The 274838-nt window shown below is 41.4% G+C and overlaps 12 protein-coding genes and 1 long non-coding RNA gene across 62 annotated transcripts in view; 8 read left to right on the top strand and 5 right to left on the bottom strand.

The window, feature by feature from the left end:
- Positions 1–7803, bottom strand: part of clasp2 (cytoplasmic linker associated protein 2) — a 67488-nt gene extending 59685 nt beyond the window's left edge. For 9 of the 31 annotated variants that reach the window (XM_086279893.1, XM_086279894.1, XM_086279876.1 and 6 more), the window contains exon 1: positions 6792–7799. In XM_086279893.1, the coding sequence (XP_086136019.1) occupies positions 6792–6989 (198 nt within the window). In that variant the 5' untranslated portion in view covers positions 6990–7799. Of the gene's footprint in view, positions 1–6791 lie in introns of all 31 variants that reach the window. The other 22 variants (XM_086279877.1, XM_086279880.1, XM_086279889.1 and 19 more) reach the window with 6 other exon arrangements.
- Positions 7804–10175: 2372 nt separating this feature from the next.
- On the bottom strand, positions 10176–23272 carry fbxl2 (F-box and leucine-rich repeat protein 2). Of its 2 annotated transcripts, none has more exons than XM_086279905.1 (14): positions 22711–23272; positions 18890–18951; positions 15346–15400; positions 14657–14731; positions 14096–14190; positions 13530–13694; positions 13298–13424; positions 12050–12124; positions 11783–11913; positions 11437–11497; positions 11297–11341; positions 11003–11059; positions 10673–10885; positions 10176–10350 (listed from the first exon to the last, which is right to left on the bottom strand). In XM_086279905.1, the coding sequence occupies exons 1-14, from the start codon at positions 22738–22740 to the stop codon at positions 10243–10245; spliced, it is 1299 nt and encodes a 432-aa protein (XP_086136031.1). In that variant the 5' UTR covers positions 22741–23272; the 3' UTR covers positions 10176–10242. The 2 variants fall into 2 exon arrangements, with proteins under 2 accessions (XP_086136031.1, XP_086136030.1); XM_086279904.1 differs by lacking the exon at positions 22711–23272 and adding an exon at positions 20020–22689.
- An 8947-nt stretch (positions 23273–32219) lies between these two features.
- Positions 32220–47143, top strand: susd5 (sushi domain containing 5). The gene is made up of 5 exons (XM_086281002.1): positions 32220–32510; positions 34622–34799; positions 39481–39590; positions 41447–41635; positions 42511–47143. Exons 1-5 carry the CDS (start codon positions 32432–32434, stop codon positions 44355–44357), a joined length of 2403 nt encoding a protein of 800 aa, XP_086137128.1. The 5' UTR covers positions 32220–32431; the 3' UTR covers positions 44358–47143.
- Positions 47144–48326: 1183 nt separating this feature from the next.
- Positions 48327–54334, bottom strand: crtap (cartilage associated protein). Its single transcript, XM_086280814.1, has 7 exons — positions 53786–54334; positions 52532–52681; positions 51873–52044; positions 51675–51803; positions 51431–51576; positions 49160–49243; positions 48327–48623 (listed from the first exon to the last, which is right to left on the bottom strand). The coding sequence occupies exons 1-7, from the start codon at positions 54245–54247 to the stop codon at positions 48555–48557; spliced, it is 1212 nt and encodes a 403-aa protein (XP_086136940.1). The 5' UTR covers positions 54248–54334; the 3' UTR covers positions 48327–48554.
- An 868-nt stretch (positions 54335–55202) lies between these two features.
- fkbp9 (FKBP prolyl isomerase 9) lies at positions 55203–70561 on the top strand. The gene is made up of 10 exons (XM_086280802.1): positions 55203–55560; positions 56311–56456; positions 59652–59841; positions 59921–60066; positions 62290–62479; positions 65740–65885; positions 66193–66382; positions 68514–68659; positions 69247–69410; positions 69487–70561. Exons 1-10 carry the CDS (start codon positions 55358–55360, stop codon positions 69664–69666), a joined length of 1701 nt encoding a protein of 566 aa, XP_086136928.1. The 5' UTR covers positions 55203–55357; the 3' UTR covers positions 69667–70561.
- A 6370-nt stretch (positions 70562–76931) lies between these two features.
- LOC147304078 (uncharacterized) lies at positions 76932–135465 on the top strand. 5 transcript variants are annotated; one of them, XM_086279766.1, is made up of 48 exons: positions 76932–77170; positions 97566–97634; positions 98071–98095; positions 98198–98215; positions 98482–98550; positions 99717–99853; positions 99941–100048; positions 105712–105769; positions 105853–105900; positions 106258–106326; positions 106541–106680; positions 110622–110747; positions 110847–110904; positions 111005–111073; positions 111947–112035; positions 112179–112247; positions 112353–112374; positions 112454–112477; positions 112600–112665; positions 112751–112890; positions 113157–113276; positions 114100–114157; positions 118407–118451; positions 118547–118603; positions 119104–119252; positions 122912–123013; positions 123105–123153; positions 123241–123321; positions 123521–124069; positions 125302–125438; positions 125876–125933; positions 126060–126196; positions 126559–127237; positions 127333–127460; positions 127562–127675; positions 127829–127886; positions 128660–128767; positions 128847–128936; positions 129016–129144; positions 129253–129324; positions 129435–129695; positions 129777–129860; positions 129947–130080; positions 130169–130294; positions 130393–130450; positions 130528–130626; positions 130717–130812; positions 132703–135465. In XM_086279766.1, the coding sequence occupies exons 1-48, from the start codon at positions 77147–77149 to the stop codon at positions 134019–134021; spliced, it is 6525 nt and encodes a 2174-aa protein (XP_086135892.1). In that variant the 5' UTR covers positions 76932–77146; the 3' UTR covers positions 134022–135465. The 5 variants fall into 5 exon arrangements, with proteins under 5 accessions (XP_086135892.1, XP_086135891.1, XP_086135893.1 ...); XM_086279765.1 differs by having other exon boundaries at positions 112451–112477; XM_086279767.1 differs by lacking the exon at positions 129253–129324 and having other exon boundaries at positions 112451–112477.
- Positions 135466–141761: 6296 nt separating this feature from the next.
- LOC147304077 (uncharacterized) lies at positions 141762–144853 on the bottom strand. The gene is made up of 3 exons (XR_015126998.1): positions 143827–144853; positions 143401–143463; positions 141762–141784 (listed from the first exon to the last, which is right to left on the bottom strand). It is a non-coding gene; the product is annotated as an uncharacterized LOC147304077 (long non-coding RNA).
- A 593-nt stretch (positions 144854–145446) lies between these two features.
- Positions 145447–152816, top strand: LOC147304076 (uncharacterized). 2 transcript variants are annotated; one of them, XM_086280248.1, is made up of 13 exons: positions 145450–145877; positions 147690–147723; positions 147803–147880; positions 147970–148112; positions 148202–148324; positions 148414–148471; positions 148614–148775; positions 148914–148964; positions 149194–149330; positions 149446–149553; positions 149697–149754; positions 151040–151105; positions 151183–152816. In XM_086280248.1, exons 2-13 carry the CDS (start codon positions 147714–147716, stop codon positions 152130–152132), a joined length of 1944 nt encoding a protein of 647 aa, XP_086136374.1. In that variant the 5' UTR covers positions 145450–145877; positions 147690–147713; the 3' UTR covers positions 152133–152816. The 2 variants fall into 2 exon arrangements, with proteins under 2 accessions (XP_086136372.1, XP_086136374.1); XM_086280246.1 differs by having other exon boundaries at positions 145447–145877; positions 148614–148964.
- Positions 152817–154884: 2068 nt separating this feature from the next.
- Positions 154885–164434, top strand: LOC147304075 (regulation of nuclear pre-mRNA domain-containing protein 1A-like). Of its 2 annotated transcripts, none has more exons than XM_086279293.1 (7): positions 154885–155284; positions 158825–158954; positions 159428–159534; positions 159814–159908; positions 160103–160229; positions 161618–161793; positions 163450–164434. In XM_086279293.1, the coding sequence occupies exons 1-7, from the start codon at positions 155134–155136 to the stop codon at positions 163546–163548; spliced, it is 885 nt and encodes a 294-aa protein (XP_086135419.1). In that variant the 5' UTR covers positions 154885–155133; the 3' UTR covers positions 163549–164434. The 2 variants fall into 2 exon arrangements, with proteins under 2 accessions (XP_086135419.1, XP_086135420.1); XM_086279294.1 differs by lacking the exon at positions 163450–164434 and adding an exon at positions 162273–162376.
- Positions 164435–164554: 120 nt separating this feature from the next.
- LOC147304074 (uncharacterized) lies at positions 164555–176995 on the top strand. 4 transcript variants are annotated; one of them, XM_086279290.1, is made up of 13 exons: positions 164555–164888; positions 166231–166299; positions 168646–168670; positions 173037–173120; positions 173223–173362; positions 173468–173587; positions 173700–173745; positions 173824–174739; positions 174841–174949; positions 175034–175099; positions 175207–175308; positions 175412–175643; positions 176546–176995. In XM_086279290.1, the coding sequence occupies exons 1-13, from the start codon at positions 164829–164831 to the stop codon at positions 176782–176784; spliced, it is 2208 nt and encodes a 735-aa protein (XP_086135416.1). In that variant the 5' UTR covers positions 164555–164828; the 3' UTR covers positions 176785–176995. The 4 variants fall into 4 exon arrangements, with proteins under 4 accessions (XP_086135416.1, XP_086135415.1, XP_086135414.1 ...); XM_086279289.1 differs by having other exon boundaries at positions 173022–173120; positions 175415–175643; XM_086279288.1 differs by having other exon boundaries at positions 173022–173120.
- Positions 176996–177896: 901 nt separating this feature from the next.
- nfyc (nuclear transcription factor Y, gamma) lies at positions 177897–198642 on the top strand. Of its 7 annotated transcripts, none has more exons than XM_086281055.1 (11): positions 177897–178047; positions 188719–188825; positions 188932–189000; positions 190711–190824; positions 192601–192696; positions 193740–193916; positions 195661–195729; positions 196156–196314; positions 196624–196728; positions 196871–196930; positions 197287–198642. In XM_086281055.1, exons 2-11 carry the CDS (start codon positions 188727–188729, stop codon positions 197404–197406), a joined length of 1068 nt encoding a protein of 355 aa, XP_086137181.1. In that variant the 5' UTR covers positions 177897–178047; positions 188719–188726; the 3' UTR covers positions 197407–198642. The 7 variants fall into 7 exon arrangements, with proteins under 7 accessions (XP_086137181.1, XP_086137184.1, XP_086137178.1 ...); XM_086281052.1 differs by having other exon boundaries at positions 177898–178047; positions 188929–189000; XM_086281054.1 differs by lacking the exon at positions 177897–178047 and adding an exon at positions 180997–181113 and having other exon boundaries at positions 188929–189000.
- Positions 198643–213005: 14363 nt separating this feature from the next.
- Positions 213006–265171, top strand: kcnq4 (potassium voltage-gated channel, KQT-like subfamily, member 4). Of its 2 annotated transcripts, XM_086281050.1 has the most exons (15): positions 213006–214111; positions 242587–242677; positions 243907–244033; positions 244343–244518; positions 245570–245695; positions 246363–246473; positions 246571–246666; positions 246780–246868; positions 249303–249428; positions 250387–250443; positions 252263–252492; positions 252572–252668; positions 259696–259827; positions 260720–260858; positions 262125–265171. In XM_086281050.1, the coding sequence occupies exons 1-15, from the start codon at positions 213810–213812 to the stop codon at positions 262326–262328; spliced, it is 2103 nt and encodes a 700-aa protein (XP_086137176.1). In that variant the 5' UTR covers positions 213006–213809; the 3' UTR covers positions 262329–265171. The 2 variants fall into 2 exon arrangements, with proteins under 2 accessions (XP_086137176.1, XP_086137177.1); XM_086281051.1 differs by lacking the exon at positions 250387–250443 and having other exon boundaries at positions 213007–214111.
- A 277-nt stretch (positions 265172–265448) lies between these two features.
- Positions 265449–268427, bottom strand: cfap300 (cilia and flagella associated protein 300). 3 transcript variants are annotated; one of them, XM_086281060.1, is made up of 7 exons: positions 268192–268427; positions 268001–268082; positions 267803–267872; positions 267527–267684; positions 267262–267434; positions 267110–267176; positions 265449–266270 (listed from the first exon to the last, which is right to left on the bottom strand). In XM_086281060.1, exons 1-7 carry the CDS (start codon positions 268299–268301, stop codon positions 266139–266141), a joined length of 792 nt encoding a protein of 263 aa, XP_086137186.1. In that variant the 5' UTR covers positions 268302–268427; the 3' UTR covers positions 265449–266138. The 3 variants fall into 3 exon arrangements, with proteins under 3 accessions (XP_086137186.1, XP_086137188.1, XP_086137187.1); XM_086281062.1 differs by having other exon boundaries at positions 268180–268423; XM_086281061.1 differs by having other exon boundaries at positions 268187–268423.
- Between the last annotated feature and the right edge of the window lie 6411 nt (positions 268428–274838).

The following is a 274838-nucleotide window of genomic DNA, read 5'->3' as shown; positions in this document are numbered from 1 at the left end:
AACCATATGGCATCCTCAATGGGAGAGACAGAGGAGAAGACAGAGTATGAGAGAAGGAAGGGACTTGACATGAGGAAATGCTGGAGAAACAAAAAAGCCCAATTTCTGAGAAGTTTCAAGTCAGGTATGGCCTCAAAATACTTAAAATCCCTATACAATAAACCATGTGCATGTTTTTAGTAGCACTGACACCAACACATTTTCTGTATCTCCAGATTACAGGATTCAAAATGACGGGGGAGCTGAGGTATGTTGGAGAAAAGAAAAAAACAAACTGCAAATATATTTAGTGCCGTATGAATGGCTCTTTGTGAAGCCCCAGCCTGCTTAGCCTGCTGATACGCATACCAGGTACTGGTTTTACTCTGGATTCCAGTAAGGGTTAAAGTGAGTGTTTGATTGAAGAAAAAAAAAAGTGTCCAACGCTCACAGAGAAATAAAGACAGACACTCAAACCATATGATTACAGAACAGACGGTTAATAGAAAACAAACTGCTCACAATTTTTGGTAAATGAATGAATGTTTCAGTTATTTATCAAGCACAGATACTCAAAACTAGCTGGCTCTAGAATCTTCTCACACTGGTCGAGTTACATTTATATTATAACATATTATAACAGTGGTAAGGCAATAGAAAAGACCGCATATGTATCGGGATATCACCAAGCTAATAAGCAACTACAGCTCTACTCCGAACCATTAATCCAGTGATTATAAAGAATAAAGAAAAGGACCAGAAGCAGATTTAGACCATTGTCTGATCCTGCTCCTCATAGCCAAGCTACTGTTATAGACTACAGTTCAACAGTTCCTGCAGCTGCTTCCCACAAAAAAGCGGCGATCAATTCCATTCACTGGACGGTGTTTCCTGTGAAGCACCTGCAGGAAGAAGCCAACACAAAAATAATTTTATTGCACAATAAAGAAAAAAATCTGAATATGGTGACACTGAAATGGACAGCGCCAAGTCGGGATCTGAATCTTAAATCTCCAAATTTATAATTTCCTTTAACCAATACATGCAGCTTTATCTGACATGTGTTGACAGCGATGTCAAACTAAATGCAGCAAAGTGATGTCAGCTAAAAGCATTTTCTATTGATGCTGTGTTCTGGATTAAATATAATATAATACAATGGGTTCAATGAAGCTAAAAACTGGTGTAGGCCCACAGACTGTACATGACAGACGGACACAGCCACAAGAAAAATCACTTGCTTTTTTCTGGACTTATTTCTTAGACGAGTCCACAGTTTCATTTATTAAACCTGGAAAACTGTATGCTAACACAACTGATCACACAGCAAACCACATTAATCGTCAGATAACGCATCTTGAATACACAAACACCACAAACATGCTCTTGAGGTCCACATCAGTAACATGTCTCAGGCCCATAGGTCACTGCTTGTGTAGGTCTGCTCCCTATGACCTATAAGCAGAACTGATAATGACACAGGTATCACTTAAATATTACCAAATACTAGAGGTGGGAATCACCATACATCCCACGATACGATATTATTGCAATTTTTTAAAATATTTTGCGATATTCAGATTCTGTACATAAAGGTAAACTTTAGCAATATTCATTTTATCTAATATCAAAGTCTCGCACTCAGTCTTTCTCTCATTTCAGTCAGTTTTATTGTTGACAAACTGAACGGTTTGTATTACAGTCTAGTCCAACTTAACTGAATGCAACCATCTGGTACAATTATAGCTATTCTGAACTATGCAATATGAAAACTATGCAGCCCCTTCAGCAACTGAAGAATTTGAAAGTAAATTAAAACAAAATATAATTTTACATTAAATAAAAAAGTTTTAAACTTAATTAAAATAAAACATGTCTTAAATTAAAATAAGTAAACCGTCATGTTTATTGCTGCCAAAAAACAGTTAAACACATTTGGACAGTGAAGGAATGTCAGGATTCTTGCTCAGAAAAAGGATCAACATGCTCTGAAGTCAGAGCACAAAAACCTTTTTGTAACAAAATATCAATTTCTGCTGTCCCTGTATCGATACATTATTAGCAAATAAAATATCACGATACTTAGAGCTGGGCGATATGAGATTTTTTCATATCACGATATGTTTTTTTCATTTCAGGCGATAACGATATCTATCACGATATAAGCCAAATAACTATATTTGTAAGATTTAAATGTGCCGTTGCTCACAAGTAAAATGTGAAATAATCAGCAGCTTGTTTTTATTTAAATATTTATTTCCCATAATAAGTTCAACAGGGTAGATGTACTTAAGGAACATGAGACTTTTTCAGATAAATAAAGGCAAATATTGCAAACTACACAAAAGGCAGCCGCTAAAGCGTTTAAGTTTCAAAATAGAACAAACGAAACAGACTAAATTGTCAATTCCACTTAGAAACAAAATATTAATTCTAAAAATAAATCTTAGTTTGTTTTACAGAAGAACAGACAAAACTGACTAACTTTTGTCAATATCAAATAAACTGAGAACTAAAAGGAAATTCTCAATCTCTCCTTGTTGTATAGCTGAGCTTTTCTAACAGTTTTAACAGTTACTTCAGTCTGACAAAAGCCGAATGACGAATTAGCGCTTCCAGTCAGAGACTGAGGCTACGTCCACACGTACACGGGTATTTTTGAAAACGGAGATTTTCCGTTTTCGTTTTAAAAAATAATCCCGTCCACACATTAAGGCAGAAATGAAGGAAAACGCTGCTATGAACATGCCAAAGCAGCAGGTGGCGCTAGATTCCTAACCGTGCAGAAATGTTGGCCAATCAGAAGTCTAGAAGCCTCGGTGGGAAAAAGTAAACAAAGCTGGGGCATAGAAGCAGAACCGAGTCGTATGTGTGGAGGGACAGTAACTGTGTGTATATGTAAGCATTTAAACACTGCAGAGAGTAGAATTAACAGTAACAGTATTGTAGAAATTCATTTCACCGAAACAATAACGTGGCGCACAGTGTGACGCATGCACCAGTTTATTGTATTTCCAGTAGGGCTGCTCAATTAATCAAATTTTAATCACGATTACGATCTGGGCTTTCAACGATCATTAAAAATGACTGAGCCGATTATTAGCCCCTCCCTCTTTTATCCGCGACACCTTAAAGGCCGGTCCGTGAAAATATTGTCGGGCATAAACCGGTCCGTGGCGCAAAAAAGGTTGGAGACCGCTGATTAAGAGGACCCGAGGGAAGCTCGGAAAGCTAAGCAGAAGTTATTTGGAGAGTGACTGCCGTTGGTTGAAAAGAGAGTTTAAAAAAAAAAAAAAACTTCAGTGGTGTTGCACACTATTTTATATTATTTTTTTTAAAGTCATTGTTAACCCTTTAAAGCCGGTCAGAGCTGCATGCTCCATTTTGCATAACTATTGTTAAATCCCTGTAGAACCTGAACCATGTAAGCTAGCGCAATAATTTGTTTTGCATATGAAACCGGAGGAGTTGTACTTACATCTTATGCCATCAGCTTGTCCTCGGTCACGGTTTCGTTCCACATATAGCTTTGCAAAAATTGCATAAAAAGCGCTTGCAGGAACAAAAACATAATATTCCAGAAACACGCTTTGCCGTTCCTATCAGCTGTTCGTAACCCTTCCCACAGTGAAATGATGCACATGCTGTTTTCTTTGCAAATTTGCATCATAGGATTGTTTTTTGTTTTTCCTCTCCAAAATAAAACTATGAAGACACTCAAAATAAATTTCCTGTTGTTGTAAACTATTTTTTACAACTTTATTGTATTTAAAGTTTTGAGGGATAAACCTCTTAAATTTCTCCAAGTAGAAATATATGTAAACAAAACAAAAGCGATTTTCAATTTTTTTTGTAGTTTATTGCACTTTTTTGCAATTTATGTAATTACTATGGACTTAATGCATACATATTATTAAAATATGGGCTATAACAGTTGTATTGATGTATAGCAACTTGAAATGCTCCCACAAATGGCACTACAGCATGTAAAAAAATAATATAAGCTCTGGTGGACTTGGTTCTATAGTAGGTCTTAAAGGGTTAAATAAATATCGTCAAATAATCGTGATCTCAATTTCAGTGAAAATAATCGTGATTATCATTTTTGCCATAATCGAGCAGCCCTAATTTCCAGACTTGCTTTCGGCACAATTTGTAAATTGTGCCGAATTGTGCACGCTACTCTGTTTTTTGTCAGACTTGAAATAGCCGAAATACCTTCACACTACGGAACTTCTATGGCTCTTCCGTTCGACAATCTCTCCGGCATTGGAACCATCATCTGTTTTGTCTTCGGTCACGCTCGGTTGATTTTTCTAGTCGGCACACTCATTTCCTCCATGCGCTGGCTCCATTACCCGCTGGCTGCTTCCCAAACAAACACACGTGCGGCTTGGCACTTGTGCTGTACGTAACAAGTCACGCGACGTGACGCTGCGGCTGTGATTGGTTCGGCTCTGCGCTACTTAATTTGGATTGGCTGACTTTTTTTTATTTATTTTTATTAAGAGGACAAGAGCGGCGAGGTCTATCGCGATAGCTTAATTTCTCTATCGAGTAAAAGTTATATCGCGATACATATCGTTATCGTTCTATCGCCCAGCTCTAACGATACTACACAGTATCAATTTTTTCCCCCACCCCTACCAAATACCATTCCTTATTCTAACTGTAGACTGTGGTTATGTTTCTATAGGCATCTATCCTAAAGCATAGACTGTAAATCATAAGTAGATATAATAATATTATTATTATTATTATTATTATTATATTTAAATGTATACTTATTTTACTGTATCTGTTTATCTTATCGAGATGTTTGTTTACCATATAGTATTTTAATTTTAGCTACATGCTATTCCACCTATTTAACATATTTGCCTGTTGCTCTTAACTTTATTTTCACAAAGTTGGGATAAATTAAGCTTTTCTTATCTTATCAACGCAAGCTTTAGTGTGTGGCATCTCTTACACTCCATTAGACACAATTCAAAGTGTTTGGACAGAGGAGTGTGGATCAGTTTGAGCAGTGATGGGTCATATGGACCTGCTCTCCATAAAGGCAGCATGCAATATTAATATTCTCTCTTCTATAGGCTCTCTAGCTTCTGTACTCTTCTGTAAGCAAATTTGATTTCCTATTCCGTCTACACAAACACACACACACAGAAAAGAAGCAGATGAGGCAGGGAGGCGAGGATACATTATTGAACTGATCAATAAGAAAAGGAAACAGTGAAGGGCACACAAACGCAGCCAAGAAACAGAATATTTTTTCCATTACTAAGAGGCACTTGATTGTGACACTCTTTGTGCCTGAAAGATCTCTGAAATGTATTTGTAGGTCTTGAGTTGTGTTTTCCACTCACGCTTAGCCTGTGTCTGACTCTAGTTCTTGTTTCCTTAAATGCCTCCTGTATTCATCTCCTCTCTTCAACTCTTTATCACCCCCCCCTCCCCCCACCCGCAACTGCTGACTCAGCATGTTGCTTACAGCTTAAGGCCTTCTACCCAACAGAGATCATGAGCATTGCTAAAAGCCTGCTGTATGAAGGCCTCTGGGGCTCCCAACTCACTTGCACATCAGTGCAAAGTGACTGATCTGAGCTCGAGTTACTGGCTGTGTCATCTACATAAAAGAACAAACCTAAACAAAGAAAGATGTTAGCTTATCACAGCCACAGGAGATTTAAAAAAAAGGCTATAGCACCATACAAAACCATTCACTGAGCATTTCTCTTCACTATTTTTAACAATAGCAAAAAATTCAGCTTATAAAAAGCTTTCTTCTTGAACATCTAACAGGGATACTAAGCGGACAATTGGTGAAGACTCCACAGCTGTTTTTGTACAGTGCTTCTCACAATACCGATTTCACTATTCCTAAAGTTTCCATGGTACTAAATGGAAATGAATATTAAAAGTTTTATTTAAAAGATCACAAGACCAAAATGACAATAAAGTCCAGAACACTTTCTTTCTCTAGCTGGGTGTCGTCAAATTAAAAATCTCTTCCAGAGGCTCAGATGCTTCCTTATGCTGAGCACACAATTTCCACACTCATACAGACTTTCTGAGTCCTGCATATCAGTGCAGATGAAACTAATCAGTCCAAAAAGCGACTCGAGAGTAATACTGCAGCATGGCTTTAAAAGGGATTTCCAGCTGTTATGACTTGCTGTCTGGACTGGTGTGATGTGCTGGCAGAAATGGCACATTCCTAACTCTGTCTGCAAACCAGCACATTACACACAAAATCCAGGACTTAAATAAGGAGAATACTGAGAAAATCTTGAAGAGAGAGGAGATCAAAGGAGAGAGAGAGAGAAAATAAAACATGGATCATAACAATGAATCTCCCAACCCCTCCCCCATCCCATCCAATGCTCCAGCAGTCTACAGTCCTAACAATGGGTCTCCTTAACACAGACACACACACAACCAAAACAGCAGCACAAACCCAACAAACCACAGGAATGCCCCTCAAAAGCACTCCTCAATGCTTGGGTTGCATTTAAAGATGTCTGCCTCTTGTGCTCCAGGATTAGGATGTCATAAAGAATCACAGAGCCTTCTGCTTCTTGCCAGCGCTTTTGTTGGAATTTTCCAGTGCACACATTAATCTCAAAACATTAGACTTGGGTCTTCTTCATATCGTTAACAGGTCTTTAAAATGTTTTACATCATCTTTTGAAAAATATCTCAGTAAATGTCAGTGCTGTCTCTTCCCAGGTACCAGGCAAACCAGTGGAAAACAATTCACGAACAGGCCGAAGGAATGGCTCATACGATGACAGCTCAAGCTCTCTCACCTTGAAATTGCTGGAGTTCACCCATCCCGTTAACTCGTCTATAGTCTTGTCCAGCCGGGGTTTGTCCTGCTCTACGTCCGGGGAGCGATGCGGATCGTTCAGATAGTCAATAAGGTCCTGTCCGACCTGCAACCTGCGGGTAACATCTTTCTGCAGTACCTGCTGGTAAAAATACTCCATGTTGTCATGTTCCTCCATTGGGCACTCAGTGCCGTGCGGCCAGCCGCTGAAGCCGGCCGGAGACAGGAGACAGTGGTCGGTGGGACGGGGTGCAAAGAACTCGAGCTGCGAAGTGTAAACCCTTCAAGGGACAGAGACACCGTGCAGTCTGGACTGCCTCTAACTGATGTTTAGTCATCAACGTACAATCCCTTGCAATATATATATATATATGTGTATAGATCAATGTAGCATAGAAATCATCCCTCCACTTTATACGTTACGACAAAGACGAAGCTGGCTGGTTTCCTTATTAGATACCGTTAACTCAGAGGGAACTTAAACTTGGCGAAACTTCGGGAAACGAATAACCGCAGTGGCCCTCAGCCGGTTCCTTTAATATAACCTCATCAGAAAAAAATAGCAAATATGCTTGGCTGTTATGCTAACAAAAATAGCACATAGAAAGCTAGCACGGCCACCCAAACAAATATGGACAGCTTCACAAAAGCTAGCTCAGCTAGCTACCGTCAGTTATCCGCAGGCCTCAGTCCGCTGCTCTATTCCATGACCGCAGGCTTTAAAGGCGTTCAACGGTCAACTCCGTCCGGGGCAAAGTTGCACCAAACTTCCACAAAAATAGTTCAGCTCCAGTCCGGGGGTCTCTGATTTCTCTTTAACCCAGGAATAATCGCTGCTGCCGTTAAAGCCGTTATTAGGCGCTGAAAGCTGCGCGTTGCCGGGGACTGCAGTTCACCAGGAGGCGCAACCGATCAACGATCAGGCCGATGGGTCTTCGGGCACTGCACAGCCAGCCTGCATAATGCCTGATGTAAAATGTAAAATAAACAAGTGCACTGTGAACCACATCCGTACTAAAATAGGGAAATATATACGCTTATTAACTTAAGATATATTTTTATTGATTGTGGCTGGTTAATTTCTATTCTCTGTTCTAGAAACGATAAACAAAATTACTGTTTACGTGTGGGCGTGTCCGCTGTCTACACGGCCCTCTGCTGACATCTAGCGGCGTCACGGCTGCACAGTCTCTATTCAAATTGCTGCAGTTTACTATGAAGTAGGTCTTTCAGATAAAAAACAAAATCTCACACTGCAGAGACAAAGCACAGTTACTATTAGTCACCTTTATTTATTTATTTTTTTAATTTATTTCTTTTTCTTAAACATAAAACTGTTAAAACGGCTGTCAAACAGGGCATTAGTATCACAGCCAGTCGAGTCAGCTATGTATCTCAAATCCATCCAAGTCTTCCTTGACCTTTCCATCTGGTCTCTCTTGTTTCAGTCCTATCCATTGTCCTGCCAGTCTCCCCAGTCTTTGAGCACTTGGCACTACACGATACTTATCAGTCTCTTGTTTAACACGATATTAAAAGCTGCTTTTGTTTTGTTGCATTTTCAGTGCGTGAAATGATGGTGTTCATGCCCCGTACGTGTGTAATCAGGCATGACGAGACATCATGTTGAAATCCTGTTGATCTAAAGAGGTGCGTGTATACAGTAAAATTAGCTGTTGGTTTGTGGGGTGTGACGGGATTTCCAATCTCTGCTTTTCAAATTACCCCATCACATATGTTTTGTAGGATTAGATGAACCAGAATTTGTCAGGGATCAATTACATACATTGACTGGCAAGTTCCACCAGACCTGTATAACAAACTAATTGCAAATTACTACTCGCATGATTCTTTAAGTCTTGATGACAGCCAATTCATTTATGTTTCTACATCATCTGTAAATTAACATTTACACAAAGCTAGACTAAATGAACCTCCAAGTACATAAATTCATGTGATTGTCAATAAAGTTGAGGTGCCTTTGTTCACAGTCTCATACTTATCTCTAAACAAATTTCCTTTTTGCTTTTGAAGCAAAGTTGCACCAGCGTCAGCCCTGATCCAGACACACACAGCATAAATCTGAATAGTGGGTGTCACAGTCCAGTTTAAAAACAGTTGTATCAGTGTTACTAACCTATTCAGATTCAGTTTAGTAGCTGTCTGAATAACAGTGGGACTGGAAACCTACTCATGTAAACAAGTTAGTCTGTGGCCGCTAACCTAATTGAGGTTGTAAACAAATGCTTAAGTAGTAGAGTAGAAGCTAGACCACAAGGGCTACTGACAGGAGGATTGGATAAGGGCCTGCGAGCTAACGTATCCGTGCAGTTCACGGGAGAGGCCACTCATCCCAGCAGCATACAGTGTCAATATAATGCTTTTAGACACCAAGGGTCTGAATCATAGGTCCTTTTTTTGTAACACAGCAACAGTTTTTCCTTTTACATCTCAAAAAGAAACACAAGCGTATCCTCCTCTCTGAATAGACAGGCATGGACAATTACAATAAGCACTGAAAAAGAAACCAAACAAAAAAAAATATTGGCTTTCCCCAATTTTTGAGTGAGTTGCCATAAATCTTTTTTCCCCCTCTCCATTGCAAAACATTCTCTGTACAAACAGAATTAAAATGTCAACATAGGTTTCCCAGATGCACAAATATGTCACATGTTCCACTTTGTACTTCCTGTTTTGTTTTGTTGTTTTTTTTTTCTCCAGCACTGCAAAACTGAGCCAGCTGTGCCAGAGCTTCACTGTTCGTATCCAGAAGAATCTGTGGCTTTTACCCACAGTGCAGCGCTCCACTTCCTCCGTGCTGTGCGTCTATTGGTCGAAGCAGAATGAATCACAGGATGGTCGTGTAGAGGTGTCATGTGATCAGCTGAGATGATACCTCTCCACAGAGAGTGTCCAACATGAAAATATCTTTCTTTTCTTTTTTTTTTTAAAGTTTGAACATGAAGCACTGTAGTTTCACCGTTTCACCCTCCCACCCCACCTGCAGCTGTCCAGATGCAGTCCTTTACCCCCGCAGGTGGGGAGTCAGAGATGTGAGGGAGAGCAGAGTGGAATGGAGAACCTGTTCTGGTCTTCACGATGAGAAAGAGAGCACGAGACAGAGAGAGAAAAAGAGAAAAACTCCGTCCATCCGTGTTCTTTCCTCCACCCTGCCACACCGTCACACGGATGGCTGCTGCACTGCTGATCGGTGAGCAAGAGGAGAGAGAAGGGGCGGGTTCAACTGATCAGGGATCAGCGGCAATCAGTCAGTGTTTTGATCAGTGATCAGGAGCAGTGAGTGGGTCCAGCCCCCTCTCTCCCCTATGCCTACCCCAGTTCCCCCACCCCACACCCCCCACCCGACATCAGCCCCCTTCTCATAGCAGCAGGACCTGTAGACAGAGGTGGCCCCCCCTGGCCCTCCACTGTCAGAGGATGATGCAGCAGCGGCACAGACGCTGGCCACCTCCATGTACAGAGGGAGGGGGTGTCACGGGGGCAAAGTAGGCATGGACTTTGATCTCTGGAAGGTGGGCCTGTATGCGGGAGAGATGTGTTAATACAAAAGACCAAAAATGTACAAACCCCTCCCGAATAAAACAAAAAAAAAATCCCAAAACAAAACAAAAAGACAAGGAAAAAGCACATGCTCAGGACTGCCTTCTGTAAAATATTTTTAGAAATGCAGCCCGCTTGTGTACATCATGAGTGAGAGTAGTATTGATTTTTTCATCTAACTCTCAGCGAGAATGCTAACAAGCACATTTTTCAAAATGTCGAGCGATTCTTTTAAAGCTCCGCTCCAATCCCCAACAAGAGCTGAAAAGCAGCATGTATTTTCCCTTCATGCCCACTGACCCTGATGCGTTTGATGCCCGCCCGAGTGACTTGCTGACAATCGTAGAGCTCGATGCGCTCCAGACGGTGGCAGGTCTTCAGGTGCTCGAGGGTCACGTCAGTTATCAGGGGGCAGTTGTCCAGCTCTACCACGGTGAGGCGCTCTTGGCCGCAGGTACTGCTGCTCAGAGCTCTGATGCCATCGTCTGTGATAAGCTCGCAATGTGACAGGGACTGCCCAAGGTGCAGGAAATTGGGTTAAAGATGCGCAAATAGAAAGATTAAACCACACACAGCAACGAAGACGGGCTGAGAAAAAAGCTGATACAGTATCAGACATTGTTTGCTTACCAGTGCTTGAAGCCGAGGGCAGTGGATTGACAGCTGAACCAGGGTGTTATCTGTCACCTGAGGACAGGCCAAGCTTGATTAATGTACTGTTCTCACATGTCTGGGGACAGCTGAGAGGATCAGTTCAAGCATTAGCAAACATGTGATATCATGATCATATCTCGTTCTCAGTCCCAGAACTCTGTCACGTCTTCTATGTCACAACTTCTACTTTTTGCCAAACGTCATTTGACAAAAATCATGTATGATGAAGTATGATCTTGGGAGTAGATGAGGGAACTAAAATGTTCTTACCAAAATACATTCTTCTAAGTCCATTTTTTCAAGCTCATGACAGTTCTGTGAAGACAAACAAAAGGTTTTGAACCTGAACTGAACTCAGAACACGGCTGGCATAACTAAAGGAGATAAGAAAACATAAACAAAACACTTACTCTGGCCAGGACAGTAAACCCAGCGTCCGTAAAATGGGAGCATCGTGCAGCTTCAAGGATCCTTAGACAGACAGACACAAAGTTTGGGAAGAGTTTTTTTAAACAGCTAGTGTGAGGAAGGAATACTGAAGATCACTGGAGAACACACTGGGTTGGTCAACAGGTGCAAAATATAAGACTTCTTGTGCACAAAACGTCTAATATTTTGCATGATTTGTTTTTTTAATAGCTGAATTTAGTTGAGAGCCTCAAATAGATATGATTGTACACTATTTTTGGAAGCAACAGCAGTCATATTTCTTGGATGTATGAGAAATGTTGTGAGACGGGTGTGTGAGCTTCTTACTTAAGTCGGGGGCAGTTGAGACCCAGTGCAGTGAGAGAGGCATCAGTGATGTTACTGCAGCCAGAAACACAGAGGTTCTGCAGCTTGTGGCATCCTCGGCCCAGACTGACCAAACCTTCATCCGTTACTTGCTGGAGGCAACAGACATTTAAAAAACAAAACAAAAAAAAAACTGATTACAAAAACGCAAAAGGCATGCAGAGCCTTAGTCATGCATTATTATCAGTTGCTCCCGCTCCGCTTCCAACAACCAAATGTTTGTCTTACTGTGCAAGACTGCATATTTATGGTGGTGAGTTCTGGGCAGTGTTTCTGAAGGTGTTTCAATGCTCCGTCGTCCAGCTGGGTTAAAAAAAAAAAATTAATCAAGCATCAAGTATTTTGACTCTGTAGACAACTGCAAAGTATTTAAAGTGAAACAATCAAGATGTGACTGAAGTTCAGACTTTCAGCTTTAATTTAAGGGGTTTAAAACAAGTATTTATTAAGTGTTGGAAATTAAAGAGGTTTGTATACAGCCGCACCCATTTTCAGAGGCTCGGAAGTTATTGGACAGTTAACTGACAAAGATTTTCGTGGACAGGTGAGGCCTGTTCACTCATTATTCCATGACAAAATAAACACATAAGAGCTGAATCTAAGTGTTGAAGTTGCATTTTGCAGCTTTATACTGGAATTCTCAATACAAGGTCCAAAAAGATTTATTTAAAGTTTAAAGTTTATTTATTTTCAAGGAGAATTTCATGAGGCTGAAAATCAAAATAAACCTATAAGAGACAGCAAAAACTTCAGGAGAGGCCAAATCAACAATCAAAATCGGATATTCTTCAGTAGCCATGTCAGTCACCTGATCTCCACCCAGCAGAGCAGCTTTTCAGTTATTAAATGCAAAACCGAAGGCAGAGAGCATCTAGTGCAGGCAGCCATTCACATACAAGTATTAAAAAACAATCCTAATATTTAGAAATATAATAGTTCATTCAGTTACTTTTGAAAATGAGTGACTGGGTGTGAAACATAAGTAATTCCTAAACTATTAATACTATTAATGTTTTTCATTAAAGAATTAAAGCTGAAAGTCTGCACTTCAATCACATCTTGACTGTTTGACTTAAAATCCACTGTGATGATGTACAGAGTATTTGGATAATGACAGAAAAAAAATGGTGTCATTGTCCAAATACTCCTAGACCTAACCATACGGGTGAACGACTCATTTAAAATAAAATAAACCCCAATTTCACTTTCTAGACTAGATTCAGTTCATGTGGAAAAAAAACAATAGCTGATCACATTTTAGTTCTACACGGGCATCAGGAAAAGAATATACCAAGAAACAAGCAAATTTTCATCCCATTAGGTCTTTTTAAAAGGCTTTATTTTAACACTGTATAATGACTAGGTGGGCTTTTTTGTAATAATATGATAATTGATTATAAAAAGGTGTAGAACTACTTTTAAAAGGGCCAAAGAAGGCATAAAATAACCTGAAATAAAGAAAATAAATGTGCGTACCTGTGTGCAGCCTCTGAGGAACAGTGCTCGTAAACCAGCGCAACCTCTAGCGAGGGCCTCGATGCCATCGCGTGTGATCTGGTCACACCACGACAAGTTCAACGTCTCCAACATTCTGCAGCCATCACTGAGCATGCGCACACATTGCACAATAAAAGAGAAATATCAAGTTAAAGACATGTAAGCCCTTGTGATTTAAATACCGCAGCGAAAACAAGTGTGCTGGTGCTACCTGAGGGCCTTGAGGGAGTGGTTGCTGACGGACACGCAGGAAGTGAGATCTAAGTGTTTGAGTTTGGAGCAAAACTTGCTGAGGCTGAGGCAGGTGCTGTCTGTGATCTTAGTGCAGCCGTTAAGGTTCAACACTTCGATGTTTCTGCAGTTCTGAGCAAAAGTCCTGGGAAACAGGTGAAGCATGGAAGAAGTGAGGTGAAGGGACTTCTTTCTGACGTTTTCACAAGTTTCTATTACAAAGAAAAAAAGCCTTGCTTTGCAAAGAAGAGAAAGTATCGGTTAAATCTGCTGCTTACAGAGATGATAGAAATACATTATGAGATCCAACAGTCTCAGAAGAATATAAAAATTAAACACCCGTGGGGTTTTCTTTTGTTTTGTTAGTTTTTTGTATGTTTGCAGTGAGCAAAGAAAAAATTAAAGGGTCCCTTGGGAATGAAGACGCACACACTCGGCTAAAACTTTAAATATAATCAAACCAACAAAAGGATGTTTGTTGCTAAAAATCAAAGCAGAAGCACGTTTATTATAACGGTGCATGTCAGAGGGTCAATGTATTCTCACTTCATTGAGGCGTCTCCAACGCTCAGGCAGCCCCTCAGGCTGAGCTGCCTCAGGAAGCCTCCACAGCGCTTTGAAATGTTCTCCACCACCCGGCCCTGAGGGATACACGGACGGACGGACAGACAGAGAGAGTAATATGACTTGGGCTACAGGACAGGGAATCAGCTGTGACGTCACAGTCGGCACCAAAGCCTACTGACCCAGCACTAAGCCTTGGACTAGATCAGGGGTGCCCAATCCCGGTCCTCGAGAGCTACTATCCTGCAGCTTTTAGATGCATCCCTACTCCAACACAGCTGAATCAAATGGTTTGATCTCTTCAGCATGCCATCATGTTTGGCAAAGGCCTGATAACAAGCCATTCATTTGATTCAGGTGTGTGGGAACAAGGATGCATCTAAAAGCTGCAGGACGGTAGCTCTCGAGGACCGGGATTGGGCACCCCTGGACTAGATAATGCTACTCAACAAGCTCTCACGTCCACACACACACACACACGCAGGAAATGCTCAAAACCCGAACCCTTCGCTCCTTTTTTTCTCTCATGAACACGACCCTCACCTCTATATCCGTCTGGAAGTTGAACAAGTCGATCTTCTGCCAGTTGCTGCCATCTAGGGCCAGGACGTTCCACGCCTGAGAGGGTGACAGACAGGTTGTGCAAAGAGACAGAAAAATGGGTCAGACAGAGGTGGAAGAAGGTGAACTGTGACTTTTTTAATCATCATGCAGCTACGGGTTTGTGTACACATCAACAGTCTCCACTGTCAGTCCTTGTCCTATCTAATGTGAGGGTTTCCTGCTCCTCTCTCTTTGGCGTCTTTGTAAACTGAAGAAGTTACATAATTAAAGATAGTCCGATGTAAAAAAAAAAAAAAAAAATACATGAAATTCAACAGGAAAGAGATAAACTGCCTTTATAATAACATTTGTTTTGTTTACATGTTACATAGCAAAAGAAAACCTTCCTTGGGCCTTGTCACAGGTAATAAAAGTTTAATTTGAAGCTGTGGTATGAGAGGCTGCCCCAAAAGCTCTGCATTCAGTCAGTGGCTTGTAACAATAATTCACACAGATCATTTTATAAATCACTTTAAGCTGCAGTTCACTGTGGTTCCCTTTACACAGAGCCAGCAGAGGGCACCATATTATACACTTGCCCAGAGAATTCAGTAAGTACAAACCAGATTTACCTCCTTTTTAATAGTAAGGTCTTAATTAGGATGTGGCGTTGAAAGGGAGGCGCTTACCTTGGACACCTGGGCACACCGGCACAGTGTCACCACATCTAAATAGGAGAATATTCTAGAAAGAGAGACAAAGAGGAGGATGAGGTTTTCTCATATTAGTGATCATATGATCATACTCAGATAAGGAGCTCTGCTCAAGCACATGCTGGAACACCTTATTCTTTCTTTGATGCTAGTGAAAGTATGTTTTTTTTCTTATGTCTGTAGGGAACAGAACAATCTGTGGTGTTTGGCTGGTAGGCCCATAGACAGGCAGTGTTTGAGCTATGGGCTGGTCAGCCACAAAGGGCCACATGCAGCAGGCTACTGGGTCAGCTCAATCCATTAATCTGCCAATGAGTAATCTCTGGCACTCAGACAAGCAAGGCCACCAAAAGGCCGGTACAGACAGAGATACAGTATGAGCATGTATAGAAGGGCACACATACACATACACACACACACATGCGTGCACACACACACACACACAACAAAGCCAAATACCTCCTGTCAGTTCTTGTGATAAAACGGTCTGTTAAATCTCACAGAAGTGACTTAAACGGAAAATCTTTAGAAAATCTGAGGTGTTAAGAGAGCTGTTAGTGCCAAAGTTTTGAGTGCAGCTGGGGTCTGATTGCCCTTTTAACCCTAGGAAACAGGAGCTGGCCATTGTTTCCTTCAAATAGACACGGACAAAGGCTGTGTGTTTTGATGTGTGTTAGGCCAGGGCATGTCAGGACGAGTCTGTATAATCTATACAAGAGTCTGGTGTCACAGAGTACAGACATCATACAATTGACAAAGCAATGCATATGCAACTTCCATGCACTCTCACGCAGGGTACACAGATCCTGGAGAGGTTGCTGGCACCCAAGGGGCCGACCAATCAAGTTGATCGTACACATTGATCTCCTTCCTAATAACTGGTTAATGGCCGCGATGCTGACCAATGATTGATTGCCCGTTTTAATCAACTACAATCTGACTTTCCACTATGTGTGCGAGAAAGGCCTCTTAGTAACCACAGAAGAACTCTGTTACTCACACTCACAGCGAAGGAATCAGTCAATCTGATTTGGTGAGTCCTGTTAACCTATCTGAAATCTGTAATTGCTACCAGCTGAGAGAGACTGCTGAACACAGATAGATCATATTACCGGCAGGGTAGGACTGACATGGACTTTTTCTCATAAGACACACAAAAGAAAGTGAAGGACGTGACATAATACAGACAAATTCAGAGCAACAACACCATGAGCATGGTATCTTTTTCCACTTTACTACACACAGGAAAGCAATAAGGGCACCTTTGAATGCAGAGCACGAAATAAGAGAAAAGCCTTGGATCACTTTATCAGATCCAGCCTGGGTGTCCCTATTTTTCGGACAAGGCACATAACAGGATTTTCATGAAGCACACTCCCATTTGTTGTCACCCGGCCCTTCAAGCATGGCTAGAAAAGGGAGAGTCGAGCCTTCGCCATAAAGTCTGGGCCTGGTTGTCATGGCAACAACTCAGACATGAATTTAGTGGTAGTGGAGAGGGTGCTGAGTCAGTGCTTCTGGGTAAGAGGACCGTGAACCACCCCGAACGCTCCCTCTCCGGGGCTTGTCTGTCAGACAGGGTTCTTGGATGTCACACAGTTTTCACAGTTTATATCTGCGCTGTGCTGGCCTACATAACGGTTGTTTACAAGTGCACCCACTAAGACGCAGACTGCTGCACAAGCAATTCAGGCTTGCTCGCTAGTGATGCTCTGTACATAAACAGCAACGCTAATATGAACACAAATTAACAAAATAAATAGCCACTACTCCTCGAGCTGCATATTTTCCAACGTGTAACACATGGTGGCATACTGCAGTCGTTATAAAATATGCATCTTGGGTTAATCTGTAATTAGAAATTAACCACAGGCGTGAATGTGAGCACATTTGGCTCTCTGCCCATGGTGTACCCTGCCTGTCACTCCATGACAGCTGGGAGAGGTTCCAGCAACCACTGCGACCTAATTTGGATAATTTTTTAAGAAAATGTATGGACGACCAACCATAAACCAGAAAGGCTAAAAAATGTAGCCCTTAACATCAGCTTATTCAGATCACTAACCCTGCAAACATGCTGGTGCAAGCCCAAGCTGTGTAATTGTGGATGAGCTGTGGGGCAATTGGGTGTGCCCATACAGGTCTGGCAGGTGTTTTGTTCTTTGGGGCCCCTATTAAGGGTTTTCTATTGGGATACTGACTATGGGGTTGCCCACAGAAAACCCATGTAGGCTCTATGTAGGTTAGCCTGTGTGGTCCATTGCAGTTTTGCCCCTCTGGGCCCTATAATGGTATTCTGTGGGCCTTTGGGTTTTCTATAGCTTGCCCAATGAAAACTTATATAAGGACCCCAAAGGGCAAAATTGCGTTTGGCCCTGTGCGGGTACACTCAGTTGGGCTTCGTATGGGATAAGTGTGGATTTGCCCTCCCCGACACAGCCCCATAGTTTGCCCACATATATCCACTGTGGGCCCGCATTGTTCATTATCAATAATGCGCCAAACAACATACAGGCAGATATGACTATTGTGGAGAACATGACCCACAGAACATTTTTTATTACACTGTCTGAAATATGTGGCTGTTAGAAAGCAACTGATTCAAAACCTCAGTAAAATGGAAGTGAAACTACACATTTTGACTAACTAACAAAAGATCGCTGGTTCAAGCTTGGGAAGTGACATAAATCATTTGGGGTTTGGATCAGGAAGAGTATCTCTACCAAATTAACTATGTGGTTACCCCTTGTGAGTAAAGCAGTGGCTAAAAGTCATGTTTTTTCTCAGAGCAACATTCTGGTCCACACTCAGTACCAATTGGTGGCGTATTATGGGCAGCCAACAATGAGCCTCGGTAGTGGCATGAAATGTGGGGCCCTCTCTTCCAATCTTTTACTGCAGCACACTGGGGCACATCTGGCCCCCATAGTGCAGGACTAATACATGTTTTTCTGACCACCAGTGGAAATGCACTGGTCATAATGGGCATGCTGGGAGAGCGTATGGACCAGCAGAAGAGCAGAGCACTGCGGAATTCCCCACTAGCTATGACAAAACTATTTATAGCTCACTTACAGAGACATACAGTTTGCATAGGCCCAGGAGTGTTTCACACATGCGTGCACACACGCATGCACACAAAAAATGCAGCTTTCACAGAGTGCACAGCGTGTCATGTGTCAGCAGAGATATATGCAAGTGCAACCCTTTCCATTCCACATAAACGAGCGTGAAGGATGAACATGGGTGACTGCGCGAGTGATGTCAGATTAATGGGTCATGTGCAGCTGCTGTGGGACAAAATATTGGTCTGTAGGTCACACACAGCTAAAAGAACCTTATTTCAGGCTGGTGGCTGACAAACATCATACTAAACACACAAATGCACCTACACCACCAACAGAGGCAGAGCAAACACACACCGTTTCAGGCTGCTTGAGCTAATGAGTAACCCTGACCTAAGCCCTCGTCCCTGGGTGTGTTGTGTTTTATGTTGTGTGTCTGGTATAATTATTCTTACCTAAGAAGAAGCTCTTTGGGGAGCTTCTTATTAATGGGGGCTTCATCGCTGTTTGAGAACACCTGTCAAGAGATAAGACAAACAGTAACAATGAGTGAGTGTCTTTGTGTGTGTGTGTGTGTGTTGATGTGCAGTGATATGAAAACATTATCATCCTCACAAGATTGCTACACTAAACAGAGCTAAACTAAGCCCAGGAATCACATAATTTTATTTCACCAGCTTGTTATACTTAAGAAAAGAAATAGACCCCTGCACAGTTTACAGCTGCTGCTTCCGTAAGCTATGCTAATAAACATGCCAGAGCTGCATTTGGATTTCCATGTCGCCTCCTCACAAGCTTATAATTCTGTTAGCCTGGTCAGCTTGTTGGCATGCTTATCTCAATTAGTCTACTCGCTGGATGTCTGGCCATCTGCTGAGTGGGACACACACACACACACACACACACACACACACACACACACACACACACACACACACACACTCGCAGGTGATTCCAGTCAAACCTCTCTGTGTGAAGAACAGAGGCAGAACATTCGAGATCAGGTGGGCTGCATTCAGCCATGAATTTAAATTACGGCAAACACCCACATCCACTGTGCCTCTGCAGACACGCATCCTGCCAGTGATACACTTGTATCCTCAAAGGCTCAGAAGCTGTAGCTAATGAGGGGGGACTCCCTGCTGTTGAACACGCAAACACAAACACCGAAATCTGAGAACACAAAGGGGATAGGAGGGGAGGCACGAGATGAGCAAAGGTTGATTCTGAAAATGTCTCAGCTGTAGTCTAGCCCCCTGACGACAGACGCAACCTCCTCGAAAGAGAAAGCAGCAAAGCGAGAGGGAAGAGGTGAGGAAGACGATACTGAGTGACAAAGGCAAGCCAAAGGAACCGTGCTCCAGTCAAGAAGTACTGGAAAAACACGTCTGAAAGTCATCAGAGTGGAAGAAGACGAGGGAGGAGGAGGAGGGAGGAAATGCAGGCCATTTCAGAAGGAAGTGGGGTCAAAAAAGAAAAGGAGAGGGAGTTGGTCCAGTCAAGGTCCGGCAAACGATTAACTAAGCTGGTTTGAACTTTAACATCGCTAAGGGAACAACACAAGAGTGTTGTTGAACACACTTACCAGAAAAAACTCTGCCATCACTGAGGCCCACATGCCCTCGTACTGAATAATGCATCATTACACACTCATCTGAGGCTGTTGAGTAAAGCATGCTGTCATTAACTGTAACATTAAACTAACAGCAAACTTAAAACATGCGTATATCTATTGGTGAATTTAATAGCATTAGAAGGAATGCAGTGAAGGAGACCTGTGGATGGGTATTTGCTGTGGAAGGCTGCTACTTTGACCAGGCCTCTGCTGGGCTTCCTGATTAAATCAAGGTAATAAACATCAGCATGTACTGACTGACAGGCAGGCAATTTGACCTTTCAAGAAACAGCATGTTGACTCAGTGTCTCTGTAAAGCTGTTGGGGGAGGGGGGGGAGGGGGAGGGATAGTTTAGGACTAAACTTAGACTTAAATCCGAACCACATCTGTAACACATCACTCACCTTTGACCTCTCTTCCATCACTCTGAGGAACACAGGGAGGCCATGATGGAACGCACTGGGCTCCACACAGCATTACGCTAACATGGAGCATTCACAGAACAATAATATCATTCTGTGGTACAAACATGGTTTACTGTGTAATGAGATCAGGGTTGAAAAATGTTCAGAAATTCAAATTCATCCTTTTACATTACAGTCAAAACAAGCAAAATGACTTCGAAAACAACCTGATACTCCAATAATCATCCTTATCAGAGTTACCGCCTCAGCATTCTGGTGCCCTTGCTCCCCATGCAGGAAGAGCACCATTCCCAAACAGGAAACTCCTCTCTGAAGTCATACTCACTATTCCTAGAGAGGGTGCAACAAGCCTAACATGCAAATCTGGTTTAAAACGCCTGTGGCACGTCAAACAAAGACACCCATGAAGAAATTAAGACTTGGGTCGAGTGTTGCGTTCAATTTTAGGCCTGCAACACAACAACAACAAAAACCATAAAAAGGACTCGATCACCAACTCGTCTGTCAGTTGACCCCCTTCCCCTTTCTTCTCAATTGGACACACCAGCCTGCTTCCCCACCGTACACTGGTTCATGCTAAGAAGCTTAGAAGTCTGCTGAGAAATCCACTGATATGGCAACAGACACACGGGCGCTACTAACGCCGTCTGTTCTGATTCACTCGCACATCAGCACACATGTTCCTACTACTGACAAACATGTGAACACCTGACTGAGGGCGTCAAGTAGCATCAAGTCAACCCCGAAGGCATCTCAGCAATGTGTGAATAATAACTCCTGATAAACATCTCGCATCTATGAGCAGCCATAATCAGTCAGATGGGATGATTATGGTTTGTACATAAGTGTTAAATCAGCAGTACATGGTGATTATTGCACCACAGGTATGCAAAGGTTTATGAACAAAGTAATGTACAAATACTTGGAGATGCTTTGGTTTTGTTTACTTAGTAACATAATGTTTTACACTACACATGATGTACTTTTTTTTTTTAACTCCACAACTTTCAGATCAAAGTTCCATCCATCCATCCATCCATCTTCATCCGCTTTATCCGGGGCCGGGTCGCGGGGGCAGCAGCCTAAGCAGAGAAGCCCAGACCTCCCTCTCCCCAGCCACCTCCTCCAGCTTATCCGGGGGAACACCAAGGCGTTCCCAGGCCAGCCGAGAGATATAATCTCTCCAGCGTGTCCTGGGTCTGCCCCGGGGTCTCCTCCTGGTGGGACATGCCCGGAACACCAACCCCAGGAGGCGCCCAGGAGGCATCCTTGTCAGATACCCGAACCACCTCAGCTGGCTCCTTTCGATGTGGAGGAGCACCGGCTCTACTCTGAGCCCCTCCCGGATGACCGAACCTCTCACCCTATCTCTAAGGGAGAGGCCAGCCACCCTTCGGAGGAAGCTCATTTCCGCCGCAAAGTTTTTGTTCTAATAAAAGACGATTATCACGGCTCATATTTTCAGTAATATCTGAAGTAATGCAAATGTGTTGCTTTACTCAAACTGCTACAGCACAAAAATGCTGCACAGGCGTGGGTAATAACACCCAGTAGTGCCACACATACTGTCTGCAGTATGACTTTTTTTTTTTATATCTTGCTCATGAATCCAACTAAAAAAATTTTAAAAACCCAACAACTTCAAATGACCCTGAAAGCTCTGGTGCTTTTACTTTTTATTGGCATGTAAATATGGATAAAGTGATCTGGAGACGTACAGCATTCATCCTATGTGCAGTATTATTACTTCTTGAACACAAAGGCCACCTGTAGTGGCACCTGCCCATCACAGGTATTTTAAGGAGGCTTTAGATGTTTTCATTGCGTGTATTTAACAACAATCCATCCTCTCCATCTGCAGCCCCCCCTCTCTGAAAGCCTGTAACCTCAGGCGCCAGTGGCAACCAGCCTCGGCCCTGATATATTGACTATCCTCAGCCACAGCCCTCCTCCTCCTGTCCCGCAGTCCTGAGCTCCATGTTGTCGCTGTCTAGTGGTGCGGCAGGACAACAACAGGATTTCGGATTACCCTTGACCAACAAAACGCCTCAGCTCCTGACTGCGTGTAAAATTAGGAGCAGAGCACGGTCGACCACACACGCGCGCACGCAAACACACACGAACAGACACACAGAGATATACACACACACAGACTTTGCTTATACAAGCCCACGACTCCCACGTCTGCTAGAAACAAACACTTTAACCGTTGGTGGTCCACTCCCTCTGTCATACCTCGAACCGGCCCTTGGTGATACCGTTCATGTCTGCGGCGGCACGTCCCAGCTACACGCCGCGCAGAAACCACTCGAGTCGTTTGACGGTTATTGTTTTTGTCGCCGTTTTATTTTTGGTCGGTCGGAGTGTAGGAGCCGAGCTGAAGCTGGGTCTTCACACCCTCCTCCTCCTCCGCCTCCACCTCCCCCCCTGAGCCGCCAGCGAGGCTCCCGTACTCCGGGTCAGTGGGGTGACGGTGAGGGTGGTGGTGGTCCGGGGCGGCCTGGGGCAGCGTTGACACTCGACGTCTCGAAGACCAACGGCTCCCCAGCAGCCCGTCTCATCACAGGGCTACCAAAATAACAATAATAACATGGACGGTCTGTCAAGTGACTTCACTTCCGCCTCTCCCTTCATCGCTTCATCGGCGGTCAGCTGGCCGCGGATCGCCCAACTTTGCTGAAAACACACGGGAATCGTTAGGCCGATGTCCGCCTTTACTCGTTGCACCGCACGGTTCCCGCAGCGGACGCGCGTGTGGCGGCTGACACGAGCGCTTTCCTCAATGTTTTCTGTTTACTTGCGGGGAAGGGGGAGGGGCGACGTGACGTCATTGCTGCGGGAAAACCACGCGTGGTCGATTTGTTTTGATTGTGGGCTTGTTGCAGGAATTTTAGGAAGGGAGGAAGAAACCAAATCATAACTAATTGGGGCTCATTTACCAGAACAGGCAGAATTTTAATAAAATTGATTTTAAAAAACCCCCAAAAGGGATGGAGGGGGTGCCCTGACACGAACGCGTGGGTTTGCTTAGAGGGAACGTTTGAGCTCCACGAGCTTTTCTGCTGTAACACAGCCTGTTTCAGGCACGCCTGAAAGACACACTCAAAGCAGTCTGGGCTGAGTCCTTTGTCAAACATCAGTGCCAATAAAGTTTCTAGATTCAAATACAAGTACAGAAATTAAGTAACTAAAGGAATCGTCATGTTATTATAAAATGATTACTACGTGGCCAGCATGTGTTGGTCAGTTTAATCTGAAACCGAAAAAAAACGATCTCCACAGTAGTTCTGTCTAAGTCATAAGAATCCTATCCTACATTAAAATTCACGCCCCTATACATTCAAATGACCCACTAAATGCAACCCTCAACAAAATAGTATATAACTCAATAAAACATAACAAAACAAATATCTTTGTAAGGTAAAATTGCATTAAAACAGTTTGATTAAATTAAGTAGAAAGTTAAATTTAATTAGTATTAAAAAAGTAACGTAGAATAAAAATAATCATCATTATTTTTAATTAAATTGGCCTGCCTTTTTTTTTTCAACATTATGTTTATTAAAGTTTTACATATATACATATATAAAGTACATACACAAACAAATTTACACAATAAACGAAACACAAGGTACATTCAATGAAAGCACTTGAGTCCATGAGACCTCTGACAGATTTTAAAGAATAATTTTCACATTGCAGCATATGGTTGTGGTCCTGTACCGGGAATAGCTAGGCTGTCCCTGTCTCACACAGTAAACCAGATAGATCTTTATTCCCAATATACTGGATGTAGCGCCCCCAAATTTTCTGGAAAATTTCTTGTTTATCTTTTACAATACCTTGTGTTGGGGGGGGGGGGGAGTGTTGTGTGTGTGTGTGTTTTTTTGTCTTGTTTTTATGGACATGAAGTCTGCCAATAAAGATTGAATTGAATTGAATTGAATTGAATTTTAGAGTATATGTAATTTTCTCTAATGGTAAACATAAAGACAATTCTTTGAACCAATGTGAAATACTTGGTTTGCCAAGACTCCTCCACGTTAGAGCTATCACTCTCTTTGCTTGTAGTATTCCCATGTTTATGAAGATTTTTTCAAAATGATCTATGTTACACTCTACAGGATATAATCCTAGTAGGAAAAGTTTGGGATCCATCACAAGTTTAATTGACAAAATCTCCTTTATCATTGCTCTAACCTCTTCCCAAAACTCCTTTATTTTTGGACATGACCATAAACAGTGGAGCAATGTGCCCTTATCTTCTTCACATCTATTACAGATATCAGGAATCTGCATATTACATTTGTTAAGTTTTTCTGGTGTTATGTACACTCTCATCAATCAATTAAATTGTAGCAATTTTAGACGTGTGTTCCCTGTCTGTGTTTGGGCTAGCTTACATGCTCTACTCCATTGTTCCACTGTCAATTCCTCCTGTAAGTCATACCTCCAAGCTTCAAGCTTAGCAGCAGATGAATCAGGAGAGGATGTCATCATCAAGTTATATAATTCAGATATCATCCCTCTACCACTGGGGTTTTTGGTTAGGATTTTCTCTAATGTGGACAGCGGGGGAATATGTGTAAAATCATTATGATAAGACCTGATAAAACTCCTAAACTGTAGGTATTTGAAAAAGTGCTTTCGGGGAATATTAAATTTAGAGATTAGTTGTTCAAAACTTAAAAGTCTTCCATCACCCCCGAAAGCATCCTTCACCAGTCCCAGCCCCGAGTCTGCCCACATTTTAAAACCACCGTCCGCCCTACCCGGGGCAAAATAATTGGGACGCTTGTTATTCCATAAAAACTGATTAAACAGTTTTCTTATTTTAAGGAAAAAGTCTGAGGGGGGTGGCAAGGGGATATTCTGAAACAGATACAGAAGCTTAGGGAGCACGTTCATCTTTAGTATATTTATTCTACCAATCAGTGAAATTTGGAGACTCGACCATCTCTCCACTGATTTGGATATGTCAGTCATAATTGGACTATAATTATGGTTCACCACCTCTTCCAATTTCGGGACAATCTGAATACCTAGATAAGTAAACTGATTCACATTTCTAAAATGGAAGGTGTATTTAGGTGGATTCATCCTTTCTTCTGAGTTCAAAAGCATTATAGAAGATTTTGATTTATTGATTAAATTGGCCTGCCTTTTAATTAAAAAGAACTCAGTTATTTGATGTAAAGTATAAAAAGATCATGATAAGCATTCAAATGTTACTTTCACCTCTTAATTGAAACCGGTCATTTGTTTTTATTTACAATTTGAATGTATGACTGTTACAAATATCAAAGCTTTTCCATTTTTTCATTGGTCCAGGTATAAAAACCTCTTTGCAGGTGTTCCCCACCTCCACGGCTAGAGGGCGCTCTGATGCAGCTGGCCTAACCTCTGTTATCCTAAAAGCAAAACATGGACAGCGTCAGCATGTTCACTCCACTAATACAGTACAGCTTCGTGGAAATTCGACTGCGCATGCACAAGGATTTCCGATTTATCTTACTCTATACGGATTCAGTTTAAATGTAACGCTTATATTCAAGATTTAATAAAGTTACATGAAATATTTAAACTCAACTGTTAACGTTTACATTCAGATGTAAAAATTGATGTTTAACATATAATTGATGTAAATGTTTGTAAATGTAGGTGTAAATAGGGTAACAATGTTTGTATATAATGTTTTGAGCGTAATATGTTAGGTAGAGTTTTATTTTGTGTGACAGCCCCAGGATTGGCCCTATCTCCTCCTTCCCTGGTTGAATGTTTGTTCCAGGAAGTCAGAAGGTGGTGCTGACACCTCATCATTGATGCAGTAAGTCAGGCTCATGAGCTGATAAGCCTCACTCTTGTTTTCTTGGACTCTGCTTCATACACTCGCGCACTACATTGCACCTCTGAACTTGATCAAAGGTAAAATTTATTTTAAATTTCAAAAAATGTCATTGTTGTGTTTAGTGTGACACAAAACACTAAAACATATTATATACTATATTACAAAACAAGCTCAGGTAGACAAAGCTTTCATAAAGTTTGACCAAATATGTAGTTTTTCATCTTCGCGCCACCCCATACCAACACATTGCTCAGTAATGAGCAATCTCTCATCGACAGTGAATTTAATTAACTCCCTTCCTTGAAAAATCCCACGCCCTTCTCCTCCTGACTCGGCTGTGGCTGGCAGCTCAGTGTTGAATGTGTCCTGCTGGTCGCAGTGACTGCATTGATGTCAAGCAGCACGGAGCCCATCACACACACAGTCTTTCAAATGGAAAATGGACCTCAGCTGTTGATGCAGTTCTTTTAATTTTATTTACGTACATCATATTCACAAGTTTTGTTTTCTTAACCATTTTCATTGGCTTTGAGAGTATTTTACCTTCTTTATTTTGTCTTCTTCTTACTCTTCACGAACCTCTCTTTTTTTAAAGGTATTAAAAAACATATTAATGCTTATAGCACTGTAGCTTGTATGCTAATTTTATGGTAGTTTTACTTTAATGGAGAAAAACAGAATATCAACCAAAAAATTTTAAAAATCCAGAAAAATTTCATTACATAAAAGTTAAAAATTGAACTGCTTGTCAGTGAGTGAAATAAGTATTTGACCCCCTACAAACCCACCAGAATTGGGCTCCCTCAGATTATAACCAAACAATCAATCAATTTGGGATATAGTCCTAATGTGCACAAAGCACACCTGTCCACAGAGTAAAATTTGGCCATTCTAACCTCTCCACCTCCATGGGTGAGACCAAAGAGCTGTCGAGGACGTCAGGCACAAGATTGTAGACCTGAACAAGGCTGGAATGAGCTACAGGACCACCAGGTCTTGGTGTGATTATGTAAAAATGGAAAAAAATATCAAATGACCATAAATCACCCTCAGTCTGGAGCTCCATGCACCATCCTTAAAGTCGAGCATGGAGGTGGAAACTTCATGTTTTTGGATGGTTTTCTGCTAAAAGTATAGGACGACTTCACTGCATTGAGGGACCAGTTGATTGTAAAATCCATGTATTGTAAAATCTTGGACAAGAACCTTTGTCCTGAGGATGAGTGGGTGGGTCTTCCAGACATGGCAATGACCTAAAACACAAAACCAACGAGTGGCTAAAGAAGAAGCATGCGAGGGTCATGGAGTGGCCTAACCAGTCTCCAGACCCCAGTCCTGTAGAGAATCTGTGGCAGTAGCTGAAGCTTCAAGTTGCCAAGGGGTATGACGTCAGCACGAGGGGATATCGCTAATATAGTTATCTCTGGCACTCAGCTCTGGCTGTGAGCACAGAAAGCACAGCTACCTGCTGTTCAAACCTGCTGTTTGCATTAGACAGCCAATAAGAAACAGGAGGAGTTAAGACAGATTGTTTCAGACAGAGGATGAACTTGAAGGCTACACTTAAACTGTGAATCATGCAAAGCCACTCTGACAGACTCCAAGACTCCTGATTTACAAGAAAAATTAAAGACTGTCAGGAATGTTTTCATTAGCTCTGCAGGAAGACGCATGTTTGAAACATGCGTCTTACAGGATGGTGGCACACACACACACACACACACACACACACACACACACACACACACACACACACACAAACACACACACACACACACACACACACAGAATCAATCATTTCTCTTGAAATAACATTTTCTTTGAATGCAGATTCAGTTCTGGCCTTTCAAAGCTGTCCCTGTTTGTCTGCTTCCCACCCCTCAATGGGGTTTTAGGAGACTGTTGCCATGGAGACAGAGCCATACCTCCATCTGTCCCCGGCTTCCACTGGTATGACCAGAGATTTCCTCCGAGTCAATCACACACCTCCGTCTGGCAGGACATGTCTCACATGGGAAGTCAGCGGTCTCGCACATACTCAGAGGAATTGTGGTTGAGTATTTGTGTGTGTGTGTGTGTGTGTGTGTTTACCTCTACAGCACAGACTACTTAATAGGTGTGTCCTGGAAGTCCTGTGGGATTACACACCTGTGTAATGTCCGGACGAGTGTCTGTCAGAGTGGCCCCAGGACACCTGCAGCAAACATAATTTTCACCCGCCTCTCTGAGATGGTGCAGGTGTGAATCACCATCTCTCTCCCCTCCCCCCGGTCATCCAGAAATAGCCCCTGTACATGAGTCAGGATCCCAGCCCACCTGATCTCTGCGTCCAACCCTCTGTAGATGACATCCGTGACAGCATGAGAGGTGCATGAGTGCTGGCTGAAAGAATGTGACAGGAAATGTAGAGAAGAGGGACTGACATGGAAAAACGTTAGAGAGGGGATTCAAAGCCAGCAGGCAGTAATGGGGGACTCCAGAGGGATACAGGAAACACGGAAAACTACGAAAATGGAAAACATGGGATGTGAAAGAAAGATGTGAAAGAGATGACTAAGTGTGAATCTTCAATAAAGATGGCACCACTCCTTAAGGAATTTAAAAATCAAGTTTTTGTTGTTGGGATTGCTTTACTTGGAGAAAGAGTTCTGTATTTGAGGGTTTACACATCGCTCCCACAGTGCTTCTTAAATTGTTTTCCTCTTTCTGTTCCCTTTTTATTTCTCTAGTTTAGACAGAAACACAGTGAAATGGAAACAGTCCTCTGTAGAGTGGTGCAGCTGTTCACATTCACTCAGTTGAGAGCTGCAAGTTTGTGGGGGTTTTTTTATTTTTATTTTTTTATTTATTTTTCACATTTTGTTTAAAATTCAGTTGAGTTTCAGTTAATTTCCAGAGTAGATTTGCTCATTTTGGTAAGTTTCTATTAATGTCAGCGTTAGTTTACTCTTTTGTTGAATGGAGGAGATATGTCAGAGGCAGGATTTAGGAAAACCAGCAGAGGTATTACAGTAAAACACACAAAACCTTTTAAAAGCAGTTGTTTAGATGGCAAAAGTCTCAATAAACACGTCCACCAACGCTTCATCAGCTAAGTTTTGATAACCAATTTTACAAGGTCAACAAGTACTAAAACTAAAGATATTTTTACAAATCTTTTTTATATTACTTGTTAATTGAAAAAATAATTTCATTTAGTTAACTTTCCTTAACAGTCTATTTATTTTTACTTTAATTAACTAAAATGTTTTCTTCACATATATTTTTAGTTTTTAGTTTAGTTTTAGTTAACTATAATAACCTCTGAAAACATTGTCAGCTACAGGTACTTCACAGACAGACAGTCACGGGCTTATAAATTTCCCCCCTAATTAATTGACATGCTGTTTAGAGAAAACAAGCAGCTCCACTCTTTGATATTTTTCACTGTCCTCTTAGACTAATAAATGAGTGAACTCTGTGAGGTCTAAATTTGCATCAGTAATGACCCCGATCCTAACCTAACTCTGTGCAATCAAATTAAATAACTTTTGCTCTTCAAAAAGGTTCTCACAATGACTTATTAAACAAAAAAATCCCTTTAACTGGCATGCAGGTACTTATTTAGTTTTCCCCTCAAATTGAATTTCTGAATTCCACAATTTATGAGAGTAGTGTTAGTGCTGGAGTTACAGGCTTAAATGAAAAACGGTCATTAAAATAAAGCTGGCATGTCTTTGATCAATTATTTCGTGGTTGTAACAATGGTTCTTGCTAATAAATGGGATCCCTTTGGAAAGTCTTTTTATTCCCCCTTAAATAAAAACAACACTGTAAAAATAATGCCTTTATGCAGCCTTTCTATGAATAAAGGCACTGATATTTATGGGTTTGTTTGCCATTTTTCTGGAGAATGCATTTGTGGGTTGAGCAGCAGAGTTGAGTGTGTGGGTTGCACCCATGAAAAACTTGCCAAATCTTTCCTGCCAGTGCCAAACACCTTATTCTGTGACTGTCATGGTCCCCGTGCCTGCTCGGCTGGCCCTGTGTGGCTACATGTTATGTTTTGTCTTTTCTCTCTCCTCTCTCTCTGCTTGCTGCCTGGGCGGAGCTCATTGTGAGCTCCCGGCCTCCACCACCTGTAGGCAATCACCTGTGGCTCCTCACCTTGTTTGCTCCCGCTACTTAAGGCAGTGACTGAGAGCACCTCGCCGCTGGACTATTGAGTAACGCTCGTCAGTGCTACTTTAGCCTCAGCCAGTTTTTGAGCTCTGTCCGTGAAAGTTCCGTGCTAACTCTTGTTCTCTGTATGCAGATTTCTCGTGCTTGGTTTGGAGACTCTGGACGCTTTTCCCGACCCCTCTCTGCACCCCTGGGAACCCTGGCCCCCTTCTCCTTCACCTGTATATAGTGCACCTGGAGTGTGTAAATAAACCTGTTTTTCTGAGATTTCAGTCTGCGCCGAGTCCTCCCTGCTCCTCCGTGACAGTGACCAACACAACCACCATAGGTGACTTGCGATAAATGCTGCATTGAAGAATGGGATACCATCCCACAGCAGTGTGTGTGACCAAGCTGGTGGCCAGCATGAGGGGGAGGTGCCAACCTGTTGTGGCTGTGCATAGTTTTTCCACATGGTACTAAGGTCCCTGTTTGTTAAATGAATAAACTGTTAAATCACCAATGTGTCCTATTTCTTCAGACTTCAGACTCTTCATCCAACCCAACAAATGACACCAATCAAGAGTCAATAGCAGAACAAGCTGCTCAACCCACTAATGCCTGTTTCTTACAAATGTCCCAACATTTGAAGGGGAAATAAACGGCTTTCCAAAGGTGTCAGATTTATTGCCAAGAAGCATTGTTACAACACAGGAATAATCAACCAGACACAAAATTCCTTACTTTTTGTGCTAAGTTTAAAATAAAAAACAAATGTCTTTGCATGCATTTAGCTCCACGTCAATTGCAAACATTGTTACTTACACCTCACTTCATCAGTAATAACAGCACATCCATTTTTCAATGCAATCTTACTTTTGAACTTTATTTAAAAAATAAAGCAGTCTTTATAATTTTTCTAATATCGCCTGAGAAAACATCCATAACTCTTAGATAAACGACATCCACTGTCAAAACTGTGTGAGATTGACCATTAGTTACCAATTTACAAACTCCAGACTGAATTTTCAACTTCCAGATATTTAAGCCGTCACTTGTAGATGAGCTTTAAAAGCTGACTCACAGGAGAGCAACCGCTATGCTGCAAATAACACCATCCTCACGGATGTGATTAGATGAAAATGGATATCTCCTGTGTTTCTGTTTACAAACGCATGTGCACGCGGTGATAGCTTTTATTTTTCTAGACAGTAACGTGTGTGTGTGTGTGTGTGTGTGTGTGTGTGTGTGTGTGTGTGTGTGTGTGTGTGTGTGTGTGTGTGTGTGTGTGTGTGTGTGTGTGTGTTATCTTCACCTGCAGATTCACTGAGACAATGCCTGGATGTTTTTTATGCGCTCGTGTGGGCCATTTGTATTTATCTCCCTCACCAAATGGGACGCGCACATCCACACTCGCACGAGTGCAGCTCCAGTACACCTTAATCAAGATTATTATGGTCTGGGATGTGTTTAGTTTGGGTGTACAGGTCCTCTATTTGTTAGAGAGTGTTTAATATCATCGTAAATGTACATTCACTCCTAGTTTACAGGCTTTTATTTACTCCAGCTCATAAACACTGAGCAGGCTGGATCCCTTTTAATCTGCAGCCAAAGTTTTTCTCTTTCTCTCTCTTTCTTCTTTGCCCACCTTCAAGACACTGTGGCGTGACGTCGCCTGTTTTCTAGCGGGTGCACGCGAGTTTTCACACAGGTGCTCCATCTGCTTGCCAGTGCGACTATTTGGGGCGATAACCGCCTCGCTCCTGAGCAGCTCTGTTAACATCCTCACTTGTTAACAAGCCCCTTACCTTCCCAGAGCCAACCTCTGCCACCCGCAGGGAAATAGCAGGAGTTTGCTTAACCCTGTAAGCCTGTAAATACAAATTTTTGAAGTTTTTGAAAACTTTTTCTTTTCTCTTAAAAATAAGAGTTGACAGTTAGTGTACAGCTGTGGACGGAAGAAAAAAGATGCTGGATCGCTGTTATCACAAACTGCTGCTGTTTGGATGCCTGGTTTGTCTTCTGGTGACTGTTGTAACTGCAGACGGTAAGTAAACATTTGAAATCATTGAAATAACCCGTACACCTCGTTGTAAAATTATTTTCTGATCTAATTTTGTCCGTTTGCTAAAGCTGTGGTGGTGATGTGCGCCAATTACGCGTAGCGCGCCAGCAATTGGCACCAAGCCTGTTAGAGTCAAAAGGTGTTCTAAAATAAATGTTTAATGGCAAAAGAGACAATTACACCACACTATTTCTCCCGTTAAACCCGCACTTTGTTCTTTGTTCTAAGCTGTGTGCGTGGTCTGCTTTGTCCAGCAGTCATTCTCAAACCTTTAGAGTGCACGAGAGAAGATTATTTTTTACTGCTTTGTTGCTAAAAAGTTTTCTCTTATATTATTTTCAGTGGCTGATTAGCAGGGCTGTCTCTAGCCCTTTTTATGCTCTAGGCAACTTTAGATTTTGGTGCCCCCTCGTGGATCGATAGCTATATAGGTTTTTGAGAAATTTCATTTAGTGCAGGCGAGCCCTCCAAACAGCTTTAAAAAGATGCTTCTCTTCCATGTAGCTTAAGGTTACTCGACACACTGTCATAATATCTGAGATATTTATTAAAAATGAATAATAAGCAGTCCAAATTGCATTCTTCTTTTATTTGTGACTTTGGGATCTAAAGATTCAGTGAATGCACAGAGAATAATTTATTTAGAGGAACCTAAATGTAAATGTGCTTTCATTGTTACAGTTGTTACAGTTTCTGTCTTATATAGTTATAGGAAACATCCTTGATGACACTCCTGCATATATGGACCAAATTGAGGAATGAAGATAGAAACTTAAGATTGACAAGAAAGAATATTGTGAACTTAATTAAATGGGTCAAACTTTTATTGACAATAAAACAAAAGTGATCTTGCAGCTGGTGGCAGTCATTGACTGTGACTGCTCACCTGTCTGAAACGTAAAAAACTGATAAGAAAAAATTGTTAACATCATCAAAAATTATTAATAGCTATAAATAATTACAGAACTGCTGCTGTGTCATCTGCTGCAGCTTTTGCCACAAGGTGCGGCAAAAGGACACAAATGCAGGGCTCATAAACAGATGTGTCAAAAATAAAAACCAAGTCCAATGAGGCAAACACACCAATAAATCCAAAATAGAAGCAAAACACACTCAAGAGCAGGTGAAACAGATGCAGATGGGGGAAAATGAAACCGTAAATACTCAGAGACACAGTGAGGACTAATCAGGGGGAGTGGAGAAAAAAAGAACTGAAAATAATTAGGGACAACAAGACAAGGGAAGTAAAAGCAAATACAAAACGATATGACTGTCAAAATAAAACAGGAAGTGATAAATCAGGGATAGAAATTTAAGCATGATGCACAGAGACACCAGGGACACTAAACGAATATCGAACCATGAACTTAAAACAGAATAATCGCTGTAACAGAATCATACAAACAAATGACAATATGTCTCCGTCTACAACAGTCATCAAAACTGAGGCTTTAAAATGATAATGAAAAGAAAGCTAAAAGTTCTTAATAAACAACCACAAAACTCAAAATAACCTAAAACCCACAGATGAAAGACAGCTGTCTTTGATCACGCCTCTGCAGATAACTCTCTGAAGTTGCAGGTATTCAGTAAACTCAGAAGAACGACTATAAGCAGCAACTTCAGCTCCCGTGCACAGCTTGTCTCACCAGTGCCCTCCTACAGCCTTTCAGCAACACATTTTTAGAGAGCTTGTCTGGCAGAAAGCCTCGAAGGAAGACTTCTCCTCTGTGCCAGATACAGCTTATTTTGGTTTATCTCAGAGTCGTGTAAATATTTCAAAAACGTGACTCCTGCGATTATGAACCTGGAGCACATTTCTGTCCTGTGTTACTGGACAGCCGTGATGTGAGAACGGGGTGGTAATGACAGGACCGGTATGCTGATGCGATCGCTCCTGCAGTCAATTAATGATCACAGGGGGGTGAGCAAAGCAGATCCTTGCACATCCACGACTGTGACCTGAGATTTCACACTCACGAGTGAGGCTTTAAGAAGTCCTTAAAAATATTTACTTCCTACACATTCTGCTATTATCCTGAATTTGTTTGTATAAGATGTTATTTAATGTTAATCTCCTTGCATTTCCTCAGGTCGAGTGTTTGTGCTGGACCTGAGGAACTCCTCTGACCTGCAGGGCTTCAGAGATGCTGAGCAAGCTTGTGCCTCGCACCGCGGCCGCCTGGCATCAGTAGAGGAGCTTCGTCACGCTGTGGTGGAGTGCTACTTCTCCCCGTGCACCCGCGGGTGGCTCTACGGGGGCTCAGTAGGGTAAGAATAGCAGCTGTCTTCAGAGGAGATGTCAGAGGTCATTATGGTGTGTGTGTGCGAGACGGAGGTTTCGGGAATGGATGAAAGAGAGAGGAAGTAAAGAAAGCGAGCGGGGAGATAGAAGAGTGACACATTTCAGGGGGGAAAGAGAAAAAGCAGAGAGAGGAAGCAGAGAGGGAGAAAGACTCCTCTGTTTCTTCCTGGAGGAGGAGGGAATTCTGAGATGGGGTGTCATGTCGACAACTGCCTCCATTTACACCTCTCATCTCCACGGCAACGACACTCACAGCTTTCAGAACAGAGCAGATTTGGGCCTGGAGGAAGAGGGGTACCCGGTTTGCTTAAACGGAGATGAAGCTGACAAGTGGTGATTATAGGGATAAAACCTCATGAACACTGTTACTGCTACTATAGTATCCTACACTGCAGCTCCTAATAGAAAAATGTATGAAGAGTATGAAACATGTTCCTTTTAAATGGACGCAGACACCTGGTGAACACATGCCTGCTTTTAATGAATAATAGTTGAGATGCTTTTTTGGGTCCATTCACAGCAAAGCGTGCTCTTTGTTTGACCAATAAATGGTTAAGTTGTTCTAAATGACACGACTACGAGTTCATTCAAAACTTTTACGTAAAAATCCCCCTTTTCTCTCAGTGTAAAGACGTTTAACTGCACATTTTATCTCAGTACGAGAAAAAGAAGTTCAGTGTCAATGCCCTCGATCACATTTTCAAAAAACATCCAGTGCGGCCCGGGTTGGCGTCTCTGCCAGGCCAATTCTGACCCCCGGGCCTTATATTTGACACCCCTGCTCTACAGTATATTAGAGACTATAAAATACAATTAGTCTGTGAGTGCTGGGGTTCTTTCACAGATTTCTTGAACCTTGTTTTTCATCAAGGTTGAAGGGCATTTAGCATATCCTGCTGTAGTGACCCTTTGTGAATAAGGGAGCGGCCGACTATTCCACCTACAGGGCTGGTCAACCACAACGAAACTCCCAAACTGGAAACTTCGTTATAAAAATGAACGGAGACTTCAATGAAACAATTGAGAAATAAAGCCTTTCAGGGGTTAACCTGGTTCAAAGTGCCCACCGAGTTTCTAACATACAATAATATGCTTGTAACATATCTGGTTAGGGACGTATCATCTTTTCCTTTTATACACCGCTGGCTCTGTACATGTTGATCAGCGGACATCAGCTTTCACACTCCCTTACTGCGTTTCACACTATATCACCCTGCTACCACAGCTCCGTCTGCTGAAGTCAGGAGCTACACACCTCCTTTTTGGACGGCTTATTCGAGCAGTGACAATGACAGACGTGGAATCTGACGTATATTCAGATACAGTGAACTTTTCCTGTAACTTTTTCAGGAAACACAGACAACCTTGGTCTGTGTTGGAGGCAGTTTTGCAGAAAAGCACCAGAATGTTCTTCTAATATATCAGGAAACACAGAGTAAGAAAAGCAGTCCAACAGCTGAAGGTGCTGCAGTCATTCGGACATTATGCGCTGATTATTTATGGGCTGTGAATTTGCAGAGTGTGTGAGGGAAATACGATTCACAGCCGATTCATCCTCCTCTCCTGCGTGGTCTTCATCATAAATAAATCATCACTCTGAAGCGCAGCATGGTGGTTCCTAATATATATCTAGCTCATCAATCAATGTTAGTTAAAGGTAAAAATACATTGATTGCAGGTATTTTATTAATGTTTTTGTCTGTTTTTCTTGTCCCTCCATCCTTTTCTCTGTTTTTTTTTTTTCCTGTTTTGTTGCCCACCTTACCACACACACTCCCACTGGTTGTGTAAAGGCCACCCTCACCCACTCCCTCACTCACATGTTGGTTGCTTAGATGAATAATTGTGTCGTTGGTGTGTGAGCTGTGATGCTTCCAGACTGGCGTCAGTGCCAGTTAACCACCTCAGATGTGTATGACATAAGTCTGTAGGTCTATTAGGAGCTTTAACAAGTGCCTCCTACGCTGACTCTTCCACCTTAACATCTTCTTCTGACCTGTCAGTCATTTTGTACCTCTGTACACCATTATACAAGAAAAATGAATTAAGGCCGTTTCAGATGAATGCGTGCATACTTCTGGGTGTTCCCTGTAGCAGTCACGCACTGTCAGGTGATGGATTCTTCTCGGGCACAGATACCTGCAGGGATGAAAGTTAAATTTTTAAACAGTCGTCAGTGTTTTTTGCCTCTCTGAGTGCTTTCTCTGTGATTTCTTCTTTTCTCCTTCAGACTCTCTCCCCCATAAAGCAAAGCTAACATGGCACACGCATGCAGTCTGACCTGCTCCACTCTCTCAATGCACTGCTAGTTAAGCCTTTATCAGGACAGTACGGTTGAAAGATGAGGGGAAACCTGGGAGAGAGAGCAGGAGGAACACATGCAGCAAATACCTTAGGCTAGATTCAGACACGGGCCTCTGCAATAGTCTTACAGTTTATGGGTCGCCTGTTAGTTACATTATTTCCAATTAGTGATGCTTTGTTTAGATCAAATGCACACCCAGTGTCTATTCTATAGAATGATTCTTAGTAACTAATATCACCAATCAAACTTGCTGTTAAAGCTCATATTTCTGAATTTTCCCACAGGACTGATTGCTACTGCCAGCCTCTGTGGGAACATAATCTGATTGGCCTTGTCTTATCTGGTGTTTTTGAATGATAAACGGGTTAATAATGTGATTATGCTGCAACATAAATGGAGTATTCACTCAGCTTTAGTAGCTTCTGCAGCTTGTAGGAGCTGTGCTCATTCAGTCCCAGTGGAATATGCGCTGCTTTATGTCCACAATGTTATGACTTCTCTATTTGAAGTTGGCTGTAACCTAAGGCTTGTTCTCTGGGAACATCTATCCATAATGTATCAGCGTGGGATAACACTGTGCCAAAGGCTACAGCCGCTGATACTGCAACATATCTGAGTCATGATGTGTGTTCCTGGACCCTGATGTCATACTGCAATAATATTTAAATGGGCAACAAATCAAGTGGTGGTGAATAAACTGTGTGCGTAGTCAACTTTTCCCACTTAATCAGAGGTACAGCTTTAGATATCAGGGGTGGAGGGAATATGTAGAGGAATGTTTCAGTGTTAATTACAAGTTAATGACCTGCATTCATAATCTCCCAGAAAAAAATACAAAAATAAAGCCAAAAAATATATAATACTCAAAACATTTCCAATGCATTGTATTCAGAATTGTACTTTGGAGCTAGCTCTTTTTTACATATTGTTTTAGTCCACTGGTTCCCAGCATGCTGGTCAGGCCTGTAAATAAATGATGGCAGACTGGTAGACTGTAAATAATTGATGGATATTATTCATTGGTTTGCAATCCACTGCTTTGAGGCATTGTGGACAGTCTTATCTTGGCTTTTTTAAAGTGAGGTGAAGGTCTGACTAAAGAACCAAGAGCAGCTACACAGCCTCACTGTGAAATACAGCCAGACATTTGACCGCTTCGCCTTGGGCATTTTTAATCTGTAGCTCTGCTCTAAAAGAACGTACGTACCTGGGCCTGCCTACTATCCTTGAAAACGTAAAATGATTGGCTAGAAGCACCGAAATGTGCGCTGGTTACTACCGTTTATGTCAGAACCGGTGCCCTTCCCTAGTCACAAAGATGCTATAATAAACTTTTCATATCTACTCAGCAAACATTTCAACGCTGAATGACTGTAGCGATAGTTCTTGTTCACGGCTGAAAACTAGTTCAAAACTAAAAAGCAAACTCGATGTTGGAGACACGACCTCGACACTAATTCGAGGTACTTGTTGAATGTTGCCTGGATGTTTAAAAAAGATAAAACTTGTGTTCTACAATCTTGTTATCACTTAGATGAAACAATTAAAAAAAGAATCTGATAGAAAGAATGAGAAGAGAAATAGCAGCTCTGTGGTCATTTTGACAGCAAATTTTGATTCAGTTTTATTAGTAGTTTTTAGATTAAAACATTAATTAGTTTCAGTTGACTAAATACCATAAGATTATCCTAGATTAAATCTAAAGTTGATTCAGTTGACTAAAATGTAATGCGTAAAATTCTGTCATGTTTTTACTGGTGAGAATTGCTCCACATTGTTTACAAAGCATCTCATTTGCAATGCACCAATCTAATCTATATTTATCCCTCACTAAGAGATGTTCAAGTCAGACCATCTATTTGGGAGTGCAAACAACAACATCTTGTCCAGGTCCTGCTCAGTTTTTGGAACTGAACTGCAACCAGGTTTGACCTGGGAGATGATTTCAGGGTTTAAGCCATGTTTGCTGAATTACTCTACTGAAGTGAACATAAGTGTTCTGATAATGCTAGCAAGCTTTGTTAGCAAACTGTGCAGGTACATCACACACGGACAGAAGAGCTCAAAAATACTAAAATTATAGTAGCTAAAATTAAAGCGCAAACCTCTTTGGAGGTAATTAAATAGAATTAAATAGACGATGACTAAATTAAGAATGCTCAAAATGTGCACAAAATATAGCACAGCTGTTACAAAGAGAAAGAATAGCAACAGAGACCAACAGACGCAATTGTGAAATGCTCCTCTATAGTCAAGTCAGTGTTATGTCACGTTAATTAATGAGAGTGTGAACATGTGACTTGATTTTATGCAGTATGGATATCATGTCTGTTTATTTCCAGGACCACAGTGTGTAATGTTGTGGGCGGTGTGCTGAAAGCTGTAGAAGTGAGGACAGAAAATGGCACAGAGGACGCAACGCACCTGGACGCCTTCTGCATCAAAGACAAAGGTCAGTAAACCCACACGAAAACATACACAGTACGTAAGGATCGTAGAAGAGGAATGGTAGTAGCGATCAGGACATGAATGACTCAGGTTTGTGTGTGTGTGTAAATGTAAATGTGATGTGAAACAACTGGATCCATGAATGTGTGTTAGTTCTGATGCAGCTGAAACTAAAAGACACACATCACATCTGGCACATCATTGCCAGGTTTTGGATCAAAACTTGGAAGATTTCTCTTGTCCATGTGCCACACACCCTGAGGTTGGCAGACACTCTCTGCTGTGGGAGCACATGTGAACACTTCACATCCATTTGATACAGGCAAACCAACTACACAGCTTATTGTCTAGTTATGGTTGGGTATATTAAATACAGGATCCCTGGAGGCACCATTGTCAGGGAAACCCACTCACACCGTTACACTGAACTAATTAAAGATTCCACATTTAATCTGAAACACGTAAAAAGAAGTTGCACTACAGTCTATAGTCAAAATGTCTTTTTGAATAACCATTTGGGGGATTTTTAAACTTTATTTTACATTTTAAATCATATTTTAGTTCATAATAAACAATAAAACACTTGTTATTAGAATTTAACAATATATTATGGATATAATGCAAAACAAACTGTATTGATCTTTAATTATCTTAATTATCTAAAGTCAAGTTGGCAGCAGGGTATCCCAGATATCTTTCTCCCCAGCCACACTTTCCAGTTGCTCCTGGGGGATACAGAGACCTTCCCAGCACAGAATAGATACATAATGTCTTTAGCAGATTCTGAGTCCACCCTGGGATCTCCTCCCAACTGGTGCCCCTGAAAAACCTCCAAAGGGAGGCACTCAGGAGGCATCCTAACCAGAAGCTCGAACAACCTCAACTATCTCCTTTCAAAATGCAAGCGCAGTGGCTCTACTCTGTGATGCCCACAGATGTCTGACCTCCACACCCTCTCTCTAAGGTTAGCCAACCACCCTGTGGAGGAAACACATTTTGGCCGCTTGTTTTTGTGACCTCATTCTTTCGGCCATTACCTGGATTTCATGACCGTAGGTGAAGGTTGGGACGTAGACACAGAGATTCTGCTTCAACAGTCCGGTAAAATGTCTTCATTACTGCTGATGCTGCATCAATGCGCCAATCCATCTCGTGCTCCACCTTCCCATCACTTGTGAATGACATCCCAGGATGACTGGATTCTCTTGCTTGAGGCAGCCTTCCTCCCCATCGTTCCACTGTACTCTGGCAGAGAACCGTTGCCTTGGATTTGGAGGCGCTGATTCTCATCCCACCTGCTTCTCACTCGGCTGCAAACCGCTCCAGTGCATGCTGAAAGTCACGCTCTGATTAAACCAACAGAATCACATCATCCACAAAAGCTGAGGTTCCCAAAGCAAATACCCTGCTCACCTCAGCTATACCTCGAGATCCTGTACATGAAAATAAAAGTAGGTTCAGAGACAAAGCATAGCCTGAACATGCAAAGATGCAGACACAGAATTCCTGGCATTCCTTCGCCTGAATCCAAAGTTCGACAAGGTTCGAACCTGCTTTCCATCACCCTTGATGAAAACTTTAATATGCATAGTTATCCACAACATTATCCATGAAGATTGGACCAGATTCTGTTTAATATTCATGCTTTATCCTCATGTTCTTAAAATTCACATAATTCTTTTACATAAAAGCTTTTGCTTCATGTCCAGAATTCATTCGTTCATTCTTATTACACATGATATACTGATATTATAAAGCTGATAAGCATTGGTTGACATTTACAGAGAACACTGTTTCCTATGGAATAAGTATAACAGCTCTATTACTAAATACGTGCATCTATATGCTTGTTGCTGATAGATGAGCCATGTGGAGACCCCCCATCTTTTCCTAATGCACGCCTGCAGAGTCACTCTGGGTCCGAGATGGGAGATGAGCTTCTGTACACATGTGTCCCAGGTTACGTGATGCCCGGTGGACACACAGCCTTTAGCCTGCTGTGTGACAGCTGTGGGGAGTGGTATGGACTGGTGCAGATTTGTGTTAAAGGTAAGAGGCTGTTGTGGTCAGAGTTTGATTCTTTGTGTTTGAACAGACTCTCAGTTGTTAGCTGGGATGGAAATGGTGTTACTGGTGCTTTAGCTTGTGTCGCTAATCCTTTATAAAGGCAAAATGCATGGCCTGTGTGGATTATTAGCTAACAGTTAATCATGCTTTTAATCTAAAGCAGTCGTTCATAAACTTTCCAGGGAAAACTACTCTAGATTTTAATTTTCTTACAATATTGGCAGCTATGTTTAGTTAATGGAGCCTCTAAAAGGTCACAAATATCTGTTTTCTACCCAGACATTTTGAGGTCCAGCTTTGATCATAATCTCAAACCATTTTTCTTTTGTGTTTCTGATTTAAAGAACTGGCTGTGTACCAGGGGAACTGGTTCAAGAGTGACACTGACATTTTGCTGGTTTGGAAACAAGAATCAGTGACGTCAGGGTCTGCCAACCCAGCAGCCAGATTATGTTAGCTCAGTATGATCAGTGGAAACAGATGGCAATAGTTGGCTCCAGCTAAAGGTCTCAAAATCTATCCAGCAGTGCCACTAAATGTCATTGAAAATACACAAAACAAAACAAAAAACAAACATTTTTCTTAGGTTTTGTGTAGGTTTTATTTTCTATTTCTTGGTAGGACCGTGACTTTTCAGAGCCTTGGCATCATTATGAAGCTACCAAAGAGCGGAGCAGAGAATTTGCAATGCCTATCTACTGGAGACTGCCTTTGGCATCATATTTAATTAAAAGAGGTGGCATTGAATATCTTGGGAACTTTTGCTAACTTTCTTTGAGTCATAAAATAATAAATAATAAATGTAGATACTTGATCTGACTTGAAAGTTTACACATTTCTATTTTGTCTTTCTGCAGATGAGGTGAGTCACACAGACTACGAGGACAAGTTCACAGATTCCTACATAGAGGCAGAGCGCCAACCTGAGACACCATTAGAGGCTCATGGCGATGTACACGAGGAAGTGTATGGAGCTGCGTACCCACATGGAGAGATGAGCGTGGAGCAGCAAGAGACGAGTTTTAGAGCCAAAGCTGAGGAGGACCATCGAGACCTGAGCAGAAAGCTTAAAGTGGGAGGAGAAGTGGCTGAAGATAGTGAAATATTTGAAGGAGCTTTAGTTAAACGAGAAAAAAATGAGGAACGGGCTGGTGAGGACTTGGTAGGTCCTCGGACGAGGCAGCAGGAGAGAACTGAGGTGGCCAAGATTGATACAGTGGAAGCCACAGAAGCACCCGTCTCTCTTCTCTCCCAGAAACACATGTTCTGGTTCCCCTCTGAGACCTTCCAGGAGGAAGAACCTCAGGTCTTCATCAATCCAGCCACGCAGACAACACAGAGAACCTCTGTTGACCGATCTGAGGAGAGCATTGAGCACACGAGTCAAGAAAGGCCCTATCGTCAACATCCCGTTGATGCTGATGATCCTGATCATGAAGGAGATGATTTTGATGATCCTGACACCAGCCGCCATGATGACCAGGACGACATCCTTGAAGATGACCACCATGACGATCAAGACGGCAGCCACCAAGAGGAAGACCACGATGAGCACAAGAGGCAACCAGGTCAAGATGAAGATTTGGACAAAAGGGAAAGCCATGAAAGCTATGACGATCATGAGGAGCATTATGACATGGGCGAACATGAGGAGGACCGTGATCGCAAGGAGTACGACGATCCAGATGATACTTACGACGGACACAAAAGCCAGGAGGATCATGATGATCATAATGGAGAACATCATGAGGTCTCTGAGGAACATCTGGACCAGGATGACCATGATGACCATGATGACCACGATGACCACGATGACCACGATGACCGTGCCATACATTATGACGACACCCATTATGCTGACCTTGATGATCACGATGATTTTGGACACAAAGACGCTGAGAGCTATGACGATCACGATAGCCATGAAGATGATAGTCGTCGGCATGTTGTTTTTTCTGTGGTAGCCGATAAGCATCAGAACGTCACTCAGAGGGGAGCAGACGGAAAGTCAGCCACAGATGACACGTGGCTGGACGGTTACCCTGTTGTTTTCGAAAACGGTGACTCCGTAACAGAGAGGGTGAAACCAGAGGATAAAGACAGAAGGAGATTTGTCAAGACGACGCCCAGACCCACTGAGGTGGAAATTCCTAGACCTTACACCAGCTCGCCCAAGGAGCAAGAGTCTCTCACCACGGTGCGTGAATTCGAACTAGGGGTTTTAGAGGAGGTGTGGCCTGACTCCATCGGGACCCCTGCCCCTGACCTTCTGGAGCCTTCAGACTCTCCTTCATACTCTGAGACCGGAGACTACAGCACACAACAAGCAGTTCCCACCGACTCTTGGATGGCTGACATTACCGATCATCCCTTCCTTGATCATGGCCCAAGCCCTCCAGTGCACAAGGACGGCTTAGTGCTCAGCCTGCCTGGTGAGACTGGGGAGAGGGGAGAGCAGGAAGGGGAGATGGGAGAGACGATCTGTGTGGATGACGCCTGCCCTCCCCTCCCTCCGAGCTCTTCCGGTCGAGGCCCCACTGTGGCGGCCATTGTTGTGGCGATTTGTGTCATCGCAACTGCAGTCATTGTCGCGGTGTGGTGTTACCGACGACAGCAGCAGAAGAGTTCGGCGTATGAGATGAATGGGAAGGGCCAAAGTCAGGCCAGACAGGGCCAACAGATAGAGATGCAGCAAAAGGTGTAGGGGAGAGAGGTTGGCACAGACACTCTTCCTTTGGGAAGGATGGGAAGATTCAGTTGAAAACTGTTGATCTTAGGTATAAACTTTAAAAAAGCTAGCACAAAATATTGTAATGATGCTTAACATAGTGAAACTTGAATGAAACAAGATGGCAATAGTCCTGTCACTTAGTAGTTCTGAGGAAATCCACCAGTCCTTGTATGTTATCCATGATTTTTAAAGCTCTGGCATCTACCTGGACATAAACCAGGCTGGATTCAACTCCAGAAGCTGAGAAGCGAGACTTTAAAGATATTAACATGTAGGAAAACCACAACATGAGGCACAGCACTGCCTGAATATAGGAACTGAAACTTCATTCTCCAAAGCTCTTGGACATTTTGATGAAGATTTCTTGCTGTTGTTTTTGTTGAGTGCTTGTATTATTGCTGATGTGCATTGTTTGATATTCTGTGTATTGTGTTTATGGAAAAAAAAAAGGTCTAGTTCACCACAGGAGGTTCGCGGGAGGACATGAAGAGTACTGAGAGGGGTGAGATGAAAGAAAAGAGGCTGGTGAAAGGTGTAAATAAGAGGTGGAGTCTGATGGGAGAAATATTTCTTGTCTGTGTTGGTTTTGACATTCAGCTGATGAGACATAAAGAGGCATCCAGATTGCAGACTCAGCCACATGTATGCGTGTGTGTGATAGTGTGCGTGTATGTGTCGCAGGTCTGTGCAATCCGCCAGCCAGCAGTAAATTATGTTTGAAGGTACCGACCGAGGAAGCAGAGTAGATCCTGACATCAGTCCAACTAACCACAGATTAAACACTGTGGTGAAAAAGAACCACAGCCTCAAATAAATACAGTTTAAATAGAGTTTCAATGCAGCCAAAAGTTTAATAAAAAGTGCATTTAGATTTTCAAATGATCAAAAATAGGACTCCACTGCCCTAAAACAGAGAGATTGATATACACTCAAATACCACTTTACATCCCTTTTATTCTAAAAGGGACTGTCTTAATTCTTCATGGCATAGATTCAACAAGGTGCTGGAAACGTTGCTCTGAGATTTTGGTCCATATTGACATGACATCATAACACAGGTACTGCAGATTTATCGGCTGTAAGTCCATGATGTGAATTTCTTGTTCCACCACATCCCAAAGATTGCCTGTTTGATTGAGATCTGGTGATTGTGGAGCCAATTTGAGAACAGCTGACTCATTGTCACGTTCAAGAAAGCGGTTTGAGATGATCCGAGCTTCGCGACGTGGTGTGTCATCCTGCTGGAAGAGGCGTGCACGGGGACGAACATGGTCGGCAACAATACTCATGTAGGGTGTGGTGGTGAAACGGTGCTCATTTAGCACTAAAAGGGTACAAAGTGTGCCAAGACAATGTCCTCTACACCATTACACCAGCAGCAGCCTGAACCATTAACGCATGGCAGCATGTATCCATGAATTTTTATTTACACCAAATTCTGATCCTACCATCCTAATGTGAAAACAAAAACTGAGACTCAACAGACCAGACAACAATTTTACAGTCTTCTCTTGTCCAGTTTTGGTGAATTTTGGCCTCAATTTCATGATCTTACCTGATGAGAGTGGTACCCAGTGTGGTCTTCCTCTGCTGAAGGTCATCTGCTTCGAGGTTTGACGCCCTGTGCAAAACTTGGTTGTAACGAGTAGTTATTTGAGTTACTATTGCCTCGCTATCAGCTGTCACGTTCTTAAATCACCTCTTTTCTCCATTGTGATGCTCAGTCTTAACTTCAGCGCGTCATGTTCGCATGCCTAAATGCCTCGAGCTGCTGCTGTGATTGGCTGATTGGATAGTTCCTTTAATGAGGAGTTGAACAGGTGACCGGTGAGTGTACACACACATATAATGGCGAATGTGTCATAAGTCATTACACTATGAGCAGTTACAGAGGACTGGACTCTGGGAATATTTGCTCATGTCTGAGTAGATATCAGTGTTGTGACAATTTCTGCCAAACAGAGATGAATGCATTCAGGATTTTTAAAAATACTCTATCATTCTTTGTTATCGATGTGCCATCTTTCCATATGTGCCAAATATTTAGAAAATGTAAAAGAGCAGATGTAAATGGATACAAATAGTCATGTTTGTGGTCAAATTTCAGTGTTTTACAGTAGGAATGTAAATAAAACAGTATATAAGGGTAAGAGCATGGGAAGTGATTATAATTATTGTCAACAGGGACCGCTGATTAATAAAAAAGAAACTTAATGGTAAAGAATTTTCTTGCATAATTTCAAAATCAATAACGAACTGATTTACAGGAAATATCTTAATCTGTTTCCTTCATGGTGTCTGAAAATGAACTGACGTTAATGTGGCGAGGCCACGGGGAATTATTAAGTACCTGACGTCTGTGTGTTTCTGTGCATATGATCTGTGACTGTATTGACTCGCTGTACATACGACAGCATTACCAGTATGTGGAAATACCTTGTTTCTTGTTTCACAGGTGGCATTACAAACCACCCCTCATATCTTACACAGGGTACGCTCATCTCCGCGACGTCTGCTCGACTACCTTTTACTTCAGCTGTGATTACCGCGACTGTACTCGCCCACGCCGTAGGTTATCAAGCAACGAACTCTGTGGCAAAACAACAGGTTTGCCACATGAAGGATGCCTGAAGAAGGGTCATAAAAATAGACGTTGTTAAATTAAAAGCGTGACTAGTTATTTGCAGCATCGTCCTCTCAGCCTTATGTGACTTATGACAAGATGAAATGTGTACTGTATGTGTCTTCACAAATAAATATGTGGTATAACTCTGGCTTCTAGTTTACTTTTGCTCTGGGTCAACTAGATGCACTAACTTATAGGAATCTTCAGTTGTTATCTTTCTTTAGTATTCACAGCGGACACGGCAAAAGATGTTACTCTGTCTTTTCGTCAGGACATTTTTAATGCTTCTGCTTCTCCAAGCAAAAAGAAGCAGAAGAGAGAAATTGGTGGGATGAACTACAGCTGAGGAAGAGGTAATAAAAGAAACAGGACAGAAGGAGAAGGCGAAGAGTTGGAGAGACACAGTAATACAGAGGGAATGTTCCCCTGTGGGTTTTTAACATCACCATGTGACAAACTGCACAGAGACTCAATGTTCAAACATTATTAAACACCACAGTGTTTTCTCTGGTGGGCTCGCTGCTCAGCTCTCCTGTCTTCTACCTCTGGGTTTCTTTATATTGGGGCTCCAGTTAAAGACCAGTGAACTGGAAACGAAGAATAGCCGAGTAATTAACATTTAAGTCAGTTTTAAAACAGATATTAAAATTTTGTTTTTCCAGCTTCGATACTGGGATGATTTACTGTTTGTCTCATGTGGTGAAAGAGAATCAGAATGGTTGGTAGGTTTACATCACTGTCTTCACAGTTTTGCAGAATTTCTGAGGGTCTTTAAAAACTTCTCTATTGACATTTGGACACTCCAGTCCTTGTACCTGACCTTTATCTGGAGAATGTCTGTTGTTTGTTAAGTGGCTTAACACAGACCCGTGAACCATTTAAGCACAAAGAGCTACCTAACTCAAGGGATGAACTTAGCAAAGAGCCAGTTTTAAATTGTGTCTTAAGGCACTTTTTTCATTTGCAGCCTGTCGCTAAAGCACATCATTTGTTCCCATTTCTTTAGCTGAAAAATACCAAAGACAACACAGCTTGACAGACATAAAGTAGTATTTTTTGACCAGCAGGGCTATTCCCAAAGAGCTATCATATCTCAGCGTGGTTTGCAGTGTCTCCTTGCAACTTTGAAGAACAAGTGGAGGACAAAATTAGAAGTTGCAGGACTAAAACTCTATCTACAGCGAGGGAACAAATCCAGCAAAGACCTGACACAGGATCTGAGAGATGCATCTGTGCCTTCAGTTGATCCAGCTGTTGTTCAGAAATCCTCTCAGTGGAAGTGGCTGTTGTTTTACAACATCACTGAAAAGCCGTGATTATTGGAAAGTTATTTTATTGTAAAAAAAAAAAAAAAAGTCATACTCGTGTGATTCACAAAAGACGAGACAAAATATTTCAGTTTTCTTTAAATTATTAAGCCACTATGCTGTATGTCCACTGAACAGAATATTAATGGGCACGCAGTAGGAAAGTAAAACAAACTCGATCAACCACAGACTGTAAACCCGATAAATATAAAAATTGGGAGTGTTTTGTGTTGTTTTTCAGTGTTTCGGCAGAATCTTCTCCTCATCCTCATCCAGGAACTCATCTATAAACTCGACCACCTCCCCCTGCAGACACAAACACGAAAAAACAATGACACAGAGACAACTCAGGAGGGGCTGTTTTGTTTCAAAGCGAGGTTTTTTCCACTAAGTGGATTACCATTAATCCTCACACTCGCAGTTTTATCTGTGATTTCTCATATTCTGCATTACTGAAGAGATTACAGTCAGTAACTGAATAGTATTTACCACGTACAGCATGTAATCCTGGCTTATGGGTTGGCCTGATGGCCACACTTCTTGTGCTTGCAGTAAAATAACTTAAAGAAAAATGATGCAACACTGCCACCTCACGGCTGTCTGTGATATTGCAGTCTAATAAACACTGGACACATTGTACTGAAGGTCATCATGTGACCAGCCTGAGGAATCCAGGGTTTTCCCAGTTACACAAGCTCACAGATGCAAACAGTGCAGTCCAAACTGTGATTTAATGGGAATTATGTATTTCTATTTTTATGCATAGACTGCATCTTATGTTCACTTCACTTGACCTAAGATAACCTCCCGCCTGGAAAGATCCTTTGATACAAACCACGCACCTCATCGTCGCTGGCCAGACGCTGTTTGGAGAACTCCAACATCTGAAGCTGCATGGTGGTCTGATTGTAGTACCGGACTGCCTCCTGCAGGACAACAGTCAAAGAAATGATGAGTGTCAGAGAGACCCAAAGACTCAAAAGCGGGGAAGAAACCAATAAGTCCTCTTTAGGATGTGTGTGTTTCTGTGACAAAGCAATAAACATTTTATAGGAACAGTTATACTTTTTTTAAAAATTACTGGTATATCAAAAATACATTCAGCTGGCCGCCTGCCCTCAGCTTAGATCTGTCAGAGGGTTCTTCCTGTTAAAAGATTGTTTTTCTTTCCTACTGTTGCCAAGCGCTTATTCAAAAGGGTTCGTTTAATTGTTGGGGTTTCTTTGTATTATTGTAGGGTCTTTATCTTACAATCTAAATCACATTTAGGGGACAGTTGTTGTGATTTGGTGCTATATAAATTCAGTTGAATTAAGTTAAACTTTGTTCAATAAAATTTTACTTATAAAACCTTCTGCTTTCTTGGATGGGCTGTTAGAGAAATTACCTGCACAAAAGGTAAATGCTACAAAATACACCAACACCACAATCATGACTGAGAGGTCAGCTGTGGTGAAGCCCAGCAGACAGCTGCTAACTACAGCCACCTCTGTTGGCCACAACCGTAATAATGCAGAAGCATTTTATTTCCCAGGCTGTAAACATGCTTTTTAACAAGGTAGTCCATGGCGCTGATCTCACTTTTAGAGCCAACCTCAAGTGGCTGCTGGAGGAACTGCAGTTTTTGGCACTGATGCATTTTTATATCTGTTTTTAACAATAAACCTGCATATGGCAAATGGCTTACTATATGAACTTAATTAACATTAAACGCTTGAAACAGTGATTTTCAAGCAACAATGATGAGACAAACTATAGGACAGAGGTGCAACAACTAGAGTCATGGTGCCACGACAATAACTTGGTCTTAAACACCAAAAAGACCAAGGAGATCATTGTAGATTTCCGGAAGAGGGGCCATAACAACCATCTGCCTCTCTTCATTGGCAGTGAGGCGGTGGAGAGGGTGAGCAGTTTTAAATTCTTGGGGGTAACTGTGACCGAGGACCTGTCCTGGGGCAACCATATCACCTCAGTTGCACGGAAGGCCCAACAGCGCCTCTACTACCTGAGGAGACTGCGGAGCGCACACATTCCCAGATCTCTGATGTTGAACTTCTACAACTGTGCCATCAGCAGCGTTCTGACGTATGGATTTCTAGTGTGGTTCCCCAGCTGCACCAAGGCCGATCAGCAAGCACTCCAGCGGGTGGTGAAAGAAGCTGGCAGAATTATTGGAACAAGTCTGCCAGAGATCAGTAATATCTTCCCCACTCGCTGTCTGAGGAGGGTGCACAGTATCCTGCGGGACCAACATCACCCTGCGCGCCACCTTTTCCATCTGCTGCCCTCAGGGAGAAGGTACAGGTCTATACAGGCCAGAACATCCAGACTGGCCAACAGCCTGTATCCACAGGCTGTGAGGCTCCTGAACTCTCTGCCCCCCTCTCACGGACAATAACCATATCCAACTTCTTAATAGCAATGAACTGGTCTGCATTGGTGCATCATATCTTTATTCTCTTCCCCCTCCTGCCCCCCCCCCCCCCCCCTCTTTCTTAAATAGATAACTATCATATCTGATATCATATCTCACAGTACAATAATATTGAATGGGTTGCATTGTTGTATTTTGTCATGTTTCTCAGGTCTTTGTCTGAATTTCTACGAACATTATTGCTAAGGATTGTCTTATTGCATTGGAGTCACACTGGGTTAAATATGTACACTTGGGTTTTAAGGGGTATTTATTATTTTCTTCTTTTTTTTGGGTTGTATGGAAGCCCCAAACGCAATTTCATTGTTCTTGACAATGACAATAAATAAATAAATACTAAATACTAAATACTAAACAGGGTGGAAACTTCCAGGATTCACTCATGGGCACCTGTGAAAATCAATAAGAACACAGATACCCTGCAGTGCACAGACTTGTGCCCTGCTAGGCTTCATATTTGCGAACAGATCTTTTCAACAACTTTTAGGTAAAAAGGCTAATAAACATGCGTCCAAAAATGTGAAATAAGTCCTTCAGGGACTTGTCATCATCATCATAACAAAAACATAAATAAATAAAACAAGCTTTTTAAATAAATCCACAATATGCTTTCCCAGGCTGAGATGCATCAATCAGGTGTGTGCATATTCTGTGAACATATCTGAACATCACTCACTGATCTGGGGAGGAAATCCTCATCTATCAGCCCCCACTTGCTTTTGTGGAACTTGTAATACTCCACGTTGTTCTTCATGACTTCATCATTGGGGTCAAACAGCAAGTAGCTGGTTGCACACGGCACTGCGTTCTTCAAGTCATTCACTGAAAGCAAAGTCACAGTCAAACGCCAGCAAACGAACCTCAGAAATTCGAAAGTGAAATCCTTCTCTGCTCAAAGCTGCCAGCTGAGTACTACTCACGCTTGTAGTAGGCGAACTGCAAGTAGTGGTACATGGTGGCCACAAACTTCTCAACAACATAACCGCCGACAACAGGTGTCAGGTCGCTCTCACACCCGGCCTTCCTCTCCAGCACTTCCATGTAGTGGTCTAAACAGAAAATAAGTTTAGGCCTTCAATAAACAGTCATGACTGCACATGAGATGGACATGAGCTGACCAGCTATCGAGGGGTAGAAGTCTTTAAAATCTCTGATGTCCCTCGGTCCCTCAGACGCAGCCAGACACTCGTCGTAGACCTTGAAGAAGTCCCTCAGTGCCAGCTCCATGTCTGACACAGAGGTACGGAAGTTTTCGCCATTGTACGCCCTCACGGCACGTATAAATAAGGTCTGGGATACCACAAGAAAAAAGGATTTGAAAACACAATCCAGAGTGTTAATGCAAACTTTGATGAAGGACTCAGTATTAATCATTTTCAACACTATGATTATCTTCTGTCTGAAATCTTTGACAAGTAATGGTTGCAGACTCTCTTTTTCCACCTTCCCACGCTTGTATTTTACATAACAACGCTAATAAATATCAAGACATATGAAATTTTGTAGCGTAAAGTAAAGTGGATGTAGCCACTGAGGCCGTGCCAAGGATGCCTTAAAGTCCTCAGACCAAAACTGGCAAGTTCATATTCCCAGATTTGCCCGTTTGATCTGCACGACCACAGGCTGCTTCCACGTCAGGGCACCCACAGAGCCAATAACAGAGTGGGCTGCATGCCACATGGGAGTGACACCTCTTGTGGATAAAAGCCTCGAGAAATCAGAAAGGATCAAAATGAAAGCGTGCCTCACTGTGTTTAAAGCATGTATCTGTGCCTACCTCGTAGGATTTGGTCTCCAGGTCTTTCAGGTGCTCCTCGGCTCCAGGCAGACTCTTGTAGTAGGCCATGTTTCTCTGCATCATCTCATCATCCGGGTGTTTCAGGAGGAAGGTGTGGGCAGCAGACACCGCCTTGGCCAGGTTGTCAGACTAGAACACAAAAACACACATTAAAATGATTTGTTTTTGTGCTGGTCAGTAAAGAAACCACACAAAGCCTATGGTACTAACCTGAAATGAAATGAGTGTCACATGCAGCAGTAGATTTACTTGTAAGAGTGATGTCATTTATCAGTTATCAGCTGATGTTTGTCTTCACTTATTAATCTGTTTAAATCACCAAAACTGACCACAACTTATATTGTTGGCAGTGTGTTGACCCCTGTTGTTTCCTCATCACTGACATCTGCTTCAACTTCAACTGTATATAAAGCACTATAATTATAATTATAAATATAACTGCATACAATAAAGTTGAATTGAATTGATATATAGTAACTATATATTTATTACATTGATTCCAACATCTTTGATATAAAGATGATGTGCTATTAATGTCTGTGTCACGGTGTAGTCCTGTAACTTGTATATGTAAACATACCTCGTCAGTAAAGCTGATTCTGATTCCTCACACACATCTCCACTCTCATGCACATCTTACTTCACGCTCCGTTACTGCTGCATATTTTTAATTATTTTAGATTAATAGATTACTTTGCGAAACTGATGCAAAACAGTGTGTCTTCCCCCTTTTTTGGCATTGCCCTATGAGCTTAGTTGTGGCAACTGGGAGTTCAATATGATGTGATTACATTAGTTTCTATTAAAATGAAACTTTTCGGTGACCCCTTGGGACATGTGGAGGAAATCACCAGCATGGAAATGTTAAAAATACAATAACTATATTGACTAACACTTCCACATGGGATCATCTGCGTTTGTCATGTTTCTCAGCTTCCTGAACTATTCATAAATTTGCTTTAACAGTCGACTTTCTGTGACCATGCTGTGCGTGTAAAATTGACGATTCTAAGATGTCCTTTCCTTAAAAATGGACCATAAACCACAAGAGTTTAGTTCTTACAGCAGACCCCCAATTGTGCATCCGTGGCACGTAGATGACGTCAAAACGCACGTCGGGGAAAAATCACGACCATAGTTAAATAAACCATTATCACTGGGTAAAGAAAGTTTGAGACTCCAATCTCATTTAGGGGACCCCTTCGAGGCCCCCTCCTTATTAGTTCTGCTTACTTTGAAGTAGGCATATTGAAGGTATTTGTACGGCTCCCTCCTCTCAAATTCATCTATAGTGTCCCGGCTGGGCATGGTCTGCCTGAAAGCGGGTAAGCCCTGTTTGCAGCGCTTCAGACACTGCGCTCTTTTCATAACGTTTCCAAACGCCTGCAGCTCTGGAAACTCCGCAAACCTCTGCTCGTCCTCCAGCCTCACGGAGCTGCAGTTAAGGTTGCAGAAGGCCTCGCTGTCCCGCAGCAGCCGGTAGAGTCGCAGAGACACCTCCATGTACTCCACCGTCTCCTTCCACTTCTCCCCGGTGTACTGATCCAGTGCATATTTGTAAGCGGACTCCAGAGGCATGAGCTCATGCCTGGGGAAACTCCTGAAGCTGTATTTCTCATACTGGGAGTTCACCACGGAGACGAAAAATGCGACTAATAAGGCAGAAAAAAGCTGGGAAGCAGTGGAGGTAGCCATTTTTGAGGCTGGAAAGAGCTGGAAGGGTAGGCTGTTGAGCGTGGGTCTATAGGCCCGCCTCAAGTTCCACCACGTATCCAGACAAAACCTCCCCTCCCACGGGCACGGGGCTGGCAAGATCGCTCCGTCCTGTGGGAGCTACTGGAGCTCCTCCCATTAAATTACAAAAGTAAAACTTTACAGTTGTTCGGATTTTCACATTACAACTGAAAAACCGGGCTGAAAATCTACATTTCATAACTTTTATTAGGGAAAGCATGAATTCAAAAAGAGTGTATTTTACCCGAAGGATTTGAGTATTTACCGTCTGCTTTACTTTTTTACAATATTTTTTTCACATTTAAAGCTTGAACCTCTTTCTTGCCTAATTGAACCCCCGGTGAGATTGTCCCCCCTCCACCTCTTCTCCTCCCACTGCCACGTAGAAACATTCCTGCTCTGTCTGCCTCCCCTCCAAAAACCTGAACACCACCAACATAACTCTATCTGTGCGTAAAGTCAGCAGCAATCGTTATGCGTGCTGCTTATTCTTACGCTTTGACTATAAATCAGAGGCGTAGCCAGATATGCAGATATTGTTTTTTTTTTTTTTTATGGATCCAGGTGGATGTGTCCGCATCTGTTTGGAGACCCCAATGTTTCCACGTTGACACATAACTCGGGCAGCACTGCGCAAGAGCAAAGCGCGGTGCCCCAACTATCCCATTCAATTGCAAAGGGCGTTAAGTCAGCTGGAGCGAAACACGGAAGTAATACGTCACTGTGTCAAAATAAGAGTCAAATTTTCTAATCTAATATTGTGTGTTTTTTGCTTGTGTGGCACAGAGATATTGGACCACACGTTTCAACCTCTTGTATTTGGGTTTTATTAACAATGCGTCACATTTAGACGAATAGTCAAAGTTTTACTTGTAATATTCAAACCGGATGTAGTGCGGCTTTTTCTCTGGCTTGACACGTGATCAGTCCTATGCTGGAACCAGAAGCAGGACTTGTGTCCAAATCGGAGTAGAGGAAATCAAAGCACCGGGGGACAGGGAGTCAGCGGGCACACAGGCAGGCCGTACCCACAGTTACCTCCATCGTCTCAAATCGTTCTCCTCGGTCACAATGATCAAGTGCGCGCAAGGGGTGTTGTATCTCTCGGTTCTGGTGACGTTCGCCGCCTGCAACGCTCCTCCGGTACCGTTAGACGACATCCTCATTGAGAAAACCTCCGTGCCAGAGCAGTGTGTGCGCGCGGTCAAAGTGGGAGATTTTGTCAGGTATCACTACATCGGCACGTTTCCAGACGGCAACAAGTTCGACTCCAGGTGAGTGTCTCACATCTGCATTATTTCCCTCTCACTTTAGCACCTTTGCGTTTAGAAGACCGGCTGCACGGTCCGAGCAGCGTGCGCGATGCGTAAAAGTGCGCGTTTAGTGGTTCGCCCCTGTGAGCCACGCAGGCAACCAGACAGCCTGAGCTCTGGTGCTTAATCTCAGGGTCCAAAACTGTTTTTGTGTCGTCTGGAAAACAGACGGTAACAGGGATTACACAGGACCCCGATCTGAGAGATAATTTAGTTTCAGTTTTCAGTTTTATTTGTCATATGCAAGTTAGCACAGGGTCAGTTAAACTAGTTTTTGTTTTATGCAGATGCTTCTTCCACGACCTTTAAAGTCCCCCGAACTCCACTTTGCAAACCACTGACAGTGAAAATGTCTTGCACAGTGGTCAGCTGGGCAGACACCCAAAGCCCCACATACACTGTCACATTTGATTTACTGCACAATTGATTACAGCATAAACTATGATGCACTCTGCAGATTAAGATAACACCGTGGCCCAGTTTTAGTGAGAAATAGACTTACATTTTTGCACAAGAGTCTTTATGTTAAATCTTTAGAAATAAAAGGCTGTTAAGATGTTGAAATATGAAAAAGAAAGGCAGTCACTTTAAAAACCTGAAGTCATTGCCTCAAAGGAAATGTGATTAAAGCCAGGGAATAAAACGATTCATGTTACACAGCAACATCCTCATAGATAATTCCCTGACAGTCTGTTTTTGTGCATGTTTTAGTTATGACCGTGGCAGCACGTACAATGTCTTTGTTGGCAAGAAGCAGTTGATTGAAGGGATGGACAAAGCTCTCGTGGGAATGTGTGTCAACGAGAGAAGACTGGTGAAGATCCCACCTCAACTCGCCTACGGAAAACAAGGCTACGGTGCGTATGTCTGAATGTGTGCCAAACTCATATCAGCACATTGCTGTCCTATATGACTGATTTTTTGGAATGAGAACAAAACTTCTGTGCCAAACTCTGGGACGTTAGGGCACAGACTGGTGTTTATCCCTCTGTAGTTACTATAAATATATCTCTGGCAAAGCTAATCATAACAAAGAGAGATCTTGGTGGGATATTTGCAGGAGCACAAGGCAGAGAAGTTACAGTCTTTGATGAATGCTCTGACTTTTGTTCTGTTGAAGTCAGTGGAAGCAAAGAGGAAGTGGGCTGCCCCTAAGCATCCATGTTGAATGATGTCAGAGGGGCATCACAGACCAGGAAGCAGACCAGAGGAAGCCGCTGTGGATTTTCAGCTGTGAATGTTTCTGCATCAGCTGCAAGCAGATACACTGTCACGTCATTAGTGTGTGTGTGTGGAAATGAAAAAAACCTGGGCCGTTGTTCAGAAATCAGTGTGTTTGTGTGAGAAAATGCATATATTGTGGGAGTCACAGGATGTGAAGCTATGTTTACAAGAAGAGAGAGGTGTGTATATTTGAGAAAGAGCATGAAATATTTCTATCCCATTATCTAATGGGAAAGAGAGAGAAAGAGCGGGCATGTGTAGACAGGTAAAGGCTGAGGCTGTGTCCTCTACCGCTGCCTGTTTTAGAGGGATCAAACAAGGAAAAAGAAAACAGAGCGCTGAGATAGACGGAGCACTCTGAAGTGGTAGAGGGAAAATTTTGCCAGAAGAGACTGCCAACTCATCAGTAGTAAAATCACAATGGCTACCACACACTCAGGCCCTCCATCTCCTCCTCCCGTCCCCTTACCTTCGCTTTCTTCACTTTACATCCATATCTTCTGTCTGCTCACAAAGCTTCTGTGAAACAGTAGAAGAATATTTGAAGAAACCTATTTCTGCTACTGAAAAACAAAACAAAACACATTTTTGCCATTCATATCTCAAAATCTCAACTTACTAACTCAAACTCATGAAAAAATGACTTGAAATATTGAGCTATTACGTCAAAACTTTTAGATAATAACACGAAATTTTGAGTTATGGGTGACAAAAACTAGATTTTTGTTTCCGGCTTCCACAGAGAAGTGAAGCAGAGACTCCAGAGAAACAGTTTATACCTGCAGTTTATAACGTGCAGAGAACAATCACATTTACACACATACAGTGGGGCAAAAAAGTATTTAGTCAGCCACCGATTGTGCAAGTTCCCCCACCTAAAATGATGACAGAGGTCAGTAATTTGCACCAGAGGTACACTTCAACTGTGAGAGACAGAATGTGAAAAAAAAAAATCCATGAATCCACATGGTAGGATTTGTAAAGAATTTATTCGTAAATCAGGGTGGAAAATAAGTATTTGGTCAATAACAAAATACAACTCAATACTTTGTAACATAACCTTTGTTGGCAATAACAGAGGTCAAACGTTTACTATAGGTCTTTACCAGGTTTGCACACACAGTAGCTGGTATTTTGGCCCATTCCTCCATGCAGATCTTCTCGAGAGCAGTGATGTTTTGGGGCTGTCGCCGAGCAACACGGACTTTCAACTCCCGCCACAGATTTTCTATGGGGTTGAGGTCTGGAGACTGGCTAGGCCACTCCAGGACTTTCAAATGCTTCTTACGGAGCCACTCCTTTGTTGCCCGGGCGGTGTGTTTTGGATCGTTGTCATGTTGGAAGACCCAGCCTCGTTTCATCTTCAAAGTTCTCACTGATGGAAGGAGGTTTTGGCTCAAAATCTCACGATACATGGCCCCATTCATTCTGTCCTTAACACGGATCAGTCATCCTGTCCCCTTGGCAGAAAAACAGCCCCATAGCATGATGTTTCCACCCCCATGCTTCACAGTAGGTATGGTGTTCTTGGGATGCAACTCAGTATTCTTCTTCCTCCAAACACGACGAGTTGAGTTTATACCAAAAAGTTCTACTTTGGTTTCATCTGACCACATGACATTCTCCCAATCCTCTGCTGTATCATCCATGTGCTCTCTGGCAAACTTCAGACGGGCCTGGACATGCACTGGCTTCAGCAGCGGAACACGTCTGGCACTGCGGGATTTGATTCCCTGCCGTTGTAGTGTGTTACTGATGGTGACCTTTGTTACTTTGGTCCCAGCTCTCTGCAGGTCATTCACCAGGTCCCCCCGTGTGGTTCTGGGATCTTTGCTCACCGTTCTCATGATCATTTTGACCCCACGGGATGAGATCTTGCGTGGAGCCCCAGATCGAGGGAGATTATCAGTGGTCTTGTATGTCTTCCATTTCCTGATGATTGCTCCCACAGTTGATTTTTTTCACACCAAGCTGCTTGCCTATTGTAGATTCACTCTTCCCAGTCTGGTGCAGGTCTACAATACTTTTCCTGGTGTCCTTCGAAAGCTCTTTGGTCTTGGCCATGGCGGAGTTTGGAGTCTGACTGTTTGAGGCTGTGGACAGGTGTCTTTTATACAGATGATGAGTTCAAACAGGTGCCATTCATACAGGTAACGAGTGGGGGACAGAAAAGCTTCTTACAGAAGACGTTACAGGTCTGTGAGAGCCAGAGATTTTCCTTGTTTGAGGTGACCAAATACTTATTTTCCACCCTAATTTACGAATAAATTCTTTACAAATCCTACCATGTGAATTCATGGATTTTTTTTTCACATTCTGTCTCTCACAGTTGAAGTGTACCTCTGGTGCAAATTACTGACCTCTGTCATCATTTTAAGTGGGGGAACTTGCACAATCGGTGGCTGACTAAATACTTTTTTGCCCCACTGTATTATATACACTCACCAGTCAATTTATTAGGTACACCTTGCTAGTACTAGGTTGGACCATCTTGTGGCGCCAGAGCTGCCTAAATGTTTTGAGGCATAAATTCAACCATGTGCTGGAAACATTTCCGAGAGACTTTGGTCCATATTGACATGATAACGTCACAAAGCTGCTGCAGATTTGTTGGTCACGCATCCACGATGTGAATGTCCAGTTTAACTTAACTAAAAATTTCAGCTACAGGAAAGAAATCAAATCAAAAGGAAGGTTAAAACACTTAAAACTGAACAATATCAGGATTTCCTGTAAAAGCTCATCAGAAAAACCAGAATCGATTGTTTATTTAATCCAGATATCCCACTGCAGAGTTTAAGAATCACCTGCCGTCCTCTCCTCCACAGGTGACATCATCCCTCCTGACTCCATCCTCCACTTTGACGTCCTGCTCCTCGATGTGTGGAACCCCGAGGATGGCGTCCAGACAAACACTTACCACACGCCCTCCGTCTGCTCCAGAAAGGTGGAAGTGTCTGACTACATCCGCTACCACTATAACGGCACGCTGCTGGACGGGACCCTCTTTGATTCCAGGTTTGTCTCGTACAAGCTGTCATTCATGCATCAATCCACCTGCACACTTACAGCCTGTTTTCGCCACTCTCTGCTGCAGTCACACCCGCATGAGGACCTATGACACTTACGTCGGGATCGGCTGGCTGATCGCCGGTATGGATCAGGGTCTTCTGGGAATGTGTGTTGGAGAGAGGCGCATCATCACTATGCCCCCATCACTTGGATATGGAGAGAATGGAGATGGTGAGTTTTGATGTGATTAGTTCCTTAAAGTCTTCTGTCAGACTGACGACCTGTCTATGGCGTACCCCGTCTCCTGCTCTACGACAGCTGGGATAAGCAGTCAAGAAAATAGACGGATGGATTTCCAGTTTCTTCAAGTTTTACTACAAACACTAGAATTTAGGTGAAAAGAAGCAGCTGCACTAATACCATCCAATATGTATCCTGTTAATCACACTAGGCTGAGTTTAGATAGATCTACAATAAACAAGACACTTTAGTAAACGTGCCACACAATGACCTTATAGTATGAGAGAGTGCAGAGGCGGCAAAAGTACAGATATTAGGTACTTAAGTAGAAGTACTAGGGTTTAGAAGTACTCTGATCAAAGTTAAAGTACTGATTTAACTTCTTTACTCAAGTAAAAGTAAAAAAGTACAGGCTCAGAAATGTACTCAAAGTAATTATGTAAAAAGTTATTTTTTTAGAGGACTTTTCTGCACCTTGTGGAACCTTGTGGTATATTAATATAATAAAATATTAATTTAACAAAATGACATTATAAAATGGGAATAGAAATTGTATATGTTTAGTTAGTCTGACAAATTTTGTGGATATAAATGTTAGATGTGAAAAGAGCTGACCTTTAAAAAAACATTACTCCCTTTGTCCTCCCTCCTCTTCTGTAGGGCTAGCTAGATGCTGAAGTACCACGAAAAACTTACCACAAAACTTGTGAACAGTCACACTTGTTCAAAACAAACAAACAAAAACAAACAAAAAACCAACTTTAACCCACTGGTGGTATATATTATGCATAAACGATATCGTTTTGCCTCTTTCATCCATTTATGTGCAATAACCCCGGTGACTGATACACCATTAGGATTAGTTTTCGTGTATTACTGTTTAGGCTCATATCGAATTAACGCTTTGAAGGCCCACTGTGATATAAAATAACAATAACTCCCCTCAAATGTCTTTAACTAAAGGTAATGAGCCTGTTTTGAAAATCTAAGTATACACAAATATATTTGTGTGAAAACGTATGGAGTAAAAGTACAAAGCAGCCAGAAAAATAACTTCGTAACTAAAGTACAGATAGCTGAAAAATTCAACTTAAGTACAGTAACTGAGCATTTGTATTTATACTTTCTACCGCTTTACAAGAGTGATAAAAAGAAAGAAAAGTAGACAGTAAAAGTAAGACTGACACTGTTTAAAAGTAGTGGAAATTGCATTAATAAAAAAAACACTATAAACTGAAGAAAAACAGCTGCATGTGTCATGGCTACTGAACGGACCCACGCGCAGACAGTTCTTTCAAGGAAACAAAAAGGGGATTTATTTACAATAGGGATCACCTTAGTGCAAAATATATGTACAGTGAGTTGGGAGGGGGTCCAGGGCTCCAGGGAGAGAAGGGGGGGGGGGGGGGGGATCCACACACACGCTTCCTCTTCCACTCAGTCACCGCCACCGCTCCTCCGCACACACGCACTCCTCTTCAGCCGCACTCGCTCCAACACTCCACACACTGCCCCACTTGGACAGGTCCGGTGATTCGGTCCAGAATCTACAGACAGAAGGTCAAGGTTAGTTCCACAACATAAAACACGTGTAAGCGATTCTTCTTTGAATATGCCGCGAGCACGAACTCAGGTGGTTCGACGTTCCAGCGGTGAGCTGCTCTGTGCCACTGCCTTAAATAGCAGCTGGGGAAATCAGCCAGATCAGCCGCAGGTGGACACCATCCACAGGGGTGCGTGGGCCAAGAGTGAGAGCCCGTAATGAGCTCCACCCAGGCAGAGAGGAGGAGGAGAGACAAAAAACTAAAACGAACAACAACAAAACCTGTAGCCAGCGTGGGCCAACCAGAGAGACACGGGGACCGTGACAGCATGCAGGTAAAATAAGTTAAGTAATAGGAAGTTTATCCTTCATCCATTGCGCAGCACGGTTATGTGACTACCTGCTGGAGGAAATTAAGATGGAATGATTCACAACACCTTTGTGTATGTGAGTTATTAACAAGTTCAACTGAAACTGGTTGTGTTTAAGGGTAAGAAAACCCGCTTACTCACACTCTATCATTAACAAGCACAAACATTATTACTAAGGCTCCCGTGCTCTCATCTTCACATCACATTATCGTGATCTGATTTGCTGAAAGTTTGGGAATAGCAACCTGAGCCCAGAAAAATAAAGAGTTTAGCTTCTTCGTCATCTTCTTCTCTCCTCAGGCAGTGACATCCCAGGACAGGCTTCCCTGGTGTTTGATGTTGTCCTCTTGGACCTCCACAATCCCAGAGACGGGATCACAGTGACTAACCAAGTGGCGCCCGAGTCCTGCACGAGGAAGAGTGTTTCTGGAGACTTTGTGCGTTACCACTACAACGGCAGCCTTCTGGATGGGACATTTTTCGATTCTAGGTATGTATTCATCATAGAGGGAAACTTGTTCTCGTGGTTCCTAAATAAAAACCGTTTATTGCCCGCTGTTTCTCAAGTAGCCTCACGGTGGCAGCATTTCTCTGGAGACACAAAGAGGAATCGAAACTTAAACTTCAAGTAGAAACTTCCTGCACATCTGTGTCACATAATAGTGTAACTGTTTTAAGTTTAAAATCTCTCTTCTTGTGGTATTTCTTGTGGATTTGAAAAAGCCTGATTTAGAGCGGCATTGCTTGTATGCTAAATTTAGAACCACAAAGGACACAAATAAGAGATACAGTCAGAAACTAATTTGATTTGAAAAATCAAAACAAAACGCAAGAAAGGTGTGGTTTAGTTTTCTGAAGAAAGATGTCATATGTAATAAGATAAGATTTCATCATTTATCATCATCATTTCATCTATCAGGTCAAGTACATGCGCCCAACAACTTGTTGAATCTGTGCCACAAAGAAATAACACGAAATGTACCACGAAATATTGCCAGTGAATGCAAGAAAAAAGGAAAAAAGAAACACATTTGCACTCATAGCTGATTTGCACTGTGTGCATTTCTTTGGTATCTGCGTCATATGACGCAGAGTTATTCAAGGTAAACAAACAAATGTACAAACAAATGCACGCTGTTGGTTGCAGCTTACGCCCAGTGGTTTTGAGGGTAAGATCGTTTCCTGCTGTTGAATGCATCATCACCAAATGAGCTGACGTTGGATTTTAACGTCTGGGTAGTCTCACAGCTAAGTGTCTTTATCCTTATTCCACACAGCTAGCAGCTAGCACACTGTGTCCATCACAATAAAGCCAGTAAATCTGGTATTGTTCATTTAACCTCAGTCTAAGGTAATGCACATAAACATTCAGCATCTTCAGAGAGAGGCTCTGCGGTTCTTGGAGGTTTTGCAGATGTTGAATGAGAACATTCCCTTTAGGAGCTTCTTTCAAAACAAGGGAGAGTTGATTTTAGATGCAGCAGCATTTTTTTTTAGCTTGTTTAGTATTTATTTGTGTGTAGGAATTACATTTACACCCTAAATGCAGGAAACCAATAAGCGGGTAATGAGTCACTCCTGAATTCAGTCATCCAAATCGTGAGTTAATAAGGACTAACATCTGCCTCTATTAGACTGTTTATTTTCAGCATAACCATATTTGCATATACAGTGTGCTGAAATATTGTCTCCCCCTTAGGTCTACGTGAATCAAAAATATATTTTAAAAAATTAAAATCTGCAAAACTCAAAAACTACGAGTTTTAATTAAATCAAATCACATTTATTTCTTTAGCACATTTAAAAGACCAGTGTACATCATAGAGCTTCACAATAGTACTGCAATGTGGGGAGAAACAAGGGACAAATTGAACAATTACAATAAGATGGTATGGAGTGCAAGCCGGAAGAAAGTCAAACTAATTTGCTTCAAAGGCTAAATTACACAGGTAAGTTTTTAGGCACGATTTAAACAATTGAATAGATTCAGATGTACGGACATCAACTGGGAGATTATTCCAGAGTCTAGGAGCGGCAACAGCAAAGGCACGGTCACCTCTGGCTTTTCAACGAGACCTTGGTTGCACTAAGAGCAGTTGGCTAGAAGATCTTAGTGCTCTCTTGGGGTTATACAGGTCAAGGAGATCAGTTAAATAACTAGGTGCTGTTAAATACCCCAATTCTTTGATCTTTGGGCTGAAGGAAGAACAACACTGAGTGTTTAATGCTCAATCAACAATCTCTTTATTCCATACAACACTTTCCACAGGAGGGTGTCTTGAAGTGTGTGACAGTTACACATAGCTTCTTCCCCTCCCCCCTCCAGGGTCATGAAGCCTAAACCCTCACATTCTTTCTATCTTACGGCGCCTAAGTGATGGCCTTGGCTTCCTGTTTTATCTCTTCCTGATGAGATGGGGCAGAAAACCTCTACCCAGTATGCTGTGTTCTCTTTGTAATCTGAAAAAGGAAGGTCATGATTCTACACAAACAGCATTTCTTATAACTCAGCAGTGTAATGCATCATAAAACAGTCTAATAAATCTAATGTTTTCTCACCTTCTTGTAGATCTGGAGTGTAATGCAACCTAAAACAATATGATGATTTCACAATCTTTAATCAAAGGCATAATGTGGCCTATATAGCGGTATAATGAGCTGCTTTTATGCACTTTCTGGTTCAGTTTTGAAGACATCACCGTATTCAAAACACATCAATCATGATTCCTCCTCAATGGCTAATCGTAAACATAAAACAAAAATAATCTTTCCAAAACAACCTCCTATGTCTGCTGCAAATGTCAAGGCGACCCGATAACCACAATAATAGAGTATAAAAAACTATTTATACACAGAATTTAACACTGTAACCTGACGTGTGTAGATTCGTAGTCATCCCGGTCATGGTAGTCTCAGGAGCTTAGGGCACCCGACTGTCTGCCACCTACAATGCTGGTGCCTCAATCTCCACTCACATCTTGCATCTCAATGAGTCACAGGATGGTGCAAGGCCTCACAATGGTTTCACACAAAACCTCTCCTGTTATTGACCCATGCCGTTTTCACACCTTGACTCATGATTAATGGGTCAACAACTCCTTTAAGGGACAACCCCCGCTAGGGTTTAAATACCTGGGACTCTCTACCGGTTTGTTTTGCAAATGAAGAAGTTTCTCAGATGAGAGGTGAAACTTCTTCAAGAAACTTAAAGAAGTCCAGTGGCTTTCTTTCCAAGCTTCTTAGACTATAACCAGTACAAAATGTAAACATGGATAGCAGGGATTAAAGAGGAACTGTGATAATAACGCGTCATATTTCTAAAGACAATCACAAAACATGTCAGATCAAGTGTTATCTGTTATCTGTCTTATCCATTAGAGAGAGAAGTGTGCATTGTTGCCCGTGTGTGTACAAGTCTGAACTAAGAGAGCAAAACTTACAAAATTTGGGTGACACTGGTGTGATCCGACAGCAGACTGGGTAGAGGGCATATCACAAAGGAGGAAATTAAGTCCCTGGTTTGATTATCTGCTAGATAGATGTTTTTTGTGTGTGTTTATCTCTTTGTTCATTACCCTGTGTCTATAAAGGAAAACTGACTTTTGCAATGTGTTGCGGTGTTTTTACCTCCTCCATATCGGCGTGCATCTGAAACTCAAGCTTAAGCTATGACTAACTTTATTATATGAGGGTAAAAAACAAACTGTTTTTACCTTCAAAATTATTTTCCTAATATTTTCTTTTCCTCAGCTACTCTCGTAATCGTACCTACGACACATACGTGGGTCGAGGCTACGTGATCGCCGGCATGGATGAGGGCCTGATCGGAGTCTGCATTGGGGAGAGACGCACCATCACCATCCCCCCGCATCTCGGTTACGGAGAGGAGGGCACAGGTGCGTATGTGTAATGCTCAGATTCATTGGCTCAGTGAGAGAAAGATCATAAGAGTCATGAGCCATGAGATCAGAAGTGCTTGTTGTGCCATTTATCATGCGTTCTTCTTGTGGTAGAGAAAACAGAAGGTCTGCTGTAGCGACGAGACATAAACGTTCGTTTTTCAGAACGTCTTTGTACAAATGTGCACGCTTTCCACTCAAGATTCAATAAATTAAAAAGAAATTCTGGATTCTTGTTTTGACTGAAATCACAGGTAGATTCAACTCATTTTTTCCCCTTTCCACATCTCTCTCTCTCTCTCAGGCACAAAGATCCCAGGCTCAGCAGTGCTGGTGTTCGACGTCCACATCATCGACTTCCACAACCCCTCGGATAACACTGAGATCACCGCCACTTTCAAGCCAGAAGAGTGTGACAAGCAAACTAAGAAGGGAGACTTTGTTAAATACCACTACAATGCCTCTCTGATGGACGGCACATCCATCGACTCCACGTAAGTAAAGCTCTGTTGGACTCTTCTGGGAGAGCAAAAAAAAAAAAAGGTAACAGAGAAACTGAGACTTATTAGTGCAGAGTTGGGATTGACCTAAATGGAGGCGTCAGCGTAAAGGTGGGAGTTAAAATTTAATAGCAAGGCCACCTTCTTCCAGACCACCTGCAGGAGCGAAAGAATGGGGGGTTGAGAGCTTAGTGGGGGGAGGGACGACACACAGTGAACCATGTCTGAGGCCAGCTGAAATCCCCGGCTGGAACAAGGTTTTGGGGCAGAGGGAGTGCTTCGGATTTTGGCCAATTTACTCTACATCCTGATATATTAGAGAACCGGTTAATAATTCTTAAGAGATCAGGTAAAGCGTGTTATAGCTGTGAAATCAGGACCAGAGCATCATCAACATTCAGATAATTTTAAAAATTTGATTTAAAAACTTTAAGCAGTGATCACAGAGTCTCTCAAGTTTTACTTGCAGCAAGAAGTCAGAGGGTACAGATTAAGACTAAAACTTACAGCTCACGGATGCCATTATAGCTGGAGTCACATCCTAAGTTACACAATTAGCCTTTCAAAATTGTGGAATTTTCCATACATGTGCCATCATGCCGAGGCATACAATCTTATCTTTATTAGCTCCGACTCAGCCCCGTTTCAGGGTCAGTTTTCTTTTCAACAGCAGTCTTCTTGCAAGTACATCATAATCAACTGATCTCATACAGACGTAAGTCGAGCAACAGTTTAACATAATTAAAATTTTTCCTGTAATTAAGAGGGCAGCAATAGATGGCATGATAGGAACTATGACAGAGGTCACATGTAGTGGGTTGATAGCAGGTTAGTAAAGCTGTTGCTAGGTTAAAAATTGGAGGTGAGATTCAAGTCATTTTTAAGCAACTGTCGATTCAGTTTTTAAAATTCTGTTTAAAAGTAAAACATAAAAAGGGCCATTAGAGGAGAGCAGAACTCACTGAAAACAATTTATTGAAATTCTACAAAAGTGCAGAATCAGTGAATAAAAAGCGGAGGCATCCACCAGATGTCAACCAATAAGCACGTAGATCCACCACAACAGAACCAAGCTTCCCTGAGTCCTCACTTAAACACAGAGACGAGTCATTCTCTGATTTTTTCGTCACCATCCTGACCAAAAACATGTGTTATATGCACAAAAGCTTCATAATGTAGCTATAATATGTAGCCTACAAGATTATTCATGGTAAACATGACTCTGTAACAGTTTCCCCAATGTCCAGCTTGCTGGTCTGGAGCAAAGCCACAAAGCCACAGCAAGATCAGACCATGTAAAGCTCAAGAGCTACATCTCAGACTCAGTTAGCATGGTAAATAAGAGTACAGTTAGCTGTCAGGAGAAAGCCTCTTCTTTCTAAAGAGGTTCGCAAAGTTGCATCAGAGCAAACGACAAGACTTCAGGAGAAGATTTTGTTTGGACAGATGAGACCAAAGCAGAGATGTGTGATGATTTGTGCTTTTTTGCATAGAAACAGCTTCAGGCAGACTGAAGAGGGGGTGTGTCGGATTTCAGCCTTCAAACAGACCTTTTAGCAAGTTTCCTCTTACAGATGTGCATTCAAGTGCGCATAGGTGGTGGTGAAAGCGCCACTTTGTTCACGTTATGCATTTGAAAAAGAAAACTGTCGCTCTACATGTGAATTTCCTTTTTTCCCCCTTTTTATTCCTCACAGCCACTTTAAACTCCTGGTTTAGTGTCCAGCTATCACAAAGATAACATAAGTAGGATCTCTTGAATGGTGAGCTCTTTGTCTGAGCTGTGAGCTCTTTATATAGTAACGATCCCCAGCAATGAGGTCTGCAGGGTCATGTCTCCTCACTGTTTAATGGTTGTTTGAATCCACAATTGTGAGTCATCCTAGCAGCAGGTTATAATTTGCAAAAGTCTTCTTAATGCTGTGGATTCAAACCCACACCGTGATCCTCTGGCCTGCTGAAATTAAGGAAATACACATTATGTTTACAAGTTGAAACTTTTACTTATTCTTAAACAAGAATAAATAAGAAAAACAGATCTCATGTGTGTAGACAGAAATGATGGACATGCTTCCTTTAGCACGGCGACTAATATGCAGCTGTTTTATATGTTTATCTGTTTCAGGTATAATTATGGGAAGACATACAACATAGTCCTGGGAGCAAACCAGGTGGTCCCGGGGATGGAGGATGGACTCATGGACATGTGTGTGGGAGAGAGAAGACACCTTGTTATTCCTCCTCATCTGGGCTATGGGGAGAGGGGAGTCAGTGAGTCACGCACACACGCCCGCACACTCACACTCAGAATGTGTGTGTTTCATTTTAAACTAAATGTGTGTTTCATTTCATTTAAAATGAAACACACATTTTTACTGCGTGCACCTTTCTAGTGGTGCAACACATGAAAGGTTTCTTTCAGTTTCCAGTCATAAAATAAAATTATTGTAAGTATTTACTTAGTTTTGCTGTCTAGCCTGGTCAGGGATGAAAATCCACTTATCAGCAGATTTGGGAAATGCACTGAACCCCTATAGCTCCTCCTGTGGGTGGTGGGCGACACACGAGGGTCTTTCTGGTACTGCCGGGCCTGCCCAGATAAGCAGGAGGAGAGTAGGAGAGAGGATGGATGGATTTAACATGAGAGTAGCATCAGTTCTCCTCATTTAACTAAAAGGATAACCATATTTCCACATTTGTCAAATAGTTCATTGAGCACACAATGACTGTAAACTCCATTTTATAATTTTATAACTTGAGGTTAAAGCACCCAGTGAGCAGTAGAGATAGTTCTCTCTTTTCAGCGGATGTCTGGAACGAGTCACAGTGATTTATTGAGCTTTTATTTGTGCGTCCAGCTGGTGAGGTTCCAGGCAGTGCCGTGCTGGTGTTTGACATCGAGCTGGTTGACATGGAGGAAGGACTTCCCGAAGGCTACATGTTCATCTGGAACGACGAGGTGTCTCCAGACCTCTTCTCTGAGATGGACAAAAACACCGACAAAGAGGTGGAGCCCTCTGAGGTATGTCAAGTTGCTCTTATCAAGATTTTCTCTTAACCATCACCATTAATTTACCATCCCCTTTTTGTTTGCACAGTTCACTGACTACATCATGCAGCAGGTGACTGAGGGTAAAGGTCGCCTGGCTCCTGGCTTTGATCCTTACCGCATCATTGACAACATGTTCTCCAACCAGGACCGCAACGGTGACGGAAAGATCACAGAGGCAGAGTTCAAACTTAAAGCCGATGAGGCTGCTGCCCACGACGAGCTATGACGTGCTTTATAGCACGAGGGTATAAGGCAAAGGGTCAGATAGTTGGGGAAATGGGGACTGATAGTAAATTTGTGGGTGGTAGAGTAGCTGCAGATGGGTTTGTATGTTTAAAGTGTGGAGGGGGAAATGGGCTGACAGAGATTTTGTGGACTTAGATGATAGAGTTAAAGGATGTCTCGTCCATGAAGTGCCAATTGAGTCTGAGAAGAAATAACGAGTATGTAGGATTTAGAAAAAAATCATGTAATTTGAGGACTACGATGGAAATGAATGAATTTTTTAACCTCCTTTCTCATCAAAGGGTATAAAAGCACTCCTGTGTGAGAGAACAAACAAGTGCCTAGTTCCACTTCATCTAGATTAAAAACTCTTTTGACTTTACAGACTTTTATTTTCTTATTTTCTACTCAGTTTGTCCAAACTGTCTTGACAGGAGCACCGAGTTATTCATAATTAACTGTGATACACTGTGATGGAAGAAAGGTTCTTACTCAGAGCTGCCGCTGTTTTTAAAAGTGAAAAATAATAGGGTTTTATTTCCTTTATTTACATTCAACACCTCCCACTGTTTCACTTTTAAATGTCAGCCCACCTTCTGTGTTTTCAGCCGTTAAAATCATTCAGTCACCCTCCAGCTGTCAGGTCTGAAACCTCCATTCCTTCACTCGTTTTTGGTCTACTGTTTGTTCCTTTGCTTGTTTCGGTCTTCTCTGGATGTCTGGCGCGGTTTAGGAATTCGTGTGCAAGTGTGTGCGTGTGTGTGCAAGAGTGAGACAGAGCTATGCAAATAGAGGTTTTTTTTCTATTACTTTTACATTCAGGAGAACACTAAGGCTTGATGTCGCCTGTATCAGCTGAAGATTTCATTCAATTAAATGACCTGGCCTAAATATAATGCTCGCATTGTGTCTTCATTATCAGGTTGATGCCTACATGAGTGTGAGAACTGAGCTCCCTACAGCTTTAACAAATATAAACAAATATCTTTATTTACCCATGCACATGGGGAGTTGTGCACAGTGCAAAGCATCCTGCAGATCTGAGGGGTGCTCCTTCAACCTGTTACATTTTTACTCTAAGTCACACAATGCATTTAGGACACCTTTGACCTAACCCTGATCATTGAATGCATACACACTATCCCATTGCCATTGATATATGCAGTTGTCTTGTCTCCTATATCTTGCCTCCACATTCCTCCTGCTATTCTCAGAAATGAAAAATGTGTTTGCCCCTTTTCTTTCCTCCTCCTTGTTTCTTAAGGTCAGGGCAGAGAGCAGTCACCCTGTAGTGGACTCATACCTGGTGTCTCCTTTCACTACTTTATCTACCCCCACAGTTTCACATGATGCATAGTTTCACATGAATTTCCCCCTGCTCTTTTTCTGCTGCATTTCTGCAAACAGAGGCCTCTTTTTTTTTGATCCTGCAAGCCCTATTTGTTATCCACAAGCCCTTGGCAAATCTCAGAAAATTCTTTTTCCACAACATCACCTTTTGGCTGGATCTGTCAGGACATGCACTGCTCTAAATGTACCTTTTACCCAGTATATGTGAAGGGAAAGCTTTTTATTATAGTCAGAAGAAGATTAGGTGGTCTAATGCCATACTCATCATTAAACATGATTATAGAGGAAAGGTTGATTAGCACTTGTTGTCAGGGGTTTGCAGAGATTAAGTGTTAGGACAATTCTCTTACCAAGTGAGAGGACACCGCAAGAGTGAGATTAAAGATCTATACGGCAAACATAGTCCAAACAGACTTGAGATATCTTAGTCACAGTGGAAAAACAAATATCACCCCCATAGGTGAAAAAACCCTGAACCATTTAAACTGCTGTGAGCAGCCTGAGTAGCACTTTCATTTCCTCTGCAGATGCAGGAGAAATGCATCTAGGCTGATTTAAGAAATCACTGCACCATTCAACCCTGTCAGCTTTTTTTCTTTTTAAGAAGTTAACTTTACTGCCATTGAAATAAAGGTTGTTCAGACTGTAATCAGGACAGGCAGCCTACTTTATGTTATGGGAAATTAGGAAAACACACAACCTTCTAGTCGATAAACTCTGTGAAAATCTTCGGTATTACACAACGATATGCCGGATAACTGCTTAGTGCTCTGTGCATCCGCTCCTGAAAGTGAGAGAGTCTAGGTCTTGGCCAGGACTGCAAGGTTAGATACATTTGCATGTTTAAAACTCTGAAATGCAGGTGCAAGTATCTCGTTACAATACACAAAATCTGTTTGTCTGCAAACTCATCCTACATGATCTGGAACTTAGCAACCAAATGTGGTGCACAGGTACATCTTAGGCCCTTGAAGAGTCTTATCATCACATTGCCAAGTAATCAACTACCAAATGAACTAAAATGACCCATTTTTAGCAATTATGCACTTGTGCAATCTTATACAAGCATCAAATTTTAATTTTGGGACATTAACATTTAATTTATATTCACAAAGTATCCATATATAATGATACATATACATTATGGCCTAACAACCCACTAAGATGACCTTTATATGGGGTTATTAAAGTAGGACATTGGCATGGGCGTACACTTGTGCGGTATAAATCAAGAGACCTAACAGGTAGGTTTTAGACATAACTCGTCATTAAAAGCTTTTCCTGTGACGCTAGTGTTTCTAAGACACTGATTATTGTCACACATCATATTTTACCAATTTTTGTGATTTTTCCCCCCCACATAGTACAAAAACCATTAAGGGCTGTTTAGCAGTGGAGTCTGACCCAGCTACACTTGGAGAGGTAGGGCAGAGCGATTCAGGCACCTGTTGTATAACAACCTGATAAATTGCTTCCAGTTCTCGCCCAAGGGAAACATTTAAACTTGACATTAAACATTAAGATAAAAGCATAAGTAAGAAACATAAAGCAATCATTTGAGAACATCTGTAAAACTGTGACACTGGTTCACCTTAAAGCCCTTTTTAACTCCTAGATTCAAACCAAGGCGTGCCTTCAGAGTGTTTTGCGTCACCAAAACTAGCACTTGTGCAGGTCCTGGAACTAACAGGTGAGACGAAAGAGCGTTCAGTTTAACTGAACTTGAAATAAATGCAGAATGAAAGGTGCTGCAAAAAACATAATAAGAGCAACTGAGCCATGCTCCCTGACCCAAGAGTTTGATACAGAAACAGCATTTCAGAGGAAAACAAATCCGTTCAGGCCATCATATGTTATTCTGTCCTTAGACACCGAGTAATGCACCAACAGCCTGCTGTTTGCAGAGCGTTGAACTGTAGGATTTCTGCATATTTTCTGCTTGGACACTTTGACATGTGTTGCTTATATAGCTGAACATATATCAACCTCAATGCATCACCTTAATAGCATAAAGTTATCAAAACAGGGCCCTGTTTCAGGAAGCCGGTTTAGTGGAAAAACTGAGTAAGTATACCCTGAGTTAACGAAAACTCTGGGTTTTCGGTTTCACAAAGCGAGTTCAGATGGAGCCTCAGTGAGTCACTATGACGACACACTCCGTGAAGCTAACCTGCCCCCTAGCAGGTTACGCAAAACTGTAAGCTGTCGTCTGTGAGGCGTGAGCAGTGTTTGTTTGTAACATAGTTCATGATGGAGAAGAAATGCTCATATATGTGGATCCGAAGATCGACGGAATTAGGCATGCTGGTAGGCCGCTCTCGTCAGAAGTAAATCTGCCTAGGCATCATTAAATGTTGTACTGTCTTCAGTGTCATGACTGTGTGCAGGCAGGCAGGGAAATGGACCCAAAATGCAGGACCCACGGAGGCGAGGGTGAACTCAAAATAAACAGCTTTATTGACAGTTTTTTGTCAGATTGTACAGGACACTAACTAAACTGGGAAAAACATAAACTAACGGACAGGCAAACAGGTTAACGGAACACACAGCAAAGTTCGATGGTACGACGCGACAACAAGCAGGGGAAGACGCTCACACTAAATACAAGAGGTGAACAGGACTAAGAGGAAACAGCTGGGAGACAGGCTGGTGCTGATTACACTGACGAGACAGGGAGAGCACAAACGCAACACACTGACAAAAGACACAGATCAAAATAAAACAGTAAATGCACAGACTGGACTCACATGGGCAGACACAAAACAGAGGGAGTGCAACACCAAACCTCTAAGAACAAAAAGGTGTAAACCCCAAGCACACAATCAGCATAAACAACAACAAAGGATCATAATGACAATAACAGAATAATAATAATAAAAATAAACACAAAACGCTGGGTAAATAAATGCACGATGTTTTGGCGGATATACCAGCTTCCACGAGTGTGACTGTTATTTTGAGCGATGAAAAATAATAAAATATAACTTTATTTTTATATTTCAAGATCACAATCTTCTAATCTTCTTTGGGTCTTTGGGTCACAAACTAGAAAAAGTTGCATTTCCTGTGAAAATGCAGTGTGAATTCCTTGTAGTGGAAGTAAAACTATGTGCTGAAAGGAGGTGAAGAAAGTAAAAATTCTGTCAAAAACAGGTGAAGAAGCAGAAATTTTTGCTGTCAACAAGTGAAAAACTGACAATTCTGCTGAAAGGGGGTAAAGAAGCTGAAATTTGTACTGAAGAGAGGTGAAAAAGTTTAACCTTCTGCTGAAAAAAGCTGAAGTAGAACTTTCTGCTGAAAAGAGGTGAAGAAGCTGAATGTACAAACTGCTCCACTGTTAAAACCTAAAAATCCTTGTGTAACAGCTGCCCTGTTTGAGGTGTTAAAATCTCCCAATTCTTTTAATCTTTGGGCTGAAGGAAGGACAATACTCGGTGTGTAAATGCTCAATCACCAATCATTTATTTCCATACAATTCAACACTTATGAGCACAAGCCATCATGATGGGGAGACATGCATGAAGAGGGTCACAGCAAGTCTCAAAATGGTGACGGGTTACTCAGCTTCTTATAACCTCTAGTGGCCCCCACCTAGTCGTAAAAGCCTAAACATTCACATTCTTTCTCTGTTACGGCGCCTAAGTTATGACCTCGGCTCCCTGTCTTTCTGCTTAGCAGTCTGAAATGTCAAGAAACAGTGTAACACATTCACAGCAGATCAAGGGTACAGGGTAATGCACGCCTGTCTAACAAATCCAAAAATGGTCACATTCTTTTAACCCAAAAATATAATGGAAACTAAGCTACATACACAGCACACAATCTAGACTAAAGGATATTATATGACCTACAGCAGTTATGGGCGATCGTGGCTCAAGAGTTGGGAGTTCGCCTTGTAATCGGAAGGTTGCCGGTTCGAGCCCCGGCTTGGACAGTCTCGGTCATTGTGTCCTTGGGCAAGACACTTCACCCGTTGCCTACTGATGGTGGTCAGAGGGCCTGGTGGCGCCAGTGTCCGGCAGCCTCGCCTCTGGGCAGTGCGCTGTGCACAGGGTGGCTGTGGCTACAATGTAGCTTGCCATCACCAGTGTGTGAATGGGTGGATGACTGGATATGTAAAGCGCTTTGGGGTCCTTAGGGACTAGTAAAGCGCTATATAACTACAGGCCATTTACCATTTAACATAATTTAACTACAGATATAAGATAACATATGATAACAGAATAATCTCACAGAGGTGATGAACCGTAGAAGAACACCAAAGCAAACATTAAAAGCCACCAGATCCCGAGCCGTCCATGTTTGCACCCCTCTGCCACATGCTTAATATGAGCTTGTGTGTGTTTTTTCTTTTTTCCAGCACACTGCACCATTCAGACATTGATCTAACATGCTGACATAAACTGATAAATAGACAGACATTTTAATTTGGGTCGCTACACGTTCCATACAGAGAAGTCTCTCGCTGTGTGCGCACTGCTGAGAAAAAGAAAGCTCAGTCCAGTTCATTTCTTCTCTGTTCCATGAATGTGTCACTATTATTGAGGAGCAAAAATAAGTGGGGCTTGACATCCATCCACTGTGCCAATTACACACTGGTTCTGATAACATCTCATCTCATCTGATCTCCCTCCCTCATCACAAACAAATAAATAAACAATCCTTGAAGCAACGATCCCAAGCACAACAGGAATAAAACTTGCTTTTTTGTTAGTTAGATTTAAGTATGTTAGTCCAGTTTAGTTATTCTTTTCATGAAAGGGAAAGTTCCACAAATACACATGCCATAAAAAATAGCTGCTGTGGGAGATGTCAAAGGTCACTATAGCGTGGGATAGATGACAACTTACTCTTCATTTAGTTTATGTGGAGATTCACACACACAGATAAACAAGAAAGCTAGGCCTTCACTATGGTGGAAGGTAGAAATTATATGATACAAATTGATAAGCACGCATGTAGGAGTTAGATAAAGTATTACATCCAGCACCGTACTGTACTCTCATGTAGAGTAGAATAATAGGCACATAAGGATGCGTGCTTAAGAGTAGACATGTGACAGGATGCGAGTTTGTCTGTGAGGTTAGAAGGAGGGGGTACATCGCAGTTTCTGCATAACAACAAAGATAGGGAGCATGTGGTTTCAGATCAGCGTGTTATGACATTTGCAGCAGGCATAGGAGGTTGTTTTTGTAAGATTGTTATTGTTTTATGTTTATGCCAAAAAGTTGATTCTGTTCTGTTGTAGCATTTTCATTGGGAGAAACATTTCGTCACTCATCCAAATGACTTCTTCAGTAGCAGTTGACTGCAGGTTTCCCCAATCTTATAAACAGTACATTTGCATTATTACTGAAACTAGCACCACTGAGTGAACAAAGGGCCATTCCGGCATTCAGGAGGAAACGTGATTGACGTGTTTTGGGAAGAGTGAGGTCTTTAAGACTCAGCCAGAAAGTATATAAAGTAGTAGCTGAGGAACGAATCCTCAGATCTGCACAAGTCTCTGTACTGTGTTTGATCTCCCAATGCGCATTGGTAATAAAGGGATTTTGTATTGCAGTAAGGTGTGCCAGAATTAAAAGGATCGGGAGCAATCGAGAGAGGATCGCGACACTGCAAAAATACCTCCACAGCTTTCCAACCTTTTCATGTTCTACCTTTTTTTTTTAATGAACGGATATTTTCCTCGTTTATGTCACCTGCATAAAACAACACTGTGTTGCGTTTCACAGTACGTCGCCTTCTTCGTTTCATTACAGGAGAGACACATTATTTGAAATTCTTTATTTTCTTTGAGTACTAATAAATTCTCCGACAAAAAGCGGTAGAACGACAACAACACTCTCTCTCCATGCCCGCGTTTCACACACAACTTCCTGCCGGTACGAACTGAGCGTCAGAGGAGGGAGGAGTCAGACCGCTGCTGCTTTAAAAAGCAATCTCCCGCCAGCTAAGCCCAGGTTAGAGCGAAACAATTCGCTCCGTGTGCTGGTGTTTGGACTGGAGCTGCATGCCGATGCCTTAGAAGACGACTTTTTTCCCCCTGTTTGTGTGGGGGTTTTTTTTTTAAACATTTCCTGTCTGGAGAGAAGAGTTTTTAGTTGGTTTACAGCACCAGTAAACTGAACATGGAGTGCAGCTTTAAATGCCAGGTGGGTGCATTGATTGTTGTATCAATATCAGGGTATCGCGGCGATAACGGGCGTCGTGACCAGGCTTCTCTCGTGGCTGTCCTAACGTTTCTGGTAGTGATGAGGGAATTCCGGCTCTTTTTTGAGAACCGGCTTAATTGGCTCGATTCACTAAAAAGAGCCAGCTCTTTCGGCTCCGGAGCGGCTCTTCAGGTTGTTTTGTTGCTTTAATTAATTTATTATCAACAACAATATAAAATTATGCACAAATGAATTCGTAATGTAAAAAGATGTTGTTGTTTTTTTAAAAATGGTTTATTATATAAAATATTTTTATTATGTAAATAAAAATAAATGAACACCCAGATCTTTTAATTTAGGTAAAGTTTGGCATTTAGAAATACCAAGTGCCTCAGCTTTGAGGAGCTGATCCGGTTTCTTCTATCAGGAAGAAACCAGATCAGATTCTCTCAAAGGGGACTGATGTTGCCACAATGTAAGACCTGGATAAATGGAAGCCTTGTTCTCCTACCACAGGGGTGGGCAATTCCAGGCCCCGAGGGCCGGTGTCCTGCAGGTTTTAGATCTCACCTTGGGTCAACACACCTGAATCACATGATTAGTTCGTTACCAGGCCTCTGGAGAACTTCAGGACATTTGAGGAGCTAATTTAGCCATTTAAATCAGCTGTGTTGGTTCAAGGACGCATCTAAAACCTGCAGGGACACCGGCCCTCGAGATCTGGAGTTGCCCACCCCTGTCCTACCATCTCAGTGGGTCTGCACTTCTCTGGCAAAGGGGCTCATCAGTGTAGTATCTCACTTCCAGTACTACATCTGGTGAGGGATTCCTTCTGGTAGTGTCTATACTTGCAGAGAGAGAGATGACTGTGTTGATTTTGTCTCTTGGTGTCTCCTGCTCACGTTCTCTCTCACCTCCCTGCTCTGTTCCTGTGGTACTGCTGCTGCAAGTGTAACTACTGCCCCTCCTCCTCTACTCAGCCCCTTCCCCCTCTACTCAGCACAAACACAAGGCTTTTTGCACCCTTCCCCCTTCTGCTCAGCGTAAACACAAGGCTGGCTCACATGCGGCGAGAGAGAACACCTTCCCCCACTACTTCCAATAAGGAGCCGGCTCCCGTCGTTCACTTCAAAGATCCGTCCCTAAGAGCCGCTTCGTTCACGACGACCCATCTCTAGTTCATGGTACAGATGTGTCTCTACCACGTGTTGCTTTTTTGTAGCAACAGCTGTGAAGGTATAAATAATCCACTTGAATACAAATACTACTTGAACTACAAATGAGTAGCTGATGCAGCTCTGGACACTTGGAGGCTAGATTAAGGCCATGTCCACACTAACACGTTTTTGTTTGAAAACACATCTTTTTCTCTCAGTTTTGGCCTTCCGTCCACACTGAGATGGTGCTTTTGCAACTTTGTAGTCTTGTGTTACTCGCAGCAACAACTCCACCTTCTCATTTAAAAAAAAAACAAAAAAAACTGTGCTTTTCCTCGACATTATGCTGCAAAGTTTCAAAGCACTGGAAAGTAAATAAACAGCAGACGGAAATGACGCAGAATCATCTTGCATTTCACGCATGCGCAGTGCAGGAACATAATGGTTTTCAGTTGTTTCAGTGTGGATGAACAACTCTTCGAAACGTTGGAAAATGATAATGTGGACGTGGAGGGTTTTTTTTTTTTTTTTTTAAAAATTATAAAATGGTGTGAAGTCATTGTCTGTCTTTGATGGCCACCAACAGCAAATATAGATTCAAGGGTACTTTTTTTTTTTTTTAATTTTCTTACATATTTCTATACTTGTGCCCCTTGTAACAGTTTTCCATGTACCTTTGAATTAAATGTTTATATTAACTCTTTAGGCAACTCTCAAACACTAGGGGTGCTGCAGCTGCTAGAATAAAAAAATCGAAGTCTCCGAGGACCACTTTGAACCATTTACACACAGGTCATACAAGTGCATCTAAAAATACTACATAATGCTTTTCATGTTCCAGACAGTCATGTTCAGTTTTAGTTTTTTTTTTTTTTAATTTATTTTTATCTGTCATACTTGGCACAGGGTCAACATTGCAATGAAATGTGTTTGACGAGCAGAAGAAAAGTCAATCAGCAAATAGTAAAAAGTGTCAGGAGTGAGCAGCAGTACAAGATTTCAGAGTGTCAGTTAGTACAGTATTGGACAGAGTAAGGGTTTTTATTTTGGCAGAACAGCTTCCATACCAAACTGTAATGTTGTTAGTGCAACTATCTTATTTAACCAATCTCATGGACACAACTCAGTGCTGTGCGGCATGCAGGCATGGTCAAGATGACTTGCTGAAGTTCACACCGAGCATTACAATGGGAGGCTGAAGGAGACTGTCCAGAATGTTACATTGGCCCAAATAGCCAGCTGTTACAACCCAGGTTTTCAGAAGAGCATCTCTGAATATACAAGATGTTGAACCTTGAAGCAGATGGGTAGCAGAAGCAGAAGACCACATCAGGTGCCACTCCTCTCAGTTCACCAAAATTGGACAACAGAAGGTTGTGAACTCATTGCCTAGTCTAATGACTCTTGACTATGCTGCAACAGCTCAGCCTGCTGCTGGTGATTTAATGGGGTGGGGACATTTTCTTGGCATACTTCGGACTTATTAGTACCAACTCAGCATGATTTAACCACCACAGCCTACCTGAGTATTGCTGCTGTCCATGCAGGATAACACGCCATGTCACGAAGCTGAAATCATCTCAAGCTGATTTCTTGAACATGACAATGAGTTCCCTGTACTCAAATTGGCTCCACAGAGACTGGACCTGAATCAAACAGAGCTTATTTTCGATGTAGCAGGATTGGAGATTCCCATCCTCGATGTGCAGCCGATAAATCTGCAGTACCTGTGTGACGCTATCATGTAAATGTGGACCAAAATCTCTTAGGAATTTTTCCAGTACGTTATTGAATATATGGCATGACAATTTAAGGAAGCTCTGACAATTTCAGGAAGCTCTGTAAGCAAAAGGGCGTCCAGCCTAATACTAGAATGGTCTGGTTCAAAAAGTGACCAGTGAGTGAAAGTGGCTTAATGTCCTCTCCCCCGACCTCCCTCTTCACCACGACGGACCGGTGCAACCCATCTGTCGATTTCCGGCTCCCTTCTCTCATCACTCGCGAACAAGACCCCGAGATACTTGAACTCCTCCACTTGGGGCAGGAACTCATCCCCGACCCAGAGTGGGTACTCCACCGTTTTCCGGCTGAGAACCATGGCCTCAGATTTGGACGTGCTGATCCTCATTCCTGCTGCTTCACACTCTGCTGCGAACCATTCCAGTGCGAGCTGGAGGCCATCACCCGATGAAGCCAACAGAACCACATCATCCGCGAAAAGCAGAGACGAGATTCTGGGGCCACCGAAGTGAAAGCCCTCCGCCACTTGGCTGTGCCTAGAAAATTATGAACAGAATCGGTGACAAAGGGCAGCCCTGGCCGACCCCATCACCCACTGGGAACGAGTCCAACTTATTGACGGCAATGCGAACCAAACTCTTGCAACGGTTGTATAGGGATCGAATGGCCCGTTGCAATGGGCAAGACACACCTGTAGTTAGAACACACCCTCCGGTCCCCCTTCTTAAAGATGGAGACCACCACCCCGGTCTGCCAGTCCTGGGGTACTGCCCCTGATCTCCATGCAACATTGTGGAGGCGTGTCAACCAGGACAGCCCTACAACGTCCAGAGCCTTCATGAACTCGGGGCGGACCTCATCCACACCAGGGGCTCTGCCACGAAGGAGTTGTTTAACTGCCTCAGTGCCCTCGCCCCCGGAAATTGGCGAGTCATCCCCAGACTCTGCTTCCTCCTCGGAAGACGTAGCAGTGGGATTAAGGAGGTCCTCGAAGTATTGCACTGCTAGCATGATGGACAAGTTTTTGATGGGGCTCTTACACAAATGCAAAACAGAAGATGAAGCATCGCCAAATATGCTTCCAAACAACTTCCTTCCGTTCCAAAGACTAGAAAATATGATTAAGCATATCTTGCCTTTGGCTTCACCTGCACAACAGCGGTGCCATGGTAGGTTTCACCGACAGAATTAGTTTCCCCTGCATCGGGATCATGTGCTGGGTAAAAAAAACAAAAAACAACTACATGTGAAATAATTAATTTTGTGTGTGTGTGTGTGTGTGTGTGTGTGTGTGTGTGTGTGTGTGTGTGTGTGTGTGTGTGTGTGTGTGTGTGTGTTTGTTTTTTTTTGCTACTTGTAATTTATTGCAGTTTACTTTTAATTGTTTACAAAAGGTTTGAGGTGCACTGCAATGGAATCTGAGTTTGTGTGTGGCTGGAGGATGTGTTTGTGTTGGGGGGGGGGAGAGAAGATTTTATTGTAAACACAAAGGAGGGCAAAAGAAGTTTGGGAACAGCTGCCTTAGATGGGCAGCTCTAGGTTAAGGAATAGGAAATTGTCAGCTGGGAGCTCTAGGGCAGATCAGACAGACTCAGCAACTGACGATTGCCCCGAAGAAAGGCCAAAGGTGGAAACCTTTCAAGGGCCCTTCAGGAAGCATGTTACCCATCATGTGGTTGAGAAGGTGGCAAGGTGCAGCAGTGGAACAGAGGTTCCTTAGGGAAAAACTGTCTGGCAGTAGAGCTGTCGGATCACTAAGTAGATGGGATTCTAATTTAGGAAAAAAAACATTTCTGAAAGAACAGGTAAGATAAAAGTCATCTCTGAAGGAGCTGGAGATAACTGCAGGAACAGCCTTGAGAACAGGGGAATATCTGCTCACGGATGTGCATCTGTACAGTTGATCTCTATATATGTGACCTTCCCCAAGGGATACTTCAGCTAATCAGAGATGGATATTTGCATCCTCCGTCTGTCTCCTTTGAGTGAAGCATTATGGCGGTAATGCTATGTTTAAATATTGATTGAAAAAGAAGGGAGACCATAGAAGAGTTTACCATAAAGACAAATAAGTGAAAACCCAACAGTGATCAAAGAAATGTACAAGAAGAAAAGGCTGTATTTGGATTTTTTTTTTTTTTTTTTTTTTTTTTTTTTTTCCCTTACCTTGCGGTTTTAACCCAATACAAGGTTCTTTATTTTTCCCCCTGCTGAAGAGAAGACCTACATCATAAAGTACCAAAGACGGGAGCATGTCGACGCAAGTCTGCATAGCACCTTCAGACTACCATGTCCATCAAATTCAGGAGCAGAAAGACCTCAGCTACCACAGAACCAATGTCAGGAACGTGAACCGGCAGACACTTCGGCTGGCACAGGAAGACCATTTTTCTCTTGTTGACTTTATAGTATTTTTTTCACCCAGAATAGGCACAAGAGCCAGAAAGAAACTGCCAACTTTGGTACAGAAGACATAGCAATTGACCTGGATGATGGTCGATTTAAAAGACACATGGTAACTTAACTTGGTAGATTGAATCAGGAACAGATTGGAGAGAGGGGCCACCAGGCTGAGGTTAGGTGTCCCGATTCTTTGATGTTGGGCTGAGAACAACAGCGCTGCCCCCCCCCCCCCAAAAAAAAGCGTCAGACAGCGCTGTAAACAACGGTAGACTGGTGGGTAATAAGCAAGCAAATATTACAGAAAACAGATTTTTCATGGCGAATTTTTCTTGACGTACACTGAGAGAGAGCTGTGCATGAAGTGTGATTTATTGTTGTTATTATTGTTATTATATTTTTTTTATCGTGGTGGAGGCAAAACTGCAAAAGTAAGGGGGAATTCATGACAATGTTTATGTGAAGCATAGTTTGGATCTTCTCTTGCGGCTGGTTCAGTCAATTTTGGTTGGAGAATGATGAGCTCGCGGCCCATGTTGCGGCCCGCATAATGACGTGAAATATTTTTTAAAATTACTATTTAAAAAAAAAAAAAAAATTAAATAGTATGAAGGCAATAGGCAGAGTGTTACAGGCATGGCCCTAAAGAATGTAGCCTCATGGGCAGTGTAGTCCATGCTGCAGGGACAATGGACTGCCATACCCGTTATGTGTCTGTGAGCGCGAGGAAGGGAGAAAAAGGAGAGTCAAAAAGTACAAGTTGTCATCAAGAAAAAGCAGGAGATGGAAGCATGTAAATCTAATAATAACCACTGCAGCCAAAAAGAGTGCCTGACGAGCCCAGCTTTAAGTAAGCTATGACCCAGACAACAAAGTAAAGCTAGTTTTCGGCTACGAGCCCGACACAGACTCCGATGTATTAGCCAGAGGTCCCTTTACTACAGTTCGGAGCCACGGACCTGTTTTATATACGCGCGGAATAGTTTCCTATACGAGATCGCTGCAAAAAGTGCAGCCTTACCTAATGTCCACCCTACTGTTACCAATTTTATATTAAGATTTAAAAATCTAGTTGGTTTTGGTATGGCGAGTAACATTCAGTTATAGTAATGAATCAAACAGCAATAACGCATTCATGTAGTTGTGAAAAGTATGATAATATATTAAATAATCCAAAGTTCAGAATACGTTACTCTCATTGAGTAACGTAACTGAATACGTTACGAAATACATTTTGGGGCATGTATTCTGCAATCTGTATTGGAATACATTTAAAAGTAACCTTCCCAACACTGTTCAGGAGAATACTGTGGCAGCCTCATGTGCCTTATCAGTGGGTATAAATGAAATTGTCTTTGACAAGGTTACAGTCTGCAAGCAGTTAGCTGTAGCCATTTTCCTGAAAAAGAATTACCCTAATTTGGTGTTACACAAGATAATATATTCTAATATAAGCAATTGTGCTTCTAATTGGTCAAAACGGGGGAGAGGCTATGGTTTGGACTTGACTCACAGGCTCCCCCCCCCCCCCCTTTTTTTTTTTTTTTTTTTTTTGGGCAAAGTCATAAATTGCAAAACCTTCAGAGAGGTGCAACTGTCACGGGGATATGCATACCCACTCTGGGCTTCATCACTGCTTACCATGTTGCAGGCAAAATCACAACAAAACAGATGAAGTAAGATTTATAGTAATGCTCGACCTCAAACACAAATGCCACAACAAATGAGGACATCGAGGCAATGGTATAGCAGGTGTTTGGTTTATGGCTTTTTCTCAGACTTGGGGACCACGGTGTTCTATTTTGTGTAGCCATTTCCGTTGTTGCTGCATTTCAAAAATGGTGTTTTGATTTTCGTAACTCATCATGCGATTGCCACTGACAAGCCAATTGGTGACATGCAGTCTGACATTATTTTTGGATTGCTTGGAGCCCCAACTAAGTGGGAAAACAAAGTTCCTGGTACTAGGGCTGGGCCATATTATAGTGTTCACGGGAATACCGGTATAATGTTAGGCAATGATTTAAAAAAAAAAGAAAAAAGAAATTGCGATAGAATATGGGTAAAACACGCATGCGCAGTGCCTTGGTTTTAGTATGCATATGGCGGAAAAAGTATAGCGGCGACAGAGAATGAGAAGGGCGGAAGCGGATCGTTGAATGAAACGGATGAACCAGAATTGTTTTTTAAAAACATGCAACTTCAGTGATGTGGAACTGGTTTGGTTTTTGTCTGTCAGATAGCCACAAAAGCACTTTATGTGGTGCACGGCACTCTGTCAAGATTTGTCAAAAAATGTTTTAGTACGACTTTGGTAAGCTACGAAGCCGCACCGCTTAATAGACTGTCAGAGCATTACGGCTCCCGTAGTCAGGAGCCTTGCGGAGTACTGTACTTCAACATAATATTACCGTATTGTAGAGATGGCACAATACCACTTTTATGTCCGATACAATATCATAAATTTGGATATCGGCTGATACCGATATGAATCCGATATAGTGTGGTTTTTTTTTTTTTTTTTTTTTTTTTTTTTTTTTAAATATCTTGCTGCATTTTGTATAAGTTCATACTCAAGTTTTAAAAAAACAAACAAACACTAAAGCTATTCTGTTATACCTGTATGCAAAAAAAAAAATACACTGCACCCAAAATATTTCATAGTTCAGCAATACTGATCAATCTAATAAACTTAAACCTACTCCATCCTCCCTATTCTGGTATTTTAAAGAGTAAGCAACCTAACTAATAGGGTTGCAAACGCCCAGCTAAAAATAAAAATAGGGAACCACCCCACCTCATGATGCTTAATCGATGTAATCAACTTTAATTTGATGCAGTGTGGGGGGGAAAAAACAACTATTTTTCAAGAATAATTAAATAGATTTAACATCTTTCTTCAACAGAATTGCAGACTGCACAGATGGTACCTTCCCAAAGGAAAAAGTACTATAGCTTACTAGGGTATATTAGACTTAATAGCTACTATATACAGTAATGGACTTCTATACATTTTACATCAGATTAAAACTTTGGGTGTAAGATTCAGATAATTATTTATTAAAAGCTAGACATTTTTAAATGAGAATAAGAAAGAAAAGTATGTCTTTGTGCCCCCTTTTCTCCCGTTCATGCCCTATCGGCCCCCAGGCTAAACTTTGCTAGATCCGCCCCTGCACAGTTACCAGCTGTCAGCTACGTAGAAAAAGATCCTGGTGTAGAAAGTAATATTAAATAAATTCTAACAACAGCTTATCAAGCTTAAACGTGCTGCTGTTGTTCAGCCGCTGATTTCCTCTTTCTGGCGCGAAGTGGGCGATAAACAAACAAGAGAGACGGACTCGCGACAGAAAAGCCGATCAGCTGATCATTAATCAGTTTCAAGTTTGAAGTAGCAGCAGGAGAGGGAGGGGGAGAGAGGCAGTCACTCCATATATCGGTTGTTAAGCTTAGCGCTGGAGTGCTTTACAAACATTCAGAGATGAACTTACACACTTGCTTTACTTCTCTCTGGGATAACTTTCTCGGAGATGAAATGCCGGTTTGGTAGCGAGGCTACAAATACTCAACCAGACGCCAACAGATCTCGCACGCCACAGCTGCTCTATCACGTGATGCATACTGCTCCGACGTGTTACGGTTATGAGCTGAGTTATGACATGTCCAAGTTTTGTGAGGTGCTTTTTTTTTTTTTTTGATATTTATTGGATCGTATTACATTTTTTTTTTTTTTTTTTATTTCTCTCCGATATCTGATCCAGTAATTTAGGTCAGTGTCAGATCGGTCCATCTACCGTGTTGTACGTTTATAAGGACCCTAAAATGGCACCTGCTAAGAGACATATGAAGTGGATTTCAAACTCTATCAGTCACACAGTAGAACATGGGAATAGAGCAGCTGCGAGAGAATTCAGCATTAATGAGTCAATGGTACAGAAGTGGAGGAAGCAAGAAGAATGAGTTGAGTAAAGTTCGCCTTATCTAACTGTTTGGTTTCGCCTTATAATCCGGTGCACATTATGGCCCAATAAATATGGTAACTTATCTTTCTTGTAGAAATGTGCTCCAAATAAAAAAAAAACAAACCTTTGTGTTGACATTTTGTCTCGCATCAGTTATATCGTTATCGCAAATTTTCTAATATATATCGTGACAAATATTTTTGGCCATATTGTCCTGCCCTACCTGGTACCAGGTACTACCACCTGGTGGAGAACACTAAAAACTTACTCGAGCCATGCTGAGCTAGTGGAAAAGGGCTATATGTACAGATATTCAGTGATACTTTTAGCATCCCCATGGGACTTGTTGCCACTGGCTCCAGCACCTTTTGGTGCTAGGCTCAGTTGTCTGCTCAACCTCCTGCTGATATCTAACTTATCACCATCTTGGATAAGTTCAGGGATTGTTGGGTCATTGGGAGTTTAATGGCTGGGTTCTTGGAGGTGTAGAGGGCAAATCTTTGACGAGGACCTGTCTAAACTTAAGAAACAACGTTTTCCGTCTTCACTTGCTGTTTGCTGTTTGTCAGAAAGCTGGTGATCAAGTGACAGATGGCAGTAGAAAATGTCCCGAATTCTTTGATGTTGGGCTGAGAACAAACAACCACTACTCAGAGCAGGTCCAGTTAACCAACAATTATTTATTAGCATACATGTATGGGAGATTTACACAATGGCACCTTCCGTGTTGATCTCAAAGAAAAGCACTTCAACCTATTGTTTTATATGTCAGCGTTTACCCTCTTCATGCGTAAGCAGATAACATAACATGAGTCAGTTACAGTTAGATACAGTTCCTTTTTTGGTAATTTTCTATAACAAGCTATCAACTGCCTTTCATACCAGGTTTTTCCTGTTGTTCTCACTACGAGGCCCAGGATCATATGGCGGCACACATCCTGAGTACATCCTGTTCTGACTGTGCAGGCACGTAGCCAGTTACAAGAAAAATACTTCTTCTAAGGCCCTATGCTTTGCACATTCATTAGCTTCTAGATTAATATGTCACAAATTAAAAGCCCTGCCACATAATAATATATTTTCCACAAAAACTTCAGTTAGGAGAGTTCGGTGGAGAGAATTCAAAGGATGATGGATATGTTTAGAGCTGTTTGATATAACGATATATATCGGATGATGTAGAGCTGGGCGATAGAACGATAACGATATGTATTGCGATATAACGTTTTCTCGATAGAAAAATTAAACTATTGCGATAGACCTCGCCGCTCTTGTCGTCTACAAAAAAAAAAAAAAACAACTAAAAAAAAAAACAGCCAATCCAAATTAAGTAGCGCAGAGCCGAACCAATCACAGCCGCAGCGTCACGTCACGTGACTTGTTACGTACAGCACAAGTGCCAAGCCGCACATGTGTATTTGTTTGGGAAGCAGCCAGCCACCGTGCCGCCCGGGTAATGGAGGAAATGAGTGTGCCGACTAGAAAAATCAACCGAGCGTGACCGAAAGTTACCGAAGAGAAAACAGATGATGGTTCCAATGCCGGAGAGACTGTCGAACGGAAGAGCCATAGAAGTTCCGTAGTGTGAAGGTATTTCAGCTATTTCAAGTCTGACAAAAAACAGAGTAGCGTTCACTGTAAATTGTGCCGAAAGCAAGTCTGGAAATACAATAAACTGGTGCATGCTCAGGCTATGTCCACACGTACCCGGGTATTTTTGAAAACGCAGATTTTTCTATGCGTTTGCACCTTTCGTCCACACGTAAACGGCATTTTTGGTCACTGAAAACGAAGATTTTTAAAAACTCCGGCCAGGGTGGATATTTTTGAAAACTCAGTTTTTGCATTTACGTGTGGACTAGAAAAACGGAGAAAACGCAGCGTCAAAGGTGTGCGCATTGTTTGACGTCACACTGTGCGCCACGTTATTATGTTCTTCAATGTGAATCTTATTTATTTCAACTTTGTTTTATTAATTTCAACAATGACATACAAAGTTAGCAACAGCTAAGTCCATCTTGATTTCAGAACAGTGGTATGTCCATTATACCCTCCAACCCCCCAACCCAAATTCTCCCCCTACCAGGTCTACAATAGACAAAACACTGCAGAAAACCAGTTTCTGCCCACACACACACACACACACACACACACACACACACACACACAAAAACCCAAAAAATAAATTTAGAAAAAAAAAAACCCCCCCCCAAAAAAAACCCAACACCTCAGGACCCATACACATAACAAGCATAACCCCCAAAAAACAACAACAACCACAACTCCCCCGCCCCGTAACCAAACAGACAAACAAAAACAAACAAAACAAAAACAGAGAAAACAAATAACAGAGAAAGGACCAAGCAAAACAAAAGGAAAAACAAATAGATAAGGTATAAATAAGATTTAAAAAAAAAAAACAAAAAAACATTATAATGTAGCTTCGCTCAGTTCACTGCAGACTCAGGAAGTAAAGTAATAGTGTCGACCAGCAAGAGAAATGATTTCCAGATTTTATTAAATTCCCTAATAGAACCTTTTAGAGAGAATCTAAGTTTTTCCAGCTTTAAGTTAAAGAGTACATCTCTCACCCAATGGTCATGAGTTGGGGGGTGGGGAAGCTTCCACTTCAACAGAATAAGCCTCCGGGCCAGTAAAGTGGTAAAGGCTAGGGCCTGTTTGAGGGGACCAGATAAGTTCAAGTCAGGAGGAATGCCAAAAATTGCAGAGAGTGGGTTAGGAAGGACAGTCTGGCCATATGCTTGGCTAAGTGTGTCGAATATATTCCTCCAAAATGCACTCAGTTTCGAACATGACCAAAACATGTGGACATGGTTGGCAGGCGATAGTCCACATCTGCTACAGGCATCACTGATGGTTGGATAGATTTTAGATAATTTTGCGTTTGTATAGTGTACTTTATAGACCACCTTACACTGAATCAAAGCATGACGAGCACAAATTGAAGACGAGTGAATCAATTTCAAAGCACGATCCCACTGCTGTTCTGGCAGGGTTGTCTGAAGCTCTTCCTCCCATCTCAGCTTAATATGAGAAATGGATTTGGGGACCAAAGCATCTAGTATTTTATACAAGGCTGATATCAGTCTGTTTTGATGAGGGTTCGTCTGCAGGATGATATCCAGATTTGTTTCTGGAGGCCGATTGGGAAAGTGAGGGAACTGCGTTTTTACAAAATTTCTAGCCTGAAGATAGCGAAAAAAGTTGGAGTTAGGCAGGTCGTATTTGGACGATAGGTCAGCAAAAGATAGAAAGGTGTCCTGACTATACAAGTCCTTAACAGTCCTAAGTCCGTTATCTTTCCAACTACTAAAGGCCGCATCAGTGTTTGAAGGTGCAAAATTAAAATTTTTTGATAAAGGTGTTAGCAAAGACGGTCCAAGTAGCCCGAAGTATTTTCTGAACTGTCGCCAAATAGTTACTGTTTCCTTAGCTATTAGATTATCCCCAACAAGGGTTGGAGAAAAAGGGAGTGGTGAGCTGAGTATTGATGATAATGAGTAACAGCTAGATGCAGTTTCCATTTGTACCCAGGCTGTTACAGGGGGGTCGTTATGAACCCATTGTAAAAGTTTTTGTATGTTAGCTGCCCAATAGTAGTGTCTAAAATTGGGCAAACCAAGACCACCATCACTTTTAGAGGACTGAAGAATAGACTTGCAAATTCTAGCTTGTTTCCCTCCCCATATGAAATGTAACAGAATCTTTTCTAACTTGTCAAAAAATGCCTTGGTAAGAAAAATCAGGACATGTTGAAAAAGATACAAGAATTTTGGGAGGACACTCATCTTTATCAGGTTAACTCTCCCTGCCACTGACAATGGTAGAGAAGTCCAACGGTCACAATCTTTCCCAACATTTTCTAGTAGGGATAGAAAATTCTCCCTCATCATTTTATGTATAGAAGAGGAAATAAAAACCCCCAAATATCTAAATCCGGTTTCTGTCCACTTAAAAGGCACTATTGAGTGGGGAAGAGCTCTGGCCAGGGAATTAAGGGGTTGCAACTCACTTTTTTGATAATTGACCTTATATCCTGACAGTGTACCATATTGGTCCAGTATGTCAAAAAGCACCGGGAATGAGTTTAGAGGGTCAGAAATGTACAGGAGCAAGTCATCTGCATAAAGGGAGAGTTTGTGAGTCACACCGAACCTTGTAATGCCTTTAAATCTATCCTCTGAACGCAGCCATATTGCAAGAGGCTCGATAGCAATGGCGAATAGGAGGGGTGAGAGAGGGCACCCTTGCCTAGTGCCCCTCTCAAGTGGAAAAGGCAAAGACAAGTTGTTGTTAGTACGAATACAGGTGGATGGCGAGGAATATAGTAGCTTAACCCAGAGAATAAAGTCAGCCCCCAAGCCAAACCTATCCATCACCTCATAGAGGAAGCTCCACTCGACGCGGTCGAAAGCTTTCTCCGCGTCAAGAGATACCACAACCTCTGGAATTGAGTTGCACGATGTATGGATAATATTCAAGAGGCGTCTTGAATTGTCATATGAGTGCCTGCCGGCCATAAACCCCGTCTGGTCAAAGGCGATAATTTGTGACAGAACACGTTGTAGCCTAAGTGCGAGGATTTTAGATAGTATTTTAAAATCAATATTTAAAAGAGAAATTGGTCTGTAACTACTGCACAACAAAGGATCCTTATCCTTTTTCAAGATTAAACAAATAGTAGCTTCGGACAAAGTCTTGGGTAATTGACATTTTGAAAAGGCTTCATTATACATATCTTTCAACAACGGTGCCATAAGATCAGAATTGACTTTATAGTATTCTGCAGAGTAACCGTCAGGGCCCGGCGATTTACCTGTGTTTAAGGACTTAATGGCTTCTTGTACCTCTACTACAGTGATAGGTCCCCCTAATCCTTTCGTCAGATCTCTATCTATTCTTGGAAAATGTATATTTTGGAGAGTTTCTTCTGATAGAGGGGGAGAACTTGAAGTGTACAGATTGGAATAGAAACTTACAAATACTTCATTAATTCCCTCTGGGTCCGATATTATGTCACCAGCAGCAGACTTGACCTTTGGGATTAGCTTAGAGGTTGCTTCGGCACGGGCTTGATAAGCCAGAAGTTTCCCTGCCTTGTCGCCAGATTCAAAAAAGCGTTGCTTAGTCTTAATTAATTGAACCATAGCTGTTGCGGTGGTGGTTAAATTGAGACTGGCTTGAACTTTCACACGTTCTGTATAGAGGTTAGGATCTGGGTTTGATGCATATCTGCCATCTAGATCTTTGATCTTATTCAATAAACTGGACGTGTAAGTTAACTCTTTCTTCTTTAAATTTGACACAAATCCTATAAGCTGACCTCTCATGTAGGCTTTCGACGTTTCCCATAATACACCTCTTGACACTTCAGTAGAATCGTTCAACTCAAGGAAAAGTGAGAACTGTGATCTCAAAAAATGTGTGTAGTCATCCCTTATCAACAGGCTAGAATTAAATCTCCAATGTTTAATGGGTCGAGACGGGGTCGCTAATACCACATCAAAAGAAACTGGTGAATGATCTGAAATGGCGATAGCATGATACTGACAATGGCTAATTTTACAGAGAAACCTAATATCAACAAGAAAAAAGTCTATACGTGTATATGTACGGTGGGGATGAGAGAAAAAGGAAAATGCCTTAGTAGTGGGATTCGCATGTCGCCATGGATCCACAATCCCCAGCTGAGTTTTGAAAAATTCTAGGGTTTTAGCAGATTTATTCAGGGAACAGGCCTTAGTTGACGATCTATCCAGCAGAGTGTCCTGAACCAAGTTAAAATCACCTCCAATAATAAGATGATAGTTTTCCAGATTTGGAAGTGAAGAGAAAAGTTTAGCTATAAAAGAGTCGTCATCCCAGTTCGGCCCGTACACGCTAGCCAGTATCACAAGTGAGCCCTGCAAGTTTCCTGACACAAATGTGAAACGGCCATCTGGATCAGCAATAACTTTATGTTGCTCAAACAGAATATTATTACGAATAAGTATGGCTGTCCCTCTGGCCTTGGCGTTAAATTTGGAATGATATATATTGCCGATCCAGTTTCTCTTGAGTCGCCTCACTTCTCTGTTGCAGAGATGTGTCTCTTGAAGAAAAAACACATCTCCTTTAAGCTGCTGTAAATGCGCCATAACTTTGTTAACTTTGGTTGCATTCCCCACCCCTCTCACATTCCAGGAGACAATTCTAAGACCATTGATTGTGCTCGACATACCTTACTATATTCAGACAGGTCTTTGGTTTGACAAGTTGACCGTGGCCAGGGGAAAGCTGGTGTCTGTATTTGAGGTAGTAGACTGTGAACAGAACAGGGGAAAAAAAAAAAAAAACAGAAAGAAAAATAAGTAAATAAAATAAAATAAAATAAAATAAATAAGAAACAACAACAACAACAACAACAACAACAACAACAACAGAAACAACAACAGAAAAAACAACAACAACAACAGAAAAAACATAAAACAAGGCAATACATACATGCAGATCGAACAACATAAATTGGACCTGGATACCCCCGAAAACAAAACTTGCAAGTGTCCATTGCACAGCAGGGTGTAAACATTCCCATGTGAAGACTTCGCCATCACAACTCTTATCAAATGGCTTGCTTCCCTGTGGCGGCAAGGTCTCACTATGAAAATATGCCTTGTCAATATTCTGCTAGAAAAAATTGAGGAACTAGGATGTATCTTACTATACAAAAACGGACAGAAGAAAAGCACAAAAAAGGCAGGCTGGGGTATTGTTGTCCCCCATTTGTACATGGCAGGAATCAAACTGTAGGAGAGGCAATAATAATGAAAAAATGTGTGTTTATATAAAGTAAAACAGTATATACATATATGTATACGTAGCAGACTAGCGTGCCAACAGTGATATTAGAACAAAATATAAACAGGGGTATTATAAAGGAAAATGAGAGAAAAACAGAAAAAACAATGAGGTTAGAATTACTCAAACCATGCTGTCCTCTAGGTACCAAACATCAAACTAAAATGTCATGAGCCCTTCTATGGAAGTGGCAGGATCCAACCATGACCCTCAGATCAGGTTTCCAGAATGTTAGAACTCAGGGGACGGTGTAAGGCGATATAGCTCCGAGCGTCGCCTGGTGACGCCAGTCGCTTCCGGTTCCCTTCGTCAGTCATAACGAACAGTTTGGCCGGGTAGCGAAGCTGAGGCTTGAGTCCAAGATCGTACAACTCCTTCATAACTCCGCGGTAAGCGGACCGTTGTTCCAGCACCTCAGGGCAATAGTCCTCGACAATATGGATGGGGGTGTCCTTATATTTCAGTTTACCCCGCATTTCCCGAGCTTTGCGCACAACGAGCTCACGGGTCTGGTAGCTATGGAAACAGACAACAACCGCTCGGGGTTTCGCGTTGGGGCCTGGTCTTGCCACCAGTGCCCGGTGGGCTCGATCCAACTCCGGGGCCGTTTTCAAAACGTCCACTCCAAATATGTCCACAAGCACCTGAGAAAAGAACACAGTCGGCCTGGGCCATTCAATATTTTCAGGGACCCCCAAGAGGCGAATATTGTTGCGGCGGCTCCTGCTTTCAACGTCGATTAGCCTAGCTCTCAGCTTCTCGTTATCCTCCGCCACCACCGCTAACTTAGCCACCACGTTCTGGAGCTCCGCGCTCGTAGTTGTGGCCATAGTTTCCAAGGCTGTAATCCGTTGGTCATGGTTGTTGAGAGTCGTTTGGATGCTGTCCAGCTTGTTTTCAAGTCGCTGAACGGATGTCTTGAATTCTGCCGAAAGCGAGGCTTTGTGCTCGTCCAGCGTGGTCTTTAGCATAGCCATGATGGCTTCATTAGCCGCACCGAGCTCATCTCTTTTTTGCTCCTGGTTCCTGGTGTTTCTACTGGTCATCTTGGCAGATTATGACACCAGACACACAATACCACCAATACAACTCCACACTTTGTTGCGGGTAGTGAGAAATTATCAAGTAGTTGTGATAAAAGTAGAAGCCCTGCGAAGAGCGACTATTTCGACATGCCGTCTACCGGAAGTCCTCGCGTCTTCAATGTGAATCTTAAACAAATGTATAGGACTGGGTTGTTGTATTTATTATCGGGCTGGTCTAAAACAGCCCCTTTGTTAAGATTGAATTAGGTGATTGTTGTCAGGATAAGGAATGTTATTTTACTGTCACTGTGTTATCATTCACGTGTACTGTCATTATTTCATCATTACTTCATTAGTCTGCATCACTTATCATCAGTTTATCATCAATATTATCATGTATCATTTATCATTTAGTAAATCTGCTAACGGTGTGGTTACTGAATACTCTTGTATTAACACGCAGAATAAAACACATTCTAGAAAGCACCAGCATGGCTGTAGGTCCAGGCAGTCCGCAGTCGGATAAGGACACCGAACTTTCGTTGGCCTGGACCTACAATCTCACAAAACTGCACACTCGTCTACACAATTGGTTATGTTCCCAGATACCGATGATGGAAAACATCTGGTTTCAAGCCTGGGAAAGGGTTGTTGTTCTGAGAAGAGTTCCAGGAATTGTCCTGACGTCATAATGGCTATAAAGCTTTCTGTAACGGGCAGAGAGACGAAGACTGGCTTCCCACACTGTACAGAGTGTGTGTGTTTAATAAATCACTTTTTTGACACCTCCTAGGACTCTGTCTGCGCTTATTTTTCCTTCCAAATGAAAAGAACCTTACATTGTGGAACTGTAGATGGTATCATATTGCTAGCATGCCCTGTGTTAGTACAGCAGAAAATGGTTATAGAATAGAAGCAGCATCACAGGAAAGTGTGCAGAAAGGCAGCATTAACTGCCGTCTGACACATCTTGATAAGTATAGGCAAAAGCAGAACTACGTAAGGAGCTTGACACGCTTAAAGACCCCACATATAACCACCCACGCTCATAGAGAATGAGGATGTGCGCAAAGAAAGGGAGACAGAGATGATGGGCAGAACCATAAAAGGAGAGGTGAATCGATGTGTAAGACTGTAAAAGGAAAAGATAAGAATGTTAAATGAGGAACGAGATGTTTTGATCGAAACCGTCCTGAATAACAGGAAAAGTAGGCGCTGAATGAGAAACCAAAAAAAAGTATAAATGTAACAGACTGAGGAAGTGCCTTTCAGATCTGCTGGAGACTTGTGGAAAAATGACAGTGCGCCTTATGGTTCTGGTCATGCTTAGTGACCTCAAACCGATTTTATGTGGTACACAGCGCTCAAAAATCTGTCAGATATTTTAGTACGGCTTTGGTAAGCTACGAAGCCGCACTGCTTGATGGATTGTCAAAGCATTACAGCTTCCGTAGTCAGGAGCCGCGAAGTAATCGGGGTCCAAACTCGGCTTCAGGTCCTAAAGTCAAACGAACACTGTGGCATCGCTGAGCGTTAAAAAATGTCTAAATGCCTTCGTCTTTAATAAAATGATCAGTGTTGCTGCTTTACCAGGTGTAACAATTAAGTTTAACATCCAGGCATCCATGAAAACAGAATTTATTAATTTTTACGGAGTTAGAAGTTAGCAGGAAGTTAGCTCGCTAGTTTCTACTAAATATGACATACCATGTTCTGAGTGAGGGATTTCAGAATAAATTAAAACGTACAGCTCTGCTGTCTCTCCCAACATAAATGAAGACGGGAAACAAACAGCAGTGACGTTTGTGGGGTTACTGAAGTTGGGATAACTAGTATATAATGATGTGCTATGTTATCGCTAGCGACACAGCTATGTTAGCATAACATAAACGCAGTGAAGCTGGAGGATGAATGCTAACTTTTTTTCCACACGATAAATGTTTATGTGAGGGTTCCTATCTATCGTCGATCATTTTTACAAGGGCGATTTATTTATTCTTTTTATATTTGCCCATGAGTAAGTTTGCTAATAATGTTGTTTGAAGCTAACCGAAGCAACCATCACAAATTAATAATAGCACTGTTTTAACGGCACCCTCCTTCAGCTGTGAGCAAACGCACCCTCCTCAGAGGGCGCACAAATGCAGCAGCGATTCATTTACTCAAACTCATAACAGAAAGAAAGGCAGGAGCCTATGGCCACAAAAAAACAAAAACATTTTATTTTAATAAAAAACCACAATGGTGGTGAGGGAAACAAAGAGAAACTGGCTTCTTTTTCTACTATAACCGTGTTTACAGACCATTCCAGTGTTTCCGTCTTACAAACTTGACCAAACAACAAATACAAAATTAAACAAAAAGTAACTTCAAAATCAAATCTCTCTTCCAGCGAAAATAAAATAAAGTCTCCAATGTAAAGTTATGTTTGGTTTCTGTAATCTGCCTAACATAGCAGCAAGTGTTATAAATGTTCATGAGTGTAAACAATAAAAGCAGCCTACAGAGGGAAGGAACTTTAAGTGGGTTGGAGGCAACTACTTCCCTCTCACGAGTGGAAAGTTGAGCTCTGTGTGATCTCGTTCCTGATTGGATTTCTGTTTATCCAGCAGTATCAGAGGTGAAACTCTGACACTGGTGTCACCTCGACACTACCTCTGTAAAAAGTGAAAAACCTGTTGATCTAGAATGTATCATGGCATTTAAATACACATCTAAATGGATGTTGTTTAGGGAGTCTACATAGCAGTTTCCATGGATCCTTTTTTCATTTTACATTGCCTGCATGGTTCAGGCTATAAGGGTAGCACACATTGCTCCACAGTGGCATGGCTACAATTTTAAGTGGCAATATTGTTTTAAATCATTATACCGAACCTAGATTGCACATTGGGGGGAAAAGAGAGAACTTTGAATGTGTGCTGATATGGCTTTGGTCATGGGCCTTATGTTTGTTAAATCCTAAATAACCTGTGTAGAAGATAATTTTGTTATATACTAAGATGCAGCTTTCTTTGTCCCGTACCTGTGTTAATCCCTCGACCCCTACATGTAGAGGAAGTTCTGGCTTGCAGGATCTTCACAATTAAGGCAGTATCTTGCTTTATGTCTCTGGAGAAGAGAATACTTGTTTAAAATGACTGGATTTCTGCCTGGCAACAGTGTAAAGCACTAAATTTCCATAACATCTGCCAAACTCTCAGCTGTGTAGCAAAAACCTTTGACTAATGCACCTTTTGTCTTTTTTCCACAGCTCTGCCTCTACAAATTTAGAAGGCTGTTTGATTACAAGAAGCACATATTTTCAGGTGTACATCACCAGGTGGGCATTAGACTTAATATACATTTGGTTTTTTTAAATCTATTTATTTTTTTGGGCATGACATTCTTTCTTCAGTAATGAACATAAAAACAGCTTTATCTATAACTTAACCTTGCATTGGTTATTGTGTCGGTGTGTTTTTTTTGTTTTGTTTTGTTTGTTTTTTGTTTTGTTTTTTGGGAGGGGGGGGGGGTGTTTTGTTTTTTTGTTTTTACCCAAAGTTGCATGTAAACACACCAAACCAGTATAGAAAGGTGCTAACCAGCCAAAGGCTAAATGCACCTGTTATTTTATCTCTGTAATGTGGTAGGAGGAGAAGGAGAATTAATTTGAGTGAGAAGATTAGTTAACTGTGGTACAGTGTAATAAGACAGTCCCCACATTTACCTAAGTAATAATAAACCATCTCTGCATGTTTCCTGTTCTTTACCCACAGAAACTGAAAGACCTTTTCCCAAATGGTAATGCTCAGTTTTTACTTGACATTAGTGTTCATGTGAACTCTGATCTATTATACATTTTCATCTTTTCTGTTTTTCATTTTAATGTTTACCTCTTTTCAGATACGTTTCAGAATGTTGGTAAGTTTGTTTGTTTTTTTCTTCCTTCTTGGTGTTAAGTGTTTTTATTTTGTATTTATTGCTGTGCAATGTGTAGAGTTTTTGCACTGGAACTAGCAACTAAAGGCTTACGATGGTCCTGAGGAGGTGGTTGTCTGAAGTTTGTCTTTTTTTTTTTTCTTTCTTTAAATAAGGTCTAAAAAGCAGGGTGTAGAAGGCTCCCCTATTTATTGGAAGCTTAAGGTAGTCCGTTCTTTCACTTTGACATGTGTTTTTGCTTTTTAAAGCCAAAGGTGTACCTCATATCATTTTTGCGGATCCAGAAAAAAAGAATTGCCTCAAACATCCCATTGTGGGTGAGTACATTTTCTCAAAGTGCACCTTGTTAGATTTGTATTGTTGATTGTCATTTATGCTTAGAAATATCTACTCATATATGCTTAGAGTTGTATAATCAATGTCATGTTGGTAGAGGTTTGATCCTTAATAGTCTGCAAAGACTTTGTGTGCATTCCAGAGTGCTCTGGGATTCACACCCACATCCTGGGAGCATGGGAGAGGTCGTACCTTCTCTTATTATTTTATGGCAGGATAAACGTATCTATGTCTGTTTTAGTCTAAGTGCCTTTTGTTTAGATGAACTGCTGGACTTCCAGACCAGCAGGTTTAGGGAAGTCATTTATGGGGACACACACACACACTTACACAACGCACAGGCAAGGTACTCTTTGTTTGTATGTAGACGTCATATGTAGACGTCATATTGTATGTTAATGAACCTATGTATATTCATGTAACCTCAATAAAAGAGCAGTGGGTGCGGACGAGAGCGACTGAGGTTAAGCGAAGGAACAGCGCTTGTCGTGGTTCTCTCCCTCATATATGAGTAACACAAAGAACTTTGCCTACTTGGTGTTCAATGCTTTTGCTGTGTAGTTGAATTGTCTTGAACGTTCCAGCGAATAGGTTTGTAGCTTAAACCTATCACACCTACCCTGCTCTACAGGTTTGGTTTTGTGGGTGTTGGGTTTTGTTCGCCATTTTAGAGAGATTTTTGTATGAAAGTTCATGCAAATATGTGTGAGTGTTGAGTTTTCATAAGAACTGGAGGAACCTTTTATTAATGTATTTTAATTCATGCGAGAGATATAGTAGTGTTCTCTGGGAAGGATTTTAGTTGGGATAACATCTTGGCAGAATCAGCTGATGACCAAGACACACTTGAGTGTTTATATGTGCAGCACAATATAGATTAATGTAATCTGTTACTGTCTTTTTAGCCCCTATATGGGTATTAAAAGTAAATCGTCATTGATTTTTACACTTGTTTGCCTTTCGCATTACTGTAGCAGCATTTAAGCGAGTTCAGGAACCTAAATCTTAAGTTTGCTACTGGACAAACATAGGATTTATCACCTAGATGTAGATGAATGTGAAATTGTATTACATCAGCCTGTTTAAAACAAAAGAGCTTGTTTGATGTTTGAAGTAATCGTCCTGTTTCAAATTGACTTTCTTTCAGGCTTGTCTGCGCTGAGTCTGTGTTTCAGTCCAGAGTCACGGACCTCTTTTTACTTGTGTCACATCTGTGGTGAGAAGAGTTTACCTAGTAATGTTTTAAGGCACTTCTTTTCTATGGACCATTACAGCAACTACATTGTGAGTACTGAACAACATAAAATATAAAGCAGGAATATTTAGTGTTTAATTTGTAAGATTAATTCTAACTTTTTGCTTTTTGATAAGAATTGCATGGATCCCAATGCAATGAGTTTCTCCTGGATCCCCAGCAAGAAAATGAAAGAGACTGAACTCAAAAACAGAGTAAAAGAAGAAGCGTCTATGGACTTGCAGGTGTGTGTGTGTGTGTGCGTGCGTGTGGAAGTAATGTAAGGCAAGGCAAGGCAAGTTTATTTGTATAGCACAATTCAACAACAAGGTGATTCAAAGTGCTTTACAGAGACATTAGAAACAAGAACAAATAAAAAGCATGATTTAAAATTGAATAAAACAAGCAAATAAACTAACTAACTAATTAACAAACAAACAAACAACAGTATATAAAATCAAAACAGATAAAATCAGAACAGTAGATAAAATCAGTAGTTAAATGTAAGTTTTGAAATTTAAGCTTAAAGTGTGGATTTGGTGCTTTATTCAAATGCAGCTGAGAACAGGTGAGTCTTCAACCTGGATTTAAATAAACTGAGTGTTTCAGCTGATCTGAGGCTTTCTGGGAGTTTGTTCCAGATATAAGGAGCATAAAAGCTGAATGCAGCTTCTCCGTGTCTGGTTCTGACTCTGGGAACTGATAAAAGACCGGATCCAGATGACCTGAGGGATCTGGATGGTTCATACTGGGTCAGGAGGTCATTGATGTATTTTGGTCCTAAACCATTCAGAGCTTTATAGGCCAGCATCAGAACTTTAAAGTCTATCCTCTGACGGACAGGCAGCCAGTGTAAGGACCTCAGAGCTGGACTGATGTGGTCCACTTTTTTGGTCTTAGTGAGGACTCGAGCAGCAGAGTTCTGAATGAGCTGTAGTTGTCTGACTGATTTCTTTTAGGTAGACCTGTAAAGATGCTGTTACAGTAATCAAGCCTACTAAAGATGAATGCATGGACTAGTTTTTCCAGGTCCTGTTGAGACATCAGATCTTTTATCCTTGATATATTCTTGAGGTGATAGTAAGCTGACTTTGTTATTGTCTTAATGTGTTTTTCTAAGTTTAGGTCCGCATCCATCACTACACCCAAATTTCTCGCCTGGTTTGTGGTTTTTAGATGTATAGATTGAAGTTCTCTGGTGACCTGTAATCGTTTTTCTTTGGCGCCAAAGACTATTACCTCAGTTTTGTTTTTGTTTAGCTGGAGAAAATTGTGGCACAACCAGTCATTGATTTCCTCAATGCATTTACCAAGAGCCTGTACAGGGCCTCGGTCTCCTGGTGACATTGTGATATATATTTGTGTGTCATCTGCATAGCTGTGATAGTTTATTTTGTTGTTGTTTATAATCTGTGCCAGTGGGAGCATGTAGATGTTAAACAGAAGGGGTCCCAAGATGGAACCTTGGGGAACTCCACATGTGATACTTGTCTGCTCAGATGTGAAGTTACCTATTGATACAAAGTATTTCCTGTTTTCTACGTATGTTTTGAACCAGTTTAGTACAGTTCCTGAAAGACCTGTCCAGTTCTCCAGTCGTTTGAGTAATATGTTGTGGTCAACTGTATCAAATGCTGCACTGAGATCCAGTAAAACTAGGACTGACATTTTTCCACTGTCTGTATTCAGACATATGTCATTAAACACTTTGGTCAGAGCGGTTTCAGTGCTGTGGTTCTGTCTAAAACCTGACTGGAAGGCATCGTAGCAATTATTCTGTTTTAAGAAGTAACTGAGCTGTTGGGAAACTGCTTTTTCAATGATCTTACTTAAAAACGGGAGATTTGAGATCGGCCTGTAGTTGTTCATTTGTGTCTTGTCAAGATTGTCCTTTTTCAGTATAGGTTTGATTACAGCAGTTTTTAGTGATTCTGGAAACACACCTGATAATAAAGAAAAGTTGACGATCTGTAACAGGTCTGACTCTAAAGTCTTTGAGACCTTTTTGAAAAAACTTGTTGGCAGGACATCTAAACAGCAGGAGGAGGAGTTCAGTTGACCTAAGATGTCCTCCAGGTCTTTGCTGTTAATAGGTTGAAACTGTTTCATGGTGTTTAAACAGTTTTTTGGTGGACACAGTACATATCCTGGATCTGCTGTTGATGTACCAATTGCTTGTCTAATTTTTTGGATTTTTTCAGTGAAGAATTTGGCAAAGTCATTGCAGGCCATGGTCGAATGAAGTTCAGCTGCCACTGACACAGGGGGGTTTGTTAGCCTGTCAACTGTAGAAAATAAGACCCGAGCATTATGGCTGTTTTTAGTGATGATGTCAGAGAAGTAGGATCTTCTTGCATTCCTCAGTTGTAAATTATAATTGTGAAGTTTCTCTTTATAAATGTCATAATGAACCTGGAGGTTTGTTTTTCTCCATCTGCGCTCAGCTTTCCTACACTCTCTTTTTTCATTTTTCACCAGTGTGGAGTTTCTCCATGGAGACTTTTTCCTTCCAGAGATAACCTTCACCTTAATGGGAGCAATAGTGTCCATTACATTTAACATGTTAGCATTGAAGCTATTGACGAGCTCATTGACTGACCCTCTGGGCAGGTCAGGTGTTAATGGGAAGACCTGGTTAAAAATTGCACTACTGTGTTCAGTTATACACCGTTTTGTGATCACTGTTGTTGATATATTTGTGTGGGCTGAGATTTTACTTTCAAAGAAAACACAGTAATGATCAGACAGGCCCACATCAGACACAGTAACCTTTGAAATGCTCAGGCCTTTGGAGATCAGTAGGTCAAGAGTGTGTCCTCTATTATGTGTGGCCTCTGTTACATGCTGAGTCAGCCCAAAGTTGCCCAGAGTGTTACTCAGGTCTTTAGTCCCTTTGTCCTGAGGGTTGTCCACATGAATGTTAAAATCCCCAGCAATAATTACACAGTCAAAATCAACACAGATCACAGACAGCAGTTCACTGAGGTCATTAAAAAAGTCTGTGCAGTATTTGGGAGGCCTGTAAACATTAAGAAACACAACTTTGGATGGGGCCTTCAGCTGTAAAGCCACATATTCAAAAGACTGAAAACTTCCAGGAGATAGCTGCCTACATTGAAATGATTCATTAAATAAGACAGCAACCCCTCCTCCTCTCCTGCTCGCCCTGACCTCACTGATAAAACTGTAGTTAGGAGGGGTCGTCTCGATGAGAACAGCTCCACTGTTACTTTGGTCCAACCAAGTTTCAGTTAAAAACATAAAATCAAGGCTGTGCTCAGTGATTAAATCATTAATTAAAAATGTTTTCCCAGCTAGAGATCTAATGTTTAATAAAGCCAACTTAAGTGTTTTAGAGGTATTACTTGTCCCCTCGTGTTTGGGAGCAGTCTGTGGCACACAAGGTATGTTTACTATGTTTAAAGATCTTTTAGAGTGCAGCTCTCTGTGTTTTGACCAGGCCACATGTCTCCTGTCACCTAAAAGTACAGAAATTTTAAAACCTTCTAGTAAACAGGGTCCCAGCTTCTCCTGGGAAAAGTCATCACTGCCATAATCCTCACAGCCCGGACCCTTCACATATCACATATCAGACTGCGGAGACAGGGCATGAAGAGGAACTAAGGGGGGCGAGGCTGGGCAATGTGACTTCGATTGCTCTGTTGAGGGTGGGGCTCGATGGCGAACCTTTGGCCGCTCTGGTGGGGGGTTTATGGGGGACAAAAAGGGATTGGGACGGGGAGTAGATCTGAGCCCAGCATTGACCCGCTCCATCATCTCCTCAGTGAATTTCAGGTGTGGGGAGGAGGGAGAAAGGGAGGGGGAGGAGGGTGATGGCCTGTCAGGGGTTTGGGGGACTGGGGAAGGTCGTGGTCCCTTGTCCTGGTCGTTGGTGTTGTTGAGAGAGTTGGAGGCAAATAGGGACCCCTCTTCTTGCCTTAGATGTCTCTCCTTTCTGAGGCTCTTCCCGGGTGGGGGCAAATGGAGCTCCTCCTCAAGGTTTCTGCTGGGCTTTGTCTGTTCTTGGAGTACTGTTTGTTCCTCTTTATGAGATAACTCCTCGTTTATCTCAGCCTTGGCACCAAGCACAGATGGATGACGTATGGAATAAAACAAGTTGGAGGTGAACAGTTTCACCCCTGACTTGTTAAAATTAAATCCATTTGCTTTGAACAGATGCCTGCGTTCCCAAAAAATATTAAAGTTGTCGATAAAATGCACTGAGTGGTCAGCACATGCTGATATAAGCCATTTATTCAGTGTAAACAACCTGCTGAATCTCTCGTCTCCTCCTCTGACCGGCGGTACAGGTCCACTGATGAATACAGCTGCATTCAGAGAGTTTACAGTATTTAATAATCCAGTAAAGTCCCGTTTCAGAACCTCCGACTGTTGTTTGGACACATCGTTTGACCCTGTATGCAGAACAATGTTTGTCACAGTTGGATATTCATCTGCAATTTGAAGAATTTTCTCCTTCAGGTTGTTGACCATATCGTTAGGAAAGCAGAGGACTTTAGTGTTCTTACCGCACATCCTTTGTACATCCTTTACAGCAGAGTCACCCACAATCAGAGTTTCAGGCCTAGCCTTTAGCTTTCCCTGTGGCCTTTCACTTTTCAACAGATTTTCAGACCTTATTTCGCTGCTTTTAGATGGATGGTTGTCCGATATAGATCCAGGGTCCTTTGATAGTGGAGCAAATCTGTTCTGCAGTTTCACATTCAGTTGTTTTGGAGGTTTGTTGTTAACCTTCCTATTCACGGTTGTCCAGTCCTGTTTCCTCCTGTATACAGGGGTAGAAGAGCTTCTCTGACTCGTAGGAAGTGAAGGCCAGTCGGTTTCAGAGATTTCAGCTCGCTGTGCCCTGCCTGTGATACGTCCTCCCCCTTCCAGGAGACATGATTTATGTCTTGGTTTTGCACCAAGACAGTCTAAGGGGGGATTATCACTTGAGGATTTATAATAATGCACAGAGTCTACTTTCTTGGTCATGTTATCTGTGCTCCTTAGCTGTGTACTAGCTTGCTCATCGCCATTGTTTTGAATCAAAGGCAAGGTTGTTTCATTTCCACACAGTCCATTTACCTCCACGTTTACTTCTAAGCGATGAATTTTTGTCTCCAGTACTGCAATCTTCTGCAGGAGGCTGTGGTAGTCATCTGTGGAGAGGGAAGGCATCTTGTTGCTAGTTAGCCTAGCGGTTAGCACCTTTCCAGGCTATTGAGGCTGCTCGGTGCCCAGACGCTGTAATCAGGCTTCAGCTGTGTCTAGGCCACAGACACACGGAGCGCTGAGGATAAGGTAACCATAAAATGTTGCTGTTTCTGTTAAGAACACTCTAGTCCTAATGATCTACAAGTGTCCAGAAGTTATCGCAGGTAAGCTCACACGGAAAAAAGGGAAAAAATCAGCATAAAAATCAATATAAGAAGCAAAGCATTCAAGAGCAAAGAGATGAAGGAGTATTTCTTCAGCCAATCACATGGCAGTAACTCGGTTCATTTATGCATGTAGACAGAACATATGGTGTGGTTGCTGGTGCCAGACTGGCTAGTTCAGGTGTTTTAAAGCTGCTGATCTGCTGGGATTTTCCCACATGACTGCCTCTAGGGTTTATACAGACTTGTCCAAGAGATTTGCAGTGGCAGGGGGCAAGTTGATACTAACAAGATATGCCTAATAAAGTGTCAGTTGCTGTATATCCAGCACATAACCCTTTTGATTTCTAGTAAAAAAAAAAAAAAAAAATTAGGGAAATTGGTTTGTTTGTCTATCAGGTGGATCACTCTGTTTTTATCTGGTATACGAAAATATCTTAAGAAATGCAGGCTGATCACAAAAGTGTTTTTATTTTTTATAGCTACTGTTCAGTTCTACAGTTATATTCTGCATTTTCTCTCTGCAGATGCTGCATTTACCTGATCGTCTTATGGAAAAGCTTAAAAGCAGCACCTACTCAGAAGGTATAAGATCGATCCATGTAGTGTTTGTGTGACAGTTTTATTTAGTTTTGCACTGCTGAAAATGATCTGAATCTTCTTTGCAGTGATGCTCACTCTAGGTGAAAATGAGAAGCTTCTCAAGCTGATTCAAGGTTTGTGCACTTTTTTTTTTCTCACTGATCAATCAAGTTGTGAATTCAGTGTTTTAACATCTGATTAATTAGAATCACAACTGCTGCCATCTGCTGTTTTCAGAGGTGGTTTTTCTCAATAGAAATCATCTTCACCACAAAGTCTGTTTTGTGGCTAGTCTGACACTCTTCATGGTATCGCACATATCATGTTTAAGCCACATTACGTGGTTTGTTTTCATATTATGACTCAAAGCTTTGTCATTTATCTTGTTGTGGCACCTTTATTTACCAAATATATATCTGTTCACATTTACTCTTTATTACTGTCTTTCAGTCAGTGTTTAATCACTTGAATCTAATCATTTTCCCTCTTAGCTTTCAAGCCAGGGAAGATGACGATCCTGGCTTACCAGAAAGACAGCAACAGGAAACATCCGCTTCTTGGTCAGTAACAACCACCAAAATAACAAAGCCATATTTGTTTTCAAATAAACTCATTCATTCATTTGCTCAAGTAAAAGAATGCTCTTTTTTTTTTTGGAGCACTTCAACAGCATGATTAACAATCTCTTTTTTCGTCCTTGACATACCAGCGAGGCAGAGTTTGACAAACTGGTTCCCTCTCCTCTAAACTATCTGTGTCATCGTGATCTTACAGGCATGCAGCACCTCGTCGAGTGCGTTTGTGTCGGAGCAGATGAGAAGAAGCATTACCTCTGCACGCTCTGCGGCCTAACAGTCGGCGCCCACGTGATCATCAAACACGTCCTGAGCTTTGACCACATCTTTTGGTATTTTGTAAGTAGCAGTGGCATCAAAGACCATATTAATTAAGTTAATTGCTTGAGATGAGTTGTAACTTAGAGGATTTCAAATTGTACAGTTTGAGAGTTCAGCTGAGTTGTTTAGAAGGCAATCAGATGATTTGAAGTAGTCGGGCTGATGTAATGGGAAGTTAAGATTTGAGATATGAGTGGATGCGTCATCATGCAGACTTTCAAACTCTTCATCTTCAAATTAAACTACAAGACTAACTCACACTGAGCTCACACTCCTCACCTATCTCTAGCCCAAATCCTTCAAAGAGCAGCTGTCCTCGTCGCCTTTTTATTGACAACTGTTACAATACACATCACAGCAAAAGCACCCCCCCCTTGGTTACAAAGACAAGGTACTGTGTGTGTGCGTGTGTCTCTGTGTGCGTGACTTCCTGCTCACCAAAAGGATCATAAAAGCAGGAATTAACATCAAACAGAATCTTCACAAGGGATGTGCTTGTGATAAAGCCTCCCCCAGCATGGAGTGGCTGGAGAGGTGGTCAGAGACAAAGGAATGTCTTGATCCTATAGATTGAACTATAACTTTACAAATTTAAGAAACACAATGACACATTCAACAATTAGACTTAACATAAGGGATCACTACAGGTTTTCGCTTTGGCAGCGGTTGTCCTTCTCTCATGGATTGGCTGGAGCTTTCTTTTGGCGCCTTCCCAGCTTTGACAAAAGTCCAGCTGGGATAACCACATTTACTCAGGGCCTTCTTGGTGTGAGGTTCCTCTTCTTCCCTGGCCACTGTGTCTGTGGGGATGGTGTTCGCTCTATGTTGTAACATCCTAATGACACCCAGTTTATGTTCCAGTGGATGATGAGTGTCAAACCTTAAATGCTGATCTGTATGTGTAGGTTTACGGTACACATCAGCTTTTAGAGGTCCCCCATTACTGATGGAAATCTCACAGCCTAAGAAGGCTAACCTGCCACTTTTCATATCCTCCCTGGTGAATTTGATGTGTCGATCCACCGAGTTAATGTGATCCGTGAAATGTGGTATGTCCTGAGATTTGATTTTCACCCAGGTGTCATCCACATACCTGTTTCTGCCTGTAGAACTGACACTTGTATGTGAAGTAGGTGGAATTAAGACCGTTCTAAAAGGAAACACACTTGGTTTGTGAATGGTACTCATGGCCATTGATCAGTGGGCTTTGATCAGTGGTTGTTGATCAATGGTTGTGAGAATTTGCATAATTATTGATGAAAAAACTGACCTCCCAGCCCATTGTTCCTTCAGTGGGCTGGCTTCAGTCATTGTGCAAATGTACTGTTTATAAGATTGGGGAAACCTGCAGTCAGCTGAGACTGAAGAAGTCACTTGGATAAGTGACGAAACGTTTCTTCCTCTGAAAACGCTACGTCCAGATGAACAGAATCAACCTTTGGTGATTTACTTACCTGGATGATTGAGCATGCATCAAGAAACTGAATTTGTGATACCACTGGAAAAACAAAGACCCATCTGTGGGGTGGGTGATGACAGTATTTATTTATTTATTTACAATTTTACGTCAAGCAAATACGATTCTTTGATTCAGCTCCTGGACCTAATTGTGGTACGCTTGAACATCACTGCTAGACTCTTTCAGTCAGTCAGCAAAATGATCAATAGATATAAATTTATTAATAAAAGAAATTAAGCACACTTTTTCCACCTCAGAAGTCAATAATACCCTTTTCATCAGAAAGATCTTCTTGCGACTGCTTCGCGGTAGTGTCAACCACTTTGGCACCAGTTTGCTTGAGATTGAAATCTAGGCTTTGATTTCAGATTTGATTTATGTTTGGTTCACTCCCTCCACCCACCAAAGTCACTCTGTGTCCCTCTGTGACATCACTTCAAACGACTTCCTGTTTTATTTTGTAAATTCCTTACCCTTTGTGTCTACATATGGTTACTCCTGCTTTTGTATCTTTCACACATGTGGTTGATTATCCAATCAGCCCCCCCTGTGTATAAGTTTCTTGATTTGCCCATCTCATTTGCTAGATTGTTTGTGTATGATTCAGTACTCAAACTTTCCAGCCATTCCTGGTTCAGATTTTTTTCCTTGTGTGTTCCTGTTTGGTGTTGGTTTTCTTTGGGGATTACTTGTTTTCACCTGTTGTGTTTTGTTTTCCCTTTTGGCTCTCTTGCTATGTTTTACTTGACCAAGTGGTTTTTGTATCAGCTTTCTGAAAGAGAAGCTCGCTTTTTGTTAAGTTCCTTTTGGAATTGCATGTGGATCGTCTGTTTGAACTGAGCTGGTCACAGAACAATTTGGCAAACAATGGATACAGCGGACCGTGGATTGCTCCTGCAGAGAGCCGAGAAGGTGCTGTCTTCAAGGAGAAGTCTCTTCTCCAGCATTAACATCCCTGAAGAGATTCAACGCAAACTGAAGCCCACTGTATTGGTAATTTTTTCTAAGCTCAGGTTTTTAGAATACCCGCATGTGACAGATGGGTGCCTTTTGTGCTCGTTTTGGAATATTCCAGTGACTTTTGAAGCCAACGATGGTCTCCTTTCCAGTCAAGCCCCGAGCCTCCAGTTTGTTGGTTCCAGCCTGCTAGCTTCCTTTTTATCAGCTTGCAAAGAATCTTTCAGCTTCCCTTCATAATTCCCAGGAATCCCCTATATGGGGAATGCTTCCACTACTATTTGCATCAAACCTTCCAAAAAGATTCTGTCCCTTTGGATCTCAACTCTCTCTCTTCCTAAATCCTCCCTTCCTTTGTGTCCCTTCCAACTTTCACCTGTCCTCAGCATCATTGGAGCAAAACTGATGGCAGGTGTCGTCTCACATGGCCAGCCGCCTTCTGGCTCCAGAGGGTGATATGGTCCGTGACCTCCGTTTAGAGGAGCATCTTCAGGCAGATTTCAAGCATTTGCCTGTCCTGTGTCCAGAGGATTCGTCTTTGCCTTCCAGCTCTGCCTCTCAGCCCAGCTGCACTCGACTCACCAGACCGTTCCACAACAGTCTCTTATCTTTGAGACACTTCTTAGAGCGTTTACATCTGCCACATGCCCAGCCCTGAGGCAGAGGCAGTCCATTGTATTTTTACCACGTTTTCAGTTTTATAGTTCACGAGGTTCCTCTGCTTTAAACGACTTACTGTTACTATGATGGGTAACCAACTCTGTCTTTGATTTGTCTGTTTGCCTGCGTTCACTGGTAAACTATAGTTTATACTTAAAGTGTACTTGCTTTTTAAAACGAAGGCTTTTCCCAGCATACTTCCTTTACAAATCAAATGTGCAGTCGTCTCTTTCTGATGTAGATACAAGGACTGTGAGTTGCTTTTAGCAATGAAATTTGGAGGTTTTGTATCGGTTGATCTGCTCTTGTGGCAGCCAGTTGATGAAAAGTGGGTTAAAAGCCTCAGGCCAATCTGAATGACTTCACTGTCAGTAGAAAGATTTACAAGACAGAGTGGTGGGGAACTGAGTGCTGCGTAACAAAGTTCATTGGTTTGAATCTCTGGTTGGCTGGGTGGTAGGGAGTTTCCTTTTTTCTGTGCCTGCGTGCACTGTCCAAGGACATGCCGGTTTGGTTATTTATTGTTTGACAGTTTGAGTATATCAGCTCTGTGCTGGGCTCATGCTCATGACCTGTGTGTGTGTGTGTGTGTGTGTGTGGTCATTTTAATATCTATCGCGCTAACTTGCTTGAATTACTGCATCTAGCTTAATGTGATTTTCACAGAACAGCCATTATTTTCTTGTGCAGATAAAATGGGAAAGTTATTTCCATTTTGATTGAGTGTACTTTTTTTTTTTTTTTTTTTCTTCCCCCATATGAATGTACCTGTGGTGCTCTGTCATTCCTGCGACTCTGTAACGATATGTAAGAACAGCCATGTTTGGCCTTCATTGTAGAAAGGTGGGGAGTAATATGTAAATTACTTTGAATGTCTTTGCAGAAAGTGTGGCATCCCTCTACATTGTTGTCAAAAGAGTGCTACTCGCTGTACAATCCCTCCTTTGAATCCATGATGCTTGACTTGGCAAAGCAGGCGGAGAAGATTCATGGAAAAAATGATTTGAAAGTATGTATATGTGAGGTTTCTATGCAGGCTTTTAAGATGATTGGAGGCGTTAATTTTTCTTAATGTGAAAATACAATTTTATTTATTTTGTTGCTGTAGCAAGTGAGCCTGGAGCCCGCTGAATTCAAGTCCGTAAACTTTAAAAGCTACACAGAAGGTGGGTGTCTAATTTTAAACCTTGGTTTAGGGTTTATTCATCTGCACAAACTGGCTTTTTAGTGCAGTGTAGAGTAATGTTGTGCCAATTGATCTTGTAGCTTTGACGACCCTGGAATATATCAAGAAGTGCAGCTTGAAACCAGCCATCAAACCAGGGGAGAAGCTGGGTAATGTATCAGGGAGTCTTATGCTATCAGACTTGAGTAACTGCTGTGTTCAGCACAGCTATGTCAAACTTGGAGATGTTCAAATTGAAGTAAAAGTATATTTTGTTACTGTACATGTGTAGAGTTTTCAGCTACCTGTAGCCAATATGACTATTTGTAATTTTACTCTATATATTCTATCTGAATGCTGTATACTCTGTATCAGTAGGAAAATGAGAGCAAATCTGTGACAGAAAAGCATTTTTTACCAATAATGCTGAATGCTGTCACTTTGCAACAACACAATTTACAGCTGAATATCTAGCAGGGAAGACTTTTCCCAAGCATACCAGCTGTAACAAGTTCCTCTTATTCCAGTACCACGTTCAAATCCAGTGAGCTCCAGAAAGCGCCCTGTTCGTTCACAAGTGTTCATATGTTTGATTGCATGGCTAATCAGTTGATCTGATACAGCTGTGGCAATGCAACTGAAAACACCTGAATTTGATGACAGGTCTGTCCCAATACTCTGGTCTATGCAGTGCATCTGTACTTCTAATTAAGTGAAAACTGGTTATAGTTAAGAACATAAACCACACAGTTGGCTCACCGAGACTATATCGGCACCAATCGAGCTGCCACACCGCTTCACCTAAATGTGGGCCACAGACACACACTAAGGTGGACACGTGTGTAAAATGGCAGCATAATAAGTTAGTATAATAAACTGACACACTGTCTAAAGAAGACAAAATTTAGGACCTGCCAAAAATTCACCAAAACAAAATAAGTTCATTAAAGAAATCAGTTGACAGAAAATCCATGTTTTTATGTCCTTTAAAAAAAAAACTGTTTTGAAGGTTTTAATGTCATTACAATACTTTCTCTTTTCAGAGTATCATGCTGTCAAAAATGAGTCGGCCCCTGCAAGCGAACCTTCAGAGCTGCGCGCATACTACCCAAGATGTAAACTGCTGTGTCAGGTGATAATTTGTCCTTAATAGCCTTTATGTTGCTGCTGTACCGCTGGCTGCTTTTTTTTTTTTTTTTTTTTATAAAAAAAATTAAATTTCCAATGCACCGACTGTCTGGACAGTCTTGTTTCACATCTGTCTCTTTGCAACAGGACTGCGGTCTGATGTTGAAAAACATATCTCAATATCTCAATCATCTGTCAAATCCAAGACACAGGGAGGTACAGTGACTGTTTTGATTTTCTTAGTGTTTTTTTTTTTTTTTTTTTTTTTTTGAGATTTGCTAATTAAACGTGTAGTAAAAACTCTGTTTTGATCTTCTCCAGATGTTGTGGAAACTCTTTGAAGGTACTTTTCTTTTTCATGTTTTGTGTAATAAGAGTTCAAATTAGATCTTAACTTTTTTCTTTTCTTCTTACAACAGAAGGAATTGAAGGCTATGAGAAAAAAGGTACACATACGTATTTGATTTGCTATCACGGAACTCATTATTTTCACATATTTGTATAGTTGTATTTTAGAAAAGTCACAGATGGCCTTCTGCTGTTGCTCAATTCATTCTCTTTATCACAGCTCACTTTTTCCTTCACTTACACTTGTATGTCATGGAGTGCTTCAAGAAAAAACAGCCAGCCATTGGTAAGTTTGCTCGCTGTGTTTTCATACGGTAGATTTGAAAAATGTTTGATATAATTTTGTGTTTTGGTTTCTGTTTTTCTTTTAGGTACAACCTTGATTGTGTCCTGCATTACCACAGAAGTTGATGCAGAGCCTTTTTACATATGCTTTGCTTGTCAGGAGTGTGTCTGTCAGTCCTTGATTGAGCCACACTTAAACTCCCGAAAACATGTTGTGCACACACTGGTGAGGTTTTAAGTTATTATTTACTGCATTGATTAGTATAAGCGACAGTGATGTAGCTGAAATTATATTTTTATTTGGGCTGTTGCTCCAGTGTACTGATATCACAAGTATCACATTAATTCCTACATTTAGTTCATAGCTTTCCTTACAAAATCAAGAAATTAGGGGCAGCTCACGCCCCTGATCGCACAGTACTCTATATTACATAGACGGGCTGTGATGAAACATACAGTTTGTAATGAGCGACTCTTGTCTTCTACTCTTAGCTGTTTGAGAATCCCTGGCGGCTGCCTTTCGGCTGGGAGAATCTGCAGGATGATCAAACACTAAAGGCAAAGGCGTGGGAGGAAGAGATTGAGGCAAGACCAAAGGAGGTGGTTCTGAAGGTAAAATGCAAATTAATGAACCAAGGGGGCTCAGCTCTTTTTATAAATCCAGAAATTAAAACTGAACTAACATTCACTTTATGTGAATGAAGATGATAGGTTTGTAGCTTGAACCTATTCGTTGGAACGTTGAAGACAATATAATTACACAGCAAAGCAAGACACGACGTAGGCAAAGTTCTTCATGTTTCTCGTGCACGGGAGAGAACCAGACAAACGCCGTTCCTTTGCTTGACCCCAGTTGCTCTCGTCCGCTCCCCCGTAACACTGCTCTTTTATTGAGGTTACATGAATATGCATAGGTTCATTAACATACGACGTGTACACACGCACAAAGAGTACCTTGCCTGTGTGTGTTGGGGGGGGGGGTCAGAGTGTGTCCCCATAAATGACTTCCCAAAACCTGCTGGTCTGGAAGTCCAGCAGTTCATCTAAACAAAAGGCACTTAGCCTAAAACAGATATAGCCACGTTTATTCTACCATAAAACAATAAGAGAAGGTACGACCTCTCCCATGCTCCCAGAGTGCTCTCTAATGCACACAAAGTCTTTGCAGACTATCAAGGATCAAACCTCTACCAATCTACAACTAATTATAAAACTCTAAGCATATATAAGTAGATATTTCTAAGCATAAATGACAATCAACAATACAAAACCTAACAGAAGATATGTTTCAAAATTAAAGCAGGAAAATCCCAAATTTTTAAAAACACCCGTTAATGTAAGGGGAATCATTTCCTGCTGACTCTATCATTAAATTTTTCTGTTTTTTGTTTGTTTTTAAAATATATTATATTACAATGTAATCTTTGTTTCCCAGGTTCTTGATATGCCATGGTCAGTATTTTACAGGCTCAGCCCTCCTACTTTTGGAAAAGGTAAGAACTATAACTATATATTTTTTTTATATATATACAGACAGCTTTAGTTTAATGCAAGGCATTGTAATAAAGTAGAAAGGTTCTATTCACACAAACAATACTGAACCTCAGAGCAACACTATGACCATTGTGCAGTTTTGTGTTCTGTTGATTATTTAAACCAGGTTGGGTTTTTTTTTTTTTTTTTTTTTTTTTTTCCCAGGTTCTTTGATTAAAACAAAGAAAAATGATCTGTTCAGGAATGAGCATGTTAACAGAACTATATTAAATGACCTTTTTTGGGGGGAGGAGGGAGTGCAGAATTATTAGGCAAGTTGTATTTTTGAGGAATAATTTTATTATTGAACAACAACCATGTTCTCAATGAACCCAAAAAACTCATTAATATCAAAGCTGAATGTTTCTGGAAGTAGTTTGTAGTTTGTTTTTAGTTTTAGCTATTTTAGGGGGATATCTGTGTGTGCAGGTGACTATTACTGTGCATAATTATTAGGCAACTTAACAAAAAACAAATATATACCCATTTCAATGATTTATTTTTACCAGTGAAACCAATATAACATCTCCACATTCACAAATATACATTTCTGACATTCAAAAACAAAACCAAAACAAATCAGCGACCAATATAGCCACCTTTCTTTGCAAGGACACTCAAAAGCCTGCCATCCATGGATTCTGTCAGTGTTTTGATCTGTTCACCATCAACATTGCGTGCAGCAGCAACCACAGCCTCCCAGACACTGTTCAGAGAGGTGTACTGTTTTCCCTCCTTGTAAATCTCACATTTGATGATGGACCACAGGTTCTCAATGGGGTTCAGATCAGGTGAACAAGGTGGCCATGTCATTAGTTTTTCTTCTTTTATACCCTTTCTTGCCAGCCACGCTGTGGAGTACTTGGACGCGTGTGATGGAGCATTGTCCTGCATGAAAATCATGTTTTTCTTGAAGGATGCAGACTTCTTCCTGTACCACTGCTTGAAGAAGGTGTCTTCCAGAAACTGGCAGTAGGACTGGGAGTTGAGCTTGACTCCATCCTCAACCCGAAAAGGCCCCACAAGCTCATCTTTGATGATACCAGCCCAAACCAGTACTCCACCTTGCTGGCGTCTGAGTCGGACTGGAGCTCTCTGCCCTTTACCAATCCAGCCACGGGCCCATCCATCTGGCCCATCAAGACTCACTCTCATTTCATCAGTCCATAAAACCTTAGAAAAACCAGTCTTGAGATATTTCTTGGCCCAGTCTTGACGTTTCAGCTTGTGTGTCTTGTTCAGTGGTGGTCGTCTTTCAGCCTTTCTTACCTTGGCCATGTCTCTGAGTATTGCACACCTTGTGCTTTTGGGCACTCCAGTGATGTTGCAGCTCTGAAATATGGCCAAACTGGTGGCAAGTGGCATCTTGGCAGCTGCACGCTTGACTTTTCTCAGTTCATGGGCAGTTATTTTGCGCCTTGGTTTTTCCACACGCCTCTTGCGACCCTGTTGACTATTTTGAATGAAACGCTTGATTGTTCGATGATCACGCTTCAGAAGCTTTGCAATTTTGAGACTGCTGCATCCCTCTGCAAGATATCTCACTATTTTTGACTTTTCTGAGCCTGTCAAGTCCTTCTTTTGACCCATTTTGCCAAAGGAAAGGACGTTGCCTAATAATTATGCACACCTGATATAGGGTGTTGATGTCATTAGACCACACCCCTTCTCATTACAGAGATGCACATCACCTAATATGCTTAATTGGTAGTAGGCTTTCGAGCCTATACAGCTTGGAGTAAGACAGCATGCATGAAGAGGATGATGTGGACAAAATACTCATTTGCCTAATAATTCTGCACTCCCTGTAGTGTAGTGGTTAACACATAAGATCCTTGGTTTGTCCATCCCAGTCAGGAAGACCATCTAGTGTGCAAAATCAAAATTTGCAGATCCATCTCCAGACAATGAAAAAGACTTCAATTTTTTTTTTAATTATTTATTCACAGATGGGTCTGAACCAGAACCATATATTGAGCATGCAAACGTGCCCAAAGCTGGAAGTTCTTTATATGGCCGTCAGTATGTGTGTTCAGGGCTGTGCCTATGCTGTGTGTCTGTGTGCTCATGTCTGTATGAAGTTGTATGTGTACATAGGGATGTGTTTAGCTAGTGTAGTAGGTGAAAGGAAAAATCATCAAGAAAATGGTGTGGGAATTAAATTAGGAAAGGCACAAAAGTATTCATGTGAGGTCTCAGTTATGTCGAAGTAAAAACCAAACTTCCAAAACATTTGTTCTCAGACTTGAAAAATGAGACGGCGTCGTTGTCGAGATCCAAGTTAGAGATAAAAGACTAAAGTAACGTTTATATGGTTTGAAGGTGCCGAAGAATGCAGTAGTACCAATGAAAAGGGTTTGGAACCACCAGCAGTCTTTTAAGACATGGCTGTCCAGCCAAACTGACTGCCTGCTGCACATTCTTTCAGTTATTCATTACTTATTCTGATGTTGTGTGATCCATGTGTTAAGAAGAACTTTGTTAGCTAAATGATTTGAGCAAGACCATATCTGTCAAACTGGGGGGGAAAAAATGATTTGGGCTTGACCAAAAATAAGTACTCTGCTCTGAAAAACAACTCCTTATACGGAGATTACAAAACTTGTGTTTTAACCTAAGACTCAAGAAGGAGATTTTATGACTGAAAACATGATGAAAACTGTGCCAAATAAGACCTGAATATAATGGGGGCGACAAAGCAGGAGTGTTTATTTGTACACTGGGGTGGGCATGGAAGAGTTCATTTCTGTAAGAGACTTTTTTTTTTTTTTTTTTTTTTTTTTTTTTTTGGTAAAAGACCACTTTTGCCAAAGCGCCCACTCAAAGTTTGCCACAAACTACCTGAATATTTCACAGAGCATGAGAAGCAAAAAAAAAAAAAACAGTATTTGGCCAAAGTGGGAAACGTGCATCAAGGATTGCTACAGATGTGCATAGCTTTGGCAGTTCTTAATGAAAACCTTTTCTGCTCAGGATCTCGGCCTGAGCAGTTAAATGCTTCAGCAAAAAAAACTTGCCATAGAGAATCAGGCAAACCGAACAAAGGTGTGCCACATTTGGTAGATCGATGCTGCCAGATAAATTTTACTCAAGTATAAAGTGAATAAGTACTGAATAAATATGTAAATTTCACATTGGGTTTAAAATTTTGTAAATCATGCAAAATACACCAAACAGTTGTGGAGTATGAGTGTCCTTCCTACATAAGTATGCAATTCAATGCTTATAGAAAGAGGTGCTTTTAGCTCCTCCCTGGGAGTGGGGTGGATCCATATTTGATTTGGTATGCTGGGTACCCATCCTGACACAACCCTCCCATTTATCTGAGCTTGGCGCTCATGGCCCACACAGGCTGGGTTTGTTTGTATCTCTGCTCAGTCTCACCCTGGGGTGACCTTTCGTGCATAAGGCGACTGTGCTAACCACTACATGCTCACATTGCACTGTTGCTAGTGATTCATGGTTAACATCCTGTTTTTGGTCTGTGGTAACTTTGAGCAATACCCTTTTTTTTTTTTTTTTTTTTTTGCTAAGCTGTACTTGGCTATAGTGATTGAATAACAGGAAGAGACCAGAGATGCTGAGCAGTCCGTTCTAAAATCAAAAATAGTGCACATGGTGTGTCTATTACAGCGGTCCCCAACCCCCGGGCCGGTCCGTGAGTCATTTGGGACCGGGCCGCGAGAGTTGAGACTGGGGTGTGAAATGTATGGTTTTCAGGGTTTTTATCGTTTTTTTGTTTGTTTTCTTAGCGTTATTTCATTAACTCTGTTTTCCTGGGTCTTTTCACGTGTGTTATGAATAAGTCTTCTTTTTTCGGTACCGGTACTAGTTTTATTTTGTTGTATTTATCCACGACTCCTTAAAGGACGGTCCGTCAGGCACAAACCGGTCCGTGGCGCAAAAGGTTGGGGACCGCTGGTCTATTAGAAGCAAACAAGTGGGGGCTTTTGTGTACCCTGCTGCTGTGCCTGCACACTTTTATTTTTGTTTTATATTTGCCAGACATTCTGTGCTTGTTGATGAGGGAAATGTTAATACATTTTTTTTAAATTTTTTTTTTTTTAAAGATGAATCTGAAACTTGAACATGTAGAAATGTTTACGTGTTTGATAAAATTCTGTATGCACCCTGTAGTGAACATTGCTATTAGGGGGGGGGGGATTAAAACAAAAAAACAAGATTTAAAAAATTTTGTTTTGACTGCAGTACTGGAGGGACTTGAACAACAGCACAAGGTCTTGAAGAATGAAGGTTAGTGATAAGTTGGTTTTGATTTTTGTTTTTTAAATTGAAACTTTTTTTCTTTAAATAATGATTTTTGGTTGTTTTTGTTTATGCCTCTGCAGTTCCACCTTGTCAAACATATAGCAAACTCCAAGGAAATGAATCATTTCCTCTACTTGGTAAGTACTACTAGAATAAGACTGTCAAGGTCTCTATTAAAATATTCTTATTATGACTCAGAAGAGAGTGAATATCACCAATTCTGTATCCCACTGTAATGATGCTGGTTGAGTTGAGGAAGGAGATGATAAAGAGAGTAATTCCAAGAAAGTCTGAGATATTTATTTCACACACAGGCTGACATCTCCCATTCTACAGTGCAACAAAAGATTTCCTCGCTCCCATCCATACTTATATTCATAGTGATCCGCACACGTGTTTGCCCTAAAGAGGGGATCTGATGGCGTCTGTCTCCCCCAAACATGCTGGCACTATAACAGAAACGGCTAAAAAAATAAAATAATTTGAGACTTGGGTTTGGTTAATGTTTTGTTTTTGTGCTTGGCTATTTTGTTCTGAAGCCCTTTGGGATGTTTATCTCTAAAGGTGCTATAGAAATAAATTTTTACTCAGATTGTAACTGCTGTTTTCATTCTTCCTTTTAATCTCTTCATTGCAGGCATCGAGTTCATCGTGATGTATGATTTATATGTCAAAGAACCCAATTCCCCAGAAGCACATTTTCTGTGTTTGCTCTGTGAGAGGAGGCTGTCAGAGCACGAATGCTACGACCATGCATTCAGCCGTGAACATGTGGCAAAATTCCTGGTGAATATCTTCTTTTTATTTTGAATATCCAAGTTCTCTTTTTTTGCAAAAATCCCAAGTAGATCAGCAGTTTCTGAAATACTCAGAACAGCCCATCTGGCAGTGGCACCAGTAACCAACTTTAATCACTTTCCTTCTCCATTCACATGCTCTGAACTTCAGCAGGCCCACTTACCCATGTCTGCATGCATCGATGCATGATACTGATTTGGATATTGGATACAAAGGAGTAAAGTGTGTACCGTGGAAGAGTGACTTGTATATTTTTGGTAAACTCTAAATTTAGACTGGAGGAACTTAGGACTCTGGGGGAAAGTATTGACTCCATGTCAACTTAATTTAATCACTTTAGGTTTTATTTCTATTTAATTTCTATTTAACACTTAAACAACTGCCAAAAAGACACCACTAACAGATAATTTATTTAAATAAGTGCAAGCAGCAGCAGGTTTTTTTTTTTTTTTTGTTTTTTTTTCCAGGTGAGTGTACAATAATCTTTAGTTTAATTTGTTAGCTACCAGGCATATTAGCCACAGTAACATTATCCTGTTAAGCTAGTCAGTAGTTATTAATTCAACAGATGGAAAGAACGTGATTATGTAATTATGGGACAGCTCTGTATTGAGTTACTGGTTTCAGTAAATTCAATAAAATTAGGGTAAAAGTAATTTTAATATTTTCTAAAAAAAATTAATTCTGCATTACATTTATTTTTTAACTTGTAAACATTGTTTCCGCTGATAAAATGTCATTACTAAGTCAATCTTCAGAACAGGTGGTGGTCGCCACCCGCCCCACTTTTTTTGGGCTTTTGTTTTAAATGGCTTTAAAATGTGGACTATTTTAAAGTCATCCCAAAAATGTTTTGATGGTCAATCTCAGCAGAGTTTGAGATTTGGAAACCCCAAACTTTGAGGTAGAGAACTGATAATTTGTTTAAACTACACTTGTCAAAATTATCCCTAATTTATTTTAAAGGGTGCAAAAAATCCCACAGGATGGCAAAGGGGATTTTTCTTTTTTCAATACAAGTTCACTAAACTGAAAAGGCTAGACAAAAAGCACCTCCAAATTATTGAAGCTCTACCAAGGTCGCTGAATCAGTGACTCCCTAATGCTGGGCAGACACTGTGCGATTTTTGGCCCATTTTGAGCCGATTTTTCAGTTGTGCGACCGTTTTGGTGATCGGCCCGATTTTGGCCTTCATCGTGCATCCTGTAGTATACGTGGGGTAACGAGAAGCGATTAACACCTCACGACCAGCTCCCGTTCATCAACCGTCGTGAGCTCCTGCTCAAACTGTACGATTGACTCGCAGGGGTTAGAAGTTCATAGGTCACGTAGTGAGGGTGTCACTGCAGCTTCTCACACTGCTCACGCGCAAACATATAAAAGTCGGTGAAAAAGACGGAGTAGCACGGCAGTGCAGCGTGTGATCTGGACACAACCGATGGAGGCACTTTTAGAACTTTGGAAAGCTCATCCGAGCCCTTTCGATGTGGCCTCAAAAAATTATCACGGCCACAACAACCGTGAAAATAGTTGGATTTACAATGCTGCTCAATCACAGCTGCCTGATCAATGTTTTAAATTAGCAATTTAGCAAAGTTGATGGTGGTGGTGTGTGAGTGAAAGACAGAGGGAGAGCAAGCGACAGAATTTCTGTTATAACCTTCAGTTTATGGATGCACAGTTTGAGCACTCAGGTCGCATCAGAGCATCGGGCCGTATAGTGTGAGACCCTGCATCGTGACCTACGAACTTCTAACCCCTGCGAGTCAATCGTACAGTTTGAGCAGGAGCTGAATCGCACGACTGAAAAAAATCGCACAGTGTCTGCCCTGCATTACCCTGCCAGGAATTCAGAAATTCTAGTACTTTCCAGCTCTCCCTATATGGTTCCAGCTCTATCTCCTACGAGGCCCCTTGGCACTGTGTATCCCAAGCCAATTATCCCATCTGCCTGCTATCAGAGAAACTTGAGGGTGCATGTGGTCTCAATCTCTCACTTCAGTTAGAGCTGTATGTGGAGAACTCTTGGTACGATATTGGTACATACACTTACACACTATTCGTCTTACACCTATGTGTTGTGAGATAAATACATTTTTTATAGTGCACTCTCACTTTTCCAGTATGAATTATTTTTACTTTCATGATTTGCAGTAAATTAGAAGAAAATGATGACAGGAGGTACCAGAAGCAGTGTATTCTTCCTCCTGCATTTCTGTTCTCAAATCAAATCTGAGACTATTTCAAAATGTTTAAATAAAATGGTTTATAATGGGCTTTTTTTTTTTCTTCCTCCTTCTGTAACTGTTTAGTAAAACTAAAAAGGACTAATGCTGAGTCTTTCACTTAAAGAATCAGTCTTTGTAACAAAGTTTAGAAACTTTTATTAGCAAATGTTAGCTGAAGACTATGTAAAAGCTTGCAGCTTGGAGTCATGAGCAACTGCAGGAAAAAGGAAGCTTGAGTGATGAAAGTTGGAAATGTTGTATCAGGTTTAATTCCTACTGTCTGAAGTGTCCAGTAAATGCAAATAATGTAGAGAAATGAATCTGTTAAGGTTCAAAATTGAGGAGGGAGAGTACAAACCACCCTTGGTCCAGAAGGTCTTGGTCAAACAATGATTTTTAATGAATACACACATGTGGGAAGACAACTCTGTACACAGACAGCAAGTAGTCTTCGACTTCCTCAAAGCATACACAGATTTTTTTTATAGCATCAGGGTTTGATTTACTGACGCCCCTTCATGCGTCACAGATACATTTTATACATAGATCAGATCAACACCACAATGACTTTTAACCCAGAAGATCATCTTCTATTTTCATGGCTGGTACTTTCCGTTCTTGTCTTAAAGTGAATTGTTCCTCTTTCTTACCGAGACATGACTAATCTCTCCTCTAAATAAATCTAACTCGTGTGTGTGTGTGTGTGTTGACCTCACATGCTCTTTGTGTCACCTCTTCACCTACTAACTGTCTGTGTCTCGTCCTCAAATGCTCTTTCTCAATTCACCTGTTGCACTTCTGACCTTTCACCAGACCAGAGGCTCACTGAGACTATATGTATGTCTTCTACTAAATAAATGTTTTAACCAAGAACTTCTACTTAAAACCTTAATATGAAATGACCTGATATATAAGTGTTTTGTAAGCATGTATTGCAATTCCTTCTATGTTCTAGTTTTCCCTCAGCATGTATCACCTGAACAGTCACGTCAGTGAAGCTTAAGACCTTTAAAGAACCTGAACATCAACTCAAATAAGCACAGATATGCATTGTGTACACAATAGTTATAACTGCATCTGAAATGCAAAATTAACATCATCATAAACATCTTAAGGCCATCTTAAAGCTATCTGTTACATTGTTAAAGCCTCGTCTTAGCCTGCTGCTCAAAATAACTTCCTGCTTCTGCAAACTCTCTGCAAGCCTGTTTCCTGTCAGCCTGTGACTTTTAGCCTTTCTGAAAGACACACACTGTTCAACCCCTGAATGCAATATAAACTCCAGATTATATTATTAATGCAATGGTAATAATGATGATTATTTAACAATAGCAGTAAAATAATTTCCCTGCTCCACAAATCCCAGAGAACTGAACTGAAGACATGTCAATAAAGCTTGTGTTCATCTCTGTGCGTAGGACCGTTTCCACCCAGGCTCACTGGATTCCAGCGCTGATGCAGAGACATTACTGGACTTGGCAAAACAGGCAGCAACAATTCACAATAAATCTCACATACAGGTATTCTCTACTAGGTTGATAAAGATGGTTGATTTAATTTAAACTTTTGCTCTTTCCACACTTATGCTTTTGAATCGGTCTTCTCTCGAAGGTAATATATTTGCAGCGTCCCATTACGGAGCCATACTCCTACGTTATAGGTGAGTATTTATGTTGCAGTTAATGTTTTTTTTCAGTGGCATCTGCAGATACATTGGGTTGGACACTTTTCATGTGTTCTTTTCCAGCAACAAAAATCTTGGAACGTGTAAAGTGGAAAACTGAGAACAAAAAGCTTAAACCCCAAATAAAACTTCATAGAAAACTGGGTAAGTACACTAAAATGTTTTAAGAATCATATAGATGTTCAGTATTGTCCAAGCAGAAAATGTGCATGCGTGGCTCCCAGGGTGGCATTGCATTGTCTTTATTTGGAAAGCTGACTTGCTGTTTTTTGTTTACAGAATGGATGCCTAATATGACAACTGTACTCAGACTGACTTGTATATCCTTTTTTTTTTGTCTCAGTTCCGAGGATAACTGTAAAAGACGAGCAACGCGTGAGAGGTGTCTGTCAGAAAAATGGCAGCACCAACACAGTCGGTGTAGAAGAAATCAAAAAAGAGCGTGACACACCGACACAAAGTGAAAATGACTCGGGGTTGAAAAGTGAAGCGGCTTCAGAAGTGATGAACAGTCCAGGTGAGGTGTGTCGGGCGATAAAGCAGGAGCCAGAAGAGGCTAAAATAAAAGGATCAGCTGGGGCGAAGCAAAGCTGCCACAATGCCAACAAAGATAATGGTGCAGACTCTGGGATAGAAGATGGCAGAAGTAGCAAAGATGTCCCAGCACAGCTGAAGAATTACAAAGAAATGGAAAGAAAGAGACAGCACAGTGTGTCTGAAACATCGCAAGAGGACTCGTGTCCTACTGAGTGTGTGGGGAGAGAAATGGGCCCTAAAAGACAGCGTCGGACCTCCAGAGAAGACTCGTGTGACAAAGCCCCAAAAATGTCTGATATTAGCATAAAGAAGGAGAACAATGAAGATGAAGCCTGCAAAGCGGCAATTGACAAAGGTTTGGAAGGTTTTACTGACCATCTTACTGTTTTTGTTTTGATATGTCGAGAGTTGGTTTTCTCCTCTGTCAGGGGTAGACATTTGTTCAAACACAAGTAAGAGAAATAAGACACTGCAGACCGACTCAGAGAGTATTAGAAACGTGCGCACGGGTGAATGCCTCTGAGAAGACACACACACCGAGTGCAGGCTCGGTTGCTTTATTTATAGTGAAAGTAAGTTACATAGTACTTCCTCTTTTAACAGAAAGGGGAGAGGTCAGGCATTATCTCAGCTTATCTGACCTTGCACACATACACTGAAAATAACAATGCAGAAGTATATCATGCTTATCTGACATCACACACTGAAGTAAGGAATGCATTATGTTCTCTTTAACAATAAGCTTGGTTATGTGAAAATATATGAACACACAAAATATAAGGCACACTTGATTATATTGTATTATAGAGATTTGGCTATATTGTATAATGTAGAAAATCTCTTGACATCCTCTTAGCTCTCAATAATGTGTAATAGATTTTTATTTATTTTAATAATTATGCCTTGTTTTTTGATTATAAGGAGAGCTAAGTATTTTTATCTAAAAATATTCTAAGAAGGGGAAAACATGGATGGTACTGTCCCGATTCTTTGATATTGGGAATAAGAACAAACCAACACTGGCTCCGATGAGTTCAATCAAACGATGATTTTATTAAGCACACGTGTGGGAAGATGTATACTGTAACATCAGCATAGATCTTTGCTAAAAAGCACACTTCTTCAAAATGGTTTTAATATGTCAGGGTTCGGCCCCTTCTTGCGTCAACAAAGAATATAACATGCTGTTTGTTTCAAAAGTCTCCCCCTCCAGATGGTTCCTGTTGACTTGTTCATTTCATGCTTATTTTAACACCTCTTGCATCAACTGTTGCTATGCAGTTACAAGCAAAGTGTATCTCTCACCTCTGACCTAGAACTTCATCTACAGTTAGTTGTGTCTGTAAGCTTGCTTGCCTTGGCCTTTTTGTGCTCTGATCACCTTACACAATAGATCACCTGGACATTCACGCCAGACAAAGCTTATGACCTTCAAAAGGACTGAGCGCATTTGCAAAGTGTATAAAATAACTACAACTACGCACTTGATAAAAATTTTAATAAGGTGGCACTAATGCAAGCCAAGTTAGCAATGAGATATTTTCTTTTAATTCCACAGTGTTAGTGGTAAACAAATGTGTCCCACAGGTTTTATCGCTCTGCTTAAATGCTGCTGTCCTCAGCATGAGCCGGTCTACCTCTGCGAGTCCTGCTCTTTGAAGGTCTCAGAGAAGGACATCGTCAGCCATCTGACTGGATTTGACCATCACAAGGTGCCACTGGTGGTGAGTACATGTTCAGTTTTAAGTTGGGCTTCTTTTTTTATCTCAGTGCAATGCTCATATGTTATATTTGAGCATTGCACTCGGTGTCATATTTGACATCGAAGTTTCTAAGACTCTATTTAACAGAAGGATCTAAGAAGCTGATATGCTGCCTAATTTCTGAGATCATATGGTTGGGAGCAATAATTGAAGTTTCTCTAACTTTAATTGTGGCTTAGCTCTTCAAGAGGAAGGAAGAATATGTTTGACAGGCTAAAAATATTGTGTTCACTTGAACTGGAGAAAGGGGAACCAAAATAAAAGCTACTTGCGATTAGCATAAAAAAATATACAAGCTCAAGTTTGGTCTGAACCTTAAATATATTATATTTTCACACTAATATCCAAAATTAAAATCTTCATTTGGGGTACTAATTTTATTTCTGTTTTGACTGCAGGATGTTAATGTAAATGAAGAAGTTTACAGTAAGGTCTCAAAACAAAGCTTTCAGTCGGGTAAGGATGCACCTTGCTTTCTGTGTTTGGGTTGTTTTGTTGTTACTTCACCTTAGTGAAGCTAATTTGGAGAGACAGAACTACCAAAGTGCAGAATTTCCTCATTTTATCCCACTGTCATTACAGCCATAGAGACAGTCAAGGCATTTCAAACTCAGCAGGACATTGGGTCTACATTCCCTTCATCCTCAGCTCCTACCTGCGTAAAACCTGTGGACACTTCAGTCGACCAACATGATGACAATACAAAGGGCAGCGTGAAGGTAAGTGAAGTGTATTATGAATAGAGTTTATGCGTGATATTCATGTGAGATTTGCAATAATGGAAAATTCTGAAGTAAAGGCACAAACTAAAGAGATGAAGGAAAATGTATTCATGTTAGAGCTGACCGAGCTCTCCTTCCCGGCTCCATCCAAACCCTGTTTGCCTGCTAGCTGGTACACATAGGATCAGAGACTGACTTTTTAAACAGAGATACTTGCACAGATTCAAACAGATAACATTGGTACCAAACCTTACTGCATTGATGTGCGTGGTCGAAATCCACAACCTGAACACTGCATGCTTGTGTCTGCTTAAAAAAACTTAACTACTGCTACTAAATGCCATTGTTTCATTGTGAAGGTGGTGAACATGGTGACTGATGCCGACCAAGAGGAGTCTGTGTTATTTAAAGGCACTGGAATAACTCAAGTCCTCCCTCAATCAACTGAAGAGGGCACAAAGAGTAACAAAGCCCCCAAGCCAGCTAACAAATCTGTCACTTGTTCAGTTACTCCCAGAAGTGGAGAAAACGTAAGTCTGTGTGTGTCAAATGCAAGTGGCACAAAAACCGCCTCCAAAGCCAGTATTACTCCAAACACAAAGTCAACTGCAGAATCTGCAGCAGTGTGCAGAACCGGAGCTCCATCGAGAGTGACGGCTACTTCTTCAAACAGAATACCTCCTCAGACTGAATCCACAGTGGTGCGAGAGGCTACTTGCAAAACTGCACCTTCCTCCAGAAGTGAAAAGTTTCCATCTCATCAGTTAAAAACAAAAGCCACCCCTCAAATGGCACCTGTGGCTAAAAAGCCCAGAACCTCAGTTAGACCTGAGAGTGTGGAGACTTCTGCAAAGACCGTACATGTGAAGAATTCAGTGGGGCCAAATGCATCACATTGTCATAAAAGTAACAAACCTGGCGCTCCTCATCAGGCCACGGGCACGTCTGTCAGGCCTGAACACAAGAAGCCACCCACAGAGCCACCCCAAACCTCCATGAGTAATAAGACAAAGCCAAGTGAAGGCCTTCCTAAAGTAGGCAAGTATTAAAGTTATTATTTCTGTTTGTAAAAAGTGAATTTCTTTCCACTATTTCATTTTTAACCAGAAGCCTGTGTTTTTGTTACTTTTTAGGCTTAAATGAGCTGATTGTGGTATCGTGTGAGGAGAAGCAGCAAGTCTACTGTAAGCTGTGTTCAGTGAAGCTAACCAGTTCCAGTGACTATCACCTGATCAGCTTAGACCACTGGAAAAAATATGTGGTGCGTGCTTTTAAGCGTCTATGCAGTGTAGCTTGTGAAGCAGTTCAGTAATATAGATGTTAATTGGATCTTGTTTGTTTTCTTTTTTTTTCCCTGATTAGAAAACGAAGTATCCTGATTGGACCGCAAAGCCATCAGAGATGGAGAGAAAACTGAATGAGATAGCGATCCCCTTGACCGAGGCTGAGAGGAGTCTCGGACCTCGCAAACCACAGGTCTACCAACAGACAATTTAAATCACAATTAACAGATTTTTTGCATTTTTAACATTATGTGTGGCAAAACGAATACACATGAGAGTACAACATTAAAGTGACAGCTCATAAGGTAAAGCTTTCAATTACAGTTGTTTATATTTATCCTGCTAGATTCTGAAAGTGAAGAAGGACGTGTATGAAAAGCTGGCTCATCTTCCAGAAGATGAAGGTAAAGAAAGATTGATTCATTTTTTCCTAAAATGGAGAACCCAGTCTCTTAATGCTTGAGACTGTAAACGTGGCACACAGCCCAGACCTTGTCTGGGGGGGAGGGGGAGACTTTACTGCTTGGTCAGAATGACTAAGCAAACATTCAGAGAATCTGAATTGAGTTGAGTTTGTGCCATGAAGAATTCACAGTTGGCAATCAGAATCAAACTACTTTATTAATCCCTGGGGAAACTGTGTCCAGTTGCTTCAACACAATAACAATGGTAAATGATACATTATATTACAAAGTTACTAAATAGATATTGTAGTGTGTACTTTCACTTTACATGGAGTTGTACAGAGAGATGGCCACAGGCAGGAGTAACTTGCTGTGTCATGCAGTGGTGCAGTTGGGTAATCAGTCTCTCACCAGATGTGTTCTTGTGACTGGCCAGCATGTTATAGAGTGAGTGGAAGGTGGTGTCAAGCATTGTCCTTATCTTGGACAACAACCGGTCCCCGACATCACCTCGAGTCCAGCTCACTCCCCAAAACGTTACTGCCTTTGCTGATCAGTTTATTGAATCTGTCGGCATCTGCAACTGTCAACCTGCTGTCCTAGCATGTAAACGCATAGAGGATGGCCACAAAAGACACATTGTACAACAGCCGCCTCAGAAAGATGTACAGTAACTAATTAGCCATGTATCTGATGAGTGTACTGTATGTGTAGTTTATAGACAAAGAAGTCACAGATTTGAACTCTTTTCCTGTCCATCTTTTGATTCTCAGCTGTCAAATATGTGAAGTCAATGAATCAGAGAAGCTTGCGGCTCTCATCAACCTCCCCAGCTGATTCTGCCTCTGCCAGTCCATGCGACGTTTCAAGCTCAGATGATGGTAAATAAGACAGCTCCAAACAGGTCCTAGTTTATGGATACCAGCAGCTGATTTCAAAAATGCATTTATTGTCTCTTAGGGATAAATAAAATGTCAGAACTTTCTACTTACGAATGTCCAGCGGTGGAGAACAAAAACCAGCACCAGGCACTGTTGATCCAGAAAGAAGGTGAGACCCCAAATGCAAATGAATATATCTTTAAGAAAGGTTTTGAATATGATTTTTCTATTTGTTTCTGTTAACTCAGAAATGAGCTCGAACTCAAAAGTGGAGGCAGACCTGGCTGCATCGAAGCCAATCGGACACAGCTCGGAAGGTGAAGACATACAATCTGATGACATGATTCTGGACGAGCTTGAAGACGAGGAAACTGCAGGTAATGCATCCATGCTTGTCACTGGCTTTTTTAAAAAACTTTTATATAGAATCACACATAAAATAAATGTTTAAAGTTGAAGTAATAGATCTCTTCTACATAATTTAGAAATTGAGGATTTAGAGGAAGATGTAGAGATTCAGACTTGCACTGAAGTCATGTCTGAAATGCAGTGTCCTGGTAAATATAGAGCATTTTTACATATTCTGCTTCTGTAACATTTTATAGGTTCTCTTCTTGCTTTAACTCATTTTAGCATTAGTCATAATGTAGAAACTTTGTTTTGGCAGAGCTTCGTGGCGGCGCTAGAGACGACAGACCAAAGCAGCCGAAGAGTGAAGAATTTCAGGACAACTGGACATTGCCAGCATGCGCACAAAAACCTTTGACTGTCAAATTCAGCTGCTCAGAGCCACTCCCTGTAGCTGCTTCAGCTCATCCAGAAGGGCAGAACCAGCTGAGACCAAGGCAGAAGATGGACCACGTGTCTAGAGGCAATCCAGTATCAGAAGAGCACAGTGCATCACAGGCATTCTTAAGAACTCCAACAGGTTGGTGACGGTGGTGTTGATGGTGTTGTTTCATTTTATGATTGAAAGTAAAAACTCTGTATTGTGTCTGTGCTACCACAGAGGGAAGAAATCAGCGCTCTACTTCTGACAGCAATTTGTCCATCTTCTTGAATACAAAGGGACTGGATGCTGAACCAATTGTTGGTAGGTGTCTCCATCCTACACTGAAACTCCTTTCCACTCTCATTACTTTATCTCACTCTTTGTGCCCCCTGGTGTTTCTCCATCAGGTAAGGGTTATGTGTGGGAGTGCCGCGGGATTGCTTTGGAAACCCTTTTCTTATGCACGTGCTGCGAGAAGGCGCTCTCTCACCGCGACATCTGTCAGCACATGGTCAGCTCTGAGCACCAGCTCGAATACATGGTGTGTATTGTCCTAATAATGGTTTTTCAAATGTTTGAATAATAAGTGATCAGTATATGTTCCTACAATTTTAAAATATGTCTTTCAGCGGAAAGTATACCCTCAGTTTCTCCACAAGTTCTGGGATGAAGACCTGCCTTTAGACAAGAAACTGGAACTCTTAAAGAAAGTTTCCTGGAAGCTCTCAGAGCGGGAGCAAGATGAAAGTCCAAAGGTAGACTGTTAAGACCATATACTATAAAGATTGGCTCGATTCATCTGCTTTGACATCAGTGACAATAGTAATAATATTTTCCCCCTTTTTGTACACAGGTTACTACGCTGAGAAAGGAGTTGCATGAACGTGTTCAGACGGCTCCATTCAGTGAAGGTAACAATAAGATCAAGTTATAACTGTCCACACAGTTTAGGTGAAGTGAATACACAGTAACTGTGTTTGTTCTTCAGCTATAAAAATTTTGCAAAATATGCATACGGACAAATCAAGTAAACTGGGCCTGGCGCAGGACAACGATGAACGCAGGGTCTTGGTACCACAGCACAACAGTGAGTCCAAACGGCTAAATCGATGTTTCATCTTCTTTATGTTAACTGGAGGAGGAGTATGAAGTGTGACCTCTGCTTTCTGTTGCACAGGTCAGCGGTCTGATGAGCGGCCAGTTCCAAATGAGTCTCTTTCCACAGAAATGCAATCAGCTCATAGAGCTGAGCGATACCAGAGAAGTGACAATGGTGAGAGGGGTCGCTTTTCCAAAACTGAACTTCTTCCATAGGCTCAGGGGGAATTAATTATTTGATGCCCAGCTGAGTTTTTTACTTCTCTAATTTTTATGTAAGTTTTTTATTGATGGTGAGAGACTGAATGTCAACCAAACTTTCCAAAAAATTATATGACATAAAAGTTGCAGTTGATTTGCACGTCATTGAGTGAAATAAGTATTTGAAGAAATATAAAATGACCTTCAGTCACCCTCAGTCTGGAGCTCCATTCAAGATCTTGCCTTGTGGGGTGAGGATGATCATGAGAGAGGTGGTGGATCGGCCCAAAAGTAAACACTAGGAGGTTGTTGCCAAGAACATCACAGTGTAGCACGCTATTCTGTGATAGACTGACAAAGATCTCCTTGCTCAGGAAGATGCATGTGCAGGCCCATCTTAAGTTTGGCAGTGAACATCAGAGAAGACTTGGAAGAAAGTGCTGTGGACAGATGGAAATCAAAATTGCACTCTTTGGTAACTCGACCTGCTGTGTTTGGAGGAAGAGAAATATATGAACACCATCCTCATTGTCAAACTGGAGGTAGAAAAGATTGTTTTGGGCCAGTTCCTGGGTACAGGATGACCTCACTGCGTTGAGGGGCCAATAGTCAGGCCTGTGTACTGCCTAGACCTCAGATCTCAATCCTATTTTATAAAAAATAAAAAATAAAAAATACTAATAATAAAATAAAAGGGAGGTGAAGTGAAGTTTTGTTTCTTGGCTCCTGCTTGGCAACTCAAAAGCTTTATTTCAACTTTATTGTTTTAGTTTCTGTAAAGAGTGGTGGTCCAAACTCACTCTGGAGATTTCTGACCTGGGGGCCAACTACAAGAAACGTCTTACCACTGTTATTCAACAAGGGTTTCTACTACTAAGTCATTTGTTTGTGTGGTGATCAAATGCCTGTTTCACTCAATAGCACACACATCAATATGTAACTTTTATTTAAGGTGTTTTTATTGTTTTTTTTGGTTGATATGCTGTCTCTCCATAAAATGAAACTGCCCTCAATATTAGCTAATATTTACTGGTATTTCTCTGTATGTGAACAAGCTTACAAATTCAATGGTAGTTGTAAATAATAATATTGTTCCCAACTACATAAAATTTGACTTGAGCTCAACGCAGAACCATGTATGAATTTCTTGTATATTTCTGTTCTGAGTTTTAAATTTGAACGTGCCAATATAAATTAGATTTTTGTGCTATTTAAAGTGATTGATGGGACAACAACTTATCCTCTATTGAGTAACTAGTTTTAATTTGAGTTAGAGCAATACAAGCAACTATTGACAACAAAGCCTGCAATGTTGTTTTTGTGCTTCACCTATTGCAGTAATTTGAAGTGTAATGGTTTGAGTCAGGTGAGCTAACTCTGCATTTGGCTTTCTCTTGCATTAAGCTTCACACTGTTAGATTGCTTTGGACAGGAGGGGAGAGGAGGCTCAAAATAAAAGTGAGGTGAAGCTTGCTAACCTGGCTCTGCATGTTTCCATTTTGCGTTCTACGCCACTGGCAGACATACCGTATATGTATATATTTAGTATTAGTATATTAGTGCTGTAATCTGATTGGTTTACCAACCTCACCTGTGCTGTGAACTGCATGAACAGTGACAGTTTAACCGTGTGTTTGCGAGTGTATGATGAAATCAGCCAAATTCAGCGTGGCATCTACATTATACTAATGTGTAATATACGTTTTTGAAATTAAGAAACTTCTCCATGGGTTTGGAGATGGAGACTATTCAAAGAGTGTGGAAAGAAATTTTTTTTATTTTTTTTTTTATTTCTGCAGGCTCTAATTGTGTTGTGCTATTCTGTCCTTTTTTTTTTTTTTTTTTTTTTTTTCCTTTTTTTCAGCTCAACTCACACAGGAGCCTCAGTTAGAGGCAACTCAAACGGTTGGTGACTTGGATGGGTTCAAAGAAAGAGGACTCCAGAGTCCTCTCAATGTGAGCGGCTCCAGCTCGAAGGATGATCCTGTTGCCTCACTGTTGCCCCATCCTGGCTCATGTCTCAGCCCTGAAGAGACCTGCTATAAGCCTCCTGTGCAACCAAAGCTCACGCCACCAGTCTCTGACTATCAGCAGCCTGCCCTCTGCTTGCATGTGAAACAGGAAGAGGCGCACTCAGAACCAGCATGCTCTTCGGCTGCTAATCCTACTATCAGCCAAACGCTGTCAGTGCCTCCCAGAGATCAGTGTCTCCCATCCAGGGAAAGGCCAGCTGATACTTTGCCATGCATAAATGATGTAGACTGGAGATTGGTTAGACACCTGATTGCTGTGGTGAGAGAATGTAGAATGAAAGCTCCTGTTACTGTTGATACTTTGGACTCCTGTGCTGCCGGTTCATCTGAAAGTGTGGAAAATAGGTTGAATTTGCATACAGTGACAAAAACTCCAACTTCCTCTGGCTCATTTAAAAGCATGCCTCTGACAGGAAACCCTGCTAATGCAGGCAGTGAGAACCAACGCTTCAGTCTGAGTGGAAGCTCAGAAGACACTTCATCTTCCCTGGACCATTTGATGACTGGAAATCCTTTTAAGGTTGAAGCTGCATCTGGTGCAAGGGCTACTACCGCCACTGTTGAGCCCAAAGACCCACAGCATCCACCAACTATTGCTGATCAAAGAGTCTTTGAACATTTCAGCCCTGTTTGCTATACAGACACCAGCCATAACCCAGGACAGATCCCACAGCCACATGCTGACTCAGAGGCTGACAGCTCTGGAGTTGACCAGTTGCCCATCAGTACCATTGTAACCGAGAGGCTGACGCAAAGGTTTATGGGACATTATACAGAACAGCCCCACACCGAGGTGAACAGCAGCCATCAGGGCAGTTTCCCTACAATTTCTGGAGACAACCCCACTGACTTTTTGGTGCCTTCAACCGGATACGAGTCACACAGCCAAATGCCTTATGTCGCAAGTTCACATCCAGGGTACGCACCACCTCAGGCCGTATTAGGTTACACAACAGGAGAAAACCCTCAAGTTTATACTGGAGCTTTAAACCCAAGTGAAGGATACTCTGCAGCGGCAATCTACCCGGGAAATTTTTATCCACAGCTCGCCATCAGCCATTCAAGTTTGCAGTTATTTGGGCAATCTGCGGTGACTCCAGGATGGGTGAGCTTGGATATGTTGCACTACTACCCATCAGTGAGGAGATAAGTGACTGGTTTTTGGTTTTTCTACAAAAAAACATTTGCTGTTGTGCGTTTTGGCATTTGATTTTTCTCAAACTGTTTTTTGGGAGGGGGGGGGAATTAAAAAAAAAAACAAAAAAAAAAAAAAATGCCATATTTAGTGAGTTTTATTCTTTCAAAGTAATGTTTAAATGGATAGTTTAACATGCATGTTTATTCCTTTCTTTTTTCCCCCTTTAAAAAAAAAGAAAAAAAAGAAAAGAATTCATTATCTTATGGTTGGGCACTAGCTATCGTTAGCATTTGGAAAGCCTGAGGTGCAAATTGACACATTCACTGCCTTTTTCTCAGTATTTCTGTGTTTTCACTTGCCCTCCTGTACAGCATATGTTCTGATCACATTTAAGAAGCTAGATTTAGCCTGTTAAAACTCTTTGTTTTGTGTGTTGTTTTTTTGCCCTGTGGTTCATTTTGAGTAAAGCGCACAGATTTTCTGTGCAAGTAGCAAAAAGTTATGTTTAAAACTGTTTATATTCAGTATGAAGAGTGTGACGAAATCTCATTTATTTGTAGCTTGTTTTTAATCTGATAATAGCAGTTTTATATATATTTGTGGGTTTTTGTTTTGTTGGCTGATTTTTGATTTAAAAAAAACAAAAAGAAACTTGATGTTTGATTTTTGACCAGTTAATAATAGATTTTGTTTGTCTGATGAATAAAAGGGAGGTAAACTTCCTCTTAAACAAAAGTATTTTTATGGGGTCTGAGATGAAGTGTTTTGCTGTGTGCTTGCCTTTACACTAAAGGGAGATCTGTGTATGATTGGGCACAAACTTTAAGGGGAAGAGAGAGAGACAATTCTCTATTTTAATATTAAGCTTGAAACTTTTTTTTTTATTTTTTTTTTTATGGAGTTTATAGTGAGTCCTGGATCAGATGACTGTGAATCCTCCCAGTCATGCTGCACTAGGTCTAGCCTGCTTATCTGCATGTCTCCCAGATTGCAAGGTTTCTTCTTCACTCACTTTTTAAAAACACTGCATTTACTCATTAGTTGTTATTAACCTATCTTCTCCACGGTGTGTCTTTGTCCAGTCTCCCTTCCTGAACCTGGGTCTGCCAAAGGTTTCCTCCTGTTGAGAGGGAGGTTGTCCTTCCTGCTTTTGCCATAGCAATTGCTCATAGGGGGCCATTTGAGATATTTTCCCAGTGTTATTGTAGGGTCTTTACAATATAAGCCTTGAGGTAACTCTTGTGATTTGGTGGATATAAATAAAATTGAACAGAACTTATGAATGGTTACAACTGCAGGCATAAAAAATATATCTATATATTAATCTCATATAGAAGAGCAACATTTTATTTACACTGAAATAATGAATTAACAAGTTGCCAGGTAACAGATGAGGACCCAGATTAATGGAAGGACACAACTATTGTTGGTTTCTTCACAGCCATCTATAGGTCAAGGGTCCAAAAATAGGGGGGGGGGGGGGGGGGGAAAGGTGGCAGATCTCTGGGAGAAAACTCCTTGTTGGGACATAAAGGTCAGAAGTGGATGCAAACAGTAACTTGCATAAGGTATGCAGAAGAGCATCTCTGAAGGCACACTGAAGATTTGAAACCGATGCGCTGCAGAAGCTCTCACTGGATGTATGCCTGTCGCCTCAGAACAGGAAACTGATGCCATTGTAACCACAGTGTACCGATCTTGTAACAAAGCTGTTGCTCCCTTTGCTCTATTGCCCTGCTGATTATGAAAGAACACCGCAGTGTTATTTTGTTCTGTCTCTATATTAACAGCGTTTGCGCCTAATGAGTATGTCAGGAAGTACGCATTCTGTATCTGAGGTAGAGCAGGCAGGTTTTTGACTGGTGATGTTATGTGTACCCACAGACGTTGACATAGATCGTTTAAACTGTGTAGGGACTTGTGAAAAGACGCCGTGTTTTCCTGGAAAATGTGCAAACGCCAGATATTAAAACTTTACACCAAATGACAGGTTGGAAACGTTAGGGGAACATACACTGTTTAAAAAAAAAATATTTAAAAAACTTCATATGGGTTATGATTTTGGTTCTGATGTGCAATGTAAATGTTCCCTTTATATTTATATTTAAATTTTTTAGCAGCATCGTTGGAGGGCAGAAAAGCATAAATGTGTTTAGCTGTGTCTGCAGAGTAGAGCGCATCAAAGCACTTTGAGACCATTCTGAAACAGCATTTTCTCTCTGCTACAGTAACAGTAAAGCTAACGCTGTAGATGATGACCCAGAATGTGGAATTAACCTGAAGGTTGAATTTCTTTCTTGTGCAATCTTTAAGAAGATGAACATGACCTTGACAACTGTGCTTAATACATTCAGGTTTATCCACTTGTCCCCCTGTGCTTTTGTTTATATTGAAAATGAGATATTTCTCAGTGTGGTAGGAATATAAGCGTGGGAAAGAGGAAAGGAGAGCATGTCTGAGGCAAATTGGGAGGGTTTTCATCAGCTTGTGACCGGCCTCCCACACATGTGAGGTATTTGTTGGAACTTTCAGGCCAAGCAAGGCCAGACCTTGGAGAACTTCACAGCAACTACTTCCTCATAAATCATGCACAGTTGTAGCAACTTGACAAAAAAACCCTGCTACCTGTCTGTTATGATATCAAAGCTGATTTTTCCCCTTATGTCTCACTGTGCATGATGCTGTGTGTTGCATAAATATAACCTCTGTGACCTTTGGACTTCAGTTTAAAACATTATGTGTCAAAACCATAATCATTATTCATTCAGGAATCATCAGTTAATCCATGTGTTTCAAGGAGCTTTATTGTCCTTCGCATCACATGTTAACATGAGGTGGAATGAAATTATGTACACATGGTCCCAGAGTGAAAAGAAACAAAATAATGAAGAAACAGAATTTATTTATTTATTTTTTTTAAGTAATAAATGAATAGTTGGGGTTTTTAATTTTATTTTTGTTTTGTTTTTTTGTTTTTGCTTTTTAACAAACAGGAATGACAAGTCATAAAACAATACAAGAAATAATACTATAAGTAGAGTGCAGCAACCTGAGTACCAGTATGGAGTATGGGTATCGAGTGTAGGTATAAATATACAGGGAGTGCAGAATTATTAGGCAAATGAGTATTTTGTCCACATCATCCTCTTCATGCATGTTGTCTTACTCCAAGCTGTATAGGCTCGAAAGCCTACTACCAATTAAGCATATTAGGTGATGTGCATCTCTGTAATGAGAAGGGGTGTGGTCTACTGACATCAACACCCTATATCAGGTGTGCATAATTATTAGGCAACGTCCTTTCCTTTGGCAAAATGGGTAAAAAAAAAAAGGACTTGACAGGCTCAGAAAAGTCAAAAATAGTGAGATATCTTGCAGAGGGATGCAGCAGTCTCAAAATTGCAAAGCTTCTGAAGCGTGATCATCAAACAATCAAGCGTTTCATTCAAAATAGTCAACAGGGTCGCAAGAAGCGCGTGGAAAAACCAAGGCGCAAAATAACTGCCCATGAACTGAGAAAAGTCAAGCGTGCAGCTGCCAAGATGCCACTTGCCACCAGTTTGGCCATATTTCAGAGCTGCAACATCACTGGAGTGCCCAAAAGCACAAGGTGTGCAATACTCAGAGACATGGCCAAGGTAAGAAAGGCTAAAAGACGACCACCACTGAACAAGACACACAAGCTGAAACGTCAAGACTGGGCCAAGAAATATCTCACGACTGATTTTTCTAAGGTTTTATGGACTGATGAAATGAGAGTGAGTCTTGATGGGCCAGATGGATGGGCCTGTGGCTGGATTGGTAAAGGGCAGAGAGCTCCAGTCCGACTCAGACGCCAGCAAGGTGGAGGTGGAGTACTGGTTTGGGCTGGTATCATCAAAGATGAGCTTGTGGGGCCTTTTCGGGTTGAGGATGGAGTCAAGCTCAACTCCCAGTCCTACTGCCAGTTTCTGGAAGACACCTTCTTCAAGCAGTGGTACAGGAAGAAGTCTGCATCCTTCAAGAAAAACATGATTTTCATGCAGGACAATGCTCCATCACACGCGTCCAAGTACTCCACAGCGTGGCTGGCAAGAAAGGGTATAAAAGAAGAAAAACTAATGACATGGCCACCTTGTTCACCTGATCTGAACCCCATTGAGAACCTGTGGTCCATCATCAAATGTGAGATTTACAAGGAGGGAAAACAGTACACCTCTCTGAACAGTGTCTGGGAGGCTGTGGTTGCTGCTGCACGCAATGTTGATGGTGAACAGATCAAAACACTGACAGAATCCATGGATGGCAGGCTTTTGAGTGTCCTTGCAAAGAAAGGTGGCTATATTGGTCGCTGATTTGTTTTTGTTTTGTTTTTGAATGTCAGAAATGTATATTTGTGAATGTGGAGATGTTATATTGGTTTCACTGGTAAAAATAAATAATTGAAATGGGTATATATTTGTTTTTTGTTAAGTTGCCTAATAATTATGCACAGTAATAGTCACCTGCACACACAGATATCCCCCTAAAATAGCTAAAACTAAAAACAAACTAAAAACTACTTCCAAAAACATTCAGCTTTGATATTAATGAGTTTTTTGGGTTCATTGAGAACATGGTTGTTGTTCAATAATAAAATTATTCCTCAAAAATATAACTTGCCTAATAATTCTGCACTCCCTGTAGGTCTAAATAAATACTTTAGCAGCAAAGGGCATGGTGACCAGCACTGATAAAATGACAGTGTCAGTAGTGATTAAGGTGCTACAATAGCAGTTCTTGTCCATTTATGTATTGAGAAAGTCTCACAGCTTCTGGAATGAAGCTGTTTCTCAGTCTGGTGGTTTTGCACTTGATGCTCCTCAGCCTCCTGCCAGAGTGGAGCGGACAAAGAGTGTGTGTGCTGGGTGAGTGGGGTCCTCATGATACAGGTGGCCATCTTCCTGCCTCTGGAGGTGTATATGTCTGTGACGGTTGGGAGGCTGCCTCCGACAACTCTCTGTGCAGCCTTCATCACCCTCTGTAGAGCTTTCCTCTCTGCCACAGTGCCGTTTCCGTGCCACATATTGATGCCAGAGCACAGAACACTCTCCACCGCACATCTGTGAAATGAGATGAGGACTGAGCTCTCCATTCCCACACGCTTCCACTTCCTCAGGAAGTAGAGCCTCTGGTGAGACTTCCTTATCAGGCTGGAAGTGTTGTTTTTCCTGCACCAATCCTTTAAGTGTTCCACCTACTTCCTGTAGCCAGTCTCATCATTGTCTGCAAACTTTACAATATGACAGCCTGGGTGGTTGGGTGAGCAGTCATATGTAAGCAGCGTGAACAGGAGGGGGCTTGGCACACAGCCCTGAGGCTAGCCAGTGTTGAGGACTATGGAAGATGAGGAGACGTTGTGGATCCTCACAGACTGCGGTCTGTTGGTCAGGAAGTCCAGAACCCAGTTACAAAGAGAGGAGCTCAGTCCCAGGGTCAGCCATTTATGTTTTTGATTTTACATCATTTACACTAAAAATAAATAAATTCTGGAGTCTTTAAAATGATATATACAAAACACAGACTGATATGTTTTTTACCACCTTTATACTCCATTTGAGAACTCAAATCACTCCCTACTGTAAGTCTTATTCAACGCGGACACCCATCGGAGCGACTTAGTATCTCAATATATTAATAGGTACGACTCATCAATATAGTAAACGTGAGTATCTGCCAGAGAAATATTCTCGGTGTGCTGTGTTTTAATCAACAGAGTTTTCATGGCCACATTTTGAATTCAGTGGAAGGTGGACGGTGCCTGTGCTCCTCTGATGGACGATGCTTTGACTCGGGAGTGAGATAGTGGAGTCTTACAGGTCACCTTTTTACCACTGATAGTGGTAAAAAGGTGCCTGGAAAGCAGTTTTTTTTCATAGCTGAACTCCAACAAGGGACGAGATCAGGATTTTCATTTTATAGAAATTAGGCTGAGTAGTTCACTCGCCATAAAAACGAGAGCAAAACTGTATGTGTGTGCTGTTGGGGAAATGAACAGTTTTCCACAGGCAAGGTTAGAAATGCAGTTCTTTAGTTACATAGTATCATAGTACATATAGAGTCATAGTATCTTTATTGTTTACAAGCATGGACAGAAACTTGTACAGTATCCCTTATATCACAAATCAGAATAGGATTACATTTGTATCGCATTTCTTACCATTCCTCAGGCTGTCCTTAGACTGGTACCAGCTGGCCTAAACAGCCTCCCTCATGTTTGTTGAAACCTTTTTGCTTTGTCTCCGCAGCATTTGTGGAAGACACAAGGTCATTCTTCTCATGAGATAACACTAAAGTCTGTGCAAGGCCCCTTCTGGCTTTGTTTTCAAAGAAATGTTAGCACAGAGGCGATTCTAGGATCAGAGCTTTGAGGGTGCTGAGAACCCAGAGAGCTGCCCAGCCATGCAAGATCATCTTTACTCATCACGATGAGACTTCTTCCCTGTCAGTCCCTGCATCCTTAAATGTCTCCAGTCGTCCCGAGTTCTCTCTGACTGTCTCCTAGGTGCATTTAAACCCCTCCTACTCAATGTCCTCGTCGTCTGTTGTCTTTGTGTCTGTTATCAGTCATCATAATTTTTTTTTAAATTAAATCATAAGATTCTTAAATTCATCAAGTCTCTCTGTGCCTGGGTCCTCGTCACAAAACATCACATCGCTGTTTTGTGCATTTTAACACAATTTCAATCAATCAAAGCTTTATTCGTCACATGCAGGTTGCCCTGCAGTGAAATGGGACCCCCCCCCCCCCCCGACCTTACACATATAGCACAAACATTACATGGGGATACAGGTCAGAGATTGGTAGAATCAGAGAAAAAAAAACATTGAAATGTACACTACAATGGGGAAAGTACAAGAGGAAAAAAAGAGACCCCTACTCATGCTATGCTTCCATGGTAGGACAGCATGAGAACAGGAAACAAAAATACTCCTCTGCACAAAAAAGCACATAAATGTCCACAGCACAACATTGTGAAGACATGACAAGCCACAGGGGTGGGTGGGGGGTGAGGAGTAATCCGAAGCGAACACAGCAGCCGCCCTGCACAGCGCTACCATTCCAGCGCGGCACACAGACCCGCCGTGTTCCCTCGCAGGAAACGAGCATCAAAGGCGTTGGAAAGGGAGGGGGGATGAGTGAGTGCCTATCAGTGTAAGTGTATGTGTGTGCGTGTCCATAGTTCAGCTGAGACAGTGTCCTTCGCCCTATCAGGCTAAGTAAACAGTCCTCCAGCCAATCCAGGTGTCCTTGCATGGGATGGGAAGAATAGCCGTAACACAGTTGTTATCAGGGAGTGATTGTTTGGCTCCAGCCTTGGGCCTGCAGCTGGCGCCGTGATGGGGATCCGCAATGTTCATGTTGATTTTGTTGCGAGCAGCCCAGGAGAATTTTCAGGCTGCCCTAACACCGACACTGGTCTCTCGATCTCCCGTTGGAGAGTCGCGAGCCTCCCCATGATGGTATCAAACTTCTGTTCCATGGTGTTATCATTCTTTTGATTCTGAGACCTCACAACTGCAGTGATCCGTTCCGCGATGTCTTCCAACTGTCGCTCAAGGGTCTCATTTTGAGCAGGCCTCTCTCTGATGTATCCCCCCATACGCTCAATGGTGTTGTTTTGAGCCTTCACAGCAGCTGCAAGCGTCTCCAAGGTGTTGACCATATTAGGTTCGTTGTGAGAGGTTGCGCCTCGTTCCATTGCTTCGATTCCAGCGGGCAGCCTTGGGGGGGTTTGAACAGCCGGTTCCGCTCTCTTCCCCAAATCCCCACATTTGTGAAAGAAAAGCAAAACACTTTTTTGAAAAGTCTGTAACAAAACCATCAAATCTGATAAAGGTTATTTAAATAATCTTAAAAGACTACTATTGCAAAAGAAGAATGGATTGGAATAAAAAAATACATATCCTAATCTTAATTACTGGGGGAGAATAATGAATGATGCTCATAGTGAGTAAGAAGTAAAGTGAGTGCATTTTTTTGGACAGAGATTCACTTTTAATGTGTATGTATAATATAATACAGATACATAAAAAATACACTCCAAAAATAGAAGTGTTATGTATGTGTGTGTGTGTCAAAAGGTGACCCTGCGAAGGCTCCCCAGACCTGCTGGCACTAGGGAGTCCAGCAGTTCACCTAAACAAAAGGCTCTTATACTCAAACAGATATAGATGTGTTTACCATACCACATATCAGAAAGAGAAGGTGCGACCTCTCTCATGACCTTAGAATATGTGTGGTATGCCAGGACACTCTGTGTACCATAAAAGAGGAGTACGTTCACTCTTTTCCAGAGTGTCCTGGCATACCACACATAGTCTTTGCAGACTACTAAGGGTCAGACATTCTATCTGTGAGAGTTGATATTTTTTATATTGTCATTTATGCTTAGATATATATAATCATTTGTATGCTGATAAAAATCATTTTCATTATTAAGTCTGATCAGGTCTGCACTTGTGTACCATGAGATGAGAGGAAGCGGCCTCGACATTATAATTTCCGTTATAGCTTTAGAAACCAGACTGTTCTGTTCTATAAAAGTGTGAGACTTCACACCTTTAAATGTTCATTTGAGACATGAACTATTGCAAGCTCCTGTTTTTATCGTTTAGCAAGATGCTTACTTCTGCTTTTCTGCATACCTTTTCTCCATACCTCATACACACACATTAAGTTCATTGAAAGGTTGTATGTCTATGTATGGTATGGCTGAAAACACACACATCCCCACACACAGAATACAGATACATTGATGCAGATATGCCTGCTTGAGAATGTCACGTGTATTTGCAATCGCATATTCATGTATGTGACAATAAAAAGGGCTGTAGCGAAGGAGTCAGTCGAAGTTGGCCGAGTTCAGGTGAAGGGATCTTTTAGATTTTTTCTTTTCTTTTAACCTATTTTCTGTTTCACTTTAGTAACAGGTTGGAATTTTGTGTTGTAAGATTTATGAGTTTCATGCTTTCATAGTGGTACTTGGGAGAGCTTGACATTTTCTCACTGTTTGGCACTTTCTGATGCGCAAATGTGGTGCATGTACTACAGCAGTCATAAAGACAACTAGATGGTCCAAAAGTTGGCCTACCTATTATTGGCTGCGGTTTTAGTAGAGTTTTGGCTGAACCACATTAAAATATATCAATAATTTTAATCTCCCCAATCAATTATAATGTTATGTTGGAATGTTGTTAAAGAGGGTAAAAAAAAATGTATCAACCCGGTTTGTTTTTCAGATTCCTTATAGCAGCTTTAATATATGGAGAACACAACTTCCTGATTGTATGAGTAAAATTCAGTCTTTTTTTCTTTGTCAGTTTAACAGTTTCTGTTGTGCCTGTCACTGTTCCCTGTCTGTTTTCTTACCTGGTTCTTCCTGACCTTGCCCTTTCTCCTCACGTTCCCCTCTTTCGTCTCTCCCTCTTTGGACTGACAATCATACACAAATAGATTGGATTCAATTAGATGAAAAATTACATTAATATGAAAACAATACTATTAAGATCACTAATAAAAAAGTCATCTCTCGGTGTACTTTCAACCAAAAGGCAAATAACCAAACCACATGTACACCTAATAAAAGCAATAAATATTGAAACACTGATCCAACATTATTCTTGACTGACGGATCATTTGATCTTACACTTTTACCTGGATGTGGCTCCTTTTTTTTTTTTTTTTTTGAAAAAACTCCCTTATATCCATTATGAACCTGGCTGTCTCTGTACACAAACACACACACAACAGGAGTTATAAGGCTAATGGGCATCCAGTCAGTTAGCTAGTTAGTACCTTGGGTTTAATATCGTCACATGACAAAATAACCAACGGACTGTAGGGTAGCAAACATCGTCGTAAAAGTCGAAGGAGCTTGGAAAGAAAAGCATCTGGACTTCTTTAAGTTGCTTGAAGACGTTTCACCTCTCATCGGAGAAGCTTCTTCAGTTCTAAGGTCAAATGGTGGAGAGTCCCAGATTTAAACCCTGTGGGAGTAGTCCCTCAAGAGGGACAAAATGGACCCCCTAATGATCCTCTACCTAATCACATGAGCCAAGGTGTGAAAACGGGAGTGGGTCACAATCAGCCAGGGTTTCGGGTGAGCTCATTGTGAAACCTGGCCCCACCCTATCATGTGATTTCTTGATGTCAGATGGCCCAGGGTGTGAGTGGGCATTAAGGCGTCTGGGAAGGGATCTCAAAACTGGATTATAGATGGCAGACAGTTGGTGTCGTAAACCACCGCCTCTGTTCAAAGATGGTCGCTCACAATGGACATAAATGGCATCTTTTACTCCTCTTTCAAACCATCTGTCTTCTCTGTCCAAAATGTGAACATTGGCATCCTCGAAAGAGTGACCTTTGCCCTTTAGATGCAGATAGACTGCTGAGTCTTGTCCCGTGGAGGTGGCTCTTCTATGTTGTGCCATGCGCTTGTGAAGTGGCTGTTAGGTCTCTCCAATGTAGAGGTCTGGGCATTCCTCACTACAAACTAAACTCAGGAGAGTTTTCTCCAAGCACGACATCCCAGTGTATTACAGACCCAGCAACACACTCAGACAAAAACCAGTTCATCCGAATGACAAAACTCCTGAACACAAACTTAACAATTAGTGTATGCTGTACAGGATGACTGAGAATCTTCACAGACATATCGTCGAAAAAAACGTTTTCAACACTGCAGGTTACCTGGGTGTAATGTTTTTCAGCTAAAAAGAAACATGGTCTGACTTCTACCTATATAAAGAGTAACTGAAGGTTAAATGCAGCTAACATGTCCTGTTTTAAGCTACGCACTCACACATCCACTCTGCTGCTTCTCGGCCACCATCGCTCTGGCAGAAAGGGCGCTAGAGTCAGTTAGGGGAGAGGTGGGCTGGACCAAACCATTTCTTTTGGGGGGGGGGGGGGGGGGGGATAGCTATACTTTTGTTGTTGAACTATTACGTCTCAACCAAGCACTGTATGGTTTTTATAATTTTAGTAGTGTGTCACACAAATAGCAAACATTCAAACAGTCAAAAAAAAGTAAAAAAAGTTTCAGGCCGATGAAATAATAGAAAGCATAGAAATAAAACAATAGCCAACTGAAAATTGGGTATTAATGTATGTAGGCTCAAAGGGGGGAAAAAAACAAGAAAGCTAATATAAGTTACAAATAAAGATTTCTCAAAGACTCATATTGAACAAATTGTACATTAATCTTCAGTTTGGGATAATAAAGTCGTTTATTTCCTCAAGCAGCTTGCAAAATATCTCATCCTTTCACTGCTGTTTCTGTCTGTGTGCTGGGAACAGACAGTACAAACAGGACATGTCGGCCTTGTGATAAAAGATTATGACTGGAAGATGAGTTGAATTCAGTCTGAAGGGGTGTGCAGTTATAAGAAAATTCGTTACAAACTGCTGATGCACATAGGTGGATCGACAATAATGACATGAGGAGAGTTGTGGCACAACTGGTCTTCCACAGCCCTTGAAGCACAGCTACTCCCTCTCTTGGCCAGCTCTCTGAAGACAAGGGTTTTTGAAACAATGCTGTGAAGTCACAAACTTCAAGATACTTCAACGAGGAAACAAGCAGAAGAGCCCTAATTTTCTGACATCAACAGCCTGCAGCAGGATCAGCGTGTCTTTCACTTTTTACCTTTAAAGAATGAACAGATTAGACAAAGCATGGGGGTGAAGCAGGTTAGATGCGATTGCTTGGCGTTCATTATAAAGGTGGGTGTGGCATAGACCACCAGCGGACGGAACATGTGACGCTACGCTGTCTTACTACTACCAGCGTCGTTTGAATCCACGGTTAAAGCTCACTGCAGCTGCGAGACCCTCCAGCTCCACAGGTAAGCACCCAACCTAACTGCTTCAGCATACTGCGGTATTAGACACCACGGAGAAACTTTGTTATCCAGAAAGTAGCGGCTCCGCGTTTGTTTAATGTTCCTGCTCACGTTCCTCCTAAAGTTTAATTAGTTCATTAGTTAAAACGGACTTTTTTTTTTAGTCAACTCTGAGACAAGTCACAGCAACAAATCCTCTGATATTTTGTGCAATATGTGGACCTTTGTTTTGCGTCGTGTCCAGGACGGCAGGAAGCTGCTTTAACAGACTGACATGCAGCGCCACCCGATGGTGACAGTGTAATTGCAGCTGCATTTCCTCCCATCTTTCTTTCAGCTTTATTTCAAGGAGTTTTACAAAACTTCTGAATTTAGAATAATTTCGAGTTTTATACACAGTCACCCTCTCAATTTTTAGAGGCTCAAAAGTAACCGTACTAACTCAAATAAGGATTGTTTTTAATACTTGGATGAAACTCTTGTGTTTGATGTTTTTAACCCATGGGCATCATCAGGTGCTTTACTGCAGCCACCTTCAGTTACTTGGTTGAGATCAGTTGACTTGTGTGGAGTTATGTTATATTATATGTGATAGTATTAGCTTGCTGGGTTATATAGAGTAATAATATTATCTAGCTGCATTGTAGTATGTATTATCTTAGGGTCAGGCCTTTGTGCAAAGACAGCCTTCTGTGTGAAGCTGTAGGAGAAAAATAGTCAGAGAGAGAAAACAGCATTTACAGGAAATGGTGCAGAAAAAGCATCACTAACAGCTGTCTAACACATCTGGATAAGTATAGAGTGGAAAGCAGAACTAGGTAGCGAAGCTTAAGGTGCCTAAAGAGTTCATTTAAAAGCCACCTGCATAGGTAAGAAATGAGGGCACGTGCAGGGAAGCAGAAGTTGGGGAGGATAACCACGCAAGGAGGTGTTTTTATTGAAACTGCGCATGAATAATTTGGACAACAACACAGAGTACTAAGCATACAGGAAAAGCAGGTGTGAAAGGAGGAAATCTGGTAAGAAATACTATATCTGTAACAGACTGAGGGCGCACCCATCGGCTCTGCAGGAGGTTTCGCGCTGTGCGCATCTCCCAGGTACATGGTGAATAAAGAATTGTTGGATTGAAGCGTTCTGTCTCGAGTTGTTTCTTTTACCAGGTCAGAATCCAAAAATCAGGGAGGGACAATCGGTCCGACACTTGCCTTAGCTGTGTTAGCTGTTTCTTTGTTTTGAAAAGCTCAGGTTGCTTTTGCAGCGTGCTTGGGGTCATTATTTATTAGGACTGTGAAGCGTGGTCCACATTTAGCAGCATCTGAGCAGAAAGTGTAGCCCGTGAGCTGTTTCTCCTGTGAGCATCTGAAAAGTGTGGACTAGAGTTTGGCTACCGTCAAACTGAAAACGAGCTGAATTTCTTTTCAGTGAAAGAGTCAAAACTTGTTTAAACTTTCATGCTTTAATTTCAGTTGTGAATAACATGTAGGTTTATAACATTGCATTTTTATTTATATTTTACTAATAAAAAAACTCGTTTATTTACAGCATCCAGAGTTTGTTTTTTTTAATTGGGTTTGTAATTTGTTCCCATTCCCTTAGTTGAATCTATAAAAATGCCAACGATAACACACTGCGATTGACAAAAATTGTATTTTTGTACCAACAAGGAGATTCCCAAAGAGCGATTAGCCAACACACACAGTATGAGAATCCCCCTCCCTACCAGGAGACATCTCCCGTGTCTCTACCATAACTCTGCATGAGGTGAACAAACCAGCATTGCTTTGAAACTTAAGCTCCATCTTGGGTTTTCAGGTGGTGTTTTTCTACAGTTGCAGCATGCAGCCAGGTAAGTCATGCCTTCTACTAACTGTATGTAAGCTTGCTGCATATAGCCCATTCTCTTTCTGTAATTCCTCCATTTGTAGGTGTTTTAAGAAGAAGCCAGCTGCTGGATTCTCTGAAGGCGTACCTGAGCAACAAGGAGAGACTACAACCCATAATAGGTGTGCCGCAGCAAATCCCACTTTTAGTGTGTAAACGGTTCTTTATTCAGTGTGTGCTGAAGTAATATGTGTTTTTAATGTGCACTTAGGCTTGGGCTGCATTACAGAATGTGTGAAGGCTGGTGCGTCGAGCACAGAAGCGCTGTACGTGTGTGGGGCGTGCGTGTGTCGCCTCAGTAAGGCTGACATGCGTAACCACATACTGGGAAGTCTCCACAGATTCAACTACATTGTAAGTAGTACTGGAGAAGGATTGGTGACAGCAGATCATGTGCTGCGTTGGATTTTACTAACAGATTATGGTTTGTTTGTTTTTAAAAGAAAACCTGGCACCCTCACTTGGTATCAAAATGGCAGGAGAGCTCCGACCTGTCCAAGCTGGCGTGGCCGCTGATGGAGATGGCCAAGAAGCTTGAGGAAAAAGAGGGACCGGGAGACATCCAGGTCTGTTGCTTTTATTGTGCGTGCTTTCTTGTAGTCATAAACTGCAAATTATTGTGGATGCTCATATGTTTTTGCACCTTCATACGAAGTTGTTAGAGGTTGAAGATGGTGTATACCAGAGGATGGAAACATCCAGTGAAAATGACGGTCAGTGAATGTTTGACTGTTCTTTCCCCATCTCACTGTCTTCTATTGATTACTCTCACTTTTTATGTTTTTGGCGATTTTTCTGCATGCACGTGATTATTTTTCCCTTCATAAGTATCTTTTCATCTCTCTGATACTGCAGCAGTAACTCTCATAGGTTCCTTAAGAGATGCACAGGGTGAAACTGAGAGTTATCCAGAGACTACAGCTTTGCACTATCCCACTGAATCCCAGAGGACTGTAGTGTTTGCACAGAACCAGCCCACACTGTCCAAGAAATCCTTCAAGGCTGACACAAACTCAGGCAAGATCTCAGCGCACACTAACAAGCCAGCACCGCAGCTGATGCATGCAAACTTTGATCCTTCTGTTAAGTCAGAGGTCTACTTAGTCAACCCGTTCACATCCCAGTTGGATTCTCCCGAACCCTTTGTGTTTTCAGAGCACACCAGCAGCTTTCCTGATGACTACACTGGAACCAAGACTCTCATAGGTGAGAACACACAAAGAATGGCACCAAAAGAGTTAAAAAAAACAAAAAATAATAATAAAAAAAGGCCTTGAAGTTGCACGGTTGTGGCGGACTGCAAACTCTTTCATGTGCCTCTCCAGTAAAGTTTCTCATCTCACAGTCCAACTCCAGTCTCGAACCACAGCTGGTGATCGTAATTCCCATGAAATGGAAATGTTCTTTATTTTTTTGTTTCTCATGTTTTCAACAGGTCTCGACTGTGTGGTCGAGTATAGAAGTGAAGATGGCTGCTCTTACTGTTTCTTATGCCACTGCTGCCGCATCAAATCCAACAAGAAGGACATCACTGAACACCTGACCAGCCCCTCACACCTCATCAACTACTTGGTCTGTTTGTTCTGGATCAGTTACCAGAATAGATTATAGCAAAGGTTCTTTAGTATTATGCATGCAAAAAGCGAGGTAAGTATAGTTTAAAGTTAGTGAATATAATCTTTTATAGATGGAAACTCATCCTGAGGAGGTGACTGCGGAGCTTAAAGACAAACCTCACCTTCTTCAGTCTTTGGCAAAGAAAGTGGAGCGAGAAACGGGGCGAGGAGAGTTGAAGGTATCCCTTTTTCTTTGCAGCACAGAATTTCCTGCTGGGATTCTGCCACATGTGACGTGACTCTCAGTGTCTTTTCCCCCAAACAGTCTTGGTTTCACCTGTACTCGTCTGTCCTTTAGTTTATAAACCTCTCATGTTCTCAGGTAGTGCATGTTCCAGAAAACCTTTGTGCGCTACTCACTGGCAAAAGTTACCACTGGTGTAAGTATGGGTTATTTTTCTTTTGCTTGGCCATAAACCATTCACTTCATTTTCTACATCTCTGCTCTTGTAAGTATAACATTTACCTGCCTCCTTTTTTTTTTTTTTTTTGACAGCAGGTCTGTGATAGATCAAACCACTGCAAAAAACAGGCTTTTTTTTTCCTGACGTGTCATTATTGAAACATTCAGTTAAAAAGCAGGACAAAATAGACCTATCGTAGAGTTGTTCTACAGGCACAGACACAGGTACCCACTCAGTGATTTGTTGAAAGTGTTATACTCTAAATACAGTTGTGGTCAGAAATCTTTTTTAAGGAGAAAAAAAAAAAAAGAGAGAAGAAGGTTACATCCAGTCATCCTGGGCATGAATATCATGGCATTTCTGGGCTTTTAATGATTTCTTTGAACTGTTCTTTTTCCAGGGTGAAGTGATTGATTCTTTGAGTTCATTTAAATCTGTTTGTTTCCTGGCACAGAACCAGCTTTAAGTGTAGTCCACAAATTTACAAATTAGTTGAGGTCGGGACTTCGGGAAGGCCATTCCAGCAGCTTAATATTAGCCTGCTTTATCCATCCCCAAAACCAATTTTTATTAACTTTTTGAACCATTATATTATTGGCACATCTGTGTTCAATTTGAACCATCTAGCTGTTAATTTGAGGTGAAGTTGAAATATGTGCTACCACCACAATACTTGAAAGTTGGTGCCATGCTCTCAGGTTTGAAAACCTCACCTTCATAGCTGCAAACAGCTCGATCTTTCTGACCATAAAACGCTTTGGTTTTATGTTCAGCTTGACGGTGTCAATTTTTGGAGCACAGGTTTCTTTCTTGCAGTATAAACCTGTGGACCGTGAATGTGTTCCTGGGTCATTCCTGAACATCCCAACCAATTTAAAAATGTCAAAAGACATTGTGGAACCTTTACCACCACTTATTTAAAAATGTAAGCGAGTGTATGTATATTTATACAACTGTATACTTATGTGTACAGTTATGCTATAACTGGATTTTTACAGAGAAGTGTAACTTTTATGCCGTCTGAATTTTGCCTGGATCACGTTTTGTCAGTGCATCTTTGGCACTCACCATGCAGAGTGTGTCCTTTGTTCAGTGCAGTTTCCCACTTGTCAGGGATGTCGGCTCTCTAGATTTTCTTGTATTCATTAATGCCCACTTGAATTTTTTTTTTTTTTTTTTTTCCCCCCCACCCAGTGTTCCTTGCATTTCTTTATTTTATTTTATTTTTGTATGCCACTGTATTGTTTTGGATATTTTCCAGGCATAAAGATGCTGCAATCTGGATGGAAAGGTGCTGACATTAAACAAAAGGAAATAGATGCCAAAGGTTTGTATCTTTGCAAGCTAGAGTTCACACTTTCTCAGCAAACTGCTTTTAACTTATTCCTTTTCTTTATGTCTAAGGGCTGAGCATGAACCAGACATCCGCTGAAGGCATGTCAGAGAAATGCACTTTAATGAAGTCAAAGAGGAAGAAAAGAGTAAAAGCAAAGAGAGAGACTGTTTTTAATGTCAGCCTGCCTATTACCAAAGGTTTATTACTGATGAAGAGGATGTCTTTCAGCAGCAAAAGCCTCCCTCCATCAGCTACATCCCCTCCCTTTAATTTAGATCTCACGTCCTCTCCGGGGTCAGAGATTGTGGAGTTAGACTGTGATGGTTTGTCATCTGAACTAAACCATGCAGAAACCTCTCCACTACAGCACAGCCCCTGTGATGGAGGTCCAGAGACTGGTGGGTACACGCCAGAAGGAAACTTTACAATATTAGCTGTGCCATCTTCCTCTAACTCTTCCTACGGACATAGGGAGTGTTGGACCGAGGAGGGGTATAAGCCAGCTGCAGAGGATAAGAATGGAACAAGAGAGCAGGGTTTGAGAGAAGAGGCACGCATAGACGCTGGTCCACATTATTACCAACAACACTTTCAGAATCTGCACATGCCGTGCGATAATGCAAGTCTTCAGACGGGCAGTGTAAGTGGGTATTACGATGTATGGGGTCATCTGGGTCCTTATATAAATAGTGCTGGTGTGAACATGCTAACTCAATCAGTAGATCCCTGTGTGTACAGCGGCAGCATTGCACACTACACAGCGCTCACCAATGACTGTGCCCAGGCAGCTCCACACAATTATGGGATACCGACTACATCTTATGAAGCCAGTCAAGGACCGCGTGGGTGGATGTCTTACCCCAGCTACAACACTGGCTCTCTGGCAAACCCTGGCCAGCACTTTCTCCCTCCGGTCTGCAGTAGTGTTACGGACTGGAGTCTAACACACTCTTATGCCTTCAGCCAACCTTCTAAACCTCAGTGTGCTGTGTCCCAAACTGATCTGTATTTCAGCTGAATCAAATCACATTTGGATGGTCCAGCGGGGGATTTACTTGCAATGTGACCTTTTTTTTAAATTTTTTTTTTTATTATAGTTCTGCTGATTTCTGTAATGAATGTGAGCCTGCTGATGGAGGTGCAGTAATATAAGCAGTGTCGGGGTTTTTTTTTTTTTTTTTTTTTTGTTTTTTTTTTTTTTTTTTTTTTTGTCTGCTGGGACTTTTAGGTTTAAACTTTGTGGAGACTGAAAGTCAAAGAGCACCAATGAGGTGAAACAGCACTCCTTATCCACTAATCCAGTCGTTATAAGAGAAGTAGAAGAATTGAAGATACTGAGCATTTAAATAGAACTCACTCGTGTATTTCCAAGTTCACATTCAGTGACGGCTGAGAAACGTGCCCATAAACACTAAACAGCTGCCTGTGTGTATATTTTTATTCTTTTATTGTGTTTGTTATGAAGTTGTTCAAACTGGCTATTTGTTTTCTGTTTTTGACCGTTACAGCAGTGTTTGTTTGTTTGTTTGTTTTTTTTGTTTTTTTTTTTAAATCTACATTTATGCCTTTTTAACTCCAGAAAACAAGACAAATGTGTGAAACATCACATTAGGTTTAAGTGGATTCACTGTATTTTTTTAGGAGAAATATTGAGATATGTTTGACTGCTTTTATGAAATTAAAAAACAGTTTTTTAAAACAGTTCTGACCCGTGTGGCTGAATTTTTATTTTATTTTTTTTTGCACCAGTAGAGTTTGAACTTTAACCAATTATGTGACCAAATATCGTTTTCCTTGCAGGTTCAAACAAAAGAGTTTGTTATTTTTCCTTTCAAGCAGTCACGGTAGGTTATGTAATGTCCTGTGGCGTAATACTCACAAGCTTGCTCAAATTCAGCGAGGAAACACAAACTTTGTCCACTCAGCGATTAATGCAGATCACTGTAAAAAGCCAGTCTTACTGTAAATATTAAAACACGTTAATGGTTCTGTGTTTGCTTTGGAGTAAGTTTGACTCTGTAGTACGCCCATTATTCAATACCTTGCAGAACCATGTTTACCAGCAATAACGTAGTGGCTTTCTGTGCAAGCTCATCTTTTCAGTTCTGAGGTCTTGTGGTGCAACTTTGCAAACCTAAGCTGTGCTGCCGTGTTCTTTTCTCCTGGCGACCATTTCAAACAAGCCACATTTGTTCAGTCTTTTTGAAATTGTATCTTTTCTTTGCAGCAACACTGGACACAGAAAAGATACAATTTGGGGCTCTTTACTGCTGGATTGATTGTGGCATTGTGTTAACACAGATCAGTTGCCTACCAGTAAATTGCCAAAACCTCTGCTTATATAGAGGTGCTCACACTTGCTGATGATCAGTTAATCAAGTGCATTTGATTAGCAGCACCTGGCTCCTATGGAAACAGCATGTACTAAATTTGTGAGCTATCTATGAATGTGAATCACACTTCCAGTAAATCCAGGTAGTGCTAGATAGTAACTGAAGGAAACGGTTTCCAAGGCCTAATCCGTGGATCGACTTCCTTCGAGGCGTGGACGTCTATCAGCAGAGAATGTACCTTCACCTATCAGCAGAGAATGTCCCTTAGTCTGTAACACAGTCAAATATATTCTCAAGCAATATTCAAGCATGCCATTCAGCGTGTTAGTACGAGCTCGGGAGCAGCTTGGGAGAACAAGAAAACAGAGACTGCTTCAGGTTGTCTTCCCAAATTGACTCAACTTTATTCACAAGTACAACAGTTTATATAGAGGGTAAAATTCATGAGACAGCAGATTTATCAGTTTAAACCAGTACAGACCAAGATAAGGGAGCGTCTTCCTGCCCTTGGGTGAAGAAGCATCCTTTGTGTAGTTTATTAGTTCAGCTACAATTGTGATTATCTCAGCGACATATTTTCAAGGCACAAAATAAAGAGTTCTTTCATTAGTGAAATCTGAAACAAACCATCTGGCCTTCAACAGGCGTCTAAAAGATTAAGAAACTAATGTAGCTGAGGGAGTGATCTCTGTGGTATTTCAACCTTGTACCAGCCTGTGATTCTCACACATCAATTCTTGGGTCAAAGAGAAAAATAACTAAAACAAAGGGGCCTTATTGAATGACAGAGTTTTCCTGTATAATGTCACTATAAAACAATATCCAGTAAATGCTCCCATGGTACTAAAATACCTAACAGTAACTAATTTCTATATGCACAGAATATTTATTATGAACAGTGAATACATCAAAAAATACATTATATTAATGTTTATGCAGATGCATGTAAACTTTGGGCAATAGATTGGAACAGGAACAACACAATATCATGTACTCAACTTTAAAATATCTGCATATGATTGATTGTACAACAGAGGTGGTCACGAAGAAAATAAACACAGGTTGATATCACTGCAGTGGCCTCCTAAGAAATGTAGGAGGAATAAGAGGCAGAAGTAAAAGTTGAGAGGAGGAGGACATCATGAATCTTAGACTGTATAAATATATGCAATACTCGTCAGTCTGGATAGTAAAGAAATTTGTGGAATTACATGTTTCTGATGTCCAATATATTAACAATAGAGATTGATATTTAAATTAGCATTTCAGAAAAATGAATTACTATCTAATGGTAGATGAATATTGCAGATTTTTTGTATTTAACTTCAGATTTTAAGCATATTAACGTTGGTTAGCGTAATAACCAATGCGACCCGCACTCCAGTCCGGAAGGTGGCGCTAAGGTAACCAAAAGTTTTATCCCCAGCTGCCATTAAGATAAGGAGGAAGAAGCAGTCCCAAGCACAGGCAACCGAGCAGTCACAGAGAGGACGGAGATAGCTAGTCAGTATTACCAGCCATCCTTTTGTGTAGCAGAGTCAGGTTGCGACATTTAGTTTGGATGGCTGAAACTCCTGCAAAGACCCTGTGACCGGCTAGCGTGCTGTAGTCCACACATTTGGGAGAAACCTTACAGCAGCCTCTCCCAGCGTCTAGCCTCGCACTCCCTCCCCTAATCTCGCCGAGATGTCAGCTTTCTCCGAGGCGGCTTTAGAGAAGAAACTGTCCGAGCTTAGCAACTCTCAGCAAAGTGTACAGACACTGTCGCTGTGGCTCATCCACCACAGAAAACACTCGAAGACCATTGTCAACGTTTGGTTCAACGAACTGAAAAAAGGTAAGGCTGGTGAGAGCCGAGGAGTTCCTCCAAACAAACACAGCGAGCATGCTTCAGAGAGTGAGTAACATGTAGCTGCAGGCTAGCTCTGGCTAAAACTGCCAGACCAAACTGCTGTTAAAGTTAAAACACAGAGTCCCTGTTAGCACGGTGGCTGCTAAAGGCTGGCAACTTTCGGTCACTAGCCAAAGGTTTTCACTGCTTTGTCTAAGTAGCATTGTCGAAAAGTGACGACAACGTGTGTTCCCTTAAATGTGTTTGTGTTAGAAAATCTCCATAATCTCCCATCTTTGCTTATAGTAAGTCTCGATCAGTTAAAGCTGCACTAAATTAAACTTTATAACACCTGAGGGAATAGCTTTAAATTAAACCCACATCAACAGTTACAATGAGCTTTACTATAAAGCATAAAGGAAGCCACTTATGCTCATTTCTTTTCTCTGCTACAGTAGCTTTGCGTGATTAACTCATCAAAATAATCCTATACGAACCCTTGATAAATCACCGCAATTCATACACAGTATAGCTTTGCTTTAAGCCAGCTTTCTTCTGATAGGCTACTCCGCACAAACAAAAGGTTTGACTAGCACGTGGGTGGAGATTGTGCTCACAGCCAGAGCCGTTTGCTTGAGATGACCACATACAAGATGCACTCACTCTCCTCTAATCATCAATGCACCACCTAATAAAAGTGAAATGCCCTAAATAATAATATTTTTAAAAAATGCATAGTTGCAATTAGAGCTGGGCGATATGAGATTTTTTCATATCACGATATGTTTTTTTCATTTCAGGCGATAACGATATCTATCACGATATAAGCCAAATAACTATATTTGTAAGATTTAAATGTGCCGTTGCTCACAAGTAAAATGTGAAATAATCAGCAGCTTGTTTTTAAATATTTATTTCCCATAATAAGTTCAACAGGGTAGATGTACTTAAGGAACATGAGACTTTTTCAGATAAATAAAGGCAAATATTGCAAACTACACAAAAGACAGCCGCTAAAGCGTTTAAGTTTCAAAATAGAACAAATGAAACAGACTAAATTGTCAATTCCACTTAGAAACAAAATATTAATTCTAAAAATAAATCTTAGTTTGTTTTACAGAAGAACAGACAAAACTGACTAACTTTTGTCAGTATCAAATAAACTGAGAACTAAAAGAAAATTCTCAATCTCTCCTTGTTGTATAGCTTAGCTTTTCAAACAGTTTTAACAGTTACTTTAGTCTGACAAAAGCCGAATGACGAATTAGCGCTTCCAGTCAGAGACTGAGGCTACGTCCACACGTACACGGGTATTTTTGAAAACTGAGATTTTCCGTTTTCGTTTTAAAAAATAATCCCGTCCACACATAAAGGCAGAAATGAAGGAAAACGCTGCTATGAACATGCCAAAGCAGCAGGTGGCGCTAGATTCCTAACCGTGCAGAAATGTTGGCCAATCAGAAGTCTAGAAGCCTCGGTGGGAAAAAGTAAACAAAGCTGGGGCATAGAAGCAGAACCGAGTCGTATGTGTGGAGGGACAGTAACTGTGTGTATATGTAAGCATTTAAACACTGCAGAGAGTAGAATTAACAGTAACAGTATTGTAGAAATTCATTTCACCGAAACAATAACGTGGCGCACAGTGTGACGCATGCACCAGTTTATTGTATTTCCAGACTTGCTTTCGGCACAATTTACAGTGCACGCTACTCTATTTTTTGTCAGACTTGAAATAGCCGAAATACCTTCAAACTACGGAACTTCTATGGCTCTTCCGTTCGACAATCTCTCCGGCATTGGAACCATCATCTGTTTTCTCTTCGGTCACGCTCGGTTGATTTTTCTAGTCGGCACACTCATTTCCTCCATTACGCGCTGGCTCCATTACCCGCTGGCTGCTTCCCAAACAAACACACGTGCGGCTTGGCACTTGTGCTGTACGTAACAAGTCACGCGACGTGACGCTGCGGCTGTGATTGGTTCGGCTCTGCGCTACTGAATTTGGATCGGCTGACCTTTTTTTTTTTTTTTTTTTTTTTTTTTTTTTTTTTTTTAAGAGAACAAGAGCGGCGAGGTCTATCGCGATAGCTTAATTTCTCTATCGAGTAAAAGTTATATCGCGATACATATCGTTATCGTTCTATCGCCCAGCTCTAGTTGCAATGGTGCATATATTATATAAGGAGAAGCATAAGTAAATGTGTCGATGTTAAACGAACCACATGACATTGTTTTAATTAAACATATGTAACAGTTTTAAGAGTAAGTGCATATTTATTCTTTAATTGCATTGCTTTTTTGGGCTCATTTAGCTGTGTCAATCATTTCACTGGAGAAAGACTATTGAACATTGTTGTGTGATAAAATATAAGCAATGACTGGTGGATCTAACTTTTTTCTGATTTTCATAGTATCTGATGACTGTCAATGATTTTTTTTTTTTTTTTATAAGAAAATGTTCACAAAGTTTATTAAGTAGACGGTACATAATGGAGTTGTTGAATTTATTCAGTGAGTTGGGTTGTAGGGACATCAGGCATTACTGTAATTGTAGCTAATAATGGTGCATTTTTCCTCGGGGTGCTAGTCAACAACCTAATGATACCTCTTGTGGGTGAGGTATTTTGGGTGGTGACTGAGACCAGTGTTAATGGCAAGTGGGGATAGAAATGGCTCTCCACGGAGCTTTACACTCACCTCAGTGTCTACTGTGTCTCGTCCAACAACAACAAAGGCTTGTGCATCAGTTAGTTTATCATAAAAACAACAAACCAAGAAGGGGTGTAAGTATCCTTCACTGGAACTCAATCGGGCACTCGGCTTCTCCAGAACAAAGTCAGGCAAGAGCCAGTGCTCTATTGTTAAAAATAGTAAGAAGAATCAGCTTTTGTTTTTGATCTCTTTGATGCCTTCAAAATCCTGGGGCATACAAATCTGAACATGCATTTTTGTCAGATTGCTTCTTCATATCGTGCACTAAACTTGTGAAATAATATCCACAGATTAAATCTTTTTTTTTTTTTTTAATTATTCTTTCTGCAGGGCCACCTTGTTCTGCATCATGCAGCTGATGTGACTGCACAGTTCGCCTGTGCATCTGGTGCATTGCTCATATTAAATTAGCAAAGGTCATAGCCCTGCTTATAGTGAAGCATAACGAGTATCTTGAATTTTTTAAACGTGGCTTTGCATATTAAAGATAAGATGACCTTTATTAGTCCCACATGTGGGAAATTTGTTTTGTTACAGCAGAAAGTGGACAGTGCAAAGTTATATAGCAAAAATTAGAGAACACTGGAATAGAATAAGAATAAGATGCTGTACACAACTGTATAGAATAAAATACTATATACAATAATAAAAAACTGTTGAAGATTTAAATCGGCTCTATTTCATTTTTTGTATGTCATGACTTTTGTTTTTTGTTTTTAGTTCTTTAGTGGTTAAAATGCGCTTGCCCATTAATAGGCATTGTTGTGTTGTACCTTTTTGTAAATCATAATCAGATAGTATGTGTGTTTCTTTGTTTTTTTCAAACATGTGCAGCTCAGGTATCGCGCAAGCTGACCTTCCTGTATTTGGCCAATGACGTCATCCAAAACAGCAAGAGGAAAGGACCAGAGTTCACCCAGGACTTTGCTCCAGTCATCGTTGATGCATTCAAACATGTGTACAGGTCAGTTTTTATTGGACAAAGGCATGGATGGTTGTCCTGATGTCAACTTTCTCATTTTGTCATCATTTTGGATTTTAAATGTATGAAATTTAAGTAACATTTTAGAACTGGTTGAGGGTGGCAGCCATAAGTAGACTTGATGAGAAGACGTGTATAAACACACACATACTGTATGTTCTAGGGATGCACACACTGATGTATTATGAGCTGATTACAATGTTTAAAATGACATTTTGGCCATCAGCTGTCCATCTTTGAACTTATTTCCATTAAAGAAAATGTGACAGAAGTGGCCAGTTGGCCTGTGGCGGTAAATGAGGTGCATCCCTAATATTTTCCCATTTAAAGAATTTCTATCCAAGAACTGATTTTTTTTAATTCAATTTTGTCCAGTCCTGACTTCAGGTTTGCAAAGCTGTTTAAAGCGTGTGTTCTTTCTTTCTTTCTTTTCTTTCCTGTGTGTTCCCGTGCAGAGATGGTGAGGAGGGCTGTAAGAAACAGCTGGGTCGGGTTTTATCCATCTGGCAGGAGAGAGCCGTGTATGAGAATAACCTGCTCGATCAGCTCTCGCAAGTCCTGTGTAAGTTCAACGAGCCAAAACCTGTACCAGCTTGTCAGTAGTGCTTACCATTCAATTATAGCAAGTGTGCTGTGTGCCTAGAGGTTTAAACTTGATAAGCATAGTTATATTATTTACTTGCACTATTTTGCAAATGTTTGCTTTATTTCTAAACATGCAGCTAATCAGGCTTGTGGCTTTAAAGTGGCTAAAGATGTAGTATAATACATAAAACGCACACCTTCAAACTGGACTTTTGACTTGTTATGTTTTGCTTTTCTTGCTTTTTATAAATCTTAGATGGAGAAAAGAAGACAAAGAAGAGGTCATATGAGGAGATCCAGCCAGATGATGAAGGCTTTGCCTCCCAGAGCTCTCCAACCGAGCCCCCACAGGTGCTGTCCTTGTTATACAGAGCAGTTATAAATACAGAGTGCTAATCATATAACACTTTAATCCACACACATGCTAGTTAATGATTTACAGCTGTCTGTGTTTTCATGTTTGCCTTTGTGTCTCCTCCTGAGTGTAAATACCTTCTTCTGCTCCCCCCTCACCTCTTGCCTTTATCATGCTCGCTATACCTCAGACGGCAGAGTTAATCCGAGCTCTGCAGGAGCTGGAGAACGCTGCTTCTGGCGACTCAGTGCTGCGTCAGCGCATCTCCTCCCTTCCTGCTGAGGTGCAGGACACGTCACTGCTTCACAGGATCACAGGTAAGGAAGCTCTGCGCACTTTATACCAAACTTTAGACAGAACATGTGTTGTTTAGACTGAGAAAATGTTGTTGAACCACTCTGATATACTGCACATTACAGAAAACACTTAACATCTAGATTCCTGTGAAAAATTAAGTATACTCTTAGTGCTTCCACAGGAATTAACTGATCATTAGCAAGCGTGAGGACCTCTATAAAAGGAAAGGAGGAAAAACATCAACAATGATCTTAGAACAGTTGTTCTAAGCAAATGTTCCTGGCCAGCAATCTGGGAATTAAGGCCATTTCCTGTTTGAAGTTGTCATGCCCTTTTTCTGCTGGGAGACAATCTAGCAGTTCTCACTATTTTATTATCAGGCAGTTAAAGATTTGGCTTGCTTAGTTAGCTGTGCACTCTAACTGTCCACCAACTAAAGCCTGTCTAAAATCGGATCATGCAAGAGGATGATGATTTCAAACACTGCAGCAAATTTTAAAACGGAGAGGCTGAATAAGATTCAAGGTGTTGCAGTCCAGTCCAGACATGAACCTGACTGAACTGCTGCGGTGGGACCCTCAGAGAGCTGTGTATAAACAATTGCCTCAAGTCTTAATGAACTAAAACAACAACGTAAAGACGATTGGGCCAATATACCTCCAGACAAAATGAGAGACTGATAAAGTCTTAAAAGAAATGATTACTTTACTCTTTTCCCATTGAAAGCCTCTTAGGAGTAAGCTTTGAGGCTCTTTTCTGAACTGAGTGGTTTGGTTTCTTTCATACTTCAGACCAACTTGCACAACAAAATGACCGGGTGTGCATCAGAAGTAGTGATTGTGGACTCTGTCCGTTGGAATAACCTGAAAACTATTCTAATGTTAATCAAAACCGCATCTTTGTTGATATAAACTTTTGAATCATGGGGTGTATTTAGTTTTGTCACGACTGTATTTCAGAGGAAATAAGGTGTGCACAAACAAGGGAGAGTCGAGACAAAAACATGGGATATGCAGTCGCCTGGACGTCCTTGTTGGGCCAAACAAACACTCACTTCTGCAGCTGACGTTCTTTCGCTCTGAAGGATACCTGCAGGCTTATTTATGGGAGAGAGGGGATGGCTCTGAAAGATATTGACCTTATGACAAAGAGAGATCATTTACATGAATGTGTAGCACACAGCACTCACTACAGATTTGATTACATGACACATGATTGTTTGTGTGTTTGAGTCTCCCTCGTATCTGTCTGACAATGCCCTTGCCTTTACCTCAGCAGAAAGAAATTGAAGGTTTGATTTGGCACTGATTATACAGATGCTGTTTACATTGTTCCAGGATTGATGCATAACTGAGTGACGTGCATTTAGGCTTTGTTCTCTGCTCTCTCTGTGCTTTCTGTGCTTTAGATAAAGAATCAGGAGAGCGACTTTCCCGGCTGGTGGAGGAGGCCTGCATGCTGCTAGCAGACTACAGCGGCCGCTTGGCGGCAGAGATTGACGACAGGAGGCAGCTCACGCGTACACTAACTGTCTTCCTGCAGAGCCAGAAGGACGGCCTGGCCCAGAATGAGCAGAAACTTGAAGTGCGTGAATAAGTTTTTCTCTGTTATATGTCTGTGTGCGTCCTGTCTGCCTCACCTCTCCTTGGTGTTCATCTTTTTGTGCTGTGTGGACAAATTACGTTTGAGCACAAATTTCTATAAGTATTTTTACAAGTTTCTCAGCATGCTGCACGCTTTCTGTCATGCTTTTTTTTTTTTATTTTTTTTTTTTTATAAAGCTACCCTGCATGTTTTTAGTGTTAGCCCTGCTGATGTGCAAACTGAGGGGAAGCCTCTCGATTAGATACAGACTTAATGTCTAAGTTATCTTTTCCCTCGTCACTGGCTTTCTCTTTGAGCCTTTTTCTTTCTGCTCACTTCACTCAGTGTGTCCTGCCTATGAGGTAAGTAGTAATCAAAATGAACCCGTTAGAGCTTTAAAAATGTAACCATTGAGTTTTCTTGTTTGCTCAAAGCTGTGCTTTTCACGTTGACGGTAATTGTTCAGATCTTATCTACAGGGCACCACAAGGATCCCACGTCTCATCTTTGTATCGTCACTCAGTCAATACCTTTTGTTTTAAAAAAAGAAAAGAAAAAGTCTGAAAATAAAAAGTGAAAATGATTTTGTGAGTCCTTTTTTTGTGCTCGAACACCTACAGTTTACCCTCTTATTCAGGTTTGAAGGTGGTTTATGAAACGTACTTTTGGTTGTGGAGTTGACAGTAAATGGCAGTTATACACTTTAGGATTTTCTGATTAGTGGGAGATGTAGATCAGATATTTATCATAATCATTGTCATGATTAATAAACATAAATTAATGAGATTCAAATTTGATTAAAATCTTGTTCATTTATCTTTCTTGGTACTTTTGCTTTATGCTTTCTGAAGAGATTTATGTCATTTGCAACACGATGGGACACAAAGAGAACATAGTTTGTTTTTTTTCTTTTCCTCTCCCCTTCCCTCATTTGGACATTTCTGTTATCTATGCTGGAAAAGTACTGATGACCTACACACACTGCATGCATTGGCTGGCAGATATAGTCACTGAACACATTTGAGAAACATGGCACAGAAAGTAAAATGTGACAAGATTAAGGTGGGAAAAAACATCAAATACATGGATCAGGTGAAATCATTTTGTCCACATGCAGTCCTGTTTTCAGTACCTTACACTGTACTTTGCATGCAGTTTGTGTGGCCAGTCTTTTATTAGGGGAAAAAAAAAGCTGTTGCAAAGGTAAATGTTTTTTGGTGCCCTTTAGTGTGGCTCATTACAGTGGAGGTTGATCTAAGTCGAGCAAAGTCATTCATAAACATGGAGAGAAAGAGCGTGGCATTTTTGCTGAATGATTTGGGTGTTTGGATAAAACTAAAACACCCTGACACACTGTTTAGTGGTGGCCACTAATTAAAATACATGAAACATGTTTATTGGAAATCCTTGAATTTAAATCTGAACTTTAACTGGAGCTTTAAGCTGCTCTTGGTCTGTAATCCATGAAGCGCACATTCAACACTTCAGTTTCTTATATTACATTATAATTTAAAATTACAATATGTGTGTGTATTTATCTCATGTAATACTGCTACTGAGACTAGGGGGAAAAAAACCCAACACCATAAATCGGTGTGATTCAGACTGCAGGATCTTTGGCGTCTGATGGCTGTCTGTCATTGTGGACTTTTTCAGGAATACAAACGCAAACTGGCGAGGGTCACCCAGGTTCGAAAGGAGCTGCGATCACGTCTGAACAATCTCCCAGAAGGACACTACAACTCTTCGAACTGACTTCACCTCCCGTGCTACTGACGCATCTGATCAGACGCCTGTTTAATATTTGATCTGTGACCTTGCCATAGTCCTCTGTTCCTGACTTTGGGGTGTATCTTTGTCTCTGTGCAGTAATCTGTGGTTCTCATTCTGTCTACAGCCAATTATTTATCCACGTGGGTTTATGAACATAAACATCTTATTATCATTTAGAAGATTTAAAATCATCCCGACACAGGCCTGTTGTGCTTTGGCCCCAGCTGCCTAACTTTCCAGCTTTCCAGTTGTATGGATGAATCTGGTGTGATATTTTTTTATTTATACTGATTAAGATAATGCATCAGAGTACATTGCTCTAGTGTGATCATTCATTTTAATTTGCTGTATTCTGCTGGCATTACGTTCCCTTTAACTGTCTTAAGTTAAGGGTTATAGATCCTTGTTTGTAATAATAGCCTCAAATGTCTGAAACTGAGTAGGAAGCCATGTTCCTTAAAGCAAACCCAAGTGTGTATTTATGATTTACTGTTTGTGAAAGGGGAATGTAAATCATTGGTCAGTGTACATATTGTAGTTTGCATGTAAATATGGAGTTGTGCCTGCTCCTTGTCATAAGTGCTTTTGGTTTGTAATTGTGTCAACCATGGTGAAGAAAATGTTGCTCATTCAAATTAATGAGCTATGTCAGATATCCACAGTACGGAAAGGGTGAGATAATGGGTTTTGTTGTCTTGTTTACTGTATCGCTCCATAGTTTTATCTTGGAAGTCTCCTGAATGCTGTGCAGATGCCTCACACAGCTTGAGAAGTGCCCCGGTTTCCAAAGTCAGACTTAAAAGGAAAAGGAAAAAAACAAGCTGTTTTTGTAAATATGAAGCAAATGCTTAGAACCAAATAAACAAAGTGCACAAATGTTTTATCGTCTTATCTGCAGTATGTGCTATTGAGTGCAATTAAATATGTGAACACCAGGGGGAGTTCCTTTTTTACGCCTCTGTGGCGACAGCCTCGGTCACGTGGGTTTCTTAGAGCGAGCGTCCGCCCATCAACCAGGAAGACGAAGCTATTTTTCCCCTGGTTTCTTAATAATACAATAGCTGTGTAAACATTTGTTGGATATGATACAAAGTATTTAATATAGAAAACAAAAGAAACAAAACACGCCAATTCGCTAGTGTTACAACAATAACGCTTGCTGATCACAACAGTTAACTAGCTTGGTTCAGGCGATTTAGCTAGTAAACAGTCGCTAAGCAGGTAGCTTTACCTCTAGAGGGTACGGCCACTGATTAAAGTTCATGATGGATAACTTCGAAACGCCATATGAGGAGGAGGATATCGCGTTTATTGAATGCGAGGTAAGCATGCTAACGTTAGCTGAGAGACGTAATAATTTGGCGAAAGCGAGGTTCCCGGAAAAAAGGAAGCGTGCCGCGAGCAAAGCTAACGTTTTTAGCTAGCCTCTGGAGGTATATGACATCGGACGTGAATTAGTCCTGCTCTTTTTGACCTGTTCGGGTCAAATTCCATCAATTTTTACGTTTGACTGCAGTGATTCAGCATGTGATTCTTTTAGCTTGAAAATGTCATGACTTTTCATGAAGTGAGGCAAAAATAAAATTAAAATTTGAATGGATCTGGGTCGCGTATTTACTCAGAAGGATTCTGGATCCATCACTGTGGGGAAAATCAAAGAAACGTTGATTTTAGGCAACCCTGAAACTAAAACTGTACATACCAAGTTGTGCGTATTTTTTACGGGACAAAGGTGGCAGAGGAACCTTCGTTAAGTCACGAAAATTGCCTTTGTTGTAGAGGTGGGCGAATCGATCCAAATATCTGTAGTATCGATAACAACGCTGGTATTGATATACCAGATACTAGTGCGCTATTTGTTTCTCTTCTAAGTTCAGTAAGTAGCCAAATGAATCTTGTAAAATCATGAACACATGCACTATGAAAAATGTCTGAACCTTTTTGTGTTAACCATCAAATCTGTTTTATTTATAGCCAATAGCACATTTAAACAGAAGTTAACTCAAAGTGCTTTTAAGACAGACACATTTACATTGCAGGTCTCCAAAAATCCCAGTTGTACACGAAAAGCTAAAATGTGTCCCACACATGCTAAGTACCTGCTCTAAGTATTTAATAAATTTGTTTTGATATATGGTAGTCATAAGGATTTTTATATGATCCAGAATGAAGAGTTGAGTGTTTTAATGGTTGTAACATTCTTTCCATCTCATTATAATATCTTTTAAACATTACAGGTGCTACATTTTCACCTTAAGTAAAATAGGTCATCATATTTTGTGATATCTCATGTTTTTCTCCAAATATAAGTGTTGTAAAATCTAAAAAACACTCACCCTGTTCTCTGAGACATCAATTAAGGACTATTCATCATTTTATTAATGTCAGATAGACTATTTATACTTTATAAAGATATATGTATATTAGAATTTGTTTTATACACTTGATGTGAAGGAATTCTTGGCCCAGTTCAATTTTGACACAGACTATAGTATGAAAGCATATAAAATGAACAGTATTCAAGGGTTAAAAGTGGTCATATAGTTTAGAGTTAAGTTACCTTTTGTAACTAAAATACAGAATAAGGCTTAATTTAGTGTGTCTATTTGTGTCTGTCAGCTTATTGTTATTAATTCATCTGTTTTTTGCTCTTTCTCAATCAAGATCTGTGAAAAATCCTTAAGGGGTGATACCCTGTACAAGATACACCTGACCACCCCAGGACATATAAAGGTACTCAAGAAATCTACTTGTGTAGAAAGCTAAACATTAATAGTAATGCAGTCATTTAAAATGTATTCAAAAGTGATGTCATCATCGTTTTTGCATTATTCCATGTACTTTCTCTTTAGTCTCAGATTTCCACAGGTACCAGACGTCTGTGAGAAACAAGTTTTCCAAGCTGCTCACATCTTTTAATTTTTTGTTTTTGTTTGAAGCCCACCTACAGTTTTCCCCTCCTGGTTTAATTCCTGGTTTTGCATCTGACAGCTCTTCTTATTTCAGTCTTGACAGTCGAACACATTGTTTCTTCTGAAGATTTAAAAAAAAAAATCATGTTACAGTAAGTACAAGAGTAGTGACAACAAAAGTTGACATGGGTTGCCTCTCTTCAGCCGTTGCCGTCAAGGGTTCAGTGAGTTTTGAGCTACAGAATCAACCAGGAAAGCTGGATGCTTTCCACCTTTGTGTTTGACTGCTATGAAGAAGCTGGATTGGCCATTTCAGAAGAGTACTGTGTCTCTCGCCATTGCAGTAAGTTTGTGCAAGGATGACAGGGTAATATTTAGTTCGATGATGTATAACAGAGTGTGAAAGCCTGCCTGGCTGTGTATTTCACACAGCATTCTTCTTCTCCTTCAGTCTGGGAAACAACTACAATTACTCTTGGAGCGAGCAACTGACAACCTGAAAATGGCAAGTTCTGAAGGAGTCTTGAAAAAGGCAGGCTTGGTTGGTTCTTTGGGTGAAGGGGTTTAAGGATTTCTGCAAAGAAAAGCCAGACATTTCTTCTCAACACTTTGCTCACCTCCCCAGATGCAGATGTTCTACTAAAACCAGGCCCCTACCACCATCTGCCTTTTTTAGTGGCCCCTTCACATCAATGCATCCTGAACTTTGCGCCAATAATGGACAGTTGTGTTTGTTTTAAAGGAGGAAAACAAACTTGTTTTTCTTTTTAATAGTGGCCACAGACTATGCTGACACAGTGGAGTTTCACAAAGGAAATGGTCTTGAACCATGTCATGTATGATGTGTCAGCTTCATAAGTCTTTGAACGTCTTCCTGTTAATGCCCAAGAAAATTTCAGGAACTTGTCTGCTGTGCCTTTGAGCCAGGTTCGGGTCTGTTCCACTAGGTAAAGTCATGTGAGCTTTCTTGGTTGTTCTTGTTCATTATGTTGGGAAGTGTGCCTTCCAAGACACACGTGCTGATTTAACAAGTGACTTGTTGTACAGTCAAGCCTGGAAGACAAACTGAATTAAAAAATACAAAACAAAAACAGTGCACTGTGGAGCCATGGCAACATTTCTTCAGCTTCTTACTTTCTCTTCTTTTGTTGATAGTGACAGTGTCGAGAGACAGGAAAGCGGGGAGAGAGCGAGATAGGGGAAGACATGCAGCAAAGGGCCGCGGGTGGGACTCAAACCCGGGCCTACTGCTCTCTGGCCATATGGCATATGGTCACCTGCTCATCTCGCTGAACTAAACTGGTGCCCTTCTCTTCCTGTCTTTACACTAGAGGAAGTCAGCCACTGTTTGGTTATTTGGGTAGCTATGTTTTGGCAGACCTTATTGCCAAGTGCAGAATCTGTGTAGCACATAAGCAGAAGTTGCTTGAACTGAGTTCCTGTCTTTTGGCTGTCTTCTAACCACTATGGCAAATCAGCTGCTAATTCTTGGATGGTGCTGGTTTGGCGTTCCGCTGAGGCGCAGACCTACTTAAAACTGGTTTTATTTTCTATGAGCCAGAAAAATGTATACGTAGGTATACATTTATACTTTCCTAGCAGCGCTGCCACCACCAACAACGACGACGACAACAAGTGCAAGGAGGCTACTCTGCAGACCTCTACAGCTTCAGTTTGACATCCGTACTGAAGCTTTTTGTAATGGTAAAGTTTTATTTGGACCTTGGTTTAGCCCCAGCAGTGTGCTGGCGCATTTCATTCCTATAAACAGTTCCTAGAAGGATCCCTCCAGATGTTTCAATAGAACTTTTGGTCATCCTGAAGAAAGCTACATCCTGCTTCTTTGCATTAATATATTCACATGCAGATATAACTCCCACCTCCCGCGGTGGGGGTTTAATTTATACAGTTGTGTGAAAAGTGACTGGAGTACAAACTCTTTAGTCCTTAACTGCTTTATCTCTTTATGATCTAACGCACACTAAGAAGACAGGTGTGGACAGGCACCTTTACTGCACCTCATTTGAGCTGTGGTTTTGGTTTTAATATGCGTTTGATTCCATAAAATAACTCCTTTTCTGTTTGTAGCAGAGGTGAACTACATCCAGTGTTGTTTATCCAGCACTGATTGACTTTATTTTTATTGTTCTCCTTTCGTTCCTGGCAGAAAGAGAGTGGCTTAGTAACTTCTGGTAAGTAGAATTCATCTTCCCTCTTTTATTATTTTTTTATTTTTTCATTCCTTCCCTGGCCATGTGTCTGTTCTGATGGGTAATTCAATGTACATGTGAATAGTGCCCATTCCGGTTTGAATGGGCAGCAGTTTTGTTTAGAAGTAAATGTATAAAGATACCCAGAAGTCAACGTGTAAGGACAAATAGTTTGTCCAGATTTTGTTTTTTCTTTGGTGGTTTGGCTTAGGCTCCTTAGATGCATCTCAGGTTATATCTGGACCACTGACACAAAGCCCCAAACTTAACATCAGTGATCAAATCGGTTAACATCGGCTGCAAGTCAGGACTTGTTTTTGAACATCAGTGTGTGTTCTCACTGATGATGTTGTGGCTTTTTTGTCTGCCAGTGTGTGTTCAGCCATTTTGTTTTCTTAATTTGGGTATGGAGAGTTAGAAATTTGAAGTTTATTTAAGAGATTTATACTTTTCATTTAGCACAGTGCAGTGATTTCATGTTTATTTTTGAAAATGAAATGGAAGTCTGTATGAGGAACTGGATTCACATCGACTCAGCTTTCTGCTCCAACAAATGTGGACTTTAAAATGGTCACATGGCTTCGATGTTTCCAAGTTGATATTCAGATAAGTTTTTCATTATGGCGTTGGGCCAGACCATCTTCAGAGCACCTTGATATTTGGTCCTATAGGACTGCAAGAACGTTTTCTTAGGTTTGCTGACTGTTGGACGTAGTACCCCCATTTTTCTGCATCCACACTCCTGGAACTCTGAATCATCACAGTTCTTCACAGGGTTTTTAGGGTAGGTACTTTCCCAGCAGGGAAAGAGAAACTTTGAGTGATGAAGGTGTACACATATGCTCCAGATATAAGTGTGCACTGGTCAAACAAAGGAATGCAGCACCAGAAGAGTGAACATTGTATTGAAACGAATCCTCTCATGGCATCTGTCACGCAATGAAGAAATGCAAACAGAAAGTGAAGAACATGAAACACAATTATAGGAAAACGTAAGATGTCAACAGGGGTGACGTGTCAGGAAAGCTACTACATGACTTCAGAGTTCCTATTAATGATGTGAGTGCAAATGGGAAACAAGGCTCAGAAGGTATGTAATCACCTCAGTGGGTAAACACAGTCTCCAAGAAGTGAAGTGGATATTAATTCAACAAGTGTCTGGATTTCAACTGGGGGATTTAATACATTTCTTCCAAAAGATACTCCATCTTTTGGTTTTGGTGGTGGTGAAAAGTGCAGTCTGATGTGGGAATTACAGTACTATGTTTGTGTAGGTATTTGCCCACGCAGAGGCAGCCTATGCAAATGCGCTTGTGTGCGGTTCTCCAAAGCCCCAACAGCACATAGCCCAATGTGGACGATGCAAGTCCAGTGCTGACTGGTTGAAAAGTTGCCTGGAATAGGAAAGGGACCGACAGCAGAAGTCTAACATGAACGGGAGAAAAAAAAGCCTCTCCGCGGGTGCCTGAAGGACCAACCAACAGCAGCCCAAGCAAGCCTGGGCACTGGTTGTTACTGTCAGCCCCCTGCTGACAGTAAACAGCTACACCATGTAACAATGGTCTGCAGAGCTGGTGGTAAACTCTGCAAACTACCAACTTGAAAGCCGTAAGTAGAAGATTACACTCGGACAGCTGAAGACGCTACGGAGAAGAAGTCTTGGCATACTTTTTCCACTTCTACCTGGTGGACTCATCTCTGTAGATGGGTCCACAGGGTCACAGAAAACTTGCAGCGATGTGGATGTATGTCAGAGCATCGCTCTAACCATCTAATGATCAAATTTCCATCACGTGGACCCAGTTTGAAACCTTCCATAGTTGGAATGGTGAAAATGATTACACCTGTGTAAAAAGCTACTTTCCGCTGCTCTTTTATTCACCAGGAGTCGCCACAGTGGGTAGATGATTTGGCAGGTTTTTTTTAAACTCTGGATATCCTTCCCGAGGCAAGCCAAACGGGATGTTTGTCCCCTTCTTGAGTTTAAACTGGATATTTCGCTGTTAGAACCACTGCAATATGGAGCTATTGTTACACCTATGTAACAATTTTCCCCAAACTCTTCCATAGGTGAACCCATAAAACTCCTTTAATGACCCAAAAGGATTTGAATTGACTGATTGGTTGGCTGATTAAAATCAGCAGATATGGGCCTTTCACAGATACATAATACACATATCATTTGAATCTAGTGTTTGACCCAGGGCCTTTCTCTGTGGAGGTCACATGTTCTCCCTGTGTCTGCGGGAGTTCTCTCCGGGTACTCAAGCGTCCTCCCACAGTCCAAAGACATCCAGTTATTGGGGTTAAAGTAATTGGTGATTCTAAATTGCCCATAGGTGTGAATGGTTGTCTGTCTGCCCATGTTAACCCTGTTGCGGATTGATGACCTGTCCAGGGTTTACCTTGCCTCGCACTCACACCAAGCCACCTGGGATAGACTCCAGATCCCCCACCACCTTGAATTGGATAAGTGGAAAATTATTTGTTTTTTTTTAAATGAATGGAAGGATGGAAAATAAGTATCAGCATCTGCCCCCAAAATCCCATATTCGGGGAGCTGGGTATGGATGGCAGTGGTGCCATCTTTGATTGTGGCTCCAAAGCCGTGATCCAACATCTTACAGCGAGAGAGGATCAAAGCTGGCTGTTCTAACAGCTTTTCTACCAAAACAGAGGCTGGGGAAATTTTCTGACAGGGTCAGAAGTTTAGGACAGCTCACAGTGAAACGTCAGCCATGACCTGTGTCTACTACCCAGCCAATGGGAATGCAAGAGAGACATCAGCATATGTGGGGGAAAAACTGAATACATGTAAGTGTTACATTCCCTACCACCTGTTTCCAACACAGAGGAAAATGTGTCTTAGCTGTGGCAGCTGCAGTGTGTCTACATCAGTTTACAGGACCCGTGACAAGGTGGACATAGCAAGGAAACAAACAATGAAGATTTTGCAGCGGTACGTTGTTGCCCTTGAGTCAGTAGGTATTATCGTACAGCCTTCATGCATCAAACTTGATGTCCTACCCATGCTTATTAGATCACTGCCGCAGAGCGTGTTGGTGCCTCAAGCGATTAAAGCTCCTGCCACTCGTGCCCCAAGAATGAACCCTGTTTCAAAGCCACTTTGATGTTTTGCACTTGCCATCGTGATTCAAAAACAGAACCAACTGGGCCTGCGTTTGTATACGTGCCGCTGAGCGTGACTGGATGCTATTTACCATGAAGTGCACTTGTAGAAGCATCTGCATTTGTTGGGTTTCTCCGCTCATTTAGTTTTTCTTTTCCTTTCTGGATCTTTGCACTTTTTGCCAAATTTGGTTGCATTAACAGCCTTTTTGTGATTTAATTATGGTGTTACATGATAAGTTGCTGAAATAAATGTGTAGCATTGTCGTATCAAGATCAGAAAAAATACTGTACTGCTCTTAAACCACACATGGCTACTAAAATGCAGCTTTTCCAGTGTTGCTCTTCAAGCAACAGCTGCAGCTTGTTGGAAATCTTCACAACTTCTAAAAATGTCAGTCAAACAAGCTGTTTGCACAAAATTAGATGGCACTGGCCAGCCTGTGTCTGTATGACTCCCTCAAAATCCACTCTGACTAAATTTAGCAACTATACATATGTATTCAGTTATTCTAGTGGCAGGACATCTGTGGGTGCACTAATACTCCACACTCAGATGACGAAAGGATAAGTAAACATCTGTCCAGAGTTTGGTGTAATGTCTTTTATAAAGGAACATGTTGTACAAGTATGCACTTCAATAACTTTGTTTTATTTATGCCTTTTGCACAAGTAAATTAAACATTTACACCATTATTGGGATATTTTTAATACAATAATATTGGGATATTGTAAAAAAACAAAAAAAAAACAACATTTCTTAGTTGGTAATATAGGTACCATTAGAGTTCAGATGTTTTTTGCCATTAAATCCATTATGCCACACAAGGTACATGTTTCAGAAAATCATGGAAACATTTTTTTTCCTTGTCTGATGACATTCAAAAAGCAACATGAAATAAATAAACTGTCTGGACTAGAAGTTCTACTGGGGCTCATACATTAGATGATAGTTTATCAGAAATCTAAGATAGTTAAGATCTAAGCTGAAGATTTTATACCATTCAGCTGCAGCTACAATACACCAGGCCTTGTCTTATATTGACTTATAATCTTCCCCTACCCCTGTTAACCCTTAATAAAGACTCATCCTCTAATAAGGAGTTTAAATTGAAGCAGTTAGTATTGCTCTTGTCTTATTGTTATACTGTGATGATGACTTTTAAAAACACTGTGTAGTTTTTGTCTTTTTGCTAACTATTAGCATGTGGCTTCCCAGGACGGTCTGTCAGAAGACACGTACCGGAGTTTAAGGATATTATAGAGTACCTGGATTACCTGAATCTGGATGAGCCTATCATTGGTGAATAACTTTGCAGAAAGTTTTAAGCAGATGTTTTTTGTTTCTTTTAAAATACCAGATTATTTGATTGTTTTTAACTTTTTGCTTGTTCTTAATTTCCAGGTTTGAACTTTTTGGAAGAGGGGCCTCCTAGTGACCGACAAATAGGCCCCAAATACTTATGTAAGCTCTGTAATCAGTCAGCCGTCCTTGCAGAAATGGTCTGTCATGTGATTGGACGCAAACACAGGCAGAAATATGTGGTAAAGCATTCAGAGCATTACTTAAATACTTCTTTGTTATTCTGTTTTTCTTTATAATAAGATGTTAAAGCAAAGAGAGATCACATTCCCTTTCTGTCTATGTAGGAATTGAAGCGGCCTGACTTGGTGACCTGGGATAGACCCTCTGTACAAACCCTCGGGGGGAAGATTATGCGCGCCAAAGCAGAAATAATAGAGAGACAGGATGGGAGAGGGACTCCAAAGGTATGCCAGATGAATTACCCAGATTACACACCATATTTTTTGTGCTTCTAAAATTCTATACATTTTGTTACATACAGTAAATGTTTATTATTCATGGTTTTTTTTCCCCCAGTCATTGTTCAAAAAGGGGAACGAGAGTAGATCAAACAGCTCAAGAGGTACCTTGATTGATAGTAAACATGGTTAAAAAGTAAACGTTTGGTTGTATTTTTCTCTAATTATGACTTTATTATTAGCTTCCCAAAGGCCGAGGCAAAACAGGGAGCAGACGAACCCACAAGATTTGCCACCACTCCTACCCGAACTCAAGGACTATCACCGAAGGAAGCATGCCTCAAGTTACCCAAACGCATCTGCATTTCCTCCGAATGACCCTAACATGAACGTAGACAGGCGCAGCCAGCGGGAGAACAGGCTTAGCAATGAGCGCACCAGAGATGAACCGCGAAGGTCGGATTTTAGGGAAGGCCATGCGTACAGAGAAGGCTACATGGACTCTGATTATCGTCATCAGTATGAAGAGGGATATGGTGGCGATTCACAAAGATGTTTGGCACTTGAGCAAGGTGATGCTCCCAAGTATGATTTTAGGGAGGAGCTGCCTGGTGGCCTCGGTCAGTCTGACTATTACCCTGAGGGGGCGCCTCCTTATAGAAGAGCCTATCCAGAAAGAGAGTCTGTTCAGGATTTCCACTCTGAGGATGTCAGGGGTGGGAACGGTCGTTCTGAGTATTCACCCTCCCAGGCCATGTACCCTGAAGTTGATAAACTGCGGTGGTCCCTGGAGAGGGAAGCTGACAGGCACGACGGTATGAACAAAGCAGGTAGACAGGGATCAAGTGAACCAGAAGCCAGGAGGAGGAACTTCTCTGCATCTATGGAGGGGGACCGATCACGTGACAATTTGTTCAATATAATTCAAGATTATCGTCATGAGATGAGAGAGGTACATCAGGATGAGGGAGTTGATAGGAGAGCAGGAGGCCCAGCCTCACAGAGACACATGGATGTTGGCAGAGCCATTTCTAACATCCCAGAGCCATTCAGGCGGTTCCTGAAAGGAGGCGCCGAAGATGATGTTCACGGTAAAAGGAAAAGAAAGAGCCGCTTCTCTGATGCTACTCCAGAGGAAGTGGAAGGGACAAGGGAGATGTAAGTGTAAAAATTGTAGTTGTTTTTTTGTAAGTGTTGTGGGCTTTTTTTTTTTTTTTTTTTTTAAAACCCAAAAAAACATGTTTGATTGCTGCTTTAAGGTATGGGGATAATTATGGATCTCCAATTCCAAAGTTTGGAGGTGACCCAAGGCCAGGTAGTGCACCAATGAGTGGAGGACAATTTTCAGACATCTACAGAGAACCACAGGTACCGTAGTTTATTTTCACATCACAGTAGAGTAATATCCAGTAAAACAAATCTTTATTTGAGCAAGACCTTTTGCTTTTTTAGGGTCCACATCATCCTGAAATGAACCAAAGAGGAGGCTCTGAGTCGGAGGGCGTCTTTGATATGCTGGTAAGATGATTAATCCTTATTGGCGACTTGCACATGTTTTTGTTATGCAACTATTCACTCAAAGAGTTCTCAGTGTGTTGTTTTTTTTCCCTTTCACATTTTCTTAGAGCAACATTGAAATTGAGAATGCTGAAGAGGCTGACTTCTTGAAAAGTAAACTTTGCAACCTGCTTAAAGAATTCAAAACAAAAAAGATGGAGAAAGCTGTGGTATGTGTCATTCTGCACACCGCCTGTCTTTTTAATATAATATTAGTAGAAGAACACAAAGACTTTGCTTATATTAACAAAACGTATGGTTTTGTCATGGTAGCAGAACAGCCACGGTCGAGAAGGGATCCCCAGAAACTACAGCAACATGGAGCTGGACCCTCGACAGCCGCCGTTCGAAAGGACCATGAGAGATGATTCGCACCACAGACAGCCAGAAGACCTCGACTTCAGAGACTGGAGGCAGCGTGAGCATCTTCCAGAGGAGCGGCACAATGTTTATCCCCCCCCTGCACACGAAGATTCCAGATACTCAAAAAGAGGCCGCTTTGAAGGTATGTGCACAGTGCAGTTTATTTAAGCCCATTAGGGTTCAATAGTCTTTTATAAAAGTTAGACATCAATAAAAATAACACGAGCATAATTTTCTTGAAAGATTTTAGGCAAAAATAAGTACAGCTCAAAATAAAGGCAGACAGTAGATGGCCACTCAATAGTTGCTTCTTTAAAGACTCTTTCATCCATTAGTAGAGCTGCTTATACCAGAAAGGTAGGGCAGATCAGTTTCTATAATACCTGCAAAGTTTTCCCTAATGTTCCAGTCAGCAAGGCTTTCAGTTCATCCACACCAGAGCTTCGACCAGCTAACGTAATTTTCTCCATGGTATCCCTCAGGTGATGTGTGGGATTTGGGTCAGGGCTCTGGGAGGGCCCCTCTATTAGAATATATTCTTCAAGTCAGTTCCACATGAACAGGTGTCTGTAGCAGAATAACCACAGGTATAGTTCATCACATTAACAACAGGCATGGTTCAGGTGTGATAAACAGGAGAGGGAGGGGTATAATCATGCCTTTTGTCTGGAATTGTGCTGTATGTGTTGTTGTATGGGTCGAATGCCAATTTATTGACGTATTAATAAAATAAACTTATGAACTTTGAGGTTTTGATGAAATTTGATGGGATTTTCTTCTTTGAATGTATTTTGAGTTTTGTTGTGGTATCCTTTTAGGATAGTTTAGTTGAATTTATGTATAATGAGGCATAGTTTGCAAAGGTGTCCAAGTTGAGCTTTTGATTTTATGTACTGAATGAATTTGATTGCATCGTTAAATAAGATAATAAACAATAAGTTGTATATTCAGCTTCCCTGTGTCAGAGGAAGTGTGGCTGATTCCACTTTCTTTCATGTAATTCAATTTCATTCCTCTTTTTTTTTTTTTTTTTTTTTTTGTCAGAGGAATCTGGAACTCCTCATACAAACCGCTTAGATGAGCCGCCCTTTTATCCTGAAAGGTTTCCAGAATCCCTGCCCTCTCGTGACTACCAGGCTCCTGTTGGAGAGTTTTTCGACTCTCACTCTTCTGCACCTCCCCTCCACATGGATCAAGAATCCAGGATGCCCAGAGGACCCCGGTACTCTAACAACCTGGACAAAATCACCTCCGCCCTCCTGGAACTTGTGGCAAGGAAATAAATGTCATCACTGCAATCTCCTTAATAATCATTTATTGTAATGCAGTGTTTTAAGGTAAAGTTCAGATTTTAAAATGTGATTTGGGTTTAAATTTCTTTCCCTTCATTTTTCTTTCTATTTTTTTGTTGTTGTTTGTGTTGGATATTTGCAAAGACCTTGGTTGATCAAATGTTGACATCTGGTGTAAGAATTAAAACATTTGTCTACTGCAGTTGTAATCATTTCATTTTTTCAAATTTCTTACTGACCAACAACCAGAGAAGTAATACTGTTATTGCCATCGTTGTATTTCATATTTTCAGTGAATTTATTTTGAATTAACTGAATTAATTTGCGATCATTTGAGCTTTGTGGTGCTTTATCATGCTGGCTGCAGCCATTAGAAGATGGGAACACTGGTTATAAAGGGAAGGGCTTTCATATTTATGCCAAATTCTGAACCTACCATCTGAATGTTGCAGCAGAAAGTGAGACTCTGAGGAAAACACTGACTGCTCTACAATCTTCTATTGCCCAATTTTGCTTAGCCTGGGCAAATTGTAGCCTCAGTTTCCTGTTCTTAGCTGACACAAGTGGCACCCAATGTGATCTTCTGCAGCTAAAGCTCATCTACTTCAAGGTTGGACTTATTGTGCATTAAGAAATACGCTGCTGCATAAATTGTGTTTAATGAGTGGTTATTTGAGTGACTGATGCCTTCCTCTAAGCTTGAAACAGTCTGTTCTCTGACCACTGACATCAACAAGGCATTTTCTCTCAGAGAACTCACTGGATATATGGATGAAGCTTGCACACAAGAATTTCACTCACATGTTCTGTACCAGTGTACCTGCACATGTGATGTGACAATAAAAGTGATTTGATTTGATATATTTATTTTTTTGGTTGACTGTGAAGATCTCAGTTGATCAGCAGTTTCTGAAATACTCAGACCAGCAGCCATGCCTCATTCAAAGTCAATGAAATCACCTTTTCCCCCATTCCGATGCTCATTTTGTGTATCTGTGTATATATAAAATGCATTTGTTGTTTTTTCCAAGTCACTTTGCTAATTTTACTATAAATGAGGACTACCTGAGCAATTAACTGTTTAGTGAATCAAATAATTAAAAAAAACTGACGCTGTTTCTCAGGGAACGTAACCTCTACGTCATCGCGTTGGACTCTTTCCGGTTCGAATAGCAGCCATCTTGTTTCCCCTTGCAGGCTAAATAAAATAAATAATACGCTGAGCTGGACTTCACTTCGAACCCGTTAAAGAAAGTGAGTAAGAAATTAAAATTCATTTATATGTGGAGTGTTTACATGAAAGTTGTCCGTGTTGGCTGGAGGTAGCGGTAATTACTTCGCTTCTTTTCATTTGCTGTTCTTGACCAATAGACGATTGTTTTGGAAGATGAACATAGGCGCCATTTCCCTCCCCGCTCTCTGAGGCGCTTATTGGTGGCCCGCTGAAAGGATCACGGACGCTCAGGAAACTGATGTTTTGTGTCCACCATTTTGGCTCATATCCGAGCGATTGTCAGACACACTGGCTATTTGCTCCTGACCCCGAATGGCGCCAGTTGCAGAACGAACTTAGCCCTAAAAACCTTGATTGGTGGAATCTAGTCCGAGGTTTGATTGGTCTGAAGGACAGATCCAAACGTTGTCTTTATTGGTTAGACTGTTTCTTCCTAGCATTGCAAACCTTTGCAAACTTTCATATGTTGGAAGACTCGCTGTCAGCTGGTAATTAAAATTACACACGCTGAGCTGTACAGCGCTCATCAGTCTGTATCCCCAGCAAGCTAACATTAACTCCACTAACGTTAGCATAAAGTCACCGTCGGCAGTGACCATCCTATTAGCTAGTATGCTGCATGTGTCTCCCTACGCCTACTCCGTTAAGCATTTCACAGTGGATACACAGCACTACAGTGCATCTCAGTATTTTGTAGTTTATTTAGCATCCTTTGTGTGACGAATATATACCGGCTTCCGTATGCTAGCGTTGAATATAGCATTGAATTCAGTGGCTCCTGTTAGCCTCTGTGTTAAACCCAAACACCTTATAATGTAGCGACTTTTTGAAGTCAAACTCCGTGCTAAATGCTGGGGTGTTAAACAGCAAAGCTGCTCTAGTCTTCGTGTGAATTCCCTGTGATGACTATATCATGCCTTTGTTTCCACTATTTAGTACTTTGGGGAAAAAATCTTCACACAGTGTTCAATTAATGAATACAAATGTATTTTCAACCATACTAACCAAACAAAGTCACACAACATGAAGCTTCACCAAGTTAATATTTAGTTTAGTTATGCTTTAAACCTAACAGACATTCACCCCATTCTCATTACGACCTGTGTGCAAAAAACAATAGTCTCTTTGTGTTCCCACGAAAATAAGAACTTAATAAAGAATATGAGAGTTTAATCAGCTCTTATCAGCGGGGCAAAAACGGTGTGCAGCTTAGTAAACTTTATCTCTCTAGAGAAGGTATGCATTACGTCATCATTTGTGTGTAGGTTTAATTGAGCAGTTGAGATCATATTTAAAAAGCCTGGGATATTAGAACACCTTAGACAGCATAAGTAAGCTGTGTGCAAGTCACCCAGCTTACCATGTCGTTTTGCAGGTGCTCATGTGTTTTTTCCATGTTTGCAGGTGAATGCTTGGCCTGGCTACCCTCAGGGTAGCTGCTGTGTTTATGAAACCCAACGTCTACTTGGTGCATGTTTATCTCTAAACAGCGTCAGAGAAAGCAAACATGTTCCTGCTATGGGCAGTACAGGTCATGGGAAGGTCTCATTTCTGCGGTGACCTTGCCAGGTGTCATTACTGAGGCATTTTGGGTAGGCTGAATGCAGCTACAGAGAGCTGTTCGAGCATGGCAGCAGCAGTGGAGAGATTAGTCTTTGTGCAGCTCTGCTCTAATCATTAACTGGATGTCTGTAGTACCTGCTCTAGTCCCCATGCTCCTCACAAAAATAGTAAAGGGAACATTTAGCTTTGTTTCTCTTGAGTCTATCTTGTGCTCTCGCCCTCCCTCCACTTGTTCTACCCCTCCCATCCTGTAGCAACTCTCCTCTCTGTCCTTCTCCATCCTTCCGGTCCCCACTCCACCCCCACCACGGTTTTTCATTGATAGGGCAGTTTATTATCTCTCCAGACTTTTGTAGCTGGATGTGTTCCTCTCTACAGTCTGTATGTTTTTTTGTTTTTTTTTTTAAATTAAAGCTTAACCTTTGGGCTGCACCGCCACTTGGTCGCATCTCAGCAGTTTACTTTAAGCTTTTAACAGGTTTGCCCATTAGAAGTAGAAGCATTCACATCGTAGGTGGTGCATTAAACATCATGAGTTGTGCACATGAGTACTAAAATCACTCTCTTGAGTTGCAAACTAAAGGTTTTTGTGTCGAAAGTATGCACATTTAAGCAATGGAGACTTAACAAGAAGGACATTGTGTGACATTGCTGACATGGTTTTTTTGATGACGTTACCATTGTGGAAGTTGCTGTGAGCACAGTTTTTGGGGTCAAGACAACATTGTCTTTGTTTATGGGTTTTCACCCATATCTCTTAATTCTTGTTTATCCACAAATAGGATGAGAGTCAAATGAACTCTTTCTCTTTTTTTTTTCTTTTTTTTTCTCTCTGCCTTCTTCCACAACTGCTATCTAGTCAGCTGATTGTTCCATTTTGTACAAAGGCTCTCCATTGATTTGTTTTGCACAGAATAGTTTATTGTGTGTATTTCATTGACACTGTGTAAGATGTCATGGGATTTATAGTGGTTGCATTAAGTTGCCTCAAAAAATGAGTTGAATGGAGTTCATGTAGCTAATTCATATTCTGAATAAATAATGCATGACCATGCATGTAGACATATTTGTTCCTCTGTTAGAATAATATTAAGAGTGACGTGATCTCATTGTTAGAGGTAGGCTGGCTGGAGGTTAGATGTTTTCATTGTGTACCTGTGACTGTGAGCAAGGATAACTGAGAATGCAAGGACAAAATGTGCATGTGTGTGGGTGTGCATGTAAGACCGTGCACAGGTATGAGACAGGGAGTCTGCTTAGTATGCTTTTGTACTTTAAATCATGTGGATGCAACATGCGGCATCAATTCTGGCACTTGGTTCAGCCAATAAGGGACCCGCCTAGCTGTCTGCATCACATTGCCATCAGCCTGTACAAGCAGAGCGCAGGCGGGGCTTAGGGAGACATTTAGTTTGACATTGTAAATAAGCAGAGAGCAGTTGTCAGAGAGCAGCCCGTGGAAGCTTTTTCATCCGTCCAGCAGCAGGAGAAGTAGAGACCGCTTGAGGACAGACAATGGCAAGGCAAGCCACAACCAGCACACCCTCACTCACTCCCTGCAGAGCTTTCCACAACTTTATCTGCTCTTTTCCATCTATACTCATGTCTACTCTCTCTTCCTCTTTTCTTTTCCCTGACCCCTATCCTGCAGCTCAAGGTAACTTAGAGCAGGAAGTTGGCTGTCGGTAAAAGGGGGTTGGGCAGAGGAAAGAGGAGGAGCAGGGGATTTGTCAGAGCTGATTGGTGTGTGTGGCTACCAATAGTGTGTGAGGACACAGTCGTCTCATTGGTTTCGAGTATCGGAGTGAGGTGGGAGCTGGCTGTGAGGCGGGGTTTGAGTATCATGTAGCATGCTAGATTGATTACTCTTGAATGTTAAAGGGGAAGGAGGCTAGAGATTTTTGTCTGTGAGTCGGGAGTGCCGCTGTACTGTTTGCCTGCTGTTGCTCTGTTGCCTGCCGCTGTGCTGGTCCTTCTATTCCTTCTCACCTTCTTCTCTGCACCAGGCCAGGGGTCACCTCAAAGACAAACACATGGGAGAGGAGGAGGAGGGTTAGGGAGCAGAAAAGGAGGAGAAAGAGAGAGAAGGTCAGCGAGTTGAGGGGAATTGGGCTGAAGAGAAACAGCAGAGACGGGGTTGTATGTCTAGGTTGGAAGAGGACATTGGGAGGCTGTTGAAGGAGACGGGGCAATGTGTAAAGGCAGAGTGGGAGAGAGAGAGAAAAGAGGGAGGGGTGGAAGAAGGGGGGGCTCGCTCTTCGCTCTGTGTCCGGGCTTAAAGCCTTTTTAAAGCCAGCCAGAGTGCCTTTTGTCTGTTGATACGATCAGGGGGACTGAAGGAAGTGAAGGAGCACGAGAGTTTTTCTGTCAACCTCTGTGCTGCCTCTGCTGCTGCTTTCAAGGAGACTTGGACAGGGCTATCTGTTTCTCTCTACTCTGCTGTGCTCCAGGTCGTTCACCATGAAGGGCACAGGGGTAAGTCTGACAGCTGAACACATACACAGCGAGAAGACCTTAAGTTGTCTTTGGTTTTTGGTTTTTTTTCAAAAAAAAAAAAGTCCACTTTTTGATGTTTCTCCATCACTCTGCAACGATGAGATGTCTGTCCTTTACAGCCATCCTCACCCCTCCCCCCCCATTTCCTCCCCCTCCCCTCACCTGTCCTGTAGTTCTCACCTTGGGAGATTGGTGTTGTGCAATTTGTGTATTTACGTGCATGGCTGTCATCTACGTCCTTCATTTGTCATTTCAGTGCTATATGGTTTTACAGAACGGTGTTCATAAAATAATATAGCTGTTTAGCATTATGTTTTCATCGTCGAATTTCACTTTGCATTATTGCTCTGTCTTTGGATGTCACTTGTTTTGACTTTGGACCAGTGTGCACACAAACACGCTTCACGTACTCAGTGCCCCGTTATCGACTGCATAGAAGTGCACGGCAGCCAGATACTGACTTTGTGCTTAGATGCACTCTGCTGTTTCGGTGGTGTCCTTGGGCCCTGTGGCCACAGAGTCTTGGGGTCGCTGGCCAAGACCCCACTTTTTCTCCTAATGTCCCAATTAACATTTTCATGGCAGATGGTGGCGCAGAGTTCAGCAGCAAAGAAGACATCCATGTTAAAAGAAGATTTGCTGTATATGTGGAGAGGATATCTCTGAGAGTTGTTGTCACTGTTGGCGTCAGTAGTCCCCAGGGGTGGAGGTGCAGCTGGTTGCAGTGACCTCAGGACCCCCCAGGCCCCTCACCATGACAGTGCCAGACACCCAGATGGGACAGCCTGTCAGCTTGTCAGCTTCAGGGGCAGAGGAGGCTAATAGTTTGATCTGATCTCTTCTGATGGAATCTGTGTAGGGTGCCTCTTCTCTCACTTTGCCTCTGACTCCGTGCCTCTCTCCTCCTTTTCTCCCTAATTGAAAGTTTCCATTGGTGCCTTTGACAAAGCAAAGTCCCGTTGGGGAAAGAGCGAGCAAGCGAGGGAGATTGAGAGAGGGAGACTAAAAATAACTCTTAAGTTGAAGCCCTCGCTGCCAAATCCCAGGGTTGGCTGCGGTCTGCATGAGATTTGAATATCATTTGTACCCTACGCCAAACCATAGGCACACCAGGGGAGGAAAAAGTAAACAAAACACGCAAACCTCTTGCACATAGCTAGGCCTTTCCGCTCATCACTAAGGTGACCACAGCAACTGTAGGTTTACTCTTTTGTTCCCGCCCCCACTGTGCTCTTACATGTGTACACTTTCACTAAAGACAGTGTGTGTCGGCACCCAGGGGGAGTCGGCCGTATCCCAGCTTGTAATATGCAGGTGCCTTTAGCCCTGCCTACTTTGACGCCAGAGACTGGGCCTAGCATTGGATGAAGGTCATAGGAATGTGAGATTGACTCCTGCAGTCTCTCCAACCGCACCGAGAGGGAAACATGCAGAGGGAAGGAGAGGCCCAAGAAGAAGTGAAATTAAAAGCGGGATGCAGAGCACAGCTAGTATGTACATTATGTGGTGTTTTCATTAGGCTTCTTAGAAAGTACACCGCCTGAACCGCTAGGGTCACTTAAGTGCTGCAGTGAAAGTTGGAAAACCTGCTCTTTTCTATCCTCCCCCTCTCCCTCCCCTTCTCTCTTTCATCTCTCTCTCTCTCTCTCCCTCCCCCCTCTCTGGTTTCTCTCCTCTGTTGAATGACCTTGGGAGATCAGTGACTAGCACTTCCTGGAGTTGGCTTGAAGCAGAACCAAGGGCAAAGTTTACAGGGCCGTTGGGTCGGCTAGATCGGTCCGGCCATGCCAAAAGGATGTTACGCTGTAGGTCAAAGTGAGCATGTGTGTCATTAAAATCCTGTCTGTTCATATTTAATTGTACCACCATCTGTGAAACCACTGCGTGCATTTGAGTAATTAATCTGTAATTCCTGGCTGCAAACTTCTTGTTTTTTGTTTTTTCCTGAGTAGATCATTTACCCTGTATGCTGTATCCTTGCCAGTTTATTTCTGACTGGTATTTGTGATCGGGTTCAGCACGGTTAGTGCTTTAATATTTGAGAATCTGTGGATACGCTCATTGGATTTATGACCACGATTTAACATCAGTGTTTGTTAGTGTGACGTTTGTTACTTAGGCTGTATTTGTTCCAACAGACTGAGTGCACTAAATCAGGATAAAGCTGTCTTATTAAACAGTCATCATTAAACATTGGTTAGGTTCTCAAATGTCCAAATGACATAGCTTGGTTTATGTGAGCACTATACTGAGTTTTCTGCTTAGTGATCTAGTTGAAATCTAGCAGATTTCAACCTTAGGTGACCTTCCTCCAGAAATGCCCACTCTGCATCACTGACAGTTTTGTGACAAAGCAGCATGTGGAAATTTAACTTCTTGCCTAAGACCTCTCAGTGGACCAGTGACTATCCAATAGCTGGTATTATATCTTAGGAAAAAAAATCTCACCTTTCTTCTTGGTGGTAACTAGTCTATGTGGGTATGTATTTACTCTTTGTCCAGGCTGACATGTGAAAGTGTGAAGGGTACAATGCAGAAGGTTACTCTGAGGTTATAATACGCACAGAAACTGAAAGTAATCTATTTCTTCTGTCAACTCAGTTGTCTTTATATGTGCAAAGATATGATAACCTTGGGAATTGAAAGGAGAGTTGTAAAGCAAGAAGTCACTCTTTAAAACTACAACTGCTGTAGTAGCTGTCATGCAGTTGTACACTAATCTGAAAAAATGGTGAGGCAGCGATAACTCTTTATATTCATATTTAATATTATTTTAAAAATGGTCAACCGGCTTTGAAGATTCAGTATAAATATATAAAGGTTCAGTATATGATTCACTTTATCTTAGCTTTACATTTGCTTACACGTGACGTGACAGAGAGATCTGAGATGAGCTGCCTGCTTCTTCATCATCCATGGCGGTGATAGCGATACTGAAACACCTCAGTGAAAAGTTCACTCGGTAGCCTCGAGTGGGGCTTCAGGTCCTCCCACACTGCCTCGACTTGTTCACTTTCAAATATGCTCCTCAGAATTGGGCTCAGTTTACACAGATTGTCAGGTCATTAAGAGGGCAATTAAAAGCAGAACATTTCACTTTAACTAGAAGCCAGTTAATTAATTCCAACTCTGTTATCTCGCACATTGTCACTGTGCAGAAAGAAGCATGTTACTTCTTCTTTTCTCGTTCACTTATCTTTAAAAAAAGAAAAAAACAAAAACGGATCAGCCAAGCGATACGATCTCCTTGTTTCCAGTTTGCTGCATTTCTGCCTGCCATCAAGCCGGTGTCCTATCGGGTTTATTTGGACAGGAATTGAAAGCTCATGTAAAGCGGTGTGATGTCAGAGTTCGAGCGAGACGCCAGTGCTGCTGTGAATGGCCACTTAATGTGACGTGCCAGAAAGAGTGGGGAGGGAGGTGAGGATGAGATAGAGATGCAGGGCCCGGCTGGCAGAACAGCATTAGCGCTGATTCAGCTGCTGGAAGCCGAGCAGTGTTGACTTTCTCAAAGAGATCAGGTGAAAGTAAGACAAGACAGAAAATGCAAGAAAAGCATACTCGTGAGTGATAAAGGGAGAAGGGAAGCGCTAGGAGAAGAGACTGTAGAGCTGCTGAAGGAGGAAGAGCAAGTTGCTGTGTTGGAACGAAGTCGACGAGGTCGAGACGTTTGTCCTCAAAGATGCACACATAGAAAAGAGCTGAAGGAAACCCAACACCAGCGATTCTGTCTCGATGACCTGATGAAGGACAACAGAGCTGCAGGGAAGAGGAGAAGAGAGAAGCACAGCAGAGAACAACACCATGTACCCTAATATAGCAACAGCAGCAGATTAGAACAACACAGCAGGAATGAGCTTGTCAATTTCATTGCGTGATTCAACAGAATAATTTGGAATTTTTAGCAATAGCGAGTCTGCTTCAAAGCAAACACAAGCACAACATTTACAGAGACTTTATCTTGAGTGACTGATAACGCTCCCCATAAGTAGTAAGAAGTGAACTGGACTAGCAAGAAAATTCCATTTAAGTAGCGCTTTAAAGCTTGCTGAACTGAAATATGGAGGTAAATGGTGCTTATCCCTTCAGATAAAATAAGCCATCTTGACTTTGCATCAATCTCCAGACCTTTTTCGTGTCTTACAGTGTTGACATTTATTAGCTTTTGAGGAGATTCAACATTTTTTTTTTCGTGCAGAGGATAGCCCCATTCACTGTGTTTATTTGACAAGGGTAGGCCCAGACCATAGAAGGTGTTGCACAAAGTCAGCGGAATCGGCTCCCACGCAAACTTTCCGTTGATGCAAAGCATTGGGCAATTTGGTTATGCAGTTATATACTCGGTAGAATATGCTACCAAGCTGGAGGAGCAATGCTCAAGGGCATGTTGACACTTAGCCTTCTCTTCTCTCTCGCTTATATTGTTCTGTTGCTTCTTTCCTCTCTCACGCTTTAGCATGCCTCTCCTCACATATGCTTTCTCATTTCTTCTCACATAGCGACTTCCCCTGCACCTCCCCTCCCTCTTTTTGCCGCTGTGGTTAATGTAGTTGCGTATATTTACATTGAAGGTCACAGGGTCAGAAAGAGGTAGTTGGGGGTTTGTGTGTGGTTTGATATTAGCACACTCCTCTAACAGCTTTAGTTTATGAGAAGTGAGGTGTATAAGGGCGCAGGAGGAGGAACTTGGGAGGTTTATGTGTTTTATAGTTGCCGTTTTATAACTGATAGGGCTTCTGTAATCCTAAGCCTAATTATTTGTTTCTCATCGTCTTATTTTGCCCCAGTTTGAACCACATAGTCTCACATATAATGCACATTCATTGATACCAAATTGTTTTGTTTACAAGATGATGTGTTATGTGGATGATGCTTATTTTGTTCATCCCGTCTTTGGGTTCATTTTGTTGCAAGGTACTTGGAGGCAGCAAAAGAACTGGCAGAGGTCAGTCCACCTGTCTTATGTGGGAAGAATGGAGGAATAAAAAAAACTACAATTCCCATCAGTCATTCCTGCCCTGTGGGATGCTGGGATTGTTCTGGAGACTGCAGGTTTTCAATCAACCTTGAAATGCAACTGGACACTGGAGCGTCAGACAGGGAAGGAGAGACACTGTCAAGGTCAATCACTAGCCTGGCATGCCATAGCTACAAGCGGCCTGATTGATTTATATAAAGCCCCCTCTCCCCCCTCTCTCACCCGGCATTCTGTCTTATTGATTTAGGCTACTGTCTGTCGAAAACTGAACAACAGAACAGGATGCAGCAGTGCTTCTTCTATATTATTCTACTGATGCAACTTGCAGGAGAGTCAATCTTTCCTGTCAAAAATCAATCAGGTAACGAGCCTGCATGCAGAATCAGTCGTTCATTGGTTTAAAATATTTATAACTGCACTTAAGCGCTGCAGTTAAAAGAGCTGATGTGGCCCCAAAGTCAAACAGTCCCTTACAACAAAGCTGTGACTGAACCTAGAGGGAGAGACACTGGATGGCGTGTTTGAAAGGCTGTTTCTTGTAATGTATTGGTCTGTCAGCTGAACCAGACATGGAACTATTCATGCTTGTTGGCCCAGGGTGAGAAAAGAAAAAGAAGCGCCCCCCCCCCCCCCCCCCCCCCTTCATTCTTCTAACATTTTCTTTATAGTGACATATCTCCTTTTCTACCACTCTGTGTCTCCCTTTTTCTGTCTTGTTTGACCCACATTGCTGGTTTGCATAGCAGTGTCGCTGTGGCCCTGTCTGTCTCTTACTTCCCCCAAAGTATCTGTCTAAAGCCTTTGGCACTTTGTCTTAGCGCTGGATTAATGCTGAACTGGACAAGGCACTAGCCCTCCCACAGCAACACACACAAACACATCCGGTCTCTCTTGAGTAGCTTTACACACTCATCTCTTGTTCTGTACCTTCACGTTTCTCCGTCTTCTCCCTCCTGCTCAATCTTTTCATCGAGGTACGGAGAAAAGGGGGAGAGTGAGGTGGAACAATCAGGGCACTTGAAGCTCTACATGCTCAGACAGGCCGGCTAATATTCCTCCAGCAGATTCCTGGCATGCCATAGTAACCTGCTGGATCCTCTTTCAACCGTTGGATCCTCTGTAGGAGCTCTGGCTGTGTTAGCAGTAATTTATTTCAGTTTATTTGGATGGTTTGTATCTCTGCGTGTCTTCACAATTTGTCAGTTTGCAATTAGGTTGTTTCTTTATGGCACACTCTTGCATCTGTTGCTTCAACACTGTTCACTTGCGGGCTCACCAAAAGCAGTTGACTTGCACATGATGTGCTTGTTTGTAGAGGAGCTGCAGCTATGTGCCAAAGGTGAGGGACCCATTCATAATCGTGGAGTGCGCAGCCAGTCTATTGGTGGGTTCTTAGGCTTGTCAACATCCCACAGGGACAATAATAGAAGCCTGCCGGGGTTCTATTTTCAATTTCACTGTATTATAATTACAGACTTTGATAGGATATGTGGTTCTGACACACAGGAAGAGCTCTGTGCAGTAAGGCCTTGTTTTGCAATGGTATTACATTCTTGATCTGTCTCCGAATCTCCATATCGCTTGTTTTTTGCTTTGAAATGATCGATCATTTTCTTGTATCCATCATCTTCTTTCTCTTCTTCTCTTTGAGCAGATTAGAAGATGTCTGGAGATGGTTTTGGAGCCACGGGCAGCGATGCCCAGCAAACACTGCAGTCCTTCTGGCCTCGTGTCATGGAGGAGATCAGGAACTTGACTGTGGTACGTAACACTCATGCAAACAGACAAATAATGCAGAAAAAAAGGAAAAAGTTGCAGTTTCAGCTTTATTCTGTACTTAACTGTATCAATCTGTTGTCCTCAGAAGGATTTCCGTGTGCAGGAGTTGCCTTTAGCCCGAATCAAGAAAATCATGAAGTTGGATGAGGATGTGAAGGTAAGAGGAGAACCTGAATAATGAAACTGAGAGAGAGGGTGTGTATTAAAAAGAACTAGATATCTTTATTACTATGCCTTTCACGAAGGGTGTGCCATACTTGTTTTAAAGAACATGCTATCAAAAGTGGGAAACATGTAGCTTAATCCTAGGCCCCCCAAAAAAAAAAAAAAAAAAAAAAGTATCTTGTGAGGTGATACTCCACTTCCCTGCAGATATATTTTCTCGTGGTGTTTTTTGACAGACGTGCAATAAAGAGCTCTGTCCAGCGCGTTGGGTCAAAACGTTCCATAGCTGGTGATTTGGGTTGTGTCTGGTAACTGTGAAGTTACATAATATATAATTCACATACCAGACCACACGGTGACCTGTCATGATCCATCTATATGGAAGAAACTACTCCAGTCCCCTGGGACAGGACAAATTATGGCAAAATGTAGTTCTGTTGTTTTCGTTTAATTGGTTGCCCCTTTGATATTTCTAGTTTAACTTTATTTTCTGACAAAAACGTATTGCTGTGTTGGAAATTGTTGATTCAGTTGAAGCTTGGTTCTTATCAAGTTGTTGGTCTGTGGCTTTTTGTGCTCAGACCACTCAATAAATGGACTCAAAGATGCAATTATTATTTCATAATTAAAGATAATTTTTCAATTAAAAAGTTGTATCAACTCTTTGCATTCAGCAGCCACTGGTGATAGTAGCTCTTTTTTTTTTTTTTTTTTTTTTTTTTTTAATCAAATGGGTTTACGTTAAAACATTATCGATGCGTGAAGGAATAATTGGGCATCATTTTGTGACATTGCAAGACCTGCAGTGTAGCAAGTAGCTAATTAATGTGATTTTATGTAGAAAGCTGCTAATGCAGACATTTGTAGCAGTGAACTGCTTTTTGGTTTTAAGATTTCTCTTTTTCCACTTGTGGAATTTTTAAAATATAACCCACTTTGCTGGGAATTGCACTTCATGTTAATGGCTAAAATGAACCAGAAGAATATCACAAGTTATTACAGATAAAAGCATTGATTTGGGCCATATTGTAATACCACTGCTACATTTGAAGATCTGCTCAGGTTAATGTGGCTTTTTTTCTTTTTTTTTGATGTGACAGAAGGAACCACTCCACCAGGCAGTTACGAGTCATGGAGGAGTGGTTCCCCCCCCCATTACACCTGATTGTCAGTCAGAATTGTTCATAGCCTCTAAAAAGAAAGCCTCTGCTCTGTGTTTGTGTGTGGCTTGAGTATGTCGTGTCAAGAATGCTATCCCCTTAGTTAAGCAGCAGCTTACAGCGGTAAAGAGATCAGGAGATCACTAACATATCCGAAGGAAAGACTCTTCTGTCAGTCCTGACACAGCACCTTGCACAGATGCAGTGCAAGCATGTGTGAGTGTTATAGCGTCAGTACAACTGTTCATTTAAGCATTGCTTTTATGAACATATAAGAAATACATTTTTATGGGAATTGATTTTAGAGTTCAGTGCTTATGAGCAGAAAGAAATAGATTAAAAGTACCCACTCAACTCTGCGTAAGCATCTATGCTAGTAACTACGCAGTCTTTATTTAACAAGTGAATGTATGTTGGTTATTTTTGCAGCAGCTGTGACTTTGATATGGCCGGCTGTGACTGAGGTCCTGAGCGATTGCTGATGTTTGATTGATGGACTGTGGGTGTGTTTAACCAGGTGTAACACTATCTCTACTGTACAGATGATCAGTGCAGAAGCTCCGGTCCTGTTTGCCAAAGCAGCTCAGATCTTCATCACAGAGCTCACCCTCAGGGCGTGGATCCACACCGAGGACAACAAGCGACGCACACTACAGGTTATAGACATTTCTTTTTCTTTATATTTAAACTCCTCCATATGACATGCTTTTTTGTAATCCTTAGCAAATCCTACTTTAAGTGGATTGGACCTCCCGATACACACACAGCCCCAGTTGTAATACCCACACTCTGACATCAATTGGCTATCTTTTTGGTTTCGTGCTTCTTATTCACTAAGTGCCAGTGTCAGTGTGCATGTACAAGCAGAGACCCCATACCAGCATCCCCTTGAGGACGGTCTCTCTGTTAAGTTCCTTCTCCCTCCATTCACTTTAAAAGCAAATCCAGGCGGGTGCCGGTGACCCACTTTTCCCCTGGTGCCTTTTAGCATCCTCTGCTGTACCAGAGCTGAATAAAGGTGAGGCCTGGAAAGATACGGATGAAAAAGGAATCGGAGAACATGAAAGCACTGACGGAAGCGGTTGAGAAGAATCAGTCTGGAATATGTCTCACCTGCATGTCAAGTAGAGAAAAACTGTGGAGCAGAACATGAAAGCCCTTAAGTCCACTTTATCCATTCACATACCTCTGAGAGATTAGCAGTCCATGGATATGTTTGTGTATGCCAACGCAGGTAGAAAGAGGAGAAAATCTATCTTATCACAGTTTGTCTTGTGCTGAAGGCCTGCTTTGGAAGTACACTTGTTTTGCTGTTAATATAGCTCTGTCCCAAATGGTAGTTCTATGTTTTTTATTGGTCAAGAAACAGTTTTTTAGAGCTCTGCAGTGCACACTTTAAAATAGAAACTTCATCTACTGTGACTGTGCACACGTTAATTGCCTTGTACACTACAGATGACGCATTAGTTGCATGTGATGCTTCACTTCATGAATACAGGATTTTTTTTTTTCATTTCCCTAAGTGAGGGAAAGTGGTGCCCTCCATTTCCACACGCATACACATGTAGAGCCTGATCCTTTTGTGAAGAGGGCACGCCAATTGGGGTCACCATAGCAACGCTCATCAATAGAACAAGTGTGGATGTGACCTGATGTTACCAGATATTAATCAAGGTACTAAATATAGCCTCTAGTGAAGGGGAGGGTCACAATGGAGGGGGGTGGGGGGTCCTGACAGCCAATATCCTGTGGAAAATTCCACAGACACAGCACACTGGTGTGGATATAGGAAGGGGTATAGAAGCAGAGAATGTGCTCATGAGGGCAGGAAAATGTCATTCGTCCTCATTTACACTTATCTCACACACAGATGTGCGTTTCTCACTGTGGTCCTCTGGTGGTGGGTTTATTATTCCGTTTGCCTTTAGTAATGTTTTGTTTGGAGACAGTGTTATTTGAATCGCACAATAAATTATCAATCTGATCTGCTAGAAGTCAAAACTTGTGTAGAACAAAGACGTTTATGGGTAGATCAGCATGTTTTGGCTTGGGTGCCCTAGAGGTCGATTTGCATGTGGATAAATGTGTTACGGTGTTTTTGGTTCCCTGCTTAATACCTTTTTATATGATAACACTCATGAAGATGTGTTGGTCTAGAAACACAGTCCTTTTGTATACTGCATGTGTTGCTAGAGTTTTGAGCTGACTAACTGATTAAGCTCTAAACGTATCCTTTAAATTCAAATATTAAAGCAAACACCCATCTAAGTACTACTAGGAACTGTATACAAATCTCCCTTGTCTGGTTGTTTTGGGAGTGATGACCTCAGACCTAGAGGCATGTTTATAAATAGGTGGCTGCGCATATAGAATTGGCATACTAAAGCGCTGACCTCTTTGCTTGACTTTCTCTTTATATTTTATATTCACAGAGGAATGACATTGCCATGGCAATAACAAAGTTCGACCAGTTTGACTTCCTGATTGACATCGTGCCCCGGGACGACCTGAAGCCCCCCAAACGACAGGTAGGAAAGCGGCCTCATTATAGTATTTATTACCTACACTGTGACAGGGAAACAGCTGGTATCTCATTAAAGTTACCACAGGATAAAGAGCTGATGATTTGGGTATTCATCTCAGGTACTTTCCATTGTTGGCAACCTGGAGGTGCTGTAAACATCCTTGACTGGAAGCTGAGGTTTTGACAGCGAGGGCTTTCAGTCGGATGTTTGCAGCGTCTTATTGCCTCAGACCGCCAACAGTAACCTCAGTGATTAAACTAGTTTGTGGAAGCTGGTACCATACAGTGTCTGCTATAACAAAGTGTTAAAACCATGGCTCCGGTCAGGACATGACTCAATGAAGATGCTGAAAGAAAACTGCTTAAAATGTTATGGCAGGCGATTAATGGCCAATATCAGTTACATTAAATTGATGTATAAGGAACTTTCAAAGGTGGAAGAGTGAGATATTTAAATTTGCTGTCACGTAGACTGTCTCCAGACATGTAAACATCCTACACTCTCAGCTGTGTTGTCATGGAGCTGGGAGAGGGGTGTTTACGCTTCTGGTGATGGAGAAACCTCATCCAGACGAAGCCTGCTCATTAGTGAATTACAAAACAAAATGATATGGGTCGGTGTTTATGGACAGTTTATTGGGTTTTAAGTTTAACACCTGTATACCAGCTCAGCATTTAAGGTGCTGAACTGCCCTGATTTATCTGACAACCCTGATGTTACATTTCTGTTGCTGGACCAGGGAAAGCATGCCAGCGGTTATCACATTATTAAGTTTCATTCGATTTGTAAGTTACCCCTTTAGCATTACAGGTTGTAATACTGAAATTTTAAGGCTGATTAGCACCAACACATCACCTCAGCATGCCTCCGGACTTGCATTGCATGTTATCAACCAGTATGGATGGATCTTGTACCCAGATTACGTTACTCTTCCCCAGTCACATCCCATCAGTTATTTATCAGACTCGGTCTACCGTTACACCGGTAAAAATAATTCATGGAGATGCAACGGACTGATAGGCGTCCAATGTGTGTATATTTCTCAGGAGGAGATGCGTCAGTCTGTTGCTCCAGCAGAGCCAGTGCAGTACTACTTCACCTTGGCCCAGCAGCCCGGAGCCGTGCAGGTGCAGGGCGCACAGCAGGGCCAGCAACCTGCTGCGCAGACAGCGGCGACCATCCAGCCCGGACAGATCATCATCGCACAGCCGCAACAGGGACAGGTACGGTTAGCAATGTGCTTTGTAGTGCACGTCGCAAGGAAACACTCAAAGTGAAACCACCTGCAAAAACTAATTCTGCAAAATCCCCGTTAGACTCATGTATGGTACTTTAGAGGGGGAAAAAAATTGGTTTCATTGTGTGCTGGAGTAACACCTGAAAGATGACCTCTTTCTAGAAGTCCTCTTCCTAGAAGTCCTAGGAGTCTCATATTTCTTGGATTGACTCACTGGATTTATTGATATTATTCGTAGCTAACATGTAGGAGCTGACCACTCTCCTGCCAGCAGGATTAATACGGCATCGAAACACACCCAGCAAATCCAGCTTTACACATACATGGACACCTTGCACACAGGGAACAGAACGTTCCCTGATCTCTTATTTACTCAACTTTAAATACGTCTTATTAAGTAATTTACACAGTTACTGTAATATTGAGTCCAAAATAGAGGCGTTGTATAGCAGCATATCATATTAGTGAGAGAGGGGTATATTCTGCCCTAGAAACTTGTCCTCAACTTCATAAATACTTCCTGTTTGAGCTAAAAGACAGGAGAAACTGTGAATCAATAACCTCTTAATGGAACAACATCCCCATTTATATACAAACAAATACACACTCAGAGTCCTAGGATGAGGTTTTTCTCCTGAGGGTTCTGCATTTTCACCACCCATCGAGATAACAAGCACACATATGTAGGGGCACCATTCAGTTCATCTCTCTAATTATTTCATTCCTGCTACTTTTTCTGCTGAGCACTCCTCCTCTCCGGTTTGCACTCTGCATGTCATGTAGCCTTGCTGCTGGGCTGGTGTGATGCTTCATGCTGCTTCAGCACACTGCCTGTAGCTGAGCTGTCATACTTGTTTAGACCTGGTGTGATTCACACTCCTGCTCCTGCTGCAGTCCCAAGCCACACTTTGACATTAACCTTATGTAAACGCAATCTTTGACTGTTTACAAGGTGGCACTTCAAAAAGGTGAGATTTTAACTCAGTTTTAAATTAAAATCTGTGAAATTTTGAAGCTTTGCAACATTTCTCTGATTGTTTTTATCCACTTAGTAATGTCAGGACTAAAGGTTACGTAGTTGTCTATTCAAATGACATAATTCCCATGTGAAAGACGGAGCTGATTGGATTACTTCTAACTCATCAGACAGATGTCATGTTTGGTACAACAGATTTGGAGTGCGCATTAAGGTGTTAGCAGTAGTCCTGCAGGATGAAGAAGTATAAGTCAGTGCAGAGATTAAAATGAGGCGAGTTCCCATTTCACATCCTTTATTTGTGCGTCTGTGTGTGGCGCTTTCAGCGTCACTGTCAGTGCTGTACCGATTCTGTCACTTTTCTCTCAGGCCAACAACCCTCAACAACTTAAAATCTGCAGTTGGCCTTTGTTGAGCTTCTGTAAATGCAACTGTGATGTATTTTATACATTTTTAACTACCTGTTCAGTTACCACCATGTTTTCTTTTTGTGTTTTTTTTTTTAACAATTTAATTTTTATCATTTCACATCATCCTTTTTATCAACCTCCTCCCGTTTTACTTGCATATTTCATAAACATGCTCGTAAATGTCATCAACTGCCTATATGCCACTGTTTGCTGCTCCTACATTTCAATCTTTCTCTGCATACGTGCCAGTTCCGCTTACGTTTTTGTGTTGAGTTTGTGCACTCGCTGCTTTCTCACTATGTGTCTTTCTCTCATTTTCCCATTTCTTTTCTGTCGGCCATCAGATGTTGCAAGGTGCCACCATGCAGCAGTTACAGCAGGTGCAGGTGCAATCACAGGGCACGCCCATCACGGTAAACACACATGCTTTCATATGTTTGCTAACCACACACAGAGAAAGAGGCCACTGCTTTGTGCCACAGCCTCTTAGGTGATGGCCGCCTACAAACTCTGTCCTGCTCAGGTGACTGAGGTCTTTAGGGGTGATTGTCACATGATCCTAACAAACATCACCTGCAGACAAAACAGAGAGAGAGGACGAACCTGCGTTTTCACGTTATGTCCCTGAATCTTATTGTGCCTGCTTAATAAGCTACTCGCAGACTTAAAATTTAAGGATACCTAGGCTTCCAACTCTTGGTTTAAGATTTATTGTACTCCAGAAAAGATAATGATTTACTGCTTCCTTGCTTAACTACATGCTTCTGCTACGTAAACAACCGGTGTCGTCTGTTTGTTTATCTGTGTTTTCTTCTCTTTTCTGCTCTTGTCTGCTTTAGAGTGCGCCTGTCACCATGCAGGTGGGTGAAGGCCAGCAGGTGCAGATTGTCCAGGCTGCCACAGCCCAGGGTCAGGCTCAGACAGCTCAAGCCCAAGGCCAGACCATGCAGGTCATGCAGCAGATCATCACCAACACTGGAGAGATCCAGCAAATCCCAGTAAGAAATGACAGGATGGAAAAGGAAATTATCAGTTTTGTTTTTTTTTTTAAAGAGAGATGATGGACAGTGTAATGTGTTTGCTGCATGATGTTGTTTGATATTGTGGTGCAAGACAAACATGTGAATTTAACATCCATCAGTATTTGATGTGAGCTGTTAAGTTCGAAAAGGTTAAAAATTCACTAGAGGAACGTTAAGGTTTCTCATTCCTGTAGTCCAGAGCAGGAAAATGGCTGTGACCTCTCTGCTCAAATGACCTTTTCTCTAAACCAAACTTTGTCTCCCCCTTGTGTCGGTTGGCTGTAGGTACAACTAAATACGGGACAGCTGCAATACATCCGCCTAGCCCAGCCCGTCTCTGGAGCACAAGTGGTCCAGGGGCAGATTCAGACTCTTGCAAACACCCAGCAGGTAACCCTACAACAGCAAGAAATCCAGCTGATGTCCAAGCACTTAGCTGTAATAAACTATGACTGGATGTGTTTACACTTGTCAGTTATGGTATGAAGCTGCTTGTGAATCCCAGTGAGTGAATAACTTGCTCTCTCTTTAGATCACACAGACAGAAGTACAACAAGGACAGCAGCAATTCAGCCAGTTTACTGATGGCCAGGTAACACGTGCAACAAATAAATACAATTTTGAAATTTTAGTGTTTTATTTGTTTTCAGGTGACAAATGGCACATTGTTCTTATTTACGCTTTTCTATCTTTCTTGGATTGTCTCATTTTAACTACTTAAACAACTGGCTGATAACCAGTGGACATTTGCACTTCTAAATCCTGTTAATTCAAACAGTAGAGGGAATTGTTATCAGAAGATCATAAATTAAATGTCTTATTGAGCATTTTTAATGTCATCTTGTAACAATGAAAGGTGTGTAATCCACTAAGATCTAATAAAAAAAGCTCACAGAAAACTGAACACACGCAACCTTAAACCTCGCCATCTTTCCTCCTTTTTCTCAGCAATTGTATCAGATACAGCAGGTGACAATGCCAGCAGGACAGGAGCTGACCCAGCCAATGTTCATCCAGTCTACCAACCAGACAACTGACACACAGGTCACGCAGGTCAGCACTGAATGAGCCCTGCCAGGAGACTTTCTCCTCTCACACATACAGCACGCACACCAGCCCACGCGATGCAGACGGATGCCATCAACTTTGACAAAAAGGACTCTCAATAATTCATTTTAAGCACGGCTCATTGCAACGAGGGACCTGAAATCTTGTAACACTCATGTTTTGTAATAAATTTACTACACTGGATCAAAAACCAAAGGGACGCTGATTGACTCTTTCACAATCATACGTTATGATCATCCAATCTTGTGCTTGTGTCACCCTTATTGAATGGATGACTTTACGTTGTGCAGCCACTTCCACAGTCCCTGACAACAGTCTTTGCACAGACTAAATTTATTTTTCTTCCCGTCATTTCCAACCTTTTACAGATTTTTAGACTATAAAGTGTTGATTCACACCTTGCTCTTCATTTGGAAATGAATTTGGAAAATGTCCGTCTTTGTCTACAGAAGCTGCTCTAGGTTTAGGGTAGCCATGGGAAGTTTTTATTTTTATTTTTATTTTTTATTATTATTATTATTATTTTTTATTATCATTATTAAAAAAAACCCACCTTACTCATTGTTTGTCATGTAGTTGGATAAAACTAAACCATATACCTCAGATATCACTTTATACACCAAGTCAATCTAAGGGATAGTGAAGAGGTTGAGGTTTAAGGATATTTTCATGTAGTTTGTTGTGTTTTCCATAATGATGATGACGCATGACTTTACGTTGTAAGGGCTTCAAACTGTACAGGCTATTTGTGAATGTGATGTTTGCGATGGAAGCACACGCACATTCATCCTTACTCTTCTGATTATTTCCCCCCCCATCCCTTTGTCCTTAGAGTGGGGAAACTTTTTTCTGCCTCTATGCAGTTTCACACAGCCCTCTCGGCTTGGGTGGTTTTCGAGTCTCGAGTCTTGTGCCCCGGTTTGAGTCTCATGTACAAACACATGACTCCGTCTGGAGGGGGAAAAGCACCCTTTTTATAGAACTCTCCTTGTTTTCAATGAGTGTTTTTCTTTTGGCTTAAAATGATGTTTGGCCCGATATATTGCCCATTATTTTTTTATTTTTTTTGTACAGTAATGAGTATTATCAATGTTATTATTATTGTTGTTTTTGCATGTAGTTCAAACTGCCAGCATGACATGCAATAGATAGGTACAATTTTATTTTTGATGTTCCTGTTTTTTTTGTAAACAAACTTTGTGACGACAAAAAAAATTAAAAGCCATACCTTCTCAACTTGGTCTGTTTGGTTATCTTTGAGTTTGTGTTATTAAGAGCTAATCTACGTCTCCATTGTTTATTGTTTTCGGGCAGTTAAGCACCTTGCTAGTATACAGGGAGACAGGAGAGAAAGTCACCAGGACCACGAGATAGGACTGAACCAACCTAGGCATCACCATATGCTATATTTACAGGTAGACGCGTCCCACCACAACAGGTCTTTGCCATATACAGGGAGTGCAGAATTATTAGGCAAGTTGTATTTTTGAGGAATAATTTTATTATTGAACAACAACCATGTTCTCAATGAACCCAAAAAACTCATTAATATCAAAGCTGAATGTTTTTGGAAGTAGTTTTTAGTTTGTTTTTAGTTTTAGCTATTTTAGGGGGATATCTGTGTGTGCAGGTGACTATTACTGTGCATAATTATTAGGCAACTTAACAAAAAACAAATATATACCCATTTCAATTATTTATTTTTACCAGTGAAACCAATATAACATCTCCACATTCACAAATATACATTTCTGACATTCAAAAACAAAACAAAAACAAATCAGCGACCAATATAGCCACCTTTCTTTGCAAGGACACTCAAAAGCCTGCCATTCATGGATTCTGTCAGTGTTTTGATCTGTTCACCATCAACATTGCGTGCAGCAGCAACCACAGCCTCCCAGACACTGTTCAGAGAGGTGTACTGTTTTCCCTCCTTGTAAATCTCACATTTGATGATGGACCACAGGTTCTCAATGGGGTTCAGATCAGGTGAACAAGGAGGCCATGTCATTAGTTTTTCTTCTTTTATACCCTTTCTTGCCAGCCACGCTGTGGAGTACTTGGACGCGTGTGATGGAGCATTGTCCTGCATGAAAATCATGTTTTTCTTGAAGGATGCAGACTTCTTCTGTACCACTGCTTGAAGAAGGTGTCTTCCAGAAACTGGCAGTAGGACTGGGAGTTGAGCTTGACTCCATCCTCAACCCGAAAAGGCCCCACAAGCTCATCTTTGATGATACCAGCCCAAACCAGTACTCCACCTCCACCTTGCTGGCGTCTGAGTCGGACTGGAGCTCTCTGCCCTTTACCAATCCAGCCACGGGCCCATCCATCTGGCCCACCAAGACTCACTCTCATTTCATCAGTCCATAAAACCTTAGAAAAATCAGTCTTGAGATATTTCTTGGCCCAGTCTTGACGTTTCAGCTTGTGTGTCTTGTTCAGTGGTGGTCGTCTTTCAGCCTTTCTTACCTTGGCCATGTCTCTGAGTATTGCACACCTTGTGCTTTTGGGCACTCCAGTGATGTTGCAGCTCTGAAATATGGCCAAACTGGTGGCAAGTGGCATCTTGGCAGCTGCACGCTTGACTTTTCTCAGTTCATGGGCAGTTATTTTGCGCCTTGGTTTTTCCACACGCCTCTTGCGACCCTGTTGACTATTTTGAATGAAACGCTTGATTGTTCGATGATCACGCTTCAGAAGCTTTGCAATTTTGAGACTGCTGCATCCCTCTGCAAGATATCTCACTATTTTTGACTTTTCTGAGCCTGTCAAGTCCTTCTTTTGACCCATTTTGCCAAAGGAAAGGACGTTGCCTAATAATTATGCACACCTGATCTAGGGTGTTGATGTCATTTGACCACACCCCTTCTCATTACAGAGATGCACATCACCTAATATGCTTAATTGGTAGTAGGCTTTCTAGCCTATACAGCTTGGAGTAAGACAACATGCATGAAGAGGATGATGTGGACAAAATACTCATTTGCCTAATAATTCTGCACTCCCTGTAGTGCTGTTTGGCAGGAAAATGGGTCCAGTGATTTACAAAATACAATACACCATATTATATGATTGGAAATACAGTATATAAGACAAAAACAATTTGTACAATTCTAATGAGCTTCAATGGCAATATCTCTTTCTTGTCTTTAGTTTAAGTCGTTATCAGGAATAGTTCTCCAGCACATTCAAAGCTCGGATGTTGGCTGCCTTTTATTCTGCTTTCTGTCAAGATTTTTCTGCACTGCTTTAGTACTTTTGAGCTCGGGCTCTGAGGAGGCCAATCCATGACTGTTGGTATTCCGGTGTTTGTGTTTCTATCCCAGTGTGCTTTTATTAAATTTCTTGTTGGTATTACGTGGTGGATCAAAATCCTTTTCTGTGTCTGTAATTTCATCAATTTTGACAAGATCCCCAATACCTTTAGCTGATATGCAACCCCAAACCACGACAGAGTCTCAATCATGTTTTACAGATGGCTGTAGACGCTCACCACTGACCTCCTCTGTACACATTGATAACGATTTGAACCAAAAATGTCAAATTTGGATTCTTCACTCCTTTAGACCTGTTGCCACTGATTTTTATTTCAGTTCTTGTGTAATTTGGCACACCTCAGTCTTTTCTGCCTGTTTCCCTACTTTAAGAATGGCTTCTTGGCAGCCACCCTTCCAGAGACCATTTCTGAAGATGCTTCAGTGAACAGTAGATGGATGACTTTCAGATTCTGCTCACCTGCTGTCGATAGTTTTTAATGCCTGATCCTTGTTCTTTTTCGCTCCACTTGTTTCATCTGTTTTATTTTTAAGGAAACACTTCATACTACACCGAGATATCTCACATTTTCAGCTAATATCTCTGGTAGTCACCTTGTTTGTGCGACAATATTATATTATAGGTCAAATTGGGTCATTTGTGTCTCTTTTCATAAGTTCAGCTTAAGAAATTGGAATAAATTATGTGCCTTTTGTGACAGCCTGCTGGTAACAAAGTGACTAAAGATACAATTTTAACTTTTTATTTTATATACTTAATCATTCATGGTCAGCAGTAGGTCGTTTAAGAAACAAAAAGGCATTCTTCTGAAAATGAGTGATGAAGGCAGGCTTCAGGTAGCCTGACGAGCTGGGGTGGCTGTAACTCAGGAGGACGAGCAGGTCATCTACTAATTGGAAGGTTGGTGGTATGAGTCCTGGGCTGCTCCACTCTATGTGCCAAATATCTTTTGGCAACATAGTAACCCAAAATTGCTCTCCAATGCATTCATCAGGGTATGAATGTGTGAATGTTAGATAGTAAGCAATTATGCATAGAAAAAAAGTGCTTGTATGAATGGGTGAATAAGGCAAGTTGTATATAGCGCTTTGAGTGCTCAGGTAGACAGAATAGAAAAGAACAATCCAATTAACATTTACAAGTTTAAAAAGACAAAAACTCATTTCAAACAATCATGTGCTTATTACTATGTCAGATTGGAACCTGTTGTTGTTTTCCCAAATGGCCATAGGAGGGCAGCACTGATCTAACACATTTTAAACACTACTGATATACTGTAATTGGGCACCCGATTTATGTCCAAACAGAGGTTCATTATTTTTCAGTAAGGGTAATGTCACTAAAAGTAACATTTAGCAACAAATCTATCTTTAACGTGCTCTCATGACCGCACCATCAGTATCTATCCACGCTGCACCCAAACAAGACTATGTGAGCAGTGCTGCTGTCCTGGAAAAGCTTTGTGTGCCACAAAGGGTCAGCGGTTAACAATAGAGTCACGAGTTATTTGGCTAGAGGCCGCTCAGCTCCTGCGAGATCAGACTGCATTCCTTCTCCAACCTAAGTACTTGGTCATATGGGGTCACTTGGGGGTCATTTGATTATTTGGGTTTCCTCCTGTATGCTGTAGGTCTTTACCTTTTTGTATAAAACATCTTGAGGTGACTGTTGTTGTGATTTGGCACTATATAAATAAACCTGAATTGAATTAAATTTTAAAAGGGAAGGAGAAATAATTGCGGTGGAAGAGAAAATACTAATAAAATGTCATATTTAACTGAAAGTCAAAGTTCAAAAGTGGAAGTACTTTGAAATGCTGGTCAATCAAATTGTGTTTTTAAAAAATTGCACTTATGTATATCACTCACTCTGCAATTCCCTGCTTGACCCATGGTAGTTGGAGGCACAAGTAAACATTACTCTGACCGGGGGGTCCTTTCTTAATCGACTTAATCAGTGAACAATAACTGCATTAATGAATGCAGACTCATGCTCGGCTCTTTCTAATGAGAGGAACGAGGATTGTGAGAATGTTTGAGCTTAAGTTGAGCGTGAAAAGGATTGTCTGGTGGTATTTTTCTTGGCTGCCTCGTCTGGTCAGATCAAAGATCAGCTTTGGGCGTATGAACTCGAGCTCACTGCTCTGGCTGTGGTCTAGACCTTGTGATTTGGCCACAGCACCAAATGCCCTCACCAACTTTGTGACAAACCCACGTTAAGAGTTCGGCTGGAGGCTAAGCATCATCTTTCACTCGGCTTTCGTGTTTGATCTTCTTTTCTCTCCTTCTTAGGTGTCAGGATGTTTTCCTTTAACCCTTGTATGGTGTTCGGGTCTGTGAGACCCGTTTTCAGTTTTTCTCAAAAGAAAAATTAAACAATTAATTATTTTTTCAACCTGAAATTCATTGGCTTTGGCTTATTTTCTGTGAAGAACATGAATCCGAACTAATTTTCAATGACCTCATACTGTACCTCCCCCCACGCATTTACATTACATACAAGGTGTTCGGGTCCACTGGACCCAGGTCTAATAAAAGTGTTGAAAGTGCAGGTCCTGTGTTCCCACACTCTGTCTTCCTCCTTTCTGGTGCTGCTGATGGTGTTTTCTTCCCCTCCTGCTCCGCACAAAGTTGCAACATTGTTGAAAATTCAACTATCAACACCGTCTGCTCTTACATTCCCACACATTTTACCCTCTTTCTTGAGGGATCCAAATTTTCTCATCCCCTGTCCCACCTGCAAATTAGGGGCATAATACTATAAATAAGACTTGTGGTTCTTTATCACAACTGATCAAGATGGCAAAAGATTATCTGCTGCGAGGGCCATCCAATTGATTTTGGAAGAGAGAGTGGCTTCGGATGATGATGTTGACAAAGAGGTTTCAGAATATTTCACATTTCTGAAAATTTAGAGTCTGACAGTGACTTTGAAGAAGAGGATGAGGTTGAGCACCATTTAGTAACAAAACGAAGACGAGCACCCCATCTGCAGCCAGCTCCAGGACCAGAACAAGCCCACCAGACAGCAAGTGAAGAAATATGGATGTCAATAACTGGTGAAATTGAATGGTCTTCTTGCCCAAGAAATGAGCCACCCTGCAGAGCTGTTACTGTGATAAGCCAGGGCCAACACGGCTGACAGTTACTCATGTGCAGGACATCAAGTCTTCATTTGAGCTTTTCATCCCAGATTACATCCAGAAAATTATTCTGGATTGCAGTAATCTAGAAGGAAGGTGTGTTTTTGGAGAGAGGTGGAAGGAGATGGACCAAATTGATCTGCAGGCCTACTTTGGGGTTCTTATCCTTGCAGGAGTTTTCAGGTCCAAAGGGGAATCCACAGAATCCTGTGGGATGCAGAAACCGGCAAGAACCTTTCCGTGCATCAATGTCTCTGGAAAACTTCCACAAAATTTCCAGGATTATCCGTTTTGATAGCCGAGACGACAGACCAGCTCGACGGCAGAGAGACAAGCTAGCTGCCATCAGGACAGTGTGGGATAAGTGTGTGCACCACCTACCCCTGTTTTACAACCCTGGGCCTAATGTCACCATTGATGAGCAGCTGATCCCATTTAGTTGTGAAACATATTGCTTCACGTGTAAATGTGTTGTCTTTCCACTCACTCCACTTGATTATAACTGATTTATGTTTTTATAACATTTTATAAAAAACAAAAAACAAAAAAAAAACGAGAAGCACATTAATTCATAAATGTGATCTAACAAAGGTAAAGGGAAAAAATTAACCATGTTTACTGTTCATATGGCTTGTAATTGGGATGAAGTAAACATCTGTTGAGTAATTTAACATAAAATTGTTTGATAGTGTTAATTTGGAAAGCCAAAACTCTAGCGGGTCCACCAGACCCATGAACACTGGCTGAGTAACAAAAATATGAACACCACACAAGGGTTAATCATTGTCAGGCTTCAGTGTGAGCTCTTCCCAGGTCTTGGCGTGTCAGCGTTGTATAAGAATAATGTGACAGTTCAATGATCCATGTAGAGTAATTTTCGTATTGCTTATGTCTGTTCATAATAAGCTTATACTGTAGGGTTAAGCAGCTGAGCTATTCTGCGCATTAAAGTTGCATCAAAGAGCCTGAACGTTGTGAGCACTGAGGCAGAGATACATGATCAGTTTGTTTGAATGCAACATGGTGCAAAAGCTGCCATCAGGGGCAAAGAAAGGATCCGTTTAATTCTGGTGCTAACCCACGTCACTTCTGAAAATTTGAGGCAGTAAATCTCGACAAAGGCTTCGTGCTTGCAGAAGATCTTCTAAGTTATGAAGGTATAAAATAATTCCCATCTCAACTAAGAAATTTATTTCATTCCAACTATGTACGTGGGATTTAATGTATTCTCTTCTATCAGTTAATATTTATTCAGCAAAAAAACCCCAACTTTAATCTGTAGTTTCCTGAATGAAGATGGTTACAGGGTACAACTGTTCCCGATTCACTTCTGGTTGAATCAGGAATGCTGCAGGAATGTTCATGAGCCTCTCTTCACATGAGACTCCCTGGATCTTTTAATTGGAGCCTATTATGTCCTTTTTCAGCTCCACATTTTTTATTTTTTTTTAACTCTACAACAGTAGATTAGTATGATTCACAGTTTTAAAAAGTCCCTATTGGCACATGCAAAATCAGAAGCTTAAAAAAAGCTCATACTCTATGGATTTTTATTAAAAATACAAAAAAAGTAAAACAAAATGTTAAAATAATAATTAAAATATGATTAAAGGTGAAAGACTGTAAGTCTTGTTTATCTTTTAAAGAAAAATATTATTCCAACTTCTCACTATGACCCACAGCTGGAGAAACAGTTTTCTCTCTTTCTTTTGATTGGCTGCCCCTCATACACAGGTTTGAGCAGCAGGTGGGCGGGGCTGCTGACAGTCAGGCTGAGATGACTATATTTATTCTGTAGCGTCCAGTCTATCATATTTGAGTTTTTGAGTCCTCTACGTCACCATTGTGATTTCCCCCCCCGATAAACGTGATCCATACGATCTGACAGTTGCACTGCTACTCTGACTGAAACTACACAAATATGTCAAATGTAGCAAAAATTATACAATTTCAAACTCACATTGGCGTTTATAATAAAGGACCGATCTCTCCTTTAAGCCCTTAACCGTTTGTTAAATAAAACGAGGCAGTATGTGTTCTGATTATTTTTAGAAATCAGACACAGTGTTAACATTTCTGTTACTTTGTGTGTGTGTGTAGTCGTTTTTTTTTAGCTCGGGATTTATGGTTCAGGATTGTTTTTGACTGATGGAAGTGAGGTAGTGTCTACTGTGTGCCCCCCTCTACCCCCTGTGAGTGTTAGTAAAATGCTGCAGGGTCCTTTTAGGGGCCTGCTCACTCACCTCTATAGTGGCACTAAAAGTTGCAGTAAGTTACAAAGGAGCTTTTGACTGGTTATGAATGGACCACTGAGTGACGTCTCTACCCACCACGCTGTCATTTCCTGACTTAGTCACGAAGTGTTGTGGTTGACACTTTGGCATATTCTTACAGTTGAATGGCGAACTGTTACATTGATTGGAACGGGGAAATCCGCTTGCTGGTCTTTTTTCAGTGTCTACGTGATGGTTGGACTGTGCACTCACTGGGGGTTCTTGCTTCAAGCACAGCGCTGTTTGACAATGTCATTTCAACTCTCCAAAGACTATAACCAGACTTATCACAACAACATTAACCCAGCACAACAGACGCTATATCAACAATTCGACTGCCCTGTACATATTCCTCCTCTTTCCCTTGTCCTCTGAGGTCTTCCCTTTAAGAAGGGATCTGTTTTAAAGAGGAGACGATACATGAAAAGCAGCACAGAAACGAGATTAAATAAAGACAAACAAGCGTGCTGTCTGGGAAAGCCATTAAGTGGTGTAAGTAAACGTCGGCAGTGGAAATAAAAGGTTGATGGGGTCGAGCGGAGCAAGTTTGCGCTGTACTATGTGTGCCGCGCATTTGCTGATGTGAGTATTTTTACGTTCCCATAGATTCCCTGAGTGACTGTCGGCTCCTGGAGCTCAGTGGGCTCTGTGGAGCGTGAGTGTATGCTTGGAGGGGTGGAAGTGTGGTGGAAAAACAGCATAAAGGGCAGAAGCCTCCTAACACTGAGGCCCCTGTAGTCCACTCTGGGTCATCTCCAAGGGTAATTCCAGCTTCACACCAGAGTTGTTTATGAGTGCCACCAAATCTGTGTATATGAGTGCGAGAGCTGCACTCTAAAAGATCTTTAAACATAGTAAACATACCTTGTGTGCCACAGACTGCTCCCAAACACGAGGGGACAAGTAATACCTCTAAAACACTTAAGTTGGCTTTATTAAACATTAGATCTCTAGCTGGGAAAACATTTTTAATTAATGATTTAATCACTGAGCACAGCCTTGATTTTATGTTTTTAACTGAAACTTGGTTGGACCAAAGTAACAGTGGAGCTGTTCTCATCGAGACGACCCCTCCTAACTACAGTTTTATCAGTGAGGTCAGGGCGAGCAGGAGAGGAGGAGGGGTTGCTGTCTTATTTAATGAATCATTTCAATGTAAGCAGCTATCTCCTGGAAGTTTTCAGTCTTTTGAATATGTGGCTTTACAGCTGAAGGCCCCATCCAAAGTTGTGTTTCTTAATGTTTACAGGCCTCCCAAATACTGCACAGACTTTTTTAATGACCTCAGTGAACTGCTGTCTGTGATCTGTGTTGATTTTGACTGTGTAATTATTGCTGGGGATTTTAACATTCATGTGGACAACCCTCAGGACAAAGGGACTAAAGACCTGAGTAACACTCTGGGCAACTTTGGGCTGACTCAGCATGTAACAGAGGCCACACATAATAGAGGACACACTCTTGACCTACTGATCTCCAAAGGCCTGAGCATTTCAAAGGTTACTGTGTCTGATGTGGGCCTGTCTGATCATTACTGTGTTTTCTTTGAAAGTAAAATCTCAGCCCACACAAATATATCAACAACAGTGATCACAAAACGGTGTATAACTGAACACAGTAGTGCAATTTTTAACCAGGTCTTCCCATTAACACCTGACCTGTCCAGAGGGTCAGTCAATGAGCTCGTCAATAGCTTCAATGCTAACATGTTAAATGTAATGGACACTATTGCTCCCATTAAGGTGAAGGTTATCTCTGGAAGGAAAAAGTCTCCATGGAGAAACTCCACACTGGTGAAAAAAGAAAAAAGAGAGTGTAGGAAAGCTGAGCGCAGATGGAGAAAAACAAACCTCCAGGTTCATTATGACATTTATAAAGAGAAACTTCACAATTATAATTTACAACTGAGGAATGCAAGGAGGTCCTACTTCTCTGACATCATCACTAAAAACAGCCATAATGCTCGGGTCTTATTTTCTACAGTTGACAGGCTAACAAACCCCCCTGTGTCAGTGGCAGCTGAACTTCATTCGACCATGGCCTGCAATGACTTTGCCAAATTCTTCACTGAAAAAATCCAAAAAATTAGACAAGCAATTGGTACATCAACAGCAGATCCAGGATATGTACTGTGTCCACCGAAAAACTGTTTAAACACCATGAAACAGTTTCAACCTATTAACAGCAAAGACCTGGAGGACATCTTAGGTCAACTGAACTCCTCCTCCTGCTGTTTAGATGTCCTGCCAACAAGTTTTTTCAAAAAGGTCTCAAAGACTTTAGAGTCAGACCTGTTACAGATCGTCAACTTTTCTTTATTATCAGGTGTGTTTCCAGAATCACTAAAAACTGCTGTAATCAAACCTATACTGAAAAAGGACAATCTTGACAAGACACAAATGAACAACTACAGGCCGATCTCAAATGTCCCGTTTTTAAGTAAGATCATTGAAAAAGCAGTTTCTCAACAGCTCAGTTACTTCTTAAAACAGAATAATTGCTACGATGCCTTCCAGTCAGGTTTTAGACAGAACCACAGCACTGAAACCGCTCTGACCAAAGTGTTTAATGACATATGTCTGAATACAGACAGTGGAAAAATGTCAGTCTTAGTTTTACTGGATCTCAGTGCAGCATTTGATACAGTTGACCACAACATATTACTCAAACGACTGGAGAACTGGACAGGTCTTTCAGGAACTGTACTAAACTGGTTCAAAACATACTTAGAAAACAGGAAATACTTTGTATCAATAGGTAACTTCACATCTGAGCAGACAAGTATCACATGTGGAGTTCCCCAAGGTTCCATCTTGGGACCCCTTCTGTTTAACATCTACATGCTCCCACTGGCACAGATTATAAACAACAACAAAATAAACTATCACAGCTATGCAGATGACACACAAATATATATCACAATGTCACCAGGAGACCGAGGCCCTGTACAGGCTCTTGGTAAATGCATTGAGGAAATCAATGACTGGTTGTGCCACAATTTTCTCCAGCTAAACAAAAACAAAACTGAGGTAATAGTCTTTGGCGCCAAAGAAAAACGATTACAGGTCACCAGAGAACTTCAATCTATACATCTAAAAACCACAAACCAGGCGAGAAATTTGGGTGTAGTGATGGATGCAGACTTAAACTTAGAAAAACACATTAAGACAATAACAAAGTCAGCTTACTATCACCTCAAGAATATATCAAGGATAAAAGATCTGATGTCTCAACAGGACCTGGAAAAACTAGTCCATGCATTCATCTTTAGTAGGCTTGATTACTGTAACAGCATCTTTACAGGTCTACCTAAAAAATCAGTCAGACAACTACAGCTCATTCAGAACTCTGCTGCTCGAGTCCTCACTAAGACCAAAAAAGTGGACCACATCAGTCCAGCTCTGAGGTCTTTACACTGGCTGCCTGTCCGTCAGAGGATAGACTTTAAAGTTCTGATGCTGGCCTATAAAGCTCTGAATGGTTTAGGACCAAAATACATCAATGACCTCCTGACCCAGTATGAACCATCCAGATCCCTCAGGTCATCTGGATCCGGTCTTTTATCAGTTCCCAGAGTCAGAACCAGACACGGAGAAGCTGCATTCAGCTTTTATGCTCCTTATATCTGGAACAAACTCCCAGAAAGCCTCAGATCAGCTGAAACACTCAGTTTATTTAAATCCAGGTTGAAGACTCACCTGTTCTCAGCTGCATTTGAATAAAGCACCAAATCCACACTTTAAGCTTAAATTTCAAAACTTACATTTAACTACTGATTTTATCTACTGTTCTGATTTTATCTGTTTTGATTTTATATACTGTTGTTTGTTTGTTTGTTTGTTTGTTTGTTTGTTAATTAGTTAGTTAGTTTATTTGCTTGTTTTAATCAATTTTAAATCATGCTTTTTATTTGTTCTTGTTTCTAATGTCTCTGTAAAGCACTTTGAATCACCTTGTTGTTGAATTGTGCTATACAAATAAACTTGCCTTGCCTTGCCTTGCCTACCCGCTGTCCTCGCTCAGCTGTTGTTTGTTGTCACGGGGCCGCCTTCAGCTCAGAGGCCACTGCCCGGCTCTTAGTGTTGATCACTAGATGAAAGCAACGTTGAAGAAGGGTACTGTAATAGAAAGAGACGAGGGTGGGTGTAGCTTTGCCACAGCGAAACTTTGATTTTTAATCCCTGAGGGTACAAGTAAAGCTGACATGTCTGTCAACAGCTTTTTCTTAGGTTGCTGCCGGTCCTCATTAGGACTGCTGAGGGGAGGAGAGGAGACCGGACTAAAAGAGAGAGGGTTGTAGTGTAGGGGGGATTCCTCCTACAGGATGTCATTGTGGGGTGGGAGTGTTAGGATCCACAATACCCTACTGTTATGTAACCATCTTCCCCCACTGATTGTCCTTTATCTTTCTGTCAGTCTCACCTTCCAAGTCAGAAATAGATATCGTACATTTGCCTGTTTTTAAAAGCCCTGGGCTGTAACTTTGCACCCTAAATGTTATCCCTAAATTAACTTGCATAGTTTTGACTAGTTTGCATGCCTCTCCGATGATTGTAATTCAAAATAAAACCCGGCCATATCCTGTCTCATAAACACTGTGATTTCTAACAATCAGTATGTCTTTAAATCAGATATTTGTAAAACTTCCACTCAGAACTTTGTCAAACTTCGTTTTAGTAAGCCAAAAGGATTCATTCTAATTGTTGCTGCAGTTATAAAAGCACTGCAATCTTCAATTGGTTCTAGCAATCAGCTTTTCTATGTGGAAATGCTGACCGCCATGTTAATTTTCCACTCTTTTATGTCACCTTGACTTGTGACATTCCACTTCCCCTGCAGGTATCAATAAAGTTTATCAATTAATAACCAGATTAAATATTGCAGCCCAAAGGTTTGTTTAAATGCCAACACTAAAGCAAACAAACAAACAATACTTAATAATTGATTGAACCTTAAAAGCAGAACATCCATTGGGAAGAGTTCACCAGTCATCGCTGTAAAGATCAGCTGTCAGCTGGTGTCTATATGAGATGCTAGTAAAGAGTTAAGGATTATGTGATATTATGTTATGTAATGGGAGCGAGCCCAGGGAATAATGTTGAGATTTGTGACTTGTGAAAGACTGCAGCTGCATTCCCACGTTTCATGCCACCGACCTGCATGTTCCATAAACTGCTGCACGACAATTGACAGGAATGCACATAGTTAGCATGAGTAACCTGCCTCTGCTATTGTTGTAGGACAACGTAAAACTTACACCATGCTGAATGTATGTTTAGGGCAGGCTGTCAGTTTCTGTTGTTGAGAGTGCGGTTTGCTTTTATTCAAGATGAATGATTATATACTTCACTCGCATTCAACAGCAGAGGACAGAAGTAGATGTCAGAGGTGGAAGTGATGAGGTAGTGAAGGGAAGAAACAAAAAGCAGGTTTGTTGTTCTTCTTTTTCTCCTTGTGAACATTTGACCCGGTGCTTGTTTAGGTTTAAAGAAAAAACACATCAGTGTGAATTATATCATTATTCCCTGATGTCATTTTTTTTGGCCGCCAGATGATACAGTCAGGCCAGCAGGAGTTTGGGGACTACCTCACATTGCATTCCTCAGTTCCTCCGACAGGTGATGTCTCTATAGGGCTCAGTCTCCATAACCCTATATTTGTGTCATAACCACAAGCCCCTCTGTGTGTCACAGTCATAGATTTAGAAAGCTGTGTCCATGGAGGGGTAGCGGTCTGTGGTGATCAGTGTTGCTGTGTCGCAGAGCACCTGTCTCTGCTGTCCAAAACTCCTGTAGCCATGGATTCAAACCTCCTCCCACAATAAACACAAGTGGCATTTTCACTTCAAGGAAAGTCAAATTAAACTTTTGTTGTTTGAACACTTTATCATTGGAAAGCAACAACGTAAAATGTGTGCAGGAGGGGAGATTAGTTTTTGCTGAGAGTGTAATGCTTGATCAAAGTTTTGGTAATCGTCAGGGGTGGAAGCAAATATTTTTTTGGGTGAAAAGGTCAAATTTACATGAACATGGATGTAAAAAATGCACACTCGGGTCTAAAAACCAACTAATTCTGGGTGAAATTTTGAGTAAACAAGTTCCAAAAGAAGAAAAAAGTAGAAATATAATACTTTGAAAAATGATATGGAATTGTGAATTGCACTGATCATATAGTTTACCGTATATACATGCATTAAATATAGGTATATTTAATGAGAAAAAAGAAAAAATGAAGTTGAGAGCTGTGAGAAAACGAGGAAACAGATGATTACACACTGGTTAAAATACTGACAGGATGACCATAGACACTGAAGTCGGAAAAAATTAGTCATGCTGTTACCAAAACGACCTCTTTACTGATAATAATTACTGATAATATCATATCGTGATCATTGTGATGACTTCAGAGTGTAGAGAGGTAGAGCGCGCAATGATGATGACAGGGAAGAATTATAAATACATATATATAGGAGGCATAGAGGTGAGTGGGAGATGGAGCTAAAAGTGATGTGTGAATTAGAATAAAACAAATAATAATAAAACACACTGCTGGACATTTTTGTAAAACAAACAACAAACATTTGAAAAATCATTTGAATACATTTTAAATATATTAGAACGTACACAAAAAGACCCTTCTTACACTTCATCCCCAGATTGACTGATCACCCCCACCCTAGACTCCATGCATATTTTTTGGAAGCCTCACAGATGGTGTCCGGTTCACTACTTGCAAACTGTTAGCAGCATGTATATTCACCAGCTAACTTTGCTGCTCTGTCAGAGATCGCTCACGGTTCCCGGAAAGCGTCATTAAAAAACAAAACAGAAAAAGTGCGCCTCTAGTCGCTGAGAGCATCCCACGCTCGTACCCATCCCGTGCGCAGAGTCCTGCCCGCTAGCGTTTCTGTTTGTGCACGTCAACTCAGCGGAGAGCGGGCTTCTCACCTTTGTGCGCGTTTCCAAATCAACTGCAGATATTTGGTCTTTTTTTCTTCTTAATTTTATTATTATAATTTTTTGGAAGGGTTCCTCGTCTGCAGTTCTTGACATCACGCTGATGTTCTTTACTTCTGAGCTCTCCACCCAGTCAGCAGGGGAGCGCTGGACCAGAGAGACGCACAAGCAGGGGAGAGCAGGCTGATGTTAGCGGCTGTGGTGAGGCTCTGTCTGCCAGTTTAAAACTAAAGAAACAGCTAAGACTCGTTTAATGAACAACTGTGGCTGCTGGGCTCGGTTTAGAGACCATGGATCCGCTGCACGGCCTCTGTCCTGGCGGGTTACTTTTGTGAAGTGTGCGGAATAGATGCTTCACTTGATTGAGCCCAGATGATTTTTTTTTTTTTTGCAAAGTGATGGCAGGTCGTTAGCAGCTTGCTTTCAGTTTTCTCGGAGTTGGTGTGTGCGCGTGTGTGTGTGATTACTTCTCTGCACCCCTCTGATTACTTCTTACACCTGACTGTTAACAATGATCGCCGGAGGTCCCGTTTCAGCGCGACTCGCTTACACAACATCTACTGTGCATGTGCATCTCGTCTTTTGCGGCCGCGACTTTATTTGCAGATAACTTTTAAATCTGAACTCAAACTCAGGCTGTGGACTAGTTTCAGTCGGACTATGACTTGGTCCAAACTTTGCTCTGCGCTCCTGCGGATGATCCAGTGAAACGTGTCAAGTTGTCTGTAGTTTAATCGCGACAGCCTTGAGATGTTAGGAAGTCCATCAAACAACGGCGGCATCAGGATGCTGGCGCCTCCGGCTCCGAACGACGAGAGGCGCGTAGAGTTTGTGGCTCTCACCGCCGTCCAGACGGAGAGAAGTGAGCCGTCCACTCCGGAGCGCGGACACCCGTCTCACCGCACGGGTCTGCTGGGCACCCCGCTGCCTGGACCGCCCGGACCTCGGGCCAACATGTCCGCTTCAAGCAAGCGCTACAGAAAGTTGCAAAACTGCCTGTACAACGTGCTAGAAAGACCAAGAGGATGGGCATTCATCTACCATGCATTCATGTAAGTGTGTCATGGCTTTAATTTTGTGTGAGTGTGAACATCCCTAACACATTAAACAATAACTTTATAAAAGTATCAAAAAGTTTGGAAAATAAAGAAAATGTTGGACTTCCCAATCCAGCTGTTTGATCTCTGCATGCCAGCAGTTATTAGATAAATTTCCCAATTAGCCAACAGAGTTGCTTATGCCGCAATTAGCCTGGTCATATGCCATACATCATCTCAACATGGGGTCTGCTGTTCAATTTCCCCTTGTCTCTGTCTCATTAAATCATCAGGGGGACTTATGATGTTAAATTTAATTTGCTCTAATCCACATGGGGGAATTTTTATTTTATTTTTTAAATCATAGTCATTTTGTAAACACTTTGATGTCTGTCTGAAGTTTGTGTTTTGTAGGTTTACATGCTTCACTCAAGGCGCTGAAAAGTAAAAGTGTGGATTATGATGATAATGATTAATAAATTTTAAAGAAGCTCTATTAAGAAATAGAAACTCTCCTCACCGGTGAAGTAAGAACTCATTCTGAACCCTAACACCGGAAGCCTAAAGATGAGTACTACAATTAAAAGCGTGTATTAAACATAGATGTGAAACTAAAGCAACTCTCCTGCTGCAGAAAGTATTAAGTCGGGGCTTTTAAAGGAGCCTGTATGGCCTTAATGTTCAAGAATGTATATACAACATGTAAACACAGGGAGAGTATGAGCTCACTGCTGGTGGTGCCGGTCCCCTCTGACACACCAGCAACTTAAGAGTAGTATGTGAGACATAAGTCATTCATTATATCAAGACATAAAACCCAACTGAGTCTGGTTTTTACCCTCTTCACTTCTCTTCAATTTGAATTCAAAGCTGCATATATGTGTTAGCCTAAATGTCTCACTATATTTGAGCGTCTTTTTAAGTCAAGCATAGGGCAGCTGTGCACCGGCACCTGTCTCCCAGCTGTGTCTGCGGCTGGCATGTAGTGGACAGAGCTTCATGTATGGGAGCTCCTCGGACCGGGTCGTGCTTTCTGCGTCGTTGTTTAGAAGAGTGCAGCTGTCTGCCTGCCGGTGCCATCATGTGTTTATAACAGAGGGAAATCCCACTTCAGGGCAGTGATTCTCACATGTCCACATCCTATACTGTCTGTATATTAACAAGAGCACGTCAGTAAATGCTACAGCAACACTTTAACCCACTTCACTTTTCTCCATTTGTTTCTTCTTATGCCATTGCTACAGGACTGTGAGCATGCATTTCCAGCACACACGGGACTATGTGTCATGCACCTCTTCCACCTGATGTGTTACTCATTAAGAGCGATGGCCTTTACAGGGTGGCAGCCTGTGACATTCTCCTTGACATTACTGGGGTGTTGGAGCGAATCGTGGCTCTGCCATTGTTGTTATTTCTCTGTTAGAGAGGCAAAGCAGGCACTCGGAGGTGCCCAGATCGAGTTTCAGATGTCACGGCCTCAAAGCTGATTTTGGAAGCGAGTTGCTCCTGTGGCGGCCTATTTTACGTTGACTGCAGAATGTACCTGAGAATAAAATGTGCAAAGCTTTTCAAGAAGCCTTGCACTAAGACGTGAAATATATTTGCTGCACATATGTCTACCTGAGCGCATCATTCCCACGGTACTTCATCCTTCTCAGCTGGGCATTTATTTTGATTAATTACATGTGTCTTGCTCTCCAAGAGGATAACTGTGTGAAGAAAACTCTTTGTACGACGAAGCTCAATTAAGGCTGTGTTGATCTGTTGTAATTAAATTGAGCTATACACTGCTGTGTAGGGTGCTGTGCTAACTTTCCCTTGATCCTTTAATTAATCCTGTGTTGTAACAGGGGACCCTGGAACAGATGTGTTGCTTAGAGGGCCTCTCTTTGCAGCTGTTGGAGTGTGCATGGAAAAGCATTGAAGCAGGTCTCCACTGTAATGACTCCTCACATGAAGTCCCACAAGTTCCTCACCTCTGCTTGTCAAACCTGCGAACACACACAGAGAGAGATTTTGCTCTTTAAATCTTGCCTTTTAAAGGTTTTGGTTACAGTGTTGTAAATGTCTGGATCTTGAGTGTGTGGGATGGAGAAAACATTTCTTACACATTCTCTCCTGCAGGTGTAACAGCTGCTGATTCAGAGCTGACAAAAAGTTCTCTTCTACTCTCCATCCTTTGCTCTCCTCTTCTATCATCTCATCAAATCTCTTTTTTTTTGTGCTTACTAATAAAATAAAAAAAAGGGCGTTAAGGCAGGAATTTGTTAAAAGGGATTATAGCGTTCATGGAAAGTTCTGTAATAAACACAGAGAGAGTTCCTTTGCTCGTAAATTTGGTCGGTTGTGTAGACGGCAGACAGGTTCTTGCAGAGGCTCTGGTTCAAATGGTGAGTGGAGCCTTTGAACCGTGTTAAGTTTGGCGTGCCCTTTGATAGCCTTTCCCTTACTCACTGTCAAAGCTCAAGACCTCTTTGACACCTTTGAGTCCCACAGCTTTATTTCAGCTGCAATGTGTTTAACTCTGTTAAAGACCAGCTGCCTGACAAGAAGCCTTTTCGTTAATACTGTCACTAATGATTGCTTTTGTAATTATTTAGCCTGTAAGATTTTCAAAAAAATTGCTTATTTTGCTAAAATTGTGTAAATGTCCCATCACAGTTTCCCAGAAAACAGGGAGATATTTTAGCCAGCGCCAACACATGAGGTCTGTTAGTGCTGTGGAAACCCAGTATTACACACATATATATATATGTGATTTTCTTCTTGGGGATTAAGGCACTTATCGCTGACATATGACTCATTAGGGCAAAATGACTTTCATTTGAATTGTACAAACTCTCTTTTTGCCTTACGTAATATGTAAGCATGCCATACAAGGCCCGTTTGCATGTTTTCACATCTGCACGTTTTTTTTTTCTAGCAAAATATACATAAATGGAAGGTGGCTCAAGACTTTTGCACAGTTCTGTGCTCGATCTTAAGTCTCTGGTTTGGTGCAGAATTCGGACTTCATTCTTAATATACAGAAAGAGTGTGTGAGGATGGACTGAGCATTGGCCAGCCAGAGTGATTGATTGGCTCGAAGGAGGGCAAAAATATACCGGTCATGTATTATTGATGTCCTATAGTGAAGGAGCAGAAATGTGCAGGAAAAATATCACATGGAGGTTTTGGTTTGAGCAAGTAGTTGCTTCAATGAGACCTCTTTGCAAACGCTCTGTGTAGGACTATTAGCAGGTTAAAAGACACTTTCTCCTCTCTTTTCTGGCTTTGCTCAAGTGCACTCTGTGAAAACAGTAATACAATACCTTTTGTTGCTCTGCAGATGCTTTGTCAAGTCCTAGAAACAAAACAAACCCTGATGAAGTCAAAGGGGAATCACCAGGCTTATTTTAGCAGTCATTTGCAGGATAAAAATGACCTCTAAATATGTAACTCATATTTAAGTCCACCTGCCTTTCTTCTTTGCTCCCAACCTAATTACAATAACTGCTTGAAAGACTTTTTTTATTTGTAAAGATGAAAAGATGTCAAATTTCCACACTAGCTTTCAAAATATCCAGTCAAGCACACAAAGTGAAAGTGTGGACTTTACTAACAAGGAAAGACAGGTGAAAGAAATTATGGAGAAGTACTCGTAGGCCTTTCAAAGGCTCTCTTTCAAAAGCCTCTCCTGCTTTACCGTTCCTTTTTAAAAAAAATTGAATCCTTTTAAGATGACTTTCTTCTAACCCACATTAAATTACATCTGAAAGGAGCTCACTTTACTCTTGCAAATGTTAATGTTTCTAAAGAAATGATCGTTAATCTATCAGATCTGTAAACAATCATTTCCAAAGCAAGCTTAATCTTTGTCAGATGAACCACCGAGACTCCACGCCATGTATGAATATCTTTACTGCAACCTTTTATGGCACAAGCATCAGTGATGGTGTGTGTTTATGAAAGCTTGAGCCTAAAGCCACATTATTTATAGATGTTAAGGGAGATACGGCCTAATGCTCTCCATAACCTCTCCACCGATGTTTACCCAGAGCGCCTGTGTGGCTATAGTTAATTTTTCACACATCTTTTCAGTAAACAGAGCAGCTCCACACCGAATGGATCTCGCAAGCTTTTTCAACTAAAGGTGAATTGCCTTTGTGACATTATTAAACTCATTTAGCTCAGACAGCTTGTTGATTGAATGTGCTCCCTCTATCCGTCGACTCTTGCAGTTTTGCCTCCTTCTGAAGCCACTTTGAGCCAGCTAATCTACTTTCTCACCTGGCTCAGGGAAACCGTGTGGTCTTTTTCCCCCCCCAGGTTTTCAACCACGCGACACAAAATCCGCTAAAATCGGCGCCCTCTGCCGTCCTCCAAAGAGCCACCGACGCGTTTGATGCTGGACCTTTTTTTATTATTAATAGTTTGAGTAATGCTGGAAGTTTGCTTTTTGTAGGTTGTTTGCATTTTTAGCTTGCACACAAAAGTGTTTTTTATTGATGACTAAGGAAGAGAGAAAGAAAGGTGAGAGGGAAGTCTCACCAGAGCGAAGTGCCATTGTGAAATGGTGTGGGGAGAGAGCTACACTGCACTTTTAACCTGCTCGGGGCTGCAGATTAGATGCTTGGTGTTCATTTAGTGCTGCTTTTGTTTTAATGTGTTCACCTCAGCAAGTTGTGCAAATTCTGCTCCATTAGGAATATCTGTATAAGGATCTAATATAAGAATTTCTCCTCCTTCACTCTGTCTGTGTCTCCTTTCATGCTTCCCTTTATTCCTGTGCCAGCAACATCTTATTTGCAGCACTGGCCGACTTCCCCTCCCTCACGTCTTCATCATCTCCTTTCCTCCTTTCTGTGTATGCTTAAATGGGAAGGATACATATGTAAATACATAAATTTGAGTCAATAATTCAAGACATTTGTCAATTAATTAATCAAACTTCTCGTGTTTATAACTGGCTTCCTGTCTCGTGTGACAGCTTAATGTTTTTCTTTAACACGATAAACTAAAAGTGATTATCTTTTGGATTTTGGCCAGACTGGAAATGATGATTTTCTCTATTTTCTGACATTTTACAAGAAGAATCATAATCTGATTGCCACTCGAATCATTCGATGAACGGCGAAATTTGTCACCTTTTAGCAAAACATGGAAGATTTTGAAACCTGCATCGATGATGTATGAAGGGGAAGCTTTCTTCTTGTATTGTTTTCTGTCTCGTGTTTAGACTCTGGCCCCCCTAAAACACGGCTTCTGCTGTGCTTCTCTGAAAGAGCATCTTTTGCATTTCCTCTGATTTGATTGAAGGAGGAACCAAAAGCCATCTGAGCTGCTAATCAGATTAAGCCCAGAGTAACTTCATTGGACAGGAACTCGGAGAAAATGATTTTGTCTGCTTTGTGTTCTTGATATTTTTAAGGCTGTTTTGGGGAAATGCAAGTGGTCATTTCAACTGGAGATCAGTGTGATCTGGGGTGGCCTGGCTTCCTGTAAGAACAACTGTTTGTCATCTGGACTGTTTAAAGAAGATATTGTGCCTTATACATGAGAAGCTGTAATCAAAACATCAGTCCCGCATTTGCAAAGTTGTCGTTTCTGCAGGCCTCCAAATCTCCATCAAAATATTTTAGTGAATTCAAGCTTCCTGTTTTTTTTGTCCATAGCTACAGAATAACATAGCACCAGATATTTACCATAGAAAAAATTAAAGGCCTTAGCTCAAGCAGTTTTCTGGATAATGGATTTTTAAATTGGCCCCTCAAAAATGATGATAGAAAAACATCTAAAAACAGCCCTTCATTCTCCCCTTGAAATACATAGAAAGCTAACAGACAGACTCAAATTGTCAAGGCTTCCTCTCAGATCTGAATTCCTGTTAAGGAATAATGCATATTTTCATTTTGTTCAGGCGAATCCTCGATGGCCATATTTAAAATTTTTATTTTGATGTATTGAGATGTAAAAATCCACGTGACACTCAAAGAACGTGCTGCCGTGTTACTCGATGTTGACCTTTCATGCTTTAAAGGTTACGAGGTCTTCCCCAGCCCTTTTACACCTAGCCCACGTGGACCTCGGCTTCTCTGAAGTTCTCCCGTCATGTGTCCTGACGTCTCTTTCAAAGGCCTGTCACATTCTGGAGCAACTGCTTTAACATCCTTGGGTTTATTTTTCCACCGAGCGGCTGGGTACCCACTGACAGCAGCAGCGTGCGACAGAGGGCAAGAAGGAGGAAGAAGCAGGAGAGAGATTCATTCTGGTTGCTAAGAATGAATGCTAATAGTGATAATGTGATACTATATTGATCCCTGTAGGAAAATTCTGTTTCCCCTTGTCCCCTACTTCAACAGCTACGGCTGGCTGAGGTATAAAATGTTGCTCAAGGACAATGCCAGTTTGGCAGATGCTTGCTGTTGGTGACTGATATGCTAAAGGTTGGCTTGAAAAATATGAGAGGACACACAGTGCATACCCCCAAAACAGCTGAAATGAATAAAAATAAAACACCCGTGCTTTGGAGAGTCAGAGAAAGACGTTGGTGTTCATAGCCTGATCGTCCTTCAGAGGAAGAAAGAGCTTGTATCAGGACATGTGATTAGTGTCTGTGTGGAGGTAGAAACAGGAAAAGTGGAAGGCAGTGAGCTGGAGAGAGAGGAAAGTGGAGGTTAGTTGCTGTATTAATTTCTCCTTTCGGGGCAAAATGTGTCTCCCCTGGGGAGGGGACTGTCTGTCCTGGGATGGCCGATCAGGAGTCAGATTACCCTCCAATAACCAGCCCTGCTCCCTGTGCTCACTTCCACCAAGGAGCAGGACAAGTGCAAATACACACACACACACACACGCACGCACACACACACACACACACACACACACACACACACACACACACACACACACACACACATACCATTATGGTCAGTGCGAAAACAAACTACTGCTGCTTATTTACTCAGCAGTGCAAAACATGTCAAAATACTGAAGGTGAAATCCAACACACACACACACACACACACACACACACACACACACACACACACACACACACACACACACACACACACACAGCAGAGACCTTGAGCCACCGACACTGATTTTGTTTTATTCTCTTGGAGATAACTGACTAATAGGGGTGTTGACACCATCTAATCTGCTGTAATCTGTGTTTATGTAATGTTATTGCCGCGGAAGCGTGCCAGGAATACTGTAGCATTTAGACAGGAGGATTCTGAGGGGAATGCCAAGAGTTTATTTTGATTACTCAAGACCCTCTAAACACTCCAGTTCTGCTTTGACAGCCAGGAAAATCCAAAGACGGCCTCCTAGCTCCAGTTTGCTGTATGTCTCAGTACACAATGAAATTACTGTTACTGTATAGTAACAGTAATTTCTGCAGAGGTGGTGAATCTGCTCAAGTAGACATATTACCAGAGCTGCAAATACTGACAAATTGAGATGTCATTTTACTGTAGCTGTTATTCAAACCAAAATGCAGTAGGTGGCGGGGGCGGGCGGGGGGGGGGGGGGGGGGGGGGTTGAGCAGTTGTCTGGGATTGTTGTTACCCCTGTAGTCACTGAATTCAGAACACACCACTCCTACTTCTTAGGATGATCGTCAGTGTAAATGTAACTATTTTAATTGAAACATGAATATTAGATTACCGCTAAGAGCAAGTCTTCTTTTAAAATTAATGTTGGTGCCTAATAAATAACAGTGTTCCTCTTTCTTTATGTGCAGATACATTTCTATGCACACATTGAAGTTAAGTGGGCTAGCTTCAGTTGGATTTCCACATTCCATCACATGTATGATGAGTTAATTATTAGATGTCAGATTACTCACTTGAAGGGCGTATGTGGAAAAAGCTGAAGCCACACTTAAACATGTCAACAGACAAGTGACAAAGTTGTTACGAGACTTCAATAATTTAATTCTGATTTGCATTAGATTTAAACATAGTTTTTTCTCTTTCACCCAACACCTCCTTGTTCTCTGAGCCTCATTCGCATTTTGCCCTGATTTTAATTAAAGCTGCACGCCACCGGTTTCTAATTCAACCAGCCATGTGAAAGCTGCTCTCTAAAATCACCTGCCGTTATCCACTGAATATACTTACTTTAAATATGATTGTGCACAAAAGCACCGTGCACCTTCTGCGCAGCGACAGTCCCAGCTTGCTCAGTGTGTGAACGCGGACCCAAGTTCGGGGTGATTTTCTCCTGCGATTGCAAGTCCTGGCGATTTCAGTGAATGCAGTGAGCAGGTTGAATGTGTCCATAAAGGTATTCGGTGCGAGTGTTTAGAGTGCTTAGGAAGCAGGGTCTGTGTGTCGCCAGCAGCTGCGAAGACCATAAAGCAAGTCAAAAATAAATCAATAGCTTTAGCCATTATCTCTCGGCAGCACACTTAAAGCCTCAGCCTAATGGGTGGCTGTACCAGCGCACCACAGATGATCAGCAGATGGTGAATAATGTGGAAACTAACTGTAGCTAACCGCTGATAAGAGATTAACATGTTAATTTATATAAAATGTGGAATTGCCCGTGTCTCCTTATTTACTGAATTAATTTCAGCAGCACTGAGACATTCATGGATAAGTGAAGGCAGATAGGGGTGAGGACTTTAACTGCTGGCGAGGGAGCAACCCAGCCTCATAGAGGTTTTTGAAATAGACTTTAAATCTGTTGTTTCATATTTCTGGACGTGAACTTCCCAGCTTTTTTTATTTTGCTGGGCACAAATTTCCCCTCCTTATTTCTGTGGCCCATAACATATATTTATATCTGACCGGTCTCCTGGTTTGTGTCCATACACACAAAATGAATATTTCCATTTTTGAAGGATGAATGAGTCTGCATTTAGAGGCTCATTGCATTTGTGGGTGGCGTGAAAGCTTTCACTGTTCACACTGGAGACTGTTGTGTGAGTCCTACAGAGGACAGAGTTTTACATTTGCATCCTTTTATTTTGAAAATATTGTTCACTCAAAAAGCGCCAGGCGCTTTGTTAGGGCCAGGCATCAAAATGATGTGATTAAACTTGCTTTAGGTTCAGATACAACGGCCAGTTGAGGAAACTGTACACATCAAATATACGTCCTGTTAAATTCATTTGTCAATTTGCCATGAGACTGGACCAAAGGAAGTGAAATGAAAATGTACAGCAAAAGCTTCTTGTTATACAACTCCAATTACATACATTACCTGTGGCCAACTTAGTGATCAATTAAACCAGCATGCGTGTGTTTGCACTGTGAGGACCCACGCAGGCACAGGGAAAACATGGAAACTCCCCACAGAAAGGCCAGCCGGCCGCTTCAAAGCAGGAACCGTCTTCTTGCGAGCCAGCAGTGCTCTCTTCACTGTGCTTCACAAATTTAATATGTTTTATTTCATATTTAAAGTCAGAATTTTCTGATTCTGTAGTCCTTATCATCAGAATACTGAATAAAGCTCTCACACGTTCTCGTTCATGATGTGCATCCCTGCACAGAAGAGATGGATGGATGTCTCATGGATGCAATTCGGTCACAAGCATCTTCGGGATATCACGCCATGTCTCTCTGGCTGCTGGTGTTAGATTTTAGCCTCTCTCCACGTGTTTGTAACTTGAACCAATCAGGCATAACCTGTAGTTTTCAGGACGCGGAGGCAGTGTAACTGTGCAGGCATGCCTGATTTGTATGTATGATTATAAAGGTGCTGTTGCTGTTTGGGATGAACCTTGGCCTTTCTTTTTCTCTCCCCTCTCTTCTCATTCTGCTCTGTCTCTTGTAAGGGCTGGGATAGCCCGTGTCTCTCTCTCTATTTCTTTCTCCTGTTGACCCTGCCTGGCTGCACCCGCATGCACAGCCCAGCTTAAGAGTTGTTAAGATCATCTTAATTTATAATGGCAGTCACTATAAACATGTGAGGAAGCAGCACCATGGAGATGGAGCTCAAACAAAATCACAATGTAAGACAGTATTTATAAGGCCTGCCTTGTGTGCAAAAAGCCGGGTACAGCTGTGTGTGTGTGTCATTGCTCATGTGGTTGAAAGCGCGTGCTGTCAGAAGAAGTCTTGATTGGCACTTTTGCAAGACGTGTGCATTCATGCAAGTGTGTGTTTATGGAGAGCGTGTGTGTGGGTTTGCCTGCACGTGTGTGTGTGTGAAGGCCTGGTTAGCGGTGCTGTGGGCACACCATAAACAATAATCAAATGTTAACGAGGAAGCCATAATTACGCCATGCTGGCTGTCAGTCTGGTGAGATTGTTTTCTTTACCTCCATTACACCCTGCCACTGCTCTCAAATATCTTATTTGCAACTGCTTCCTTCGATCACAGCACCATTTTCTTTGTTTCCTGTTCAACGGTTACTTTTTCAGTTCCTGTTGTGATATATTTGCTTCTCTTATCTTCGTCTCTTCATCAGCAAGTTTTGCTTCCGTTTTGGGCCTCTTCTCAGTTCCATATTATCTGTTTTTTTAACCTCTTTCTGCTCGTTACGCGCTACGTGAAGTGATTCTGTGTCAACGAGTCCCACTGTAAGCTGAGGAGGAGGGGAGAATTTTCAGATTGCCCCTGTTTTCAAGCTCTTCGCCCCCTCTCCACGACCCCACAAGCTATAGATGCTCTTCTGCATCTACAGCTGCTTTCATGGCTTCTATCACCCCCTGATTCACTCCCCCTTCTTTTCAGCAGTTGAAGGTAATGAATGATTATTGATGACGCAAGATGTCAAAACATGTTTTCTCGCAAAAGGTTAAAAGCAAACATGAACATAAAGCTGCCAAATCAAACTGTCCTCATTTTTGCATGTTTTGATGTCATGCAGGACTGACTGACTTGAAGTTTTTTTTCACACTTCCTTTGCAAAAACAGCTTTCAGAACTACTGCTGTACACACACACACACACACACACACACACACACACACACACACACACACACACACACACACACACACACACACACACACACACACACACACACACACACACACACACACAGGGAAACAGTAAATCTGTCTCTACATGCATGCATGCGTGTGTGCGAGTGTGTGCGGACTCTCTGGTCTTGTCTTGGCCCCGAGATTAAAGCAATGTCAGCAAGTGTGTGATGAGACCTCACAGACGATGGCTAGTTCTTTTCCATTCTGGATCTCCTTGTCTCGCTGTCTCTCGTCTGTCCAATCCATTATTCAGCCACCACTTTCTGTCTCTTGTCTACTATTTTTTTCTCATTATCTTTCTTGCTGTCTGACTGATACTAACTCCTTGTGGTCAGCGCAGTTCCTCCTATCTTAATATATATTACTGTACTATATCTATTCTCCCTCTCCCATCCTCCGTCTCTTCTTAGCGTTCTCGCTGTCTCTTGCACACTCAATCATTTTGCCCTCCGACTGCCAGACCTTGTGGTTTCCTGTGATGTGCAAGCAGTGCGCCAGAGTTAACATTACTGAGGGGAGCAGGAAGAATACGACACGAAGCTGTGCGATCAGAAATCCACACTAAGCTGTCAAATCTGTAAATGAATGTATGTAAAGATTTTCCATTTTTGCTCTATAATCACCTTTATAATTCTTATGTTACAAGATTTTTTAAATGACTCGTTTACAGGACCAGCAAAAGCACGATTTCACTGAAAGTGTTATGTTCTGATAAAATAAAATTGTAAAGAAAGAAAGAAACGTTAAAACTGCTGATGCGTGACGTCAGTAACAGTAATAGGTTTGCTACACTGTAGCGTTCTGCTGGGAAGCTTTGGGTCCTGGCATCTATCTGGATGTTGCTTTGACATCTGCCACCCATCACTGTTGGAGACCGAGCACACCTTCTTATTGTAAGGACAACCGCTTCCCCTGCAGGACAGTGTGCCCTGTCACACTACAAAAAACAGTGCCAGCCAAGCTCGAGAAACACAACAAAGAGTCAGAGGAGCCACAGGGGCTGCCGTACACCACAGGACTCCCCCAGAAATCCACTTTCCAGTTTGGTTTAAGTGGTTCAAAGTTGTGTTTGGTAGCACTAGAGAACTGTAAATATTAAGCAGCTGGTTTTCTGCCTTATTGGTGTGCGAATATTCAACTGGGATAGCCCCTCAAGTCAGATTTCCAACTTAGTAGTTGGTAGTTGGAGTAGGAGAAGAAACACCAGACCCATCTTCACAATCCAAGATGGCAGCAGTGCATGTAAACAGTAGTAAAACTGTAAAACTTTGTGCTGCCCGTGTGCAGAATTTGTGGCTCGCTCAATGATCCACACGTGGAACAATGACCAGGCTCTAGCCGTGAACATGCTACAGCGGCGTGGTCATTCCCAGTTCCAGCATCTGACTTCCAAGTTAAATGGAACGCAGTGCTAAAGACAACATAAGTTAAGTGGCATCAGGCTGAGAACACTTGACCATCTCAGACTAAAGTATAGAGCTTTACATTGATGTGTTGGAGAATCAAGTTATTCGAGCGCCCATAAATAATATGCACTTATAGTTATATGCACACCCTACAGTGCCAGTATGTGTTCCCAGAAGCTGCAGAGGTTAAGTCGTTAAGCTCAGGGCAATTTTCATAACCTGAAATTATTTTTAAACATTAATGTAATGAATCCTGTTCTAATTTCATTCAAATTTGATTCAGCACAAATTAAGCGCTACAATGTAACATAAGCTTCACAGCTTACTATGCAGCCTCTTCACTGACTGTGCCATGCTTAGCAAAACTGGCACTGCACATAGTTACTGGTCCCAGTACAGAGATCTGTAGTGTCGGCAGTTTGAGGGAGAATCTGAAGGGATAACAGAGAAAGAAGAGCAACCGACCACGTCTGGGTGGCAGGAGAGCTGGAGTAATGTGGAGGTATGCTGAGGTTCAGTATAGGAATGAATAATGCAGACGAGGGTTATCTACTCCGCTATCATCTAATTGGCTGTAATGAGTTAAAGAGGGGGAACATGTGTAACTAAGAGGCTTGAAAGTGGTCCGTTCTCAAGAGCAGGGGAGAGTGAACAAGTCAGAAAAAGATCAAAATTGAAAGTCACGGAGCAGCTACGGATAAAGTTACTCCAAACATAACTTTCTCGTATTTCTGTTTCAGCAGCATCACATAATCAGTCCTCTGTATTAACGTGAAGAGAAATGTTGAGTTTCGGGGTTTTTTTTACTTGTGTTTGCATTTCCATCCCAGCAACATGAAGGAGGGACTCTGTGTGTTGGACCCACAGTGGGAGCTTGATGACTGCTTTCCATCCTGCTTCATGTTTTTGTTAGTCTGTAGGGGGATGTGTGTCAGAGGGAAAAAAATAACACTACACTGCTCATAGTTTAGATAAATGTAAGAGAAAGTAAAAGTTAAAGTAGTGCACACATCCTGCCTTCGCTATATTCGTTCAACAAAGGTCAACAGTTTTCACGGAGTGGTTTTGGTGTTTATTTAATCAGCATCTGTTTACTCGAAGTAGTACAGTGAGGAGCGGTGCCCTTCGCCCTACAAGTATCACAGCCTGCACTCACTGTGCTCTTTTACCCACTGGCTCAGATTGTGATATTGCTCAGTGTACAATGAGAAATTATAACCAGCCCAGTGTTAAACCTCTCAGTGTTGCCAAAGATGTTTGTAGCTAGTGGCGCAACTCAGGAAGTCGTTATGGAAAATGGCAAAGTCCCTGCATATGTGTGATGTGTCTGTGTGGAAAATAGCTTCACTGGAGGGTGATGTACTATAAGCCTTTTTCAAATGGCTCTGGACTCTGTCCTAAAATTACACATAGACACTGACAGTTACACAAAGCCACGCAGAGGCACACAAAGAAACATTCGGTGTGACAGCAAGCGATAGCTGAGGAGTAACACAGCGCAGCCCCTCCGTGTGATGCGACCTGGATACATGTGTTTAACCATAAAAACAATAGAACCTACATTAATAAATGAATAGTGAGACAGACTCTAGTTTTTCATTAGAGAACTCATCACACCTATAGCTGCTACCCGTCTGTCCCATTTCAACTGAGAGGCCACTATCATTCGGCATTTTTAATTGTGATACAATTTAATGCATTTGAAATCATTTTTAGTTTGTTCAGACTAAACTAGCAGAATGATCTAAACTCATTACAGAGAGACATTACAATCCCACAGTCGAAACACATGGATGTTATGTTAATTGGTGGTTCTAAATCGACCATAGGTATGAATGCAAGTGTGAATGCCTCTATGTGTTGGTCTAGACTGGTAACCTGTGCAGGGTGTACCCTGCTTCTTGCCCCATGACACCTTAGGTAGGCTTCAGTAGTGCACTGTGCAGCGCTGTGTGATGGGTCGTGGGATGTAAATGTGCCGGTCGCTAAAGCGCTTTGGGTTGACTTCTGTGTTCAAATGTGCTATAGGCTATAAATGTTGGCTTTGACAGTGCATTTGTTTAAAATCACCCATGTCCATTTGGGTGCTTATTAGAAATGAATATTGATTGATGAGTGTATAGATTTTTACTGGTATATGAATACCATCTGGCTACTCGCTGCGCTGCATGGAGCCATATTTGCCTTTAAAATAGTAAGTAGGAGTGCAAAGCATGCAGCAGCATTGAGACAGCGCGTCCTTCATTTGACGTGGAAAACCTGTAGCTGTCTTTTTGTGTCAATTTAATAGATGGCCAAAATATTATGCTGTTTCTCAGTGAATAAGTTGCTGGAGGCAGTTGGAGTGCGGGCCTTTCCTGCAGTCAGTCGTGATTAAGACACATAATGTGTCACTACCCAGTTTAGCTCCTGCGGGATGGTTTTACTGCACGCCATTGCTCTGGTTTTCCCTCACTCCACGTTTTTGTAACTGCCCTTTCCTTTAAAAAATAAAACTAAACAAAGCAGTGGATAAATGCATTTTTTTAAAGTTCCTGTTTATTCAAAGAATTCATGTTTGTATTTTTATTTTTTATTTTTTTGCTTAATGGGAGTAGTCTGTTGTAGGTCATGTTTGTGTGGCTATCAGGTCAAAGCACTTACAGATGAGGAAATGTGAAATAAATGGTAGTTACCTTGATGAGCCTGACTGATATACTGACAAATATATAATTTAATAGATATAATGACATTTGCACTAATTTAGGGTCAGACCCAACAAAGTATTATTAACAAACCTGTGTGACTTTAGATGAGGTCATTGCTCATATTGCAGTTCTCTAAATGTGCTCAAATCTTGGTAATGGTGGCCCCAGCTTTACTTCTGGTTAAATCCCATCAGCTCCTTGAGATCTGCTGACCACCTCAGTTGTGTCCCACCTGTCTTCACTTTCTCACACTCTTTGCCTCAATCCCATTACACCGAGTTCAAATGTTACAGTCACAGCTTTCTTTGTGTTGTTTCTCAATCCTTGAGAGCTGCCCCTGACCCTTTGTAATCCATCTCCGGAGATCCCCGCTGCCGTAGTAACCAAATTAAACGTGTCACAGAGTAATGATGATTGGCCTGAAATTCAGTCATAGCTTCGGTCAAGGGGGGCAGGGGTATCTGTAGAGTAGTGTGAACATGTGTTTTGAGTCACGAGGATGTATGCCCAATAAACCCCTGTGAAGTCGGTGGTTTTCTGAGCAAGACTAATTTCTCTTCTAGGAGAAGTTTTCAAGATATCCAGGTTTTGTTTGTTCAAAAACAAGGTTTCAGTGAGCACCCTTAATCAACCTCCAGCCCCTCCGATGGAAGCTGTGTGAAGGCTGAGCTCGTGTTGGTGAAATGTCAGCGCTATGGATGCACACTGGTGTGTGAAGTGGCTGCCCATACACCTACTAAAGGGTTTGTAGGCTCTGTGCTAATTGGCCCGCTCCTGGTAACAATACAGCAGCTAAATGTCAGGGCTCCCTCAGCACTTTGTCTCCATGCTGGTTGCTTCTCAGTTCTGTATAATACTCTTCATTGATTAGAAAAAAAAACCCACTCAGGAGACAATAGACCTCGTGAGTTGGGCTGGAGTGGGAGGTTGTGTGTGTGGGAGTGTGGGTTAGTGTGTAAGCCTGATTATAAGCTCATTCAGGTCACTATTTTTCCAGCTTAGTGGATAATTTTTGCTAATATTGTTTATATAAATCTCACAGTTTATATTTTCCAGCCTCTTTGTCTACAGGAACATAAATCTTATATAAAGCGTGCAAACAATTTTATGCTGAATTGTCCAGATATTAAAAAACAAACATTTTCTTTGAGGTGAAAACATTTCAACAATCACAAAGAAAATCATGTGTAATTTCTATCAATCCAAGTCTGGTTATAAAATACACACGCAGGCTTTTGCAGCCCCCATGAAACCACTCTGACATCATAAAATGACCCTCTGTCTGTGGTTATAATATTATTTCACTCCATTTACTATTTAAAAAGCTGACCGCATCAGACATATTTCTTTAGTCTCTAACCATCCGTACTGTATACTGTATATGAATCGTCATAACACTGAGCCACAGGAAACCATCAGAATACGCTGACTCTACATTAGCACGCAAAATGTGTGTGCGTAGCGCATGAGAGGTAAAACAAAAACAAAACCCTCAGACTTCCAGGATGAGTTAATGCATCTGCACAGATATAAAAGTGTAAGATGATTGCATCAAGACAGATTACGGTGGTGCTTAATTATAGTTCTTAAATCAATTTGTTTAGTCAATCATTGCTGATAATGCAAATAAGCATACAGAGTAGATAAAAGCAGCAACACCAACAATAAGCAGGGTTATGTCCCCTACCTTTGTGTTTGCTGCCTCTTTTTCCCGTCTCTTTGCACTTTCTGTCCTCCCTCGCTCTTCAGCTCAGTATCTCTCTCGGGTGCAAGAGTGGAATAACTGGTGTTTAAAGGAGGCTTTAATTTTATTTACTTTCTGTTCACATTGCTGGATTCTTCTGAGTACACTGAAATTTCTTTAAATGTCACTGAGCTACAAGCCCAATTCTAGAAATGTGTGGATGCTGTATAAAATATAAATAAAAACAGAGGCAATTATGTGCAAATCTCATTAAACTTTATTTAATTCACATTTGAAAAAGGAAAACCAAAAGCCATGCTTCTGTAATAAATGCAGCATGCAGTTTAGCATTGTCTTGCTGAAATATGCAAGGCCTTCCCTGAATAAGACATCATCTGGATGGGAGCATGTGTTGTATATACTTGCATGTGACTTTTCAGCATCTGTCTTTCCAAATAAAAGCTGCCAATTTAATAGGCACTAGTGTACCCCTATACAATCAGAGATGCAGGCCTTTGAATTGTGTGCTGATAACAAGCTAAACTGTTCCTCTCCTCTTTAGTTTGGATAATGTGGTGTCCATATTATCCCCCCAAAAAATTCAGATTTTGATTTGACTGGTCTGAGTCAGTTTTCAACTTGAAGAGAAGATGATGGCTTTTCTGGAGCATGTTCACATCTTCCTTGAACAGAAAAAAAGCTCCTGCACAGAAAGACGAAGAGGAAAATCTGAGGGAACTAAACAAACTCCATCAACTCATATGCAACCAGAAATAATACTCAGCATAGTAGAATAATAACAGGAATGAAAAACTAGGAGCATTAAATTGAAACCAAGCCATTCCAATTCATTCAAATGTAACTGTTACATGTTTCAGTAAGGTCTTCACATAATGTCAAGGTCAGAGCAGCCACTGACACCACAAGGGTCATGTCCTCGATATTTATGTGAAGATTGCTAGACTTCTACTGAATGTCCATGAAATGATCAGTTAATCAAAGTGTTGCTCGCTGGTCAAAGTAACAAAGGAAAAAATATTTTTTAAAAGTCACCCATGAGGTTAAAGTGGGACTGTGTGTTTTTACATATTGTGTGCTTTTATTATGTCACTTGCTAATTTGTTTCAGTTTTACTTTCACTGACTGGTTAGATGTGGGTACTAAAACATACTTTGGTCATTTTAGGAAAAGGTTTAGGATCAAAGTTGCCGTTTCACACACGTGACCGTGCATGTCGAAAAATGACAAATTGGAGTGAGAGACCTGTCTCACTAATGCCATAAACTGGACCTTCAAGCTGTGCAGCCAAAGGACAGCTTGTGTGCAACTCCAGCATCTCCGGATCCGCTGTAAGACCACATTCACCTGTTTGCTTAGGCCTTTCTTAAAACTGACATGTTTATTAGTACCTTTATGAGTTCTTTAACTCAAGGTTTTGGACTGAAGTTGAAAACAAAAAGGGAAAATTTGCCTGCCAAAGATTAAAACATTTTAAACCGACTGTTGCTGGGATGGATATCTGCTGTGGTTTTAAGAGGTGCACAGTCTTAAGCTCATATTTCAACTTTAATCCTGACAGTAATGGAAAAAAAGTGGAGAAAAATAGACAAGGGAGTTTAAAGTCAAGTGTTTTCAAAATGATAAGGTTTGAAAATATGTCTTAGAAGTATAAATTGTTGGAAAACCAACTAAATAAATATTGGAAATGTCCCTTGGAATTTGTGGATTTAAAAAAACAAACAAATTAGACCTGATGCTCTGGTGGAGAGTCACTGAAACCATTATGTTACTGATATTCAGACACACAGTAAAACCATTAAAGAAATGTGGCCTTTTAAAAGTGCACTGTTATTTTCAATAATCCTTTAAGCTAAATTTCATGTTCACAGTCAGTGAGAGCCTGGAGCAAACATCCAGGGAACGGAAGAAGCTTTCTGTTCTTCCTGCACCTAAACGAATAGTGTCAATGAATCAAAAGCAAGGAACAAAGGACTCGATTACACTGTGATGTCACATTAATTGTGTGTATGTGTGTGTGTGTATATGTGTGGCTGGCAGATACTTTTAAGGCTGCTGTGACTGGGAGTGACATTCCCCAGCAGGGAAAATGTATCAGTCTAATTGGCACTCTGTTTAAAATTCATCATCTGTGGACAGACAGTGGAACAGCGTGGCAGTCAGTGGCTCTTTGGTGACTACGTTTGATTGTCTGGCTTTGCAGCAGGCTTGGCCTGCGACTGAGAGAGAACGTAATGAGAACGTGCAGCAGGAGCCTGCGTATGTAAAACAAACTGTTTGGGCACAAGTGTCAGTTAGCGCCACATCTCGTGATGCAAACTGCCAAGGTTGCACAGCAGCGCTTCTCTCTTGACCTCTCAAGATGTAAATAATTTATCTAGTCTAATATTCCTGTAGGTTGTAGCATTCAGAGGAAAACAAACGTGTTCCTCTTGTTCCTGCACAAGACACTTATGTCCCCCCCCACACACACACACCCCCACTGCTGCCACCACACACATCAGCTCCCGCCTTTCCTGGTGTGCCAGTACAAGAACCTATGAATTGCTCAGTCAGCTTCTTTTCTTGTGAAAAAGCACATTTCATCTCATTTGTTTGCATTTTTTTTTTTTGCCTTAAAAAGTTTGCTGTCCCAGAAGGAGTAGGAGTAGGGGGAAGGGGTGGGGTAACCAATAGGCCCGGAGGCTGGCCTGCTTGGTGCCGTGCAGCCAACCTGCGCACATTTTCCCTGCAGTCGCTATTTAAGGAGAGTGAAATGCTATTAATATCTTTCTACCGTTTCCACCTTTCTCCAGTCTCTCCCTCTTCTTTTTCTCTGCTGACGACACGCTTCCTCCTCCTTTTCACTCCCTGCTGCTTCACTTTTTTCCTCTCCAGGCACAGCTCGTTAGTCCAATGAAAGTCTAGAACTGTTTACTGTAGTTTTCTTTTTGTGTCCCCATTACGTGTAACTGTGATATGCTAAATTGCCACAGTGGCATTTGACATAGATTCTGATGTGTTTGTCAGACTATAAATAAATCTCTCGTTCCAACCGAGCTTTTCTGAGCATTTGTTCAAGCCGGTCTATATGTTTGCCAGTGCGTGCCCTTGCAGAAGGTGTCACTGCAAGTGTGTGTTCAATAATTGGACCGTGCTGTTATTTGTGTTTGTGCACCTGGAGCATGTGCACAGATTGCAGGTCAATGCCTGAGAGTCGTCGTCAGAGCCTCAGGGATCCAGGCCGGCGCCGTCCACACAAACACGCAGACACACACATGTACAGTAATAGGTATGACTTGACCCCATGGCCCTTTCGGTTTATGTCCATATTCACCTGCTCTTATTCTCCTGCTTCTCTTTAACTTCTTTCCCTTCACTGACTGAAATTGTGGAACTATTTTTCACTTTCACTTTAGGTACTTGATACCTAATTCTTATAAATATATGGTGAAAATAAAGACTACATTATCTCTTTTTCTTTCTCTGTCTTCTGTACTGCCGCCTCCTCGTCCTCCCCCTCCTCTGTTTTCTGTAACTGATAGCTGCTTTATCACCAAGTCGTGATTGAATCAAACCTGCATTTTCCCACAATCCAGCTCTGTTTCTCTCGACCTGGTATACTGGCTGGTGTACGCATAGAGTGCTAACATGCACACACAGTGTAATGAAACAATACACAATTTGATGTATGTTTATTAGAGCTGGTAACACCTTTTTATCTCACTTCAGCGTACTCACAGGCCGGCTGAAGTAATGTGAGAACTCCTTTTTCACTTATGTATGCTTACAGGAAAACAGCAGTAAAAGCACCTTGCCTAGCTTCCATTAAAAGCAATCTTCCTGCTCTGCGAGCTGCCGAACATTCATTTGTTGTCTGCCCCAACAGCAGACCAATGACCCTCTGGAGGTCTAAAGGCCCAGAGCCAAATTCTGTGCACTTTATACATACAGAGGCTTGTGGTCTGTATTACGGATCTTTAGAGTTTCAGCATAGAGATGCTTCTCTTTCTCTCTTGGTCTCTCTATCTCTCCCTCTCTTACTGTGCTTGCATTTTTCTTGATTCTCCACCGTGTCCACGAGACAAATTACACTCTTGGATGTTGGAGAAAAGTCAGATATTCTCTGTACAAAGCAGAGCATGCATTATTCTTTTTATAAACTTCTGGGGCAATTACTAAGCCTTTGAGCAGACAGCCTTTCAGTAAACTTATTGAGTGGCTCACTTACATAATGTATTGTATTTATTACATCATGGCAATCTTTTTGATGTGAAACATCTACACTCATATGAAAAAGAAAGTTTTCACAGGACACATTTGCAGTCCTGTGGAAAACAATTAAGTACACACTCACTATAGGAATTAAGTAACAACCATGTGTTGCTAATCAAATCCACTTGATTAACTGATAAATAATAAGTGTGAGCATCGCTATAAAAGCGGAAGTCTTGGCAGGCTTCTTGTCTGGAGCATTCATGTGTGTGTTAACACAGTGCCAAGCAGGAACGACATCAGCAGCAATCTCAGATAGATAGGCCATCCAAACACTTTGATCATCCACAGCAGAAACATATAAGTCAGTCTACCCATGATTGGGCGTCCCAGTAAAGTCACCCCAAAGTCTGCAAAAAACCCAAGAGCTACATTTCAGAATCTCCCCGCCTCAGTCGTCATGGTAAATGTTAAAGTTGACGATGGTACCATTAGAGAAAGACTGCACAAGAATGGGTTGTTTGGAAGAGTTGCCAGGAGGAAACCTTAGCCTAGGTTTGCAAAGCTGCATCTGGACAAGCCACAAGACTTCTGGAACAATGCGCTTTGGACAGATGAGACCAAAGTGAAGATGTTTGGCCATAATGTACAGCACCAAGTTAGGAGAAAACCGCATATTAGCACAAACACATCAAGTGTCACAATGATGGTGGAAGTAGCCACATGACCTGAGTCAACCAAGACCTCGAAGAACACAAGTCAAATGTGGGTCATGCGACAGGATAACGCTCTCAAGCAGAGCAGCAAATCTCCAGCTGGATGTCTGAAAAATACAAGAATCAAGGAGCTGCAAAGGCCCAGTAAACGTCCATACCTCAACCTGATTGAAAAGCTGTAGTGGGAGCTTAAGAGAGCTGTGCATAATCAAATGCCTGCAATCCTCAATGAACTGAAGGTTTGTAAATAAGGCTGGGCCAAAATTCCTCCACAACGATGTGAGAGTCAAACAAAAAATGATTACTTCAAGTTAGTGCTTCCAAAGGTGGTTTTATAAGCTACTGAATCATGGGCTGTACAGGACTGCACAGAGTGCTGTGAAAACTTTCTTTTTCACAGGACTGGATGTATGTTTATTTATAATGTGCTTTTAACCTTCTTTTCCTCTGAGGTCACCTGGGCCTGTCATCATCCTGTGCTGAATATGTAAAGCAACGGCACTTTGATCTCTACCTCATAAAAAACATTATATCTTTAATGCCGACCTCAAAAGAGCATTTTTACTCTGACATTTCTGTTCTTTCTTCTCAAAATTCTTACATCTAAATCCATTTTGAATCTCTTTAAAAAAATAACCTCAATATAAGGGTACTTTATTGAGGCAGGTTAAAGTCAAAGCTGAGTCAATTTTCTTTCAGTGTCCCATGAGGCCAACCATGCTGAATTGGTGGATTTCAACTGATGCTTTGCTCTTAATTGACATTTCCCTGAAAGGGAGGGCGTGATGGTGTGTGGTGATGCTGGGGTGGATGGAGAAATGTGCCTTCAGCAGAAATGTGACTCCCTCTCGATATTCATCATGCGTGGCCTAACTGTCTGCTCGTCTATTTTGCTTGATTATGCATTTATATCTTAATGTTCATAAGTAGAAAGAAGCAAATGCGTCTACTTGGTGGATCTTAACAGGCCTCTTAAATATATAGAAGAGCCGTAACAGAACGTAAAAGTGAAGGCAATGAAAAAGGTCATCATACATGTCAGATAACTTTAAAAATCTGGATATTATGCAGTATCAGTGGTCTCTTTGACTGAATTTGGGCATATTATATTTTCCCAAGCACTAGTCAGCATTGTCATCCAAATAGCTTTGTTATTTGTATTAGTAATAAACAATATATCAGTGAATTATTTCAAAGGATTTTTGTTTTTATTTGAGCCAAGGAGCTAAGTGGGGTTGGTGGTCAGAAAAAATGGAGGGAAACTGAAAGGGGGAGTAACACTTTGTGCTTAGTGATTTTAGGATCTTATTTTCCTCTGACATTTGCACCAATCAGGCACACTCCTTATAGGTGAAGTGAATAAATAACATTTATTCACTCATTACAATGCTCTGCTGGGAAACCTGGGGTCATAGGGTTAATGTATATATTAGACGCAGAGCAGAGTTCTGCATGGCAACAGCACTCCCCGAAGGCAGCAGCCTCCCCCGTTAGAACAGAAATACTCAGGAGTATCATTGAGGAGCACTTGAGGTCTTCACCCCAGATGTTGATGCGATCTTGACCTACGGAGGCTCTACACCCAGGCCCTGATTGGTCAGAGCTATTTTTGGCAGCACAAGGGGAGACCTCCTTGACATTTTGTTTTAATGTTGTGACAGATAAGGGTACATATCCAACATACTGGAGAAAATGTGATAATGTCCACACCATTTATGTAACTTTACCTCTCTGCAGCACCACCGTGGATTTTGAATCAAACAATTTGGAGCCTGTATTTCATGAATAGTTAATGAAATACTTTTATTAAACATGTGTGGAATTAAAGCTCAAATTCTGCACTTTGTGCTTCAAATCAAACGACTGTTTGATATAAAATCTACTTTGGTCTTTTAATGCTACATGTACGTTTGGCTGATATTAATGCTCATCTGTGGCTTGTGAACAGGATGAGATGAGTTTTGAAGGGTTTGTTGCATCATAGCGGAAGTAGATTTTATAAATATGCAGTCTAGTTGCAGAAACGGATACGATGACTCATTGAACTGTATAGAAATTGCTGTATGCAAGGGATAGTATTGTATTCAGGTAAATGCAGAGTTGTGTTTCTATGGGAATGTTGTGTCTGCATTTTGTAAAAGTCAAGCTGTCGATCCCGCTGTCTGTGCTCTAACTTGTTTCCTGTCATAAAGCACAAGTCAATGAACCCCCCTGAAATGCTGCTCCAACGAATCTCCTCCTCACCGTATTACACACAACGCTTTGAGTTAATTGGAGAGGAAGGAGAGGGTTTAGTCAGCACATTGCTCAGCTGATGAATGACCAAAATGCATTGTTTGCCGAGAGTCATCTCAGTGTATTTTTCAAACTATCCCTTCTGTGGCTGGAGCACTGTTTACGCCTCGGTGGGCTAAAAAATATACAATGGTAATTAGGAGGTGTCTGTTTATTCACGCGTGGTGTCCGGTGTCTTTCTAGCTGTCTAAGATCTGCTCTGTCTTTCTATTTGTCTCACTATTGGGAAACTGCGGCTGGGCAGGCAGACAAAACAAAAACAGTCTGAGAAGTCGCTCACTGACTCACATCAGTTCAGTTTCATTCAGTTGAGAAGAGTGAAAGTGAGACGTGTTTTTTTTTTTTTTTTACGAGAGCACGAGTTAGACCATTCAGATCAACTAAATCTTTACTGCTGGATTTTAATCAGCTTAATTGATAATGAAGGCTAATATTATCGGCTGATAATTGGCTGTTTTTATATTGAAATTTCTAATGGCCAATAAGTGAAAAAGAAAAAAAGAAACGAAGAAATGAGAGATAACCCATAAACCGTGTTACGAGTGTTGGGGTTGCATAGTGTAAAAAAAGAAAGAAAATCAGCCGATATATTGGAATATCAGAGTTTTAAATCACCTAATATTGGTGTCAGTATCGGTCTTAAAATTCCTAAAAATCAGCCAGTCTCTATAATTTATTAACATTTTGTAAATTTGTAAAATATATTTAGTTATTATGTACTTATTAATAATTGGGAAGTATATACTTATTATATACTTTCCATTATATTTAACGTATTATATTTATTATATTTATTCCATCCATCCATCCATTTGCTTCCGCTTATTCTTTTCAGGGTCGCAGGGGGCGCTGGAGCCTATTCCAGCTGTCATAGGGCGAGAGGCGGGGTACACCCTGGACAGGTCGCCAGTCTGTCACAGGGCCAACACACAGGGACAGACAACCATTCGCACTCATTATTTGGATTATCCAATTAACATATCCCCTCAAGCTGCATGTCTTTGGATGGTGGGAGGAAGCCGGAGTACCCGGAGGGAACCCACGCAAGCACGGGGAGAACATGCAAACTCCACACAGAAAGACCCCGGCCTGATGGTGGAATTGAACTCAGGACCTTTTTGCTGTGGGGTTATAGTAGCCCTTTAAAGCAGTACTTAGCCACCCTTTTTGTCTGATTTTAATAAGTTCCTCTTCACCTGTCGTCATGTTCCAAATGTGGTCTTTTCACTTGTCTTAAATAACTTTTCAGTAGCTGGGACCACATCCTCATTTGTAGGAGGCGTGTGCATGAATTGAGCCTGCGGTTTTGGGGAAAGGCCTCAGAGGGGAGCAGCATTGGGCCGGGCCGATCCGCATGCACTAATGAGAGGTGAATGAATTGAAAAAGGGAGCGAGGAAAAGCCGACAGAACGCCAAAAGGATGAATGTGTGGTCCTGCTCCTGAAATTCAGATAAATTATTTCCAATGAAACATACTCTTTCAACACTTTCACACACTTAATTTACTTTTTAGTATAGACCATATTTTTAACCTGTTCACACTATTTTGAGAAATAGTACAACATCATTGCAAACACTCACTTCTTCTGCTCCAGCTTTGCTCACCTAGTAATTGATTTCCTCCCAGGCTTCTGATTGGCCTACAGTTATATACATACAGTCGCTTTGGCGTGGTCTTGGCAGCGCTTGATGTAGTTTTTAAAGTTTTCGTGTGGAGGGAGATGTGTTTTAGACGGTGTTTGTGTGCATTTGATTTAAAGAGTAAAAGCAGAAAGCCCCCATTTAAAAATATACCCATGCACATGTCAATGTAGCCTCATCTACGTCGACTTGCTACAGCTTTTTAATATAGTAATGAATGACTATGTGCAGCTGTATATTCTCAGCTGTATATTCTTTACAACCTGGCGTCACACATGCTGTTTGAATGATTATTTCCCCCTTAAAAAACATGTAGATCTATTTCTTCACATCATGACCAAAGAAATAAATCCACATATTGCCTCCTGTCTATCTGTGCTGTCTTCCCTGGACATTTGTTAGTTTTTCCTGATCAATCAGTCAAGAGGTCACAAAAAAGATCTACTCATTTATTCTTGCTCCTGCCTGTTATTTTTATTTTTCTTACACTTCATGTGAACCCAAGAGATGGTGATGGACTGAGACAAATCAGGTCTTTCTTATCGTTTCTTCTTCTGCTGAACATAAATAGGTTTCCAATTTCTTTTTGTTTTTGTTTCACATGGCTGTTGTCCTCTTTCCCAGTGGAACATTTCTCAGTGGAAACGGTATACAGATCAGGCTTTGTGTGCTTCTCAGTTCAGCTGACCTGCTGCTTTTTTGCAAAGCAGCTTTTTAATGCAAACGCTTTAAATGCATTTCATTTCTCACACATTAGCCCAGTTAGAGACTTGTTGATCGTATTACTGAAGATAAAGGGCACCATTGTGCGAGGCTTTGAGAACTGGTTTCGGGTCCAGCAAGTGTTCTCTAACTTTGGGCTGTGACATGTTGACCAGCTGGACCAGCAGCTGCCACCTGGATAATCCTGCCTTGTTGTTCTAGATTTCAAATGGCACAAAGGGCAGCCAGGGAGTGGTTGTGTGTTTGTTCATTTCTCTCAGCTCTTTTTTGCTGTATCTTTTACCCACTTTGTTCTCAAATGGTCCTTCCATGTTCACTGTTATTGTGCTGTGGATCATGTTGTGGAGCTGCGGAGTTGCAGTATGTGGTTAAAGCCAAAAGCAAAGCAGCTGAGCTCCATCACGCTATTGGGGTGATCTGTGATAATCTTACCATTGTTGAGGTAATCTCGGTGTGGGTAATGAAGTTCTTGTGGTTGTCTGACAGTTAGTTTTTAGTCTCACCGAGAATATGCGATTAAATAAATTCATTGTAGCTCTCTTGAGGAACCAATTATATATATATAAATACAATAACATCATTAACGGATAATGAAAATAAAAAGAAACATTATTTTCTAACATAATCAGCATGCTGAGCCTCCTTTAATCGCACTTACACTGAATCTAGCAATAACTTTTTCCACCTGTTAAGTGGGACAGCGAGGTGCAGTAGTGCCAGTGTTTTCCTCTTTTAGGCCCCACGCAATTCCAGAAACACACTAACATGAAATTTGAGTTGATGCCCTGTGCGTAGTGAGGAAAATATTGTTGAATGGCATCAAATATTTTGTTGTTAACAGCTAATGTCTGCATGTGAGAACTGTGATAATAGATTCGGCATTTTAAAATGTTCCCTAACAGTTGTCCTGAACTTAATGATGGAAATTCTGACTTCCCACATCTGCAGAGACACTGAAAAAAATTAAGTGCTTATATAAAGATGAGAGCGGCTTAAGCATGAGACAGAATCAGTCAGAATTTATGTTGTGTTTAATTTCAGGGGAGTTCTTGAGCTCAAGTGGCCATTACTTCTGTGGGGCGAAGTTTTTTTCCTAGCTGAACCGCAGGTTTCCATTTGCTATTGTCCTAATCTAAAAGATTATTTTAGATTATTTATTTTATTATTTTATCCATAATAATAATAATTATATTATCCATGTGCCATTAGACCAACCCTTCTGAATTTTTATTATATTATTATAATCATATATATACTCCTGATGATTATATATGATTATATATATAACTGTGATGTTATATGTGCTGCGAGTGGAGAGCGAGACTAAAATATCATTAGCATGTCACAATAAAGGTTTATGGCAGGAATAAGCAGTACTTCTGATACACAAACCACACTCAGAAGATCAAGTGATTGCGGCTGGTTTTCTTGTCTTCTGATTTATGTTTAGCTGTTTTATTGATTTCATTGATCGTTCGCAGAGTTATTCAGGATGTTTCACAACAGAATGAAATAGTTTCTGGCTTGTATGTGGACCACATTTTTATTTTTTGATAATAAAAATAAAAATACAATTAAATATGAAAATGAAATAAAATTTAAACATTTATTTATTTATAACTTTTATATACTCACTTGCCAGGGGGATATTTTGGTGAGTCCATGCAAATTGTAACCTCAGCTTAGCTCCCAGGACTGGGTGCAGTCTTCTGCTGCTCTAGCTAATCTGTGTATTTAGACATGTTCTGTATATCTTTAGTTACTGTTGCCTTCCTATCAAAGCAGTCTGCCCCTTTTCCTCTGACCTCTGACATCAACAAGGTTTTTTTTTCACTCAGAGAACTGCTGCTCATTGGATATTTTCTCTTCTTCAAACCATTGTCAGTAAACCCTAGAGATGGTTGTGCACAGAGTTGCTGCCATTGCTGCTCATTAGATATTTGCAGTAATGAACAGTTAAATCAGGGTACGTAATAAGGTGGCAGTTGAATGGCCTGACAATTTATGCAAAAAACAAACAAACTTGGTTCCATTAGAGTGATTTTTGTCCTACTCACTGAATATGACCGTTTGCATTGTGTTACAGCATGTGTTTTCCTGCTTTGTGTGCAGTAATTTTTTGTGTTAGCGGTTAATCATGCAGAGACTAAACAATATATGTAATGAACTGTGTGTGTAACTGATGTGTTTTTGTGTGTGTTTCAGTTTTCTTCTGGTGTTCAGCTGCTTAGTGCTGTCCGTGTTCTCCACCATCCCCGAACACCAGAAAGCCGCAAACCAAGGTCTCTTCATCCTGGTAGGACCCCCTTCTTCCCTCTAGTTTGCCCTCTTGTTTATACTTATACAAACACATTTATGGCAGCTCCAGTGCACATCGTCACACGCTGTCCTTGCATGCATGCCGTCTCACTTGCTGCAGTCCATCCATGCGTGCTTGCGTATGTGCTTTTCTTTACCGTTAGCGGCGCAGATAGCCATGTAAGCAGGTGGGAGGATTCAGGTGTTGTTGACTGCGCAGGAAATCACAGACATGATGCACTAATCCTAATAGCTATCCCTTAATCCCCTCTCTTCCTCTGTACTTCAGCTGCTTTAGTGAAAGGTAATGGACACCCTTTTCCTCCTTCCTAACCTGACTCGTCCTCTCTCAGCCACCTTTTCCCCCTCTCTCTTCCCACCTTGCGCTTCATAACGTGTTATTTAATGGTAGTACTCTTCACTTCCACATTCCCTCCCTTCACTCTTTCGATCAATCACCTGGCCATTAGCAGACAATCACCCATTAGTGGATTTTACTTACATGAACATTTGCTCTAATGACAGATTGGTTCAGCGCATTATAAACTGTCTGCACGGTCCAGAAACCTGAAAGCAGGAAAGACGCGTGGAAAATGGTTTGACTTGAGTCAGAACTCTAAAGCTGTTAAATTTTCAGTTTAGAAACTGAACATATGACACGAATGTCCCTGGCTACGGTTTTTCTCTCTCTGCTAAGACCTTTAAAATGATATCATGGGAAAGGTTTAATAAACAGAGTGCAGGGAATGTAAATCATGTTATGAAGATTCACATTAGTTCATGTGTTACTGTAAAAAAATGTAAAATATACTTCCCAGCTAGATGTTCATCACATGCAGTGTGACATATTATGTACTTTTCATGTTACCATGATCCTTTCCACAGCACTGATATTTTTCCTTTTGTTTTTCTTTGTGGTCTCTCAACATAGAGGCTGTGTTGAGTTCACTTGAAAGGTAACATGGTCCTTTTTCCGAAAAAGGCGTTTAGCGTGTGGCTACAACACAAGCTGAACATAACCATGATCCAAAATGGATCACTGGCAACTTGATAGACGTTGGGCAGATAAACACCAGATTGCTACTTTAAATAAAATAGACAGCTCTGTTTGGGAGGCAGTTGGTGAGCGTGACACTGGTTTAACAATTTAATGGGAACCCTGTAAAATGATGATTAGTTGAACAAACATAACTGACCCCTCTTTCACTCTGTGTGTGTCGCTTGCAGGAATTTGTCATGATCGTGGTGTTTGGCTTGGAGTACTTCATCAGGGTTTGGGCAGCCGGATGTTGCTGCAGATACCGAGGATGGAAAGGACGACTGAAATTTGCCAGGAAGCCTTTTTGTGTCATAGGTTAGAGTGTGTTTATTTGTGTTTTCCACCTGTTTTCTACTGATTTGGTGCTGAAAAAGCAGCTTAAAGTTGGAACCACTGACATTTATGGCATTAAGAGGGGGTGAAATTTCATAATTCACAGAAGGAGCCTGTAAGGGATGTTTCTCCTCTTATGGGAATTGCCTCTATAATAGCTACATTATGTAACACTGAAATAAGCCTGCGCCACGTCGCTGGAAAATATGTGAAACTATTAATGTATTCATATAAAAGTATCCCTCGGGTGCTGTTTCTTTCTTTGTCATGATGTGAACATCTTCTCTCTAGACTTCATTGTGTTCGTGGCGTCACTGGGAGTGATTGCAGCAGGCACGCAGGGCAACATCTTTGCTACGTCCGCCCTGCGCAGCATGCGTTTTCTTCAGATTTTGCGTATGGTACGCATGGACCGACGAGGAGGCACCTGGAAACTTCTGGGCTCCGTGGTGTATGCTCACAGCAAGGTGGGAATGAGAGGCTGATAAATATGCAGTTAGGTCCCTATGTTTTTGGGCGGTGACACAAAGTAAGATTTTCAAAAGTAGCTTAAATAAGAGTTTTTCAAATCAAACAATGGCCAAATCAGTTTCTTAATTCCAGCACAACAGAGCAGCTTTTCAGTTACTGAAGTCAAAACTGGAGGTGGAGAAACCCACGAACAAGCAAGGAGGAAACATGGCTTTCAATGATGCCCCTGGGATCTACACTTCAGTCCCTAAATGCAAAATTTCATCTGCATATTAAAAACAATCATTCAGCTTGGCAGTTATTTTAAACCTGTGAAAATGGGGAGCTGTGTATAACAACGTCTGTAGTTTCTGAACAGTTAACGTAATACTTTGGTAAAAACTTTCAAGTAAAAGTGAAATTTGCACTTCAGTGGCATGGTGATTGTTTGATGTAAAATCCACTGTGGTGGTGTACGTTGTCCAAACTCATCATACACATGTTCTGACATGTAAACACTGTTTATCTGGTTTATGTTTAAGCAATAACATTTCATTGATTAAGTTGTACACTGAAAATGAAAAGTAAGCTAATACACAGTAGCCACTTGCAACATTATGGATTATTATAAGAGCAGAGAGGAGGCTGAGGGCTGCCATTAAAAGGCCCGCGATGACATGATGGGAACTAATGGGATAAATATCTCAATAGCTTTCAGCGTCAAGGAATATCTTGTGACTCTAATGGATGACCAGCCGTTGTTTGATTACATTCACAGGCCTCAAACATCAAACTCGCTGCTCATTTCTGGCAAATTAGCTGTTACCTTGTTGTGCTGACTTCCTCGCCTGTCACCCAGCATTCGGTTGGAGAACACCTATATACGGCTGTCATGATGATAATGGTGATGAATTGATGCATCAGCTGTCAGAGCAGCCAAGTCAAAGTGGAAGCCAAATGTGATTATGATGAGATTTTAGCCCATAATGATAATAGAGATACAGCAGAGACTGTGGTGGATTGTGATGCTGCTGACAGGTGTGACTAATACCACTGTCTGTCTCACAGGAGTTGATCACAGCCTGGTACATAGGTTTCCTGGTCCTGATCTTTGCCTCCTTCCTCGTCTACCTGGCAGAGAAAGACATCAACTCAGACTTCAACACTTATGCAGACTCCCTCTGGTGGGGGACTGTGAGTATTGCTAACTGTGCCCATATTTGGACTCCCTTTGCAAACATCCCTTTATCATCTTATCATCTGTGATTTAAATGCTCGAGTATACCCAGATGGGATCTATAAATTAAGATTCAGGAGGTGGTAAATGTGTTGTTTTTGGCCAGTTTGTTTAAAGAAGACTCAGTTGTAGGTGAGTGATTGTTGTGTTATCTGAATGTGCATTTCACAAACCTTTAGGTATGTGAGCTGTGCATTTTGTCTGTCTGACTGTCAACAAGACTGCAAAAAATCTGCCAGGCTGAGTTCCACAATGGAGCAAGAGCAATAGAAGAGCCCATTAAGTTTTGGCGTGGATCCACAGAGCTTCTATTAAACTTCTCACTCTTAGTCTTAGAGGAGGGTTCAGCGTGAGATAATTCACAGTGAAATCTAGTCACTGCAAAACATGTCATGAAAGATTGCTGTGGTTTTTAAATTGACAGAAATCACGGGTGGAAGTGAGTGCACTTTCATATCAGATCTTTTTTGTGGGAGTAACTTCAGCTTTCGTGAATATATGCTTGAAAAAATTGGCTCTTTGTAAAAGAAACAGTGCAACATGTCAGTGCAGTTTTTGAAAACTGGTAATTTATTAGGCCTCTTCTATTTTGAGCTCGAGATCTGTATTTCTTCCTCTACTCAGATAACTTTAACTACGATTGGCTACGGTGACAAGACCCCTCATACGTGGCAGGGACGGCTCCTAGCTGCCGGCTTTGCTCTTCTGGGAGTCTCTTTCTTTGCCCTGCCTGCTGTAAGTCTCCTATATTTACTCACAGTTCGCGACTCCTTCGGCATTGCCCAAAGTCACGAGTTGCACTCCTGACATTAATTTGATCTTTGACCCTCAGGGAATTTTGGGGTCAGGCTTTGCCTTAAAGGTTCAAGAGCAACACAGGCAGAAACACTTTGAGAAGAGGAGGATGCCTGCAGCAAACCTGATACAGGTGACGGCCACAGCAAGAGTCTCAAAAGCTGTTTCATTCACACTCAAGCAGGAAACCACACAGGCTGCTAACTTTCGCTGTTTTTATCGCTTTGTGTTTTTTTTTTTCTTCAGGCTGCATGGCGTCTCTACTCAACAGATGCCAAACACTCCTATCTAACAGCTACTTGGTACTTCTACGACAGCATGTTGCCTTCTTTCAGGTAGGCGCTCCTACCAGGCTGAGCACTGAGTGGATTCAGCCATCAGAAATCTGCGGGCACCTTTGGCCGTGTTTGGTTGGAGTGTAAAGGCAGACAGAGATTTGAGAGTTGCATCAGAACATTTCTCAAAAAGCAAATCCTGAAACATGTAGAGAAGTTTGTGGTTTGGTTTCTGCTCATGCGTTCATATCGCTGCACACATCATGTCTGCTACCTGCAACCCTCTCTCAGTTAAACTGAGGATTGTAGTGACAGAAATGATTTTGATTTGCTCTCCATTTATTATTTAAGATTTCTGCCACCTCGTTTATTTTTTCAGATTTTTCTTCTACGCAGTGGTTTCTTACGTTTTGCATTTATGTATTACTTTAACTAATTTTTATTTTCTTAAAAGGAGGGGAACCTGAGAAACATGAAGAGACACATGCATCTGTTTACATTTAAATTAAGTCAGACTTGCACTGCCCGATTCTTACTCTTCACACATGTACAGTACCGTGCAAAGTCTTGAACTACTCCTCATTTCTTTATGTTTTGTTACCTGGCAATTATCAGAGGAATGCTTTGTTTGTTTATTTATTCATTTTCTTAAGCCACTTAACATTGTCCTACGAATCATTCAAGCAAAAAAAAGAAATAAAGCGCTGAACCAGTTCTGCTTCTGTGTCTAACAGACGACAAAGAACCAAGGTTGAATTGTATCAGTTTAAAGAAACTGAACATGTGGACAAATGGCAGCTCTAATACAACTATCTGTAGCAGATAGTTGTATTAGATCTACCACTGTCTGATCTGATCTGTGATCAAAAAGTGTCAAAACTGATGGAATTATGAACACAAAAAAGCCCACTGATTTAGTACCATATGGAAATCATCTGATTTGTAACGGCTTCATTTTTCAGGATTGCAGTGATCACAAACACATTGCCTATTGAGTGAAAGCAAGCCTGCATAAAAAACACACAAAGAAACACTATCAGTCATGGATTGGCCTCCCCAGAGCCCAGACATCAACATTATTGATCATGCTGGCAAAGAACCGAACAAAAGGTAGCCAACAGAAGAGCTTTGAATGTCCTTCAAGGAGTCTGAAGAAATATTACTGAAGACTAGGGCTGCCACGATTAGTCGACTAGTCACGATTACGTCGACTATCAAAATCGTCGACGACTAATTTAATAGTCGACGCGTCGTTTGAAGCTTTGTAAGATCACAAAAGACGCAGGAATCAGTAGTAGGATTTAAGAGTGTAATAATGGACTGAAACAGAAGATGGCAGCACTGCATGTCCAAGGATGCCAGCTGCCGTTAAACCCCGAAGAAGAAGAAACTGTGTCCCAGAATTCATAGCGCGGCCCATCGCGGCCCTGCTTAGTTTCCAACAATGGCGGCAGCTGGTTAGTTTTAATATTATTCTTATTATTCTTTCTGGGTCACAAAATAAACGTTTAACATATTTTCAGGCGAGAATGTAGCTGTGTAAACCTCAAATATCTGCTCAGTTTATCAAGACACCACATATTTTCAAAAGCGCTCCGACGTTTTCGGAGGCATCTGTTACCCACTAGCTCGATAGCTAGCCGGGGGCTAGGCTAACTAGAGCCGTGAGAACACCGGACTCCCGGCAGATCGTTTTCAAACCCACCGCTGTCTTTCACTACTCAGGTTAAACATGATATATAAGTCACTTAGATAACTTCAAAATGTTGTTTGGCTTTTTTCAGTGTTTTATTTGTTCCTGAGTAAATCGGTTTGGATGAGATTAAAGTTATAGTTTTTACACAGCTGAATAAACGTCAAGCAGACAGCTGATTATCAGAAGTGTGAGATGCTGGAGAATTTACTCCGGTGTCCTGTTATATTTTAGATAGCAAGGAGTTTATTAAACTCCACCGAAACACTCTGCAAATGTCATTAAAATTTAATAAACTATCATCTTGTCTTTATTTTTAGTTAGCACATACCTTAAACACTTAAAGCTGAAAGCTAATGATAGTTATATAAGAGCAGATGCTGCTGGTGCAATAAGCTGTATGCTGTATGTTCAATGGATGATGATCTGATTAGTCGACTAATCGCAAAAGTAATCGCTGACTAGTCGACTATCAAAATAATCGTTTGTGGCAGCCCTACTGAAGACTGCTTAAAGACTCGATAAGAATGCTCGCCTTTTTCCTAGTATTTTGTGTTTCCATGTATGTTTGCACGTGTTTTTAATATCTCTGTGCACCTATTTCCCATTTTCAAATATAAACAAATCAGCTTTGGCTCAAGACATTTGCACAGTACTCTACATCTTAGATCTTTCATGTATCCCTCTTGTTTTGAGCGTTTGGACCATCGATTTGGCCTTTTTGTTAGTTTTTCCTCCATTTGTTGCCTTTTTGTTCATTTGTTCATGTGTTTTTTGTTTATTTGTGCACGTGGGTGTCAGAGAACTGACGCTACTGTTCAGTCACCTCCAGAGACAGCGTAACACCAAGAAGGTTCTCCACAACTCCTACCACACGCTGCTGTCTGGGCTGCGGCCCTACAGCTCCCCCTACCTGTCGGGGGACAGGTACGCAACAGCCTCACAGTACATCCAGGCAGGGTGACAAAAGTCTGCCTATAGTCCTGCTGTAGGCAATAAGACACAGAACAATACACTCAGCAGGTGTACACATGCAAAAGACACGCTGCTTCCAGAGCTTTCTGCATGTACGCCTTTTATCTAACAGTTCTTCACTAATGTGATCTGAGACCACTGTGTTGCAGGCCCTCCTGCTTCTCTGCATCTTTGTCTGCTTTAGCGCATACTCCTGCCATTTCCACCACCTCTTGCTGTTCACTCACCAGTTTCCTCTTCCTGTCTTCATCTTTCTTCCCCTATTATTTCCATCGTATCTTTTCCATGCCATCCATCCTCCATCTGTTCTCAGGAAGGCAGAAGTTCCATGCAGGTTTGTTCTCCAAGTCATGAGATGTGCTTGTTGAGTAAAGGGCATTCATAGCTGGGATAGATTCATTAGCATAAACTCAAACCAAAGTAACACAGGGCTGTTTATCTAATTTGTAAACAGTGGAGTTATGCATGAGAGCGAAGCACATTAAGGTTTTTGAATATTAAGTTTTGTTGGTAGGATTGTCTCGTTATTGAGGAGCTGCTGTCCCACCGTGATGTTTAATGGACTGTCTTGATGAATATACTCAGGTGAAGCATTACCTTCTACCCTGGCATGACCCTTTCCCACCAACTGATCCCACCTAACTGCTAACTGAGCGTGTCTCAGTAATCCAAACTTGCCTCTCAGAAATATATTTTCCAGTTGAAGGTAAGGGAAGAGGCTGTTTGGACTATTGAGATGTTACACCTCACCCCTCCTCTCTCCGTTTCTTGCTTCTGCTGCGTTTTATCCTCACGGGTAACAACACGTACTCAGGTTGTGTCCCAGAACTTCTCCGCCATCCTCCCCCACTTCTTCCACTCCTCTCTTCCCCTCACTTCCTCTCTCCCTCTGCCTTGTGTGTCTCCCCAGTCAACTCCTCTCTAAAAAGCGGGGTCTCTTCCGGATACACGCTGGCCGCAAGCAGAGGTATCCACGGCAACAAGCCTGTGCACGGGGCACGCTAAATTGTCACAGATCAATACCTAGCATCCTCCTTTAACGGCACATCCTCCTTACCTTGCCTGAAACACCCAAATGATTGTGGGCCAGTGCAGTGATTTAAATGTTTTGTTCATGGAAAAAAAAAATTCTGATGTGAAATTTTTTTAACAGTAACCACTTAAATTAAAGTAGCACGACTTAGCTGATGCTACAGCATTTCATTTTGTTTTAAGCAATCAACAAGCTGCCATGTGAAACTTCAAACAGTCACTACGTTCTGGTCCACAAATGCTTGCGTGAATCCTTTATTATAAAAACATGCTCTCCTATGTTTTAATATGAGGAAATTTCTCCAAGTTCTTCTTTATTGTAATTGCTGGAGAATGTAGAGCTGAATGTTTTTGTTTTGGCAAAGAAGCGACGAAACCATGTGTTAAAATCACTGCAGAAGTCGTGGGTGATTTACGACTCTGACAAGTTAAACACATGGATTTTGAGGACATTGAGTATTCCCTCAAAAATCAGTGACTTTTTACTCTTTGAAAAGTCTGATAAATGTCATGCTCTAGTCTTGCTTCCTGCTTTCATTTCAGTTAGTCAGTTCAGTTTTTAGTCTCTTCTTGGAGAAACTGCTTAAACGATTAAGCATGCTTTCCACTTTCCTGTTCATATTAGTCATATTAGTTTGCAAACAATGTATTCTTTAGTGCTCAAATACTTTAGATTGCATGCAGTATTCCTGCATGGCTGTGGAAAGATTCAGTAAAGTTCGTGGTCCTCAGTGGATCCAAATGATTTTACGTCCTTTCCCAGCAGCATGCAAACTCCTTTCACTCTACCTCCCCCATTTCTTCTACTCTAACCAAAGCATTTCTCATTGCTTGAATGAAATGCGGTTTCCAACAACACTCCCAAGCTGTTTATATTTTCATTTAAATGGCCGGCTACCTTGTAACACATGCAAAACAAAGAGTATATCATCGTAAAAAACAAATTCTTGAGCGAATGACTTGGCCAAAATTGCTCCGTGGTGCATGATGTTTGTGTTGCCTTATGGATCCGTGACAGGAACATGTGAGTGGCCATAGTGTTGGGTTGGACTACAAGTGCATGCTATAACAGCAGCGTTAGGAGTCAATCATCCGTAGAGAATGGCTGCTAAATAGCTTTTCTACTGTAAAGAGATGACCTCACGTATGGGGCTGACTTGTGGTGAGTGGTATAGAGTACTTAATGAGACACCTTTTATATGGCTGCACTTTGAAGCTAATATTTTGATGCTTATACACCGTTGAACGGATTAAGAGAGCTTTTCTGATGGTAGGTGGAGCATTTTTCCGCCGTCCCAGCACTAGTGCAAGTCTTGAATCAGGTTTCGGGTTTTGATTTTGCTGATTCAGGTGCTGTGATAGGCACATTAAATGAACAAATCCTCAGGCCAGAATGAGTTTCTAGCAATTCAGAGTGCTGCATTTGGACACTGCCTCCGTGATAAGTCAGCTAGTCTGTCTTTCGTTGGGACAAAATATAAATGTCTGTCCGTCTCCTTGCTTCGTCTGTTTGTATATGTGATGACTGTTTAGAAAGACAGGCCACATTTTTGGTGTTCTTCCACAATTACTAACAGACTCCTTTCCAACAAGCTCAGGCTGCCCTTCTCTCGCTTCCCTAAGCTCGCAGGATAACATGGTGTAGTGACCTGTAAAGTCAAAGGCATGGACATTGCGATCAGTGACAAAACTGCAGTTTTCCAAAATGAATACCAGTGCCTGCATATGTTTAACTCTTTCTACTTTGCTGTCAGCGGTAAAATAGGTTTTCGGGATCGGATCAGGATGAACAATTCCCGTTCATCCCAAACTATTCGGAACAAGGCTTCGCCGTTGTCCCCTAGCTCTGGTGTCCGCCGCTCTCCCAGCCAGGAGAACGTCCCCGAGGCCACGAGCCCGGGAAAGGTCCAAAAGAGCTGGAGCTTCAATGACCGCACACGCTTCCGCACCTCCCTGCGCCTCAAACCGCGTCCTCCTGTTGATGGTGAGCAGCCCACACACACTTTCTATTCTCTTTGCATTTAAATGTGTCTGAGTAACTCACCGCTGCTCTGCACTAATAGAGGGACTCGGGGAGGACAGCGTGGAAGACAAACCATACTGTGACGTAACAATGGAGGAGGTGATCCCAGCAGTGAAGACGCTTATACGAGCTGTCAGGTGAGTCCTGCCATCAGCTGTACTTCCTGAAATTGAGGTTTTTTTCTTTTTGTGTGAGTGTGAAATAAACATTTGGAGGTCCTTCCTTAATTTTTTAAATTGTATTTCTGTACTTGACATCAAAGACTTAAACACTAGTTTATCTGTATTTTGTCGCAGAAGCTTTAACTGTGGAGTTTTATTGGATAACATATCTTCTATTACAAGTATTTCTTTTATGCTTCAATCATCTCCTCTCTTAGTGACCACGCTGAAGTATAAAACTTGTATTTGCTGATCCATTGTTGTATTTTTGATCTTTTGTAATTTGTGACTTAATTAGAAACATCTCAAATGATACTGAAATAATAATTTCAATACTGAAACCATACTTAATATAGTCTTTTATTGAGCTTTATGGTTGATTCCTTTGTCTCCATCGCACTACAGCCAAGTTTTAGTGATGACACTTTTAGCAGGTTGATATTAGACATCAAAATATTCTCTATTTAATAAAAGAAAATAATATAAAGTCAACTACAGTCATTTGACAAAGAAACTATCTTTCAGCTCTGTCTAGGAGTCAGGATATAATAAAAAAAATCTTTACACTGTCTCGTTACTTATTTGCATGGCTATATGGCTATAATGCACAAAAACCACCTGCAGCATATCAGCACCAACACCTCATACAAACTGTCAAGCATGGTGGTGGAGGAGTGATGACTTGGGCTTGTTTTGCAGCCATAGGACATGAACACCTTGCATTAAGTTGACCATGAACTCCTCTGTACACCAAAGCATTCTAGAGTCAAATGTGAAGACATTTGTCCAACAGCTGAAGCTGGGCCCAAATTGGGTCATCCAACAAGACAATGATCCCCAAACACAAATATACAACAGAAGGGCTGAAAAAGAAAAGAATCAAGATGTCGCATTGGTCGAGTCAAAGCTCAGACCTCAACCTGATTGAAAAGCTGTGGAGGAACCTTAACAGAGTTTTGCTTAAATGAAGGACCCAAACATTAATGAACTGAAGCAACGCTGTAAAGAAGAACAGGTCAGAAATGCTCCACAGTGATGTGAGAGAGTGATAAAACAATTACTTCAACTTATTGTTGGCAAAGGTAACTCTACAAGCTACTGAATCATGGATTTGTTTAGTTTTACAAATACTGCTTCTGTATTTGGCTTAGCCTTTGTTGAGTAAGTAGTGACACGATGTAATATGTTGCTGTTCTTGCATGGTTGTAGCGCTCCAAGCATAAAGCGACTTTTTTATATTTTCATATGTAAAACCTTTGAACTGACCAAGGTTGTACTTTCTTTTCTACATGAGTGTAGTTTCTCTATTAAATCATAATTTTCAGCTACAAGCCAGAGCTGCTGTCCGTCCTGTTATTGACTGGATAAGATCACTCACCCGCCAGTGGTGGTTCCTATTGTACACAGCCTTCATTAATAGGTGAACATGCCTCTCCTCCATTTAAGAGCTGGCGTGCGCAGATTCAGCTGACTGAGTAAAAATGTCCTCTTAGGAGAGGTAACTGGGCCCTCCTGCAGGCTGGGTTAGTTCCCTCCATGTGACCTTGTGTCTCAGCAGGCCCGACTCATTCATGTGTGAGGTGGCATGACTGGAAAAATGTATTAGAGAGTATACAAGCATCCAGATGATGCTGTGTCATTTCAACAATGACACCAAAAATTAGAAGTTGCTTACACCTGAGCTGAGATTGATGTTAATTCCTATCACGCCGAAAAGTGGAGAGACATGTGGACATAGGTCCAGTGTCCTCCCACCTCATGTACACAGTCACATTCATTCTCACATAATAGTAAGAGATTGTAGCAGAGGAATACTACAATTGCTAGCAAACATCTGGTGTTACGGTCTAGTTTGTCTCCCGGGGTGCAGGTTGGGGTGACGATGAGAGCACATTAAAATGACTCTGGTCCCTGATGTCAGCACTGTACCCTCAGAGCATTTCTCTTGATAGCGTGACAGCGTCTGTGTGGTTCCATATATACTTTAAAAAATAGCGGTTATGTGCATAAAATGAAAATCTATATATCATGACATCAGGGATTGTGAAATTCAGCTGTCATTCAACAGTAACTTGTTTTAGACAGATTTCTGGCCTGTAAGTTCATAATATCCCTTTCCCTGATGCAATCACACAAAGGCAGTTGGTAAATCAACTCAAGGTACCAGAGACCAGCTACAACACAAGTGGTGTTGACAACATGTGACTAATTGTAAACATTTCTATTGTCAGCTGAGGCTGTAAACCGTGAGCTGAAAAAGCCAAAGAGGTTATAGAGGTAACACGGGCTAAAAGCAACACTCTTGGTGTAGCCACTCAGTGTGTCTGAGGAGATGTACAGCATATAGTAATCTATTTAAAACTAAGGTACGAATGTGTACGCTAAGTGAAAAAGCCTGCAGTGTAAAAGCACTGAATAAATAAAGTCCATTTAAAGCCAAGAAGGAAAAAATGCAGACTGTGTCAGTCAGTAAACTTAGTGTGTGCAAAACTAAGTACATAAATTTTGTACTACAAGTTCAAGCCTTTATGCTTCAGGATTATTTTACTACATGGCATCTTATAGGACAGTAAAGCTGCTAAACTCTCTCTCATCTCTTGCTTAGTGGGTAAGTTACCATATGTGCTCACCTCTCTCTTTAGATTGAAGGTTGTCAGTTCAAGTGCAGTATGGGACAGTTCTCAAAACCTCTTCTTTTGGTTTATATTGTGTATTATACATCAGCACCCTTTTTTAGAAATGTTTTCCCTCTTCTTATATCTCACATAGAACACTGTAGATATTTTCCTGTGAAGAAAATCATTCCATACTGCAGAGGGAACGCTTTACTACAACGAGTTAACTCTGAACACTGAGGGTGACTACACTTTAAATACAAAAAGTTTTATGGCATAAACAGTTACGACCTTTCGGAGCATTTCCATTAGGTACAGAGTAGCTGCTATCTCATGTACAGTACACCTCCTATGTGTTTATAAGCCATCATCTTTACCTCTAACTTTCTAGCTGCATCAGAGGCGAGCTAGAGAAACATGACCTGCTCTGGAGCAGGTAAGGTGTGTGCAAGTTACCATGGTGACTTCATAGCTTGGAGAAACAACAATCAATTGAATATTTTCTAAGGTTGAAAGAGTATTATGATCGAACAGTAGAGACACAGACACTTAACAAGGGAACAGCTTATGCTGTCAGTCCGATCTGAACCCGAAAAGCTTGATTGTGTTGGAATATTTATTACACTTATGGTCACATAACATGGTTTTGATTACCTGGACAAAGGCCACAGACCAAAATGCATTGATGAAGTTGTTCTTCATACCACACTTGTTGCTTTCCTTCGTGCATGTTGGCAAAAGATGTTGTCAGCTGGTGTGAGTGTAAATATTGACTCTTAATATGATAATATGATAATATGCTTAAATTAAACTAGTGAAATAAACTGGAAAAATGGAAGATTATATTACAGCTTTGATTCTTTATTGTATTTATCTGAGGCCTGCCCGCATTTATTATTTCACTAATAAAAACACCAGTCTTGGATTTGTCGCATGGTGTTTTTTAGGTGTCTGTGGATACAGCTTGTTAATTTATCACTGGTATCAGATTGGTATCAGTATCATATCAGAAATGGAAAAAGCTGCATCCGTTATAAAGACAGGCAGTTATGAAATGCAGCACATTTGTCTTCTTACCCAACAAGGTCAACAGGACATCTCTGCCCCGTCTCTCAGGTTTTCTAAGTTTGACGCTGTTTAAACTGATCAGACTTTACTCTTGTCCACTTACTAATGAGCTGTCTGAACACAGTGCTTGTTAACACATAGAGTGATGCTTTCTCTTCATTGGGTGCACAGCAGATGGATGTTTACCATTGCAGAGATGATGTATAATGGTTTGATAGTGTAATGCCACTGATAGGCCATTATATGATCTCTCCTCGGGTTTTCACTTGACTCAGCAGATAGCTCTGACCTCAGCTGCTCAGTGCTGCAGACAATAGAAGTGAGGAGCTTCCTATATATAGTGCAGGTGTGTAAACAGCAGGTGCATCACTGTGTTAACACACACACATGCATGCAGCTTCTCAGAAAGGTATTTGATTGGTGTAAGTGAAAACACCACATTTTGCAGCAGGTCTTAGTGCTGATCTTTCACTTTCGGTGAATGTTATTAATCAGTGCCCGGCTGACTGAATAAATGCGTAAATGCCCGTTCTGTTTGCGTATGTGCGAAGGGATTGGTAGTGGGAGAAAGGAGGAGGGTGTGGGGAAATTAGGTCTGGTGTTTTTCTGTATTTCCTTTATTGTAAGTCTCCTCCAAACAAATCCAATAATCTAAAGTACTATGCAAATGTCTTGAGCCGCTGCTGATGTGTTTATATTTATGCTAGAAAAATGGGATACAGGTGCAGACAGTTATTGAAATGTGCAAAAACACATGAAAATACAGTATATGAGGCAAAAACTGAGTTTGTACAAATCTAATGAGCATTAAAGTGAATTTTTGTTATGGCCTTTATTCTTTAACGCAGCCTGAACTCTCTTAGGAAAGCTTTCCTGTAATTTGTAACTTTCTTTGTAGTTGGAATGATTCATAGGTCTGCATTAAGTGGCTTAACAAACAAACAAAACAAATATTCCTCTGAAAATGATCAGGTACAAGGATTGAACTGAAAATGAGTCAAATAGCAGCCAGTGTCAAACAAATAACTCGTCACAAAGAACTTCAGGAAGCCTGGAGAACTATTGCTCAAGCCCACTTTGAAATCTGACTCCTGGGAAGCAAAATATAAAGAAATGATGGCTCAGACGAAGTGACAAAAATAGCTTGGACACGGCCACTATTTATAGTGTTTAATCTTGAATCATCAGATTTTGTGTTCTTTCAGCTAAATATTTTTTAAAGTTATCAGATTTACACATCAAATTTTCCATAAGCATACTTAGCCACGTACTGTAGCTTATAGGGTTTATTCAGTAATCTAGTGAAGGATCAGACCTTATTATATATTGTACATATATTTATTAGTTTCAGGTTGGCCATTCTTGTATTTTGCTCGTTTGTGTTGTTGTGTTTGCACATCTCTGTTGCTTGTGGGGCTCGCACACAAGAATTTCACTCGCATGTGCTGTGCCAGTGTGCCTGCACATGTGATGTGACAATAAAAGTGATTTGATTTGATTTGACCTGCAGGGGCTCACCCTACTTGGCCCACGTAGAATTTGTGTCAGCACAACAGTCGTTTTTAATTCCCAGATAAATCCTTGCCATTTGACACTATCAGAGATCCACCTTTGCTGACTTGCAAAAATATTTGCATTGGCTAAGCAAGCATTTTAGGGCACAATTGACACTTCTATTTGTTCAGTCATTACTGTGTTTTTACGTCTCAGCTTCCGAGAAGTCGGGGGGTGGTGATGGTATCTTTCAGTGAGCAGTGCCAGCTGTAGTGTAGAACTGCGACTGACAGGAAGTTAACTGGAGAGAGAGGGGAGCCCTACTCTTATCCGACTGTGTATTATGAAAACCATATCAGTGGCCAGGAAGGAGAGTCAGCATTTTGAAGAAATCCTTGGAGGATCCAAATCTAAGCCCACCACCCCCTCCCATCCTGTCTCAACCTTTTCTTTTACCCGCACCTGAGGCCCACCCTGGCAAAAAATCTGCACCTACCTGCAAAATAAGAAAAGATCGCCTGCAAAAATACCCCCAAACGCAGAAGTCATCAAGAAATAGAGTACTGCGAGAGGAGGAGGAGGAGGAGTGTGCTGACGGCTGCTTCGGCACCAGCTGCAGACCTCCACTCCTCCTCGCGCTCCTCTTCTCCTTCGCTTGCACCTTCTCCCTTTCTTTGCAGGACGGTCACTATACAACACGCGGTCACTGGAAATGCAATAGCTGGTTATTACAGAAAATGACCCCTCGCGCAAGTTGAGATTTCACTGCTCGTGCATCGCCCACATGCGCACTTGTGTTGGTGTGTACATCAGCGAGCAGCAGCTACATTCATGTATGCATTTGTGCTATTACATTATTGTGTTTGTGCACACAGTTACCTATGCATGTGTGTTTTTTATTTCCCAAAACAGCTGAGCATTTCTGATTTCCGGCTTATTACAGCGACTCAGTCGTATGGGGTTGGAGAGATAGGATTGTCTCATAAAAAAAAAATCCCATCTTCCGTCCTTCTGCTTCCTTGCCTTTCCTTCCCTCATTCTCCCAAAACTCTCTTGACATGACGTGAAGGACAATCTATCACAGGGTGTGGAGAAAGCTTGGATGTGTAGCTGTGTCCAGCATGTCTAAGCTGACTAAGTGATAAGAAGGAAATTGAATGACCCATCCAACACAGAAAGCCTGGCGCGCACTCGCACCCATCCTCAAACTTTCCTCTGCTCTCTTCCCGTTATCTCTTGCACTCGCTCTGCTCCTTCCAGCGAAACGTCCGACCAGAACAGCTCTGGCGGCGCATGTTGTCATCGATGTGTTTGCTGCGTACAGTAGTGCTGGCTCGACAATCCTCGGTGTGTGACTCCCCCCACGCCGGGATGTGGATGGTGATGATGCATCCACTGGGAGCCGGAGCAGCTGTGGTCCACCAGTGGCTCCAGTGTGGCTGTCACACTGACAAAAGAGGAAGGGGGAGTGGGGGCTAGAGGCACGTGTGCGTGTGTTACCCGTTTCTGTCCGAAGAAAAGCTGAAACGGCAAATACTGATAAGGAAATGTCTCTGGGAGATGCTCTCATCGTCACAATATATCCACATGGTTTAGCAGGTTTGTGACTGTTACCATTATGCAGCTGTTTGTGAACGATAAGGTCACGCTGACTTTAATTAATCTTGTTATTGTCAAGGTGGGCTGCCTCATGTGATAGCCTCCCACCCCTGCATTCTTCCAAAAGTTCACTCAACCCCCGCTTGTGTGAGCGTGCGCTTTGAAGCCATCTAAAGGTGAACGGAGGAGCATTAACAGTGAGTTCTGTGTGTGTTGTCTGTGTGTAGGATCTTGAAGTTCCTTGTGGCCAAGAGGAAGTTTAAGGAGACACTACGCCCGTACGATGTGAAGGATGTCATAGAGCAGTATTCTGCTGGACACTTGGACATGCTGGGCCGCATCAAGAGCCTGCAGACCAGGTAGCTCTTTTAATTGTGTGTTTCATAGGAAGATATTTTTGTGAATCTGCTCTGAAGCACTCTTTAAAGCTCAACAAACAACATGTTATCTCTTGTTTATTTAACAAAAAAAAAGAAGAAAAATCAGTAGAAGAAGTGACTTGTGGCTCTATGAGGACAGTCTAGAAACTCACTGGCTTTTTGTGTCATGTTTTATCCTTTTAGGGTAATAATCAGTGTTTAGTCAGTCAGGTTCGGATTATGGAAAACATTTTATTTTGAGTGCAGATGAACTTAGGCCAAAAAAGCTAATAAAAAGAAAAAGTTGCATTACTCCTTTACTCTCTGCAAAGATGGTTTAACTGCATGAAGCCAAAGATACTCTGAACACAAAAACCCAAAATATGACTCTGATCCGGACCAAAATGGTTTGGTATCAGATCACAAAGATGTCCTGTTTGTGAACGTCAGAGGCAGCATTTCACAGAATCTGTTGCCTGATAGACTATTTGGTTTTCGCCAAACATGTACTGCCATGAACTTTAACATTTAACATGCTAACTGACGCCTAGAGTCTGAGTCATAGCTCTGGTTTTTTTTTTTGCATATGCTGGGATGTCCTTTCCTGGGGAGATTTCTTGTCTTGAATGTTTTCTACCTCTGAATAATCTTCCTCACTGTTGAAACATGGACCTCAGATTGTTTGGATGGCCTTGTAACCATTCCCCGATTGATGAGCAGCAACGACTGCTCGTTTGTGCAGCTGAACTGAGCTTGTTAAATTAAAGCACCTGAACTCAGTTGTGAAACTATTCACTTTCTCCATTGCCCTCCCATCAATCATGCTGAGCCAAAAAAAGTCTTGTAGTTTTTGGGTATTTACTCTTTATTATGGTTTATTTTTGTGAAAAAGGGTGGACCAGATAATTGGACGAGGAGCTGTTCAGCCAGATAAGAAGACACGTCCTGAAAAGGGAGAGAAGACACAGCCAGAACTGGACTCACTGGATGAGCTAAGCATGATGGGCCGTGTAGTCAAGGTGGAGAAACAGGTAATTCAATTCAATTCAATTCAATTTTATTTATATAGTGCCAAATCACAACAAAAGTCGCCTCAAGGTGCTTCATAGATACAGAGAAAAACCCAACAATCATATGACCCCCTATGAGCAAGCACTTTGGCGACAGTGGGAAGGAAAAACTCCCTTTTAACAGGAAGAAACCTCCGGCTCAGGCTCAGGGAGGAGCGGCCATCTGCTGCGACCGGTTGGGGTGAGAGAAGGAAGACAGGATAAAAGACATGCTGTGGAAGAGAGACAGAGGTTAATAACAGATATGATTCAATGCAGAGAGGTCTGTTAATACATAGTGAGTGAGAAAGGTGACTGGAAAGGAAAAACTCAATGCATCATGGGAATCCCCCGGCAGCCTACGTCTATTGCAGCATAACTAAGGGAGGATTCAGGGTCACCTGGTCCAGCCCTAACTGTATGCTTTAGCAAAAAGGAAAGTTTTAAGCCTAATCTTAAAAGCAGAGATAGTGTCTGTCTCCCGAATCCAAACTGGAAGCTGGTTCCACAGCCGAGGAGCCTGAAAACTGAAGGCTCTGACTCCCATTTTACTTTTAAATACTCTAGGAACAACAAGTAGGCCTGCAGAGCGAGAGCGAAGTGCTCTAATAGGGTGATATGGTACTACAAGGTCATTAAGATAAGATGGGGCCTGATTATTTAAGACCTTGTATGTGAGGAGCAGGATTTTGAATTCAATTCTGGATTTAACAGGAAGCCAATGAAGGGGAGCGAAAAGAGGAGAAATATGCTCTCTCTTTCTAGTCCCTGTCAGCACTCTTGCTGCAGCATTTTGGATTAGCTGAAGGCTTTTCAGTGAGTTTTTTGGACATCCTGATAATAATGAATTACAGTAGTCCAGCCTGGAAGTAATAAATGCATGAACTAGTTTTTCAGCGTCACTCTGAGACAGGATATTTCTAATTTTAGAGATGTTGCGCAAATGGAAGAAAGCAGTCTTACATATTTGTTTAATATGTGCTTTGAAGGACATGTCCTGGTCAAAAATGACTCCAAGGTTCCTCACAGTGTTACTGGAGGCCAAGGTAATGCCATCCAGAGTAAGAATCTGGTTAGATACCATATTTCTAAGATTTTCAGGGCCGAGTAATGGAGTAGAGTTTGATATATGAACAGTGGACCTGTTAAAGTGTGTTTTCTTTCTGTTCTGTAGCTCTCATGTGCTGTTAGGAAGTGATGAGATGTAGCTTACATGAGTGCCATTCATGTCTGTGTGTGTTTGTTCAGGTTCAGTCCATAGAAAACAAGCTGGACCTCCTGCTCAACTTTTACTCCCAGTGCCTGAAGAAAGGCTCGTCCAACTTTACCTTGTCCTCCCTCCTCGACCCCGACCTGACTTCTGACTACCACAGCCCCACGGACCAAAGAGACCTCTTCCCCTCTGCTAACACACTCAACATCTCTCAGTCTGAGAGCGGCAACTTGGAATGACAATGAGCTGACTGTTCGAACAAAGGCACAAACCCTTTACAGTATGTCTTCCTAAGGCTGTGTCCTCACTCAGCCTAAATGACTTCTCATCACTTCCTTTCATTTCAGTCTTCACTCTGCATCCCCCCTTTACTTTCCCCCTCGAGTGAACGTTTCCAGCCCGTGGCCAACAGATGGCTCCACCTGACAGGGAGCCACAGCCAAAGCTGCTCACCGCACACACCTCTGAACCCACTACTGTACATGAGGATGGAGATGAAGAAAGGACACGTGAACGACTAATACTTGACTACTGAACCACTCCCAGCCGCTCACTTCATGCTATATACATCGATGCCTAATTTAAAGCTGTAGATAATCGGTGCGGTTCACTGAAGTTTTTTAAAGTTTTAGAGAAATCTTTTGTCCACACCATCAGTTTTCATCAGACACTGATTTGTCTGTGATTACTTTGATAATTTAGGATGGCATCACAGCTCTTGAGTAGCACCAAAGGAGCTGAGACAAGGTGCTCCTGTGGAAAAGGGGAGAATCTCTCAGGCTCGACTGACAGCCACCAGACTCCAGTGGTATCATCTGAACAAAAGGAAGGGGTTAAACGTGTAAATCCTGCTTTAATTGCCCAAACTACACACATGAAACAGAGTTAGGAGAATGTGTTGGACTGGTGTGTATACAGTACATTACTCCTTAGAAGTTTGGTCTCCAACAAGCCCACATGCAAAAAAAACAACAGAGAAAGAAAGAAAACAACCCACACACATCCCTGTTTGACTGAAATAAGGAATGCTCGTACTTGTTTAGAATTTAATAGAGCCAAAATGTTCTTTAACAGGCTTTCAAATGCCACTTATCTCAGTAACCTGTATTTAAATTTAAACCCGCCCTTTAAAACTTGCTGTCTTGCAGCCCACGTTCCCGGCACGCATGCTCCTCAGACCAGATGGGGAAAAAAAATGAGAATTTCATGGACAGGAAAGCGTCACTTTCTCCAGAGCTTCCTGTCACTCACCCTTACCTTCAGGTCAGCTGCTTCAGGCAGTCTGCAGCGCCCGCTCTTAACTCTCACTGGGACATTTTGACCCAGTTTGGCGCAGTTTTGTTAAACATCGAATCCTGAAACGCATCCAGGTCAAATGCATGAATTTCCTTACCCGGATGAACGCTTGTGTGCTGGGAAACGGTTACAGCCTTACAGCCTCAGCTTGCAGCCGGCGCACTCTCTTTGTCTTTTCTGGTTTCTTTCTCGTTGCCCTTTTGCGCTCTAAATGCTCTCTGCTGATGGAAAAAACTGGAGAGTGCACAAATGCACACACATACACACATATATGAAAGTCCTTTTTACTTAAATACTCTGGCACTTGATGAATCTTTTGTTTTGATTTCTTTACTGTAATTGTGTTCATGCACTCGATTTCATGTAACCTAGAAGAGAGGATGTTTTTTAACGATTTCGGTTGTGAATGCAGGATTTAAGTTAATATATTTAATTAAGCTAGATATGATTGTTCAATTAATGTAGCATTTTATTTTCAAGTTAAATCATGGTTCACACGCACGAATTGCAGAGCTCATATGTATTATATATATATACTTTTTTTAAAAAATGTTTTCGTTTAATTGACTGAGAAAACATCCATCTTGCTGTATTTGGCCAGTAAAAACACATCTTCTGTCCCTGTAAATCATTCATTCATTTGTTCCGGTCACGCCAGTTGACTCAGGTGCTCCACTTTAGACTTACACAGTGAATGTACTTCCTCGCACGGTCCTTTTAGATCTGTTTATGGTCTGTTGCTCTTGCTGCCATGAGGAATAAAATGGCACTATGAGCTTGCAGTTTTGCTCTCATTTAATTCACGGAGAGGCGCTCGGTAGCTTTATTACGTGGCCTAGATTATAGAAGAGGTGCCTATTTATTAGAGGCATTATTAAACTGAACAGTGCCACCGTCACTTTATTGTCAGCATTATGAAAATGTCTGCGAGATCTCTGTACTGCATGTTGTTTGTTTCGTGGTAGCCCCAGTATTAGAAGACCAACTTAAAGGATGTAAAACCTAGAGTTAAGACAGGAAAGGAAATTACCTGTGCCTTCTACTCCCTCGTTCTATCGTAAGCCCGCTTCGAAGAGACGTGTTTAACTGAAATCACGCGAGGATGGTCACATGCTACGTTACCGCAAAACGTCAAGATTGTTCTAAAGATTTGTTCTGACTGCTGTAAACTTTGGTATATTTGAGAATTTTGCTGAATGTTCGGGACATCGTTGTACCTAACAGGTCCTTATTGCATCGACACCCTTTCTGTATTAGATGTGGAGGCTGGAGGCATGGACATTTGTGTCGTTGCAGGAGTCTCTGCTGTCATGTCTTCTCTCATAAGCATGTCACGTAGCTCAGAATGGCTTCCACACAACTACCTCTGAGGCCACTAGGGGGCGCTAGTCTAGAAACCCGAGTATGAGAAACTTTAACTGTCTGACTGAATGCTATGCATGACTCAATCTGCACGTTCTTTTTTCATGTCTTCTTCATGACGCCCATCTTTCACTGTCTTGCTGCCATCCGACATTCCAGCATCGCTCTGTAGCGTCTCTATTTGTCTGAACTGTCGTTAAAGTGAAACTCAAACTGATCAAGCAATAAGAAAACTGAACAAAGTCTTCCAACTCTAATTGATGTGGCTACTGGTTGAATGAAACATGGCGCTGATTTATTTTCTAATCTAATGAGCACCTCCATTTGATCCTTTTAGGAGATGCAACAACAACAACAACATCTGCTGGAGATGAAATTGGATCACTTGACTAATTATTAATTTATTAAAGCTCTTTGGACTGTTTGCTGTTGGGTGTCTTTTATCTGGAAATAATACAAATTTTCAAAAGGAACTATAAAAATGCTTAAAATTCTGTTTCAAGATAAAAATGATACTCAACGTCTGCCAACAAACGTGGAAAAAGAGCTGCTACTCAACTCCCTGAAGGCTCCGATGTACATCATCCACACTCAAACTTCAAATTATTTCAGCCTTCCAGTAGGTGGCGCATGACAAAAGCAACATATACCTTAGGTAGAAATGAAATGGAGCTAAAAAATAATAATAAATACAAGAAATAAGTCAATTTATTCAAGACTTTCTGAGACAAGATTGTTTAAAGGTGAATATCTGACCAAAAAAACAGAATGTATTTAAAATATTGACATCCTTATTTAGATGTTTATCTCCAAACATTCAGCTGCAAAGACACACTTTTAGTAAATTGTATGTGACAGGATTAAAACATTTTATTGCACAGTTTACACTCAAAACAGGGAACTGGTCTTCAGCTGCTTTCCTCATGGGAAGAAAACTGAAAATGTCTGATAGCCTGTATATAAAAGATGGATGTAGCCTCCAACGATGTCATCCACTGATTTGTGGACTCCTGTTTTGAGCATTTTGACTGTCACCATCTTGCTGTTGGAGACTTTACCTAAAAATATATAGTCTTTTTTTTTTTTTTTAAAGGACCTTAATTTACAAAATGGAAATCATGCTGTATTCAATGAAGCTAGTAGAAATTGAGACTATAAAGTCACCATGGAAGAGTTTCCTGAGGTCATAAATGACTGCAACAGTAATATTTGTTTGCTCACTGGCTTCTATACAATTGCCCCCTCCCACCAAGAATGCAGGGTCAAGGCACTTTAACATTTGCCTTACTTTTCAGACCCATAGGAGATGCCCATCTTTTATATACAGTCTATTATGCATACATAGTGAGCAGCAGGAAATCAGCAGGTTTTCTATTTCCAGTTCTTTGCTGTCACACTGTGAAGTTGCCCACACCGTAGAAGTGACAGAACAAAGTCACGTGACGTTTATAAGGGTCGACAATCAAATAGGCAAATGTCTGCTCCTCCTCTCGCACCCCAGGGAAACATCGGCCAGACTCGTCCTACAGACGATAAAATTATGTGGTTAACACATGTGGGAACAACACGTCTCTGATTTGTCTCAATCTGTCTCAAGAATGCACTCACTTTATTAGGCATGCCTGTTCATCCGCTCGTTAGCGGATAAGTGTAATCAGCCAATCACATGGCAGAAAATGCAATTAGGCATATAGAAATGAACTGAATGTACTGAAGTTCAAACTGAGCATCAGAATGGAGAAGAAAGGTGATTTAAGAGACTTTGAACGTAACATAGCGTGGCCAGACTGCTCTTGATTTCTGCTGCTACATTCAAATGGTGAGGTCAGAATCTGGTATTAACAACATGAGAGCATGGATCCGTCCAGCCTTGTATCAACATGCTGTTGGTGGGGTAATGGTGAGGGGAATATTTTCTTTGGTTACTTTGTGGCCCCCCCCAGTACCAACTGACCATTGTTTATAAATGCCACAGCCTACCTGAGTATTGTTACCGAGCATGTCTATCTGTTAATGTTCACCGTACTTAAATATCATCAGATCTCAATCCAGTTGAACACCTTTCGGATGTGCTATCAGGTCAATACAGACAAAAATCTCAGAGGAATGTTTCAGATATGCCTAAAAAGGTGTACTTGACATCAAATAAAATTATCTGTGAACTTTAATATAAAATATAGCTGTAAGTGAATATAAGTCTATGTACTGTCAGTACATGCATGTTTACATCGTATGTTAATCCTCCCCCTAATACTCGCTTTTCTAAAATGACTAGCTTCTTATTTAGACTAACTTTATGAGCAGCACAACATTTTCTCTACATTTCACGGGGGAACAGGCAGACACTGAACCAGGGACTTACAAAGGCACAAACTTTGAGCACTTTGGAGACAACGGCGATCTTTTTCGTCTCTGGGTCCTTCTGCACACTGCGAAACAAATGCATCAAAATCTCACCATTAGGTCATGACTCATTTATGCATATAAATAAACATGGAGCCAGATGCTTCTCACCTGATCAGATCTTTGTATATTTGCTTCGTGGTGCTGATGTAAGGATCAATGGTGTCTTCATACTGACAGAGCTCACCCCCAAGACACAGGTGCTTGAAGAGGCTAAACAGAAACTCTCCCCGCTCCTCCCTCCCAACCACATAGTAGTGCTCAGACTCCTCGTCCCGCAACATCTGGAACAACCAAAGAGGTCATGAACTGGCTCAAAGTTAATAAAAACAACAAAATAAAATAAAGTAAAAAAGAAAAAAAAGATGAGAGTCACCTGTCGGAGTTCATCATAGTCAGGGTAGACATCATGAAAGCATTTAACTACATGCCCAGTGGGCCTCAAGATGCCGCAAGAATAAATTGGATCAAACAGCTCCATGGAGACCTTAGTGCAAGGCGTGGGCTCCACACTGACAGACACCATTGGCTTGTCTGCAACACACACACACACACACGAAAAAAAAAAAAAAATCTGAAGAGACCTGACTGCAAAAACTGGAGCAGATGAGAGCAATTTCCTGATATCAGTGATGAAAGGTACATGACATACCAAGAGGCACCCAGACTCCAGCCTCCATCTTTCTCAGGCTGGACAGCACCTCAGGGTCTCTGAAGAAACACTGAGCACACACGGAGGGGGGTTCAAAAGTGACCAAACACACCAAGACGCCTTTTCATCGTTTTAATCAGTCACATTGGGTTTGACAAAGCAGCATTACATTTTTATATTTTAATCCTAGAGACGTACCAGAGCAAACTTTTCACTGCAGTAAGGGGAGAAACTGTGGTCAAAACTGAACGACTGAGCGGAAATCCTCCCCAGCATGGACCTGAATGTAACAAACAACCATCAGAGAGCATCCAACAGGTAGCAACACCGCAGATAAACAAAGGAAGAGGATTTTTCTTTTGTTTTTTAGGCTTAACTTCTTACGTCACCATTTCATCAACCGTGCCAAGGTGTCTTTGTCTTGTAGGAAAGAAAACGTCTTAGTGCGAAGAGCGTTAAAAGAAAAAGTCTGCTCAAACGCGTATTTTTCTTCGTCCATGTTTACTCTTTAATTGATCGTTAAGGGAAACACGAAGGCTTGCTCCTTTTCCATAAACGAGTGCAGGCCAATCAGCGACAGGTGTCCTCACGACCAGCCAATAAACTTCCTGTGTAGTGACTTGCCCCCCCCCAATCTAAGGTTTGTTTCGTTTACTTGTTGCTTTGGCAACGGACTCCCGTGACATCCCAAATTGGACTGGAAGCTTCTTTTTTACGGAATAAAGCCAAATACTGTGCAAATTACATCAACAAAAAAGAAAATGTATATTTTATGCTCGTTTATGAAACACACTCAAAAAAGGCCCAATTAAATGCAATAAAATTATCTAAAAAAATAAATAAAAATCTGCCCATTTTCTGTCTAATTTTGAACACAAAACAATGTAAAATTACGATATTAAATTTTATAGAATCTGGTTAAAAGAAATGTAACTGATAAGTATACATTCAATTTAATCTAATAAATCTGTTTTTGTATATATCCAATTGCATTTACTCAAAATTATTGATTCATATTTATTTTATTTCTTATTTATTTTATTTTTTAATTTTTTAGCGTGGAGTGTAAAATTCACGCAGTTAATAAAAAAGACAAGCAGCTGTGAGGGGAACCCCTGTTTTTATTTTTTCCTGTTGCAGATACTACATAATAGTTATGACAATTACTAGCTGTTGTAGTCCACACTGTAAACATCTTCTTTTTATGTACACATACATATTAGATAGAACAGTAAAAATGTGGTAATGAACTTGGGGTAATGGAAAAGATGATCATGCTCCGCATCAAATACGTAACATTAGTTCACGTTAATAATGAAAATAGTTATTTGTACTTTTAAATTTGTACATTTAAAATTAGACTTTTCAAGAATAAAATTTTTAAAATAATTTAATTAAAAAAAACCACATAATTGTGTAAAAAAATGTCGTAAAGCATATTTTTTGTCATATTTTGGCAGGCCATCCTCTCCTATCAGCCACAAGAGGGCGACATTATCCGGCTGCGAAAACGCTCCGCACGCCTGCTGTGCTGCGTCAATCGTGTTCCCACGTCAGTGTTCCTGTGTTACCGTCTCCACGACTGTCTTATTTATGCTTCTGGATTTGTTTCCTCCTTCTCTATCTCCTATAGAAATGGCAAACATGGAACTGTTAGTTTTTCAGGGTAATAAACTCGTGTTACAGTGCAGTGAGATCACAGTTTATTACTGAATGTGGAAACAGCTGTTCACAAACGAATTTAAATTTAAAGTCTGGTACTTTTGTAACGGGTTTCAAATGATAAGAAACACCAGTGACACTGACATGAATCTATCAGTATGAGGATGAACTCCTGCTGTCGGCTGTTTAATGGGATTTGCTGATGAGGACGCTGTGATGCCGTCCAAAGAGAAAGCAGACTTTATTTCCATGACATTTGTCAACACAAAATGTAAATTCCTCTTTCCTGGTTTTGTTAACTTATTCCTCATTCTGTCATTTTCCTTTCTCAACTTCTCTTTTTTCCTTTCTGCATACTCGGTTAATTCCAAAAAACAACCTTTCAAAATGTTCCCTGTAAATTTCACAATCTGGCAGGAACACCTGGGGCACCACAAAGGCGAGGTGCCATTTAACATTTACCCTACATGCCATTTTTGGACGTCACATTCAAAGAATCTTCTAGGGAAAAAAAGAAAAACAATCCTAGGAAGGTCTTACTAAGAACCCTACAAACTTCTTCCTGGCACCAATACTTATTTCGTTACTAACATTCCCAACATTCCAGGATGTGCTATCCTTTTGGTCCACATTCCAGTGCAGGACACCGTATCCCTCTAAGAGAGGATATGGGGACACCCTTCCTGGAGACAGGATAAGATAATGTTGTGTCTTTATTTTTTATTTGCCACGGTCTCACGAAGCATACAGGGAGACGGCTGATAAATCTGAGGAAGGAAATGAATACCATTTTAAAGAAAACACTTCAACATATCCTAAGGGTTAATGTTTTTAAAAATTATGGTATTTTTGAATTAGTTTCATTTGGTGACACAGTGGTTAAAAACTAGTCCTGTGAGCCTGACCACTCTATGAAACCTCATTAGCCATACAGGTTTAGCTTTAGACCATCCTTAAAAATAATGATGATAAATGGAGCATTAAACTGAGCCATAGTTAAATATCATGTTGTCATAATGAAAACACACAGCCGGGGGATAATTCGGTGTGTCTAGACAGTGACAAGCTCAGAGAACAGGATGCAGGATGGGACCAAAATGGGGCCAAATTACATCCCAATGAATGGATTGGAGGAGACAGAAAATTATGCCAAATTGCTGTTTTGACACTGTACAGCCAGGGAATAACATAACATAACTGATTCAGGTTACTAAAATAAAAGAATTATTCTCATTTTCAGCTGATTGCTTTGTAGTAATTATGCCTGATTTCTGCTCATTAGATCTATCGGGATCAAAACACTGCAGCCTGGCAAACACGAGGCCCAAGCAGGTGAGACGATGTAAGAACTGAGAAATGTTGGGAGGCGAGTTCAGTCTTTCCACGCAGATTCAGAGGCAGATATGAAGGATACGAGGAGATCCCTCACTGTAGTTCTGCTCAGTAAGGACAAGGCTGATACTCTGAAGTCAATTTTTAACACTGTTGTTAATATTTAATGATGATTGATGATTTTACCCACTAAAATCATCATTTGCGTCCTTGAGCTTTCTCTTTACCCATGACAGATATTCTAAAATGTTTATGTAATTGTGTAAGAAATTATGTTTCATAAACTATTTTCACTGCTTTTGTGGGCATGCAGTGGCTAAACAATGGAAAGTGAGCTCATTAAATAAACTGAAGTTTTATTAAAAATCAATAATCATAATAATATGTACATACATAGTGATACCACAGCACAGTGAATGAATAAACTAATATGTATTTCCTGCTTTTTGCCTTTTCTTCTTCTTCACTTACACCCATGTCAGGATATAATGAAGACAATCTGCTTTCAATATATCGAGCATTATATAATAGTATTAAATTCTAGCATGCATGTTGCATGTTGATACCTACCGTTAGTGAATAAATCATAAGAAAAATACAATTATCTATTTATTTTATACATTTTCTTTTGATTTTCGGTTTCCCTGATAAGTTGCTTAGTGGGAAGTAGTTTATACTGGAGAAAATCTCATCAGTAACACTAAATCCCTGTGCAGCTTATTGTGATTTTCTCAGCACAGTGTTTCCCTTTAGATCAGATTACCCATTCTTCTGTCTTCTGATTAGCTGTCTCTTGCAGTCAGGTTTAAAAAGTAGTTATGTGGGGTTCATGTGCTCAGGATAAGCCCTGTCTTTGACTCAAAGTCAAGCCCTTTAACACTGACCTATGAATCATTCACTCAAGAGATGAATCAGTGTTGAATCTACACATAAAACACAAATTAGCAAAGTGTCCAAAGATACAATTTTAAAGTGGATCTTTAGGCACTTTGTTACTCACAGCCTGTTGAGAAAAAAAACAACACATAATTTGTTCTCGTTACTTTAGTTGAATGTACAAAAAATGCTCCAGAAAACAAAGTTTGACAAGCATAACATTTTATTTTTCCATCAGTGAAGTTATTCTCAAGGAGCCATTATCCCAAAACTTAATGGTCTTAACCTGAAAAAAACAAAACAAAAGAGGAAACTGGACAAGTAGAAGAGAAAAGAAGAAAACTATTTACAGCGGATAAACAGTATCTGAAAGTCATGACCTGAAAAAAATAAAAATCCAGCAAAGATCGGACACAAGACCTGAGAGATGCATCCTTTCAGTTTGGTATGTCAAATTATACAAGAGCTGGATTTATGGAGTGATCAATCCAAATGTAATCCCCCCCCCCATAAATCTAACAATAATAAGTTTACAGCCATGTGTGAAACATGGTGGAGGCTCTATCATGGTCTGGGCACTGCATTTTCACCAGGGGAGAGCTTGTCAAAACACACTGCCAATGCAGTAAAAGCATATGCATGCTTATGTAACAGTGATAAAGTCTTACATAAGCATAGGAGTGGCTAAAACTTTTGCATGATGCTGCATACACAAGGCAGTAAAGTAAAGAAAGAAAAAAAATCACAATAGGTCCAATTTATTCTGCTTTCACATCAAAAGCATGACAGCAATCCGGTCGTTAAGTCTGATGTCACTAGTCGTGTCTGGGCCTAAACTCCGCTGCAGGTCCATATATCAAACGATCACTGTGGCATTACTGAGAGTTGAAAAACTGTCTAAAGTCTTTCATCTTTAATAAAATGATCAGCGTTCTGCTCTACCAGGTGTAACAATTGAGTCCAGGCATCCATGAAAACGGAATTTATGACATTTAACGGAGTTGGAAGTTAGCAGGAAGTTAGCTCGCTAGCTTCTATCTAAATACAATATAGCATGTCCTGACTGCGGGGTTTTGGAAACAAAGTAAAACGTACAGCTCTGCTATCACTTCCAACGTAAATGAAGACGGAAAACTAAACAGCAGTGACGTTTGTAGGGTTACTGAAGTTTGGCTAGCTGGTATATAATAATGTGCTACATGACCGCTAGCGACACAGCTATGTTAGCATAATATAAACAAGCTAACTTTTTTTCCACTGGATAAAAGTTAACGTGAGTGTTCTCGGTGGTCAGGAACAAATATAATCGCATGGCAGGATGCTGTAAAAGGACCAAACTTCAGCCAGGAGAACAACTGAGATAATCCATCCACAATACGAGGTTAGTCATTCATATACTGCTGCATGGGCTGTAGTTACATCCTAAGGTTTTAAAAACTGAGCTTAAATAAATGATTAGCGGTAATAAAAGCCGAGGGAGGTCAACAGTGATCACTGACTGTTTTAGGAGCTTTTTGAGATTAAATAGAAGAAAATACAAAACATTAAACATGTTAACAACACAAAAGCCATATTAAACGCAGACTACTTTAGGCCCGGAAGTAGGATTCATCACGTCATCACTTAACGACCGGATAGAAGAATCCCTGAAAAGAGGGACTCTTTCTTATCTGTGCCTTCACAACTGAGCAAGAGGCTACTGTAACACATAGTTATTCACCATGCTCCATGCTCACTGTGCCTGGGAATATGAAAGTGTTGTGGAGCGGGAGATGTTTTGAACGACAGTGACACAAAGCAAACGAAGACAGATACAAAAAGTTAAAGATCAAGTGCTTGAAATGCTAACAACATTTTGAAAGCCAGCGTTGTGTGAAGCCTCTGTGGCAGCAGCGTGCTCAGTCTCCACGTCGTGTGCTGCTGAACTGAGCTAGCCTGATATGGACTCAGTGATGGCCATGTTTCCTATTCCCAAAACATACTGCAAAAGGAAAAAAAAACTCCAGCTCACAAAGAAAGGCATGAACATTTGCTTTAGTTACAGAATGCTCGTATTGACGAAACAGCACTGTTGAAACAAAGTAATCGAAAGAAAGGGCTGTGCCCAGACTTGGAGAACAATGGAAAAATGCTGCTGGAGTATCTTGATAATAATGAATCACTATCTGAAGCTTTTCCTGATGATGTCATGGCGTAACTGAGCTCTTTTGATTCTGTTCAGGGTCAGTCAGCACAAGTTGGGAGTCCCAAAGGGATCTTAGTTATTCTCAGTCACTCAGCACAGCTGCTGCGTGTGTGCATGGCATATTGTGATGCTGTGGAGCAGCATCGTTCATGTCAACATTAAATACAGCAACTATACCCGAACGCCGTGATTTATCACTGTTAGTTCAGCCGTCATAGATTTAACATTTGTGTCTGGCTCATTCTTTAGTGGCAAAAGTTTGTTTTCCTAAAATCATTTTAAATCATTTCAATTAAAGTTATGAATCTATTCACCATCGGGTTTTTACACAGCTCTGAGCATCTATGGAAAGACACATGCGAGCACAGCTTTTATTTTTATTGCTCTTGCCTCATCGGACAAACCCAGAAACCTGAACTACTTCCGACCATCTTCCTGTGAGAACACTCTCTTCTTTTACTTTCCTTCTTCACTGAGTGCATTTAAGAGATTCTGGGATTCCTAAAGGAGCCATGTAGGGGCATGTCGAGGTGGAGGACTAAATCAGAGAAGAGACAAGAGGGATAGAGGAGGGGTGGGGGGCTACAGACATAAAAATCTTGCTAAGATAAGACCTTCACCAGTGTGCCTGCCCTTTAGCGTGTGTCTGATCATATCTGTGGATTGTCTGTTCTGAGGCTCCTCACCACACTCGCTTTAACTCAGCGCTGTCAGCAACTCAAAACCTACTGATGGATAACAGGTGGAGTCATCAGATAGCGATGGTCCCTGGGGAGCAGTGGCTATGGTCTCTTAACAGGATTAATGTGGTGGTTTAGCAGACAATGAGGTTTCAGCTGTGCAAAGGTGAGAAGTCAGAATCATTAGATGCAGCATAAGTGAACCTTGCAGCTCTGTGAACCTGCAGAGATAATTATCAGTTGATTCCCATTCTGAGGTTCTGAAAGTATAATTTGCTTTCACCTCAGTATGACAAAGGTA

This window comes from Aulonocara sp. 'chitande type north' Nkhata Bay, linkage group LG22 (assembly GCF_057382095.1).
Source record: "Aulonocara sp. 'chitande type north' Nkhata Bay isolate Kocher_YH1m ecotype deep benthic linkage group LG22, A_spYH_male_GT1.1, whole genome shotgun sequence".
Classification (NCBI taxonomy): Eukaryota; Metazoa; Chordata; class Actinopteri; order Cichliformes; family Cichlidae; genus Aulonocara; species Aulonocara sp. 'chitande type north' Nkhata Bay.
The sequence above is the reverse complement of the archived record's forward strand: the minus strand, read 5'-3'. Positions and strand labels throughout refer to the sequence as shown.

Coding starts and splice junctions, on each gene's coding strand:
- fbxl2 (XM_086279904.1), bottom strand. CDS start 20,052: ATGTGGGCCTCAGTGATGGCAGAGTTTTTTCTG. Junction 11,498..11,782: donor CTCAACTGCCCCCGACTTAA/GTAAGAAGCTCA, acceptor TGTCTGTCTAAG/GATCCTTGAAGCTGCACGAT. Junction 11,060..11,296: donor ACTTAGAAGAATGTATTTTG/GTAAGAACATTT, acceptor GCCTGTCCTCAG/GTGACAGATAACACCCTGGT.
- susd5 (XM_086281002.1), top strand. CDS start 32,432: ATGCTGGATCGCTGTTATCACAAACTGCTGCTGTTTGGATGCCTGGTT. Junction 34,800..39,480: donor CTCTACGGGGGCTCAGTAGG/GTAAGAATAGCA, acceptor GTTTATTTCCAG/GACCACAGTGTGTAATGTTG. Junction 39,591..41,446: donor CTTCTGCATCAAAGACAAAG/GTCAGTAAACCC, acceptor TGTTGCTGATAG/ATGAGCCATGTGGAGACCCC.
- crtap (XM_086280814.1), bottom strand. CDS start 54,247: ATGGCTACCTCCACTGCTTCCCAGCTTTTTTCTGCCTTATTAGTCGCA. Junction 52,045..52,531: donor TGGAGACCAAATCCTACGAG/GTAGGCACAGAT, acceptor GTGGTATCCCAG/ACCTTATTTATACGTGCCGT. Junction 51,577..51,674: donor GCAGTTCGCCTACTACAAGC/GTGAGTAGTACT, acceptor CTTTGCTTTCAG/TGAATGACTTGAAGAACGCA.
- fkbp9 (XM_086280802.1), top strand. CDS start 55,358: ATGATCAAGTGCGCGCAAGGGGTGTTGTATCTCTCGGTTCTGGTGACG. Junction 59,842..59,920: donor GGGACCCTCTTTGATTCCAG/GTTTGTCTCGTA, acceptor TCTCTGCTGCAG/TCACACCCGCATGAGGACCT. Junction 60,067..62,289: donor ATATGGAGAGAATGGAGATG/GTGAGTTTTGAT, acceptor TTCTCTCCTCAG/GCAGTGACATCCCAGGACAG.
- LOC147304078 (XM_086279764.1), top strand. CDS start 77,147: ATGGAGTGCAGCTTTAAATGCCAG. Junction 112,891..113,156: donor AACATGTTGTGCACACACTG/GTGAGGTTTTAA, acceptor TTCTACTCTTAG/CTGTTTGAGAATCCCTGGCG. Junction 127,887..128,659: donor TCATCTTCCAGAAGATGAAG/GTAAAGAAAGAT, acceptor TTTGATTCTCAG/CTGTCAAATATGTGAAGTCA.
- LOC147304076 (XM_086280246.1), top strand. Junction 147,881..147,969: donor GAGACTACAACCCATAATAG/GTGTGCCGCAGC, acceptor ATGTGCACTTAG/GCTTGGGCTGCATTACAGAA. Junction 148,472..148,613: donor AACATCCAGTGAAAATGACG/GTCAGTGAATGT, acceptor CTGATACTGCAG/CAGTAACTCTCATAGGTTCC.
- LOC147304075 (XM_086279293.1), top strand. CDS start 155,134: ATGTCAGCTTTCTCCGAGGCGGCTTTAGAGAAGAAACTGTCCGAGCTT. Junction 158,955..159,427: donor GCATTCAAACATGTGTACAG/GTCAGTTTTTAT, acceptor GTTCCCGTGCAG/AGATGGTGAGGAGGGCTGTA. Junction 159,909..160,102: donor CTCCAACCGAGCCCCCACAG/GTGCTGTCCTTG, acceptor GCTATACCTCAG/ACGGCAGAGTTAATCCGAGC.
- LOC147304074 (XM_086279288.1), top strand. CDS start 164,829: ATGATGGATAACTTCGAAACGCCATATGAGGAGGAGGATATCGCGTTT. Junction 173,121..173,222: donor TCTGGATGAGCCTATCATTG/GTGAATAACTTT, acceptor CTTAATTTCCAG/GTTTGAACTTTTTGGAAGAG. Junction 173,746..173,823: donor TAGATCAAACAGCTCAAGAG/GTACCTTGATTG, acceptor CTTTATTATTAG/CTTCCCAAAGGCCGAGGCAA.
- nfyc (XM_086281052.1), top strand. CDS start 188,727: ATGTCTGGAGATGGTTTTGGAGCCACGGGCAGCGATGCCCAGCAAACA. Junction 193,917..195,660: donor CACAGCCGCAACAGGGACAG/GTACGGTTAGCA, acceptor GTCGGCCATCAG/ATGTTGCAAGGTGCCACCAT. Junction 196,931..197,286: donor GCCAGTTTACTGATGGCCAG/GTAACACGTGCA, acceptor CCTTTTTCTCAG/CAATTGTATCAGATACAGCA.
- kcnq4 (XM_086281050.1), top strand. CDS start 213,810: ATGTTAGGAAGTCCATCAAACAACGGCGGCATCAGGATGCTGGCGCCT. Junction 214,112..242,586: donor TTCATCTACCATGCATTCAT/GTAAGTGTGTCA, acceptor TGTGTGTTTCAG/TTTTCTTCTGGTGTTCAGCT. Junction 260,859..262,124: donor TAGTCAAGGTGGAGAAACAG/GTAATTCAATTC, acceptor GTGTTTGTTCAG/GTTCAGTCCATAGAAAACAA.
- cfap300 (XM_086281060.1), bottom strand. CDS start 268,301: ATGGACGAAGAAAAATACGCGTTTGAGCAGACTTTTTCTTTTAACGCT. Junction 268,083..268,191: donor TTGGCACGGTTGATGAAATG/GTGACGTAAGAA, acceptor TGTTACATTCAG/GTCCATGCTGGGGAGGATTT. Junction 267,177..267,261: donor ATATACAAAGATCTGATCAG/GTGAGAAGCATC, acceptor TTTGTTTCGCAG/TGTGCAGAAGGACCCAGAGA.